General features: G+C 54.2%; 16 protein-coding genes and 2 non-coding genes across 21 annotated transcripts in view; 9 read left to right on the top strand and 9 right to left on the bottom strand.

Moving 5' to 3' along the window:
* The window catches only part of FOXN1 (forkhead box N1), a 16654-nt gene extending 14705 nt beyond the window's left edge, over positions 1-1949 (bottom strand). Inside the window, exons 1-2 of the mRNA XM_069033482.1 lie at positions 1830-1949; positions 104-607 (exon numbers count right to left, since the gene is read on the bottom strand). Coding sequence (XP_068889583.1) covers positions 104-607; positions 1830-1949 — 624 coding nt within the window. The remainder of the gene's footprint in view (positions 1-103; positions 608-1829) is intronic.
* A 34263-nt stretch (positions 1950-36212) lies between these two features.
* On the bottom strand, positions 36213-48744 carry SLC13A2 (solute carrier family 13 member 2). Of its 2 annotated transcripts, none has more exons than XM_069033546.1 (12): positions 48583-48744; positions 45439-45567; positions 44959-45095; positions 43656-43876; positions 42593-42770; positions 42190-42312; positions 41020-41241; positions 40817-40914; positions 40161-40288; positions 38837-38998; positions 37820-37957; positions 36213-37092 (listed from the first exon to the last, which is right to left on the bottom strand). In XM_069033546.1, the coding sequence occupies exons 1-12, from the start codon at positions 48682-48684 to the stop codon at positions 36961-36963; spliced, it is 1770 nt and encodes a 589-aa protein (XP_068889647.1). In that variant the 5' UTR covers positions 48685-48744; the 3' UTR covers positions 36213-36960. The 2 variants fall into 2 exon arrangements, with proteins under 2 accessions (XP_068889647.1, XP_068889648.1); XM_069033547.1 differs by having other exon boundaries at positions 40161-40282.
* Positions 48745-51469: 2725 nt separating this feature from the next.
* SLC46A1 (solute carrier family 46 member 1) lies at positions 51470-56598 on the top strand. Its single transcript, XM_069033362.1, has 5 exons — positions 51470-51910; positions 52331-53183; positions 53541-53624; positions 54578-54734; positions 55262-56598. Exons 1-5 carry the CDS (start codon positions 51668-51670, stop codon positions 55323-55325), a joined length of 1401 nt encoding a protein of 466 aa, XP_068889463.1. The 5' UTR covers positions 51470-51667; the 3' UTR covers positions 55326-56598.
* A 2753-nt stretch (positions 56599-59351) lies between these two features.
* On the bottom strand, positions 59352-66183 carry SARM1 (sterile alpha and TIR motif containing 1). The gene is made up of 9 exons (XM_069033597.1): positions 65561-66183; positions 62395-63013; positions 62011-62223; positions 61794-61885; positions 61121-61356; positions 60932-61025; positions 60369-60558; positions 60143-60264; positions 59352-59677 (listed from the first exon to the last, which is right to left on the bottom strand). The coding sequence occupies exons 1-9, from the start codon at positions 66010-66012 to the stop codon at positions 59548-59550; spliced, it is 2148 nt and encodes a 715-aa protein (XP_068889698.1). The 5' UTR covers positions 66013-66183; the 3' UTR covers positions 59352-59547.
* A 2793-nt stretch (positions 66184-68976) lies between these two features.
* Positions 68977-72686, top strand: VTN (vitronectin). The gene is made up of 8 exons (XM_069033035.1): positions 68977-69229; positions 69697-69816; positions 70305-70589; positions 70696-70835; positions 71079-71235; positions 71359-71508; positions 72046-72318; positions 72502-72686. Exons 1-8 carry the CDS (start codon positions 69103-69105, stop codon positions 72618-72620), a joined length of 1371 nt encoding a protein of 456 aa, XP_068889136.1. The 5' UTR covers positions 68977-69102; the 3' UTR covers positions 72621-72686.
* KIF12 (kinesin family member 12) lies at positions 72652-77206 on the bottom strand. Of its 2 annotated transcripts, XM_069033034.1 has the most exons (17): positions 76984-77206; positions 76610-76675; positions 76405-76483; positions 76202-76323; positions 75975-76050; positions 75715-75849; positions 75493-75628; positions 75156-75247; positions 74806-74941; positions 74603-74721; positions 74387-74491; positions 74040-74299; positions 73672-73855; positions 73506-73589; positions 73285-73421; positions 73044-73180; positions 72760-72909 (listed from the first exon to the last, which is right to left on the bottom strand). In XM_069033034.1, the coding sequence occupies exons 1-17, from the start codon at positions 77178-77180 to the stop codon at positions 72845-72847; spliced, it is 2130 nt and encodes a 709-aa protein (XP_068889135.1). In that variant the 5' UTR covers positions 77181-77206; the 3' UTR covers positions 72760-72844. The 2 variants fall into 2 exon arrangements, with proteins under 2 accessions (XP_068889133.1, XP_068889135.1); XM_069033032.1 differs by lacking the exon at positions 73672-73855 and having other exon boundaries at positions 72652-72909.
* Positions 77207-77512: 306 nt separating this feature from the next.
* On the top strand, positions 77513-78427 carry SEBOX (SEBOX homeobox). The gene is made up of 2 exons (XM_069033037.1): positions 77513-77868; positions 77998-78427. The coding sequence occupies exons 1-2, from the start codon at positions 77584-77586 to the stop codon at positions 78244-78246; spliced, it is 534 nt and encodes a 177-aa protein (XP_068889138.1). The 5' UTR covers positions 77513-77583; the 3' UTR covers positions 78247-78427.
* A 526-nt stretch (positions 78428-78953) lies between these two features.
* Positions 78954-81319, bottom strand: TMEM199 (transmembrane protein 199). Its single transcript, XM_069033036.1, has 6 exons — positions 81115-81319; positions 80956-81029; positions 80786-80875; positions 79877-79913; positions 79451-79563; positions 78954-79361 (listed from the first exon to the last, which is right to left on the bottom strand). The coding sequence occupies exons 1-6, from the start codon at positions 81284-81286 to the stop codon at positions 79266-79268; spliced, it is 582 nt and encodes a 193-aa protein (XP_068889137.1). The 5' UTR covers positions 81287-81319; the 3' UTR covers positions 78954-79265.
* Positions 81320-81432: 113 nt separating this feature from the next.
* On the top strand, positions 81433-88915 carry POLDIP2 (DNA polymerase delta interacting protein 2). Its single transcript, XM_069033265.1, has 11 exons — positions 81433-81619; positions 82143-82224; positions 82813-82910; positions 83470-83566; positions 84035-84110; positions 84705-84812; positions 85046-85182; positions 86142-86168; positions 86354-86479; positions 86883-86962; positions 88443-88915. The coding sequence occupies exons 1-11, from the start codon at positions 81441-81443 to the stop codon at positions 88555-88557; spliced, it is 1125 nt and encodes a 374-aa protein (XP_068889366.1). The 5' UTR covers positions 81433-81440; the 3' UTR covers positions 88558-88915.
* Positions 88916-91041: 2126 nt separating this feature from the next.
* Positions 91042-97019, top strand: TSR1 (TSR1 ribosome maturation factor). The gene is made up of 15 exons (XM_069033378.1): positions 91042-91161; positions 91240-91343; positions 91635-91851; positions 91931-92065; positions 92378-92805; positions 93067-93226; positions 93507-93673; positions 93957-94153; positions 94569-94731; positions 94930-95040; positions 95357-95489; positions 95845-95961; positions 96228-96368; positions 96485-96559; positions 96656-97019. Exons 1-15 carry the CDS (start codon positions 91056-91058, stop codon positions 96832-96834), a joined length of 2433 nt encoding a protein of 810 aa, XP_068889479.1. The 5' UTR covers positions 91042-91055; the 3' UTR covers positions 96835-97019.
* On the top strand, positions 94210-94300 carry LOC138120797 (small nucleolar RNA SNORD91 family). The gene has a single exon (XR_011155969.1). It is a non-coding gene; the product is annotated as a small nucleolar RNA SNORD91 family (small nucleolar RNA).
* On the top strand, positions 95537-95629 carry LOC138120798 (small nucleolar RNA SNORD91 family). The gene has a single exon (XR_011155970.1). It is a non-coding gene; the product is annotated as a small nucleolar RNA SNORD91 family (small nucleolar RNA).
* A 332-nt stretch (positions 97020-97351) lies between the features above and the next one.
* On the bottom strand, positions 97352-99455 carry SRR (serine racemase). Its single transcript, XM_069033380.1, has 7 exons — positions 99288-99455; positions 98976-99111; positions 98667-98770; positions 98474-98593; positions 98316-98390; positions 97898-98107; positions 97352-97635 (listed from the first exon to the last, which is right to left on the bottom strand). The coding sequence occupies exons 1-7, from the start codon at positions 99444-99446 to the stop codon at positions 97438-97440; spliced, it is 1002 nt and encodes a 333-aa protein (XP_068889481.1). The 5' UTR covers positions 99447-99455; the 3' UTR covers positions 97352-97437.
* Positions 99456-99519: 64 nt separating this feature from the next.
* On the top strand, positions 99520-205262 carry SMG6 (SMG6 nonsense mediated mRNA decay factor). Of its 2 annotated transcripts, none has more exons than XM_069033298.1 (19): positions 99520-99614; positions 100528-102280; positions 103874-104066; positions 104753-104863; positions 105558-105664; positions 106279-106357; positions 107054-107164; positions 107737-107949; positions 122516-122577; positions 126275-126420; positions 150280-150396; positions 150913-151072; positions 159337-159538; positions 187540-187716; positions 190692-190838; positions 197746-197899; positions 201106-201317; positions 201586-201667; positions 203202-205262. In XM_069033298.1, the coding sequence occupies exons 1-19, from the start codon at positions 99524-99526 to the stop codon at positions 203330-203332; spliced, it is 4248 nt and encodes a 1415-aa protein (XP_068889399.1). In that variant the 5' UTR covers positions 99520-99523; the 3' UTR covers positions 203333-205262. The 2 variants fall into 2 exon arrangements, with proteins under 2 accessions (XP_068889399.1, XP_068889398.1); XM_069033297.1 differs by having other exon boundaries at positions 190689-190838.
* Positions 205263-205568: 306 nt separating this feature from the next.
* On the bottom strand, positions 205569-217711 carry HIC1 (HIC ZBTB transcriptional repressor 1). The gene is made up of 5 exons (XM_069033599.1): positions 217655-217711; positions 213344-213543; positions 211218-211281; positions 209704-209854; positions 205569-209021 (listed from the first exon to the last, which is right to left on the bottom strand). Exons 4-5 carry the CDS (start codon positions 209753-209755, stop codon positions 207076-207078), a joined length of 1998 nt encoding a protein of 665 aa, XP_068889700.1. The 5' UTR covers positions 209756-209854; positions 211218-211281; positions 213344-213543; positions 217655-217711; the 3' UTR covers positions 205569-207075.
* Positions 217712-219584: 1873 nt separating this feature from the next.
* OVCA2 (OVCA2 serine hydrolase domain containing) lies at positions 219585-223587 on the bottom strand. The gene is given in 3 exon segments (XM_069033451.1): positions 219585-223295; positions 223298-223381; positions 223383-223587. Coding segments are annotated over 3 exon segments (969 nt in total). The 5' UTR covers positions 223500-223587; the 3' UTR covers positions 219585-222527.
* A 14-nt stretch (positions 223588-223601) lies between these two features.
* On the bottom strand, positions 223602-241610 carry DPH1 (diphthamide biosynthesis 1). The gene is made up of 12 exons (XM_069033450.1): positions 241559-241610; positions 240661-240813; positions 238310-238373; positions 230723-230844; positions 228895-229049; positions 228186-228307; positions 226917-226985; positions 226053-226209; positions 225022-225122; positions 224700-224778; positions 224263-224394; positions 223602-223685 (listed from the first exon to the last, which is right to left on the bottom strand). The coding sequence occupies exons 1-12, from the start codon at positions 241605-241607 to the stop codon at positions 223611-223613; spliced, it is 1278 nt and encodes a 425-aa protein (XP_068889551.1). The 5' UTR covers positions 241608-241610; the 3' UTR covers positions 223602-223610.
* A 1793-nt stretch (positions 241611-243403) lies between these two features.
* On the top strand, positions 243404-273231 carry RTN4RL1 (reticulon 4 receptor like 1). The gene is made up of 2 exons (XM_069033292.1): positions 243404-243484; positions 270112-273231. The coding sequence occupies exons 1-2, from the start codon at positions 243472-243474 to the stop codon at positions 271470-271472; spliced, it is 1374 nt and encodes a 457-aa protein (XP_068889393.1). The 5' UTR covers positions 243404-243471; the 3' UTR covers positions 271473-273231.
* The last annotated feature ends 223 nt before the right edge of the window (positions 273232-273454 follow it).

Genomic DNA, 273454 nt, shown 5'->3' with positions numbered 1-273454 from the left:
GATAACAAATATCAATGTACTCACACTAAGAGATAAGAAAATACTTCCAAAAGCACATTTTTACCACTGAAAACAGGGAAAACAATTCCAAAAAACCACTGACCATGACCTGTGAGCCATGCTCCTGCCCCGTGGTGCTGTACTGGAGGCTGCTACACCAGGGCTGCTCCGCAGAGATGTTCGGGATGTGGGTGGGAAACGCCTCCGGCTCCTCAGGACCCACAGATCCCGGCAGACCCTCGAAGCCATCAATGCTCCTGTGGCTTTTGAAGGGAGAAGCTTCTGGTGGCAGGGCCTGGTGTGTTTCCTGGAAAACATCCTCACTGATCTGCCTCTTGTAAGGGTGGAAGGGGTTCCTGCTGCTCTTGAGGAAGCGGTCGTAGCTCCCGGCAGTGTTTTCCTCGTAGCTGTACCGCCGGAATTTTTCCGTGCTGAAGGATGCTTTGAATTTGTTCTTGCCACAGGGAATTCCTTGGCTCGCAGGGTATCTCCCATGGATTTGGTCCTGGGATGGGGAAGCAGGGCTGGGGCTGTGAGAGGATTCTGAGCTCTTCCTTTCTGTCCTGGTGTCTGGCTCATAGGGTTGGCAGCTGTAGCTGGGATTATCCTGTGATGGAATATTGGCATTTATTGATTTGAGGTTGGTATTTAAGATTAGTATGAGCAAATATTTTATTCTTTTCGCTATCTGCGTTATTTATTTATAGAAATCATTTATATTTGAATTACATTAAAAATGCATTGTTAATGGTAAGCATGAAATGACCAGTGCTAACCACCTTCATGCAGAGAAGCCCTAAAAAGACCTAAAAGGTTTTCTGATTGCTTGGTGTCCAAAACTATTCAATAATTAATTAATAAAAGCAAGGCCAGGTTGGATTGGGCTTTGAGCAGCCTGGTCTAGCAGGTGGCATGGAACTGGATGATCTTTAAGGTCCCTTCCAACCCAAACCATTCTGAGATTCCACAAGAAAACTGAACTGTCCTTGAAAAATGGGGCACCTTGACTCTCTGGTCTGACCATTCCAGGGAAAAAGCTGAGGTATGACCTCTCAGTGGTAAAAGATTAAATGACAGGAATGTGATAAGTGCAAGTCTTGTCGCCTGCAAGTTTAGTCAAATAAGCTTGATCTCATTCCCTGATGGTGTTCCAGGCTCCAGATTTGTTGGTGGTTACATCACTTCCCTTCATTAAGGTGGCCACACTCATTTGGAGAGACAAGGCAGGCTCTGGGCAGACACTTCAACCTTCCTGTCTCATCTCCTCCCCTCCCTTTTGCACTTCAGCAAAGAGAAAATACCAGCTACTGAAGTGCTCTTTAATCTGGAGGAGCAAGGCTGAAGCAGGGCTGGTGTCTGGATCCTGACACTGAAAATATGCATATTTTCCCTGACACCAGGGATGAGTAATGACTGGGATGCCTTTGAGAGGACACACATCAGTCAGGAGCAGGGTGTTGTGTGCAGGGAGGGAGGAAATGGAATGTCCAGACCAGATTACTGAGTGGTCCCTTCCCTCCTTCCCTCTCCAAATCAGAGCTGGATTTCAAGAAATCCCTCAGGGGATAAAAGGATAAATCAGGATAAATCCAGGGCTTTCTGCAGTGGAACACAGCACAGCTTTTCCAGGCATTTTAAGCAATGGAATAGGAAATTTAGCTGGAGTTTAAGATTAGCTGAGCAGGATAACTCAGGTTTCTACCCTTCAAGAATAAAACTTTCAGTGTTTGCTTTGTCACGAGTAGGTTTGGTGAGACTTAGTACAGCAAGAGCTGCATGTTGATTCTGATCTTTGAAGAAAGAGAACAGGCCTGGGCCAGTTTACTCACACTTTGCTGAACTGGGGATATTGAATCCCCCTGTGCCTTCATGAGGTCCTGCTGGTCCCTTTCCAGAGTGTCCGAAGGAGAAAATTTAATATTGGATTGGTCCTGGAGTAGCGAAACCATCACCAAATCCACGTCAGACAGAAACCCTGTCAAGGCAAAAATCAAATTACAATGAACACTTTTTAAAATTTAAACTGTGGAACAAACTCCTTGTTGGGTGCAGGTGCCTGGACAGGCTGGGATATGCAGCTGGACCCATCCTGAGGAACTCCTGACAAGTGGAATTTTTGGTCTTAAGGAAATGTTCTGTAGATGCAATTCCAAAGGAGATGGGATTCGGGGTTTCTATGGATTCACTGCACAACTTTCACAAAAATAAGTAATTTCTTTGTTTTCTGCAGGATCATAAATGAATGGAAATGCATTGTTTTGGGGTTGTGCAAATTTGGCAATGTCACTTTATTGAGAGATTGTGATATAAATGTGCCCCAGTTGTTTTCAGAGGGACTATATCAAAAAGAGGATATTTTCCTGTCATAATCCAGGCTGATGGTTACAACACATTTACATTTTCACTCTTGTTTTTTATTAGTCCCATCCCTTCAGCCCTTCTATTCTCTTTTGCATGATTAAAATGTATCTGAGATATGTAAATGACTTCATCATTCCATCCCTGTTTTTGTTAGTTGGATCTCCTCTCTAGTTCCCAATCTTTGATCTTTGGATATAGGAGATATATCTGATGGTGGTCTTTGGATTAAAAGGAATGAATTTAATCTTCTGGTGTTTTGTTTTCTACCACAACTTCTTTTTCCTTGTTCACTGTAACCTTACAGTAAAACAAAAGCAGGATGTCCATCCTTTTATGTCATGCACCAAGTTTGTAGCTACATAGAGGTGTTGGTGCTCACAGTTTAGATTTCAGGTGAACAAATAAGGCCTAAAAAAAGCCACTCAAATTCAAGAGTTAATCTGCCAAGTCTTTGCCACGTGTTGAAATGGCTGTTAGGTAAATATCCAAGGGGTTTGTTAGGTTTGCTTAACAAAGATATATCACCTAAAAATGTGGAGACCTTTTTTTTGCCTTTATAGTTCAAAGAGAAATCTGTATTTCTGATGAGTAAGACTGCACTGCCCGGGGGGATAGAGCACAATGGGGCTTGGAAATGAAGCAGGAGATCTGCAGTAGTACATCAGGAAAAAAGATGATGTGAGATAAAGTTCAGAAACGTCTCAGGCACAGGCTCCTCTCCCAGTGGCTTCACTGGAGGCTGATGAGGAGAGAGATTCCTCATCTTGAAAGAAGCAGGTGGGAAAACTGACAACTAGGAAATAGATGTGAGTGTCTATTTGTAATCTCTACGTGTTCCACACTGCCTGCCCTCCCAGTGTTGCTTTCCCACTTATCTTCAGGTTATACAAAGCTGGCTCTGACCTCTTTTATACTGCAACTTTTCAGCCCAGCTGCCTCATTTGTGGTGTGGAGCATTAGAATTTTATTAAAAGCTTTTGCACAGGTACAGTTCTTGCCTGGTGGCTTGTGCATTGCGAGAGAATTTTGACAAATCCTTTCTGAAAGCAAAGTGAGTTTATCAGGGTTGTTTGGACAGTCACTACAAAAGGTCCAGGAAAATCAAATTATTCTTGTCCCTCCCCTCTGAGACCTTTGCCAGGTTCTGTTGATGAATTGCATTTTGGTAGGAAAGGAGGAGTCTCAGTGCCATTTCAGACTATAAAAAGTTCCCTCTGTGTAGGGAAGGTGTTTTCTTTGTTACTATTAAATGAGAAGCAGCCATAGGGAAAGGATTTTTCTTTTTTTACTGTTAAATGAGAAGCAGCCTTAAACAATGTTGGGCTGATAATCTGTGCTCAGTGGTGGTTATTTAATGCCTTTGTCAAGAATCCATTTTGGAGGATCTCCCATACGGAGAAAAATCCCAAGGCTACCATCACAGTGCTGCTTTCAGTTTTCACACTGGCACCAGCAGCTCAGTAAGAACTGCAGCTCCAGGTTATCCTCATCCTGGAACTGGCACGCTGTGGATATGTCTTGCTGTGAGAGAAAAACCTCTGGCCATGTATTTCTGATTTTCGTTTTCTTCTTGGGACTCCAAGCTTCTCACTCCAAAAGCCATTTGCAACTTCACTCTCACTGAATGTGTCTCACAGCAGGATGCAAATGTAGATCAATTTAAACTGCCAAATCAACAGACTGAAAAATCTTTGCTGTCACTGTTCATTAAATCTTTTTTTAATGTCCTTTAGAGACACTTTGTCTTATTTTGTAGAAAGAACATAAAACAAACAACCCCCCCCCCCAAAACCCCAAAAACGAGCTCCAAAGCACTTTGCATTGTTAACATAGAATTTAGCAAAGAGAAATCACATCACTCACTGACAAATCTTCTTTAGGAGCAGAAATTACAGCCAGGGGAGGTTGCCAATAACCAGGATTACAATAAATCATTTACAACAAACTGTTCCTGCGAGACAGAGCTTAAGGAAGTTGTGGGTTGCCTGGATGTAGGATGTGCTAAAGCAAACAATGATGCTTTGATTTGGAAAGAGGTATCTGATTATCCCAGATGTAGCTGGAACCATTTCATGTCATTTTGGCTGCTGTAAATGTTGCATGACCGTGCGAGGCTCCTGTGATAAGATAACTACCTCAACAATAAGAAAATAGTGAGAAACTGTAACCTCAGCTGGGTGTTGGGGTAAGTGAGGCAGCAGCAGCTGATCTATTAGCTCTGCATGACTGAATCCCGTGGCAGAAATCCATGGCTTGAACAATCCTTGGGTTTGTGTCTCCTCTGCCTCTCGGAGCGACCTGAACTCGCTGGGTGTTGCTGAGAGTGCCCTCTCCAGCCCTTGGGGCTGAGATCGGTTTTCACAAGAGGGAGGTGTGTTCGGATGTTCCCCAATTCCTAATCCATCCTCCCTGCCTGCCTTAGGCAGCTCCCTGAGCCTGGTTTGACATCAGCTGGTGTGACCTGCTCCCATCTCTGCCCGAAACACCAAATCATCCTTTTCCTCTCCACATCACGCTGATGTTTCCCCAAACAACAACACGGAATTCTTTTTCCCGTCAAGTCTTTACGAGGAAGGAGCCACAAGGTTTCAGGATTCCATTTTTCCTTTTGCAGTTAAAAATCCATCCTCTGTCAGTCAACGATGCCATGTGCCAAACATTGTAGAAGTGCCCAGAATGTTGTGGCTAACACTTGTCACGGAGACAGGAATATTTCTACACATTATTAATTCTGGAAAACGTTCCGAAGAGGAATTTATTAATAAGAATCAGGATTTTTTAAAAGGCTTTTTTAATGAGTTCAAGACTTTCCTAAGGTTATTCCTGCCAGGTTGACACTGCAGGTTGTGCTGGCTCGTCAAAGCTGTCATTGCTTTGTTGATCCCTGACATTCTTGTCACCGAGGCTTGTCCTGTTTTTAGGAGACATTTTCAGGAGCAGGATTGGAACCTGCACAACCCAGCACTAAACTCTGGTTTGGCCACATGAATTCCTCATTGCTCCCTTACTCCTCTTCACAGGATGTATTGGACCTTGATTACAGAATACTTGAATAACTTTACCGAGCTTCTAAGGACTGTAATTTCTTTTCTTCTGAATTTAAATCCGCCAGTGAGTTTGTTTAATTTAACTGTGCTATTTTTGCTCTCTTATTCCAGGGTTCTGAGCTCAATTCTCTCATGGTTAGCCGTGATGGCTGCCCATACTTCACTACCTCTGGAAATATCTTTTGCATAATTAGAGGAAAAAGAAGATTAATGTGGCAATCTCAAGGATGAGTGAAGAAAATTTGCAACCATGAGACCCTTTCTGCATCCAACGGCACGGGATGTGTTTGCTGCCAGTTTAGTAGTAAAGTACTGAATTCCTGTGAGATAAGGATGCCATTTTTAATGAGATCATTCCTGAATTATCAGGCTTTTTTCATGAAGGGCCACCTGTAGGCAAGGCTGAATACCAGGTGAGCACTGTGGACTAATTGCCACCATGTCCAGGTGTGCTGTCCAGCAGGAGGGGTGGGGAACTCTGGAACATCCAGGTGTTTCCTGGATGAGAAGATGGGGAGAGTGTTTGCAGGTTTTTAATCTGCTCTAGGAACACATTTATAAAAAACTACAACTCTCTGAATAAATAAACCCTCAAAAGGCTTTTGTCCCACATCTATTTTATGGGAAAAAAACATTTTTAGAGGCAGAACCAGGATGGTTTTTTTCCATTGCAGCAAATAAACAGGTGGTGTTTCACTGTGGTGTTTGGTCCAGGTTCCCATCCTTCCATCAGCATTTTAGTTTTTCTTCTTTACTTATCTTTTATCCTGCATCTTTCTGACCCCAACAGTGAGGACAGAGGGCCATGTCTGTCCCTGCAGAGAACTTTGTGAATTATTACATTTTTCTTATTTTTCCCATTTTTTGGGGGGGATGAAATATTGTCATTCCTCATTCTGAAGCAACCCCACACCTTAGATTATACCTGTAGCCCTTTCCTGAAGGATTTCCAGTTCTGCTGATGCCTTTCTGGGATGGAAAGGCCAAAACCACCTGTGGTGTTTAAGATGTAGCCACACCGTGGTGGTTGCTCTCCAAGCAGACAGAAATTCCCTCAAAACAGAGGAAAGCAGATTACAGGGCTTCTTCTCAGCTTCATTGCGGGTCCTGCTTGTTCTGGGAAAGGATTTTACCTCTAAAACAGCTAAAAGAGGTTCTAAAGAGTTAATTTATGTAGGTAGAAAGCCTGACAAAAATTCACAGAGTATGGCTGAAATAACACTGTAAGAACTTCCCTATTTCTTGTGGACTGGGCAGACTCATAACCTGGGAAGTTCTTAACAGAGAAAAGTCCCTCACAGGTGCTGAACTTGCATAATGAGCTCAGCAAAGAGGGAACTCAGCACTGAACACAAACCAAGCATGGAGAAATTTAGCTGAGAAGGTGAATGAATTTGTCAGGTGCACTTGGTTTTCCCCCTCACCTTTTCCCTCCTCATCCTAAACACTACACCACCTTTCCAGCTCCACCAGTTAACCTCTAAAATAGATGTCAGCTCTCCCTCCCAGCCCTGCAACTCTGCCAGTATTTTCAAACCCAATCCTTTGCATACCCTGTCCTGTTTTCTGGATGAATGGTTCTGCTGCTTCCTGAAGGAGGGGGATGAAATTTCATGGCTTTATTGTAGACATCTAAGCATGAAGTCAGACACGATTCCAAGGGTTGGGAGCAGTTGATACGATGCAGAAACTGTGTGATTGTGTCATGAATAACCAGCTGGGTTGGCAGGAAAAACCAGCACAGGAGATAACGGCAGCAAAATCTGTAACTGAATTATCTGGGCTGAGTTCAGAGTTCGGCTCTGGGGGGTGGCAATGAGGAGATGCCACAAATACAGCAAAGCTATCAACACAACCGTGTGTCTTATAAAAGTAATTCCTAGGAAGAAGTAAGGGTAAAAACAGCTACAGGCAATAAATTGGGTGGTAGATAAGGAGGTGCCTCCTTTGGCTCAGAAATTCATGAACTGCAGATTGCTGAGAGCTGGGAGAATGCAGCAGGGAATGATCACTTTGTCCTTCTCCAGGCATCCCTCACCTGTGCTTCACTCTTACCTTTTTTACAGCCCTGTTTCACATCATCATTTGTGAGCTTCAGTGTCCCTTTCTCCTATAATTAAGTGTGCTGTCTCCCACGTATTCCTTTATCCATCCTCCTTCCTTTCCTCCCCCTGCAATGACAGTCTGTGTCATTTTACTTTCTTCTATCACACAATAAAAACTTTTAATATATTCTAAAGTATCCCTTTCCCTTCTATTCTGGTTCCTAGTTTCCAAAGCAGTTTATGGGCTGTCCACAATATTTTCTATATCCACAATATTTTCTATATCCACAATATTTTCTATATCCACAATGTTTTGTACAAGGTTATTTTTTTTTAGAGTCCACCACTCCATCTGAATGGAAAGGCAAATACCAGCTGCTTTTAAAACCAGATGCTAAGAGTGGACAGTGGTTAATGTTTCCAAAAGTGTGAGAAGCACTGAATGATGTAATAAATTATGTGGGTCAGGGACTGGCAGCTCCTCCAGACCCAAAATACAACAAGTTGTGGCCCTGCTCCTCTCTGCTTGTGCGTAATGAAAGATGATTAATAAGCAGCTGCTCCCATAAATTACCTATTGATAGCTCAAGGGCTGTGTGTGCCACCATGCACCCCATTAATCCTCTCTGGGCCACACGGTGTAGGGGGGATGTGGGGTAGGACTTTTGGGAGCCTCCTGATTTGTTTTACGTTCCTTTTTCTCCCCAGGTGAGTCATGCTCATCTCCCTGCGACTTGAGAGTTCATCTTGGGATCTCATGCCATCTTTCTGTCTTTATGAGAAGGTGTGGATGATGATCCACCCTAATGGTTTCTGTTGCTGGCTGTGGCAGCATGTTTTATGACGGGTGTGGTACATTCCCATTTTCTCTGTTGTGCATGTACAGCCCCACCCGTGGCCACTCCCACCCTCCCACTGGGAATCGCCCACAGTAAGCTCTGTAATTACCTTTATTTGATCTGAGGAATGGATTTGGGAACCTTATTTGCACAGTCGTAAGCTGAGTATGTTAAAAAAACAACAAAACTCCCCCCCCCTTGAATGGCTGATTCACTGAGCAGGGATGTGTGAAGTGCAGAAACATCAGAGACACCAAAAACCAAGTCCAGGTGCTGTTTAACTTAAGTTTTTTTCTCTAGTTTTTCTTTGGAAATGTCAGGCTACAGTAGGTGTAAACACGTAGAATTTCACCTGTTTTGAATTCTTAATGTCAGCAGGTGAAGCTGCCCTGAGTTACAGCTTTGATTGGAACAGATCCTGTTGGTTTTACATGGAATTAAACTGAATCAGCTCAAACTACAGCTTGGACATGTTTTATGTGTTTACTCTGGGCTCTACAGTGTAGTTTACACAAGCCTCTAAGCCTCTCAGTGAAGAAAAACCCATTTATGCAGCCAATAATGCAGCACTGGTTCAAGCACTTATTTTTGGGGGGAAACATTTGAAAGAGGGGAAAAAAAAAATCCACCCAAACCCCAAGACTAAATCTCCTGCCCTGACTTCACGAGATCAAAGGTCTTTCAGCATCCACCTAACAAGCAGTAGCTAATCCAGCTACTCACAGGAACACAGCTGATGTGGGGTGATGTGTTCTGCTGACACCTCTCCCTAGGCATGCATGAGAAAGGGTGCATATAAAGCAGGAAAGATGGATGGAGGAACAGGTCATGGAGAATGACATTTATTCCTCACCTCCCAGTCCTAGCAGGAGCCTTTCTGTCCACAAACTGCTGCTTTTTCCCAGGGTTCATTCTCACGTTAAGGTTTACTGGGGAAGCTGGGCTGGTGGTTTGTTTGGGGGACTGTAGGAACCCAGAGTGCCAAGAATATTTCTCTGCCTGTTTTTAAGGGTTCTTACCCCCCTGAACAACACTGTTTTAGCCTCAAACCTTGGAAAAAATTACCAATGGTCAGACAAGAACTAGAAAATACAGTGGTGTGAATTAGGTGATAGACTACTATGTAAGATTGTCACAGGGTGAAAAATTTAGAGGTTTGGGGCTTCTCTTTGTAGTAAATAGATAAGAGTAAAAAATACCAAAATGGAGGATTGTTGTTGTTCTCTAAACCTTCTTCTCCTTCTTCTACTACTCCATATTCTGCAGTAAAAGTAGTTTGGAATGATTGGATAGAGAATTCTGCAGTTCCTGCCCGAGTTACTGAATAATTGGTAGGAAAGTGAAAATAATGTACGTTTTTAGTAACTATTGGTTAAAATATCTTTAAAAGGCTGTGTAAATCCTGATAGAGAGCTTTCACTCCTGCTTTTCTGTGCTCTCTGCTGTACCTGGGTCACGCTGGTGGCTCTGTTCCTCTGATAAGACTTAATAAACAACTATCTGGAAGCATTGAAACTCCAGGAAAAGTCTCGGTTTATCTTTGAAACTCCTTGCAAGGACTTGCAGCAAATTCTCTCCCATCAGGAGGGACTTGGTTTAAGGCACGGTTCAGTGTCAGGGGACCAGGAAGAGTTTTTGACAAGATGCTTCCTCACCAGGTTTTAAAGGAACCAAACATCCATCAAAATCCTGGATACAGACAGAAAATCTCTTTGTATGGATGAATATTTGGTTGAAAGGGAAAATGAACGGTTTATGTGCTGGGGTGAACTTTGGGGCTCTGCTGAGATTTTGTGGGGCTTAAAGGATTCCCAAACAACCTGGAAGAAGGGGTGCAAAGCTCCGTGGCAAAATTTGCAGGTGATGGTGTTGTTCTGAATAGTTATGATGAAGATGAGGTGGGAGGGACAGCAAAAAGACATGATGAGGCTCAGTGATGGGGCATTAACCTTGCAGGTTAAAGAGGAGTGAAAAAACATTGTTAACCAAAACAGGGCTGCAGTTCTGCACCAGCTCTGGTATGAGAGGTCTGCTTTAAACACATAAACCCACAGAATATTTCACATTTCAGTGCTATGAATTCTCTGCGGTGTAAAAAGTGACATAATTCCAGAAGTTACAGCTACCTGCCTGCAGGAGCAAACACTGCTTAGAGAAAAGGGGGAGACAGAACAAAATTGTGGGTGAAAAGATAAAAAGGCAAATGCCTGATTATCCCAACATTCTTACCTCCCTTCCCCCCTCCCCAAATTACAAAGTCATTCCCACCCCAGCAGCAAGTTGAGAACTCATTTTTGTAATTTAAAGCATTGTCTTTGGAATTCCAGGAAGAGCACGAGACAGACAGGCTGAGGAATAAATGAGGGACAGTTTGGAAATGAAAGAACCTCCTGGGAAAATACGGCCTGACATTGTTTTGCAAAATGAGTAACATGGAAATATGTTAATCCTTTAGGGAGGAATAACTGCTGGGATGAAGATGAGATACAAGAGACTTGAAATTAGGAAGAACTAAAAGAAGAGGGGAGGGGGAAGGAAAAGCAAATCTTTTATTGTGGACAAAACTAAGGTTGTGCACAAAGGCATTAAACTGCCCAGGAAGGATTTTGTAAGCACTGGAAAACTTAATGTTTGCTGTGAATATAAGTAAAAAGGAAATTCCCAGGGCAAGATCTGAAAATGAGGGAAAATATGAAATAGGCACAGTTAACCCATCTGTTTTTACAGTTATGAGATGCAAGACCAGCACCAGAGTGTCTAAAACCTGTAAGTTGTGGCCAAATCATCCCTTCACCCAATTACCCTTCTCCCCTTCACTGCCAAATGTCCAAGGCTGGCTTTTCCCCTTTTCCCTGCCCACTTCCCAAGCACTCACACCTCTGCTACACCCACCTGTTTTCCCAATGCCTAATTTATTCCTGGAGCCTATTTCTGTCTCATAAACCCTGCTGTGAACAGCAAAAGTACCAAGAACAGCTGTTTGGTTTTTATTTTAATTTTATTTTATTCTTCATCTATTTTAACTCTTTTGGGAAAATTCTTTGAGCTTTGTGAAAGCTGTTTCTCCCAAAAGAAAAGCAAAACATAGCTGAGTTTCTTTCCCCAGTTCTCTTCACTCCTGAGTGTTTGGAATCAGATTATTCAAGACATTGTGATTTAAATGTTTGATACAAAACTTTTGCACAATTTGTTTATCTAGGATGGATTTTTTCAGCCTTGTGAAACGTGAGGGGCTTTTGTATTCATTTTAATTTTTCCTCAGCAAAACCACAGAGGGAAAAATGCCCAAATCTGTGATGGGCAGACCCTTCTTCAAGGGGTACATGAATCTGTTCAGGGCTTCAATAGTGAAAGTATTTAATCAGTAGTAGCTAAGAAATGGAGACCATGATAAAAGCCTTTCCCATGCTTAAATAGCTCGACTTTTTAATGAATATCTGAAGCAATAACCTCCTTCAAGAGCTCTGTGGGTGTTCAAAACAGCATCTCTGCTTTCCACTGTTTCTGAACAAATTCCAAATTCAATCTTTTTTGTGTGTCCCTGTACTGAGGGAATCCCTTCAGGCTGAGCATGTCCCCTGAATTGATAACCGAGACAACCAATGTGCTTTTGCTTTTTTCTCTCCCAAATGATGGTTCATTAAAATATCTTACGGCCAAGTGTGAATAATAACAATAAAAAAACCTAACTTAAATAAACAAGAAAATGCAAAGTTCACACTTGATAAGGGGGAATTCAGTTCTGTGCTTTTACTAACACCTCTCACTTATAGGAAGACAAAGTAGGGATTTGTTTCACCACAAAACTTGAGGTAATAACACCCTTGAAAGAAAGGAGAGGGATTTCACAGAAACAGCAAACATCCCAAAACCGTGTGTGCAAAAGCAGTTTTGCAATAAAGAGTCTGAATAAACAGTCCCTGTTTGGTTGAGGAAACATCATTTAAGCAAGAATACTGAATTGTGGACAAGACCTTGAAGCTGTTACAAAATTCTTAATAGAGCTGAAAATTAGAAGCAAGGAAAAGGTTGAAATTAATTAAGAATCCTCCAAGTCCTGCATTTTCCTGTATCATTGTGCAGTTTATGAAGCCCAAGAGATTCCTTCTGGGAATCTCATTCCCCCTCTAAACAGGGATTTTGTCCATTCCCTCCTTAGTGTGAAAAATCAACTCCTTTATTGTAATACAATCTTAAATTTTTGGGAGCAGCTGGCTCTAAAGAGGTTGAAACTACGCTCATTTCTTCTCTTAAAATATTAAATTTCAGTGATCCATAAAGCATAATTAACTGATCTAAGGGGATTACCACATTAAAGGTCGAGACATAAAACTAAACCTATTACCAAAGCTGTTCTGTTTTCTTATACATAAAAAATAATGCAAATTAAACTTTTTACAGGTGTTTGTTTTCAACACATAAAGCACAGCTGATAAAGAATATTCATTAAGGGACTAGAAATACAGTTTTGTATTATTGCTGACGAGGTCCTCTGACAAGCAATTTCAGGGGAAAGAAAGAGAATCGATATTTTAATATATATTTAGATTATATGAGCCCTCACAGACCTGTATCAAGTTTGATAATGGCAACAGCTCAACCTTTTGCCTCCTCTTACAGATCTCTGTGGGGGAGCAAATTTTCACTTGGTCCTGTGTTTTTATTTTCTTGGATTTTCTAAACACCTATAGGGCTAAATTTATAATCTTAGAGTATTTTGGGCATTATAGAGAGTGATGCAAAACCAGAACAAAGAGTTATGGATTCAGCAGGAGGAAAAAGATGTCAACATGGGAAAGTAGAAACCTGAACAAAGAGACTTTGTAGATGTTTATTCAAGAATTAATGTCTCAAAATTAAGGAACATGCTTCTGTTTTAAATGTTTGCATTCACATATTTGCACCCTCTGATTTAATATTTTTCCCCCTTAAGCCTGGAATTTTTTCTTCTTTTCTTAAATTTTGAACACTTTAAAAACGTTCTAAATTGTGGCAGCTTATCAGTTATGAAGTGTGGAATGTGTTTTATAGCCAAGGAGATTTGTACTTGGAGTGGGTTTTATCTGAGTTTGCTGTAGAGGAATTTCTGTGTGAGGAGTTTTTGTCAGCTTTAGCTGCTCTTTGTGGTGAAGAGGCATAAATTTCTACTTGGAAGCAACCTCACAGTCTGCTTTTCACAGCTTTTGTTTCCAATTCACACCAAGATCTACAGAGCAGAAATATCCTTGGAGAAATTCAGAGTCCTGGGAAAGCTGAGGCTGGAAGGGATTTCTGGAGATGATCTGGTCCAGCTCACCCTGCTCAGTGCCAGCTCAGCTGGGTTAAAGTGGAGACAAGAGCAGGAAAACAGTTAAAAAATATAAAGCACGTGCCTGGCTCCTTCTTCTGTCAGGGAAATCCAGGCCCTGTGTCTGTTCCAAACCCTGTGCATGATGTTTGGGCATTAACATCTCTAATGAGCCCAGCATCAAACTCGCTCAGCCAGGGTAAAGGAATTCTTATGGGTTCTCTCATTTGGTTTTCCTACAGTTTTCCTCTCCCTCTCTCTCTTCCAAATTAAATAATGCCAGTTGTCACTTTTTGTATTGTGATCCCTGCTGTATCTCACGGTTTCTTTTGGAAACTCGGTGCTGCTGGAATAGGGAGTGGGCAAGAATTGCAATTTTTATCAAAATGCAGATGTTTGCTTTGGTAGTTAAGAAACAAAGGACTCTTAGAGGTTTCTTGTAAAACCATGAGCAAGTATCATAGGTGCATCACTGCTTATTTTTCAGAACTCCACGATGGTAAATCTGATTATCCATATTGTTAAATTCATGGAGTTCACTCCTGACACTTCCTACCTTCACTTTCAGTGTTTACAGATTCCACATTTTCATTCTATCTTAAATTCCTCTTTGCCATTCTTTCTCAGTTGTTTTTTTTTTTTACCTTAAGAGTGTCTTTATTTGTGGGAAAATATTCTATTCCTGTATACCTGATTTTTTAATCTTTTTGTCGAATATATTTTTAGGAATGGGTTTTTTTTTCTGTGGAGGCTTTCAACAAGGAGAAACGTCATCAACTTAAGCCAAATTTTGCAGCCTCCTTCGCAGTCCTGTTGAGCCTTTCTGCACACTGGTGAGTGGATAAATCTGCCTGATTTTGCCTGTTGAAAACACTTTCCTGCTGTATTTTGGTAGAGTCAGAGAGGAAAAAGAGCAAGTGACTGAATTATGCTGGGTTTTAGCTGTTAGGTTTTCCTGAACTGCAGGGCACTCTCACCTCTGTGAGGATGGGCAGAAATCTTGGAAGTTTTATTTTTTTTTAAGAAGAATTCTAGAGTGTTTTAACCATTGAATGAATTGGGGTTTTTTTGAGGCAAAGAGCTTTTCCAGATGGGTATTTTATGCTGTGTGCTGAAGTGATATATACCCATGGACAGTGAATTTAAATAGATTTAAATAAGTGGTATTATTGCTCAACACCTCACAAGACTGTGTGCAGACTATCACAAAAAAAAAAAATTACTCTTCATGAGTGGCTAATCTTGGAAAAGTTGGTCCTGGTTTGTAATTTTTCAGTGCTTTGAAAGGTTCATATAAAAGATGTTGGACAATAGTATTTGCTGCATGTTCCCAAAACAGAACCCAGGTGTCACAAAGCTGACCCCAAACCCACAGGGTTGAGCAGGTGCTCTCTAGACACTCTGCATTTCAAAGAGGGAAAAAAAAAAAAAAAAAAAAGAACCCATCCCAAATCTATTCCTGGGTGGAAAAGTAGGGCAAACATTAATTACTGACCTTAAAGCACAGTGGAAAACTAACGGGGCATTGCCAAGTCAGAGGATGAGAAATTCTGGAATATTAATGATGTTTGCCTGTGATCTCATCCGTGGAAGAATACCTGTGTTCTCACCTCCCAGAGGACAGGGCTGAGGCTTTTTGAGGTCTCCAGGTTCCGTGGCCCCAATTAATTTCGTTCTGGCGAATTTTAGAGAATCAGCTGAAATTACTGCAGAGCTGCAGGTCTGAGAATTGGCTGGGTACAATTGGATTTACAAGACTGACAGGAGGTAAATCACTCTCTGCCCTCGAACTGGAAAGTGTGAGGGAATTACAGGTGGCAGATTTAACTTTAACTCCCAGAAAAGGACAAAATTGAAACCCCATTGAACTAAGGAGGGGAGAAAAAAAAAAAGCAAAAGTAGAAGCTATTATGAATTTGCTAAGGAGGAATCATCCTGGCAGTGTAGTTTCCCTGGATACTGGCCTTGCAAGGAGACAATAATAGAGATAATGCAGCTGGATATCAGCGAGGCTGCTCTGCTGTTGCCTGTGATGTTCTCATAAGCAAGCAAAGAAAATGTATTTGAGATAAAACTCCAGCAGAAAGGAGGTAAGGCTGGGTGGAACAGAGCATTAGGAGTGGTTAGAGACTGGCTGCTGTCAGAGTGAAAAGGTATTTGGAGTTGATTTCTTCAAGAGCCTGCCTCTGCTTGGTATTTTCACTGATGACTTGAGTGATAGGCTGGAGAGGAGCTCTAATCAAATTTGGAGACAACTGGAAAGGGGAGGCTTTGCCTATGTATGTGGAGGGCAGGATTAATATTCAAAAGGAGCCAGGAAAAACAGTCTTGAAGAAAGCAAAATGCAGTTCAATAATAACTGAGCTCAGCATCCAGGCAGGAATAACAAACCCTGCAGACAGTGGGTGAGGAGAAGGCAGCAATTCTGCTTGGAAAGATCTTGGGGTTTTAAAGGGTTGCAGGCTGAGCCTAAATCAGCCACACTGTGGTGTGATGGAACAGGCAGACAGGCTGGCAGGCATGAGGTGCTGGCAGAAATGTGTTCTGTGAGACCTGGGAAGGCAAATCCTCTTGGTCAAGTGTCAGCTGAAGGTTTGGGATTTTGGTCAGTGCATTTTGAAGCGCTGCACCCCAGGTTGAAATCCACAGGAGAGGAGGGAGAATGGTCAGAGCCCTGGAAGTTCTGGCTTACGAGGAAAGACTTAGAGAATTAAGGTTGTTTAGTCTGGAAGATAATTTACACTGCAGGACATTTCAGCTCTTTTTTCCCCCTTCTTCCTTGCTCTCCTTACCAGCAGCTCGGGAGGACAGTGCCTCGCTGTTTAATTATTCCAGCTGGGAAAATAGTAAATTATTTCCTTCTATGAATTACTTGCATTCCTGGGAGAACAGGTTCCTGTCTAATATTTCTGGCATCCTACCATTTGCCCACAGAGGGGAATGTTGCAGGGACCTGTCCTGGCAGGTCTGTTGAACCAGCAGTTAAGAGTTTGCAGGGCAGGGATACCTACCCATTCCAGGAGTAAAGTACGGGATAGGTGTGGAAGTTGTAAGCTGGATGAGCTCCTTTGAGAGGCTCTAACAAACTGGTGAGGCAGCAGTACAGAGGGAAACAAATTGGGTTAAAATGACAGCATGTTCAGCTTCATTACATGACTCTGATGGAACCTCACCCTCTATGCTTCATTCATTTCTGAGCAGTTCACCAGCAGCAAGATAATAATGCTCTGCATTGCAGTAGCCCTGTCTCATCCAAACACCTTAAAATGATTTTACATATATTTACTGAGCCTCAAAAGGCACTGTTGAGATTTGTAAAGGCTGCACAGGAATCACTTTGCTAACCACACGTTTAGCAGCTCCCTCCAGTACTCAGCAACACCCAGCAGTGCCCAGAGAACTCAAGTTTCATTTGAAAATGTAGGGAATTTAAGTAAAAGACATTTAATGAGCTGATGTGTTATTATTTGGTTGACAGAATGCAAAGAGTGGAACCAAACCTGATAGCTCTAAGCCCTTGCATCCTGAATAAAATAAAGAATGATGTGTTCTGTCACAGCTGTTTGGAGCAACCCGGTCTAGTGGAAGGTGTCCCTGCCCATGGAACAAGATGAGTTTTAAGATCCCTTCCAATCCAAGCCATCCTGTGATTTTATGGCTCTGTGTGGGCTCTTTTGGTTGCTGTTTGAAGGAAGAATAGTGGCATATAGTCCCCTGGGGAAGGGGAACTGGTTTTTGGCAAAAAAGGGTGTTTTTGCAAAAAAAATCCAGCAAACACAGGGCTCTGGGTCATAGTCAGGTCTCAGCTCTCTTGGCATGATGGAAACAACCACTGCTGGTATCTCATGTGTGACCAGGAGACTTGGGTGCACAAAATGAGTGAAAAAAAACCCCCAAATGGGCAATGTTATGTACAGGACTTAACTGATTTTAAAGAAAACAACAAAAAACCCCAGGATGTTTGCCTGTGCAGTGAGGAGACAGCTGGGGAAGTAGCAAAGGATGTGCTAATGAGGGCACTGCTTGGATTTATGTCTGAAATGTGGCAAAAGAGTTAATTATTGCCCTAATCTTATTAGAAGTGGCAATGTGTCTTTGATCAATAGGACTGGCCAGGACTTTGCTTTTAGTTTCCAATATAAGCAGCACCCTGTGGCTGGCAGCACATCAGGGCATCGATCCCACAGTGACTCAAGAGGGAGAGCAGCACCTCGTAGCTCTGATCCTGACCCACAGATCCATGGAATTATTTGGGTTGGGAAGGGCCTTAAAGCTTAAGCCTTCCACCAGAGCAGGTTGTGGTGATTTACTCAGGGTACCTCAGCCTTGCAGAGCTCTGACAACTCTCACCCTGCTCTCAAACATTGCCAACACGAGGAATTCCTTGGGAAGACGTGGCCCTGGCCGTGCTCACGGACGCAGGAGAGGAGGATGTGATTTGTAGCTCTCTCCTAATCTGCATTATCTCCATAATTAATCTCTTTGTCTTTGGAGCTAATGATTTTTGAGGTGCAGGAGAGCAGAGAGGTGTGTTTGACCCAAATCTCGGAGCTGGAGCTGTCTGAGGAACAATAAAGGGCAAGGCCACCACCAGCAAATCCTCTCTGCTGGGAATCATCCCCATTTCCTGGGCCTTATGGACATTGACACCCCAAAGATTGTTGCACCCCTGCCACATCCCAAACAACTTTTCCTCGCTTTCCAGTGGGCACAGGCAGCAAGAGGCAGCTCCAAAGCTTCAGCAGGAGAGAGGCTGGAGTGTTTTGCATGTGTAATTGTTTGGTCTGTAAGCAGGACAGAGCAGTCCATGTAAAAATCCTTCATTACACACTTCAGTGCTTTGAGTCCCAGCTTTTTAAAGGGTGAACACATGTGGGGTTCTAAAAATTTTTACATTTTGTTCAGGTTTATTTGAAATTTTATGCCTTTTAAAATTCGTTGCCTGGACTAATGCAGAACTTCTGCCTTCCAGCCTGTCTGTGGTCCCTTTAGGCTGTAACCAAAGGATCATTTTGGTTCTAACATGAATCAATTTTCAGTATTTTTTGCTTGGAAATTTCTGTTTCAGATTTTTTTTTTTTTTGGAGGCCATATCACTGCCTCCCTGTCCTTGGTCATTTACCAGCACATGAAATTAGGTTATGGGGGTGATTTCATGACTGAAAGCAGTTCTGCATGACACCACTTCTTGTGTGAAATATCTGGCATTTTGTGGCCAAAAATATTCAAATATTGTTGTTGTGGTGAACGTTTAGTTTCCAGAAATCCTAAACAATTATGGTTTCTTGTAATTTCTGTTTTACAGCACAGATGCTCTGAAAGGACACAGCATGGAAAGGACATTTTCTGATTTTTTAAAAATGTGTTTTTCTCCTTATCCCCCGTACCTGAGCTGCAAACTATTGTCCTAAAAAAGGAAAGCCTGTTGTTACCAGGATTAGAAGGACTTTACTTCATGTAGGTGAATCTTCCCTCTCTCTACACTTTCCTCTTGCAGTAAAAGCAATTGTTTTATGTGTTCCTGGCAGCTTCCTGTGCTGCACCTACCACAGTGGCATTTGACAGATATTTCCATTTACTCCCCAGAGTACTGGACTGACTCCTGTCTCCAGCACGTGGCTCCAGTAACATCCAGGAGCTCAGCAATATCACACCAGAATCTGTGCTCATGCTCAAGCCAGGACTTTCTCACACTCTACTTTTACATTTGAAGCTCAGATTATTTCATTTACATTAATCCCACTTCTGCCAGTGCCCTTCTCCCCTCACCAGGATAAACAACCTGCTGTAATTGTGTATTTTCTTGGCTGCATATATCACATCTGGCTGAAAGAAAACTTCGCAATCCTTTGCTCCTTCAGAAATATACTTTATCTATCCAATATTTTTTGTTCTTTTGTGCCCATAATTAGTTATTAACAAAATAAATACATTTTCAGCCTACACCTCACCCAGTTCAACATACCCTGTATAGTATTCAAATTAGAAAAGTATGATCCTGATAAACCAAACAGAAACTTTTATAAAGTCTAATTCCCCAAGATTTAATCTGCTGTCCTGTAAGGCAGGAGGGTCAAGAGTTGAATGACAGATGGTTGTTATTTATAGGTTTAGATAATTATTGTAACACAAACAGTCCCTTTCTTGCTGGAAATCCAACAGTCTGAAACTAAAAAGCGAAAAGAAGGTGATATAAAGAAATAAGAAATTCAGTATATAAAGAAATAAGAAATTCAGTTTCAACTTGCAGCGCTCAAACTCGGTCATTCCTGCACTTAACACATCCTTGCCTCTCTCTGGATGTCACTTCAGTCACCTTTCCATATAGGAAGAAATCTAAACAAAGTTTTCATCCTCTGCCACAACACACACGAGGCAGAAGCACCAGATTTCAAACAGCAGTAAAAACAAGCTTGGTTTCAAAACACAGAACTTCCCAAGTTTTTGATTCACCACTGGGAAAGTTTGATACAAATCTCTTAAGGATTGGTGAGACATGAGGCTTCCCATATTTTTTCCGAGATACTTTTCTTGGTTTGTTATTTAATTTCCCTGTTTTTTTTTTTCTTTCAGGTAATGCTAAACACTTCCAGCTTTCTTTATAATTATGGAGCAGAAGGATTGGATTGAGCTGCACCCAAGACAAGAAAAGCTACTTTTTCCCTTTGGGAAGTCACCTCCAATCTTCCTTTCTCCCAGTACCAATGGATCCATGAACTTACCTGGTGTTTCCTTGGCTCCTTCTCCTGCTCCTCCGCACTGGTGGCTGATAAATACCTACAGGAGCTGCCGAGGAACAGGATGGAGGTGCTGACCTTCCCCTTCCCTCAGCCTGGAGTTCTTCAAAGTCAGCCTCAGGGACTCCACATTAAATAGAGGAGCCAAGGCAGGAGAGCTCTGCTCCCCCTTCCGTTTGGCTTTCACGGCTGAGTTCTGAAAAGCTGCACGGAGTTGTCAGAGGTTTCCTCTTACCTTTTTACTGAAGCACAACGGCGTGGTGCTGCTCCAGGACAGGATTAGGTCATTCAAACAGCCCTGCAGAGAGAGTGGAGGCTCAGCGGTACAGAGGCTCCAAAGGCTGGAAAGATCTGATCTTACATCAGGTGAGAGAAGGCAGCTGGCTGGGCAAGCCAATAATTATGATATCAGCTCTTGTTCGCCCCAGGCAGTCCTGCATTTAATAAGAATACAAATATGACTAAGCTGCATTTTTTTTTTTTCCTTGTTCTCTTGGTAATTCTTCAGAGAAGTTGGGCAGGTATTGAGCTCTAACTGTCTGGAAAGAGAGCGCTCCCTCTCCACCTCTCTGTTTTCCTTTTGATTTAAAATACCCATCTGTTACCGTGTTTTGCAAACCTATTATCCACCTGTGGTTATTAAAAACACTCTTTCCTGGCATGGAGTTTGCCAGAAGATCCCAAAGCCTCCAGCTCTCAGAAATAGGTGCCTTTCTCGCATTTGTTCAGCCCGAACTCTCAGCATGGAAAGGAGCCGTGGCTCCACCTTGGAATGTCAAAACATCTTGCACTGTTTAAAGCATCAGAGGAACACTACAAAACCAGTGCACTCAAGATTTTATTCCTTCCCAAAACCAGAGTGCCTTAGCAGGGTCATAAAACCAGGACTAAATCAGAGGAATAGGTTAGGTGGGCCTGTGTGTGCATATGTATTTACGTGGAAAGGTTTTTGTGTGTGTGCAGATCCATAGAGAGGAACAGGAATTGAAATGTGCAGTTGCAGGAAGGTGTATTCCTGCTGCTCTTACCTGGCTTTGTGCACACTCTCCAGTCCCCTGATCACACCTACTGTAATAATACTCACCTACCTCATAGGGTGTTGTGGGGATTAATTAATGTTTGTAAAGTGCTTTGAAGATGAAAAGCCCTGAATGAGTGCTAAATATAATTATCGTCATTCCACAAAACAGTAGAAACATCTCTGTGGCCCCCAGGTCATTGTATAGGTACACCCATGTTTATCTCCCACGATTATGGTCAGATACTGAACAAGGTATTGAAACTTTGATAAAAATTCCCTCTCTGCTCTGGAGGACATATTTAAATTCATGTTCATGCTGTTCATGAAGGGATTTTGTGATACCTGTTGGAGAATGTTTTACACTGATTTGGGACACAAAAGCTCTGCCAGGGCATCCACACACCACAAAAACAGGTGGAAGAAAATCCATGTTTTCACCTGTGATGAATTATTTCCTATCAAAACGTTGCCAGTTTGATTTTATTAAATCTATCAGAGCCTTTTGGTACTAGAAATGAAGACTGTCAGTTTATCTGCTGGATCTTGTAGAGATGTGGGCATGGAGTGTTGGTGGATGTGCTTTTTCCTGTCTGGAAGATCCCAAAGATAGTGCTGGGTAATGACTTGTCTTTTCCAAGGACTTTCACGTTTGATGTTCCTCAGAGTTACGTGTCTAAAGCTGGCAGGGAAGGTTCTGAGATGATTGGGACTACACTCCACATCTTTACTTCTTTATTCCCAAATTCTGCACCACCTTTAATTTCCAATTCTTACTGTGATGACTGGCACAGACTAATCTGAGATGGTTTTTGTGTCAGGGACAGCTCAGCACCAAAGCCAACCCCTGGCCTGAGTGTCCCCCCAGGCTCTTGGGATGCAGCTGCTGCAGCCAGGCAGTTCCTGATCCCTAAGTTTTAACACCACCTTGGTGGGTGTGTTTGCTGGGGCTGGAGTCACAGGTCGATTGCAGTGCAGAGATAAGAGCCTGAATGAAATCAAACCGCTGACTAGAGAGCATTATCTCTTCTTTCCCGGGAGAATTATCAGGTGGAAATACCTAGAGGAAAGCAGGGTGCCAGAATTCACTGCAGATTTTCCTGTCCCTCACCAACGTGTGTCACAGCCCTGGATCAACACCCACTTTTGGGGATATGAGGAGCAGAGCCCACCTACCAGCACTGCTTCGTGGGCTCTCTCCTCTTGAGTGGCAAAAGAGTTTTGTAGAATTTAAACTCAATAGTCTCTTTTTCCTTACGGAGTTTTGTCTAAAACAGTTTGTTCTTCAGGAGATGAAGCCAAACAACAGGAGAGATGAAGATGTTTGCATCAGAACAACCCTGATTTTGTCAGATCCAGACTAGTCTATTGTAATGTGGTAACTTTATGTCTCTCCTTGGTCTGGGCTTTTATGGAAAGACTGAGCTGTTGATTTGCTATACTGGCAGCTATGCTAAACTGTTAAATTCTCTTCCCTAATCTGATATTTAATTTTGGGGGGGGAGAAAAAAAAATAAAATTGCAGCCATCAAAGTTACAAAGTAAATATTCAAGAAGCGAGTCAGTGGAACCAATTCAGTGGTGTCTGACTGTGTCTTTAGTCTGAAGTAACAATGTCAGGTGGAAATGGTTCCTATTTACTTCCACCAGGGCTCAGCTGCCCAGTGAAGGTGACCAAAGTGGGAGGATTGTTTGGTACTTTCATGTGGGAAGCACTGGAGAGGGAAGAGAAATGACAGCCTGCCCGACTGACCTGGCATGAGGTGCTTGTGGTGTGTCCAGAATGAGCAGCTCGAGATCCTGCTTCCCTGTTTGTTTGCCTCATTTAGGGGGAGTCATCCTGCATGATCTGCTTCCTGTAGCACTGCATTTTGGCATCTTGGGTATATGGAGTTGTTTTGTCCTAGAAGCTGGAAAAATATTATTATCCTGGTTTTCCACAATTTGATCCTTGTCCTAGAAGTTTTCCCTGGACTGGTGTTTTCCAAAGGAAAGGATAAGCTGAGCTCAAACACCTTGTGTGCAATTCAGAAGGTTTGATCAATTTTAAGATTTAATATTCTTCGATTCCTTGACATGGAAAAACACTGCTGACCTCATTATAAACCCCTCCTGCTATTTATAATTGGCAAGAACAGTCTTGCTGATCTGGAAATTTGTCAGCGAGGGGTTCGTCCTATGAACTTCACTTTTTGCCCAGCCAAAGCATAAATTAATCCCTTTGATTAAATATTCCAGCTTAATTTACTAGTGGGATAATTGCTTATTTTTAATACATTGTTTATATTTTATTATGCAGTGATGGCAGCACTATTTGTTATCATAAATAGCTTTGTAGGCTTACAATTTTTGTATCCTAACATTTGGATGATAAGCTTACAAAATGACTTAAGACGTAATCTAACCAGCTATTCTGCCACCATTAAATAGGAAAAGTGGCCCAGCATCTCTCCCTTGGGATCACCTGAGGGAAGACACACCTGGGTGTAACTTTAACCGTCTGCTGGGCTGCCTTTAAATAGTAGTCAGGGCTTGCTTTTTATCTTCTGAGATATCCCTAGGGAATACACACCTTGGTTTAACCTACATACACTTCAGTCCATTTCTGTCCCTCAGAAGTGATCACAAGTGCATTTATCTGGCAGATTAATGTGTCTAGAAAAGCACATTGGTTAAACTGAGCTTAGCAATGTCAGCATTCCAAATATTTCACCAAATCAGAGCACGGTTTGGGCTGGAAGGGACCTTAAAACCCATCTCCTTCCACCCCCTGCCATCAGCAGGGACATCTCCCACTAAACCAGGTTGTTCCAACCTGGACTCGAACAATTCCAGGGATGTAAGAGAGTATAATTCTCATTCCCTCTTCTTTTGGCGAAATGGAGCTGGTTTTTTGCCCTGTTTTTGTTACAGAGGAGCCCTGAGTTGGAAGAGGGAAGGATGAAATTCACCAGGGAGATCTGAATTACGGCCTCCAAATCTGATGTCCTTTTGTTGGCATTTGCAGAACTTTCAGCTCGTTAATTGTTCAATCTTAAATTAAAATACAGAGAACCATCATTATACACAAAATATCATTTCCTGGCCAGTGATTTAGTGCTGCCCATAAAGCGCAGCATGGGGAGCGGTGTGGCAGCCACTGCAAGGTGTTATTTTGGTATTTTGGAAATGAGGATGAGCTCAAGACACGGTGTTAGACTTGACTCTGTGCCTTTCTGCTCTAGGTGAAATTCAGGAAGGTGATCTAGACACCTGTTACAGCCATTGTGTCACTCAGCACTGGGCTTTGGGTTGCCTTTTTGACAAGGCTGCTCTTAGTGTGCAGCTTTCAATGCAGCAGGGAGATAATTAATTAAAGAGAGAGAGAGAGATTGGGCTAATAATTGGGAGTAATAATCTCTGATTGTCCTCACGGGTTTATTTTGTCTCGTGCTTAATTATTTGGTCCTTATGTATTCAGCATTGGGACGCTGCCTTGTTCTAGGGTAGCTGGAGCTGGATCCTTCTCCTGTGCTCAAGGAGGAATTCCCGTTCCTCCTCGGAGCAGATCACTGTAGAAATAGAAAGTTTCAGACCTCAGAATTAGGTTGGAATGCCCTGTAACAGATCATAAACCTTCTCACTGAAAATAATTAGTGAAGAGTTGGCAGCATTCTGCCAGCTTTCCCTTTTTTGTTGACACTGCACTTCAGAAAAAGCCTTTTGTGATCCCCCCCCCCCTTTTTTTTTTTTTTTTTTTTTGGTTACAAGGTTAACAGAAAGGGAGCAGGCTTTCCTAGCCTGCAGCTGCTGGATAAGTGGTAGCTTGGCAGGCTGTCTTTGTTTGTTTGGTCTCATGGCTTCTGCATTTTTGGCTGCCAGGCTGTTTCCAACATCACAGAGCTGTGCAGAGCGAGGCTGTTGGGAGAGTTTTGGTGACATGACAAGAAAAGGAGAAAGCCTACTGTACATCAGCTTCCAGAGCATGGGAATCTGATGAATGTCAAAGCCAGGGATGTAGAAGAACGTGGCCAATGTCACCAGACACTGATGGAATCCCAGCAGCACTGCTGATATTGGAGAGGCTCATCCTCTGTCTCGTCACCTCCAACTCCTCTCCCTGAGCAGGACTTTCTAAAGGTCAGACCACAGCAGATTCAAAGGAGAGTGCTGCTGCATCCTGGTTTTAAGGCCCTGAGGGACTGTGGGAGTTTCAAGAACATGTGGATCTCCAAGGGAGACCTTTGAACCACATGAGTCTTCCCAACCCAATCCTGTCACACTCATGACTCTGAATATGTTGTGCAGGTTTGGCCACTTAGTGGCTCAAGCATGAGCAGGGAAATGATCACTCATCCATGACTTCATCCTGTTGCTTCTAAGGCTTGCTGCCTGCTCTTTTTATTTTCCATTTATTTTAGGCTGAGGGGTGATTTCAGAGGTGTTGAATAACCCACACCTTCCCCCAGTAATGTGCAACTTTTAGTTCTTGGGGTTTTTTCTGTTCCTCCTTGCTGATGCTCTGTGGTGAACATACAGCATCACTTCTGGAGCTGTGGCAGAGTTCAGGAGCAGAATTAGTTTGTGAATAAGATGTTGCTTGGTGGTTCAGATGAAAATGTTTGCAAGTCACTGCACTTCACAACCGAAGGTGAAACACTGTGCTCTGTTTCCTTTACAGCAGCTGAGGAGAATCTTGTTTGAATTGCTGGAGTGTCTCCCCACATCCTCAGCTTGCAGAACCTCCTAAATCTCTTTCCAAAAAATTATGCATTTAGGAATAGTGCTCTGGATTTTGCCTCACTCAACATATTTTCTGTAGAAGACAGGGAATCCTTCAGCTAGAGATAAAACCCTAAACCCTCTTGGTACCACAACCTTTAACCAAGTTTCTCTCCAGTTAGTGACATGATTGGTTCTAAACAGGATGATTAATATTTAGCCAGCTAGAAGACAGCTAACAGTGTTTTACTCCTGCCAGAGGCTTAGGCTAGCACATGATTATCTTCTTATAACTGGCTTGGCAGAAACATGTGTGTGTGTGTTGGTTTGGTGTTGCATTTTTTTTTTTTTTTAGCCCCTTAACCATGTCTAATAACCAGAACAACTGGTCTGTCTTCTTTCCTTCTTGGAGTGTGTGCTTGGATGTTCCTGACTGCTCCATGAGCAGCCAGTGCCAATACATGCACACCCTTTTAGTGTTTCTCCACTTCCATAGAATTTGAGGGAATGTTTTTCCCAAGCTTTCCAAAGTATCCGTGGGAGAAATACTGATGCATCAGCAGAACTGGGTTGTGCTGCAGAAAAACTGGTTTAGGAATACAACTCGGATTAAGTTCTCGAATCACAGAACCCCAGGATGCTTTGGGTTGGAAGGGACCTTAAAGATTATCTCACTTCCAGCCCTACTCAAACAGTAAACCAGGCTGAAATGTGAATTTCTTGCAAGGTTATGAAGAGAACACGGTTATATCTGCAGGTTTCACAGGTAGATCTGACAGGTGTGTGGTATCACCCCTCCAAGGTGTTGTCTCAAATCCAACCGGCCGTTGTTGTATTGATTTTGAAACAGAGAGGAAAATTGGGAAGAGCTGACCTGGGATGTTGAAAAGGACTGACACACTTGGATTTTCCTGACCAATTACAATGCAAACACAGCCTGGGATGAATTATTTGACCCAGACTAGAGCAGTGCCTGGATTTGGGGAGATAAGCAGCGTGTTCAGCAGGAGGGTTATGGAGTTATAGCTGGCTGTAGTCAGGTTCTGAGCTGACATCCCAGCTCCTGTGTTCAGGACTTTGGAACCATCAGGTCAATAATCAGAATTCCCAGGTTCTCCCCATCCTGTCCAAAGGATTTTCCCATCTTTCTTGGACCATCCTCCCTTCATCTTCACCTTCCCACCCAATAGTGGAAAACACAAAAACCTTGTGCTTCCGCAAACAGCCACTGAAATGATCCCAGAGGTATTATCTTAGAAACCAGAAAATGATTCAATGAAAGAAGGAGTGAATCACGTAAATACCCAGAGTGTTGTACCTCAGCAATGTCCCTCCCTTCTGAGTACAAAGCAAAGAACAAAAGCAGGCTGCTGCCTGGCATGGGCCCCTCCTAGATGACTTACTGGGACTGTGAAATCATCAGAAGCCTCAGAAAGAAGTGCTTAGGCAGCGTTTATAACTTGATTTTCTTCTCTTCAGTCCTCTGTGAGCGTGGACCTGGTCGCTGTGTTCTCTTGCTCTTAGTCCAGAAGATGGATGAGGAAGGCAAATATTTAATGCTCACAGATTTCTGGATGCCTTTTTTGCATTTGAAAGGCTGACAGTGGATTTTTAGAGCTAAAACATGTTGCATGGAAGAAGGGGCATGAACATTATAAGGTTGTGAACATATGAAACCACATTTTTATTGTTGAGGATGATTTTAAACACGGCCTTTAAAAACAAGCAACGTGAAATCTTGTGGTCTGTTCAAATGGAGAGTTATAATGGGAGGTAAAAATCTTGAACAGGCCATTAATTCCTATCTGGCAGCCAAACCAAGATTGCTTCAGCACTTAGAGGAGCTTCAGTGAGAATGAAATATTGATCTCAGATTGCCAGATTTAAAATTAAACAGATGAGATACAAGAGTCAAAGTAACCACTTTGTATTCAGTGCAAAGTATGTTGTGAAAAGATCCTAATTATTTTATGAAATATGATTGTACAAAAGATGAAAAGACCTAAGGAGGATAAAAAGGAAGTAATTGCAAGCCTGAGGTTTTCATTCCAAATTCAGTTAAAAATGTTTCATCTTGAACAAGTGTTTTGAGTTCATGTGATTCTCCACAGGCTCCAGTCCGTAAAGTTCCACAAGGAAGCAACAGGATCAGTTCTCCCCAATTGTCAACTCTCTGTAAATCCTGAGTTTTTAATGGTTTATTCAGTGAAATGAAAATACTCTGCAGCTATTCCACACTGCTCAAATGCCTTTGTCAGTGGTTTTTTCTCCCTTTCTCATTGCCCTCCTCTGTTGTTTTTCTGCACTGTGTGCTTCTCACTCCAGCTCTTGTGACATCAGTGGCGAATGTCTGTGAGGAATTGCCTCGGGCCAGTGTGACTTTCAAAGGATAAGACAATTTGTTCCCTTGCCAATGAACAGTTTATTACATTTCTAATTATTGTTATTAGTCTGGCAGGTGGTGCCATGCATGATATTTTTACAACTGCCAAAGATGCAGGCACTTCTTTCATGATGAAAAAATAACCTGGGTAAGATTTAGAGGAAAACCAGGTGCTCTGCTGTTGTATGTGTTGGATAATTTCTTTGCACTAACGTGGTGCATTGGTTATTTTTAAAGCTTAAGCTGAAACATCCTGACTCCTGAAAGATTTTGTTGTGAGAGACCAACAGTAATTAGTGTTAACAGCCTAGGTTAGATATGGAGGTTTCTCTCCCTCCCTCTCAAGTTCTTTCCTCTAATCTTTATTACTCTACTTGTTGTGCAAATTAAAGACTCATCATATTTATAAACTCTAACTCAGAGCTCATGTTAATCACTGCCTGAGAATCCTAAATACCCCTTTCCTGATGAAGACCTGGGCTCCTAAACATAGAGACTGGACTTTCTCTGCTCCGTGGGGTTGCATGCAGTCAGATTAAAGAAATAAAAATGATAGAAATACTCTGTGCTAGTGCAATACCATAATATCCCTCTTGAGCAGCCCAGTCCAGTTCCACCCATTGCTACCTGTACAGAGCAGTTTCTAAAACTCTGAGCGACCTGATCCAGTGAAAGGTGTCCCTGCCCATGGCAGGGTGTTGGGATGAGATGCTTTTTGATGTTTTTAGCCCCAAACTCTCCATGATTCCATGATAAATGATGTCTTTCATGCCTTTTGCACTGTAATACACAGTTTCACACTGATTATCCAGTAAATCCTGCGTGATTTTATGTCATGCTTTTACTAAAGAGAAGAACTGAATTCAATAGCAATAGAGACATAAATTTGTTTTATTCACTGGTGGTTTCAATAGGCCAGCTGAAGAAAATTAGAAGGGCCAAAGTCCAGCCAGAACTTAACCTGGCCACTGCTGTAAAAAGCAATAAAACTGTTCCTATAAATACATCAGTAACAGAGGAAAAGCGAAGCAGATTCTCCATCCTTTAGTGGATGTAGAGGGAAGCACAGTGACAGCAGATGAGGAAGAGGCTGGATCCACCCAAGGATGCTGAGGCAGCTGTTGGAAGTGCTCCCTGAGCCACTGTCCAGCGTTTACCAGCAGCTCTGGCTGACTGGAGCTCGCTGGAGGTCAGCAAATGTCACACCCACCCACACAAAGGATCTGGAGGGGAATCCAGGGAATTGCAGACCTGCCAGCCTGACCTCAGTGCCAGGACAGGCTGTGGAGCAGACCCTCTGGAATGCCATCACGTGGCACGTACGGTGATCATGCGCAGCTGGCACAGGGCTATGAAAGGCAGGTCCTGCCTGACCAACCTGATCTCCTCCTGGGACAGGGTCACCTGCTCAGTGGGTGAGGGAAAGGCTGGGATGGGCCTGCCTGGACTTTAGGAAAGGCTTTGACACCACTCCCCACAGGATTCTCCTGGGGCAACTGGCTGCTCATGGCTTGGATGGGTGCACTGGTGGTAAAACACTGGCTGGAGCCCAGGGAACCGTGGTGGATGGAGTCACACTCAGCTGGGGCTGGTCACCAGCAGTGCTCCCCAGGCCCGGGACTGGGGCCAGTCCTGCTTAATGTCTTCATCAATGGTCAGGCTGAAGGGGTTGGGTGCAGCCTCAGGAAGATTGGATCTGAGGAAAAATGTCTTCACCGAAAGGGCCATCGGTGGTGGAGTCACCATTCCCAGGGGATTTAACAGATGTGTGGATGTGGCACTTGGGGATGTGGGTTAGTGGTGGCTCTGGCAGTGCTGGGCTAACGGTTGGACTTGGTGATCCTAAAGGTCTTTGCCAACCTAAACAATTCCATGATTCCATGGTTGGTGCCACTTAACCAGCGTTGCAGTAGGAGCTGCCTTGCTGTTACTCACGTGGCTGCTGTCTTAACAAACATAAAGCAACTTCTTCTGTTGTTCTCATGGCAAAAAGAAATTTATTCTGATAAAAACGTGAATTTATTCTTTTAATATATACCCCTCTTTTCTTCTCCATTTGCCTGGCAATATCAAACAATCATATTCAGTAAAACCAGACAGACAAATTTGCTGCAGTTAATGCAAATGGATTTTACTGAATTGTACTTTAGTCTGAGGAGTTAAAGAGGTGGGACACTCCTCAGCTCTGTCCCCTACCCTGATGTATCATTGTGACAGGACAAGTTTCCTTAATGCCATATTTTTGCCTCATAAAAATGGGACATAAACTGGCAGCACCAAAAAATTAGGTACATCCTGTAAGAAAAATGAATCGATAGAATAATTTAGGACAAAACTGAGTGGTTTTTGTCTTTCTGTGACTTGCAGGAACTGCAGCTGTGCTAGGATGGGTTCAGGATTTGGCTGACTTGTGTCTGCACCCGCCAGGGCTCCAGGTAGGAGCGGATCTTGCTGGAGCAGGGAGCATGGGCATGTTTTGGAGTCATTCCCTGCAGGGGCTGTTCAGCAGGTACAGGAGGCCAACAGTGGCACTGAGTCAAAATAGTGGCTGGAAAGATATTACAGAGCTGACTGCACCTGGTGCAGAGGAAAATGAAGCTGTCAGTCCCCTCCCCTTTCCCCATCACTTGTCTCATATTTCTGAGATACAGGTGTGTGGTTACTGTGTAAACAGAGCAAAGATTGTTCTTCTAGGCTAATAAGCTGCATGTTTTGGTTTGGTTTTTGTTCCTTATAGAATCTCTGCCAAAATACAGAAGCTTTACAGTGTGAACTCCTGCACTTCCACACCCCCTGTGCTCACTTGGGAGAAAGGCTTTGGTTTCTGGAGCCAGGATTCAGTCAGAGCCTGCCCCTCTGGCGGCTCTACTTCAGCCTTTCTGGAATATGTTTCAGGAATTTATTTCTGTCTTGTCCATGCACCATGTAATCCATCTTAACAGGTAAGGCATGAGCATGAAATTGGTGCTTGTTTTCACTGTGCCATTCACCGATCTACTGTGACTATCCAGCTATCTCTGGCTGTGATCATTGGTTTTTGTCAATAATTGGGGGAAAAACCTGCCCTGTCTTCACTCTAAAAGTCATCAGAGCCAATTCTGATGATGTTGCTGTCTGCCACGGAGCCTGGGTGATAAAAACATAACACTAAAGGCATTACAAAGGTTACTTTGGATTATTTCCATAGAATCTTGTGAGACTGCTGTTCCTCCAGTGCCAGCTGTAGCTCCCAGTGCCACACCACCGCTTGCTGAGGTCTGGGGAGAAAAGCAAAAGCACAGGTGTGAGGAAGCTGCCACTGTACAACTGTGTAATCTGTGATGCAGACAAGTGATTTATGATTGCACGTTTCATGTAGCAGGAATGACATTGCCAGAGGTAAGAACAAGGAGGAAAATTCAGGCTCCCTTCGGGTGACAGACGAGTCAAAAATAAAGAGGATCCATTTTCAGCTTTCTGGCAAGTCTCATCAGGAGAGTCCTAGAGCAAAAAAGGGAAACGTGGCTTTCCTTTTGCAGTCACCCAGCTGCCCCAGACTAACCAGTACTCACTAAGGTCCCCTCGAGAGGCAACTGGGAAAACTGGTACCATTCCAGCTAACTGGAACACTCTGCACACACCTTGCTCGTCTCACATTGTGAAATTCCATATTAATGTACAGCATTTTCATGGACAGCTCTGACCAGTTCTCTTTGGGCTTGATGGAGGGAAATGAGGATCAGCAGAATTACTGAAATTGGGTGTCCACCCCCTTCCAAAGAATGGAGAGCCCTTAGTCCCAGGGGCAGGTGTGGGGAAAAGTTGAAATTGCTCTGCTTTTCATGGACTGGACAGGGATCAGGGGAAAGTGAGGAAATTCCTGGAGTGCTGCTTAGCTGGGCAGGACCTGAAGTTGTCTGAATGGCATAGATTGGAAGCAGAGTAAGTTTCTGATGGTTTAATTGATCCTAGTTAATAATTCAATTGCAGTGGCAGCTAAAAGTAATTGTGATTAATTGTTAGATTGCAAATACCTCACACAGGCATCCAACATCCGAGCCTTGAAGCAGTTGAATCTGGTCTCATTCATAACAATATATAAGTGTTGAACACTTGAATTAACCATTCTGTTCCTCCTCTATTTTCAAGTTAGTTTGTACTTTGTTGGTTTGGTTTGGTTTTTTTTTTCCTTTTGGACAATTTTAATAAATTTTATCAATTTTTTGACTCTGCTGTCCTGCATTGCTTTTGAAAAGTGTTCCATTCCTTAGCTGTTTAAGGGAGTTTTCCAAGGAAAATCAACATCAGACCAGGTGCTTGGCCTGGATTTGGGGACCCTGGGCAGTGTCTGCAGCCAGGAGCTGGCACGTGGGGAGGGAGCCCACACCTCCTGGATGGCACCTGGATGGTTTCGGTGCATTAATATGATTAAAGGATAAATAAGACTAAATGTTTCCTTAATAGGAGAAAATACCCAGCATTGACAGTAGTGATTAAGTTCTATTAAACAGTTGTTAGTTTGGACACCAGGTGATTAGTACATTCAAACCACTTCATTTCCAGACTTTGGCACCTTGGTCATTACTAACTCAAGCCATAAAGTTCAGTGAATCAAGTTGTAAATAGTTTTATTGGTCCCATGTTGGAAAAAAAAAAAAAAAAAAGAGGGTTGTGAAATTCCTGGATGATTTCAAGTTATGCATTTCTTAAGTCCTCGTGTTTCTGCTTTCTGTTCTTTAATTATTCGTCATTGTACAGGGTTTAAACTCTGCTTCTGCCTTTGCAAGCACTTAATCCAATGTGCTAATTGAGAGCAGAGAGTTGTATTCCTAAAATAAAATAAACCAAATGGAGAGAGGGTTGGAGATGCTGCCAACATGCCATCGTTATCCAGGGGAGGAATTTCCTCAGGGACACGAGTGGAACTGCTTTTACAGCTCCTGGAGAAAGGTCCATAGTTACCTACACGCTGCTAATTATTGAATAAAACACAGACCCTTATGTTGCTGTTGGTTTGCTGAGAATAATTTTCAATTTTTTGAGAATTATTTCGTGTCCATTTTATGATAAGGTGTCCTTCCAGGTAGATTTTATTTATTTATTTGTATTTTAAATGAAAGTTTAGGAATTGAGTTGTAAGGCCTGGACATATTTCAAGATGTCAGTGCTGTACAAGAAGGTTCATTTTAATACCTCTTAAGTGACTGGGAGCAAATTTTTGGTTTCTCCAAACCAATTTGAGGATTAGAAAGATGTGCTGGCTTCATCCTGGTTTAGCTTTCAAATTGCCATGTGTCCTGTTACGTCTGTTTATGATTTCAGTGACCCTTGCATCACTCCCATGCCACTTTACAAATTGCTGCCGAGGTGTTTATGGCGAGGTGCCTTTCCTAAATGTAAGCCATTTTCAGGAGCCTGCCCAGAAATCATCAGCTTTTACAGTGTGGTCACAGAAATGTGTGTGTTTAGCAGGGTAAGGCCTCCTTTTTACCTTGGCAGTACATGTGGGTGCCTGCAGAAGCTGTGTGTGTGTGCTCGTGTGCCTGGGCAAGGCAAGGCAGGACAGCTCCATAACTGCAGGGAGAATGGAGGAGGTGACTCCGAGTCACCCACTTACTCACTGGCACACACTGTGGGAAACCTGTATTTTGTGGTTTTGCTGAGTGCTTTTTAGGCCAAGGCAGGCAAAAAGGCAGAAGCCCCCTCCTCATTACCGAATTGATCGCTTATGGAAAGCAGCCTCAGTGTCAGCTCCGAGACAAGGAGCTGCATTGGGAATCACAGCTAAGCACAGCAGGTGCTGAGCTGGCAGTTTCGCAGCAGATTGTGAAATTTGATCACACAATGGGAAATAGAGCCACTCCTTGAGGGCAATATCTGGAAACATAATGGGGAACCACCCTTCAAAGGTGATCCGGGTAATAATGGGGCTTAGAAACACTTTCTACCTGCTTTGCTTAGAAAATTATGAAAATTTTTAATAGTGTTACTGGTCTTTGCACAAGCACTCTATATTTAGCTGTACCTTGACTGGTCCTGAGCTCTGACACACCCAAGGCAATAAACTGCCCAGTGCCACCATCATCACTGCAAGGTGGAAACTGGTAATGGAATTCTCAGTTCTCTTTGTGTCCTGGCGTTTGCTGGTGTTCTCTTCTCTTCTCTTCTCTTCTCTTCTCTTCTCTTCTCTTCTCTTCTCTTCTCTTCTCTTCTCTTCTCTTCTCTTCTCTTCTCTCTTCTCTCTTCTCTCTTCTCTCTTCTCTCTCCTCTCTCCTCTCTCCTCTCTCCTCTCTCTCCTCTCTCTTCTCTCTTTTCTCTCTTCTCTCTTCTCTTCTTTTCCTACAGCTTTTCACCCCTATTTTTTAATGGAATTTGGGCATTTTTAAACCCTCTGAGTAACTTGCACTGCAGATATTCCCTGGTAAATCTCTGTGTACTCACCCACGTTAATGAACACGGAACACCCAGCATTAATGCATTGGCCCCATGACACTCTGTGCTACTTGATGTCTCCCTCCTTTCTTCTTGAGATTGGCATAAAGATTGCACCTGTGCTCCTGCAGGTACTTTAGGCACACCACAGCCTCTGAATAATGTAGACTAATAGAAAAGACTTCAAAGAACCATAACACAGTTTTAAAAGGGCTGGAAGGAGAGGCCGACGGGAAATGTTATAAGAATTCCACCTTTCCTGCTTAGCTAAGCAGTAATTTAGAAGGACATGTAAAGTCTGTGCGAGTATTTCAAAGAAAACAAAAAGCAAACAAAAGCAGAGCACACTGCCCTGATGCTGGAGACAAAGGGAGGGAGGAGGGAGAGGCTCACAGCAAATCATCTGCTCCAGTTTGTCATTTTTAGGTCCTCAGACACAGGGTGAGCAGGGTAATGAAAATACTTAGAGAGATTTGGGTGTTATTTGAGAGAGGTGAACGCAAAGGGAAAGGAGAGTGGTTTAGCAGTGGCCTGAGCAAGTCATTATGTGATGGAAATCAGTTACCCAGGAGCTCATTAGCAACAGAGAATAAATGCCTTTCCTTCTGGAGCTGTGGATATTCTGCTGGATCTCTATCTCACATCAAATTAAAACTCTGTCAAAGCCACTGGAGGGTTAATACCAGGCTGTTCTTTCCAAGACAGTGATTTCCACAGCCAGTGGAACTGTCGGTGCCGAGGAATCAATGAGTAGCAGACACTAGAACTGTCTGGATATTTGGAACTGGAAAGAAACTGCTGCAAGTCAGTGAATTCTGACATTTATGAGTCAAAATTGCACTGCACGCTGTCCTTGTCTCCTAATAATTAGGGCAGAGAAAGGAGAAAGATTTTGAAGAGAACATACTATTTCAGAGTGAAATTCCCTCATTTTCACCCTCATGGAACCAGTATGGAGATCCCACCAGAGTGGGATTCCAGAACTGCACTTTGTGCAAAGTTAAGGCAGGTAACAACAGAACAAAGGTTTCAGAGCAAACTCCAGGGGCACCCAGTGAGTAACTGCTCTGTCTGAACCCAACCTCATTTATGGCACTGAGGGATTGGTTTGGAAAAGTGGCTTTGGATAATCCTTTGTCAGTTTGGTCATCAGGAATTTATCTGCTCCTGGAAGTCAGCTGCAGCAGAATAGGGATTAGATATGTAACAGGATTACATAACAGGCTTTCTAAAGGGGAAATCTTGGGTTGGACATGCCAAGAAAATTGGACTCAACAATAATAACAACATAATTACTACTTTAAAGATAAGAGAAAATCAACTATGCTGATTTCTCTGCTTATTTCAAGATATTATATGTGAGCTCATGGACAAGCAGTTGATACAAGGAAAACAGAAGCAGTGATCTATAATAAAAAAAAACCTCCAGGACACAGGGGTACATTACAAAAAAAAAATCTTTGATTCAATCATATATATATATTTTAGGACACAGAAATTCTCTCCTTCTCAAGGAAAAGTCTTATTATGACCTTGCAGGCTGTAATCTGACATAAATAACAACGGGGCAGACATTCTGGGAGAAAAAGAATCTTCTACATTCCTCAGAAGGGGAACTGCAAATAAATACATTTCAAAACAGGATGGGCTGACAGTGATTTTTCTGTAATCACCCAACACACACCTCACTGTCAGTGCCCACAGAGTATATAACAATCATGTACACCTCGAACTTATACACGTACACGGGTGGAGAGTGGTGACAGCACAGATCTGTGTGTGAAATCAGCAACTCAGAGTCTCTCTCCTTCCTTTTGTGTAGTCACACACCTCTCTTCTTTTCTCGCTGCACATTTCAGACTCACTGGAAAAGCACTGGGGGAAAACACCCCTGAAGAAGCAGAAAATCTAAAGGTGGGAGGGCTGGAGAGCCAAAAGTCACCTCGTCCTCCTGGTGGGGTGACAAAAGTGCTGCCTGAACAGCACCTGGGCAATTTTATTGCTGTCATCAATGGGATGATTTTGCTTGTCCTTTTCCAGGCTTTTCTCTTAACCCCTGCCTCTGTGGGTGACAGCCCTGCTCTCCTTGCAGCTCTGACAGGAACAGTCTGGGTTCTGTCTCCTCCCCACGTTACAGGCAGGTCCCCGTCTTGTTTGCCCACGATGGGAATGTTTGCAGTTGGAACAAGGATGAAGCCCAGGTGTTGATGGCAAGAGTTATCGTCAGAACTCCCAGAATGTTGAGCACAAACCCAGCTTTGGCCTAGAATTATAAAAGAGAAGCGTTGTTAGCACTCCTGAGCACTTTTTGCCTTCCTTGCTGGTTAGGGTTGTTTGTATGGTTTGATTTTCTCTTTGGCCTTTTTTCACAACTCCACCAAATTTGATTTAAGTTGGTTTTCTTCACAAATATAATTTGTATAAAGGGAAAGGTTTCCATTGGATAAAACTCTTAAAACTAGAAATCCTGAAATCCTTTCAATCCACTTCTCTTCTGACCTGGTATTTCTCTCTAATGTTACTTTGGGTTTCTTCTTGGATCAATTTTAAGTTACAAAAGTTATCAAGAGACATGGCACTGCTGTCCTTGTTTCTTTAGTGATTTCCTGAGGCATCAGGGCACCCAGTGAGCTGTGCCAGGCTGTTCCCTGTCCCTGCAGAAGAGCTGCCCAGGTGACAGGGCTCTTTGACACCCTCGTGCTCTATATTTGGGCTTTTCAAGCAGTTTAGACACTGACAGCTGTTCTTATAAAATCTTCAAGAGGTCCTGGCTGTTCTTTAAAAGCTCATTAGCAGCTTCATAAGATTCTCAGAGTGTACCAGAGACAGTGTGACCCTTTATTACTGCACATGTCTTCTTTCCATTTGACAAAAGCCGGGCACACTGACTTTTCTAACGCTCCCACAAGAAGAGCCAGCTTTAGAAAAAGGAAAGATCAAACCTAGGGGTGAAAATTCTGGAAAGAAAGTGTTGTTTTTTTTTTTCTCACCATATCAATAACCCTGAGCTGTCCATAGGAGAAGACAATGGCATTGGGAGGAGTTGCCACGGGGAGCATGAATGCCAGTGATGCAGAGAGTGTGCAGGGCAGCATGACATAGAGAGGATTGAGGCAAATTGCTTCAGCCTGTGCACGAAAAGAGAGCAGAGATGGTGATTTTGATACCCAAAAATGCACAGAAACCTTTTGGCAAAGAACTGATTCTATTTGTCCATGTCAGAAGCCTCGTCCTTCCCCAGACTCTGCAGCCACTCATATTTTGGTGCTGCTTCAGACACTTCCAGCATCCTTATGCAGCAAATGCAAGAATTGATTTTGTGGTCAGGGCTTGGTGTTGCTCCTGTATAAATGGATAAATAATGCTTATATTTAACTCTAAACCCTGAATTCATATTGCTTAAGAACAAAACTAAATTATCAGGGGAGGCAGGTGAAGCTCTGAAGGTGAGAGCTTTGGTTTAGGGGTTGGCTGGGGTCTGCAGCTTATGCAAAAAGATTTTGGAGGAGCTCATTCCAGTTTCTATCTGGAACCAGCTTTTCAGTTGGCAGAACCCTGTCTCCTCCAGCAACAGGAATCTCCTGTGGAAATGCAGAAGTGTGAATTAGGTCACGCTATCACCTTCAGAGACTTCTGGAAGGCCAGGGGTGGGGGTGAAATACAGGCATGGAATGTTGCAGGGAAGCAAACGCTGCTGCTGGTGCTGTCTCCATGCAGAACAAATTGGAAAAAAACAAGTACAGCTGGCAGTGACTTCATGTTTAGGCCAGAAGGCCAAGTCTAATATGCCAATGAATTTAATCCCTTTGCTTTTCACCAGCAATTTCAGAAAGGTTGAACTAGGCACGGTGTGTGTTTGTATATGCACACACATACCTATATTTTTGTTTTAAGTCTTGTACCCCTGATGGGACACAGGAACCAGTGCTTGGCTTTGTCAGCCAGGTTTGACAACTGAGGAGCTGAAAACTGTCCTTATAAGAGCATTTTGGAATGCTGGGACTCACCATTGAAGCGAGAATGGGGAGGAAGAGGGTGGTGGTGGCCACGTTGCTGGTGCACTCGGTGAAGGTGGCAATGAGGAGACACAGCAGGAAGGCAATGGCTGGGTGAGGGATGGCCTGCAGAGGGGTCAGTTTGGTGCCCAGCCACTCAGACAGACCAGATTCCTGCAACAGAGCAAAGAGGGATGCCAGGTTGGAGAGGAGAGAGCCACACCACTGTCCCAGCCCTCCCTTCTCAGAGCCGTGCTCCTGCAAACTGCTGTCTGCAGAAAAGAAGAGCCAGTGCTCACAGGCAGGATTGTTCAGTAGGTTAAATAAAAATAAGCATTATTTCCCTTCCAAGGAACTGGAAAGGAGGAGATACTGCATTTATAGTGCGTTATTAACAGCAAATAATTATTTCTCTGTTCAGATCATTACTTGTACATGATCAGTATTTGAGGTGCTTTTTTTTAATAATGTAAGCAAAGATACTTGAATTAATTTTCTAAAATATTTTTATATGTATCTTATCAGATGCTCTAGTGATTTAATGTCATTTCATCACATTGTCTGGGATCTTGATAACTGTCTGAAGCTTTTCACATCCTTCATCCTTGTCACTGGGAAGCAGCAGCATCCTCCCTGTCATTCTGGGCTTTCTGCAGCAGCTTTTATGCATTTGATGATTTCTTCTAGAATAAATTAAAGTGATTTCTTAAATATTTCCTTTTCCAAACATGTACTTTTACATTTTAATTTTGATCTTTGAATTCTAAACTAGTATTTCCAGGCACTTGAAGCCTTTTAGAATTTCTTTATTGTCTATAGATTTAATAAATGGATTGTCTGTTCCATCACTTAAATCATTACTGAAAGATAACGTGTAGCACTGGGCTCCTGGCAGATTCCTGCAGATGTTTTTTACCTGCTCCTGAAGTTTCTCTAGCAAGCTCTACATTTCTCTTCTAATCGTTTAAATTAAATCCTATTTCCGTAAATCCTTGCTTTGAAATACTTTGGAGACCCCTCCTGGGTACATTATCTCCTCATGCTGGCCACATCAATTACATTTTATTTAAAAGAACCTTCAACGTGTCGGGGCAGTTTCTTAATCAGCCCCTTTTCCAGAAACACAATTAATTGCGCTGCCCTGAGTGGCGGTGCCTTCCCATTGCACCGGGAACTGATCCCAGGACTTCAAGGATGGTCCCACCACCAGGAGCTGGGGAAAGCAGCATTTGATGCTCCCAGTGTGCCCTCTGGTGTCCTGGGACAGCACCAAGAGCGAGACGGAAAAGAAACCACGCAGGAAAACACGAATCCCAGGTGAGCCGAGGAATGTTACCTCACTGCCTTTGGCCAAGGCAAAGCCACCTCCCAGCAGGAACACGATGTTCCATGGCATCTTCTCCTGAACGAGTTTCCAGTCCAGGAGGGGTAGAGGTGCCCGGAACTTTGCCCTGCCCCCTGGAACTCAAAAGAGATTTTGTGAAGGGAGAACTCCTTGGTGGGAGGGGAGTTAAGTCTGAGCATCAGGAATCCCTTCTGCCAGCACGCTCGGGAATTGCCTCCCGAAGCAAATGCTGGGAGAACCATCAACAAAGGGTTTAAAACTTGACTTGCAAAAGCTCTAATGAATGATCTGTAGCTGCTCCAAGAAGCACAGGAGGAGGCAGGGAAGGGTGAGTTAAAGGTGTGTGGCAACAACTCTGTGTGTTTCTGTTGAGTCATGTATTCCATCCTGAAGATTCCAGCCTCGGAATGCTTTACACGTGTGTATAACAGGGGTGGGAACACTCTTGGGATAAGTGCTTCCTACTTAGTGAAATTATGAGAAACAGAGAATTTTATGGGCTATGTGCCTTGCCTAACCTGAATCACACAGCTGGAAGAGCAGTTTGAATTGTTATTTAATATTTGAAATTTCCTTTGTAAACCCAAAACGTAAAATTTCCTGCATACCTATACTGACAGTCGATCTTTGGTGCTCCAGTAACTCACCTGTTTGCTCTTCCTCTCTGCCCTGGTTGGAAAAGTCAGAAGGGAGGATGAAGAGCAAAAGTGAAATGAAGAGGGCAACTGTAGCATCAGTGACATAGCTGCAAGAGACCAGCCAGATGTTTAGTCAGCCGTGTTTTCAGCTGGATAAAATCCAGCCTTATTTCATTTTTATTCCAAGTGAGGAGGAGGAGGAGTGGCACTACCTTGTATCATCTTTGTTGAAGAGAACTGTTGCCCAGCCTGGGAAGAACCCAGGCTCTCTTGTAAACCACAGCACCACCAGGAGAACGAAGAGGATCAAAACTTGTATTTCTGCAAATTTCATTTTGCCCAGTTTTTTGCTCTCTTCCTTAATGATTTCATAGGCCTGTTTCTCCTTAGCCTTGGCGGCAGGACTGGCACCACAACCAAAATTCTTCTTAAAACTGGAAGAAAATGGATGAGAAATATCAGGGAATTTTGCCAGGTATCCTCAGAGTTAAGAATCCAAATTTTATACTCAATCATAATGTCTTTATATGCATTTATATATGAATATTGAAATTAAATATCTTATAATCAGCAACCACGGCGAGTACTAACTGCATGTGTTGACAAAAAAAGCTTCCTGGCCCTAAAAGCTCCTGAGTTAAACATAAAGAAGTGAGTTATCTGTGCACATGAGGGAAAAAATTACAGAATCACAGAATGGCTTGTGTTGGAAGAGACCTTAAATTCCATCTCATTCCAACTCCTGCCATGGGCAGGGACACCTTCCACTAGACCAGGACAGTGGATTGACAAGGCTGCTTGATCACTAGGAAGTAAAGAGTTGCCAAACTTTTTAAAACGACAGAAAATGAGAATTTTAAGGTGAATTTTGAAGATGAAAGTACCATTTCAGGTGTTACAGCACTCTCTCCATGTAAAATAAGGGAAGCTGGGGTAATACAAACATGATTGGCTGAGTATTAAGCAGGCAGGCAATGCAGGCTGGTTGTGTGGGGTGATCTGCACCAGAACTAGCACAGAACTAATCCTCTAGGTCTGAAGCAACCCTGGTCACAAAGGCATTTACCAGCTCTCTGTAGAAATCAGTTTCCTCATTTGGAGCACAGCAATCTCTTAGGACACGACAGCAATGCTGCAGAACAGGTCATACACACTCAGAGCTTCCTATTCTCATCTACAGAGTACATTGAGCTGGGATTTGATCAGATTCCTCGAAGAAAAACTTGCAGAATTTGAACAGAGTGTGCTGCTCTGGTCTCTGTTGTGTGTGAGGATTTGTCCCCTGCTGTGTGATTTTTCTCATCAGTAAAAGGGTCACTTGTGCTAAATGAGTCCTTGATTCCAGCCCATCAGGTGGATTGCAGGGGCTCAGGGATACTCACTTGAAGCCCAAGTACAGGATCTGCAGCCAAATCCACGCCAGAATCAGCAGCACCACCATGGTGGGGAAGGCGAAGGAGAACCAGGAGGCAAAGTTGATGATGCCACCATTGCTAGGAAAGATGCTGGAAAATGCAGGTGGCTGTTAGCATCCAAAATTCCACATTCTCTTCTGTCCTTCATTAATGAGTCGGAAAAGGGGAGGTTCTGTGGGGCCCATTAAGGAAGAGAAGCTCCCTTCCCAGGAAAGGGATCAAACTGACTTTTTCCTTCTCAAGGAAGAGAAGCTCCCTTCCCAGGAAAGGGATCAAACTGACTTTTTCCTTCTCTGTGCTGCCTAGGAGTCAGCTGTAGCAGAGTGATGCAGTTTGGTGGGTGTGTGATCCCACCTTCAGCCAGACTTACTCATTAATTTGTCCCTGCAGCACCAGATTTGGTGTTGTCCCAGTCAGAGTGGCGATCCCTCCAATGCTGGATGAGTAACAAATACAGAGAGACATTCCCTTGGAGAGTTTCAAGTGTTTCTTCTCAAGCTCTTCATTTCTCTTTCTCTCTTCCTCAACTGTCAGGACATGAGAATTACCTAGATCCCAAGGAACAAAAGAGATGCAGGAGCTATATTGGACAGGAAAAGGCCTTGGGCCTGCATAATTCAATTATTTCAAGGCTAGGATGCAATGGATTCAGAGCTGAAGGAACCAAACTTCCTCATTTTAAGGCTGGCACTGTTAATTCTTTGACCTTCTGCCCATTTTCACTGGTTGTCTTGACACAGAGCAGTTTTTCAGAGGAGAATTTGAAATGTGTGACCAAGTTTGAACCTACTGCTGGCACTTCCTGGTGAGCCAGGGCGATGTCTGAACTGCATGTGGAGGGGAGGGAGGCAAGAATTCAGGGAATTATAACAGAGCTGGAGGAGCTGGGCTGAAGGGAACTTGTTCTGCACCAGCAACTGTCTGCTGGCACTGAGATTTATGTCCAGAAACCCTGGAATCACCTCAAAGATGGGGAGAGGGCAAGACAGCTGGTAAAGAGCTATTGTTCCTTGATTGTGTACCTTTGGATTAGAAAGATCATTTTAATCCCTAACTTTCTGGCTGGAAATAGGCCGGAAATTTTGCCTTGGGAATTCCCTATTATTCCTATCCCTATCTACACAGTAGATAATAATTGAACTAACATAAATATGCAGGGAAATAGCAAGCCTGATGTAAAGGCTTCCCCTAGCGGAGAATTTATACTTTTGGTTGGTTTATTGAGTAGTTGTAACCTCTCTGTATTTTTGATTTAGCTTCAACCAAGTCAGTAGCTCATTGTGGTTTTGTCTGGTTCACAGAAAAGCTTTGTGGTGGTCAGGAGGCTTTAGGGGCAGTCTCCTTCCAGAATTTACTAGGAACTCTTAGAGCAGAAGAAAGCACCAGGTCATCCTCCACCACCCTGAAGAGAAAACCACCCACAACCCTTTCACCTTTTTCCTCTGGTTCCTTGAAGCTGTCAGGTGACTTTTCCTGCATCTCAAAGGCTTTGTTGGTGTGTTCAGACACTTGGACAGTGGTGCTGGACTCGATTTCTGACTTGTGCAGCTGCTCCATCACTGCCTGTGCTATGGGGACCATCATGGCAGTGGTGGCCGTGTTGCTGATCCACATGGACAGGAAGGCTGTCACAACCATGAAACCCATCAGGAGTCTGGAATGAGAAGGTTTGGAAAAGCTGGACTCAGGAAAATCAGGACTCAGCCCTGCAATGCTCTTTATTTTTGTTACAAAGAGTCAGCTACAGATGCTGGGTTTGGAAAATGCTCAGCAATCCCCACCCAGCACTTCCTCTCGCCCTGGTCTGCTTGGTGAGGCACCAAGTTAAGATTTAACATTAATTTCTCTTCTTCAACCAATTTTTTTGCATTCTTATTGTTAGGAAAATGGAAGCTGGTAGGTTGGAGCAAGCAGTTATTCCAGTTAGATCCTGCTCATTTGACATCCTTCTGAGGAAGACATTTCTCAATAATACATTAATGCATTATAATACATTTTGAAGAGGAATTGCAAGCTGAATTTGATCCCAAATGGCAATCAGTTTAAGCCATAAGGAAGATGAACTCTTTCTTTTTTTTCCTCTTACTGTTTGATCCCACCTCTATTATTTAAGATTCTCTTCCCACTCATCTAAAATTCTAATCCTCGTTTCGGTATTACTTTGTTATTTGTCTCAAAATTATTCTTTAGATGAGATGTAGATTATGTATCAGATGAAAAGGGTTTATCTTGTATGCATTTTTATTCTATTGCTTTGTAATTTCCTTCGGTATTCCCTCTTCTTATGAGCTGAGACAGATTAAACAGGTTGATGCAGCCTGTGCATAGCTTGAAGTTCCAGTCTGGGAAACATTTGTTGTTTTCAAAGCAAGCACACCCATATTTTCTCTTCTCTTTGCAATCAGCAGCAGGCAGAATGTCCACGTTTTCTGTGTTCCAGCTGTGGTCTTGCCTGATTGTCCAAAGCTGTGCTCCTGGCCCAGCCTGGCAGCACCTTTCTCTTTCCATCATTGACTCTCTTGTTGCTATTTCCCCACCTAAAGCCCTTTGGAATTCCACAAACAAGACGCACCAGGTGTGGAACACCTCAAAGGATCCCCATTTGCAAGGCTTGCTCAGGCATTAACTCACTTGGGCCATAGGAAAGCATTTGTAGGGAAAGATTTGCAGATTCCCATCAGAGATCTAAAGCCATAAAATCCTTTATCCCACAGCATTTCCAGCACTGTAACTCACAGGGCTGGTCTGACACCAGTGATGAGCAGGACCCTCAGAGCCACTCGCTTGTGCAGGTTCCAGTTCTCGATGGCAATGGCCATCATCAGGCCCCCCAAAAAGAGCATATTGGTGTCCTTCAAGTATTCCTGACAGACCTGCAAGGTGGGAGAAGAGAGAGGGAATAGTCACAAGAGAGAGGGCATTTTCTGAGGGAGGTTATTCCAAAGGCATGAGCAGGGAGTAACTCTGGGTTGCATCTGAATTTGCTTGGATTTCAGATTAGCAGCTCCACCCAGAGCTCACTCTGGGCTCGTGCAAGTTCTAGTCCATGGAGGAGACAGAGAATAATTACAACAATAAAAATTAAGTTAAAATGAAATAATAATACTATCAATAATATAAATATAATGATGGTGATGATGACAATAATATAAATCTAGGGAATAACCCCAGAATAAAAGAAGATGATGGAATAATACACGGAGCAAGATCTCTTACTGTTGTTGAATCCATGATATTCATTAGTGGGAACAGCAGGACGGGCAGGAGAGCTGTGACAGCCAAAGGCAGGGCTTCTGTGCACCAGAAAAGTGCCATCACTATGATCACGTAGCCACATTCTGCCTCCTGCCAGGGGAAGGGGACATGCAATCAGAACATGCTGAACATCGAACCCGGGCCTTCTCCAGAAGCCAAGGCCTCATAATTACATTCATTGCCTGATAAAGGGATTAGAGAAAAGGTTATTTCCTGTGCTTCTCTCCCATCTAGGCTCTGACCTATGCAGATTCTAATCAAATGACAAACTGTGCAGCAATCTCATCAGAACTCTGAGGAGAGCATGAGACATTCAGCGGGAGCAAAAATAGTACCTGAGGAAAAGAAACATGGATGACTTTGGACTTTCCATGATAAGGGATTGGCAATCACTGCACAGGCTTCTCGATTGTGCTGATGGTGTTACATTCTGTATTTATGTCCTTGAGTTGTACAATTAGTTACTGATCTAGTCAGGGCTTCTCCACCTGTTTCCGCATGGGCTTCAGGTCATGGCCCAGGTGAACCACAGCTAATTTCAACTCCTCATACTGTAAATACTTTTATAACTTTTCACTGGATTTTTAACTTAGTTGAGACTTTGAAAGGCTCGCTGGCAGACTGGTCACAGATCATTTCAGCTTCCACTGACTTTGTCTTGTTTGTTTGAGGAAAGTGAGATCCCCTATTTCATGTCACTCTTTTTCTGAGAAAACATTGATTCAGTTCTGCTTTGGACAACCACTCCAAATTTCGTGTAAAAATATTTAAGTCAGTCCCTGTACACTGAAAAGATTCAAAATTACTTCTCACAACAGTGGCAGTTGGTTGGGCTGAGGAAGACAGCAAGAAGAAGTAAAATTGGAGGTTTTGGTGTCTTGCTCATTTTGGAACTCGCACAATAATGGGAGACACCAAATCCAAAGGAAGAAAACCTTGGATAAAGGATGTCCACTAAAATACACTGGACAGTATGAATGGAATTGTAGTGATGCTTATTGAGGATTACAGAGGATTAAACCAAGGAGCTGGGACAATGGGTGGCAGGATTGAATTTGTGATGCTTTGGAACACGCTCGGGAATTCTGAACATGCTGTGGAGGTTAAAGAGCTGCTGAAGGAAAGGATGAGCAGGGAGATGAGCAGTCTGGAGGAAAGAAGAAGACAGCAATCTTGGTGTGGATTACCAAAGCAGACAGGCTGAAGAAGTAAATCTGAAAGAGATCCCAGAAGACAGGAAAATATTCCTTTTTGAGCCTTATTTTTGAACAAGAGCATTCAGAACCTCAATTATTCATCCCACTGATCACTGAGAGCAATTCGCCATTTTGACAATCCTTCTTCTCCATTTTTATTATTAAAAGACACAGATGGGGTCCTTTTGAGAGACCCTAGCAGAGCTTTGGGATGTATCTCCTAGGCACAGTGCCGTGTCTTCCATCGTGCTGTGAACAGGCTCTCAGTAAAAGCTGGAAAAGGGTTTTTCCCAAAGTCAGCCATCCTGTAAGGACATTAGCCTGCCTTTAAGCAAGATTTTTAGCATTGTTTGCTCTCAATTACAATAGCTCAGTGTCCAGTGCTATGTCATTATAGGGCAGGTTAATAGATCAACAGAACAGAAAAAATGTGAAATTCCACCCTGTAGCTGCTGGCTCACACCACTGTGTGCAGAGGCACCAGCTTTTCCTGCTCAGCAGTGGCACAGTGCATAGTTTTAACCACCAAAAAACCTTCTTAAAGGTTCCCTTAAATCGCAAAGGGAAAAATCCAGGACGTTTTCAATTTTTGTCTTGTTGCCGACTGCATAGAAACCAGAGGGAGTCATTTTCAAAGAGGAACTGAACCAAGACTGCCAAATCATTGCACAGGCACCTCCAAGGACTCACTGTATGTAACAATGCCTCCAGCAAATGAGCTTGAACTTGTGGCCTCAGGACAAAAAAAATAAATAATCTCTCTCTGGCTCCTTAGAACTTTCCTGATCCTGATCTCTTTTCACTTCAGTAACTCCTTTACCTATGGAAAGTTAACTAGCAAAAAAAGGTATTTTCTTTTTTTTTTTTTCCCCTTCCTAGAGAGCTTTTAAGTAATAATTTAAACTGTTTTATTTACGTAGTGAGGGAATGAGAGGCCACACCTGAGCTGCCACATCGCAGCTCCAGCCCATGCCACTTGTGCTCCCAACCCAAACTCTGGTATCTCAGAAACAGACCTGTGAGGAAGACAGAGCTTTGGGACAGGCAGGGAAGAGTTAGGGAGGTGGAGAATGAAGCTTGGAGAAGGAGTCTTTAAACTGGGAGTCAGTGGGGATTGGGAGGCAGAGACCAGAGGAAAGAGGAGTTGGTGTCCAAAGAGAAGGGACAGGAGGGGTAGTTTGGGACTATTTCATGGTGCTGGGGCTGTAATAAGAGACCAGAGATCAGATCTTTCTGCATGAAGAGGTTGGGAGTGCAAGAAATGGTGAAGAAGCAGCAGAAGACTGGTAGTCTGTCAGCTCACAGCTCTCCCTTTAAATGATCAATGTCCCACAAGTACCTGCCCAGATCCTACAGCTCCTTGTAGTCAACTTTTCTTGAAGAAACCCTAAGCCAGGGGTCTTTAAAACACCCCAGGGGTGTTTTAAATTGAAAAATCCTAGTTTGGGAAGATTCTTACAGAAATATGCTAAACCAAAACTGAAATATTATTTTCCCCTATGTATCAGAATGTCTTGTCTTCCTAAAAATGCCTCTTCTGAGCGGCAGTGACAACAAGATAAAAAATAAAGTAAGATGTGGACTGGACACTGTTAGAAAATGAAAAGGGGGGTTAAAATGGAGCCTTATAATCTTCAGCATAGAAAGTCCTTTTCTAAATCAGCCAGATGAAAAGCAAGAGTCACAAAATCTGATGTCACTGAGTGTTCTTCTAGAAGATGCAATCACAGATGTTTCTGCTCATCCATCTATGCCCCACTGCTTTTATATTGCCCCAATATGCTCAGGAAAAAAAGCCAAGAGATCTCCAAGCAGTAGATGCCGGTGCTCTGAGAAAGAATCTCTTCACCCTTGAAAGGGGCAGCTCTGAGATGTGGAGGCTTTTAAATTGAATTTTAAAATTTCTTACCTTGGTGGGCAGAACCAGAGGCAGAGGGAGAAACACGAGGGGGACCAAGATTATGATGAGGTATTTCCTGCAGGCCAGGACCGCCTGCCAGGAGAAAGCCATGGTGCTGGAGCTAGCCCAGTGCTGAACAGCCTGGAATCTGCTGCTTGGAGCCTATATAAACACCAGGGAATATTAACCATTGACCTCAGGAGACTGGGTGTTGTTTTTGGAACTGTAATCGGAGAAAGAAGGAAGAGAACAAGAGAAGGGAGGAGACAGCAGAAGAGTGTCAGAGCAGGAACTTTCTCAGGAGAATCTTTCAGAAAGGTGATAAATCCATTAGAGAATTAACTCCTTGTGGGGCAAGTAGGTTTTTGAAAGCATCCTGAAATGACCTACACTTTCAAAAAAGAACGTTAGTGATTTGGTCTCTAATAATGCCCTCTTTGAGTAGACACCGTTATTCCTCCTATTAAAAAAAAAAAGAGAAACTGCTCCCTCCAAAAGAGGTTGAAAATTATTTCAATTTTTGAAAAATGTGGGGGAACACTGAAAACAACATCTACATCTGTAATGCTCAAATACAGGGCTCAGAAACACCAATGCAAAATGTTACATAAACATCATTGTGTTCACTGAGACATTCACTTTGGGTAGCAAAAGCCACTGGGCAGAGCTGCTGTCACCAGGTGCCACGTCAAGTCCCCACACAGAAAGGGACTGACAGTCCTTCCCTTGGGTCTTAGTGGATTGGGAAGGACTTGGCTACAGGACATCACTTTGCAGACTTCAGGCTATTTTTTTTTTCCCCCACATTTTTGATCTTGCAGGTTTATAGGCACAGCTTTGGGAACTTGCAGGGTGTATTGGGCGGAAAAAAAATTAAGAAGAAAAGGTGCTACAGGGAAATTACAGGTGATTCTTGTCCCAGTTGGAGGAAACTTCCAAAATACAAGCTGTGAATCACTAGATTCTATAAATTTGCAGGAATACTATTAAACATTTGAAGTCCAAAGGGTACTTCTTGTTAATGCCACATTGAAGGCTTTGTTTGTTAGATCATGCAAGCACACCCCACAGCTAATGATGATAACATTTCCATTTTAATGGTATAAATCATCTTGGTGCTGTTTATAGCTTACTCAAGAAGACAGAGATAAAGGGAAGCACAGCCATTAGGTCATCTGATGTCAGCTCCACAAAAAGCTTCTGCTGTTTCTGCCTCTCTTCCCTTTTCTGCTAGGGCTTGTTTTGTCTCAGGAATGTGCTAATGATGGAAAATCAGCTGCCAGATTTGCCAACTGGACTTGGGCATATTGCTCCCAACAAAGAGCATCACGTTGCTTGGTGCCAACCCTGAGCTTTAGCATCTCACCCTTGGCACAAAAAGAATGAGAAAGAGCTTTCAAGTTATTTGTATTCCCCCCCATCTTGCATCCACTGAATGTTTAATTACTGTCTGACAAGGTGCAGTGACAAAAGCAGCCAACTGCAAGGTCATTTTCCTGCTTTTTACTCTTAGGCCTTAAGGTTGCAATGAAAATTTAAAAGAACACCTCGTTTTTGCATCTCTGTGCCACAAAGGTTGGCCTCCAGCTGCAGCCTCGTTTATGGAGTGTAAATACCAATGTGGAAGGGTCTCAGCTGAAAAATTGTGCCTGTTCTTTAAAAGTAGCACCTCCACAGACATGGTTTCCACTGTCATGTGAGTCACAACACTTTGAAAGGTGCTAAAAATGAGTTGTGTAAGTATTTTACTGCAAAATGAATGGTTTCTATCTTGTCCTGTGACCCATGAGCATTCCCTCAGTGGTGTCAGAGGAGCGATGCCAGTTTACATTAGGTTGGAACTGCTCTAGTTTATATAAACGGGTTAATCTAACACTCTGAATTGTGTGCTTTGGATTTAAAGGACAACTTGGTCTTTGCTTACTGATCTGCTCTTCGAGGCAGGCCAAACCTCACAGGAATCAGACAGCACAGCCAAAACCTCCTTTACTAACTGAGTTTGTAAGTTATTTCGTCCTTCATAAAAGGAAGTATTTTCTAATGTGAAGTAATAGAAGTGATCGTATATTGCTAAATGCAGTATTTTGCTGATCCTAGTGCAGTTAAAATGTTGATTTTTGTTTTGCTTGGTTTGTTGAGGCTGGAGAACACTGAGGGGAGCCTTCATTGCATTCTGCAGTTTCCTCATGAGGGGCATTTTAGAGCCGGGGCTGTTTTCTCTCCTCTGGTGACCAGTGACAGGACCCGAGGGAGCAGCATGAAGCCATGTCAGGGGGTTTAGGCTGGATATTAGGAAAAGGTTCTTCATCCAGAGGGTGTTTGGGCACTACCACAGCTTCCCAGGGCAGTGGTGGAGTCCCCCTCCCTGCAGGGATCGTGCGGATGTGGCACTTGGGGACGTGGTTCAGCGGTGGCTTTGGCCGTGCTGGGCTAACGTTGGACTCGATGATCTCAGAGGGATTTTCTCACCTCAACAATCACACGATTCTATGCAACAGCACCCGCTGAGAGCTGCACCTTTAGCACCGCGCTCGCTGCAGCGCCAGCGCCGAGGGGTCTCGGGGACCCCCGCGGCTCCGCTCCGGGCACCGGGGGGAGCTGATCCGGGCGGAGCCGTGTCGGTTTCGATCCGGGCGGAGCCGTGTCGGTCCCGTCCCGGGCGGAGCCGTGTCGGTCCCGATCCGGGCGGAGCTGGGCCGGTCCCGTCCCGGGCGGAGCCGTATCGGTCCCGATCCGGGCGGAGCCGTGTCGGTTTCGATCCGGGCGGAGCCGTGTCGGTCCCGTCCCGGGCGGAGCCGTGTCGGTCCCGTTCCGGGCGGAGCCGTGTCGGTCCCGATCCGGGCGGAGCCGGGCCGGTCCCGTTCTGGGCGGAGCCGTGTCGGTCCCGATCCGGGCGGAGCCGTGTCGGTTTCGATCCGGGCGGAGCCGTGTCGGTCCCGTCCCGGGCGGAGCCGTATCGGTCCCGATCCGGGCGGAGCCGTGTCGGTCCCGATCCGGGCGGAGCCGTGTTAGTCCCGTTCCGGGCGGAGCCGTGCCGGTCCCGTTCTGGGCGGAGCCGTGTTAGTCCCGTTCCGGGCGGAGCCTCCGCCCCTCCATGGCTGCCATGGCCGCCCCGCCGCCCGCCGAGCCCCCGGTGCCCCCCGGCCGGTGCCGCCCGTCGCTGCTCGCCGTAGAGCCGCTGCTGTTCCTGGCCACCGTGTCGCTGGGGCTGCAGGGCCCGCTGGCCACCCAGTACCTGTGGGACCGGCTGGGTGCCGAGCACGGCTACAGCGACTTCAACAACACCGACTCCGCCGGCTGCGGGAACGGCAACGCTACCGCCGACCCCCTGCGGCAGGTGCGGACACCGGGGTGCGGGGGGCCCGGGGGGACGGGAGAGAGCGGGGAGAGGGGAGCTCTGAGTGTAGATGAAGAACTCAGGGGGAGAGGAGCGTCCGGGGGAGAGGCACGGGGATAGATGGGGACGTCCTGGGGAGAGGGGAGTCTGTGGGAGTGGGGAGCCCCAGAAGGAGTGGGAAGCTCACGGCGAACAGGAGGTCCCAGGGGAGAGGGAAGCTCTCTGGGAGCAGGGGAAGAGAGGTGTCCCGGAGGAGGCCCAAGGGGAACAGGGAGCTCGGCAGGAGCAGGGAGCCCCTGGGAGCGGAGAGTCCGGAGAGGAATGAGAGCTTGGGAGGACCAGGGAGCCCCAGGAGGAGTGGGGAGCTCAGGATGGCACTGGCTGCTGTTGGAGCTCCTCAGCTGCCTGTTTCTCCTGCAGGAGGTGGAAGCCCTGGTGTCCCACTGGAACCTCTACATCAACCTGGGAGGTTTCTTCGTCAGCCTCTTCTCCGTGACTCTCTTCGGCCCATGGAGCGACAGCGTGGGCCGGCGCCCGGCGCTGATCCTGCCGGCCGCGGGCATGGCCCTGCAGACGGCCATCTACCTGCTGGTCATGTACCTGGAGCTGCACGTTGCCTTCTTCCTCCTGGGACGCATTTTGAGCGGCCTCACAGGTGACTACAACCTGATCCTGGCCAGCTGCTTCTCCTACGTGGCCGACACCAGCGAGCGGCGTGCGCGGACCTTCCGGGTGGCCATCCTCGAGGCGTGCTTGGGCACTGCAGGCATGGTGGCCAGCATTGGCGGTGGCCAGTGGCGCAAGACCCAGGGCTACATCAACCCCTTCTGGCTGGCCTTTGCTGCCAGCCTTGCTGCCACTCTCTATGCCGCTTTCTTCCTCCAGGAGTCGGTGAAGCAGAAGAGAGCGGCCAAGCTGTTCACGCTCAGCCACTACAAGGCTGTGTACAGGCTGTACACGGCGCCCGAACACCCGAGCTCCAGGTGGAAGCTGGCTCTGTACTCCCTGGCTTTCTTTCTGATTGTCACGGTGCATTTTGGAGCCAAGGACCTCTATGTTTTGTATGAGCTCGGCTTCCCTCTCTGCTGGGCTTCCGACCTCATCGGGTACGGCTCCGCCGCCAGCTACCTGGCTTACCTGAGCAGCCTGGTGGGGCTGAGGCTGCTGCAGCTCTGCCTTGAGGACACCTGGGTGGCAGAGATAGGATTGCTCTCCAACATTGCTGGGCTGGTGGTGATTTCCCTTGCTACCACAACACCACTGATGTTTACAGGTGATGCCGAAGTCTTAAATCCCTGTTTCTCAGGCTTTTAGCATATTGATGCTGATGATGCGCTTCTGGAAGTTCAGGCACGTGAGGAAGTTCTGCCTTGTGCACCAAAAAAACTGTGGCAGTGTTGGCCAAACACTAAAGTTGTTAGTGCATCCATGTAGTTCCTAGAATGTTAGGTTTCCCAGAGCTGTATTACACTGCAGACACAGACTAAAGTGCTTTATGAGATCCAGGAGGGTGAATTGCGTCTAAATATAGCAGGGAGACACTGCCAGCAGCTGCAGATTTCTGGGACTGACTGTGGAGACCTTATTTTTCAGCTGAGCATTTCCCTAATGTGCCATGTCTTGCTCACAGGTTATGGGATTCTGTTCCTTTCCATGGCAGCCACTCCAGTCATCAGATCCAAGCTCTCCAAGCTGGTCAGTGAGACGGAACAGGGTAAGGAATTAGCCACTGTGCTTAAGCCAGGTCCTGAAATGCTGTCTTCTTGGAACACTGAAATCAAACTCTGGGGAGGTTAGGAGTTCCCTGGCTGCTCTGGACTCCTGTGCCCCTGCATTCACCCTCAGGCCCAGGGTAATGTTTTATTTTTTTTCCCAAAAAATTGTCCTTCTTTAATTCAGACTTGCTGCGTTTTCAAGATGAGAGCAAGAGAAGAGAAGTGGGAATATTTCATTCATCCATCTGTTCATTTCCAAAACATTTACAAGGAGCAAGAGTTAAAATGGGTTATGTAACGAGGAAAAAAGGGTCATTCTGCTGTCCATAACTTTCCTCTGTAGATCAGTAACAGTGGGAAGAACCAGGTGTTGTTGGAGGGTTGTATCATTGACCATGGTGAAAGATCATGGGGAACCCTCAGGAGGAGCATAATTGCCTTTTGTCCAGTTCTGTGTTTGGAGGGCTTGCACTTGCTGTGAAACAGAGCATAGGAATATCTCCGAGGCAGACAGAGGGAGGAGGGAATCCAGGTGGCAGCGATCGAAAGGTGATTTTGCACAACTCATGTTTCTTATTTTAGAATGGCCACGGCGCGTACAGCGGATTTATGGCACTAAATCTTCTGCTGTACTTAATGTTTAACAAGTGATAAGAGGTGCTTGGCAATCTACAGAGCCCTGACCTGAAGCATTTACAGTCCAGCTGATAGATAATATCCCTGGTCAGCTCCTGATCCAAATCCTGCAGCTTGGTGAGGTGACCCTGGCCACAGGTTGGACCTGCTGGGCCAGCCCTGTGTCCCACCTTATCACACTTGATACACCTTTCTGATGGCAAGTTCAACCCCTTGGGAAGACTGGCAGAATCCACTGAGGGTGATGTGTTACAGCTGTTTACAGGCAATAACCACCTGCCTATCTCACCATTATCCTCTTATCTCTCTTTTCCAGGTGCTCTCTTTGCTTCTGTTGCCTGCGTGGAAGGGCTGTGTTCACTCGTGGCTACAGGAGTGTTCAACTCTCTCTACCCTGCCACCTTGCACTTCATGAGGGGATTCCCATTTCTTTTTGGGGCTATAATTCTTCTTATTCCAGCAGCTATCCTTGGGTAATTTACTTCAAATGCCTAAACTTTGCCATGCCATGTCATATGGACAATACTATTTACTTTTAGGATAGAAGCTGGCAGTTTTTAAGGCATATTTTCAGTTGTGGTTGTGAGAGGGTGTTTGGTGCCCTGGTAAACAGAGGTGCAGGTCATTTCTTTTGGAATCTGAATTGTAGGGATAAACCTGCAGCCTGAGTGATGTAGCTGCCGATATTCAAACTACTTCAAAGCCTCACTCCACCCTCAATGGAATCCAAAATCTGGAATTGAATTTGAAAGTTCTTCATGGAGGAGATGGAGCTCTCTCAGCAGTCTCTCTTCCTGTAATTTCTTTAGTAATTAAAGCAGAAGTTTTGTTGTGATAGAAAACAAATCCTCTGGGGGGGGGGGACGTGTTGGGATTTGTACAAGTGCAACAGCTCCTGGCAGGGTCATTTTGTTTTGTTCCTCTGAAACTTGTAAGACTCACTCAATTCAGCAACATCCCCATGTGCCTTTGAAAGCTGAAACTGTTCATTCTTTTCTAGGTGGATACAACTCTGGGATTCAAAACACGACTACAACCACTTCCAAGATGCTAGGAAAGACTGAATTTAACAACAAGGAATTCACCAGCACGGCAGCGTCCACCTGAAGATTGCACTTTGTTCTTCCCTCAAAGCACAGATCAGTGTGGGAGGGACACCCTGCTTGTCCTTACTAACTTCTGAATGCCAAATAGTTGGAAATCACAGGAGGAACTTGATTTGGAGCTGTGAATGCCTCCTCAAGATTGTGTTGGCTCATCTGTCAGAGAAAACCCAAGAGGTCCAAAAGCCAATCAAGCTGTTCTGAGGACCTTTTGCAAAGCTAGTTTGGGGTTTGGTGGGGCCAGAAGGCTCTGCCATGCTTTTAGTGGGGAGAGAGGACTGAGTCCTGGTTTGATTGCCAAGCATTTTCACCTCTGAGTACTACAGTGTGCAGCAGAGGAGCTGTTGGTGTGGTTGAGGCACAGACTGAAGCAGAGGCACCCAGCAATGTCCTGCTGGGGGTGGGGGAAGATCTGTGCTCCAGATCATCATGTTATCAGTAAAAACCCAACAAATGTGACATGCCAGACCACAAAAATCCTTATGGAGAGGGGCAATTTAGCACAGGAGTGCTATTGCTGTCCTTGCTGACTGAACCAGCTTTGGTTTTGCAAGTCAGAGGTGTCCTGAGGAGAGGATCTAATTGATGAAGTGTTGGAAGGAATGCCAGGGGCATGTCCTGCCCGTCTGCAGCTCAGCCCAGGATCTCAGAGGTGTTTTTGAGAAGTAACAGATCATCTGAGAATACTGGAGTGCCAGTAGAATAAATCCTAGGTTGGGAGGGACCCCCGAGGATCCTTGAAGCAACTCCTGCAGGTGCCTTAATCGACAGTTGCCAAACTTGGTGAACTTAAGGCTAAAATTGTTGGATTTTTTTCCCCTTACACTGCAAAACAGTTTGATGGGTGTGCCCCAGTCGTGTGCAATCGCTGCTGTGCTTATTCAGAGCCCTTCCTCAGCAAGCTGGTGTGGGGACAGGACTTGTGTCTTTAGGATTAGTTTCTTTTCATTATACGTAGCATAATTTTGTGTTAATGACCTTTGCTGCCTGGTTTGGGATCTGTTAATGCCAGCAAGCAAACCCCACGTCCATGGTGCTTATAATTGTTCTTTCTGAAGCGTTACCTGTGTTGCTGTAATCCCTTTTTTCTTCAACGTGCCATAAACCAGCAGTTCTGTGTGCACTGCACTGCACACGCTGTTCTGGTACATGCAGTAATGACTTTACTCTTATTTTCAGAATGAATAAAACCTTCATGCTCTTTTCTGGTTCATAAAACTCTGGGTATCTTGTACAGCTCTTGATTTCCTTCGTCCTTGACTTGTTCAGGGCTTCTCTCTGTTGTTTTCATTCTCAGCCCTGTATTGAAGACTTTAGTAAAGAAGGAGCAGCAGGGATTTATCTGTCTTGTGGAGAATGAGTGTGTGAGAGTGAAAAATCAGGAAAAATGCAGGTTTGGGTCTTGCAAGCAGCCCCAACTTGCTTTTCCTGACCACCAAGGTAAAGCTTGCAGGAGAGCTTCGTTTGAAACCCATCTTCAGTGTGCAGAAAACATGAAATGCTTGTAGCCAGCTTTGTCCCTGTCCATTGGGAGTTTGTGGTCAAAGCAGGAGAACTGGGGAGTAGAGAAGCAGGGAGGCTTTAAGAACTTGGTGTTCCTCCACTTGCTCCAAGCAGTCGTGCCAGGGAACACAGGAGTTACAGGTCTGATTGCTGGGCTAAGCCTGGAACTGGCCTCCCAGAGGAACAGGGCATGCTGTGAATGCTGCAGTAGATGTTTGTGGCTGAGCTGATTGTGAAGCAAAGTCGTCTCTGCTCCACGGAGGCCAATTCAAGCAGCTGCTCAGTGTTGTGCAGTGAGGTGAAACCTGGCTCTGCATGGGGAGAGGTTCAATGGCAGCTATTAGGCCTTATTAAAAAAATTAAACCAAAGTTTTTCTAGGCTGTCCTCCAAGAGTTGCAACAGTGGAGCCATGGCTGGTGGCAGCAGGCAGAGTCCCTGGGGATGCAGTGCATCAGCCCGTGAAAGGTGAGTGGGAAGTGAGGGGTTCCTGCAGGGAATGGTGCTTGGGAATGTCAGTCTGCTTCACAATGGCAAGGGAAAACAAGTGTGAAAAGCCTGCAGGGAGAGAAGCACGTGATACAGACAAAGGAGTGGGGATTTAGAGTAAAAACCAGATTTATTAATAACGCCTGATAGAATAACTCCAAACACTTTTTGACATGGCAGAGCAAAGGAATGAGGGAGGGTGAGGACAGAGGAATTCATTTCCTTGGGACTGCTCCAGCTGGAAGGGGCTGGGTCTGGGATGTCTTGCCAGAAGCAGGGCAAGTTCACTGAGGTGAAGATAATGATGGGGAAATAGGAGGAGTCACAGTCTGGGCAGCTGGAGCAGGAGATGGGGTCTGGTTTCAGGTGAGACACCTGAGCTGTGGAGAACAAGTAAATCTCCACATTGAATGCTGGGTGAGGAGGTTGATTGCTACAGAGCTCCTGAGAAACAAGACACAATCATCTTACCAGGTATTATTGCAGGGAGAAAAATCCTTAGGACTGTTTGTATGGGACTCCTTCAGTGGCCATGGAGGCCTTGACATTCAGTTACTGAAGGCTTTTCCCTGAAGCAGCTCACAAGAGGCTTTTATCCTTTGGCAGATTCACCTTTGGGCTCATCTGCTGGCTTCTGGTTGTTTAATCTGGAGATTAGATGGATTCTAATTCTGTTGAATGCTGGGCAGATAGGGCTATTAACCTTTCAGTAGAAAGCAAAGATGCCATTAACTGTGAGCTGATAAGAACTATCCATAAAGCACCAGAATTAACTTCTCTCTTTTTTCTTTTTTCCTGAAATGTTCATGGAACCAAGCCAAAAGAAAAAAGTGTTTGTGTTCCTGACAGTTAAAGCAGGGCTTCAGGGAGAGCCAGGAGGAGGACAAGGTGGCTGAGACTCTGTTACCTCCTGAAACAGTTGAGTTTTTTTCGAGCAGGGATAGGAAGAGGAGCCTGCTGCTTCTGCAAGGAGATTCAGCAGCCTGGAGTGTGGAATTCAGGGATTTGTGTCAGGATGCCCACAGTTCCTCACCAGCAGTGTTGGCAGCAGGCACTGATGGTCCTGCTCCCATCTGGAGCATCCTTTGCCAGCCCTTTGCATCAGCTTCACTTTTTCTTGATATTTTAAGCTGAGGAGATGCAAACAGCCCCAGTGGGTGTTGAGAAGAGGTCGGTAGGAACAAACAGTTGGAATTGCATCCAGCAATGAGTAGGGATGACCCCAAGGAGCTCAGCCAGGGTTGTGGGGGTGTGTGGTGGTCAGCAGAGAGATTCGCCAGCTCCTGCTGAAGGCACAGAGCATGGGAGATCGGCTGTGGAGCAGTGACAGGATAAAATACAGCCACAGTGAAGAATAACTCCACAAACACAGCAATTAGCATCTTCCCTGCATGGATAGAACTTTTCCAGGGTCACAGTCCAACCTCCAGTGCCCTGAAATCAGAGACCTGATAAAGTGGTGAAGCTGAGACCTCAGAAGGAGGGAAGGAGGGTATTTTAAAAGCACTTTTTGCAGAGATCCTGCAGAAACTTCACGTGGTCTAACCCCAAACTTCCACTGCCAGAGTTAAGAGCACACAGCGGTGTTGCAGCACTGGGAGGTGGAAGTCCCACGAGGAGGGAAGGAGCTCTTGTGATAAAGGGACATTGCTGGGAAAGATAAAGCAGTTCAGAAGGCCCCTTTGGGTTATCTTTTCCAAACACAAAGATTTTGTTAGGGCTTAGTTTTTATTTGCCCTTTCCTGCTCTCAGTTTCTGACCACAAGGATATTCCTGGGACACGCAGCAGAGCCACACATTCCTCTCAATTGCTCTTCTCTCCCGTGTGTCCTCTTGTGATGGATTCTCAACACTTCTCCAATTTTCAGTCCTTGGAAGATCCTTCCTCTTTGGATGTGTTTCTGAGGGAAGCTGCAGCTGCTTGTGGGGTCTGGATGGTGCCAGTTTCCCTCACACCCCGTGCATGTCCTGCCACCCCACATGGAAGACACATAATCCATCCCAGAGTCCACCCTGGCTTGGCTCCCCAGGTGCCATGGGGAGAGGGGCCAAGGGGCTTGTACTTGGAGGGTGAGGAGGGAGTAAAGAGCCACAGGTTTTCTCTCAAAGATGGGAAAAAGTCAGGAGGGATAAATTTGGACCCACACAAAAAGGGGTCAGCTGGGAGTCTCTGAGGCTGCTGTGCTGCTGGTTCTAGCTCTGCCCCAGGGAGTGCAAACAGTCCAGCCCATTCTCTGACCCAGCCGAGGAGTCCCGGGAGGAGCGGCCCTGGAGAAAGCGGATGATTTTGTCAATCGTCGCCTCCTGGTACTCGTGGGACCACCTGTATTCGAGGGGAAAATGTGATACTTCCTCTGTTGTGTGTAGGGTGCCACAAGATAGCTGCATTCATTTGGGCTAGAAGCCAGAGACCCCTTTCCTCCACCCCAGCTCTCCAGGAGCTCCTTGGATGCCCTGCCAGGCTGGGATGCACAAAGGGAAGGCAGGAGGGGAAAGAAACCCAGGTGAGCTGTGAAACCTGCCAGCATCACTCCTGCCTGGGGCTGGGTGTCCTCCTGGCAGTGACTCCTCTGTCACCCAGAGGAGCCCCAGCACAACACCAGCAGCAGGGATTTGGTGGAAACCTTTGCTCCCTTCATGCTTTGGAGCACCTGGAGTGACTGTCCTTCAACCTGTTCTGCCTCCCTCATCTGTTTGTCCCAATGTCCTTGGGCACTTTGCTACTCCTTATGCAAGTTGTTCTCTCCAGGTGTCAAGGAACCCCATGGCACAGCTGGCTTTTACTTACATGATACCATTGAATTTCAGGACAGCCCTCATGTCCTTGGGAAGGGTTTCTGGGTCCGGCCACTCAAAATGGTCTGTGACAGGTACAATGTTCTTTCCAGAGTTCAGGGCTGTCACAATCTCCTGCAGTAACAGAACATGCAGGTTTTCATGGCCTCTATCAGCCCATCACCAACTCCCTCCCACTACCAGTGTTCACACAGCTCCCACCTGGTGGCATCTCTTACCTTGTGTACCCAGTCCTTGCACTCAGGGTCCTCCATGCATTTGTCCAGTGCGTTTGGCGAGAGGACCAGCACAAAATTCCGGGCACTCAGGACGCTCTGGAGCAGTTTATCTTCAAACTTCCCTGCCTCCAGCTTCTCCACGTCAATGAACACGCTGAAGCCGTGGAGCTGCAGGTGGACCTTCAGCAGGCTGGTGGCAAGAGGGGACAGCACCGTGAGGAGATGTTTCATGTGCTGTCCCACCACGTTGGCTGAGACACGGTGAGACAGGAGCAGGGAATGAGATGCCAGCTCCAGCCCAGCTGTCTGGGCACGTGCAGAGAACTCGAGGAGCTGACACTGACTCCCTGCTGTGATCCTCTACAGCCCTACAAGTGTGAGGAAAGGGTCAGTCAGTGCCAAAGCAGCCGTGACAGGGCTGGGAACTGACCTCTCCACTGTGCAGGCTATCGTGTGTGCTGTCCCCATCTTTTCTGCAGCTTTTGGCAGCCTCCCTTCCTCCCCATTTCACACTTTTCCCACCCACCTTCCCTCTGGGCTTCACCGTTCCCTGCAGGACTCACCTGGCCAGCTGCGAGCCGGTGCTCCTCCGGTAGCTGATGAACACATCGGTCCCGTTGGACGTGGTTTGCAGCGTGATGGGGGAGTGAAGCGTTTCTAGGCAGCGCAAAACAACCACCAGAAGTTAACAACCACCCGGCAGCTCATCCCAAACACCCCTCAACACCCTTCCCTCCCGCTGGGAGCCGCACCCCTGGCCGCGGTGAGGATGCGGACGCGGTGGAAGCCGGTGTGGATGTGACAGTCCTCCTGCAGCTGCTGCTCCGTCACGCGGTGCAGGAAGTTGCGGTCGATGCCGCAGGTGAGCAGGTTGTAGGTGTACTGCCGGAATTTGGGGTCGATGCCCCCCAGCCAGTCGGCCAAGTTGCTGCGGTCGCAGGTGGAGTAATTGGCGAAGGTCTTGAGCTCCGTCAGCTCCCGGAAAAACCTGGTGGAGAAATAAATGGGGCACTCAGAGACACGTGGGACCACAGCTTTTACCTGCTCAGGAGGGAGTGTAGCTCCGTGCTGGGGTGAAGGATGAGCTACAGGAAGAGGAAAGAGAAGAACAGCAGCATGGGAGTGCTGGTCCTCGGGACACCGAGGTGTGAGGAGCTCAGCTAAGGGTAAGTTCCCATCTTTCTGGGTAACTTGCAGGATCCCACCTGCCCTGTGCCACCGGTGCTCTTTCCCCCACCCACACTTGTACAGTGGTCCCATTACAGAAATCCCTCTGGGACTGCAAAGTGCAGTGGAAAAGCCCTGGCAGTCCAGGTTTTGCATTTGGAGGATCTCCATTCTTGTTTTTGCAGAGGCCTTGTCCCTGGCTCTGCCACTGTGGTGATGGCCATGAGGGAGTCCAGTGTGCCCTGGTGGTGGTCCTACCTTTTCCGAGTGATGCTGGAGTCCATTCCCAAATCCTTCTGCAGCTCCTGCTCTGTCAGCCTCAGGAGAATGTCCCCATCCACCTGGTGATCCTGCCAAGAGAAATCCAGGCTGGAAAGGTCCTGGGAAAAGCTGCCGGGTGAGATGCTTACACCTGTGCTGCAAGATGGAGCAGAAGAGTCCATCCAGGTGTCCCTCCCCCAGCACAAAGCCCTACCAGGAATCTCTGGCAGTATTTATTGAATCCAATCTGCTGCAGCCATGTCTGCACCTCGCAGGACTTCCAGTTGGGAACTGTGGGCAGGATGCGCCGAGGAACCTCCTCCCCTATCATGCGCAGCACCTTTTTGGCCAGGGAGGAGGTGGTGCTGCTGGTGGAGTAGCATACAATCCTCTTCAGGCTCTGCGTGGCCCCGATCTCGCTGAAAATCTGGGGGCACAAAGGGAGGAGATGTCACTTTGCTTCCCCTCATCCTCTTCCCAACAACCTGTGCCAGGCCAGGGGAGGACCAAGGTGTTTGGTGAGCAAAAGACACCAAGATGCAGCTGTGGCACTCCTTCCCTTTGTCACCACCTTCCTCCAGGCCAACCTACCCTTTACCTGTGTTTTCTTCTGCCTGGCTTTGATGGCAGCCTCGGTGCAGAGGTAGAAGGCAGCGATGCACTGGGCTTCCAGCCGGGAGCTGTCCAGCAGGGGCACGAGGCGCTGCAGGTCCTGCGCCGTCCGCCCCTGGATGTTGTCACTGCTGCCCAGCATCTCGCGGGCGAAGTGCTCCGGATCCAGCGAGGCGATGAAGGGCTCCACCAGAGCCAGCGTCCCCGAGCGCTCCACCTCCTTCTCGATCTCCTTGTTGGTGGCCAGCACCGTGATGGCCAGGCAGGCGTGCAGCCGGATCAGCTCGTCGTCTTTGGAGAAGGCCAGCGGGAAAAGCCACTCTGCCGCCTTCTTCTCGATCATGAGGCGCTGGTTGGCCTGGCCCCCATACATGGCACAGTTGGCCAAGGCCATGGCGCAGTGGCGCAGCACGGCGGGGTCCGTCCAGCGGCACCAGTAGAGGATGGCATCCAGGCCCCCGTCGGAGATGAGCTGGAAGCAGGTCTCCTCCGTGTGCTTGAACATGTGCTCCAGGATCCCAGAGACACTCTGAGCCAGCTGAGGGACATCCCGCTCCTTGGCTAAGTTCAGGATCACGCCCAGACCGATCCGAGCGATCCGGTCCCTGCGGGAAGGAGAGGCAGGTGAGGGGCGGATGGGTGTGCAAGGAGTGAGAAGAGTGACTGGTGTGCCCCATGCCTTGGTGACATTTATCCCAGGACAGACAGACAGCTCCTTGTGGGACACAGCTGCCAGATGTGCAATGCAGCAGGATGCAACAGGCTGGTGCTGGAAAAGCCTGTCTGGGTCTGATGGAAAAACTTGTGATGGGGTGCACGGTCCAGGACCCCCTTGCTGGATGCTCTCATGCTCGAGGTAGGATATTCATAGCAATTAACAGGCAGGGTAGGTTAATGCCAGGCTGGAAATGGATCTGCTGGGCCAGCCATTGCTGTGGTGTGGAGATGTTTTGGGGTGAAACTTGTTTGTCCCCTAAGCACTGCTGCCAGTGCTGTCAGGGCAGGGCTGTCACATCTGGATGAGCAGCCAAGCAGCCCTGTCCACAAGTGGGACACAGAGGGGAGGTCTGTCTGTCCTGGGATGGCAGCTGGAGGGAAGCTCTTTATTTCCTCAGTCCTGCACTCTTCTGGAAGAGGACAGCAAGAGCCTGGGGTAGGTGGCCAAGGGCCACCAGCTGCTGCTTGGCCATGGCTGACCTTGGGAGTCCTGTGCTTAAAATGACACCTGAATGGGGCTGTGCCTTGAAAATGAGGTGAGGAAGGGGAAAATCAGGATCACAGAATGATGTGGGTTGGAAGCGACATAAAAATTCCTCCAGTTCCAACCCCCTGCCACAGGCAGGGACACCTTCCACTATCCCAGGTTGCTCCAAGCCCTGTCCAACCTGGCCTCGGACACTCCCAGGGGTGTGTGCACAGCTTCTCTGGGCAACCTGTGCCAGGGCCTCGCCACCCTCTGAGATGAGCTCTTGGCTGTGCTCCCATGAGCTTTCCTGGGGTGAGTGGCAGTTCCATTCCTCCCCTCAGCAGTGGCCATTTGGTGCCGTGACAGAGCTGCTCCGTTAGTGAGGCAGCACTGGCAGAGGTGCCCCATGCCCTGCTGCTCACGAGGGCAGTGGCGCTCGGTCCCCAGCGATGGTGGGGTGATGGCACACCAGCCTCTGTGCTGGCAGGCAGGAAGAGCGTTTCTGGGAAGCCTGTGACCCACAGGGCTCTCAGTGACCTTGGGGTGGGTTTGACAGGAAATGTTGTGGAGAGCCCTGGGGGAAAAAAAAAAGCCTTCAGCCTGGGTCTGGCTCCGAGCCCGGACTCAGCCATGGAGCTGGATGACAAACATGGCCCCAACAGATCCCCCACTCCCTGCAGCCACAGATGGAGCCAGGACCTGTCCACCTCCCAGCTAAACACCTCTGCTGCTGTGCACAGACTGGCAGAGCTCTGTCAGTGAGAGCCTTGGACCCAAGGGGGAACCCCACACTTCCCTGCCATCACTCAGAAGTTGTGGGAGGTGAGGGCCTGGAAGCCCATGGCCCAGGAACTGCTCCTGGAGCAGAGACAACAACTCCAGCAAATGCTTTCTCTTGCTAAGGAGCCGAGTGCTGAATGCAGCCCGTGCCAGTGATGCTTCCTGGGATTAAATTCCACCCTAATGGGCTTTCCTGATTTAGCTGCCGCTTATTTTTGCCTGACAATGCATGCAGTGAGGCCCAGGCTGTGAGTCCACAACCTTCCAGCAGGAGATACCCCCCCAGGAAGCCAGAGCAACTTTGGCCAGGCTCCCTTCACATACTTTCCAGAGCCCTGCCTGGCTGGGTTAAAGTGCTCCAAGGGAGAGCAGAGCTGGCAGAGTGCACTTGGGGTGTTGGAAGGGTAAGCTGTGTGTGGGTGTTGCATCAGCAGCGCTGTGATTTCGATGTGTCAGGTGCCACGGGTGCACATGCACCTGTGTACACACACACACACTCAGGCCCACGCTCCCACCCCACAGTGCCCATGCTCTGACAAAAACATCCCAGCATCTCTCACCTGTCCTGGGCAGCATCTGAACTAGGGGTCAAGGGCTGCTGACCCCTGCTTATGGCTTCATTCCAGCCCTGGTCAGCAGCAGGAAGGCTCTGGGAAATGGCTTTGTCCTCCTCCTCCTCCTTCTCCTCCTGCTGCTGCAGTTATGGCTAAAGAGGAGTCACGTCTTGTCCTTCGGGTCAGATGCTCTGAGCCAGCCAAACTGACTCAGCTCAACCAGGCTGAGGGGGGCTCAGGAGGACAGCCGAGCCCTCACCAGCATCCCTGAGAGGGGGCTGGTCCTCCTCCCTCCAGCTGTGGGGGAAGGGAGCAGCTCATGGTCATTGCCTGGACATGAATTTGCATAAGTGCTGGGTGTGGGGGGATGTGGTGGGGATCCGGGGGGGGTTGTGCGACTGGGAGCACCCAGAGCAGGGAAATTTGAGGGGTGTGGGTGGGATGGGTGAAGGTAGGTCCAAGGCCAGGTTGGATGGACTTGAAGCAACCTGGTCTATGGGAAGGTGCCCCTGCCCATGGCAGAGGGTTGAGATGAGGTCTTTAAGGTCCCTTCGAACCCAAACCATTCTGGGGTGGCCGGGGCAGTGGGGAGGGCTGTGCCTGGCAGGGTCAGGGGCTCTGTGCAGACTCACCTGTTTTCCGCCACCAGGATCTGCTCCAGGAGTTTTCCTGCCTGGCACTTGGTCTCCAGCTCGGCGGTGTAGAGCAGGTTGAGCAGCAGGTCCAGGCCTCCCTCGAGGCGAATCACATCGCACAGCACCTTGGCCACGTCCCTCCCCACGGCGGGCATCCCCCAGGCCTCCTCCACCAGCCGGAACACCTCGGACAGGGCCGCCCGCAGCCCCTCGGGGGTGGCCGCCTGCGTGGCGTGGGCGATGGCCCGGCGGAGGACGGGCAGGACCCGCTCCAGCGCCTCCCGCACCTCGGTGCCCACCCCGGGGGAGACCCCGCCGTGCTCCCGGGCGCTGCCCCCGCCCGCCCAGCCGCCCGCCCGGCTCACACACTCGGGCACCGCCAGCCTCTCCGCGCTCGCCATGGCCAGGGACCGGCCCAGGGTGTGCAGCGACAGGAGCAGGGCGAGCATCGGCGGCTGCTACCGCAGCATCCCCCGCCACCGCCCCCGCGGGGACCCTCCGCTCCTGCGGGAACGCGGGTGGCCGGCTGGGGGGGGACAGGAGGGAGGATGCGTCCCGCTGCCCCCTCTGCCCTGCTGGGATGCGGAGCTGGAAGAGGAGCGGGATCCGCCTTCCCCGAGCCGGGCTCAGCTTCCCGGTCCCCGGGGCTGATGTCACCGGGCGCAGGCACCGCCTCTCCAAGGAGGGGCTCGGTCCCGGCAGCTGCAGCCCCCTCCCGCTGCAGATCCCCCCAGACCCCTCCTGCCACCAGCCCCGGAAGGATCTAACAGAAGCGTGGATGTGGCTCCTGGGGACATGGTTCGGTGGTGGGCTTGGCAGTGCCGGGATGACGGCTGGAGTCGGTCTTGGAGGGGTTTTCCAACCTAAATTCTGTGATTCTGTGGTTGTGGCCTTTCAGTGCTTAAATAGGGCTCTTAAAAAAAAAAAAAAAAGGGAAAGTGGCTTTTTACGTGAATAGATAGCGATAAGACAAAGGGGAACGGTTATAAAATAAAAGATGAGGGATTTCGATTAGATATTAGGAGAGCATTTTTACTTGCGAGGTACTTGTTCAGGGAAGCTGTGGATGTCCCAACCCTGAAAGTGTCCAAGGCCAGGTTGGACGGGGCTTGGAGCAACCTGGTCTAGTGGAAGGTGTCCCTGCCCATGGCAGGAACTGGAACTAGACAGTCCTTCCTTTTCAACTCAAACCATTCTGTTCCACAGCCCTCCCTTGTCCCTCCTGAGCTGGGGCTTGTCCAGCTGTCCCCAGGGCCAAAATCCCCCCATTGTGCCCGAGCTGCTGCTGCGATGTCGCTTCCATGGCAGGCAGGGACCCCCACGCTGATTTTGCAACACATCTCTTCAGGACCCTCTGTGACCAGCGAGGGGGCACAGGGTGGAGGCAAAGGGGACCGGGCACCGTGGTGGTCACGGTGAGGTTGTGGCCACCCTGGCACACGGTTTTGAACCCGTTTGGTATCAGCAGGGGGAAAATACCCACTGCTTGGTGGAAATTCAGAGCAGCTCTTCTGGGTGGGCTCGGGATTTGCATGATAAAAGAAAGAGCAGAGGCAGCCTGGGTCTCTTTTGTTTTCTTTTTTCCAGGCCAGACGTGCTCAGGGCAGAAATGCTTAAATGCTTTGGGCATTTCTCGGATGTGCTGGGAGGAGCAGCTTAAATCCTTGGCTCCAAAACCAGGTTGTTGCCAGGTCAGCCTGAGCCTTAAATTCAGGTTGATGTTTGGATGTGACAGAGTCGCTCTTAATCCTCTCTGAATCCGCTACGAAGGGACAGACAGAGGAAAGAGACATCATCCCACAGGGAAGCTCGGCAAACAAGGCATCCCGAGCAGCACAAAACTGCGGGAGAAGCTCGGCACAGAACCAGTAAGGATTTTCCTGATAAATGATTGTTAATCAGGGGTAACCATACGGGCCGTCGCAGTGCAAAGCAGCAGAGGGGTTCGCTGCCCGGGGGCAGCAGAATTCAAACCATTCCCTTGGGCTTGTCCTGACTGGCCCAGAGAGCTTTGCTTTACTTTGCTTTAAGTTTTGCTTTGCTTTGCTTTGCTTTTTGGGAGGGATTTTCAGACCCAGCAGCCTGGGCTCTGGAATTGCAGCGGTTCCCAGGCTTGTCCTGGGGGATCAGCCCCATTTCCCGAGTTCTCCCCACTGGCTCTGCTCAGCCCTTGGCTGCAGGATCTCCCCGGGGCCACTTTATCCAACCAACCCTTCTCCTGGGACCTCCTCCTGGCAGAGAAGGGCTCACTGAGCCTTCATGGGTCTGTGGCCGCTGGTTGGGAGCCTGGAGCAGCAGGAGGGAGCTTTGTCTTAGCTGATCAGCCAAAGCAGCTCAAATAATGCCCAGCTCTTCTCCCCCAGAGCCTCCCGCAAGCCTGAACCCTCCCAGGGCTGTTGTCCCCCAGGATTGGTTCAACAGGGATGGGATGAAGCCATAGTGCTGGCACTTGGGGACAATGCCAGCCCTGCCATAGCTGAGGCCAGGGGACAAAGGAGTGGGGTGAGGGCTGCAGAAGTTCTGCCCCACAAGCCCGTGTCTGGTAGCCGCCCTCAGCTCCCCAGGGCTTCCAGGTGGAAATGCCTGTCTCAAAACCAAATAAAGCTCTTTCCAGCAAGATGCCCGGAGCAGACGATGGCAGGAACTGCCTGTGTCTGAGCTGGCAGAGGAAAGACCCCTGGGGAAGTGGGCACCCTGCTCGGGTTTCTCTCCCCCAAAATCTTGCATCACTTAAAGCCCAAAGCTGCACCGCTCCTGCCCAAGGGCTGGGACAGATCCCATGGAGCTCCTGTCCCGGCAGAGACAGAAGAGGCAGGATTGCTGCAGCGTCATCTGCATTTGCTCCTTGCCCCGGATTAAATAAACATCCCAGAGTTTATCAGGAACTGCCAAAAGAGCTGAGTCGACATTAATTAGTAACTGAAAAGATTGGTTGGAAGGGGAATGATGGGAGCAAAATACACAGGCTTTTGTTTGCCTTCTGCAGTGAAAGTGCAGAGGGCTCCTGCCCCTGGCCACTCACCTCTGGCCTCTGGTCCCCGCGCACAGAGGTGGCACCTTCCCCATCCCAAACCACCGTGCCTTGGGGCTCCCCAGGTCTGTTCCCAGCCTTGACATTGAGAAAGCTGAAATTCCGAGAATAAGCCCTCCAAAATGGTGACATTTTGGGCAAGTGTAAGCCCGGGGCTTTTGCCTTTATCCTCTGAGCATCGCTCCCCCATCCCACCTCATTTGGGTTTTTGTCTTGCCACGGCCAGGCTGGGAGCTTTTACACCATGAGGGATGTTATGAAATGAGTGTGGCAGGACCTCAAAACTGGTTCCTGGCTCTGGCCTGCTGTCCCTCCCCACTCTCTGAACAGTGCCCGACCTGCACCAGGGCTGGGGAGGAGCTGCCTCTGAGCGTGGGGAGTCCTGTCCCCCCCAAACACACCAGGACTGTGGGGAAAGCTGGGTGGGAGATCATCTCTGCCCCTTTTCCCCTGTTCTGACCTTGGGCTGTTTGCTTTCTCCTGCCGGGGCAGGCTGAGCAAACAGTGGATGCTGGGGCTCTGCTGTGCTCCAGCCCACACAGTTGCAGGAGGGCTGCGCTCCCGGACACACAGGATGAGGCTGCTCTTCCCTGCCCTTGTGCTGGCCCTGCTCGCCACCACCCGTGCCGCAGAAGGTGAGCTTTAGCCAGCCAACTCCACACCAGGTGCTTTGGGGATGGAGCAAGAGCAGCTCCTGGGCTGATGGAGGGGCTGGGCAGCCTGGGCAGGGTGGGGATGGAGCGGCTGGTGGCCGTGGCCACGTTGGCTGTTCCCTGCAGGATGGGGAGAACAAGTGGGCAGCACATGGGTGTCAATGGTGCCTTGGCAAATCCCTGCCCATCCCACAGTTGGGCTGCCAGCACGGAGCTGGGACCATGGCACAGCCCAGCCTGTGGCTCCCATCCCAGCAGGACCTGGGTGGGAGCAGGGCAAGGAGCCTCTGAAACCCCTGGTGATGGAGTTGACCATGAAGAGGTGGGGTACCCCCAACTAGGGTATCCCTAAGTTTATTTTCACTCCTGAAGCTGGGCTGGGGGGGAAGCACAGGCCCCAGTGCCCCACCCTACATTACTCCTCCTGAGCTGTGGGGTGGCTTTTGCAGACTCCTGCGAGGGCCGCTGCGAAGAAGGCTTCAATGCAGGGCACAAGTGCCAATGTGACACCCTCTGTGTGTACTACCAGAGCTGCTGCAGCGACTACTCCACCGTCTGCAAAGCCAAAGGTACAGTCCCCATGGCCACCCTCCTGGCCAGGGAATGGGGTGGCTGTGGGTGCCCCACACTGTGGGGCTCAGAGGGTCTGTGCTGGGGCAGCTCTGCACCCACCCGTGCCTGCAGGGTGAAGTCAGCACCAGGATTTGCTGCAGCACAAGGGGTTTTTGGGAGCTGGCTCATTGCCATCTGCAGTGTGGGATCTGTGCTATTTGGGTAGATTGGACAGTAAGAAAAATGTATTCACTGAAAGGGTGGTCAGGCATTGGAATAGGCTGCCCAGGTGGAATCACCATCCCTGGAAGTGTTCTGGAAAAAGTGTCCTTGTGGCACTTGGGGACATGGTTTAGTGTTGGCAGTGCTGGGTTAAATTGGACTTGGTGATCTTGGAGGGCTTTTCCAACCTTAACGATTCCATGATTTTATAATTCTGCACTGCCTGGGAGGGAGCATCTCCTGTACCCAAACCCAGTGGAAACCAACCTGCTCCCTCCTGCAGTGACCCGGGGAGACGTCTTTGCCTTGCCGGAGGACGATTACCTGGACTACAACCTCACTGTTGAATTTGTCACGGACGAGGTGCCTGTGGCAGACCCCACAGAGCTGCCCACGGTCCCAGTGCTGGTGGAGACCACACCAGAGAGCAAGCCAAACCCTGAGGAGACACTGCCAGAGCTGCCTGGCACCACCCCAGACGGGCCTGAGGAGCCTGAGGAGCTGTGCAGTGGGAAACCTTTTGATGCCTTCACCGACCTGAAGAACGGTTCCCTTTACGCTTTCCGAGGTACTTCGGGGACCTTCCCCAGGCACGTGGGACATGCTGCCACGCTGTCACCCCATGCTGGTGTCTGCAGTCTCTCCTGCTGCCCCCACCTCTCCTCTCTCCCCAGGGAAGTACTTCTACGAGCTGGACAAGAGCAGCGTGAAGCCTGGCTACCCCAAGCTCATCAGTGACGTCTGGGGCATCGAGGGCCCCATCGATGCAGCCTTCACACGCATCAACTGCCAGGGCAAGACTTACCTCTTCAAGGTGAGCTGCAGGGGTACTCCCAGGGTGGCCAGCACAACCCACCCTATATCCCCTTCTGGCACCTCCCATGCACCCCCACACACACAGTGGTTGCCAGATACCCCCAAATCGCCGTGGCTGTTCTGGGACCCCAAACAGCCACAGCCTCCTGATGGGGCTCCCCAGCATCCACTCGCTCCTCCTGGCAGACACATGGCTGGGGGATGTTGCACCCGTAACCCCTCTCTGTCCCCCACCCCCCAGGGCACCCAGTACTGGCGCTTTGATGACGGAGCCCTGGACCCTGGGTACCCACGGGACATCTCCGAGGGCTTTGAGGGCATCCCGAACAACGTGGATGCGGCGTTCGCCCTCCCCGCCCACAGCTACCATGGCAATGAGAGAGTCTATTTCTTCAAGGGTAAGAGGGGCAGCCCCTCTCCACCTGGCAGAGCCTGGCACCACTGGGCACAGGCAGGACACCCCTCTGCTTCTCCCCCTGCAGTGCTTGTCCCCCACTAACGCCCTGCTCATCCTCTCCTAGACAAGTACTACTGGTCCTACGACTTTGCCCAGCAGCCCACGCAGGCCGACTGCGAGAAGTCCTCCCCCTCCACGGTGTTCAAGCACTACGCCTTCATGAACCGGGACAGCTGGGAGGATGTTTTCCAGCTCCTCTTCGGCAGCAGGATGCGTAAGGGCTGGGCCAGCCCCCCGGGGGAAAGGGCTGGAGGGTGCCAATACAGCGGGCACTGACAGGGCATGAAGGATGCAGACACCCAGGGAGGAGAGAGGGAGCAATGTCTGGAGCCATCGTGTCCTGCCCAGGCCATGCACAGGAACCCCCTAGGCCACAGCTGCACCTCCCACAGAATCCCAAATCTCACGCACATTACTGAGCCCATCACCAGCCACCTCACACCACAGTGTCGCTGCTGGGGACTGTTTATTATCACTGCAGCTGGAGATGCCACAGGAAAACCCCAGCCCTGGGCAAGGGGAATGAAAGATGGAGAGGAGGAGAAGGGGGGGCTCAGCAGCACAAAGCTGATCCCAGCCAAAAGTGGGGTGGAGGGCTGCTCCTGGCTCTGCCTGGCCTGTGTCACTGTCACACATCCCATCCAGGCTGGGATCCTTTGGAGCATTCCTGTGGGTCTCAGAGCAGGTGCTGGGGGCTCAGCTCACCCCACACACTGCTGCCCCTCTCACTCGCCCTCTGCTCCTTTTCCAGCCGGGGCGAACGGCCCGTGGTACATCAGCCGGGACTGGCGGGGGGTGCCCAGCCGGCTGGACGCTGCCATGGCCGGCCGGCTCTACGTGGCCTCCCAGCAGCCCCGCAGGAGGAAGTCTCGCCGCCAGCGCAAGAGGTACAACCACCACCGGTCACTGAATTTGGGATTGTGGAGCTGGCTGCAAAATGACCCCGACTCAGCAGGTGTTGAAAGCGATGGGCTGTCGGGCTCCACGTGTGAGATGCTCCAGAGTGTCTACTTCTTTGTTGGAGGTGAGTCTGGCCCAGCAGGATCCAGGAATGATGTGGGACCAGGGCTGCTGGGGCATGGGGAGGGCTCCTCTCTCTCTGCAATGTCCCCGAGCTCTGGGATGCAGTGGGAAGGTGCTGGCAGTGAGGGCTGGCAGCTCCCCAGAGCTGTCACAGTCCTGACAGCCGTGTCCCCTTTCCCCCCAGACAAGTACTACCGTGTCAACCTGCGCACCAAGCGCGTGGACCTGGTGCGGCCACGCTATCCCCGCTCCATCGCCCAGTACTGGCTGGACTGCCCCCAGCCCGGGGAGGAGAGCACCTGATGGGATCCCCAGAGCCACCAGCAGCACAGCCTCAGCTAGACAGAAATAAACTGTGAGAGCCATGCAGGCTGGAGAGCTCTGTCTGTCTGTCCATCCAACTGTCTGTTCCATGGTCTGCGCAGTCCTCGCAGTCCAAGATCCCGTGTCCCCGAGGGCTGTGGTTGTCCCCCCAGTCCGTGCCACGTCCCCGATGCTGGCCCCATCCATGGTGTGCCTGTGGCAGCTCAGATCTGCTCCGCCAGCCAGTCCAGTGCCTCTTCCCACTGGAGGAGAGGGACGGTGCCGGCAGCTGCCAGCGGGGAGCAGCAGGGTCAGGTCTCCATCTCCCCCAGGGCCAGTGCACAGCCCCACGTGTGAGTGGCTGTGCTGGGGATGGGTGCCCATCCAAGGCCCTGCCTGGTCTCCCACCACTGCCCCACTCACCTCTGGGCTCCGGCAATCCTGGCCATGGCGGTGCCGAAGGGATGACCCTCCCCTCGGGGCTGGGAACGCGCTCAGGGTCTGGCAGCTCCCGGTGGAGCAGGTGCTGCTGAGACAAGCTCCTGCTCCTGTCACGACTCCTGCCGTGAGAACAGATGAATAAACCCTGACCTACTGTCCCACCACTCCCTGAAACTCCAGGGAATTCCTGAGCTGCAGCTGATGCCCAAGGAATGGCTCTCACCGCTTCCTCTGGTGCAGCTGGGAGTGCCTGTGGGGCTGCTGGGAGCCGGCCAGTGCCATGTCCTCCTGTCCAGGTGGCAGAACACCAGCACTTCCCTCGGGGGGGACTGGCTGTGGCATGGGGGGCACTGGCAGCACCTGGGGGTGAGCAGAGTGGTCATGGTGGCTGTGCCTCGTGCCACACCTGTGCCACCTCCTCCAAAGAGACCCCTGGGGCTGTACCTGGGACATGGTGACATCAGCTGGCCTGGGGCAGCACTGTGGGTACCCTGGGCAGCTGGGACGGCTGGAGGCAGGAGGGAGCTTCTGCAAGAGAGAGTGGGTGGTCTGTGCATCCTCACCCTGCCGTGGGCAGGATGACTGCAGACCCCAGGCCCCCCACTCTCACCGGCAGCTGGGGGACAGAGGTGGGTGTCGTGTCAGGCCGCCAGTGCCTTGCCAAGTGGCCAGGGTGGACATGGGGGGTGCGGGCACTCCGGAGCAGGGGCTGGCTGTTACAGGAGCCGCGAGTGGCTCTGTGGGATGGGCCAACTGGGATGTCACCACTGGGCTCTAGGGACAGACGGGGCTGCCTGGGGAGCAGTGAGGAAGCAGGGAAGGGCACTGGCAGCCTCCAGAGAATCTCGGAGCCCTGCCCAGCCCCACGGAGTCCCTGAGGGAGGCTGGTTGGTGCAGGGTGCTGCCCAGCCAGGGGCTCTGGCTGCCCTGCCAGCCCCTTGATCCCCTGTTCAGGGGTCCCACACAGTCCTCCCATACCTCATCTGCTCGTTCTCCACCACGAAGTCCCGCAGGAGACCGTAGAGGCTGGGCCAGGCTGGGGTTCCCTCGGGTGGGAGCTGCCCTGCGGGGCCGTACCTGCCTCCCAAGCCCGACCATGCTTTTGGAGGGTTCCCTGGGACCTCCATGCTCCTCACTGGCACCCTGGGCAGGCACAGCTGCTGGCGCAGGGAGAGGTTTTCCAGCTGCAGGGCATGGATTTCTTGCTCCAAGGTTTGCAGCAGCTTCTCCCGGGACACCTGGGAGGGGTGGGTGGATAAAGGGGTGGGTCCGGGGGGTCCCAGCAGGGGGCAGAGGGGCTCAGAGGAGTTCCCTGTCTGTGATACCCTGTTGGCCAAGGGTCTGGTGGTGACCCTCCGGGCACGGCTGGCGTAATGCAGCGTGCTCAGTGTCTCTGAGAGGCATCGTGAGGACGGGGAGATGCAGGCGACCTGCCAACAAGGAAGAGATGCGGGTGAGCTGTCATCCAGAGGGTCACCATCCTTTTCCAGCCCTCCCCTCCACGGGGTGAGACCCCTGCCCAGCTTCCTCCATGGTTTTACCATCAGGGTGATGCCCGAGCCGCCCAGGGAGCGGGCCAGCAGCCGGGTGAGCTTGCTGTCCCGGTAGGGGATGTGTGTTCTCTTCCCTCGGGGTTTGGCCAATAGGGAGATGCAGTGTCCTGCCGGAAGATGAGCCACAAAGGGTGTGACAGGGCTCTGGTGGGGGCCAACAGGGCTCCCAGGGCGGGTCCCCCAGCTCTTACCCAGCGCCAGGAGGCTGCGGTTGATGCTGTTGGCCTCCACGGAGAGCTCCCCGCTGGAGCCGGTCTCCTTCACCCGCTCGCTGCCAGCCAGGTCCACGAAGCACAGCGTGCCCTGCTTGCTGGGGCAGGCGCTGGCCTGGGGGACCCGTGTTGGGGAGGTGATGCTTTGGCCCCCGTCACCCCTTCCCCACGGCCCACAGCAGTGTCCCGACCGCTGGGTCTTGAATGGGACTCCCTGCTGCTCACTCCAGCCCCACCAATGTACCCTTGAGGAGAGCATGACCTGTTTGCAGCCCCGCGATGAGCCCCGAACCCCCCCAGCCCTCCCCTGGAGCAGGATGTGCGCTCACGGCTCGGGTGCGGACGTGGATGGTCAGAAGGGCGTGGCTGCGGCTCGAGTGCCTGTTGAGGGCATGTGCCGAGGTCCGGCGCCTCTGGGATCCTGCCGGGGGAAGAACTGATTGCATGACACCCCAAATCCCTGCCCCACACCCCACAGCATCCACTGCCCACCACCCCCTGCCAGACGCGAGCCGGCCTTGGCTCTGCAGCAGAACGGGAAGCTGCTGGTTTTGGCTGCCATCAGCGCCCCACTAGCCCTAGGGACGGTCTGCGGGGGGCTGAATCTCCCATACCGGGTCTAGCAGCCCCTGCACATGTCCCAGCCCTGTGCCCGTGGCTCAGCACCTTGCAGGAGCAGGCTGACGATGGCCTCCAGGCTCTCGAATTCCACACTGAGCTGGTTCTCCACGTAGAAGCCTCGGGTTTTGCTCCACCGCAGCGGCAGGGCACACGGTGGCCCCGGGCTCAGCAGGTCCCGGACCTGGGGATATGGCAGAGGGAAGGCACCGGGGGAGCGGGGCACAGGGTGCCAGCAGGCCCGGACTGGGCGGCTGGGCAGGCACTTACCTGTTCGTTGTAGATCTCCAGGTAGGAAGCACTGAGAGCCAGGTCAGAGCCACGGCTCCGGCTCTGCTCCAGGAGGCAGGTGAAGGACCTCTGCATCAGCCCCAGCAGGGTCGGGGATGCCGGCTGGGTCTCGCTCTGCGGAGATGCCAGCACGGTGAGCGGGCGCATCGGGCACACACCTGCTCCCAGAGCCTACGACCGGGAGGGAAGAGCCCATCCCACCACCAGGATCAGGTCAAATGGAGGGGACAGCGTTGTACCTGGGCGAGGGGTCCCATCAGGGTGTAGGTCTTCCCCGAGCCGGTCTGCCCGAAGGCAAAGACGGTGCAGGAGAAGCTGGGGAGGATGCGGAGCGTCAGGCACGGCCCCAGGCGGTGGCACAGGAATGCCACCTCCCGACACAGCCCCGGCAGTGCAAACGCGCCGGAAAGGCCCGGCGTGGGGTGGATGAGGGGTTGGGGTCCGCGGGGAGCTCTCCGGGACTCACCCGTCTATGGCCAGCTCCACCAGCTGCCTCATCCCGCTGCCTTCGAACACAGCCTCCTGCGAGGCGCCGGCGTCGAACACGGCGCTGAAGCCAAAGGTGGCATCGTGCCTGGCCGCGCTTACCTGGCCGTGGGGACAGCGGCGGCTCAGGGGGTGCCGCACCCCTTCCCCCTGCCCACACCCCGGCGGGGAGGTGACACTTACGTGGACGGCGCCGTCACCGAGGCTGTGCACAACTTGCCGGTCACCTCGCCGCGTCTCTGTGCAGGTCAGTGGCCGGACCCTAATGGTGGGGGTGGACAGGGACACAGAGGTGTCGCTACATGGGGACCCTGGGGAGCCCTGCTGTGACCTTGTCCCAGGCAGGGAGGTTCCTGCCGCGTCCCTGAGCCCTTTCGCCTCCTCTTACCTTAGCACCACTCTCAGGCGCGTCTCTCTGCCCTGCACGGGGCCCTCCCGTTCTTCTCCAGGGCTCCTTTGGGGAACAGAGGGCAGCAGGGTGGTGGGTGCCCCCCAGCTGGGGGGGCTGCCCGCGGGCACCCCGGGGGCTGGGGTAGAGGGACCCTTGGTCATGCTGTGCTCCCACCTCCACTGTGCCCTGGGGCCTGGCGGGGGACAGAGCTCAGTGTCCCCGCCATGTCGCCGCAGAAGGACGGTCCTGTCCCCCCCAGCCTTTTTGGGGTGCCGCCCCCCGCTGCCTGTATCAGTCGGGCAGTCACTGCCCAAGTCCGGCTGCTCCAGGACGGGCTGGCCTCTGTCTCCTCCGTCTCCCCGACAACTTACGGTCTCTCCTGGCCCCGTGGGAGTGTTCTGGCCCGGGGGTCCGGCTGGGGGTCCCCGCCCCGCTCCCCCTCTTGTTCCATGCGCCCCTCAGCACCCTGTGCTCGGGGTGCCCGCAGCGCCCGGCTGGTCCCGCGGGAGCCACCGCCAGCCGGCCCCGGCTGCCCCGCACAACCGGTACCACCGCTCCGGTTAAACATTGACCGGTGCCAGCCCTGCGGGAGAGCGGCGGTCGCACGGCGGGGGGCGAGCGGGGGAGGGCGGGGAGCCGGGGCAGGGGACGCAGGGGGCGGGTGGCAGGTGGGTACCCGAGCCCTGGGATCCTCACGGGCCCCACCGTGCCCCGACGGTGGCGCGGGGGAGACCTGTACGAGCAGCTGGTGGGGGTCCTGGTCCTCGGGGATGCTGGGGGAGATCCTCCCCGAGTCAGTCGGGACTGTCGGGGCGCTACCATGGGGGGCGCGGAGCTGGGACCGGCCCCGAGAGCCCTTGGGAAGGGCTGGGGGGGGACAGCACCGCCCGCTCGGGGCGGTCCCAGCCCGCCGGGGGGGACCCGGGGGGGATAAAAGCCGGGGCGGCGGCAGGACCGGGGAGCCGGGCAGGATGAGCGCGGCCCCGGGCACCTCCCGCGCCCCGCAGCCGCTGCTCCGCTTCCCCGACGGGGCGGGCGGGCCGGGCGGTGGGCGGGCGGCGGGGGGATGCGGCGTCCCGAGGCCGTGCCCCTGCCCCTGTCCCTGCCCGGGGGGGCCGCGGAAGCGGCGGCGGACCACGTTCAGCCGGGGGCAGCTGTCCGAGCTGGAGCGGGCCTTCGCCGCCGTGCCCTACCCGGACATCGCCACCCGAGAGCGCCTGGCCGAGCTCACCCAGCTGCCCGAGGCCAAGATCCAGGTGAGCGCAGGCGGGATCCTCCCCTCCATCCCTTCCTCCTTCCCTCTCGGGGCCGGGGCTCCTTGTCCTCCGCGGGGCCACCCCGTCGGGGCGCTGTCGGTGTCTCACCGTTCCCCTCGCCCGTCCCAGGTGTGGTTCCAGAACCGCCGCGCCCGCAGGATCCGCAGCGCCAAGCCCGAGCCGCCGCCGCTACCGCCGCTGCCGCCGCCCGGGGAGCGGGGTCCCCCCGCGGCACCCCCCGACAGCAGCACCCCGGGCCCGGCCCCTGCCATGCCGCCGCCGGGATCCCACAGCCCCGCTCGGGGCCTCCCCACCTCGCTGGGCTCCATCTCCGACCTCATCTACAGCGCGGCCATCACCAACCTGGGCGAACCGTAGCCGTGGCAAGGACCCCCGTGTTCTAGGGACCCCCCTGGAACCGCGGCCCCCCCCCGGATTAGCGCCACGATTTCATTAGGGTGTGGAATTACTGCCGGTCCCGAAGGCTCCGAAGATGTCATCCAATATCCTAAATGCCGGTGCGGCCGCAGCAGGGGCAGCTCCCCATCACCCCCCTAATACCGACTAATCTTTTGGAAAAAATACCTTAATCTGAGGCCGTATCCACGGATGATTGTGGCGCGGCCGCCCCTAATCCGCAGGCACGTTCGCAGGTGCCGGCAGATCTCCCTGGGTCGGATATTAAACCGTGTTTCCAGAGGGGCTTAGCTGCCATCAGAGCATTAATCACTGTGTCCAGCCCTGGCAGAGCGCCCACCCAGCAGGTGTCCGGGTCCCACTGATGTGGGTGTCCCCTCCCCGCTGTGGGTGCACCGAGCCGGCTCTGCTCTCTGCCCCATGGCACCTGAGAAACCCCTGGGCTCAATGTTGAGGGGTGTTCCCTCCCTATGTCCAGAATCTGGGCACCCTATGGCAGGGGGTTGGGAGCACCACGCATCCCTCACTGTGCAGGCAGAGGAAGGTTTGGACAGGAGATGGAGCAGGATGCAGGATGCAGAGGGAGAGGGAAGATTCACATCTCTGCGGTGTGTTAGATGCCACATCAATGTTTCTCACACCAAGAGACATCTCCTGACATGCAGGAAGAAGGTTATGAACACACAGTGTTATTTATTTCCAGAATAAAAGGATAGGAACTTCCCAGAACAGGGATGGCAGGAACTGATGCCTCTCTCCCTGCTGGAGTGGTCAGAGTCCACAGCCATTCCCTCTCCCATTCCACAGCTCTGGGATTTCCAACCCATGATTCATTTCAGGAGCGGGAAGCAAAGGACGAGCCTGAGGAGTGCAGCAGTCTTCCCACAGCAGGAACAGGTACAGACGGGAGAAAACCTGTCCCAAATTAGCAGCTCCTGGGGAGGACAAAAAGCCTCCAGCACGAAGCCTGCAGTTCATGGTCATAACTTCCCAAGGTCCCCTTCGAGGGTCCGCACCATCACGTACAGCTCGGCCAAGCCCACCACTGAGGCCACAATGACGGCTGACAGGACACGCTGGGGACACAAAAGAGAGAGGGGTGACCCTGGGTGTGCGGCCTGGCCAGCACAGAGGGGCTGCCAGGGGGCTCCGGGGCCTTGCTCACCGCCGCCGTCTCTGCGAAGACGTACTGGCTGCCCAGGTACGTGCAGGCAAAGGCGGCCACCACGGTGACAATGAAGTTGAAGATGGTGATGACAACGGCTTTCACGGAGCGAACTGGTGGAGAGAGGGGTAAAGTGATTGATTTTACATAAGGTTGGGGAGTAGGGCTGGGGACAAGGTGTGATTGTGCTACAGAGCTGGTTTGGGGCTACCTCAGCTGGGATGTGTAATCCTGGAGGAGTCACATGCTTGGTGCCTCCAGGAATATTGGTAAGAATGACCAAGAGGCTCCTTCATTCAAGGAACACTTTAGTGCATGAAAACCTTCTGGTGAGATATTCCGAGAGGGAAGGGCTGTTACCAGCTCGAGATGGAACAATTCCCATGCCTGACCTGGCACGTGCCAGCAGGACAGGAAGACACTCACCTTGCCTCCCAAATTCAGCCAATGGCCCATTCATCTCCTGAAAGAAGGGATTGAAACAGCTTGTGATCGCTTGTATTTTAATGTTAATAATAACATTATTACTGTATGTGCAGAATAAAAGCAATGTCAATGCCCTGTCCTGTCCCCAAGACTGAGGCTTTGGGGAGCCCTGGCACTGGGTGGCTGGGCTGTGGGGGAGCAGCAGTTTCACAGCACACAGGCTTCTCTGAGATTTTGCACAAGCTCTGGTAAAACCATCCCAGATTATAGATCACAGCATAGTTTGTCTTGGAAGGGACCTCAAAGACCATCCCTGCCATGAGCAGGGACACCTTTCACTAGACCAGGTCAAACCTGGAGTGGTCAAGCTCAGCAGAGAGCAAAGCAGATCTTCCCATTAGAGTTAATGTGCACATGGATGCCAGGTACAGTGTGGAAGGACAGAATAGGATCACAAAGAATGCCAGCAGGAAGGGATGCTGACTTGTCTGAGCAGTCACCCAGCCAGAAGATCCCAGCTCTCCCAGGAAAGAATGAGTGCCCACATGTTATCTTGTATTTTCAGCTTTTACCTTGACACAAATGAGGCAATTTTAAAACTATGACAAAAATTTAACCAGCACAGATGCTCCCTGTCAAACATTTATGGCATGTGCTCAGTCTCCCAAAACAGAACCTGAGATCTTTGGCACAGTGAGCAGTTCCCAAAACTCGGTATTGTCTAATTCACCACCCTGTTAACCCTGTCCTACCTCTGTCCTCAACACCGCATCTGTTGTCCCCGGTGTGTTTACCTCCAGTGCCTGCCACATCCCCTCTGCACTGCACTCCCTCAAAGGGGAAAATCTCCTTCGCTCTCAGGTGTTTGAGGGATGAATCCTGCCAGCAGGCACCGCAGCAGCCCCTCACCTGGCCGGTGATGTTGCGGGTCATCCGCTGGTACTCCTCGTGTGCCAGCTTAGCCTTGATCCGCTCCAGCCGGGCCACCAGCTCGGGGTTCTGGGGAAGGCACAGACCCACCGTGAGGCCCGGCAGCCGCCGCCGCCTCCTCCCACAACTCCTGCCCGGCCCTCACTTACCCGCGGCGGCACCGGCACCTCGGGCAGGTGGATCTCGCATCCTTCCAGCAGCTCGTGTAGGTGCAGCGGGGACCCTGCGGGCGGGGGACGGGGCGGTCAGGGCGCGGTCGGGGCGGTCACGGTGCGACCACGGCGTCCCGCGGGCGCAGCGCGGCCTACCTGCCTCCCTCAGCGCGGCGTGCAGCCTCCGCAGCAGGCTGAAAGGCACCAGCTCTCCATCCGCCGCCAGCGCCGCCTCCAGCTCATCCCGCAGCCCAGCGGGCAGCGCTGCCAGCTCTCCGGCCCGCACCGCCCGCCGCAGCCGCGGCCCGGCTCGCAACGACGACGCCATGTTGGGCCCGGCCGGCGTTGCCGGGGCGACCGAGGGATGGGGGCGGGAGGAACCATAGAGACGGCGGGGTGGGGCGGAGCGGCGCGCGCGGGGGGGGCGGGGCGGGGCGGAGCGGCGCGGGCCGCGCGGGGCACTGTGGGCCGCGGGCGGTGGGATGTCGGGCGGCGCGGCGCGGCGGTACGTGGCGGCGGCGCTGGGCCGGGCCCGGGCCCGCGGGCCGCCCCCGCTCTGGGAGCCGCCCCCCGCCCGCCACCTGAGGGCCCTGGGCCCCGGGGGAGCCGCGGTGCTCCCGCTGCCGCTGCTGTTGCCGCCGCGGCGGCACCTCTCGTCGCGGTGAGGCCTGTGAGGGGTTGGGGGGGGGGGGGGGGAGGGCGCAGGGTTGGGGTTGTTGGGGAGCTCGGGGAGACAGGCGGTGAGGGGGTGTTTGAGGGTGATTGGGAGGGGGTGAGGGCTTGCAGGAGGTGTTTGGGGTGCGGGTAGTTGGGGAAAATCGGGAAGGAGTTAGGAGGTTGTGAGAGGGTGTTTGGGGATGAGGGTGATTGGGAAGGAGTTGGAGTGTGGGTTGGGGGGTGGTGAGTGACTGGGGGAAGACTGTGAAAGAGTTGGGGGGGTTGTCAGGGCAGAGATATGGGGGATTGGGCTGAAGGGACAGCTGTGTGAGGGTATCCAGGGCAGTTGTGAAAGGGGGGACTGGCAAAGGGTGGAGGGCAGAGGAGGGAGTGAGATTGGGCAGCCCAGTGCATAGTGGGGCTCTTGTGGGGTACCCGAGGGAGGCACAAGGTGGGGAGCAGTGTCCCCCTGGCCTGGGGGTTGCTTCAGGCCCTGCAAAACCTCCAAGCTGCCTCTCTGCTCCAAGGAACCGTCCCGAGGGCAAAGTGCTGGAGACCGTGGGGGTGTTTGAGGCCCCGAAGCAGCATGGCAAATATGAGACAGGCCAGGTAGGTGGTTCTGGGGGGGTCACAGCTGACCCTGCAGGCTGGTGCCACAGGGATTGGGCAGCCAAAGGATTTCCCATAAGGAGAATCTCAGCAGCAGCAGGCCAGGAGCTTCACAGTTCAGTGCTCCTTGTCTGTGCTGTGTCTGCAGTTTGTCAGTCATCTGGCAATAGCAGGTTGATAAGAATCTGCAGCACAACGCAACTGCTGGACAATGGCATTTACTCTACTGGTCTTGTTTTGGGGTTTTCTCCCTCAGGAATTCAAAGAGACAACCACTGAATTTGAGAAATAACAGCTACACTTGTAATTCCTGTCCTTAAGGCTCTCAGATCTGTTTCTGAGCAGTCTCTCCTTTCTGCTGCTCTATTACTGCATTACTGGTTTAGTTCTTCCCTTCTACAGGATAGGGATGACATGGATTTCTCCTCTCATCCCAAACTGTGTTCCTTCTTTCTGCTCTGGATAATCACAGTGCTGATTGTCCCTGTATCCCCATCCCACACATTAAACCCTTTGTAAATGTTTGTAGTTTTACCTCAGTTAACAGATTTGCAAAATGATTCAACTGCAATTATTTGTTCCTTCCAGCTCTTCCTTCACAGTGTGTTTGGCTATCGAGGAATAGTCCTGTTTCCCTGGCAAGCCAGGCTTTATGATCGGGATGTGGCTTCTCCTGTCACAGAAAAGTAAGGATTTGAGGATTCATTCTGGTTCATGTTGTCATACTGTTACATTTATGTTTTGTAGTGAGTTTCCTATTTGGGGTAAACAAGTGTTTTTAAGGAGGGCAATGGGTCTGTTTGTGTGAATATAAACTGGGAGAGGTGCTTAAAGAGGAGATGCTTCATTATTAAGTACTGAGTATTAATTTTATGTTAATTAGAGACAGGATGGAAGTATGAAGGGTGAAAGTGTGCATGTGTGAAGGAAATAAAAATCAATTAAAAAATCATGCTCTTGTCACTTTGTATTCTACAAAAATCCCTTTTTGAGTTAGATCCAGCAGGAAGAACCTCTGAGCTGTTGTGCCTGTGCCAAACACCCCTCATGGGCATCATGGGCATCTCAGCTCATCTGTCATTGTGTGGGTGGCTGATGGGGCTTGGGTTTGGGTGCAACCAAATGATTACAGGCTGTGAAATGTGATTAAAAAAAAAAACAAACCTGTTTATGAGTGCTTGGTTCTGGTAACAAGAATTTGCTGCCATCCTGTGCTTGAGCTCAGAGTTCTGCTCTTCTCTTTAGGAGCGAGAATGTGGCAGGCCATGGTTCCAAGGAGGTCAAGGGCAAAACACACACTTACTACCAGGTGTTAATAGATGCCCGGGATTGTCCACATATAGTAAGTAATGAGCAATCTTGCTATTGAAACTTGAGCATCTTCTCCTACATGAGTGGTTCAGAGGGACAGGCACTGAAAGAAAATGGATGGCTAACTGGATTGGTTAGGATTTTTGGATAAATTTATTCTTCAAGGTATATTTTTCCCTGAGAAAGATGATCTGGAATGTCACGTGACTGTTTTCTGGATCGTGTTTCCCCTTTCCAACCTCCTTTCCCCTTCCTGGTGCCGTTCCTACACTGTTGCACGCAGGTCATTGGGAATGTGGGCTGCAGCACTGAAAATGCTCCTTGCTTGTTTGAGTGGAGAGTTTGCCTAGAGGAATTAAATAGAGGGAAGTTCTGAGGTGAATTGGTTCAATGAAATAAACATTACGTGCTTTATAAACCCCAGTAGTGAACTGAACTATGACTGGAAACTGTCCTGCAGCAATCCACACAGAAAGACATAAACCTCCCTGTTTCTCAGTCCCAGAGATCACAGACGGAGGCAGTGACGTTCCTGGCAAATCATGATGACAGCAGAGCCCTCTATGCCATCCCAGGTGAGCAAAACTCCTGCAGCCTCTGATTGTTGTGAGGTGAGGTCAGAAAAGTCATCAGTGGTCAACTCCTGCCAGAGAAGCAGCAGTTCCTACAGGACATTCTGTAGTGGATCTGTCCATAGCTTAGGGCTGTGCTGGAGACGACAGAGTGACTAAAGTACAGGAAGCCCTTTGGATAGCTGGAAACTGGGCACTCTGTGATCAGACATGTCTGATTTAAATCAGAGCTCTTGAGACACAGATCCCATACCAAGCTGCATGTGGGCTGTTCTACTTTGTCACCAGGACAGCTGGATTTATTCCTGTCCTGGGCATTTCCTGCCCAGAGTGCTTTTGGGGCGGTGCAGGCACTTTGCAGGGCAGTGTGTGTTTATCAGAGGAGTCATTCCATGAAAAATCTCACAGGAGAACACTGCCAAGAGTTATTCCTGGCACGTCTCCTCCATTCTTCCTTGCAGTTGTGATATTAGCTTTGGCTTCTGCTGCCAAGATCCTTTTCCTAACTTCTCACTAGTGTGATCAATTTTTCTGCCAGGAGACTTCTGAGCTGCTCTTTGCTGGGGAAGTTCAATGGCTTTTGGGTTTCTTTTTCAGGTTTAGACTATGTAAGCCATGAAGACATCCTTCCCTACAGCTCCACTGATCAAGTGCCCATCCAGCATGAGCTCTTTGAGAGGTTCCTCATGTACGACCAAACAAAAGGTAAATTCTGACTTCACAGGGAATTCTTCAGAGCCACGTGCTTGCAGTGCTCTAGAACAAGTACCCAAACCCCATCATCTTGGATATGGTATAAAAATCACATCTACCTTGGGGTTTGTTACAGTGAAGCTGCCTTTGGATTTTAATTATGTGAAAGGAATTGTTTTGAGGGAAGAGCACTCCAGCTACAGTGTTGCCTCTCCCCATGAAGCCTCACCTTTCCCTCCCCACAGTCCCACCTTTTGTAGCAAGGGACACTCTGTGTGCGTGGCAGGAGAAGAACCACCCCTGGCTGGAGCTGTCGGATGTGCACCGAGAAACCACGGAGAACATCCGTGTCACCGTCATCCCTTTCTACATGGGCATGAGGGTAAGTCTGGGCTGCTCTGTTCATTCTGCCATTTGCTTCACTGGCATGTTTTTGTAAGACCAGTTTGCTGCCTGAAGGTACTTTCTGCTTACTGAAGAAGTGGCATTTAACCACAGTTGTAGTTTCGCTCTCATGGGTATAAACATGAAACTGTTTTGTCATGTATTTTTGGAGAACAGCTCCTGCATATTGGCTTTTGCTGGTTATCAGTAGGATGAGAAATAACCTGTAATGTTCTGCACAACGGTGCTAGCAAGATATTTAGGAAGGCTTGTGAATTGGTCCTGTTACTGCCTCAGTCACGTGAGGTGGCACTGGGGCCATCTGCTCTGTAACAACAGACACGTCTGTTAGCCTGCCCAGTGATGAGCTGGGGTTGCCTGCCTGTTTCCTGCCTCTAGTTTGGCTTAGAGGGTTTGGCTAAAGCCTTCTGGGTTTAGCTGATAACCATGTGCTCTTTATAGCACAGAACTCCACGTGGACCATACAAAATAATGTGGCTCCAACAGACTCCTGAGTGGGAGAGCTGGGAATTCCCACAGCAGTTTGATTTCTGAGCATGGCTGATGGGGAGCCTGAGCTGTGGCAGGTGCACATTTTGGTGAGGATTTGCAACTTTTGTGGAGTCCAGCTGATGTTTGTCCTAAAACAGGTGCCCAAAGGCAAGGAAAGGGGTGTTTGTAGATCTGTAGAAAGTGCATAATTAACATGGAGATGAACCCTGGGTTGTCACGGGATCCTTGCAAATCTCCCACCTCATGATTACTTTAGAGCACAGCCAATGCCAGGCTCTGCTGATGGAAGGCCTCGGAGAGCAGCTGTCTGTGCTCATGTGAGTTGTCTGCGTCACCCTGGCACGGAGTGAGAGCCCCTGTGCTGGTGCTGTGCTGACAGCTGAAGAGGTTTTTGGCACCACGTGTTCAAGGGCAGCTGCTAAAATCTTTTGTTTCTCTTGACAGGAAGCCCAGAATTCCCATGTCTACTGGGTAAGTGCCTTTTGTGTCACGGAGCAGCTAAAGGGAAGGAGTTTATTTGCTGTGGCATCACTGCTGTGTGATAAGCTCTGAGGGAGAGTAGCCCTTGCCTGGAAACTGTTTCCCAGCATCAGCTGTGGGTTATCAACTGGTTGCAGCTGATTCCAGTTCTTGATAAGAGTCTTTCTTCTGTCCAGTGGCGCTACTGTATTCGCCTGGAGAACCTGGACAGTGAAGTGGTGCAGCTCCGAGAGCGACATTGGAGGATATTCAGCTTGTCTGGCACCTTGGAAACAGTCCGGGGCCGTGGGGTTGTAGGAAGGGTAGGTACTACACAGCTTTTTTTCAGGGAAGCATGGCCCTTTGCTGGAGTCCTCTCGCTTGGTTGGGTGGATTGGCCAGTAAATTGCTTAGTGGGCACTGGAAATAGATGGAGTGGGAAACCAGCAGTGAAGAAAGCCACGTGAGCTTTTCATCTGTTGTTTGCATGAACTGAAACTTCACACTGAGCATTGGAGAATGATCCTAAATGACTGGTGATGGGAAAACTGGAATAATAACGGGATTCTGGCACTACTCAGTTTGCTGTGTAATTGGCGGTGGTGCTGGGCTGTGGGTCTGTGGTTGTTTCTTTTTTTTTTTCCCTGCTGTGTAAATTTCATCTTGATGCCTCTCTGGGGTAGAATGTTAAGATTGCTGATGCCCAGTGGTCTCTTGTCTTCTCAGGAGCCAGTTTTGTCCAAAGAACAGCCAGCATTTCAGTACAGCAGCCACGTCTCCCTGCAGGCATCCAGTGGTCACATGTGGTAAGAAGCCCTTATTGCTGCTGTACAGTGTTTTGGCTGTAGGATCCCCCAGCAGCAAGCTGGGGTGCAGTTTGCTGCCTGGGGTTGTGGCTGAAAGCTGGGTGGAAGTGGACTGGACAAGGGCATATATGGTAGCTAAAATTTGGTGAGCTTTTCTATAGCTGTATCCCACTTAGTGTTAAGATGATCTGTTGGTTCTCTGCACCAGGAGAGGTTCCAGGATAATGTATCTTCCTGGTGTGGTCTGTGCTAGACTGGATTTAAAGACATGAAGCAGTTCTCCCTTTTGGTCCTTGGTGCAAGAGCCAAGGCCTTGTGCTGATCATTCCCTCAGCAGCAGGGGTGTGTGCTCTGGTGTCCCTCTCTTGGGAGAGGATTGGGCTTTAACTCCATCCCTGTGCACTCCTGTGTCAGGAATTGGCATGCAGGGGTTTTCCCAGTTTAGACCAGATAAGGCCTTCAGTCTAACTGGTGTTTAAGTCTCTTCTGTAAGTGCAGGGAGGGAAATGCCCAGCTGAGCTGTTATTTTCCTGTGCCTTAGGGTTAAAGTAGTTTCCCTTTATTTGCCTTTTGGCTTATTTAGTGCCACCTCTGTGTGGACAAGGATTGCACAGCCACCTCTTGCCTTCTGCATGACAGGTCTTCCTGCATTTTTTAAGTAAATCTCCTTCAGAGTTAAGCTGCCTTTGAGTTGGGAAAAGCAGGAGAGCAGCTCTTTGCATACAGGGAATACTGTGTTTGCCATGTGAAGCATTTTGAGTTGCCCAAATGGATGCCCTGGGGGATAAAACCAGATGGTCTGGTAGTTCTTCCCTCTCTACATACATCCTGAAGAGAAAGAGACAAAGGTTCTGCAGCTCAAAAGCTGCTCAGCTTGATTTCTGGTGTTCAGTTGTGTCTTCTTTGTCCTGAGAACCTGTTAATTTATCTCCACAACCCTCTTGCCCATGTCATGTTCTGCAGTACAGTTGTCTGTAGTTGAGAGCAGTAAACAAATGGTTGTACCAGGACAGGCAGGTTCATTTCTGACATGCAAAGCTGAAGCTATTCTAAATTACATCTATGGGGGGATTTCTTCATGTCATAGTCAACCAGTGGAGCTCCTGCTAAGAAATACAAATCTGAATTTATGTGTAACCAGCTTGTAAAAGTAGCTCAGATGGCTCTGTCTCCTGGGGAGTGGGAGTTGGGTAAACACTGCTGCAGGTGTGTGGAGGGTGCTTGACTCCTGTGGGCTGCAATCATCACAGCTTTGTGCAGGAAATGTGTCAGTGATGTGATGTAAAACTGCCCAGGAGTCCTCCATAAGTGAGTCATCTTGGCAGCAGATGTTCTGCAGCTGAGCCATGTCCTTGCTGCTGGACCAGCCTTGCAGATGGACCCCGAGGATATGCAAGAGCTCAGGTCTTACCTTCTTGCTCATCCTTCCTAGGTGTGTCTGTCCCTGGCCTCAGTGTGATCTCTGCCATTATTTTTGCAGGGGCACTTTTCGATTTGAGAGGCCTGATGGCTCCCACTTTGATGTCCGAATCCCACCCTTTTCCCTGGAAAGCAACAAAGATGAGAAGACCCCTCCCTCCGGCCTTCACTGGTAGATCAGAGCGAGTGCCCAGACCCACGGAGGCCTGTGTGTGTTGTAGACCTTTGCCTCCCCTTTATGCTGCAGCCAAGAACACGGAGCTTTTAAACATTTTAAACCATTTTTGTTTTAACTGTTGTCTGACAGGGAGGCTTTTTTTGGAACTTTACTACTGGCTCTCTCAGGCTGCTTGTAAAACATAAGCTGTGTTACAGGTAACCCTTCCCTCTGTGGCACCTGCTGGGCTTGGGGGATTTAGATCTGTGCTGCTGCAGAAGACTGGTTCCCCCTCAGCAGGCCTGGACCCTTTCCAATGTGTTGTGACTTCTCTGCAATGTGAGGTTTCTCTAATAAACTGGCCCTTCCAGTTGCAACCAGTCTTCCTTCCTAAACCAAGGCCATGCCTTTGCATCCAGCCGGTCCCAGCTTGTTGCTCCCTCCCGTGTGGAGTCAGCCCAGAGTTCTTGCTGCTTCAGAAGGAGCTGCTCTTCCTTTAGGGAACAGGAATGTGAGCTCAGCTTTCCTGCAGTGCAGCTGCTTTTTGGGATTCAGCCAGGGTTGGAGCACCCTGTGAGCTGCACTGCTCGTCACACAGCTTGTCTGGGCTTTGTGCTGTGATACAAAGCCTGTTTTTTTGTTTTTTTTTTTTAGAGAAGAGGGTGCAGAGGGGACAAAGTGGGTGACAGATGGTGCTGAGCAGGTGCTGTCACGGTGTCCTGTGTGTGCAGAGCACCAGGCTCTGTGTTGTGATGGTACAGGAGAGCTGAAGGGAGCCCTCCCCCCGCCAGGGCTTTGCTTTGCTGCAGGGATTTCCATCTCAGCTGCTGGAGGGTTCTTCCCTGCTCACACTGTGGCTGCATCCATATTTCCTTGGTGGTTTCAGCTTGACAGGAATGCTTGTTTTCACCTGGAATGCTGTCAGCCAGTGAGGCAGTGCTTGGCTTTCTTCTTGTGCTTGCTCTGCTTGGCAGGTTGTGATTTTTTTGGTAGCCTGTGGTCTGGAGGGCCCTGCAGGACTGCGCAGGTCAGTGAAATCCCTGTAAGATGACAACATATGGACGTGTGGGAAAGCCAGAGCAGCTCTCAGCAGCTCTGAGGATTGCAAAGATCATCAGCCTCCATGGTGTGGGACCCTTCTGGCTGTCTCTGGATTTCCAGACTTCAGGGTGACTCAGAGGCAGAAGTATTTGGCTTTGTGATAACCCTAGCAAAGAAAGTTTCCAACCTTCCTCCTTCCCCTTGTCTTGCTTAAATGACAAGGCATAACTAACTCACGGGATGTTTTCCTTGATTAAGAAGTATCTCAGTTATTCCCTCTTCCCTGGAGACTCCTCTGAGCAGCCTCTTTGCCTTTGGCTCTGCAAGGCAGAGCTGTGGCAGTGCTGTGGGCTGTCTTGGCTAATGGACAAAAACAGCCTTTGGGAGAGACTCTCCTGCTGTCCCACAGCCAGTGGATTCCTGTACAGAGAGACTTAATCACTGCAGTGTTCATCTGTCACCAGAATCTTTAATTTTGTGTCTTCCTTCCTCTCAGGTAGTACATGCTCGTATTTAGAGTTTCAAAGGTTTAAACAGCCAGTCTGCTTTTAGGGGTAGAAAAGGATCCCTAAAGACCAGTTCACAGCTGACAACCCCCCTCTGCTGCTCTCTTGCTGATTTCCTCTCAGGAGGAAGAGGTGGGAAAATGCCTCAAGTTCAGAGGCAGCAGGAACCTCTAGGAACCTGCTTTTCCCTTCCCATGCAGTTGCTCAGTCGGGATGGGAGTAGCAGCTGCCCTGCCTCCTCCTCGGGCTGCTTCAGCTTTACTGGCAATTGCAACACCCCCGTGAATGTTTAACCTTGCCCCTCACCCGCGTTCCTGGGGTGCTGTGGCCCTAATGCTTCCCGTAACCAGCGGAGAGCTGCATCCCTAAGGGATGGAGTGATGCGGGGGCAGGGGCTCTGCTGCGTTGTTTGGGGTGATGTCCCATCGCGGCTGGGTTCGGCTGAGGCCTGTGCCCAGGAACAGACATTCCTGGCTGGATAATGATTGGCAAGACCGAGGTCACGGCGCTGCCGGTAGCAGACGGGCCGGGGCACGGTAGGAATGTTTCCACTCCATCAGGCTTTGCGGAGGGAGCAGCGCCGACCTGCCCTGGGGCCTGGGCGCGACGCCAGAGGCTGAGCAGGGCCTTTCCCCAACCGCTTCATCCCTCGGGACCCTTCCCGGAGCGCGGCCGAGCCCCGTCCCCCCTCTCTGTGTAAATACCTGTACAAAAGAACCAACCAATAAACCGCTGAACGAACGGCTCTGGCTCCCGCCTCTCATTGCCCTGCGGCGCTACGGGCACCATCCCCGCTGTTCGTCCCTCCCCGCCCCGGGGCTCCTTTCCCGGGGCTCCTTTCCCGGGGCTCCTTTCCCGGGGGTCGATCCCCGTCCCGTCCCGTCCCTCCCTCTCGCTGCCCACGTGAGTCCCCGCGCGCTCCCGTCGCACCGGAAGTGACGCAAGGCGGTGGCGGCGAGGCGGCAGCAGCATGGTGATGGCGGCGGCGGGCGCGCACCGGCCTGGGCCGCTCAAGCAGCAGAACAAGGCGCACAAGGGCGGCAAGCACAGCGGCTCCTCGCAGCGCCGTGCTGGAGGTGAGGCGGGACGCGCTCCCCGCGGGTTCCCTGCCGCCCTCGGCCCGCCTGACCGTTCTCTTCTCCCCCCCTCCCCAGGCCGCGTCCCCGTCAAGGCCCAGCCCCGCCGGCGGCTCCGCGACTTGAACAGGGTGGACCGGCGGCATCAGGCGCTGCAGCTCCGCCGGCAGCGCAAGGAGGCGGTGAGGCAGCCGGGGAGCGGCCGGGCTGGTTCTTGCGGGTGGAGCGGGAGATGGGTCGGTTCGAGTCTGTGCCGGAATGGGGCCGGGGCCGGTCTCGCTGTGGAAGATGTAACCCAGCCGGTTTGGGTCTTCGCGGGGGAGACGAGTGGGTGCCAGGGCCCGTTCGCTTTGGGTCAAGCAGAGCATTATTGGGCCGGGTTTGTTCGAGTTGCGGTGTGCAGGAATCGTGCCGGGGGGCGGGAGAGGAGCCGGACGTGGGTTGGGATTCACGCTCTGCCCTTGTGCCCGCAGGTGCTGGCAGAGAAGCGCAACCTCGGCAGCAGGGACGGGCCCCCGCACCTCGTGGTGGTGCTGCTGCTGCACAGCAGGGCTGCAGCCCACGACACCCTGCGCCTGCTGCAGAGCCAGGACTCGGCCGTTGTCCGTGCAGATGAGGGCAGGGCTGGTGGCTTTGCTCTCCTCTGCCCCCGGCTCAAGCAGCGCTGGCGCTTTGTCACAGCACAGGCAGGTGAGGAGGCACCGCTGTTGGTTGGGTTCCTGTTCTGGTACCTCTGGCAGCCCCACTAATGGAGGTGTTTTGGGTGCAGGGGATCTTCACGCTGTCTTAGACCTTGCCAAGGTTGCTGACTCCCTGCTGTTCATTCTGGATCCTGTGGATGGCTGGGACAGTGCTGGGGAGCACTGCCTCTCTTGCCTCTTTGCACAGGGGCTCCCCAGTTATGGTGAGAAATGTTTTGGGCTTCTAGGGGGCTCTGGGGGTGCTTAAGGGAGATTTACTGTCATAGTAATTAAATTTCAGGGCTCTATCACCTTCAGTGAAAAGAAATTTTTCCTTATGTTGAGGTGGAAGTTCTTTCATTTCAGTTTATGGCCACTGCTCTGTGCCCTGTTGGGCACCAGTGAAACTCCCTTTTTACCTTGTGGTGCAAATCTGGCCATTTGGGCTGCTGACATCCAAGTATTTGCCTATGTTTGGTAAAAAGGACATAAGAAGGTTTAGGATCTGATCCTGAACTTTGCTCTCTGCCCGGCAGCTCTGGCTGTCCCAGGGGGCACTGACCTGCCCCCTAAGAAGAGGATAGATGCCAGGAAGAAACTCTCCAAATCCATAGAGAAGCGCTTTCCTGAGGCCAAGCTCTTCCCACTGAACACGGAGCAGGAATCCTCGCTGCTCCTGAGGCACCTCAGCTCCCAGAAGCAGCGGCACCTGGCTTTTCGGGACCGCCGCGCTCACCTGCTCGCCCGTGCTGCTGAGTTTGTGCCCAGCCAGGACAGTGACCTGGTTGGGACCCTGAAGGTGTCTGGCTTTGTCCGGGGACAGACCCTCAATGTGAACAGCCTGGTGCACATTGTGGGGCATGGGGACTTCCAGGTCAGCCAGGTGGATGCCCCTCCAGACCCTCTCTCTTTGAACCCACGTGTGGTTAAAGGACAGAAGAGGAGTCAGGACATGGAGGTTCAGGTGTGTGGGGTGAAGGCTTTGCCAATCTTGTTAGAACACGACGTTTCTAAACTTCCATTGTGGAGAATACAGCTGGGTGTGTGTGGGCAAGGGGAGGGGAAAGGGGAGTTCTGTCTGTGTTCTGCTGCTGGGCTGAGGGTCCTTGCCTGCCGTGTGTAATGAAGGCTGTGTCGTGACATCACGAAGGGAGTTTCACTTGAGGCCGATTGCAAGCTTCAGTGAGGTGTGTTCAGAGCTGGGAACTCCGCTCTCACCCTTCAGGATGACTCTGGAAATGGTGCTGATGAGATGGAGGAAGATGTCAAGGTCCTGATGAAGGCAGATCCAAGCAAGCAGGAGTCCCTGCAGTCAGAAGTGGTTCCTGATCCCATGGAAGGGGAGCAGACGTGGCCCACTGAAGAAGAACTGCAGGAAGCAGAGGGTGAGCAGAAGCAATGGTTCTGTATCTTTTCCTTGTGCCTCTTAGGAGGGTTGTTAGAAACTTCTGTCACCAGGGTGGCTGTGAAGAAACATCCTAGTTGGGATGGCTTCCATCCCCAGTCCCATCAGGTTGTGTGGTTTGCAGATTTTGGCTGTCCTGATAAATTCTTTGTTGGGAAACAGCAGTTCTGGTCTCGATCTGGTTTTGGCTGTTCTGGTATAAATGTTGCTGAGGGGAAGGAGAATTGTTCCTGTATTAACCACTGGTGGGAATCCTACAGATTCTCTGAAGGCAAACAGGAGGGTGGTGAAGGTCCCCAAGGGCACATCCAAGTACCAGGCTGCCTGGATTGTGGATGATGGAGAAGAAGGCAGTGAGAAAGATGATGATGATGATGATGAAGATGACGACATGGATGATGATCTGATGGAAGAGGCAGTTTCCCAGGTATCTCCAAGAGCTGATAGCACAGGTGATTGCCAGGCCATTACTGCATGTTCTAGGACAATTCTGTCCTTCCAACTTGCTCTATGCAAGGGCATGACACAGAGCCAGAACTTGCCTGGATTTCCACTGTTAAATCCCCACATGTATCACGTTGCTTTTTTGGCCTGTTAGACCCCAAAATGATGGGCTGGCGTCCCAAATCACACAGTGTGAGCACACGCAGGGTGCCAGTGCTGCATGCACAGCTCTGTGTGCTCACAGGCTCTGTGCTGCCCTGTGCCAGGAGGGGGACAGCAGTGAGGAGGAAGCTGGGGAGGAGGAGAGCGAGACCATGACCGTGTCCGAGTGCCTGCGGGATGACCAGTACGACGAGAAGATGGAGGAGGATGAACAGATGCTGGAGAGATACAAACAGGAGAGAATGGATGAGATGTTTCCAGATGAGGTGGACACGCCACGGGACGTGCCTGCCAGAGTCAGGTAAGAAATGGGACGCTTTGCTGGGAGAGGAGCTGGAAGGTGCCTGTTTAATTTGGTGAGGAAGCCTATGATGTCTTAGCCGTGGTGTCTGAACCTGGCTGAAGGACTCTTGTGAAGACTCTCTTTGGCTCTGAGGCTTCCAGAGCAGGTACTAGTTGGCAGTGAGAGGACCCAGAGAGCTGGGTCCTGACTTGGGAGAGGGAGGAGGGTGGGCCCTGAGGCAAGGACAGGTTGTTGGAGATTTGGCTGCTGGTTTTAGCTCTCTTTGCACCAAGATCTTTCCTGAGGGCTAATGTATGCGTTGCTCCCTTTGCCCTCCCTGAAGGCATGAGACCCTGCAGACCACAGGTGGTGGTGAAGGATGGGATTCACCTCAAGTGATGGAGTAATTTATCTTTCCTGCTCTGTTCTCTAGGTTCCAGAAGTACAGGGGGCTGAAAAGCTTCCGGACTTCTCCATGGGACCCCAAAGAGAATCTTCCAAGGGATTATGCCAGGATCTTCCAGTTCCAGGACTTCTCCCGAACCAGAAAGAACCTCTTCAGACAAATAGAGAAGGAGGAGACTGAAGGAGCTTTGGTAACTCCCTTTGGTAACTCCTCTTTCCCTACTGTGTTCCTTTGCTCCCAGTAGGAGTGACTTATCAGGGAGGTGGTTGGGTGGATCCTTCAGCCTTAAGTTCAGACAATTTTCTCCTGGATTCCTTCCCTAATCCAGGCAATCTTCTGACACTTTTTCTGTTGAGAGAAATGTTCACAACTGCTCCTGTCTTGGCAGGTGGGCTGGTACGTTACACTTCACGTCTGCAACGTTCCTGTCTCAGTGATGGAGAGCTTCAAGGAAGGGAAACCCCTGGTCCTGTTCTCGCTGCTTCCCCATGAACAAAAGGTGAACAAAAGGGATGATGCCTTGGAGGGATGTGCAGCTCCTTGCTCCTTCAGGCTGCATGGCTTGGACAGGGTCTGGCTGCAGAGGGTTTGGGCTGAAATCTCCCCACAATACTGTTTCAAAGCAGGTCAGAGCACACAGAAGCTGCCAGGGGGGTTTAGGATAAAGTGTCTGAGCCTGGCACTGGTGACCAGTAACATTTTGGGACCCCCATTTTCAAGGGCATTCATCTCTGCTGCAATGTCCTGGTGCTTTCTGCTGCCCACCATCCCCTGCCAGCCCTGCCAGCAGCCCCTCACTGTGCTGCCTCTTCCAGATGTCCGTGTTGAACTTCCTGGTGCGTCGGCATCCGGGCAACAGCGAGCCAGTGAGGGCCAAGGAGGAGCTGATCTTCCACTGCGGGTTCAGACGCTTCCGAGCATCCCCCCTGTTCTCCCAGCACACCTCAGGTTTGTCAGGGACTGGGTGCACCAGGAGTGGGGTTGGGGATTCTAGAGCAGGAAGCCTGTGATGTCTTAGCCGTGGTGTCTGAACCTGGCTGAAGGACTCTTGTGAAGAATCACTCCTAGGCTCTGAGGCTTCCAGGGCAGGCACTAAATCATGGGGAATAGAATGGCTTGGGAAAGGTAGTTCACTGATCCAGGCACGGTCCAGGTTCCATGCCAGAGGATCACCTTCATTCCCAGATACTCAGTGCCAGCAGAGGAGGGGTGTTTGTTGGACAGGGAAGAATGAGCTCTGGGGTTTCCCAGAGTTCTGAAGACTGCTGTTGGCCTGAACTGGATCACTGCTGTTCTGTCCTAGCTGATAAGCACAAGCTGGAGCGTTTCTTGCGCCCAGATGCTGCCCTGGTGGTGACTGTTTATGCTCCCATCACTTTCCCTCCTGCCTCGGTGCTGCTTTTCAAACAGAGGAGTAACGGTGAGTTGATAAATGCTGAGGAGGTGGTGTCTGGGAGACAAACCGTCCCCATACTGTGCTTATGAGTGCATCTCTCTAGAAAGTATGACTTGAAAAAGCTGTCCCCTTCCTGCTGATTGAGATGAACTCATCTCCATCCCTGTTGTCACTTGTCTGTCCCTGCTGTGGGGGTGCTCTGGGCCTGGAGCCCTTTGGGGAAGGGGTTTGTGGTGAGGAGGGGGTGATGGAGGCAGCTGCCCTGATGCATTGGTGACTCTCCCTGGCAGGAATGCATGACCTCATTGCCACGGGCTCCCTGCTCTCCGTGGACCCGGACAGGATCGTCATCAAGCGCCTGGTGCTCAGTGGCCACCCCTTCAAGATCTTCACCAAGATGGCTGTTGTGCGATACATGTTCTTCAACAGAGGTACAGCTCGTCTCTGGGGGGGAAGAGGGGTTCTGGAAGCAGAACTGTGCCCATGGTTATGCTGGTGCATGCAGCACAGCCTGTTCCTTACCTGCCTTTCGTGTTTTCATCTCCAGAGGATGTGATGTGGTTCAAGCCTGTGGAGCTGAGGACAAAGTGGGGACGCAGAGGGCACATCAAGGAGCCATTGGGTAGGCTTGATCTGGTGTTTATCTCTGTGCTGCTGGGATGGTGTGGTCCTCCTGGGCCAGAGAGACTGCTAATGGCCTCTTCTGCCCTCTGCCTAGGGACCCATGGCCACATGAAGTGCCACTTTGATGGGCAGCTCAAGTCCCAGGACACAGTGCTGCTGAACCTCTACAAGCGTGTTTTTCCCAAATGGACTTATGACCCCCATGTCCCGGAGCCTGTGCCGTGGGTCAGGAGTGAGAGCACGCTGCCAGAGCGGGAGGTGGAAATGGAATGAGTCTCCAGCATGGCTGGAGTTTGTGCCTTGGCTCCCTGGATGCTGTTCTTGGCCCGTGCACTGTGAGGACAGCACTGATGCCTTGGACGTATTACTGCTGGGGTCTGTACAGGGGTAGCTGTGTCGCCAGCTGCTGCTCAGGTACCAGCTATAGCTATTTATTTTAATGGAAAATGTCAAAAATGCCTAAGTGCCTCTGTCTTGGTGGTGGCCAGGAGGCTGTGTGCACCCCTTGTCCACTGAACCCCCTGGCCCACTGGGATTGTTCCTGTCCCTCATGCTCTGCCACGTGGGGTGTTGGGGGCATTTTCTGTGTGAAGGAGTTTGCTGGCAGTTGCTGTGATGCTGAGAAAGAAAAGCCAAGTAACAGCTGGGGAAGGGTGACTGAGTGCAGCTCTCTGGAGGCCTGGCCCAGAGCAAGGCAGCTGGGGAGGGGAGAACAGGCAGTGCTTTGTTTCCAGGTCCCCCCCGAGACCAATGCCAGCTTCCCTTATCCCTCCACAAAAACTCCCAAACGTTTGAACTTGATCTGTTTTTAGTAGCGCACAAACCACTGCACAAACTGAGAGTGAGGTTTTCATTCCTTGCAACACCACTCCATCCTCATTCCGCTTTCCCAGAGAGGTCTGTGAGCCAGGTCAGGGATCTCAGGTCCACATTTCCCCCACACAGCACGATGCAAATGTTCTGCACATCCCGGGGGACTGCCTGGAACTGCTCCGAGAGCACGGCCGCCAGTCCCACGCCTGCTGTTGGCTCAATCAGCAGCTTCATCCTTTCCCACACCAGCCACGTGGCTCGCTGTCAGGACAGGGCAGCAGCTGTCAGCCTAGCAGCCAGCACAGGCTGCTCCAGGGCATCCCTGCAGTGCTCTGGGAAGGGAGAGCAGAGCTTCCAACAGCCCTTTCCAGCTGGAGACAGCGTGGGTGTCACAGCTGCAGTGGTGCACAGGGGGGCTTGTGCTGCTCTGGGAGTGTGTTGGGGTGAGAGCAGAGGGGCAGGGCGGGGAGGGAGGCAGCTGCCTGCTGGCAGCTACTGTGAGAAAGGAGCTGGGAACCTTTACCTTGATTTCTTCCTCTGAGACTGTCAGGACATCATCAACCAAATCCCTGATGATGGGCCACGTGTTGGGTCCGATGCTGGTTTTTACTGCGTCTGCGATGGTATCCCGCGGGTGGAGGTTGGGGGTCAGCTCCCCTCGGACCTTGGACTGGTAACAGTCATCCACGTTGCATGGCTCAGCAGCAAACACCTTCACATCTGGCCTCAAAGCCTGGGGAGAGCAGGAGGAGCCACTTGGGTGATGCCTGTCCCCTGTTTCTGTGCGTGCAGGGGGCTGAGCAGGCCCTGTTGCTGCTGCCATGCAGACCCCAGGCACCCACAGACTTCCACAGCAGGCTCTTTCTAAATTTAAAAGCTGCTGCCTGCCTTAAGAGTCCTACCCTTCCCACAGGGAGATTCCTGGATGAGCTGTTGCCTACCTTGATGGCAATTGCTATTCCTGCAACCATTCCTCCGCCTCCAACAGGAACCACCACTGCGTTTACCTCGGGTGCCTGTGCAGAAAGGAAGCTTCTGACACTTTGTGTCCCCCTTTTTGCTGTGCCCCTGCAAGGGCCAGGCTGTGCCTTTCCCTCACCTGCTCCAGCACCTCCAGGGCGATGGTGCCTTGCCCTGCGATCACCGCCGGCTCCTGGTTGGGGTGCACCAGGACTCCTCCTGTCTCCTGGACTACACGGGCTGCTGTCTCAGCTCTGGACTAAGGGAAAGCACAGCAGTCACCTCTCACTCTGGCTGGGCTGTGTCCCTGGCCAGTCTTCCCTGTGCCTTACCTTGTCACTGGGCTCGCATGGCACCAAGGTGGCACCATAGGCACGGATGGCATCTTGTTTACACTGCGGGGCTGTCCGGGGCACCACGATGTAGGCAGGAATCCCTGGTGGATGAGAGAGGAAGTCAATCCAACAGCCCAAAAGCCACAGCAGCCAGTTAGCACTGCAGGAGCAAGCAATGCCTTGCCTATGCCAGCTCCTGCATGGGTTCAGGAGAGGGATCTTCGTCCTTCTCTCCAACGGAACCAGCTCTGCAGTTACCCTGTGCCTGCCTCTCGGAGCTGGGGCTGGAGGCTGTGGTACAAATACCTTCTGCCTGAGCAGCACAGGCGAGTGCCTGCCCGTGGTTGCCACTGCTGTGTGTCACGACAGCGCGGGGCAGCTCCCGTCCCGAGCGCTCGCTTTCCTCAACGAGGCTCCTCAGCGCGTTCAGGGCACCGCGGATCTGGAAGGAGAGCACGGGACTGTGTGTGCTGGGCTGAATGTCCTCCTTGCACCATTCCCTCAGTCCTGCACCCGTGCAGGGTGGCAGGAGCTGGTGGGTACCGGCGGAACGCGAATTTCTCCGTTGAACAAGCGACCTTTGCCCCGGGGCTTTGCAGTGCCGCCACCCCCGCGCACCTTGAAGGATCCGGTCCTCTGGAAGAGCTCGCACTTGAAGAGCAGCCTCCGGCCGGCCCTGCGGTCCAGCCCGGCGCAGGTGAGCAGCGGGGTGCGGTGGACGCGGCCCCGCAGCCGCCGCTCCGCATCGCGCACCTCTCCCAGCACCGGCGCGGCCATGTGCGCGCGTGCGCGCGGCGGCGGTTTGTCCCTGCGCGGCCGCCGTCGGCGCCGCCCGCCCCCCCGGCGCAGCCAAGATGGCGGAGGGGCTGGAGCGCGTCCGCGTCTCGGCCGCCGAGCTGCGGGACATGGTGGCGGCGCAGGCCCGGGCAGCCGGCGGCGGGCGAGGTGAGGGGCGCCGGGGGCACTCGCGACTCGCTGCTGGGCCTTCCCTTCCTCGCAGCGGCACCTCCCCGCGGCCGCGCACGGCCCCGCGGCCGCGCTGCCCGGCTGCGCCTGGGGTAGGGCTTGGGGCAGAGCTGCCGCCCCGCCGGCGCCGGCACGGGGCTGTCCGGGGTGGGAGCGCACGGCCGGCGCCGCACCGAGAACGGGGAGGCTGCGGGGCGGGCGGCGGCAGCTGGAGCGGCTTTCCCCCGGGATGGTCGGTCCCAGCCCCTCCCGGTCCCCCGAGCCGAGCTCCCGGTACCGGTGGAGGTTCGGGGCTGCTGCCGGTGCGCGGTGCTGACAGGGGGGAAAGTTTAGGGAATGCAGCGGGAACGGCCCGGCTTTGGTGGGTCGTTTAACCGTGCGTGGTCCGGCCTGGGTTCTGTAACGATTTTTTTGTGTAAATACGGTTAAAGGAGGAGGAGAAAAACGTTACCGGATTGTGAGCGAGGGGGAAAGGCGTCTCTGATGCCATACGGTCTGTTGGCAGAGCAGGGGCTGGGGGATGGCAGCTCCGGCATCAACAGCAGGCAGGTGACTGCTGCTGAGCCTGTAATGATACGACTTTACTCTCGTTATTCGTGCTAAAGTGTCGTGTTAGGCTTTGTCTGAGCCTTGTTGGTGCGTTGAGGCAAAACCTATTGCAGGACGGGGTTTGTAAATGGATCAGGCCAAGGATTTGGTCAGCTGTGTTACACTTTCTCATTTTCTACTCTTATTCTGTGATTTCCTGTACATACTGACATAGATTTTCAGATCTCTCCTGGACCTGCCCTGAGGGTGGCAGGCTCTTTGCCTCGAAATATTTCTCCTAGAATATTTGTCGTGGTATTTTTTGGTGCCTGGGAATGAGTTCCTTCTGTCTGTTTTTCCCCAGAAAACGTGAAGGAGGTGAAGGAGCCTAGGCATCGCAAAGACAACAGGCGCCCAGACCAGGAGATTTACAAACCCGGCCTCTCCAGACTGAGGAGCAAACTTGTGCCACCAAAGCAGGAAGCCTCAGAGAAGGAAAGGAGCAGAGCTGAGGACGACAAGGAGGAGAGTGCTGGGGACAAGGACTCTGTGGGAGTGGGAGCTCCAGCTGTGGAGGACTGGGACAAAAGTGATGGCCCCAAGCAGAACGGTCCTTCACAGGACAAGGAAGAAACAGAGACCAAAGGCAGCCTGCAAAGCCAGGAAAACTTATCTAAGCAGCCCATTGTGGATGAGTGGTGTCCAAAGACCCCTAGAAGAACCAAGAAACCAGACCAGCAGATCTACCAGCCTGGGAAGCGCCTGCACTCGGCTGCTAAAGAACCTTCCCTGCGGTCGGCGAGCGAGGAAATCACCGGGAGGATGGAGCAGCTGAAAGTAGAGGGAGATGAAGAGACTGAGAAAGGCGCTGGAAAAGACACCAACAGGAGAATTAAATCGAGCAAGGAGGACAGAGAGGGGAGCCAGGCGGGGGAAGCAGTGAAAGCCTCCAGGGGAGATAAAGGGAGACGAGCAGAGCGAAGTGAGAGGGTGAGGAGGACGGGGGATGAGGTGCTGCCGGGGAAGCTGGGCTCTACCAAGCGCTATTCCCGCACGGACAAGCGGCGGAGCCGGTACCGCACCTGCAGCACGAGCTCAGCTGGAAGTAACAACAGCACAGATGGAGCCCTGCTCGTGGATGGGGTGGAGAGGCGGCAGGAGCGTGCCAGGGAAAGGATACGGCCTAGGAAGCAGCTCTCCATGTCCTCCACCGACTCCTTGGACGACGACAGGATTGATGAGGCAGAAGCGTACGTCTCCAGCAGGAACTCGGACAGGAGGAGGCATTCGGAGCAGAGCCGAGCTTCCAGGAGCGAGAGCGAATGGAGCAGCAATGGCAGGGAAGCCAAGGGACCCTTTCGAGTCACATTTGACAGCAGGACCATGAACAGGGATGTCAGCCTGGCAGATACAGATAAAAAAAAGTCCCTGAAGGCCTTAGAGCTTTCAGAGGCGAGGAGCCAGAGCAGGGAGCCCCAAGGGAGGGGCCGTGGGATTCTGTTCCTGCCTGCCAACACGGACCTCTCTGCCAGCTCAGTGGGTGTCCCTGAAGCCACTCACCCCACGCCCAGGCTCCTGCTGGGCGGGGCTGGCAGCAAAGGTCCCCGGAGCCGGGGCCGAGGTGGCACTGCCCGCCGGCTGTGGGACCCAAACAACCCGGACCAAAAACCTGCCCTGAAGAGCCAGACTGCTCAGCTTCACTTCCTAGACACGGATGATGAAGTGAGCCCCACCTCCTGGGGGGAAGCCCGCCAGGCCCAGCCCTCCTACTATAAATTCCAAAACTCTGACAATCCCTATTATTACCCTCGTGCCTCCGGGCAAGGCCCCCAGTATCCATATGGTGGATATTCCCTGCAGTACCCTATGGGTCCAACCAACGGGGTGTACCCAGGAGCCTATTACCCCGGGTACCCTGGCCAGGCAGGGCAGTACCTGTGTGGCCCACTCCCCCCCACTCCTCTGAGCCCCGAGATGGAGCAGCAGATGAGGAACATGCAGCAGCAGGAGCTCAGCAAGCTCCTGCGTGAGGCTGGGAACCAGGAGCAGCAGCTCAGCAACCTCCTGTCCAGAGACCGCATCAGCCCGGAGGGACTGGAGAAGATGGCCCAGCTGAGGTTCGTGGGGGGGCTGTAGAGGGGGGAGTGAGTCATTTCCAGGGTGAAATACAAGAGAATGGTGTCTCCCTGGGGATCTCTGTGTCTCAGAGGCTGGGAGATGGGGCGCTGGGTTGCTGCTTTTTGATGTGCTGGGTCTGTTTGTTGTGTGCCAGTGGTGTGTGGGTGGTGGAAGGAAGCTGTGGGTGAGGATGGATGTCATTTCCCTGGGCTGGGAGCTAAGCCGTGGCTTCTTGTGCTCAGTGAATGCCTTGCAGGGACACAGAGGAGCAGGACAAGTACCTGATGCAGCTTTTTGGTTCTTCTGGCTCTTGCTGGAGCTAATGTTTCTCAGTTCCAGTGCTCTCTGTTTTTGTCATCAGACTTCTGCTTTCTTACCTATCCTCAGCGTGTGCTCAGGAAGCATTTTGTGTATTCCTGGTGCTGTGCAACAATGGCAGTGCCTTTCCAGTGCTGTGTAGTTTTGCTCTTGATGCCACTCAGCGTGGTGACGCTTTTTTGACTTGGTGATGCCAGGCTGGCAAGAGAGAAGTAATGCTGTTGCTCTGGAGGGTGGTTAACATGGGCTGTAACAAGTTGCTTCTTGGCATCTTTCCCTTTTATTTGTGACCTGTGTCTGCAGGGCTTCTCTGGAGGCTGATTTGCAGAGCTGACTGGCAGTAAATCTAGCAAGTGAGCTCATTTCAGGGCTTGTTCTGTGTTTTGGGCACTCGCTCTATAGACCACAGGGTGGGATATGTCTGTGATTGAAGCAGCACCAGAGATTTTAGGTCTTCCTCAAGGTGCTGAGGTCACCCAGAATTGTAGTGTGGAAGGAGAGGAAGCACTGTGGAGTGATGCTGTGGCCTGTGGAAGCCCACCCTGCCCTGGGAACATGGGCACAGTTGACCCTGTCCCTGCTGGCAGTGTCCCTTGTGTCCTGCCTGTGTCTGAGTGCCTGCTGCCTGCTGTGTGGGGACTCTTACCCGATGTCCATCTGCAGAAATGTCCAGTTCCCTTGGTGCTTGTGCTCTCCAGGTGCGTATGTAGGGTTTGGGGACTGTGTGGGGTCAGGCAGCCTATCCTGGCTCTGTGCTTTGTGCATCCTTCTCTTATCCTGTCAGGCTCTTCCAGGTATTGTCATCTGGCTTCGCTCCAGGTTTTACCATCCACGCTCTCCTGTTGTTTCTGTAGGACTTGAAAGATTAAAAGGAATGAGGCTGCCAAGGCAGGAACAGCTGAGGATCCCCTGTACCATCAACTTGCCCCACTATTTCAGAGCTGTTCCTAATCTGCAGTTATTTTATTAAATTTGGGGGAGGAATTCTGCTCCGGCATCCAGGCAGGGCTGTGGGCAGCTGACGAGGGGAACGTGATTTCTGGGACTCTGAGACTTTATTTCCATTGGCTGTGATGTTCCCAACTCATCCAGTTTTGAGGAAGCAGGGTCTGTGCTCTGCTGTGTATTTTGGTTGGATGGAAGAGGGGATGGGGGTCATTTTAATGGCAAGAACTCTGTTGCCCTGTGGTTCTTTGTGTGTTTGTTCCTGGCCCAGACCTTGTGCTCGGGAGGAGCTGTTGCATTGACCACTCCCTGACTGTGTTTTGCTGTAGGGTGGAGATGCTGCAGCTCTATGAACGGTGCATCCTCATGGACATTGAGTTCTCTGACACCCAGAACGTGGACCAGTTACTGTGGAAAAATGCTTTTTACCAGGTGATTGAGAAATTCCGGCAGCTCCTCAAGGACCCTCAGGGGGAAAATGCCCAGGAAATTCGAAACAAACTGCTCTTGCTTCTAGATGAGGTAAGAAGAGAGAAACATCCCTGAATTCCACTAAACCTTTGGGTGGGATTGACTGGTTTTTAGAAAGGGGTGGTGTAATGGGACAACTGGTTGTCTTGATCCTATGCATGAGTTCAGCTTCCTTGTGTCATCCATATGCAAAGAGGATACTCAGACACCTTATGGTTTAGTGTGGCAGGTGTATGTTTAGGTAGACATTTGTTAGAATTTAAACCAGGTTTGTTTTGGTGTGTTTGTGTTAATTAGAAATTGATTTAAGCTAAAATGAAGTGGAGCTAAACAGAAGCGTTCCTGGAGGTGCTTGTGCCATCTTTACCAAATTTGCACGGAAGTCATTCTGTAAAACTGCAGCTCAGTTTAGTCTTTGTACCAGGGAGGCTGACAGACCTGAAAGGATGTGTTTTACAGAATTAGGATGGTGGAGGCCTTTAGTCCAACCTCCTGCTCACAGCAGGACTCGTTAAACACTAAAGCAAGTCAGTCCTGATTTTGTGTAGCTCAGTCTTCAAAACCTCTGAGGCTGGAGATTCCCCAACCTCCTTATTGTGCTCTGAAGGGAAACAGCCCAAATCTCATGGAGAGGGACCTCCTTTCTTCAATGAGGCAGGGATGGTGTGGTGATTTTGTGCTTGTCATCAGAAAGATCATAACATCCAAGTGTGTGTGTGTGTGTGTGTGTTTTGCAGGGCTCTTCTTTTTTTGACAGCCTCCTCCAGAAGCTGCAGGTGTCCTACCAGTTCAAGCTTGAGGACTACATGGATGGGATGGCCATCCGCAGTAAACCTCTCAGGAAAATGGTAGGTTGGCTTCCTCATGGAGACTTCTCATCCTGGTAATCCTGTGCAAGGTGCTGAACTCAGTGTGCTGCCCTTGCCAAGGGGCAGGCAGCTGTCCTCCAAGCAGAGCCAGTTTGTTTGCAGGGAATCTTTCTCAGCTGCTGGAGAACTCTGCACTCTGGTGCAGTACCATTTCTTAGTTTCCTTTGCAAAGAACTTGTTTTGTACCAGCTCTGTGAGCAGAGGTAATAAAGGAAAGAAGTGTCCAAAGGCACCCTGACCATCTCTTTTTTTCTGCCTGTGGAATCCAGAATAATGAGGGAAAGCTGGCAGTTGTGCTGCCTCCCTGATGGGTTGCCCTGAGCTGTTGAGTGCAGGTGCAAGGGACAGCTGGGAAAGGATATTTTAGTCCAGCTCCATTCCCAGAGAAATGTGTTTATTTAACAGCTGTCCTCAAATTGGTCATGGACTGAACAACTCCCTTCTGAAGAGAGGTGGGATATTGTGTCAGAGAGAAGGTGTTTAGGGGGTTGGCTTGGCCCTGCAAATGCTGAACCAGTGCCGTGGAGCCTTGTCATGTCATTCTGCTGCCCTTCTGTGAGACCTTCAGTGTGTCACTGACCTCCTCTTGGCTCTGTACAACCCCTGCGGGCTCGCTGGGTCTGCAGGTGAGTCAGGGCTGTGTCCCAGGTGGTCCATGGCTGCTCCTTTGCAGGTGAAGTACGCTCTGATCAGTGCCCAGAGGTGCATGATCTGCCAGGGGGACATTTGCCGGTACAGGGAACAGGCCAACGACACGGCGAACTACGGCAAGGCCCGCAGGTAGGCACTCAGCTGCTGTGTCCTTCCAGCACAGCTCTGCCTCTGGATACCAGGGATGGATGTTATTTCATCCCTGAACTTGCCTCTAGCCAAAGAAGTAGTTCTCCTCCTTTTTAAAGTCTGTCCACTCCTCTGCTGTGTAGCAGTACTGTAAAGCTGAAAGATGTAGCTGGGTTTTGCTGCTCCAGAGAGCAAGCTGCCAGATCCAGCCATCCTCCATCTAGAAGTGGAGGTTGTGGAAGTTGTCCTGTGCTGATCCTGCAGCAGGGAGGGTTTAGGCCACTGAGCCTGGCAGAATTGCTCTTGTATTTTCTGGTGGCTTTTGCATGCATATGTTCTCACTCCATCAGAACTTCTCAGCACTTGTTGCTTGCATCCTGCTCGTCTGTGGGGTGAGCCAGGGGTATTTCCTTCTGCAGCTGGATCTGCCCTCTCTTGTCCAGTGCCCCATCCTTCCCCAGGATGCTCACTCCTGCAGGCAGAGGGCACTTGTGGGAAGGGCCCGTTCCCTGCAGAAATGCCAGTTCCAAGGGGAGTTCTGCACCCTTGAGGACACGGAAGGCAGCCTGATGTCCTTTCAGTAACCCTTTCTCTCTGTTTTTTCCCTTCCCCAGCTGGTACCTGAAGGCTCAGCAAATTGCTCCCAAAAACGGCCGCCCGTACAACCAGCTGGCACTTCTGGCCATCTACACGGTGAGATGCTCCTCCTGCAAGGATGTGCAGGCACAGGGAGAGCCTCTGGGATGGCTGTGATGAGATTCCATCTGGTGGGGAAAGGGATTGTTTAGGGCAGTGCTCAGATGGTTTGGGGTTTTTTCTTAGAAGTAAAAAAAAAAAGCTGATGGCAGGATGTGCTGTGTGGGTTCCAGCTGCTGTGGCTCCAGGCAGCTTTGTCAGATACACGCTACTCCCTCAGGGATTTTGGGGACTGTTCTGTGGGCTGTTGAGAGTGTTAACTGTTTAAAGTTGAAAGCACAGCCCACTTTTTGCATGAGATTTTTGTGCTCAGAGCCATCTGTTTGCTGTCTTATCGCTGAACCTGTGGGCATTGGTCTAAGCAGCATCCACACGTGACTTCCTCGGGTTTCAGTTGTGCTGGCTACGCCAGCCATGCAGGAAAACTGACTTCAGGGAAGATGTGACAGCAGATAATGGAAGCATCGTGCTGGGGCACAGAGGCTGGTAGGGATCTGCCAGTTCACAACACTGGAAGATGCTGGTTTAAAGTAGAGCAGTTCAGAAGAACCTTCATGGCTGGGAAGGACCTTTCTGACTGTGTCTGTCTGTCCCAGGCAGTATTGAGGGAGAGGGAAGGGGAAGCACATGGGAGCGTGGCTCTGGATGCCCCAGAAGGAGTGGCAGCTCTGAGCCTGGTTGTGTTTCTTGCAGAGGAGGAAGCTGGATGCTGTGTACTACTACATGCGCAGCCTGGCTGCCAGCAACCCCATCCTCACTGCCAAGGAGAGCCTCATGAGTCTGTTTGAGGAGACAAAACGCAAGGTGAGCCTTGGAGCTGGGCTGTGGATGCTGCACCTGCCTGTGCTGGAGAGCATGGAGAGGATGGTGGCTTTTGGACTTGGAGGCACTCCTTACCTACTTCTAAGAAATTTCATGAGAGAGGCAGCCTTCAGAATGATGGTTTTGGGGTGGTTTGAGCAGCTGAATCTCTTGTTTCTGGGTCACAAACTGATTTAGCTGAGCTCAGCAAGGGCTGTAGGTTGCTGTGGTTTGCAGCATGGCCTTGGCGTGTAGCACAATCAATGCTTTATTCCATAGGTGCCCCACTCCTGTGGGGATGGGTAAGGGAGGCTGCAGTGCCTTTGTGCCTCAGGGAGTCACCCCAAATACAGCACATGGGCTGCCACACACTCCTGGGACTGGACACTCTTGTCCTGGGATAGTTGGAGTTGAAAACTTCTCACCTGCACTGTCCTGTAGAGTTAGAACCAAATTCTGGACCTGACCCTGGGTTGAGAAGCTGGGCAAAGGGCTAATTTTTCCATGTTAATGAAATGATACACTTCCCCTGACCCTTGATCCCTCTGTGATCTGAATGTGTCCTGTGTGCCCAGTCCGAGCAGATGGAGCACAGGAAACATCACGTGCTGGATGTGAGCCCCAACCGCCGGGGCAAGGGCAAGAAATCCACGCTGCGACAAGTGGGAGATGATGCCACCAGGCTGGAGATCTGGATCCATCCCTCCCACCCCCGTTCCTCCCAGGGCCACGAGTCTGGCCGGGATTCTGAGCAGGACAATGGGCTTGGGAACCTCAGCCCCAGCGACGTGAGTACTGCAGGAGGCGGCGGTTGGCTTTGGTGTCATGTGTTTGGAATGCAGTGCAATGACACTGGATCTGTTTTGCTTTCCTGTTGCTAAATTTTCCAGTGTTTTGGCTTTCCCTGTGGGAGCTGTGCCCTGGGTCAGGCTGAGGAGCTGGTGACCTCGTGCCTCTCGTGTTTAAGGCATGTTGTTACCATCCCTTTCTTGGCAGCGTGCGCTGGCGTGGCTGATGTGGAACAGGAGAGAGGCACAAACAGAAGATGCTGTGAAATGCTTCTGCTCTGAGGGCTCTAACTTGGGTGAGGTTCCCGGTGGGAAATGAGGTCAGGTGCTGGAGATCAGGGTTAACAGTGACCCTGGAAGTTCTGAGGCTTGTTCTGGAAGTGTGTCACTTGTCCCATTGCCAGATGGTTGGAGGTTTGCACTGGGAATGTGAAAACCGTGGTTTCAATTTCCAGTGTAGGTGTTACATTTGCATAACTTGCTCTGCTGAGAGGCCAGACCAGCACCTTTCTTTTGCAAGATTAAAAATATAATGAACTGGTGGTGTCTCCTGTGAGCCTGTCCAGCTGTACCTTGCAAGAGGAGCCTGGGTGAACTCTGTGTCAGGCCCAGGAATGCAGGCAAAGGCAGTGGTGGTTGGGAGCTCATCCTCCAGGAATCTTTGCACTGCTCTGGCACATTTGACTTGCAAGAGAACTTGCCAGGGAGCTCTGGGCTGCCTGTCCTAAAATGGCTGTTGAGGATGGGAGTTTAGGAGAGCTGGGAAGACCTTCCCTGCACACTGTGGGGCCCAAAGCTTCTTGGATTTGTGCTTTGGTAACGGATTTGTGACTTCAGCTGGGTGGAACTGGGGTGAAGTCTTGGAGCTTTGAAAGATAAGCTCTGGCACGTTGCTGCAGCATTTTTCAGATGTTCCTGCCCTTGGTTGTTTTCCCTCTCCTCAGCTTTTCTTCTGGGGACTTTTGCTTCCTCAGCATCATTGAAAGGAACGTGCCAAGCTTTAGCTTCTCCATCAATCATTGATGAAGATGCTTGGCATAAGATGCTGTCAGTGTTTTTGGGGCGCTGGGGGTTTCTCTTTTGCAGTGCTCTCACATGAGGCAGGGTAGCAGCTGGCAAAGTGGGAGGCAGCAATGTGTTTGTAGTGCACCAGTGTAGAGCCTCCCCTCGCTCTGTTCAGTGGGGTCTGTGCTCTCTGAAGTGCAGCTTGCTGGCACTGTCTGTACACGTTTGTCTGACATTTACCATTAGTCTTGATTTCCTTCTGTTTGAAACATTGGCTCCTGATGAGTACGAGCTTTCTGATCATGGAGAAGCCACACCAGCAGAAAATAGAATGGCAAAAGGATGGGGGGAGCTGAGGGCCTGCGTTTGGGCACTGTTGGTTTTGGCAGCCAAGATATTTATTCTCAAGCTGCCTGTGCCTGCCGTGGGGCAGCACTCGAGTTGGCGCAACTGCTTATGGGGCCCTGTCACCCAAAATAACCACGTGGAAAGAAAACCTTAAATCTGTGTCGCTGCCAAAGCTCCCGAGCTGTGAAGCCGTGGGCTGGATAAAGACAGCAGCTCTGCAGGAAGCTCTGGACTCCTTCCTCCTTGAAGCTGTAGCCTCTTAGCCTGCTCCTCGCAGCATCCCCGGGTGTTTTGGAGCTGCTCGGCTGGAGAGGAGCCGAGCAGCCCTGAGTTGCCACTGTGTGGCACTGTTTGGCCTCGGAAGGGCCCTGCCTGGCCGGGACAGGAGCAGGAGCAGCCCTGGTCCTGGCAGCACCTCTGCCCCACATCCCCGGCCGGCCGGAAGGGAACAGCTCTGCTCCCAGGGGACGTGTGCCAGCGTTTGTGTGTCATTTTGGGGAAATGAGGCTAAATGTGTCATTGCCTCCCCGGTCCCTTCCTTGCCAGCTTCAGCCCTTGAAAAGGCAGAGAGAGGCAGGCTGTGTTCTGTGCTGGCCCTGACAGCTGTGCTCTGCAGGTAGCAGAGGCATCAGTCTTATGGCAGCTATTTCTGGGCCAGAGAAGGGCATTCTACAGGGTAAAATGGGTCAGTTCAGATGGCAGCAGCAGATATAACACTGCAAGTAGAGGTATAACAGCTCTGGATGAAGTCTGTGCAGGGTGTGGGACGGAGGCTGCTTGCACCCTTCAGACAGGGGCTGTTGTTTCAAACCCAGCCACAAATGGTTTGAGTGTGAGGATGCTGTTCTACAGGTGGCAAGAAATCGATTGGGGATGTTTTCTGTCCTCAGTAGTTGCTGTTTTCTCCGTGCATGTGGTGAGGTGCCAGTCCTGTGATGTGACACACTTGGCAGGGAGGTGCTGCACGATTGCTCTCCCAGGACCTGCTGGTGTGTGTGCTGTCCCTGTCAGCACAGGCTTGCACATCTCTGCTCAGCACCGACTTCATTTTCCCTTACACAGCTCTCTACAAAGGCCCCAAATTTTCTTTATTTCAGGGTCAGGAGCCCACAGCCTGGAGTTAGTAATGTGGGATGGCAAGAGTGAAAAGGCCAGCTCAAACTGCAGCCATTTCTGGGATGAGGGAAGTATGTGGGGCTGGCAGTTTGCCTTGCACTGTGTTTTTAGGTGGAGGCTTGGCAGAGCTGCCTGTTTCACAGTTTGCTCCATCCCCTTTTCTTCCAGTTCTGCATCTTCCTAAAATGCACCACCTGTGCACACCAAGGGGCGTAAATCTGTGTTTGGCCCCTTCCTCTGTCACTGGATTTGGCACTGCTGGCACACAGGGCATGGGACAATTTCAAAGCAAGCTGAGGAGGTGTTTGAGTTGCAGCCTGACTGTTGAGCCCTGTGCTCAGGGTTTTGGCCACAGCCTTTTGGGGTTTCATTCTGTGAATGGCTGTTCTCTGTGGTCTCTTGTACATTGCATGTTTCTGGGTGTGCAGGGGCAGGCTCATCCTTTACCTGGCAATATCTGGTCACTTCATGGGCAATTCCAATGAGAAATGCTAAAAAAGGAGGCTGAGCCGGTGAACAGTTGTGTTGGTGAGCCAAAGAGCTGAGCCTCTGCCATTTCTTCTCTGCCACTGGTTTCATTTGCCATGGGTCTGTATTCATCTTAAATCTGATAGTACCGTAAGCAGTTTGCTCTGCAGGCTATGGATTGGTAAAGCAAACAGGGCAAACGGGCTGTCAGTCTCTTGAGAAAGTGCTAATATTACACTGAGTTTGAGATTTTAATCACTCCTGTCAGGAAATGCTGAGTTAAGGTTCTCACAATTGCTGCTGCCTGCTGCCTGTGCTCTGCAGTAGACACTTCCTTGTGTTACCACGCAGCATGCAGGCACTAATAAAGATTGCTGCAGCTAAGATTAGGGAAGAGAGGTTTTCCCTTGGCAGGCCAGTAATTGAATAATACTTCTCTCCAGATGTCTGAATACTTCATCATCATTAAAGAATTAAGTCTCTTAGCCTCTTTGTGAGAGGTCAGTCTTGTAGAACCATCAAAAGTTTGGTAGGGCCACCCGAAAAGCTCTTGGGAAAGCAAAGGCCAGAGTCAAGATCTGCTGTCACAGCCCTGTGCATCAGCTGCAGGAACATTCCCATTTTCCTCCAGCCTGCTGGTCAGGGACAGAGGTTTTGGATTTGCCTCGTGCTGGGTGCCTATGGAGCAACAGCTCCTTTGCAATGGCAGAGAAATTGGGGTGGAACCATTATCTCTGGAATTCAGAGGAGATTTTAACTGCCATTTCTTTACTCAGACTTTCTTCTCAGCAACAAGGGGTGTGGACACTGCACCAGGGTTTCCATGAGTGAGCAGTAAATACTGCCATGAGGCAATTTTGGGAATGCCTGTGCATCTAGGAGCATGGGCAAGACCTTGGGGGGCTGCCCAGGCTGCTTCCTCGAGAGAGGCCATGTGTCCTTAGTGAAAAGGGTCCCTGTCCCACAGCTCCTGCATGTTTCATGTCCATTTTTCCTTGGTGATGTTTGTTGTTCCTGCTCTGTGCACTTGTTCCTCTTGGGCAGCAGCCACTCGGGTGACTGAGCTGGCTCTTTCTCCTTCCTGGTTTCAGTCCTTGCAGTTTTTCTTCTTGTGGAGCTTGAGCTTTGCAATCTGGAGGGATGAAACCTCAGTCTGGTAACAGTTGTGATGGGGGTTTCTTGGCCATTCTGCTCCTTTAGTCTGCCCTTCACTTGGACCAGTCACACATGGGAGCAGTAGTGACCCATGTCAGAGTTAAGCTTGCCTGGATGTCACTGCCTCTGCTCCCTGGAAGTGTCTGGTTTGTTCAAAGGCTGTTGTGGTCTGAGCTGGGTGTCTCTGAGCATGGCCAAACTTTGCTCATGCAAATATACCCCAGAGACACCCCTGTTTCTGAGCACTGCTCCCTCCTCTCTCAGCTCTTCCCCTCACCTTGTAACTCTGTTCCATTACACATGACTGGAGGTAAGTGACAGGCAGAAGTGGAAATGATGTATTGCTGTAATGATGGTTGTTCTTCCATACAGATGCACGGAGAAGAGGCTGCTTGGGGAACTCATTATTTTTGGTGCATCCCTGCCAGGCTGGTGGGAGCATTTCTCCTCACTGCCAGCATGGTTGGGTGGTTTCGCTCAGGACAGTGAAAGATTGATCTTTTCTTTGCAGGCTCTTATGAATAATCTTTGCTGGATGAAGTACAGGGCTCCTACAGGGCTCTCTCATTTGATACCTCTGTGGTGTCAGGTGGGCAAAGCCCTCGGAATGGTCCATTTTAGGAGCCTCTGATCTGGAAAATGAACCCAGGCAGCTGGGGCCGTGCCTGTGGTTTAGATGGGCAGGGTGAAAAGCACAGTCTTGCTGCCTTCCCCCCACTGCTGGGGCGTGGCTCCCCAAAAAGGTAACCCTGCTGCTGCACATGATGTCCTGTGCTGACTCTTGCACTCTTTTAGGGTTTTTTTAACCCAAAACTAGATGCTGGTGCAGAGAGTGGAGGGAATGGGACCCACTAGCCCAGCAGTGCCTGGACATACCCTGTGTGCTGCTGCTGCAGCTGTTCTCACACCAGTTAAACATCTGAGCCACAGCACAGCAGCAGTGTAGGTGTGTCCCCAAAGGGAGGGAGTGTCCCCTCGGGTTTTTCTCACGGAAGGAGCCAGTGGGATGCACACAAGCTCTTACACTGTCGGCACCTTGTCACAGGAGGGTGGCTTCTGTTAGGTCAGGAAGTTTGTCCCCTCTCTGGTTAGATGCTCTCTAGTATTGGATGTGAGTGATCCTGTCTGTGGTCTGCTGTTGTTATGGGCTGTCATTGCTGTCACAGGATGGCAGTGCTTTGCCCCAGCCTGCTCATAGCTGTGGTTGATCCACACCTCTGCAGAGCTGCCAGCCCCTGCTGAGCCTCCCCTGCAGCACAACAACAAGCAGAGATGCTCTCTGAGGTGGGAATGCCAGGCACTAGCAGTCAGCTAAGGGCTGCCTTCCCTTATTTCTGGCCTTCATCTACTGCCCACATGAGAGAACATGCCCACATGAGAGAACAGCAAGAGCTGTTGCATCCTTAATCTTCATGCCCAAAGTGAGACTTGAGAGGGAGAAGCGTGGAATTCCCTCTGTCCTGCCCTCATTTTCCTCACCCCCACAAGCTTGCAGGAAGCTGTTGGGTTTGGTTACTCATTCATGGAGGTCAGGACTAGGTCTGGGGTTTTTTTTTTCCCCTTGTGTTTAGGAAACAGTTTACAAACTGTTTTGAGCATGGGGGAGCTGGTGGCGTGTGAAAGAGGCTTCTCAGCCTCTTTACTGCTGGACTTGCATTAATTCTCTGCCCTGCCTCCTTTTCTGTAATCTCTTTCTTGGTTGGCAGCGTGAGTATTTTCTGAGTGCTTTCCTCTGCCTGCAAGCCCTCTGCTTCCTGATATGACCTCGGCTACCAAGCCACCTTGGGGCTTTATTTTTACTCGAGCCATTTTGGTTCGCGTGGTGAGGTTGGTTTCTTTCCCGCAGCAGTGAGAAGACTTCTCTGCAGAGGAAGTAAAAGAGTGCCAGGCTGCAGTTGAAACTGGTTAAACACCAAAACCACACTCCTGGTCTCACTGGGTTTGAGACGTGACTTTCAGCCATGCAGCTCAGCGCTGGCTTTTTTTTGCCTGCCAGTAGTGCACCATCCCTGCTTGCACTTAATTTTTTTAATAAATTGTGTTTTCACTTTAAATTGCTGATAAAAACCTTCTCGGCTGCAGTTCCTGTGTTAGCAATCCAACCAGAAATGCTGGTCCACTTTGCCTGGGCTTGTGATGTTCCATGGATGCTCAGTGCTGCTCCACAACACCCCGATCCAGCCTGTGCATTCATGTCATGTACAACCCAAATGTTGCTTTCCAGCACAACCTGTCCTTTTGTCACTACCCAGAAAGTGAAGGCTGAGCTATTGGTAACAGTTTCCAGAAGTTGGTGTTGATCTTTTCCACACCCCCCCCCCACCACCTTCTTCTTTTTAGACCACGTTGGTGGTTTTATTTAACTGTGAAGAACAAGGCAGGCTCTAATGTTGCCTGAATGGGAGAGACACTGGCATGTTCTCCTTCTGGCAACAGGCATCTGGTGCTAATGTGTGTGGTGGATCAGAGGTGGAAGCACTACAAGGACATCACTGAGTTGTGCCTGTGTGAGGGGCTCTGCTCTATCCCAGTGCTCAGAGAGGCTGCGGTGAGGGGAGCGAGACTTTGTGTTCCAACAAGCTTCTCATACTCCAAAACCAAGTACAATCATCCAGAAACCGCCTTTCCCTGTCAGTCACTCTTTCCTCATTTCCTCTCCTGCTGGTGCTGATCAGGCAGGGATTTGTGTGTAACCAAACCCCCTCCTGCTGCTGCACACGAGGCCTTTCTCAGAGCAGTGGGTTTGACGATCCTGGTGCTGCGCAGTGGTGTTGGGAGGGAGAGTTTGCACTTGAGATGAGAGTGCTGCCAGAATTGGCAGTACTGGTAAAGGAAGTAAAATATCTTAATAGCAGGGTTGGGAGATTTCCCAGAGCAGGGTGAAGGCTGTAGACACTGATTTCTCTTGAGATCTTTTTTTTGTTGTTAGTCTAACCTTGATCTTTGTCTGAAGTTGGCCCAGGCCAACGTTTCCTGCTGTCTGTGTAGATTTTTTGGGATTGGCACCTCATATCCCACAGCCAAACCACTTAATTCTGCCATGGGGAATGTTTATTCCTCTTCAGTGTTGAATGAGCCATTTCCAGACAGGCTTCGTGTCCACTGTGGAGGTGGGTACTAGGAAAGAAACTTCCTTCCGGAGGATCAGGGAGTGGAACCTGCTGGAGTCTGTGTCATTTCCTCTGTCCTTGGCTCTACTCTTCCTCCCCAGCAGATTTCATTGCTGCATAATTCAGAGTGGAGAGGGAGATGCAGCAGGGTGGACAACTACCTGTGGGCTGTGGGAGCCTGAGGCACAGCATGGCTGGGAGCAGCTCCCATTATCCCGGACAGGGAGCGTGGCTGGAAGAGTGGGAATGTGAAGGTTGCGTGAGATAATGCTGTCATCCTTCTGGAAGGCTCTGTCTCTGCTCAGCCTGTTGTCCAAATGTCTCCTCTCTTGGCCCAACTCCATCCTAAGCCTTTCAGGGTTCGATCTCTTCAGTCTTCACCCTTCTTAATTTCTCACATTATCTCCCTCCTTTGTGCTTTAACCCCACGAATAATCTACTCTGGAGTAGTAAAGAGGGCTGACAACACCCTGAGCTGCCTTAACAGCTGATCTCTCACGACCAGAATTCATCACACATTTCTTCGTGTCAGTTTTCTGTCACAGGAAGGTGAACACTGTTTATTCCTGGCAAACAGTGAGCATTTGAGTATAAGCTGCTTTTGGTTGGGGCTGCTTTAGTGCACATGTGGCCTCCCCCTCACCTGCTGGACACAGAAGGCTCTGCCTGGGCTTTCAGTGCTTAACCAGATGCAGCCTTGAAGAGCTGAGCTTGTATCCTAAACGACCTGCAGCACCAGAGCCAATTTGTGAAAAGTTTTGTGTCAAAAATGAACTTGATATCTCAGCTGAGGACTCTCTGGCATGTTTGCATTGATTCAGAGAGTTTATGGTCAGCAGGGACCATTAGATCATCTTGTCTGATCTCCTGTATATCACAGGTCCTTAAATTTCACCCTGCTACTCCTATATGAAGCCAAATAACTCGTGTTTGGCTAAAGCAGTACTTCCAGAAAGTACAGTACTTCCAGAAAGACATCCAGCCTTGAGAATCCACCCTTTTCCTGGGGAGTTCGTTCCAGTGATAATTGCACTGGTTTTGAGACACTTTTACCTTATTTATGGAGTGAATGTTCCCAGTTTGTTCCTGTGCTTTGCTCTTCTGCAAAAGTGAAGAGCCCTTAAGTACCACAGAGGCACTTTGCACCCAGCAATCCAATCGCCTCCCAGTCTTATTTTGATAACACTGAACAGATTGAGCTGTTGAAATTTTTCACTGCAAGGCATCATTTCTAGCCTTTGAATCACTTTTATGGCTGTTTTTTTGGATCCTTACCAATTTTTCAGCATCCTTTTAAAAAAATAAGGGCACTAGAGCTGGATGCAGTATTTCAGTGTCATCCCCCACAGTGCTGTATTTAGATGTGAATTTGCTGTCCAGTGCCTGCTCTGCTTGCACATCCAAGGGATGTGTTTAATCCTTTTTGCTGGACACTGCCTTGGGAATTCAGCCATTGTGGTCCCTAAAGGCTTTTTGGAGAAGCTGCCTCGGGCACGATCTCCTGGAGACTTAATTTTGCATGTGATGCCAGATGAATAACATGACATTTGGTGTTGGAAACCCCCAGATTTTGAAGCTGTTATAGTAAACCCCGTGTGAATGCTCTGCAGCCATCGTTACTTATTGCTCCAAAGGGGCAGTTTGACAGCAGAGTTTCCTTTTGTTGACTAAAAACCTTTCTAGTGAGTCTCTACCATCCTCTTCCCATCCAGTTCAGTGAGGGTCCCTGAAGACCTCTCTTTAAGAGGTTACTGAATCAGTTTATTCGTTTAATGTTATTTTTTCAAGAATGTTGCACATTACTAATTCATGGAAACCAAATTTAGCTACAAGCTTGGTTGAAAAGGAAATAACACACATATAAATATTCCATTTGACCTGCTTTCGTTGAGTTGAAAGTTCTGCTAGTAAATTCGTTATTAAATTGTGTTGAATTTATTTAGAAGTCAGATACTTGTTTTGGAGCCAGTGAAGTTACCATAGCTTGATCTTTACGTTACTAAAGCAGATAATTTTCTTCCTTAACGTTTTTCCTCTCACCTGCTCCCTGCTGGGATGAAGGAAGAACTCAAAAGCTCACTGCTTTTTGCCAAGGGGCTTCTTAAATGCTTCTTTTTCCTCTTGCTGGGTTGCTGGCTTGTAACTCTTACAGCCACGAGATGTGTCCTGGAGCTGGAGCTGCTGCACTGTGAAAGACAAGGGAGCTGCAGGAGTGTCTCAGTGTCTCTTTACCTGTAAATTAATTTTTTTATGCCTCAAGGCCATGATGCATCAGGGTTCCCTCTCTCTTCCATGTCATAGCAAATTGGATTTTACGTTTGTGCAGTGTCTGATGTTAAGTAGCAGGATTTTCACTGGAATTGCTTCTGCTGCTACAGAAATCCGTTTCAGGGCAGGACATTGCTCTGCTAAGCAGAAACCTGCACTAAACACGTGGCAAGAAGCAGCCAAGGCAAGCCCTGTATCCATTTGTGGTTGCAGGTGGTATATGAAGAGAAGTGATTATGGTAATTAGCCCAGCTGGAATTTGCCCACAGCTCTGTGGGTACCTTGTAAACACTGCAAAAATGCCAGACAATTTTAACAGCCCTTTTGTCTCGTCTCCTTTGTGTAGGGTAGCCATTTGCACAAAACCCTTTCCACCAGCACTTTGGTGGGGTTACACCTGTAGCAGTAAAAACTCCTCCTGGTATCCTGCCAGCCTAGCCCGCTGCAGCATCCTGGGCTTTTCAGGAATCTCTGTATCAGTGTTGGACTGGGTGCTCTGAGGGAGCTTGCCTGTGGAAAAAGAGGAATAAACCCTTGAGCTGGGAGTGAGAATATGGCACGTTTTGGGTGCCTGGATGTTATTTCACACAGTTCTCAGCAAGGAAGCTGTGCCTGGAAAAGCCTGACTGCCCAAGAAACCCTAAAAATATTTGGGATGAGTGTGGTACGTGTTTTGGAGCGGAGCTGTGTGGCTCTGTGGTCTGTATCCCAACTCCTTGTCACCGAGGAGACCCTTAGACTCAGGAGAACATCCCGCTGTGCTCCAGGCCCTTCCACTCCAGTGGAGACAGAGCATTTGTTACAGGCAGTTTTGCATCTGGTCTCTTGATTAATGGACTTGTCTTTTGCAGCCTATTTTGACTCTGACACCGCTTTCTGCTCCACAGATGCTTTGCTGATGTTGAAGAAAGTTTGCCTCGCTTGATAAAGACCAGATCCTGGAATTTACTTCCAAACCTGAAGTAACAATTTTTAACTTGAAACGCTTTTTCCCCAGGAGTCGCTTCTCCAGAATCTTTCCCTTATTTGGTGCCTCCTTCACAGCTGGGGCTGATGCTCAGGTGCCAAAGCTCTGTGCACTCCTTGCCCAGAGCCAAACGGGTTCAAGCGCAGCAGCGCCGCTTCCCAGCCTGGCTCATGGCACTCCTTTTCCTGTGCTCTCCTCTGGCATTTCCAGCATTGCTGTGCTGGGGTGGGGAACACCACTTTCAGCGTGGTCAGTGCAGGCTCTGGAGGCTGAGTGTTGCTTTCTTCTCTCCTGGCTGGAGATGAGGTGGACCTTTCCCGAAGCTGCCCGAGCGGTTCTGTGTTGCTGTCAGGCCGTGCTCCCTGCGGCCTCGAGGAGATTTGAGCTGGCTGTTCAGCCCCATTGCTATCTCTGCTCCTTTAGCTGCTCCACGAGAAGTTGTTAGTCACTGTTGATTCCTTCCATGGCAACAAATCCAGTTGGGTTGGCGGCGAGGTGTGTGAATGCTCCCCAAGCAGCACTGGGCTGCTTCCTCTGGTGAGGTTGCGTCTTCCCAGGTGGATTTAGTCTGTCTGCACATGCTGACTCATGACAGCAGAAACAGCTGTTTTCAGCTTCAGGCACTACTGTGTGCAGGGACCCCTTCTTTTTGACAGCTGGTTTGTTTTTGTAACTAATGCCTTCGCTATATGCTCATAACTTCCATATCGGTGATGCCCTCTTTTCAGCTGGAAGGGCCAAAATCCAGTTTTTGACATAGTTTTGTTGTTGCATAAGCTTTTCTTGATGGGCTTTTCCCAAGTGAGCGACTGGGACCATCCAGATTTGGTTCCCTGTCCCAAGGAGCAGTGTTGCCCACAAAGGGCAGCAATGTCAGTGTGCTGAGAGTCCTGGTCTGGCATCCTGATATTGGCATGAGGGCTGTTTTTGGGAAATCTTTGGAGGGGACCGTTTTTAAGCTGCACAGTGAGTGAGATGAAGGCAGTAAGTTGTAGAGCTTGTGGCAGCACCTTCAGGGTAGTGAGCATGCTGGCAATGCTTTTGGGAAGTGCTCCTCTCTACCATGTGAATGCAGAGCAGGAGGTGACAGAACTTCCTCCTCTGTGCCAAGCCACTCACGGAGGTCGCTGTTTCCCTCTCCCCGTGAGAAGCTGAGTTTGATGGGAGGAGCTGGGAGGGCTCCCAGAGGCCGAGGGACAGGTGAGTCAGTAGGGAAACAGTCATCCAGAGAAAAGCCCAGTCAAAGCAGCCCCATGACCTTAGCATGAACCCAAAGATGAAAGGTCCAAAGTTGAGTGATGAGCTCATCAAAACCTCGAGGCTGTGAGAGAAAAAGTGGTGAAAGAAGCGTGAGGTGCCTGCTTGAGATGCCACAGTGTGGGGCACACAGGGCTCTGCCTGGGCTTGCTGAGGTTGTGATTTAAGTTGGCAAGAGGCATGAAACATGCTTCATTCCTAGAGGCAGGTATCACGTTTCCTTAAAAACAATTATAAGTGAGCACATATCTCTGTCCCAGTTCTGTACTGGTTCCTGGGGAGTGTGACTGGTTAGTCCTTGGGATTGCGAGTGGAAAGGCTGAGTGTGAAACTTGCTTTGAGAAAATGGGGGTGAAGCCAATGTCCTGACAAGCCCTGCTGGAGCTGGATGTCTGTGGAAACACTCTGGGCATGTCCCTGCTGGGTGTCACTTTCCATTCAAGGTGGGGAATTTTGGTTTTTCCCTGCTGCCGGTAAAGTGTGGGGATCTCAGAACACTCCTGGGGCCGTGGGTGAATGTGGGCCTTGGAGGAAAACTTCTGCCCCAATTTCTTCTTTCCCCCACCTGCAGCCTGCCTCTGAGTACTGCTTTCCAGTAGAGATGGGTCAGGCCACAAGCTCCTTCTCTTTTCCATATTCCCCCTCGAAGCATGGACCCCCTCTTCCAGATCTTGCACAGGGTCTTGCTGTGGGGCAGAGCACTGCCCCACCAAGGCTCCTGCACTGAGCTGGGCGCTGTGATTCCTTAGATTCCTTGGGCTGTGTCTGTGTCAGGGTCTCTGATTTCAGCCAGAGCTGGTCACAAACCAGCTTTTTGCCTCCACAAGCTGTTGCCTGAAAAAAAAGTACCCGCTAAAGGCTTCAAGCTCTCAATTACCACAGTGTCCTAAGGTGAAGAATCAGCTATATCCAAACTTCACTGGCAGAATGAATAAGGGCTTTGCTGTGCTGTCCCAGTATTCCCCAGTCTCTTCTGGGTTCCATCTGCAGAGTTAATAAAATGGTGGCAAATCAAGTTGACTTCTAGTGGAAAGGGCTCTTTAGGGCAGCAGTAAAATAGTGAGTAAGCAAGAACCCCTTGCTGCAGGGGCCAGTTTAATTGGTCTGGCTTGTTTTATGAGACAGGTTTTATGTTGAAACTCGCACATGGCCCGGGAGCGACTCTGCAGCAGGGCATCATTCTCCTGCATGGATCCTTCGGGAACGCAGCCGGGTTAATTACACCTCACTGAAGGTGCAGAGCAGCTGGCATCAGTCATGGCATGAGCCCAGGGACTCAGCAAATGGGGCTGGGAGGTGGCACTAGAGCTGGGATGCCAGTGACACCTGTCCCCTGCAGCCAGGCCTGGCAGGGAGCTCAGGAGGCACCGGCCAGTGCCCACCCTGCATCCTCTGGCACATGTCCAGCTCTTGGCTGGGCACTGCCACAGCCCTGCCCAGTAACCTTATCCTCTCCCTGTGCTCCTGCTTCCCCCTGCGAGTGGAAGTGGGGGAGTTGAAGCTGTAAAAGCCCTGGGTGGATTGGAGCAGCGTGGTGGTGCTCTGGGTCGCTCCTGGTCAGCGTCTCCCTCACAGCGCTCGGGGCCTGGCTTTTCTCAGCGTGCTGAGGCTGTGCAGGCACAGGCAAGAGAGGAAAACCTCCTGCTCTGGGGAAGGTAAAAGTGAGGCCAGTCCACTCCTGCTGTGACACAGCCACCCCCAGGGCCAGGCTGAGTGAGTGCTTACCCACCCACAGCCATCCTCAGAGCCGTGTAGATAAGGACTGGGAAAGCCTGGAGCTGTACTGAGCTAGCAGAGGTGGCCTGGGGCAGTAGTAAGCAATTACTCAAGTCAGGTTTTGAAGTCAGGGGACCAAAGCAGGGCAGGAAGCTGCCTTCACACCGTGTGCTACAGCCAGCTCCCCTGTGTCCCCTTAGCTCCGTGTCCACAGAATCATGGAATGGTTTGGGTAGGAAGGGACCTTAAAGACCATCTAGTTCCAACCTCCCTGCCATGGGCAGGGACAGCTTGCACTTGAGCAGATTGCTCAGAGCCTCATCCAACCTGGCCTTGAACACTTCCAGGAATGAGGCATCCCCAGCTTCTCTGGGCAGTTCAGTATCTGTTCAAAATGCAGGGTCTCAGGGGCTCTGCTGGCACATCTGAACACTGTCTCTAACATCAGTTAAATAATGGGGTGCAGCATCACCCCAGTCCTCCCTTGCCTCTGGAAGCTGCTCCTGGCAGGGCACAAACAAAAAGTGCTGCTGCTGAGCTCTCTGTGCTGGCTGCTCTGCAGAACAGCGCTGGGGAGGACATCCTGCTCCCTCTCTGCTGTGTCCAGCTGCTGCTCTGCCTCTGACACAGTCGGGAGCACGGAACAGGCTGCTGCTGGTGGTTGTGGGGTTGTTTTTTCCGTCGATGGAAATGCTAGTGGGGAACGCTGCCTTTGGGGACTCCTTTTGCAGAACCCCTTGGGCTGTGCTAAGCTTTGAGTTCGTGTGACATGGGGGAAGAGACCTTTGCCTAGGTATCGGATTTGGAGGTGCAGGTATTGGGTTTGGGGTGCCCAGGGTGTGGGGTTTGGGGCTCCCGAGGCACAGCAGCCCTGTGCAGGATCACAGGACCCGGCAGAGGGTGCTGTGTCTCCATCGCCTCTCCCAGCTCCGGTTCCAGCTCCAGCTCCAGCTGTTTGGCACTTGCCTCTGCCTCTGTGCATGATGTTTGTAAGAGTTTGGGCATGTCCATTTGGTTCCCATCTCCAGTGCCACCCCCAGCATCCAGGCCAGGTTCTTCTGTCACTGGGGACATTCTTAATTCACAGGAAATAGGAGAGAGTTTAATTGTTTTCTCCTCTCTCTCTTTTTTTTCCTTTTTTTTTTTTCCCATGCAGCTGAACAAAAGGTTCATCCTCAGTTTTCTCCATGCCCATGGGAAGCTGTTTACCAGGATTGGGTAAGTGTGCAGGATGTTTATTTTATTTTCCTACATTACAAGTCTTTTTGGAATTTAATATTGTTAGCAACTAAGCTGTGTTTGGAGCTGAGGGCACAGGGTGTGAATTCTTGCAGGCCTAGCTTCCTGGTTCTTATTCTCCTTACCCGCCCTCCAATCCACACTGGTTGGAGCTTGGGCTTTTCCTTCCCCCCACCTCAAAGCCCACTCCTGCCCATGTACCAGGACCCTCTGGCAGAAGCTGAGCTCAGATGGTTCACATACCCAGGAGGGATTAGAGGCTGTTTTTTCTCTCTCCCATCACCTAACTGTGCTCCCTTCCCTTGAATTTCTGGGTTTAACCCCCTCTCTTCCATTGCCCTCACCCAGTGCAAAGCTGCCTCTTGGAGCTCTCAGTGGCTGTTGCCTGTGAGGAACACAAAGCCATCGAGGCAGATCCACATGGTGGCTGAAAGCTGCCATCCAGAGTGTGTCAAAACAAGCCTTGCCCTTCATCTCTTTGCTGCCACTTTGGTGAAAGCGCCGTAGCTGAGAGCTGCCCTGGCTGTGGGAACTGGTTTGTACAAAGCGCCCTTGGCAGTGGCTGTCAGAAATGGGTTTCAAGTCATTGAACAGCTACCCTTGAAGCAAAGCAAGCCTGATCCCAGCCTGGGCTGAGATCCCAGCCTGGGGGACATCCCTATGACCCCGAGGGCAGAGCTCAGCCTCGCAGCTGATGGTCTTCCCATGGAGCTGCCTCTGCTCCAGGTCTGGACCGGCCCTCGCTGTGTGGGAGCAGCTGCTGAGGAGAGACCCCATGTGGGTCTCTGCTTGAGCTGCCAGTGCCTCGGAACCAGCCAGAGTCTCCTGAGCTCTGTTGGCTCCTTCGTTCTCCTGCAGGACTGCTGGCTACAAGTCACAGGGCTGAAAGGCCTTTTCCAGGCCATTTAGGTAAAGGGAGTGTGGGTGCAAAGTGACAGCTTGTCCCTGCTGTTGGGTTTTTTGACTCGGATCTATAATTCTTTGTCCCCTTTCCCTCCTGGACCACAGAAGCAACAGCAGTACTGGGAACAGCTCAGATCCTGCCACGCAGCACCTCAGCACTTGCTGTGTCCAGTGCTTACAGGGCTGACCACTCAGGAGGGGCACTTTGGACCCTTCATAAAAAAAAGGGAAGCAGAGGCTGGTGATTTGTTGGAGATCCAAGTGTCTGAGGGTCACTGCTGATCTCTCCCTGAGTCACAAGGCACTGATTATCCACTCACGGGCACCAGGCTGGCCTGCAGCGAGGAGGCAGAGCTGGGTGTCCTGCTGCCTGCAGGAAAAGAGGAGGAGAACTTCAAGAGTCCACAGAAGGTTCTGGAAGTGCAGGGTCTGTGCTGGAGGGCAGAGCATCCGGGGAGCTGCTGGTCCCTGGCGCTGTGGGGCCGCGCTCGCGGTCGAGCTCCGGTTGAACGGATGCCAGCAGGGGATTAATGGGGATGTAGCAGAGATCAGTTGCACATTTGGCTCCTGAGACTTTTGTGAAATTAAGATGCAGCGTTTGAGGCAGTTGCTTCCCAGGACAGTCATTTAGAAAACCCAAGTATGTTTAATGGTACAATATGCCCTGAAGTACTTAGAAGGGAACTAGAAAGTAATACCATGACACAGGAAGAGAAAATCGTCCAGCCCTGCTAAACAGCTTCCGTGCTTAAAATAGGTAAAAGGTGAGGGGTAGCCAAGTCCTCTTTGGGCAGGATCTTGGGTGATTTATCTGGAAAAAATATGGAAAAGATGATGTTGTCCTAATTGGACTCTTGCTTCTAAAACCACAGGTAAGCAATTTATTAAAAGCTTCCGCTCGGCTCCTGACCTGCTGGTTCTGAGCTCAGTGGGGTTACTGCATGCTGTTCCAGATGTGCTGTGGTATCAAAGCACAGCTGGCGGGGCTGAGGAAGCCCTCACTCCTTCTTGTTGTTATTCCATGGCAATAATCTTCGTCTCCTCAGTAACAACCCATCCTGCAAAGGGCTCCTCCATCCCCAGAGTGCTGTCTGCCCTAGGAGGATGTTGCTGGATACACTGGATGTAGTCTGAGATTTCTCAAAATTAGGAAGTCTTTAGAAGCAATCAGTTTGCTCTAATTCTCTGGCTGTGCCCCAAATCCTGGGAAGTTGCCTTTTGCAGGGAAAGCAGTGCATTTGTACTGACAGAGCTGCTCCGTTCCGCACAGCTACAAAGTACAAGGGGCCTGTTTGTTCCAGCCCATGTTTTTGGGAAGGTAACAGAGACTTTGAACTGCTCCAGCAAACAGTGCCAGGGGAGAGGGTGCCCTGCTGGTAGAGGCACACCCAGGTGATGAAAAGCACCCATGAACTATGGCTAAGAATAAAGCCATTTGTGTCTTTAAAAATAAAGCTGTCACTGTCCTGAAGTCTGTTGGGGAAGCCCAGCAGAATTGCCCGTGTGGGTTACCAGAAGTGGCTCATTAATCCAGCCCATGGTGATATCACAAGATCTGAATCTCTTGGGGGAAGATAGAGGAAATTGCTTATGGAGGCCCCTGAGGTCACCTGCCCCGGCTCCAGATGCCTCACCCACTGTGGATTTTGGCTCCCTCACTCCCATGTGGGCACTTGATAATGTCACTGATAGCTGGTGTGGACACTTTGTGGGAGATATTCAGTCTGCTGGGTCTGGCTGTGGCTTTCTCTAGTGTAGGAATAAGAATCAATACAGCAAACTCTGCAGAAGAGGCAGTGGGACAGGAGGATCCCACACATCTCCCCCGCCCCCCAATAGTTCCCAAAGTTTTGGGAAGCTTCTTGGTTATAAAATTGTCTTTGTGGGATACCAGGTGAGGACTGTTGCGGGCAACCACATGTCAGTCATTTTTGGGGTTTGACCGTGCACTTTGCAATCATTTCAATTTTTCCCCCCACTTCAGCTCGGAGGTTGCTGAGGATCCAACAGCTTTGATAAGTGACCTCAGCTAATTCCCTCAGCGATGAAGAGCAGGATAAAGGTGTCAGATTTCCGTGGGCGCTTGTGAGTGGTGTTGAAAGCTCACCCCATCCCCAGCCGTGGCCCCGCAGCCGCGGGCTGCTGTGTCCTGACGCGCGACAGCGGCGCTGCGGCTGCGGGGACCCGCTCCAGCTTTGACACTGTCAGCAGCTCCACGAGTCAGAGAGTCCCTGTCCTGTGGGGCTCGAGGTGATGAAGTTTAGGGGCTCAATCACAGTGCTGGAGAGTGTGTAGCCTGGGGGAGACAGGGCTCGGTGCCATGGGATCCGATGTTGCAGCGAGGAGTTCTGGAGGAAGCACGCTCTGGCCAGCATTCAATGCACTGGAATTGCCACATCCGCAATGTGGCACCAGTGTGTGCGTTTTGCTGCAGCCTTGGGAGTCCCATGGGCTGCTCCTGGTCCAAGTGAGCTGCTGGCCCCTTGGCACCTCTCCCAGATTGGTAGAAGTCAGTAGAAAAAAATGGTTGGTCAGAAATGACTCATAAAGGCCGTGTTTTCCTGCCAAAAGAATGCTGCCTGTCGGTCACAGAGCAATCCCTCACTGTCCTCTCTAAGGAAGCAGCCTGCACCTTCATTCCCCACAGCTCCTGGATGGGAGACAGCACCCCAGGGATTCCCCCTTCCCCAGGAGATGTGACATGAGCTCTACCATGCCCACCCCACATCCCAGGGCACAGCCTGCTCTCTCCAGCCTCTCTCTCTGTCTGCAGGATGGAGACTTTCCCTGCGGTGGCCGAGGAGGTCCTGAGGGAGTTCCAGGTGCTGCTGCAGCACAGCCCCCCTCCCATCGGAAGCACCCGCATGCTCCAGCTCGTGGCCATCAACATGTTTGCAGTGTACAACTCCCAGCCCAAAGGTACCACGTGCTGCTTGAGGGGAAACTGGCTGGGGATCAGCCGCTTCCCATGTGGAGAAGGGTGGGGGGGACACGCCAGATGGGGAGGTGGGAGTGGTGGTTGGATGCCTGTGGGTGTCAACACAAAGGGACCTTGGCTGGGTCTTGGAGCTGGCTGAGGTGTCTGAGGAGTGAGGAGGCATCGCATCCCCCAGGAGCCTGAGTCATCAGCACAGAAGGAAGACGCTGCTTATGGCTCTGCCTTCCCAGCGTTTAAGCTGGGCCCTGCTCGGTGCCTGTGCTGGCACCAGAAGGGCTGGGACAGTCTCAGAGCCCTCAGCTGTTGGCTGTGGCTGCCTGTGTCCGTGCAGGGGGATGTGGTGCCGCTCTCTGAAACACCAGGCTGGAGCCTGTGCCCCATATTAAGGCAGAGAACAACACAGATCCAGTGTTAATCACCGTCCTCCTCTCACTTCCTCCATCCACCCAGCAGCCCAGATGGTCTCAACCATTGACAAGTTTAATGTGCTGGGCAGCAGAGATGCCACCAAACCACTCTCTTCACTGAGTTTAAAATGATGCTTCCAGGGATTGTGTTTTGCCCTGTGTCTCCTCCAACACGCACTCAGCAGCAGTACCCAGGTCTGCCTGAGCCGTGTGTTTGGGAGCAGGGATGAGGCTGCTCTCCCTGGGTGGGAGGAAGCAGTGTTTCACATGCTGATGGCTTGGGATTTAGATCCCAAAGATGAAGGCCTGCAGCTGATGGATTTCAGCTAAAGCCGGCATGTGGGCGATCAGGCGGAGCCCCAGAGCGCTGCTGCTGGAAGATCCCTCTCTCGTGAGCCAGTTGGCCACTTGTCAGGCTAGCGGTCAGTGGCCAAGGTCAGCTGATGGAGTAAACTGTTGCCGGCCAGAGGGCTGGGAAGTGGCTCCCGTGTGCTGTGCCTGCCTTGCAGGCACTCTCCTCTCCTGGAGGGAGCTGTCAATCCCACTGGCAAGGCAGCCGTGCCCTCCTGCCTGCCAGATGCCAGCTAACGACAGCGTGTTTATCTTTGAGCTGCAAAGTACTTTGCGATTATAAGCAAATGCCTCTGCGTGACGGTAATTATTGTATTCCTAATGTTAATAATACCCCTGGTAGGTGAATTAATAGTGGTGTCTGTGCCACAGACAGGAGCGGGTGGGAAGGAGAGGATGAGATTTGTCTGGGATGGATGGCAAGCCCCTTTGGCAGAGCTGGAAACAATCCCAGCTCTCAAACCGCTGGGCTGTGCTCGTCCATCCATAGCCGAGTTGTGGATGTGTGTGAGTGACAGAGGGAGTGCTTTTTATCTCATGAAAAATAAGTATTCTCAGAGTTTCTGCCTCCTGTGTGGGTAGCTGCCAGCTGCTCCCAGCTTTTGGATCTCAGGAGAAAGCAAACCTATTCCTGCCGGGGCCTGCGGGCTGCGTGCGGAGCAGGTGGCAGTGCCCATGGAATGCCTGCAGGTCGGATGGCACCACAGCTGCCATCTGATGCCAAGGGCCCTTCAGGGATTTCCCCAAGGGCTCTTTGCTCTGGTGACCCTGAAATATCGCAGAGAGTGTTGTTGGCAAAGCAAACCCTGCTGTCAGCGCGAATGCCCCGGTGGTCCCGGAGTGCTCATACGCCGAGTGCTGGCACAGCACAGGTTGGGCTCGCTGCCGACGCTGCGATACTGGGAAGAGCTGGGTGCAGATGGAAATCACAAGCAGAACAGCAAAGGGCCTGGAGTTTGGAAGGAAGGCAGGAATGTTGGAATGATTATGGAGTGCCCTGCACGGAGCAAGGGTGCTGGCTCGCTCCCCGGCGTGTGGGCTGCTGTGGGCAGGGGCCTGGCGGGAGCGCGCGGCAGGAACGCTGTCGGGAAGGTGCGGGTTTCCATTTCCCAGCACATGAGTCACCTCCCTGTGCTGCAGCAGCAGGGGCAGCAGTGGGAGCCAGGGGGCCGAGCCGCCCCTGTGGGCCTGTGGGAGGCTGGCGGGATGCAGGGAGCAGTCCCACCCTGCCTGCATCCCAAATTGCCAGGAAGCATTGCTGGGGAGCCGGCTGTAGTCAGAGCTTGGCTGTGTCCACACCACAGAGCTGGATCTAACTTTGCAGTTGGACCAAACAGCCTCCGGAGATCTCCTCCTACTGAAATCCTCCTGCAATTCTGGGAGCAGAGCGTGTCTGTGTCCTTCCCATCACACGGGCCTGATACTCAGCTTGCAGTAGCAGGAGGAGATCCGTGGGTTTGGGGCTGGGAGGGAGGTCTGAGCCTCTCTTCCCTGCTGTCCAGGAGTGTTCTCTTCACGGATAGCTGCTCCCTCCCTTCCCTGCTGTGTGTTTCCAGGTCTCTGGAGCCCCAGCTATTCCTGAGGAACTTGTAAATGTGCTTGTTGCTCCACGTGTGGTGTGTAGCAAATCCCTGGTGCTGAGATCCAGTGGTGCTGGCAGTCACAGTGTGGTGTCACTGGCATAACAGTCACAATGTGGGGAATTCTATGAAATTTTTAACCCCTGCATAAGAACTTTTAAGCACAGATTCAGGTATTATGAAAAAGGGAACTTGAAGAATTAAATGCAGTGTTAAACACCTGTCCTCCCTCTTCCTCAGGCTTACACCAAACGCAATCCTGCCCCATCTCAGCCTCAGTTTCTCCCATTTTTGGATTGTGCTCAGTCTGTCCCAGCCCTTCAGTGAGGCAGTGGGCAGCACGGGAGGTTGGGACTTGTACATGATGGTTTATATCTGCTGCTCTTTGCTTTGTACTCCTATTCTTTTGCTGTGGTGTGGGTTGTCTGTGGTCCCTCAGGGGTGCCCCTGTCCTGGCACGTGTCCCCCATATGGCATTTCTCACATGTCCTCTGTGTCTCTGCTCTCAGCCACTGCCACTCTCATAAACCAACCAACCACAAGGTCACCGTGTGCTCTTCTGACAGGGTGGCTTTTTTTGTGCTGTGTTTAAACTGGTTTCAAAACCAGTCAGCTGTGAGCAGCACGTGGCATTTCACATCCTCCTCCCACACAGGTTGCTGCTGTGGTTACCTGAACCCTGCAGTGGGTGCCAGGGCTCAGGTAAGCCCAGGCAGGGCTCCAGTGGCCCATGCAGCTGAGCTGTCAGCTGTCCCCAGGGACAGGGCATGCTGGAGCTGGTCTCAGCTGCCTGTGCAGCCAGGCAGCACTGGGAAGATCCTGGGAGATGAATTGGATCTGTTGTTTTCTCTGACAGAGGAAGCCAAAGAATTCCCACATGAAGTGCATCCCCTGCTGTTCAGCATCAAACAGTGTGTTCCTGCTTTGTCCAGGGAGGCGTGCAGCCAGTGAGGGTCCCACTCACCCGGCTCCCTCCTGTCAGGAGCACTCCAGGTGTCAAAAAAAACTTCTTGCAGACCTCAAACCCAGGGGGCAAGGAGTGCCCCCCCAGGGCAGGGAGGCAGAGAGAGGTGGCCACTCTGAAGGACAGAGACTTGCAGTTGCTGGAGCTTTCCAGGATGGGACATAGGCTACCATTGTTTTGGGCCATCCTGGGCTCTGGCTGGGGCAGGACCGTAGTGGGGTGGCCCGTTTAACAGTTTGGTAGCCATCTGCACAACCAACTCACAGAGAAGTTTGGATCCCTTTATCCTGACCACAAACACTCCAAGAATTTTAATTTTTTTTTAATTCTGTAATTTGGGGAAATAAAACTCTGGTTTCTGAAAAGACTAATTGAAGCCGTGCTTGCGGCAGGGGCATCTCGGTGAGTGGAGAGAGAGAAACCCCCTCCCAGCCCATCTGTGCCCAATTTACTCCGATCTGGCCTCTCTGAGGCTTTTTTCTTTCTCTCTCTCTTTAATAATTTGTTTTATAATTCCTGGAATCAAACCCATCTCAGACACACTGTTTTATTTTACTGTATTATTGGATTATACTTCCTATAAATCACTGGATGTTATTCATAGGCCACCACCAGAATAACTTCCCCTCTCCCCCCTTCACCCCCCCTCCCCCGACGGCCCCGCATTCCAAACAAGCGTGCACCAAAGTGGGGGTGCAGCAGCACGGGGCACCCTAGAGACACTTCCCGGAAATCCCAGCAAATTTGCCTGGCTGCGGGTGTGAAGCATCAGGCTGCAGCACCTGGATGCCTTCTGGCACTCTCGGGCCGGTCGCTTGTGGAGGTTGTTAGGAGGTCGAGCTTAGGTGGAAGTGGAGAGGGGAGGGAGCTGCCATATGTGCATCCTCAGCACATGGAGGGAATGAAGTTGCATCCCCCAGGGCCGAGCAGAGCCAGGGCACAGAGGCACAGGGAGGTTCTGGCCAAGTGTGTTGCTTTAGCTGAGGATTGGGAAAGTGGAAAACCAGTGGGAAGTGACAGTTTGGGCATAGGGCATCTGCTCTGCCAGGGTCAGTGGGCGAGGAGGAAAACCTACTGCTTGTGCTCGGACAGTGGGGCTGTGCTCATGTGGGGTGTGAGGAGGGCTCAGAAGGCCCCCAGTGTGGCAGGGGCGGGCTGGGCTTTGCTCTGCAGACCCTGGGTCTGTCTTCTCAAGTGGAACATGGGTCGGGTTCTCTGTGCAAGGTGGTGTCTGCTGGGAAACCTCGAAGGCTCGTGCAGAAAGGGAGGTTTCACAGCAGCAGCTTCAGAGCAGTATCTGTTGCTTTTGCCACACTCGGGCCAATGCTGAGCAGGTCAGTGCTGCAGGGGTTGGAGAGACTCTCCCTGGCTCAGAGAGGAGCTGCTGTCCCACAGGTGTGACTGCAGCCTGTGCAAGGACTTGCTAAGGCCCATGGCCCTGCTTGCTCCTTGAACACCGACACCAGCTTGAGATGCGGATCTTGCCTGAGTCTTGATACAGACAAGGAAGGATCTGTAGGTTAGTACAAATCCCCTGGAGTGCTTAAGCAGGTACAGGACTTCCCCTTTTCACTGGAGAGGACAGGTCAGAGCCCTGAGATGAGGCTGTGCTGTGGTAACCAGCAGCCTGCTCTGCTGCCATCCCACCCTGCTCACAGCCCTGTGCCGGACACAGCGGGTCTCGCTTTGCTGACCACAGCTGCTCGGGCTTGCAGCCTAAACCCTTAAAATATCCCCAGAGATGGTGCAGAGGCTGGTGGTGTCTGCCCTCAGCAGAGCCTCAGCTTTGACCATTGCCATGGGCTCGTTTCTGCCGCTCAGACCCAGCTGTGCTCAAAGAGCCGAGTGCAGCATCAGAAGAGGCTCAGAGGAAGCACCTTCTGATCACATGCGGCCTCACCTTGATGTCTTCTCATGAAGCTCTAACCACATCTTGCATGTTGGAGCTGACAAAAGGTGTAGGGAGTCAAATGCAAGACAGTCCAGTGCATTTGCCCGAGTTTAAAAATAAAGCAGTGCTGTGGGTAGCTGCCTTGGTTTGGTGGAGTTTTAAAATTAGGCACAAAAGAAAGCTTAATAAACCTCAGGCTGTAGATAGCAGCAGAAGCAACTCAATCTTTCCCTGTCTGGGGACCAGACCTGAATCCTTTTCTCTCTTATTTGCGTGGTAAATACACACTTCAGCTGTGGGCTGTGACACCTTTGGGCTAAACAACCAGGAGGCTGATGAAGCTGTCACATTGCAAGGCTGTGTTGTGGAGATGCTGAGCATCTGCAGCCCTGTGCTCCGTTGAGAGCAGAGCCTGAGGTCCCTCCACCTGCCTGGGGGACTTGGTTTGTAGTGCAAAGCCCACTTGATGCGGGGAGGCTGGAGTTGAGCAGTTTGACATCTGGCTTTCTCTGGGTGCTGGGGCTTTGGTGGTTGTACAGCAGTTGCGGACTGAGGTGTGTGCGCTGAGATCTCCAGCTGCACCTGGCAGTCGCTGCGGGACTTCCCCTGTGAGACTGGGCAGCGCTGTCTTTAGCGAGGTGGTGTTAAGACATAACACTTCCCAAGGCCTTAAGTTCGGAGGAACTGGATGTTTTAATTTATCCTTCCCCTGCTTTCACATTGTTGCTTATATTTGCTTTGCGTTTGAGTGGTAATGCGGAGAGGAAACCCAGAGGAGGGCTGGGCGATTCTGGTGTCCATCCTTCCCCTTGCTGCCTGCCTTGCACTGAGGCTCCTGAGCAAGCTGGTTCTGTGATGTCACTGCCTTGGCAAAGGGCTTTTACACTTAACCTGTTGTTTAGTGATATCTGCTACTTCCTGTGTCCAGACACAGCCCAGACCTTGAGATGTGTGAGCAGGAGGAAGGGTTGAAGTGGTGCTGGGAGGGATACCTGCATTGCTCATCTCAGGAGCCACACAACTTCCTGTGCTGAGCCTCCTAAGGGACATGTACGTGTCCAGAGATGGCAGCTGACCCTCCAGGGTTTCTCCTTTGGGCCACTGGGAGTGTTGGAGGTTGGCACGGTTGCTGGGAACTGGCGGCGCCTTTCCCTTCAGGGAAGGAAACTGTCTCGGACTTGAGACACATCAGTAAAGTTCAGGTAAAATAATTCTGGCCCAGACGTGTCTTCAGAGCCTTGCTCTCGGGCTCTTGAGGCTGGTGGCAGCAATGTTTAGACCAAAGTCTTCCTTTGCTTATTCCCCTCAGTTCCTGTTTAAAAGGCAGATTGTCACATATTTGGGGATTTATTTACCGTAATTGGAGTTATTTTCCTGGCTGCTGGCTTCTGCCCTCTGATGCAAGACTCCTCAGTGAAACGTGTGTCCAGAAAGCCATGTGACTTTTTTTTCCCCTTGCCACAAGTGCCAGCAGGAGATGCAATAATCAACGCGCTGCAGGGAATTTCCACTGGCAGTTCAGGTTTCTGAAATCTAGACATTGGCTTGGGAGGCAAAAGATTGAGCAGGGCTTTGTGGCAGGGAAGGGAAAGGTTTCCAGCAAAATTGAGTGTTTGCTGGTGTGTCAGACTCTCCACTCCTGCCCTCCAGCTCAAGTGCAGCAAATTCCCCATTGAGCAGTGTTGGATGGGCTTGCTGGGGGCTTCTGCCTGGTCTGCCTGTCACACAAGCACATCCTTACATCTGCCCTTGAAGCTGTTCCACGGGGTGATACCGGGATCTCATTTCAGGGCAACAAATAGAGGGGAAATGATTTGTAAACACAAAGCCTGAGTCTGCTTCAGAGCCAAGCTTCAGCAGCCCAAGCAGCAAATCAGGACAGAGCCAGTGACAGGTGAGGTGAGGTTGGAGAGGCTTTGCTGTGGTTCTAAGGCACAGCCAGCTCTGCAAATGCTGAATCCAACCCACTGTTTGGACGAAGAAGCAGCGTCGCTGTGTAAAATGAAAGGCAGGAAATGGAGCAGTGGCACGCTGTGTCTGTCTGTCCAGCTGTAAAACAAGAAAGGAGGTGCTGAGGCTGCTGTCCTGGGTCTCTGCATCTCCCCAGCTTTGGTGGTGGAGAAAGAGGGGTGCCAAGGAGTCAGAGTGAGGTGCACCAGGTGCAGCAGCTCTGGTGAAGCTTTAGATGTTTGCAGCGTGACAGGAAATCCTCTCGCTTTTGAAGAGATATTTCTGATTCTTTAATGTGCCTTGCACCTTTGATTTCCTCATGCTTTTAAGCAGCACCAAGTCAATTACTGTACTTCTGTTTAATTCTCTGAGAGAACACTGTATAATTAGGCTAATTATGCTGCTTTGTGAAGTTGTAAAACTCCTGATTGAGCTTGCGGGGCTGTTTTATAACCTGCCAGGTGTAGGCAGGGAGGGCTGCCCGCCCCGTGCCCCGTGCAGGTTTGGGTGCAGCCTGCCAGCTCGGTGGGGGTAGTTCCTTCCCAGGGGCTGCCCCACAGGCTCATCCCCTGCCAGCTCCATCCTGCCTTCATCTTTTCACAGGCTGCAACCCCTCTGGGAATTCTGTGCCTGGTGCTGGGGGGGCTCCTTGGGATCTCTTCTTGCTGTAATGTTGAGATCAGGAACAGCAGCATAGCCACGGCCGTGTTTCTACTCTTGAGTGGTTTGCAGTGAGGAGGTGACTCCACACAGGTTTAGGTGTGGAGATCTTTTATTTTCCCTAATTAGGCTGCCTGTGCCGTGCAGCAGGTTCTTGGCAGCACAGAGCGGGCTCTGCCTGAGCTAAGTGACAGTCAGGAGGAAGGTGTGACCTTCAGGTGTCACCCTGGCTGTGTGATGCTCACTCCACCTTCACTGAACAGGACAGTTTAACCCTGGCTGAGTGACAGCCCTGAAGGCACGTGGCCTTTCTCAAACGGAAGGGTCATTTTTAATGCTGGTCGGTGTGGCTGGTGATGGCTGTGGTGGCCTTAGGGCTGGCTCCTAGGTGACACACAGAGGGCACAAGTGATATGTCTGCCCCCCAGGTTGTCAGGTCCCACCCCAGAGAAGCAGACAGGAGCGTGTCGCTGTGGGATGGGAAGGAGATACACTATGGGGATGGGTTTGGCTGTGGAGCTTCTACCATCCCTCCTGGGATCATCTGGCCCCTTGACCCTGGCTCAGTGAACTCCCGGTGCTTCTCCACCGGCCCCGGGAGCGGAGCAGGAGCGTCTTGCGTAAGCAGCGCCTGCTCTCCGGGTAATGGCACGGGGATGGAGAAGGAGGCTCCGGCTGCCAAAGGCGGGTTGGGAACAGCATAAACCCTTCAGCCTGAGGAGCCAAGGGCTGACAACCCTCGTGCCTGGTGCTGGGAGCGGAGCTCGTCCCGCCCGGGGGGCCCCAAGCGAGCGCGGGGCCGTGGCGGAGAGCGGCCAAAGGCGGCCACATGGGCCCGGGTGGCTTTATAAAAGCAGGCGCAGCGGAAGTGATGCTCCCAGGCCCATCTGCACGGGGAGCGGGAGACGCGCCCCAGCTGGTGCGAGGCCCTGGCAGCCCCGGGAGCTGCCGTCTGCTGGGGTTTACTGCTGTCTACGTTGAAACACGGCTCGGGAAGGACGGGAGGGGGGTCGGTGGCACGGTGCCAGTCCCAGTTCTCCTGGCCTTCTCGTTCCTCTCTCCTCCTCCTCCTCCCCGCTCCCTCCAATGCTTTAAAGTCACATTTCCAGGCCAGACATAGAATTAATCTCTGGGCACTTCACATTGCTGGCAGCGCAAAGCAGGATGTGGGATCTTTTTTTCTCTCTCTCTGCGTCTTGGCTGACTTTTTTACCTCTCGAAGAATTTGGAAGGGCCGTGAGATTCCCCCCACCCCCCCTCGCCTCAGTGCCGTGCAGTTTTTCAGCACGCTGATCACCCTGCTGTGGCTTCACCCTAATAGATTTCATATGCTGACACAGTTGACATCAGTACCAAACTATTTTACATGTGATCTGGTGTATTTCCTGAGGAAATCTGCAAGATATTTATTAAGAACTAATAAAATAAACCTCTCCATGAGCTTTTAGGTAGTTTTCAATTTTTCATGTCTCTCTCGTTTCCTCTTATCAATGAGTTTCTATTTTCTCCCTCCTCTCTGACCATTGCAAAAGGAAACAAAAATAAATGTTTTAAACCGTTCCTGAATGGACACTGGGAATATTTCTGTAGTGATGTATTAGCAAAGTCATTTTTTTAGGGCTGTATTGTCAAGACTAAAAATATCCCGCTGCAGTGCATCCTTTTTATAGGGCTTTGTGTGTGTGCGTGTGTGTGTGCTGAGCATTGTACAAGTTTGCACCAACGTGTAAAGGTCTTTGTACAACTGCAGCATTGCCTCCCCATCGCAGCTGGATTCCATTAGGCCTTGGAAATTAGTGTAATCCTGGTTAAGAAAAGGGAAAAAAAAAAAAAAAAATTAATCAATCTCGCAGAGCCGCGTTTCCCCAGCTGAGCTGGGATACCTGCGTGGCAGCCGCGCTCCGAAGGGCTCCAGCAGCCGGTGGTTTTGCCACGGCTTTCCTGCCACGGAGGGTGTTCCCTGACGGAGAACAGCGGCTCTGCTTCCCCCGGAGCAGCGGGGTTCAGGCAGGACGGGCTGCGGGCTGCAGTCACCCCATGGGTTCTGCTCATTTGTCACGCTTGGGAACCGCTTTGGGGCCGCGCTGCGCTGGCCGGCAGGAGCGTGTGCGTTTGTTTGTGTGTAGCTGGGAGCAGGCTGGATGCTTCGCGTTCTCAGAGGGATTTTCTACCTCTCTGCTATTTGCGTCTCCTTCAATCAACTGCGATTGCAGCAGAGAGAACCAAAGGTGGGCGCCGGGCTGCGAAGCCGCCTCCCCCTCCGCGCTGGTTGCGGGGGTCCCCAGTGCCGCGGCCGCTGCCCGGGGCAGCGATGGGAGGCGGCTCTGTCTCTCCGTCACGTGTGATGGATGCAGCCCTTTCCAAACACAGTTTCCCCTCCGTCTCGCGTCCGCGGATCCCGGCGTGGCGCTGCGGCCGTCACTCCTGTCCCCAGCAGCAGCCTTGCGTCACAGGTGGTGGGTGCAGCGGCTGACGGGGACCTGACGGCCGGCGCCGTGCGCATGGCACACGCGGCGCGCCGCGCTCCCCCTCCGTCTCCTCCGAGCCCGCTCTCCATTCACTCGCGGGTTCCTCGTAGCTTTCCTGTCTGCTGCCGTCTGGAGAGCCACAGCCTCTCTGCTTCCTGTAGAGCAGTTCAGCGAAAGCAGTAATTAGGGCCCGTAAAAATTTATTTTATTAGCGAGAAGTGTTGGTGGGTAATTGGCCATAATTTGAACCCAGCCAGATTGGAGATTAATAAAAAAAAATTATATATATATATGTATATATATATATTTAAAAAAAAAAATCACAGAGAGATCTTTTTACCAGAAACACCAGGGCTGTGAGCTGGAAACCCTTCCCGAGGCGGGCGGGACGGGACGGGATGGCGGCTGCGGAGAGGGCGGCCGGCAGCGAGCGCCTGTGCTGTACCCGTCCTTGAGGGTGTTTGACACTGGCATGGGAAGAAAGGAAACCTTGTTTTCCAAGAACTCTGCTCTTTCTCAGCTTGATAAGCATTTAAAATAAAAGCTGCACAATTGGAATTGGCAGAGCATCCTCATTCTTTTGTCTGTCTGTTTATTTTTTTCCCCTCATCCCTCGACATGTGTGCTACAGCCCAGGGTTACTACACCCCGTGGAACCACAGGCCTGGAGCTCTGCAGGCGCACCACGAGCTCTGCCTACCCCCGGCCTGGCTCTTTGAAGCCTGGCAGAGCAACAGAGATCCAGCCCCGACCCTGGCAGCCTCCTGATGGCCAGGGCACTGAAGTCCTTGACAAAACGTGTGTTCTCAGCCCCTTTCGGCTCCCCCTTCGCTCGCAGGGCAGCAAACCCAGGGCTGCGCCTGGAGCCGGAGCGGTGGTTTTGGAATCGGGCTGCGACTGCACTATATGGACCCGATGGCTTTGGTATTTATAGGCTTGGTTGGAATAGCTTGAGCGTGGCCAAGGGAGCGGGAGCGGCTTGAGGGCCGACGCTCATCCCGACGGAGGGTGATTGGAGAACTCCCCGCTCCGGGAGGACGGAAGAGCCAAGCCCCTCTGCACACATGTCACGCGCGGTTACTGCCGGTTGAATCACACCAGGGAGTTACTTCAGGCTACTAGCCCTGGTTGTTGCTTTGGTGTAAGTTACTCGGGGCGTTCCTTCAGGTCCGTAGTGCTTGCTTTTTGCTTGGCAGCCTCGGGGCTGGGACCTGGTGTAACCGTTTCCCAAGGAATATTTTTGGTTTGAAAACTGAAGGTCAGCAGTTCGCAAGGGCTGTGCTTGCAGCCAACTCTGTGGTTCGCCTTGTGCCACCGGGCCAGCAGCACTTGAAATCCTGATCAATTGATCTGCAACACTATGAAACCACGAAGGGCGACTGCCAGTTAAAACTCCCCGTCTCGCCCCATTTTCCCCACCCAACGTGTCTTTCTGCCCATATCCCCTTTCTTGCCGCCTGTCTCCCTCCCTCCCTTTCGGCTGTGTATTGGAGTTTTTGTCTATCTTTTTCCATCTCTCTGTCTCTTTTCATAACAGTTTTTAATAATGTTTTAGTTAGTTCCAGCCTTTTCCCTCAATGGATCCCATTGGAAAATGCATTTGAAAGGAAACAGTTATACACTTCCCTTCCTTTGAAACTCTGTTGGCACCTTTTCCAGTGCAGTAAACCATACAACATGGATTTTCAAAGTTTCCAAACACAGACATGCTGGCGTTAAATTTATGAAAAAATATTTTATTCGGCTGTATAGTAACTATGAGTCTCCGAGCTGCTGGTCACAGTGAAATCGAAGCTCACTTTGGAACTGCAACAGGTTTTCAAATCTCTGCAGGAAACGGCGCTGGAACTCGCAGCTCCCTCGTGTCCTCCTGCCAGGAGACACAGCAGCAAACAAAAGGGGTGCTGGGGCACCCCAGGGTGAGCCCACCACCCGCCAGCACAGCCTTTCCCTCTGTATGGCCGTGCTGGGAATGCTGCAGCAACGGTAGCTGTAGGGAATATCATGGTCATGCCAATCCTATCTCAAATCACGGGGGAAAAGAGGAATTTGGCATAAAAGCGTGATGTCTTACGCTTGTTAATGAATGTGGAGGGTTCAGGCTCTTTAGTTCCTGAGTGCCGTGGCGGGGGCTCTATCACCAGTGTGAGCCCTCACGTGCGTTGGGACCCGAGGCTCCGGCTCCATGTGAGTTGTTGGAGCACTGAGATCGTATTTTCTACCAGGGGGGCTCGGATGTTAAACTTCCTGGAATGGTTTCTCTGCGTGCTGTTGGTTTGTGCCTGTGGTCAGGGCCCTTCCCGCAGGGAATCGCTCGCTCGACACCTGAGAACCTCCCTTTGCGTGGCACCGCTCGGAGCTGAATTCTTGCCAAATTTCCACAGAAGACTACAGCCCCCATTTACCACGAGAGGTCTGGTGGGTGAATCTGGCTGTATCCTCACAAGGAGCATTTTGAGGGGTTGTTTCCAAGCAGAGCGAGCCTCAAAGGCTGTGCCCAGTGGCACTTGAGGTGTGGTGTAAGGCAGATAAAACCTCCTGTGATTGACAAGGTGATGATATGGCAGAGAGATCCCAGGCTCAATTTTCCTGTTGTCCTTTTAGTTGTAAAATTCCTTTCCCTTCTCATGGGAGTTTTCCAGAGAAGTCACTGATTAAGTGTTATCGCTGTGCTCGGTGCCACATGGAGTGTAGGAGGGGCTACAAGATTCAGGTCCAAATAATTGGATGGTGTAAACTCACTGGTTTGTGCTCAAAGCATTTCGGGTTTGGGTGCCTTTTTTCCTGGTACCTCTAACAGGTACTGATGGGGAACTGAGCTTAAAGGATTTTCTAGTCCCTTGACTGCCCATCTTGAGATGCAGGAGTTGGAGTTCTCCTAAAAAAATCCTTTGGGAGTTGCCTTTGATCCTACTCAAAGCAGAGTTGCCCAGTGTCTGCAAATTCCATCCCCTCCGTGTCACCAGCCAGCCAACAAGTGAGGGACGCAAAAATAGCTGACCACATGCATTGGGAGGAGTTAAGGGGACTTCTGGATCCCCCTGAAAGTTCAGGACCAAGGCAAAGAATGGAATCAAGTTCTCCATCTTAATCCCCCAAACCATGACCTGGTCCTGCAGCCCTCAGCCTCACTGAACACGTGCACATTTCAGCACATCAGAACACTCTGCAGGAGGGTCTCTGCTGCCTGTTAATTTTCTGTGTTGACTGAAAACGGTACCTTGAGGGCAGAAAAAGCAATGTGTCGTTAGGACGGCTTTATGGTGAGTAAGTGTGATGGAGTTGACTTGAAGCTGCAGAGATGCCTCCAAGTCTGGGGTCCTGAGAGTTTTTTGCGTGTGTAATTTCCATAGTTTTCAGAAAAGTGAGCTCCCCCATGGAACCAGGCTGACCTCATCTGGGATCCTCGGCTGGCACGTAAATCTGGATGCACCACACGAGCCTCTGCCATGCAAGGAATGCTGGATGTGTGGGGCTGGGATCCTCTGGGAAGAGCAGCCACTGATGGTGCCAGCAGAGCAGTGAGGGGGCTGGAGAAAGGGCTGCTATGCTGTGCCTGACTTGAGCTGCTTCAGCCCCCTTTTCCACCTGCCTTTCCCTCACCTGGCTTTATTCTTCCAAGCAGATGAACCAGCTGCTGCTTTGGTTGGAGTGGCGTGAGAGAGCTGTCTGATAGTGAGCACCTGGATTTCTGTAGGCCCCCACCTTGGCAAAGCAGGATGGAGGTGGCAGAAGGCACACCCAGACCCCTCTGCTGTCCCTTGCCAAACTTCTGGTTCCTGCTCCAAGTGTGAAGGTGCTAGGGATTTTGCTGAAACAGTCAAAGAATTTTTAACTTGAGAAGAACAATATATTTTCCCTAACCTCATTCTGGCAAATGGCTGAACCTTTGTAGTTGAAATTTTCCCAATAAATTTAGCTCGAGGAAAGCTTTTGGCATGAAGGGTTGCAGCCTAAATGGTTAAAGTTTGGCAAAGTTCTTAGGAACTGAAACCAAGGTCTTCTAATGGAAAGTGTTAGGTAAGCATCACTGCAGGCAGAGTGGCTGGGCTGTGCCCCTCTTGGTGGGGTGTCCTTGGACTGGGGGTGCCACTGCCACCAGTCAGGGGAGGCTGGAGGGACCAAGCAGGGCTGGAGTGGGAGGTGGGGAGGCAGTTCAGGCTTGCAAGCATTTGATGAAGACCCTGGGATTTCCTGCTTCCCAAGAGCACGGATTTCACTTCGTGTTTTGGCATTTTCTTTGCAAACCGACACACTGAGCCCTCAGGAAGCCGTAAGAAGACGAGCAGCAAAGGAGGGAGGGAATGTGCTGGAACGGAAGCTCCACACTTTGCTGTTCCTGCCCCATCAAAGGCTCCTTTCTCTGAATGCTCCTGTCTGCAGGCATTTGCTCTCATGAGCTTTTACTTCAGGCTCAAAGTGCTCACCCAGGTTTGCACCCAAAGAATCCAGTTCCAGGCTGGCTGCTCACATTTTGCTGCCAACGTGCCCACCCCCAGCAAGGGTTTGGGGAGGTGCAAAATGCTGCCCGTTATTTGCTGCTGTTGTTTGTCCTGGTAAAACTTCCCTCGGGGCTGGAGGAAATCTCTTGGGGAGCCCTGTTCACACCTCCTCCCTGTTGTAAGTAACATCCGACACAGTTGTGGCTGGGCACACGCAGCTCCTCGGGGGATGCTGGTAGCTCTTGCCATGCTGCTGTGTAACCCAGCCGGGCTCCCCAGCTCCTCACTGGCTCTTTTGGTGAGGTTCATAGCTCTGGCATCTTCAAAGAGGGCTGACAGATCCTTGTAGACAGAGGATAGGCATCAGGGATTATCTTTTTTATCATTCTGCATCATTGCAGTGCTCCTAAAACCCTTTTCCATTTCTATCCATGACTTTTCTTCTTTCATGCAGCATTCCCAGTTTCATCTGAATGCCCTGCTTGCCTTCGGGCCTTTTTGCCTTTGCAGCGTCTTCAGTCCCATCCTGCTTGTGCTTTTTATGGCAAATATTCCCTCCACAGGAAGAGACAGCTGGTGCCAGGCTGGTCTGGAGCTATAGATATGCTGATGAGCCGGCGTGCCAGCTTGAAGGGACACGCTTCCTTATGAGCCAGCCAGGAGTTACATCCATTTGGATTTGCCAGCCTTTCAGCTGCCAGACGGGTCAAATTCACGTTGCTGTCAGTTGTTGGCAGCAGAACCTGTGGCTCTGGGGATCTGCAGTGAAGACTTTGCTGTGCCTGTGTCACGAGTGCCAGCGTCAGCTCCTGCGCTTGGAGCGGCTCCGGTGAGGGCAGTGCTGAGAAATGAGAGTTTCTCTGGCAATCCTCCAGGTTTGCCACCATAGATGGAGCCTGGGGGTGCCTTTTCCCCAGCTGTGATGGCCAGGGAGTGGCATGTCTCAGTGCAAACGTGACTAGTGACAACTGGGATGTATGTGCCTCCCCAGGCAGGGGGAGTGTTTCTGACTCTGTATGGGCTGTTCCACATCCCAAACTGACTCCCACAGCCTCACTGGGGTCAGGGGGGCAGAGCAGGATGCTGGCCTTGCCGGCTGGGTCAAGCACCCCAAGCGTGTAGGGAGAGCTCCGAAGTGCTGCTTAGTGCAAGTGGAAATGGCTTCAATCTGTGTTTTGACTGATGGGTCTTTTCAGGAAATTTCTGAGAATAACATTTCTAAAAATGGCTGCTTCTTTCCACTGATATTTCCTGGAAAAGGCTGTCGTTAATTTTAAACCACTATCCTTTTCCCTTTTCAAGTGGAAATGGCTTTGTGCTTGTCCTCAAGGCTAATGTCATTCTTTCTGACCTAGCCCGGGTTGTGTGGTGGGGAGGGACATTGTGCCACTGCCATTGCCTCCTCTTGCAGGTCCTGTTGGTCTTCCAGACCTGCAGAAATTGGGCTGTTGGGGACACTCTGTGCACGTGTCTGCTTTCCCCGTGGAAATTAACAACTTCTTATTAAGTTATTATTATTAATAGTCACTTCACAATGATGTTTTTTGTTGCTGACTCCTGGCCAGCCCCGAGTACACAAGAAAGCTGTCCCTAAAGTCATTCCCTAAAGCTTTGTTCATCAGGGTCAGGAAGGATATACTGAGCTGGTTATCGCACCCCAGGTGCAAGGATCCAGCCCTGCCTGGGCTTAGGGACAATCAGAGCCAGAGACAAGCTCCTGGAGCAGCCGAAGGGAGCTGGCAGCACTGAGCTGTCTGGGGCAGGCAGCCCCTTCATGTCGGGCAGAGCATGGCTTCCCCTGTGGCTCCTGGGCAGGCTCGCTGCTTCGAGTGGGAATATGTCATTAATTTTTATACCTTCCCCTGTAAACCATCGACCCTTTTTATGATGTCATGAGGGATTCCTTAATTTTGCAGCTGCTTCCTGGTTACGTCAGAGAAGAGCCTCCCGTCCTAGAGCCCAGCGCTGCAGTCCAGGACGGCTGGAAACAAATGAAGTGTTGAATATCTAATGGCTTCCACAGGGAGAGCTGCTCCATCCTCCCCAGGCCCCCGGCATTCCTCACCTCCTAGGCCTCCCTCCTTCCCTCCCTCGGACAAGTCAGGGTTGCAGAGGGAGCTGCCGGCTCCTGGGCGGCCCCAGCTGCTCTGGGAACACGTGCAGCGAGTTCCCCGGTGCTGCTGCTGCTGCTGTGACCTGGGACCCTCCCAGGACCTTCCTGCCATCAGTACAGGGAGGTGGATTGGGGGCATCCAGGTTATTACTAAAATCCGAAGGTTGCTTTGGAAGGGGTTCAGCCCTGTGTGCTGCAGGTGGGGATGTTCAGCTCGGCCACAGTGCTGGGTGGACTGGGACTGCCATCCTGTTTGCTCAGAGTCAGGGAGCGTCCTTCCAGGAAAGCTGCCCATGGTTCCCAGGGCATTAGCCAGGGCTGAGCAGTGCCTCCAGGTTCCCAGGCTCTCTGGGGGCAGATGAGTGCGTTTGTGACTCGCCAGTTCCCAGAGCTGGGAGTGCCAGTGACTCACAGGTTCCCTGCGAGGGGGTGTCGGGGAAATGCCCCACAGCTCTGAGCGTCCCCCTGGCTTTGCTGCTTTATATTCCCGTGGTTGTGTGCGGTCTCCACCAGGCAGGGCCGGCAGCAGGGCTCTCCTCACCCATTTCCTGCAGACAGCCCCACCCCGGGGGGCTGCCCTGTAGCCCTGCCAGGGCTGCGTCTGGCGGGGAGTGACTCACGGGGAAAGCTGTGTCTGAGTGCTGGGGGAGCAAAGGAATTGCCTTCAGGTGGTGTCAGCTCCGAGGTGACCAGCCCGGGTCTTTTCCCCTCAGGGCAGCAGCCAGCTGGTGAATCAGTTGTCTGTGCCTCCACACTTGATGTGCTGACACATCAGCCGGGTGCCTTCGCCCCCAGCCCTGCGCTCACCGAGCTCCTGCAGCTCCTGTGTCCCCTGGCCAGCCCGTTATGTCATCCTTGGGATTGTGTCCATAGAACTGTTCGTTCTTTTGAGTGCCTTCCCATACAGTCCTTCAGCCTGTCACCAGGAAAGGTGGATTCAGCTGTTGTTCCCTGGGAGCAAAGCACATCCCTGCTGCTCTGCCAGCACTGGGATCACCTGCTGCCAGCACTGCTCTGTGCTTGCTGGCCTGGAGCCACCGCTCAGGTGAGGACGGAGAGGCCAGCATGGAAATTGTCCCCCTGGAGCCCTCCTGACCCTTGGCTGGAGCAGTCTGGTTGCTTGACTCAAAGGCATCTGGTCTCCTTTGAGACTTGTTGGCTGGGATTGTTTTAACTGTGGAAGGTTCAGCATTCCTTGTGTTGTGTTAGCTGGGATGGATGGATGGATGGAGGAGCATGTCCTCTGCTTGCTTGTGAGCTCAGGGGTTGCTGTGGTTCCTTTCCACCTAAACTAGGGGCACTCTCAGAGCAGAACAGCTGGGAGCCCTCACTCCCAGCCCCTGCCCCATCCCTGTGAGCAGCCCACGTGTCCTGTGCTCGCTGTGCCCCGATTGTCCCTCACAGGATTTCCTTCAGCACATGGCACTTGAGCAGCCACGAGAAGCTTCCTCCAGCAAATCCCTCTCCTCGTAGGCGGCTGCCCCTTGCTCTTTTCCCATTCCCATTTCCCGTGGCTGGTTGTGTTGCCCTAATAAAGGTTTGGCACTGCTGTTTTGCACACCCTAGTGGGAGAGGGGATGTGTTTATCACTTTTCCTGGAGATTATCTGTTTAAGCACTCTCTGACAGTTACAATAACAAGGGCAGCGCGTTGTGTTTCCCAGCAAAAGGACACTCGCTGCTGAAAGATGTATAGCACTAATTAGAAATACATAACATCCGGCCACATGGCAGCCTTCTCCCGGCCGCTCCATTTCCTGAGCTCAGACGACTTTGACGACAGTTGGTTTATGTTTTCCATGAATATAACGTTCTCAGAGAAACACAAATTTCTCCCCGCTACAAAAGTCCCCTTTCTCTCCGTCTCTCACCCTCTCCCCTGTGCAACAGGTAGATTGATGGCTGCAGAACTCCTGGGTCGGGCTCTGCTGCAGGCTGGGTGGGAGCAGAGCCCACAGACCCTGGAAGAGCCCAGGTAGGTGCTTGCAGAGGGCGCTGCAGCTGCTGATCCACCCAGCTCCCTGCAAATCCCTGCAGGAAACTGCCTCCTGGTAGGAAAACAGCGCTCTCTGTGCAGCCCAGTCCTCAGCTGGAATAAAACTCCTCTTTCCTACGTGTAAAGAAACAGGAGGACTCCTCTGCAGCTCAGCCACTTTTCTTGATCTTCAGAAAAACCGCCTGTCCCTGGTTCCCAGTTGCTTTTGCTCTGTGCTCGCAGCCTGATGCTCATCAGCTCCCATTTTTTCCATCCCATCCCTCTCCCTCTCTGGCCTTTGGGCTCTGCTTCATAGCCTGGGCGCCAGTTGGAGGAGCCTGGGTCCAAACTCCAGCTCGCAGCAAGCAGCAGGCAGTCGTACAAGGACATTTTTACAGAGGTCCCCACGTGCTGCATGGGAGCTCTGCTGCCTGTAACACAGGTTAGGTGAAGGGAGGTAGGAAGATGGAGCATGCTCAGGGAGGTGAAATCTTAGCAGGTTTTAACTGTTGAAACGGATTCCTGTTGAGTGTGGAAAAACTGCTGTCTTTCAGATGTTTATAGCTTGGCCAAGAATTGACAGATTTCTAGTAGGGCAGGAAAACTCTCTGTTAAAAAGGTTATTCTGCAGCAAAATCTCAGATCCTTGTTCCAGGATTTGCAGTTGCTAGATTAGCTCAAGGAAAAGGTTGTAAGTGGTTTTTTACAAACAGGGGTAAGCCACTATTTTGTTTCCTAGCCTCATTCTCACAAGTGGCCAAGCTGTTTTGGCTGAAGATTTCCAGGAGAATTCAGGCTAAGGCAGGCACCCAGCATGGAAACTTCAGCAAGGTGTGAGCCAGCTGGAAAAAGGGGCTGACGAGTGGCAAGTGTCCAGCAGGGTGCTCAGAACTGTCACAGCTCGTGTCCTGCTGCCAGTCTGACCTCCAGGGCCCTGACCACAGGGGCTTGCAGGGGTCTGCAGGGCTCTCACTTATTTTTCTGGTGCAGAAAGACAGATCTTTGAGGCAAATTCAGCTTATGAAGTGTGGGGCAGTGCAAATCAGTCATTTCAAAGTGTTTGATGACACTTCTGCTTTAAAATGCTCTGGCTGCTCCTTTCTAGCCCCGTGCAGCATTCCACGGACCCGAGTTTTGCTGATGGTGATGTGGGGCTACAGGTGGTCAAGAAACAGCTCCAGCCTAAGGAAGCTCCCAAAAGGAGGCTTTTCAGGCCAGCTCAGCTCCCTGCTGTGGCTGCAGCGTGGCTCCACGGGCTGTGTGTTGGTACAGCAACACAGACGAGGGTGTGAATTTACCTTGAGTCAGTCTTGGCTGCGAGTGCTGCAGGCCTGACCTTAGGTTGTGGTTTAACAAGCAGTTATTGAGGTAGCGGTGCCAGCTTTGCCCACCTGCCTCTCCACCCACGCAGCACCTCTGAAGGCAGTGGTACAGCTGAGAGGTGACATTTGTGAGCCCGCTGAGCTGCGTGATCGTGCTCACAGGGGTGGCTGCGCAGGCAAGAGCTGAGAGGTGACGTGACAGGAGCTGTTTATCCAGGGCTGGCATTAACAGGGACGTTCGCCGGGTTTCAAGGGGAGAAAGGTGGAGAGGGAATGTGTTGTGGTTGGTGGTGCTGGATGATTTCCTGTGGAGTGTCACTGCCGTGGCTGCTGGTGGCACAGAGGAGCCACAGCTCCAGCCAGCTCAGAGCTTGTGACCTTGTGGCACCTTCTTTTGTGTGTGATTCCTTTCCACAGTTGTCTGACACCTCCACAGTGCGCCCTAGCTGCGCAGCGTGGCTGGGTGTGAATTGGGAGGGTTATCTGATTACAGCCCCATTTGGGGTTTCAGGGGAGGAAGTGGAGTAGATCTGTGGCAGCTTTAGCTGTTGGGGTGCCACTGATGCCACTTGAAGTCTCTGTCACCGAGCTTTTGGTGACAGCCTGCAGGGATAGGGTGCAGGTTTGCCTGTGGACCTGACAGTCATTCTGCTTGTCCTGCACCCACTGTGGATCTGGGGAAACAGATCTGGGGAAACAAGGTTTGCCCTGATTTGAGCAGTCAGGATCTCTCTCCCTGCTCTGTGGCAGCTGGTATCTCCATTTTTACTAATGCGGTGCAACCACAGGGACAGAAATGACCTAAGTGTCACTCCATCCTCCAAAAACATCTCTTTTCCAATAAGTTTGTGTCTTAATGTGCATTACCAGCAGCACAGACCATTGCTCAGCTCAGAAGTAATGATGCCCTGTGGGCTGCAGAGCAGATTTGTTGCTCCAACCCTCATTTCAGCATATTTTCTGCAAAGTATTTTCCTCTTAGTGCCAGGATAGGCTCAGACACTGCACGCTGTGGGTGCAGAGAGTTGGTTTCCTTATTGCCCATCACTCAAAACACTCTGCAAGCTTCTGTTTAAACACTCCAAGTGCTTTGCCCTTTGACTGTACCCTCACCTTGTCTCCCGTGGCAGGGGTTGCCTGGGGTTTGTCCCCACAGCCTCTGTTAGCCCTGACCACTGGCTCCCAGCTCAGGGCAAGCCAAAGCTCCCAGCTTCCCGAGGAAGGTGGTGAAAAGGCACAGAGAGAAAGTTTCTCCTGATTTATGGTGTTTTCCCCTTTTGTCCTACAATTAAGCTCTTAAGAGCCTTTGCTGGTGCATGTTCAGGGGTCTTGAACAAGCACCCACCTGGATGTTTGTCCTTCCCTGCTGGGGGAGCCTCCTGGGAATGAGGCCGATGAGCTCATCCGGTGATTGAACTTTGAGGACTGGGGGAGGTTTGTGCATTTTATGAGTTTAATGATGAGCTGACAACACCCATGGTAGCTGAGCGGAACTGTGTGACAACAGCCCTTAAATGTGGGTGTCCTGCTGCTCTTACCTACACAGTGGGCAGCTTTGCAGGCCGTGCCAGGGCGCTGAGTATCGTTGGGGTACATCAGAGCACCGTGCCTTTATGAGCTGGTGGGCACATGGTTTGTGTCTGCATCAACACAGGATGTTTGATGGACAGCTGTACCTGCCACAGCTCAAGTGCAAGAGACTTTTTCCTGTATTTTGGTTGTTAAATGTTGTGTGGGGAACTTTCAGCCTGCTGGTGGTAGTGGGAAGGGCTGGGACCAAGCCTGGCCACAGCCGCCACAGAACATTGGTCTGGCTTCTGCAGCCAGTCTCTGAAATACACCCTGGAATATGGGATGCTCATCACCTTTGCCATCACAAACACCTTTAAGCTTTGCCTGTTTTGGAGGGGATCAGGATGCAGCTTTTGCACCCGCTCAGTTTGGGGGTCACTGTGAGTCTGGCTTGAGCACAGTGCGTGGAGTCATGGGGGCTGCCCACTCAAAGTGTGGGGGTCCTTGTTGAAATGCCTGAAGATTTTCACCGCCCAGGGGACTTGCCAGACTCAGGTGTGGCAGCTGAACCACCGTGGTCTTGTTGTGTGTCCATTTAAGACAAGAAGTGAAGACAGTGCAGCATCTCACCCGAGTGCAGGAGGAGGGAGCGCGGGGAAGACGAGTGTAATTTCTTGGACTGGACTGTGGCCAGAGCACTGGGACTAACACTCTTAATTGTGGGAAAGGCTTCATGAAAGAGATTTACTGTCCCAGAGTGGTCACATCTTTAGTTTTATGTTTCCTCCAAAAGCTGACAGCCCCTGCAGTACGGCACTTCCTACCATTGCTCTGCGGCACCAGCTCAGCCCTGGCTCTGGGAGCAGAGCACCATCATTCAGCTGCCAGGTGCTTTTGGTGCCCTCAGTGGTCTCCACACTGGGTGCTGAACTCATTGACAGCTGTAAAAACTGTCAGTCAAGCCTACAGATGTTCCTCCTAATTTTTCATGTGTTTTCTTGGTGCATTCTAGTCTTTTTTTTGTTGTTTTTAACCTCCCACCCCACTGCTCTGAAATGATCTGTCCTTAAAACCCCGCTGTTTGTTCTGTGCACCTCAGGTGTTTTGCTAGCCACAGCTTAAATGGGGTGTCAGTGTCTTGCTCTAATCCTCTTGCCCTTTGCTCAAAATCCCTGCTCTGCCACATCTGGGCAGTTCAGCTCCCAACACCTCCATGCTGACGTGCAGCTGGTGCTGATGTCTCTGGCAGAGGTGCCTGGGAGCTGGGGGCTCTCCCTCCCCATGCCAGCCCTGGGGCTTCACTCACCCATTCAGAGTCAGTACCTGTGAGTTTGTAAAAATCCTCTGCCTGCCTGGGGGCAGCTGTTCTCAGGGTGAAAGCTCTGATCCTGCAGAAAGCCAGCGAGGAGCATCCTGCACAGAGTAAATGGCGTGGGTGGATAGGAACCCCCTAAGTGTGTGGGTTCTCCCCAGCCAGCCACTCCCCCACATCTTGGGAGGATGTAGGGTGGAGTAGAGGGAGTTGGGAAGGCAAAGGCTACCCTTAAGGCTTAAACCCCTTCTGGGAGCTCTGGGCAGGCTGGCATGTCCCGCAGCACTCCCCAGCCTAACCCATGCCCGGCTCCAGGCAGTTCCCTTGAGCCAGCTCCCCGCTGCTCTCAGCAGCCTCAGAAGTGGTTTCTGGCTGGGTGTAGATGTGCTGGGGGGATTTGCTCTCACTCCGAGCCGGCTCTGTTTGGAAGAGCTGTGGTCGTGTGGCATCTCCTTGAGTAACAGTTCCAATTAAGCTCTCTTGACAAGCTGTTGTGTGACTGTGGAGCTAATGGGAGGAACCCCCTCCTCAGCTGCTGAGGTTGAAACTCCAGCAGGGAGAGAGATCAAACATGCAGCTAATTACCCTTTTAACACTTAAACATACCCCCCTCTTCAGGGTAGGGCATCAGCCTGGAGCAGCAGCTTCTGTGCTGGGAGCCAGCATGGTCCTGGCTGGCTCAGCACACGCCATGGGCTTGGGCATGGTGTGGGCAAGGTGGCTGCAGCCTCTTTTTACTCCAGAGCAGCTACTCACCACCTTTTCTCCCCGCTACATGGAGCAATTATGTCTGGGATGGGTGTGAGTTAGGGAATCGCTCACCCCTGCCCCTCGTGAAGGCTGTGAAGGTGGAACCAGATGGAATATCTGACCCAAACCCTCTCTGTCTCCTAGAGTGCATCTCTGAGGACTGCCGCTCTGTCATCCAGGAACAGGCCACAGCCCTGGGGCTCTCCATGTTTGCACTCCTGGTGAGGAGGTGCACCAGCCTGCTGAGGGAATGTGTGCCAGGTAAGGGCTTAGCAGCAGGACCCATGCAGGGGCCCACGAGGCAGCCTGGTGGGGGTCAGGCCTTCATTCTCTGCTGGTTTGTACATCCTTTCCCCTCTGTTGGGGCATTAGGATCATCCCCTAGCATCTCAAACTCTGCCCAGTTTATAGCTGGATCAGCAGCAGGAAAGCCCTTGATGTGTGCAGAGAGAAATATTTGGAAGAAAGGGATGGACTCAGGCCATGCTTTCTGCCAGCAACTGGGAAACTTCCCAAAACTGGGACCTGGGTATCCTATCTCTCTGATTGGTGCAGTGGCACCCTGCTGCCCTCAATAAAGGGATCACAAACACCCTGGCTTGCCCTCTAGGCCAGTCCATGTAGGGAGAACAGATCTGTCTTTGTGCTTGCTGTGGGTTGTGGCTGTTCCCTTGTGCGTCCAAGGCTGGGATGTTGGGATCTGTGTCATACTTTCCCAGTCCCTGCCTGAGCCTGGCTGTGGTGAGCTGCCTCAGCTCTCACGTCTTATATTTGCAGTTCAGCCACAAGAGATGGAGCAGGAGGACGACATCAAGGTCTCTGCCTTGCCCCAGGACCTGAAGGAGCTGCTCCCCAGTGTGAAGGTCTGGTCGGACTGGATGCTTGGCCACCCGGACACCTGGAATCCTCCTCCAACGTCTCTTGAGCTCCCCAAACAGTACGTGCACCCTCTGGTTTTTGCTCCCTCCCTGAGCTCCTCATGCCACCCTTCCCCCTTGCTCATGCTTTACTGCTGGCTGTGGAACCGTGGCCTGAGCACCCAGGCAAGGCCCACTGCCCAGGAAATGTTGGGAATTTGTCCCCCTTGGTGACACAGTGACTTCTTCATTGATGTGTGAGTAGTGCTGGAGGGTGCCTGGTGGCTGCCCTTTGTTTCCATGTGTTAGAAGATGGCTTATGAGGTGGATTTTTACTTTCTGCTTAGGATGTGCATCTGGTTTTGTTGGGATATCCCTCCTTTAGGTGTTCCGCTGGCTCAGCCAGCTGGACAGGCAGGGCCTTCCTCTGGACCAGAGGGAACTCCATTTCCAGCATAAGCATTTTGTTACCTTTTTTTTGACTGAGTCAGGCCAACCTTGGTTGGGCTGGGCTAGCCTGGAGCAGCTTGCCTGTTCTGGAGCTCCAAAAATCACCTCCCCTCTGCTTCAGAAACCGCTTGTCCCTACCCTGCAATACACAAAAGGGTTAATTTTCTAAACTGGCCGATTTCAGCCCATTAGTCCATAATGCGGACTAGGCAATTTGCATATTTTTGGACAGAAAATTGAGCGAAGGGGCCAAGTATGGAGTATGCGAAACAGCGTCTGAGCATGCTCCGTAGCTGCTTTCCCGCAGGATTTTCCATCTGCCTCCGGTACTCCGGATCCAGAGCCTGAAATCACGTCTTATTGTTAATCCAAAGGAGCCAGAACCCAGGGTGATGGGAAGGCGCATTAAGAGTAATCCAGCAAAGTGGCTTAGCCATTAATGGGTCCCCGCTCCGTGCGTCAGGTCCAGTCCCGCTCTCCTGGTTTATTGCCTCTTACTCCAGTTCTTTTTCATTTGGCTGAGGAAATGGAAATCTCACACAGGAAGTTCTGGGCCTCATTTTGTGGAGATGGAGTCTGTTTTCTGTTTGTCGGCTGCTCGGTGTGGGACCGCTGCCTGCTCATGTGAACTGCTGCCCATCTTTGGGCAGGAACTCAAACTGGGATCCGTCACGTGAACGCGGCTGCACCAATCCCCCCCTTCCCCTCGCGCTGCCTGCGCAGGGAGCTGCCGAGCCCTTGGCCAGGGGCAGCCTCGAGATGGAATTTCTGATTGGGCTCACACAGCCAGCGCTCGGCGCCCGCCCCAGGACGAGCTGCTCCCCTTCCTGCGGGGCACGGGGCCGTGCCCCCCTGGCGTGACGGAGCAGGTGGTGGCAGCCCACCCCAGGGCTCTTGGGGGAGCGGTGGGTGTAGGCTGGGGGCTCTACTCCACAAGATCCTGATGTGCTCAGTGGAGGAACGAGGGTCTCTGTCTTGCTTGGCCTCTCCATGGAGGCTGGCTGAGCAGCCCCTCTTGTCCCACCGTGCCCGTCCTGTCCCACCTGCCCCGTGTTGGCTCCCAGCTCCTCCACCGCGGTGCTCTTTGGCTCACATGGAGAATCTGCCTTAGCCACGCTGCTCTTCCAGCCCAGATCTCTTGTATGGATGGGTGTTGGTGGTTCCAGAGTCCAGGACTCTGGGACAGCAGTGATTGAGCTTCCATGGAGATGCAGGTAGTGATGAACAGCAGGGAACCAGCTCTGCTCTTGGGCATGACCTGGGATTTGCAATGTTTGCCCTGGGGATAGGAAAGGAAAAGGAGAGCACTGGGTTAGTGTTTCAGCTCTCTATTGACACAAGCCTGCTGGCTGCCCTGGGGCTCTTCAGGAACCAGGTAGAGCCACCGAGTGCAGGGGTTTAGATAGGAGCAGCTTCAAAGAAGTTTAGAAGTAAAACATGGGTCAGAGCAGCAGGCGTGGTGGAGTAAGCCAAGGTTTATGGGCAGGGTGAGCTCAGGAGCAGGGAGAGCACGTGAGGAGCAAGTGCAGATGCCAAGTTGCAGAACTGAGTGAGGAGCCTGTGCCGTGTCACACATGCTCCTGCCTCTGGGACGTGCTGTGAGATTCCACCACTGCTAACAGAGAAGCTGGTTGGATACTCTCAAACCACTTTCCTTGCCCTTTGTGATGGCATGGGCGCAGAAAAGGGATGTAGAAATCCCCTGAAGCACAGCAGCGCCCTGCAGGGATGCCATGAACGTGCTAAAGCTTCTGGAAAAAACAGGCCTCATACCCACCTGGCAGCCCACTCAGAGCCCAGAGCTTGCATCAAAGTGCAGCTCATCCGGGGCCAGAATGCCGGGCTGGGCTCGGGGCCAGTGAGGCAGCTTGGCAGGACTCGGCCGGAGCTTTGGGCCGGGGCTGCGTGTCCCAAGGCCTCGCTCACCATGTTCACAATCGCTTCTTCTTCATATGGGAGAGAGCTGGGGGACTTTGAGAACGTCTAAACTCAGCCCAGCTGTGGCAGTTGGTTTATTGCTTTCAGCTGGTACTTGAACCCGGGTCCTGGTCTTGGAGTGTTTCCCAGGTTTAATCCCCGGAGCTTTCTCTGCAGCTGTATGACACTGCGCTGACCCCGAATGAGGATAGGAAAATAGAAACGGTGCCAAGCCAGAGTCTCTTTTTCATTTGGAGTCTGGCTGTCTGCCCATGACCAGGGTTACATAATGGGAAACATAGCTGGGGCTCTGGAGAGCCCGCGTTTCACCACGCTGCCCAGACCTTCGCATTCTGATGCTATATATCTTCCTAATTGTAGCTCGGATGCATTTATCACACTGCTGGATTTGAGTCCTTACAATAAAAAAAAAAAAAAAAAGCCAACAAAACCAACCCCACACCAAATTCCTCAGCTCACTGCTTTCCTCCTTGGACAGAGGCGGAGGGAAAGGTGTGAGGAGCGAGCGCTGCCGAAAGCCGGCAGATGGATGTGAGCCATGCGGGAGTGGGCTCCGTGGAGCGGGATGAGAGGCTCAGGAGGCTGTGTCTTCAAGGTCCTTTTTCTTGGTGGGATCTTGGGAATGAACCCTGGTACCTGGGAGACATCCTGTCCCTACCTGGGGGCTCAGCAGTCTTGAATTCAACCCAAGCAAGAAGCTCCATCTTTTCCCAAATCCACTCTTCTTGGTCTAGTGCACTCATCCAGCTCCTGGCCACACTGCATGGTCACTATGGCTCAGGGGATGCCCTGGAACAGGTTTTCAGTTGTTGGACTTCCTAAACACCTCTCTGTGTGTATTTGAGAGGTGAAGGGTGTCCTTCCTATTTTGGAAGAGGTGCTCAGCAAGCTTTCCATGACTCTTTCCTCATGTCTTTCCAGAATAAGAGCTAAACTTAACCTTGGACTTCTCTGCTTCAGTGCCTCGGGAATTGTGTGTCTGAACCAGGTGTTGCCAGGACTTCTAGCAGCAAGCAGCTGTCACTTTTGTATCTTAAAATTAATTTCTGTCTGCATGTTTTATGGCAAACCTTGAGTTGAGTTCTGTGCAGGTGGTTGTTTAAGGCAGTTGGAGAAGCATCTTTCGGACCAAATGTCCCCAGGAGTAAATTGCAGAGATTGGGGTGTAAAAGCAGGGATTCTGGGAAGAAGGGAGCAGGGTGGATCCCCCAAGGCAGAGATACTGGCAGCAGATGGGTCAAAAGGTGGATCTCCAAGGAGGCTGCTGTACAAGTGACTCCATCCCCTTTTGGGACATATGGCTGGGAAGCAGGTGAAGAGGGCTGGACAGAGGGAGCGAAGCTGCTCCTTGCTCTGCTCTGTTGCCATAATTAATCCATTGCTAAACAAAGCACAGGGACTGATGGGGAAGCCACTGGCTAGACAGACACTGCTGCAGGGCTGACCCTGTCGAACCCATGCTCCTTCCATGCAGGGCCAAGGGCCTCTCAGTTTGTGGAGAGCGTCTGCAAGCATTTAGAAATGGTTAATTTAAACCGAGTATTAAATTAAATCCAAAAGCTGTGAGCACATTCTAGAGCTTACCTTCCCAGAGAGATGTGCCAGATCGCTCTCATCACATGGCTCTTGCAGAGGAGTGTCACTGAGATGGCAGCTCCCACTGGGAGGGATGGGCAGAGTCTTGCACAGGGGTGCCAAGACATTGCTGGAGTTTGCTGGAGACCTAATGGAAAATCCCTTTTGCAGATCCCAGCCTCAGTAACACTGGCCACCAGAGTTTCCCTATCGAGACATCAAATCCAGGGTTCAGAGGCGTCTCAGTAGTGTAAACCTGGTTGAGATTGGAAATAAAGTTGACCAAAGGAGAAGCCAAAAGTCTCTGTGGAGAAGGGGGCTGTGGCAAAGCAGAGGCTGGCTGGGAGGAGACTGCACTTCTCCTGGGGAGGAGAGCATCCCTCCAGCTCTCCCTCCTGCGAGAGGAATGGGTTTATGGATAACCATGTACAGGGCAGAGTGGGGGAAATCACTGATGCAGAAGGGCTGTGACCACCTCATCCTGCTCTCTCTGAGCCCGGAACAAGCTTGGTGAACACCTTTTGAGTAAAGCTCCCATGGCCAACCCTTTTTGCTCCTTGCAAAGGAGCCACTTTCAGTTCAGCTTCCCATGGTCCAGCCGAGAGGAAGCCCAGGAGGAGGCTGCAGAGCACCTCATCCGGCGGGCACCGGGAGCGCGCGGCCCGAGGCGTTTGCCATCTGCACGGCAGCGCGGCTCGGCAGCGGCTGGGAACACAATGCAGGGCTTCTTCTGCGCCGCGCTTTCCGGGTTTGTGCTGCAGCTGTGGAGTTTGGATGTTAGTGTTTAAACAAGCTGGTATTACACAGGAAATGGCCACCTCCACAGGCCCCCGCAGGCTTGTAACATGGGGTCATTGTGCTTGATATTAATCACCAGGCAGCCCGCGCCCCCGGTGAGGATGGTGGCTCACGCCAGAGCCCCGCGTGGGGATTCGGCGAGCATCAGGCTCACCCTGGCATCCTCTGCTCTCCCCGTGCTTCACCGTGTGCCTTTTAGCCGGGTGGTGATGCATCATCTCTGCCAGGAGCCATCCCCAGCCTCTCCAGGGCGGTGCTCGGCCCCGGGGCCGCGGTCCAGCTCGCTGCGCACTTGCGCGGCTCTCGCCGCTGCCTGGCCGGGCCGTGTCCGTCGGCGTTGCAGCTGGGCTGCGCTCACACTGACAGCTACATTAAACCTGGAATCCTGAGGCAATAAAAAAGAAATTAACTCTTATTTTTTTTTCCTGTCCTAGTGGAATAAGCAAATGTAAATGTGTCTGTGGGGAAGTGAATGAACCCCCGTTCCGAGGAAAGACCTCGCGCTAACCCCCTTCTCGCTTCCTCGCTTAAAAGCTCTGGGAGCCTCGTCCCTGTACCTGGGAGCGGCGTGCCTGGGCTCGGTGTCAGTAATTCAGGGCCTCCCTCCACTGAGGGACGTCGAAGCCGTGGCACTGTGCTTGCACAGAGCTTCCAGGCACCTGGAACTGCCTGGGCTCTGCACGGAGGCTCTGGCACCACCGCGCCGTGGGGTGACATAAGCCAGAAATGCCTGGGGGTAGCCGTGAGGTTGGTCCTGGGCAGGGGCAGTGGGGAGAAGGAGGCTGAGAGGGCTCACAAGTGTCGTGTGACCTTCCAGGGCGAGTGCATGTCTCAGCAGGAGATTCACAGAGCCATAGGTGTCAGCGTGAGCCGTTTGTCCTCGCTGGCTTTGCTGGTGAATGATCTTGGTGGTGGCAGTGATGGGATATGTGCTGCAGAGGAGGAGCTGTACCCCAGGGGGTGGCAGAAAATGGTCAGAACTGATCTCTGCAGTGCTGCCTCTGCCATCACAGGAGAAAACCAGGGAAAAATGCCAGCACTGCTTCTTTCTTGGCTTTCTGAAGGCTCTGCAGGGCGCTGCTGGGGTAGCATTGCAGTGAGAGCTGGCTACCCAGGGAGCCAGCACAGTCTGAGGTTTGACTGGAGTGAGCCCAGGGTGGGAATCTGTCACATCCAGGGCAAATGGCAGATGTGGCAAGGCACTGTCAAGCTGTAGGTGAAGGATGAAGTGACAGGGACTGCTCTCACACTCACAGGTGGTGAGGGGTGCCCTGCCTGGCAACGCTGCCAGGGGGGAGAGGGTAGGGCGCTGCTGGGCTGAGTTCCTGCAAGGGCATTAGCAGTGCCAGCTCAGTGACTGTTCCTGTGGCATTTTTCTGACTTTGGATCCAAGCCCTGTGGAGGGAGATGCTCCCTGTACCTCATCTGTGCTGATACCCCTGCCACCGCTACCCCTGCCCTGCTGTGAATCCCAGTCCAGCCCAGCATCCTGCCACTGCCCTCTGCCTCCCTCCCGCCCTCACCGTCACCATCATCCCCTGCCTGCAGCTCTGCTTATTGGGAATACTGGCGAGCTCTCTGCAATGTGTTTCTTTCTGCTCTCCTCCACCGTGGCCCCATGCACCTGGCTGTCCCAGCTCCCTGGGAATGTCCCCTGCATCCCTGCCTGTCCCCAACACCCCAGTGCTCTCATTCCCCAGCAGTTGCGGGCACTTTTCCCATTCCTCTCCCTGCTGATGCCTCTGCACCTCCTTCATCCCAGCGAGCCCTCGTGGCCGTGGGGCCCCACCAGTGCTATGTGACCGACCTCAGGCAGCCGAGCCCAGTTGCCAGCAGGGCACTGGGGGAGGCTGAGCCTCCCAAGCCCTGTGCATCTCCCATGGGCAGAGCTCGCCTTGGAGGTGGCCCAGAGCAGCCCTATCACATCCGGTGCTTGTCTCTGCAGCCCGGGCTGGAGGATAAACTATCAGGGCTGTGGGGCAGTGGATCATTCCTCTTATTATTTTCTTCTTTTGCAGATAGGGGTCGTGGAAAGTTCAGTTCCTTTTAACCCTCGCAGCTCTGTTTATTTTCCAGCTGGTAGCACAAACGCAGCGTTTCCCATTACATCACAAAGGGCCTCGGACAGATCCCTCCGAAAAACGTGTTGCAACTGTTTATTTTTTTCCATATTTAAACATTTCTGACAGCCAGACCTGGCTGAGCCAAGCGATGGAGCTTTGTGAATGAACCCAGCTCCTGGTGTCTGTGACCAGAGGGTTTTGAAGGACCTCTTCTCTCCTGCAGGACGTGGGCTAGGGCTGGCTCGGGGACGTGGGCGACTCTGTGTTACATGTGTGCTGATTACGTGCCGGGCTTTGATTAATGGCTCCTCATTCTGCCTGGCTCCCAGGACGCTCTTGAAAACAAGATGTTTCATTTCAGTGTGCTTTCCTGGTACATTGATTCCCGTAAATAACCGAGTGCAGACTCTGTCCACCTGGAGCAGTTCAAAGAGCAGGGGGCCTCCCTCCAGCCCTGGGCTGCCTCGGCCCGCACCGGTCACTGCTGTACCCCAGGGGATGCTGGATTCCCTGTACTTTTCTCCAGAGCTGTGGGGTGGAGGAACAGCCCACCAGAAGCACATCAGCCCCAGTTTCCCCTATTTCCTACTTAAATCCCAGTTTACATCCTAAAAAAACCCGCAATTTGAGTGTTTGTAGAAACAGGAAGGAGAAATGCAGTGCAAGGCAGCCTGGTCAGCTGTAGTACCCCCCCATGCTTGTTGCCTGTTTCCCTGCTTTCTCCACGCTGGCTCACTCTGGGGTGCTGGGTCCTCCTTGGGTTGTGCTCAGCCGTGGGGGTGTGTGATGGGAACCCGTGGAAAGCAGTCCAGGGCTACCCTTGGCCTCGTGTTTGCACCCTGCACATCACTGCCACTCTGGGAACGTGAGACATGGCAGAGGCAGCTTTGCAGGTCGCTCGTGAGTGTTGAAACCCATGGCCAGAAGCAAAACACAGCTTTAACCCCCCATGGCTGGGGTTTAACTGAGAAAATCTCTGTGCTGCAGAGCCTGGCTGCAGCATGTGGCCACAGCCGATAAGAGCTGCGCGAAGGAGAGGATGCTCCGGGCTGGGCTGGAGTCCCTCAGGGTGGATTGGAACCCTCCAAGAGCCCTTTCAGCCCCGGCAGCAATGCGGGTGTGTTCGCTCTGTCCTCCCAGCAGGCTTTAAAATTGAGTAACTCATCCCTTCTGCCATCTGGAACCAGCCGGGTTCCCGCCGGCAGCGCACGGGGAGGCCGCTGCCCGCGGGCGCTCGGGCTGGGGGAGCGGGCAGAGGTGGGCAGAGCAGCGGCGAGGGCGAGATCCCGGGAGCCCATCCCCATGCCCGGGGACGGTGGCCGGGGTCAGCGCTGGCGGGCCAAGGTCACGGTCCCTGCCGGGGTGGGTGCCAGCGCAGCTGCGGAGCCGTCCCGCGGGGCAGGGCAGCAGCGGTGCCGTGCCTCGCCTCGCCTCACCTCTCTGGTATTCGCTGCAGCATTGCAGGCAACTCCCAACGCATTCCAGCCCTGAATTGCTCACGTCTCTCCTCGTTCTCCCAGGGTCTCAGTAGATGTGTGGGCGACGCTGGCTGACTTCTGTAACATACTGACCACAGTGAATCAGTCGGAGGTGCCCTTGTACAAGGACCCAGATGACGACCTTGCCCTGCTTAGCCTGGAAGAGGATCGGCTGCTCTCGGGCTTCGTTCCCCTGCTGGTCGCCCCCCAGGAGCCCTGCTACGTGGAGAGGACCTCGGACAAGGTCAGCAGTAGGCCAAACATCCCCCCTCGATTCCTCCAGACTTTTATTCTTGGGAAGTTTTCTGTGCAAACGGAACACGATTAAGTCATTGAGAAGGGTGTTAAGGGAAAATATCGACCTTTCAGCCGCTGACATCCAGCTCTGTGTCATGAAAACCCCTCTTGACTTCCTCTGGTGTGTGTGTGCTCGCTGGCATGTTGTATATACGATCATTTCCTCACTTGTTTAAATAGTGCAGCTTGTGTTGGCAGAGCTCTCGGTGCACTCCAAATGGTTTGCATCATGCTTAAAGCACCCTCCCCCTCCCCCCGGCCACAAAACTCTGCCTTAGGAAGGCAGCCAGGACTTTTTTCCTTCTCTAAAGAGGAGAGTGATAAATAGGTGACTAGAGAGAAGCAGACACCATGTGTTAACGTACAAAAGGCTTTTAGGAATATGAAGCATTCCCCACTGCCCGCTCTCTATTTTCCTTTCTTTGCTCTAGGAGCCCATTCTAGGCTGAACTTTCCTTTGCCTGTTTGTTTTTAGAATAATGAAATCAGTTCCCTTGTTGATGTGGGGTTTTGGGTCTGCTCTCTGCCACCACCTGGCCAGGAGGGATCTGGGGGCTGCACTTGGAGAACGTGTCTGAGCCTGGTGGGGGATGGAGGAGGCACAATGGCATTTGTTTTGCACGCCCTCGGAGGCACGGCAGGATGAGAGTGGCTCTCAACAGTTTCCTGCTCGGAGGCAGAACTGCAGCTCCAAAAACGTGGCTCATCTGGGAAGCTGCAGTGTCCCCTCCCTGAGGGGTTGGTGCTCCAGGAGAAGAAGTGGGTATGCAGAGTCAGGTTTCTGTGGAGAGCCTGTGTGTGACAGTGGCAAGGTGCCTTTCCTGGTGCCACTTCTTCTCCTGACACTGTCCTGAAATGACAGTGAGAAATTCAGGACCTTTCTCACAGAGGGACCCAAAGGTGCGAATTTCTGTTTCACTTCTCTGTCTGCCCCAACCTGTGCTCACAGCACTGCCTGCAGCACAGGAGCACGGGCTCCCAGTAAAACCAAGAGCCCTCCCAGTTTGGGGAAGCGCCTTAGTCCAGGAAGTGTCTGTGGAAACATGAATTTTTAAGTCTCTGTTTGACAGGGTTAAAATAAGAAGCATGCAGTTGTTTGCCATTGCTGCCCTAAGATTATCCCAGTGTGTGTGGTGGCCTCATGGGGGTTCTGCTGGGGACGGTCCCAGTGTCCCTATACAGAGATTCTTTTCCCAGCAGCCACAAACCAGAGCCCCCAGCAGGCAGGTGAGGTGGCTGAGCAGCCCTGGTGCCCTGTAACTTGTGGGAGGGGGTCGGTATTCCCTGAACTCTGCCTCCTCTAACTACACACCAGTTTATTTGGAGTGCCATCTACCTGCCCTGCCAGGCACTTGCACTCATCTTTGTGTCTTTGTCCTGTACCTGCACCTGAGCTTCCAAGCTGAGTTCTCCCTGTCCCAGCTCTGGTTCTGGTGCTTTGTAAAGAAACTGCACAACTCCACAGGTGGGAGTTGGTGCCCTCACAACTCAACACCAGCCACCCAGGAACTGGGGAATATCGGGCATGATGTGTTCTCAGTTCTGCTGGAAAAGCAGCACCGATCCCAGAGGGAAACAGCGAGGCCTGGCTGTGCCTGTACCCCTTTATTTCTTTCTGACCAGTGCTTTTATTAATGGCCAGACAGGTGAAACAGCAGGTGTGCATGTTCTGTGTGCAGAGGACACCTAAGAAGATGAAGAGGAGGACAGTGAGTTAGAAAAGAGAGCTCAAAAGCCTGATTTCCAAGAAGGGCCTGGGTGAGCTGGGGCTTTTTAGTCTAAAGGAAATTTGGGGAAAAGGCAGAGAGGAGAACAAGCTGTCCTTCAGCTCCATGCTGAAAAGCACAGGAAGGAATGAGCAGAAATTGCAGCAAAATAGATTAAAGTGAGACTTTAGGAAAGGTTTCACACCTTTGGGTAGTTCAGCACTTGGGAGCAGCTTCCTTAGTGAGTCTTCAGGAACTCTTCAGCCTTGGAGATTTTAAAAGCAAGCAGGGTGACTCTCTCAGGTACAACTTGGGTTGAGGTAAACACCTTGGAATAGGAGACAAAGTGACCTCTTTGGATGATCCTACCTCATTTTCTGCAATTTGGAAACGCTCTAGAAAGGGACTGGAGTGGCAGCTGCATCAATACAGTCAAATGACTGCCCTGGTCCACAAATGTCATCGCTCTGCAGCATTAATGAAGGAATTATTGGACTCTGCAGGAGTGGAGTGTTGCAGAAGGCACTGCAGAGCCAGCCAGGACTGAGAGGCACAAACCCACGTGAGAGTGACTGTGAGCAAGATACAAAAAGGCACTTTCTAGCCAAGAATCCCCCAACCCAACTTAAACTTGGGTGCTGTCTCCAGTCCACCATGCTCCTTGCCCTCCCTGTAGCTTGCAGAGCCCAGATGAATCCAACTCCTCAGCAGCTTATCTGTTCAAGGCCAGGTTGGACAGGGCTTGGAGCAACCTGGTCTAGTAGAAGGTGTCCCTGTCCACGGCAGGGGGTTGGAACTGGATGATCTTTAAGATCCCTCCCAGCCTAAACCATTCTGAGCCTAGGGGATGCATCTCTGGGCTGTTGGCAGTGGAAGGGTGCATGTCTGTGCTGAGCACGGTGGCGTGTTGGGATCTGTGTCCCTGAGCCTCCAGCAGGCGATGGCAGCGGAGCAGCTCCCTCTGGCACTGATTTTTTCCCATACTGGTTTTTCATTGCTTTTTAGCAGGAGTTATTTTTTGCACCCAATTTCTTTCTGTTGTGCTCTCAGTCTTGGCCCAGTTTTCAGCCCAAATTCTTTGCTGGAGAGGCAATGAGAATGTACTGCTCTTTATATGGCACAATGTGAGTGTCTTGTGGGCTGGGAGGAGGGTTCTGGTGTGCCAGAGCGACTCTGGGTCCCTTTTCTACCACTTGCATGGCAAGGAAGAGACAGTTGGCTTTTACCACAAGGATATCTCACCTTGCTTGCTGATGCTCCAAATCCTTACCCCATTCTTTTACCCCCTAGCTTCTTAATTAATTTGTAATATTTCAGAGGAAAAGAATCTGTTGAAAGGCAGAACTGAAGGGAATTGGGCTTAAAAATGGTGTTGGGCTCTTGGCTCTACCAACAGGGTGGTTGTTTTGTAAGCTGTATAGGACAAACACTGTGCTTCCCACTCCTTTTTGTTCTCCACGTCCCATTTAGCAGATGGAGTGCAGAATTCAGCCAGAGTTTCTCAGTAAGTTTTTGAGCATTTGGCCTGGCTCTTATTTTGAGTGAAAACGTTCTGACTCCGTTCGCTGCCATGAAGCCGCGCGTTCGAATTCCTGCTGGAGCCAGTGGGACACTTAGAGCTTCCCATCGTCTCTTGCACTGTCATTGGAGCTGTAACCAACAAAAGCTGGCTCCAGGGTGAGCAGAACTCGGTGTTGTTTTCCTGGGTGTGTGTGTTGGGCACATCTCCACTGCAGCTTGTGTGATGGAACACCACCGACCATACCAGTCAGCAGCAAACTATGCAGCCTGGTGCCTGAGCTGTCAGCTGTGTCTGCAGCCTCTGCAGCCCAAGGAGACACTGCCAGGACCTCCCTCACCCAGCCTTGGACCTGAGGCAAGAGCAGGGAGCAGCAGCATGGCTGAGTTAAGGTCGGGAAGGAGGAAGGTGGCAACTGTGGAGTCACGGTGCTGCTGTGGGGAGCTGGTAATGGAAACCACTTGGGTCGTGTTGAGGTTAAAGAGAGTCCTGGTGAGGGTGCGTGGGTGCAGCCCTGGGAATCTGGGGCACGTCCTGGATTCCTCAGCTCTCGCTGGATGCTGTTGTCTCGGGAGCATCCTGCTCTGCAGTGACCCCATGGAGCTCGTGGCAAAGCTGGATGAGGGCTGCAGATATCCCTGATGTGGAGCAGAGCAGGGAGGTTCTCCTCTCTGCAGGCATGGATTGCCCACATCTCTGCAAGCTCTTCATGGGCTCAGCATGTGCATCCCCCAGGCCTGTGCCTGCAGCACACCCTCTGCCACACGCTCCAGCCATGGGCAGATGTGGAGGAGAAAGTGTTAATGTCCCTTCCCACAATAAACCTCTCTGCATGGGGGGTCCTGAAACCTGAGCCTGTCTCTCCTCCCCCAGCCCTGACACACGTTAATAAAAGGTTTTTAAACGCCAATAAAAAGGCAGCAGCCCCAGCTCACCAGGTCCGGGGCCCAGGGTCCTTGGGAAGGCACTTCACAAATGTGTTTTTTGCATTTTCAGGCTTTTGGCTGGTGAATAAGATTGAGGAGAAATACTCCTTCCCCTGATAACAATACAGTGAGACGCAGGATCAGCAGTGTGTGGATTAAAACCAGACGGTGCATGATTAATACATGTGCTTATAGGGCCAGTCACTGTGGTTCCCTCCTCTCAAACAGAAAGGCACTTTTTTCCCTTTCCCTCATGTGCATGCTCATGTGTGGAGTGGACTGTCTCAGATACTCACCACTCAACTGGTCTCAACCCTGTCTCACCTCACCAGGCAAATGAAAGCCCTAAAATGCAAGGCTCTGAACATTAATTAGCAATATTTTACTGCCAGACCTGCAAGCTGGGTATTGCGTGGCTCCTCTAGCTCTGGGGTGGCCAGTGAGCTTCCCACACTTGGTGCTGTTCCTTGTTTCACTCACCTGTCAGTACAGATAGCCTAAACCCCAAGTTTTATTCTCCTTAGAAATCCCAAATATCTTTCCTCTGCACTGTCCAGCCCAGGTGGATAGTTCACATCTTGTTGCCCCCTCTTTCTAGTTGCCCCAACATGCTCTAGATTGGCACTAGCCTTTGGATTAGCTGATTAGGAGCTAATTATTACTTAGACTTGGGCTAAAATTAGTCCTGTCTTGTTATTCACTTCACTTATTCATGGTATTTCAGTCTTCCTAAGACTCTCAGAGATCTCTTGGCAGCATGTAGTCATGTCTGATGCTTGTTGGAAAGGGAGCCCCAGGTTTAAAAGCCCAGGAGGAGTAGCTGCTGGAGTGACTGGGCTCTGTCATGCCTCTAAACACCAGGCTTTTTGTCCTTTCTGAGACCTAATGACTTCTGGAATGCCAGGGATAAAATCCACCTTGGAGCGGCCACACTACAGTGATTTTGGGAGGACTTTTTGCAAGGCATCAGAGAAAAGGTAGCAAGACCAGGGCTCTGAGAGCACAAACTCTTTGTAAGCAGAGAGAAAACCCCAGTGAGCAAATGTAACTGTTTTCTCAGCATCCTTTCCATATTCCCATTCCATAGCCTTGGAGCATCTCCCTCCAGCTGGCAGGCAAATGCTCTCAGCCCATGAGAGCGAGAGCTTCCAGCTTGGAGCTTGGTCCAGAGAGGAAAAGGGAAACTGTGAGCAGAGATCGGAGCCCCAAGCAGGAGAGTCCAAGGAGGAGTCATCCTTGAAAAACTCCTTCCATTCCTGCTTCCCTGGGTTTCCAAACAAGCCGTGAAAGATCCCTGCCACAGGCAGCCCTGCTCGGAGCAGGGACTTGGCAGGAGCTGGCAGCCCCGAGGCGGCAGAGTAAGAGATGTTTACATTTTCTGACCAGTATCTGAACTCCATCCCAGCCTCGACCTTCCCTTTCATGTGGTGCCTTTGGATTGTAAAAGGCAATTAAACTAAATTATGGGCCATGCTGGAAGGTGATGTCATGGGGTGATGGAGGAGAGGCTGGATTTTATGCCACCACGAAGGTAGCGTGGAGAACATCACCTGCTTTGAACTCCTCAGCTGTCCTTGGCATCACCTTGAACCACGAGTGCCAGGGGCTGTGTGGGCACCACGAGAGCCTCTCTCTGCCTTTGCCAGGTGCCTTTAGCACAGTGGAAAGTGCCAGGCTCTGTCCACGTCCCCAGGTCTTGGTGGCAGAGGAGGCAATGCTGGTGTCTGCAATGGGCACAAGTCCTGTCCAGTGACTGCTGCAACATCTCCTAGGGCTGTGCAGGGCATCTTCCAAAGAGGAATCCTGTACAGCTATCATTTGGCCTCAGTTTTTAATCACTTTTTAAGCTAAGAGAGTTCTGAGGATATTCTTAAAACTGAGTTTCTGCAGCTGAAGGTGAAGGGAACCGATGGCAAACAAGCACTAGCGCGGCACGAGGACGCTGAATCCAGCCCTGGAGAAATCTGCAATGTGGAATAACAGTTCAGCCTCTTGAAGGGGGGGGTGGGTTAAAAAGAAAAAAAAAAACCTGCAATAAATCTAGTGAGTGGAATCTGCGGGAAATGATCCCATCTGGAAAACTCCAGCGCTGGTGCTGCTGAAGGCTTAGGGAGCGATGCAGATCGCAAAAAGCAAAGCCTGCAGTCTGAGGATGACAGGCTGCTTAATTGATGTCCATTGCAACTGGTACTCTGCCAGTTTATGTTGGCCACTTGCCAGCGTGCTGTAATTTTGGGGCCAGGTGTGAAGCGTTTCTGTTCCATCTTGTTCCCAAGCACCTACAGAAGCCTCACACATCTCACTCGAGGCTGCAGCCCTGTAGGAAACAGCTGTACAGGTATAGGTGAAAGGAAATGTCACAGCTGGGCTGGGAGCCCTCCCCTGTGCCTCGCCCAGGGCTGTATCTGGGGGGCTGCTCCCCCCTCTCCACCCCCACGCTGGGTTTGGGGAGGTGGTCACTGTCACAGGCACACCTGCCTGTCTGTCAGCAAGGTGCTTTGAACATCAGGGAGCTTCTGGGAAGAACGTACAGGTCAGAAACCCCCTCTTCAAAGAGGAGCCCACGGTGCTGTGCGTCAGTTCTGGGGATTGGGAATCCAGCCCGGGAGAGCCCCGGATGCTGGCAAGCTGGGGAAGCTGTGGCCATCTCCACTGGTTTTTTCTCCCTCATGAAACCACAGGGAAATTTCCAACAGCAGGTCTTGCAGAAAGCACAAACCCTTGATTCTGGAGGGCTGAGAACCCTTCAGGATCCTCAGCAAATTGTCGCCAGACCCAGTTTCAGTTGCTGTTAAAAAAATGCATTATTTCCCAGCTAAACTTGCTTTGTCTCAGTTTCCAATAATTGAATTTTGCTGTAGGTTAGGAAGTCGTGGGTTGCTGCTCTGATATGTAAATGTGTCCCAAGCTCCCCCAGTTCCCATGCTTTTTTCATAAGCTGAATAGATGGAGTGAGAGGTAGGACAGTCCCAGGCATGGTTTGGATCCCCTGAGCTGCTCTGCTGGTGTGTCTGAGCTGTGGCTGGCCACATTGCTGCTCAGGAGGAGGTGACACTGTGCTGTCCCTCTCTCCTCTGTACCCACTGGACACTCCCAGTGTCCTGCAGCCTTTGCTCCTTCCTGCAGGCACAAATTGACATTAACTGTGTTAAATGGCACGGGGTTTGTTCCTCAGTAGGTGACTGACCAATTCCAAGCTTTTACCTGTTACTGAGTTGCTCTCTTAAAAGCTTGGGAGGGTTTGAGACGGTGTCTAATCTGCTGGCTTTATCAGGAGAGCTTTTCTTTGTCCAGGTCACTGAACCTATTGTTAAGCAGCATAAGCCTGAGCAAGCTTCCCTGCGGCCCCGCCAGCACTGCCCTCCTGTTTACGCTGACATTTTAAGACCTCTGCTGACCAGATTTTAATCCAGGCCGTATCCTGTGCACTGCAGTCCCTGGGGCATAGGAGCTTTTCACGTCCTGTCGCCCCGGCCGTGCCGAGCGCTCGGGGCTGCTGACGCACGGCCGTGGCATCGGGCTGTGAAATGGCACTGGAGGCAGCAGGAGTTCAAAGCCCTGCAGCCCCTTTGCCACAGCCAAGTGTGAACAGGTCCTGCCGTAGCCCTGGGCAGGCAGGATGGCGAGGAGGAGCAGATCTAACAGCAGCCCCCACCCTGCAGAACTGGGGTCCTGCTGCTTTGCCTGGTGCCGGGGCTGAGAGCTGTGTGTGGGAACTGCAGTCGCACTGCGAGGTGAGGAACCACCTGCCAACGTGTTAAGATCCAGTTACACGTGTTCTCTTAAACCCCCCCTGACAGTGAGAGGCAGAGTGGCTTTGTGGTCTGGGCACAGCTTGCAGGGAAGTACAAGGTGCTGCCTTCCAGGCAGCCCCATCTCCTGTGGGGGGAAGCAGGGAGGGAAGAACCGGCAGTTGGTGGAAAGAACCTTCCCTGTCCCTGAAATGCCTCTTTCCTGGCATGTGGAGGGAAGGAGCGCTACCACGGTGCGTGGGGAGTTTTCTCAAGTGGCTTGTGATGTTTCCATGCCTTCCTCCCCAGCCTTGGATGCACCTCTGCCTCTCCTCCAGGCTCATCTTGGACAGGGCGCTTCAACCACAGCGTCGGCTCCAAGTGAATCAGGGTGTGAGCTGTGCACGTGCCCCAGCACGTGTCGGGTCCTCAGCCAGCCCTGCACAGCTTGGCTCTGGTGTCAGCTAAAGGCTCTTTTAAAGTGTTTTCTGGAAGTGAGATGGGATCATCAGCTCGAGGCAGAGCCTGACAGGATAAATCAGCCTCGTCCCATGCCTGGTGTTGGATCTTTCCGTGTGGATCAGATGATGCTGGTTGTCCAACATCCTCGCTTCTGTCATGGTCAGGCCAGGTTTATGTAATGAGATGGGAAACTTGTGTTCAGTCCTTTTGTCCTAAAAGCTGCTTCCAGAGGTTCAGCACAGATTCTTGGGAAATGGGAAATGTCCTATTCAAGAAACTTGATGACCCTGTGTTCCCAGAGTTGGGAATAGTGGAGTGACCTAGGAAAAGAGAGCCAGACCATGTGCAGCACCTCCTTGGAGCACACTGTGTGCACCCTTCACTTTCCTTGGGATTTTCCAGTGGGAAATGGCCTTGTTTCTGCTGCCCTAGCACCCAAATGGCACAAAAGCTGTCACCTTTTGGCAGGACATCAGGCCCAGAGAGTACACAGCTCTGGCTGTGAAGAGGTATTGCCACGGATTTAGTGTGCTTGGAATGACATATGAGAGCCCAGACCTCATGGAATTTGCTGATTAGTCTATAAGTGTATTGAAAGGCCTCATTAAAACACCATTAATGCTGGATCCCCTCCCAATGAGCCATCTCTTATTGCTACCCAGAGAAACTCTTGAGGAAATGGAAAGGCTGCTCTGGCTGGCTGAGCTGTCCCTTGGCATGAAGCATGGCCTGAGACAATCTTTGTGCTGCTCAGGTGTTAATGTGGTGCTTTGGATTACATGAGAGGTCCCTGGGACTCGGGGTTGCATCTTTGCCTCACACTTTGCCACCTGGATACGCTGCCACTGCTCAGACTCTTCTTTCTGGTACTAAACTCAGTCCTTGACCTGACTCTTGGCCTCTGCCTGTGGCTCAGCTTTGGAGGGACCCTCTTTCATGGCACTGTTTTGTCTTTGCCCAACTGAAATGCTGAAATCCCATCTGAAGGCGAGGACGGCTGTGGTATCCACCAACGCAGCTATGGGAAGGACCTCAGGAAACCCGAAAAAAGACCCAATTAATAACTCCTCATTGTTATCCTGAATAAGAAAGATCCACGTCCTGCAAAGCTTGCCAAAGAAGTGGACGGGCTGGAATGCAGGGAGTGGTCAGCCCAAATAACAGATGGGGATCTACTCTGTCTCTACGGGAGACGGAAGGTGACCTCTGTCATTGAGCTTGGAGTCTGCTCCCCACGTTTCTGCTCCCAGCTGGAGCTTGTGTTGTTTTTGTGGATGCCAAATCCGTTTGCCAGCTCTGGGCTGGGGCTGGGTGAGGATGGAGAGCCCAGCTCCTGTGGCAGGACAGAGTTGTCAACCTCAGTGCCCTCCTGCTGTCACATCCCAAACCCGAGAGAGAAGAAGACACCACCATGATCTTATTTATTGGGGTTTTTTTTTTCTCAAAGTCATTGAAGTCAAAGCACTTCCCAGGCATTAATGAATGTATCTCCACAACACGTTGTGACAGAAGGAAAAGCAATTTCCTTGTTAGGGATTGGCAGCAGAGGTACACGGGGCTGAGGGACCAAGCTGGTCCCACAGGAAGCCTTGGCTTCAGGATGAGAACAAACCCCTGATACCCAGGATTTCAGCCCAGTGCCTCAGCCCCAGGCCACCCGTGTCCCTTAGGAATACAAGGGGGGGTACTAAGGGAAGGTTCATTGGCAAGCACTAAAATTCTTCCCAAACACAGACCCCACATGAGCAGCTTTACTGCTGCTGGCCTGGCTGTATCTGTGGTGGGACATGAAAAATGCTGGATATTTAATCCAGCAGATAATTTAATCACATTTTTCCCCATAACATATTTGCATATATTTCCTTAAACATAAGGTAAACCCCATAATTTATTTAAATTAACAAAATTTGCCTTAACATTTTACATACCAGCATGTTACATAAAGCATTTTCCCCACCATATGTAACAAATATTTGTCTATATGTTTATATATTATGAATAGTGACAACTGTAGTTCTTACTTGTAGTCATTCCATTGATTTATTTTTTTGAACTTTCCCAAAACTTCATTGTACTTGGAATAGGTGGATGCATGCATAAACACAAGCTCTCAGGATGAAGACAAATGTGTTTTCTGAGGAGTTGCTGCCTGCTCTGTGAGCAACAGAACAGATTCACATTCTGGTTCCATATTTATCTCGAGCATAAACGCTGTGATGTTTACTATAGCAGCCATTACTAGGGAAGGAAGGAGATTTATGTCTATCCAGAAAAAGATGGGAGTTTGCTACATCCTTCCAGAGCTGTGTCACTTCACCTGATACCTGTTCCAGGCGTGATTCCCATGGAAAAGTGGCCCTGGAGCAGCGCCCCAGGGTGTGTCAGGGACGTGCCTGTTGCTGTGCATTTCTGGAGCTGATACAGTGACCTCGCAGCTGTCGGTGACGTGCCACATGTCTGGTGCTGAGGTCACTTCTGAAGATCATTTTTGCACTCTTTAAGTCACCCAGACACTTCTCGAACTTGCACCCATTGCCAGTTTTTATTATTAGCTCCCTCTAGTACCAGTAACTTTTTTTAGTTCTAATGAGCAAAGATTTAATCAGCAGTGATCTGAGCTTTGCAGAAGCCTCGTGGATGAAATGCTCTCGTCAGTCCAGGCCGTGGGAGCTGCATTTGCTCAGCACTTGCTTGTTTCCGCACTCAAAACTGCTACTTCCATTTAGACATGAGCATCCTCACCAATTTCCCTGTGACTTGAGTTAGTGACTGTCCTGATGTGGGAAAGGAGAGATCCTCCAGGTATCCGCATTTGGGAAGTATGGAATACCTGCTAAACATGCCTTTCTTCCTGGAAATCTCTGGGAGTATCTCCAGTGCTGAACCTGTGGAGGTAGCAGAGCCCTCACCATGGCCACACTTTGCTCCACAGCAATCCTCCCCTCTCCAGGATAGAATCCACCACTTTGGAGAATGGTTTATTTAAATGAGTTTATTTTTATGCGGTTTTCTGGTCTAAAATGAAACATCTTGGCATGGTGAAGTGTGAGGACAGGAGACAATTTGCTGGAAATTCTGAGAGACTTAGCATGCATGTGCTAATGGGATATCATTTCCACCCTGCCATGTCTCTCCTCATACAGACTGAAGGGCATGGGCTGTTCCTCCTCGTGATAAAATCCTGGAAGCCTGGTTTACATGGCTTCAGGGCAGCCTGGTGAGGAAGAGGAAGCCTGGCAGCCTGTTACCCCTCAGAGATGCCCCATCCTGTCTTGGGCAGTGCCACCCCTTCCTGCAGGCACTTCGCTCCTCCTGGAGCTTGTGGATCTCCCATTCCCTTGGGCAGGATTCCCTACTTTCAGCTCTTCCCAGATTTCACCTCGGTTTCCCCCTTTTTAATAGGAATGTTTGGCCTCTTGCACTCAGGCTCGGGGAGGAGCAGCTTGTTTCTGTAGCTGGCCTGATGCCAGATGTCATCACTTCAGGCAGTGCCACGCTGCACATCTTCAGCAGTTTGAAATGGAGAGACAGAGAGAGAGAGACAGATAAGATCAGCAGCTTTAGGTGATGGCATTGTTTCAAATAAACCATGCATGACCCAAAGCTTCCACTTCAAATGGGGAATGAAATTGCTTCATCCTTTGACAGCTTGCTCCATGAAAGAAATTTATCTTCACTTAATTGCTTTAGATCCCAAGAGGCTGTGTACAGTAATTTCTAGGAGATAATTATATCAAATTAAAAAAAAGATGTGACTATCCGACTGCTGAGCATGAATGCAGTGGCCAGAGAGCAGGGAGGAAAGAGGCAGCACAGCTGAGCCATGCTCACAGGATAGTGTTCCCTCTCCTCATGGGCACTTGGAGAGCACAGGGGAGTCTGCCTGCAAGGGATTGGGTGCTTTGTGCCGAGCAGGGAGCTTGGAGCTCGGAATTCTGTTCTCCCAGAGCACCTTCAGGAGCAGGGAAGCCTTTGCTTCCCTGCTGGGACATGGCAGGGATGCCTGTCACCCATCCCTGTCCCTCGTGGACAGAACACCTCTCTGGGAGAGCTTGGCAGTGCCTCCATCCGGTTCATTCTCCGTGTGGATGTACAGTAGAGCTGAGGAACAAGAAAGCTTGTTGATTTAAAAACATGTATATTTAGAAGCAGAGTGTAAACTTCCTGCCCAGGCTGGGATTGGATTCTTGACTATGTTTGAGTTTCCAGTTTTCATTTCCTTTGCCCTCATACTTAACATTGTGTATCTCCCAGAGTGTGCCCCAGACTAATCTCTCTCTAACCCTCCCTTGCCCCACATTTTTCTGCCATTATTTGCACATCAGTTCCAACTCTTCCAGGAAGCAGCATATCTCCTGATTGTCACTCCATGCCACGGCTTAGCCTGGGCTCCTGCAGGTCTCCTGTGTCCCTCTGGAAGTGACCTCAGACCCCAGCCAGCAGCAGATCCAAGCTGGGGACTGCAGCGGGGACAGAACTGCTGGCAGTTGCCATCCCTCAGAGAAAGATGGGCTCTTGGCACGAGCTTGAAATCCTGAAGGGACATTCATTCCTCTTGTTAGCTCATGGGAAACGATCACTGACCAGTCCCAGCAGGGGTAAATCCATCCTCTAAGTCTTCTCTTTCTCTCCTTCACATCAGACTTCACGCCCTCCCCGACTGCTCCTTGTGACAGCTCCTGCCCTGTCATTGCCTCTACAGCCCATCTCCTGGGGACAAAGAGAAAGTTGTTCCCCCCAGGGCTGTGACAATTTTTGTGTGTGATCCTGCGTGGGCTTTGAAAGGGTTGACAACAATCCTGAGCCAGAACTGAGCTCCTCCCCAGCCCTGTGATGTGCAGGCTGGTTTTTGAAGTGCGGTGCTGCTTCAGCTGTTCCCAGGAAGTCTGCAGGGGAACCGTGTTTGTACTAACGAGGTAAAGTCCCCGTGTGTTTCTGGAGGGGATCTGCTCAATGGGCTCTTTGATGTCATCTCAGTTTTTGGACTTACATCAAGTAAATCTATAAAAGAAAAGAAATGTTTTGGCTTAGCCCAGAACATTTGCACCTGAGCAAGATGACCTGTGGCTGTGCTGGTGTCTAAGGGAGAAATCCATGGCCACCAGTAGAGCTTGTGGCCTGGAGCAGGGAGATGGAGGCTTCTGCTCCCAAAAGCTGCCTGGGTTGTCTCAAGTGGTGGGAGAGTAGTCACATATCAAATGTCTCCTTAAGGCAGTCCTCAAGCATAGCGCTGTCCCCCTGTGCTGATCAAGGTGCTGCTGATGGTCACTTTTATACCACCCTGGGTGCAGACAAAACTGGGTAGTTCAGGCCATTTGTGCCACACTGAACAGCATCTCCTGTCTCCCTGAAGCTCAGAGCCTGAGAAATGTTATGTTGGGATGACTGTCCCTAAATATCCTCACATTTTATGTGTTGTTTCCTAGTTGAGACCTCACAGTGCTGCCATGGGGCTTACACTGAACCACGGGAGTGTTTAATTGCAGGGAGCTTGGAACCAGATGATCTTTAAGGTCCCTTCCAACCCAAACCATTCTGAGATTCTTGGTCCTGCCTGCCCAAGCCCAGCTCCCTGACAGGTCACACATCCTGCTCTTCAACTGTAGCTTGTCATTAGCTTTTTTTTTTGTATGAGATACCCTGACAAAACATGGCACATCACAATGGTCAGCAGCTCCCACTGCTCTCCCTGACAGCCTCTGCAGCCCAAATAGCCCTTGTCCCTCTGTGTCCTTCTGGGAATGATCCTGGGAGACTCCTTTCCTCCCATAAAACAGCATGGGGTAGTTGGGGGACTGGCAAGGGGACTGCCAGGGATGGCAGAAACTGGCAGAAGAGCATTTAAGAAATGGAGGATGCGAGGAGCTCATGTGGCTGGAAGCTGCTGCTCACAGCACAAGTCTGCAGCATTCTTGTTTCAGAGGCCATGAGTGAATGAGTTAATGATGATCCCAGATGGCTTCAGACTTTGCCTCTTGCCACCCCTTCTTGTTCCCCCAGGATCTCAGATGGTGGCGGGAGATGAAGTAAAATTCTAGAGTTTATTGTAAAGTTCATCCCTCTCCCTAAATCGTGCTGGAACTTGTGTGTGCTGTGTTGGCAGCTTCAAGGGGATGCTACCTGGTAATTAATTAGTTGTCAAGAGACAGCCCAGAGCTTCCAAGTCTTTATATTCTTGCTAATAGAAATTGCTCTGATTACATTTTCCCCCTTGGCTGGAGGGATGAGGAGAGGGAGCGATGGTCCACGGGCAGCTGGAGCATGCCTGCCTGGCCTTTGTTGGGACTCCTCTGAGCATGCTAGCACATGCTGCCATGAGCACAAACCCTGAGGGAGCCCACTCCTGAGCCAAGGCTTTGCCAGCCTGTTCTGCTCACGTTTCTCATCACACACTTCCCCTGCCTTTGCAGGTGAGCCCTGCCACAATTTCCCTTCAGCTGCTCCTCGGGGTCTTCCCTTGGCATCAGCATTCCCTTCCCCTGCCCAGACAGAGGTGCTTTACATGTGCTTTTAGAGCCTTTTTTCTGGGCTAAGCTTAGAGAAACATTCAGTGTCTATAGAGGTTCCTGGTGTTTTCCCTCAGCTTCACTTCTGTTGCCTTTTCATTTTTATCTCCATGTTTCTGCAGTTAGTTGTCAGCAGATTTAGGGTTTTACCTGCAGAGTGCAGCTGGGGAGCAAGGGGTGCCTGGATTTTGGGCTCAGCCAAGCAAGGCACTGGTCCTAAGCTGGGTTACCTTACCCAATGGTTCATTAAAGAACCGTTTCCATTTCTGTGCACTAGTTTATGCTTTTCCCATCTTTTTTTGCAGAGATTCTCTGCTAACAGCTGACAGTTCCCCCTCGCCTCTTCTCTGGCCAGTGTCTGTTTGTCCCCCAGCAGCCTGGTTGTGTCTGACACCTTGAGCAGCCTCAAAATTAGCATGTTAGGAGCTGAACTCCATCATCCATCCTTACACTTCTCTGGTCAGCACCACCACCTTGGAGGGAGCAATGTATGACACCCCAACTCTGTTTCAGTGACATGCCTAAAACCAAACATTCCCGTGTCTCCAGGCAGCAGCTGCCTGGGCAGGAGCTTGTTGGGCTTGGCACTCTGGAGAGAAGCAGCCCAGCCCTTCTGGCAAGTGAAGAGCCCAGCCCAGGGGTGCTGCAGCTCCTTGGAGCCCATCTGTCCTGGCTGATCCCAGGAAGCATCCCGGCCGGCATCCCTCTGGATGCAGCGTGGCTCTGCCGGATGCTCTCACGCCTGCCGGGGCCGTGCCTTCCCTTCCCACCCCCGGGGAGCCCCGGGAGCCGGGCTCCGACCCACCTGACACGGCTGCCTTTGCAGACATATGGTGCCTTCTCTTTGTGTTTGGTTTAGTGTGGGAGGGCTCCACGCTGAACTCCTGGAGCTTCTAAGCTATTGTTAGTGCCGACCCGGCCTCGCAGCAGCCGTGGCAATTTTACAGGCATGGCCCCATCCCTAACAAAGGCAATTAGGATGCTATTCTGTTGGAGCTTTGGGGATGAGAGATTTCTAGTGTCTGGAAGGAGCAGTCTGGAAAGGGCATAATCTAATGCAGAAGATGAAGACAAAGGCATTTTGGAGGCAGGATGTGGGGAAAACGGGGGCATGAGATGCTCAGAGGGCAGAGCTGCTGCAGGACTGAGGGTGCAGGAGCCCAGCAGCTCAGGGTGCAAGGGTGGAGTGAGCAGGAGAGCAGCAGAGATGCTGCTCTGGGCAGGTACAGGGAGGTTGTTTCTGCTGGGGTGGGGTGAAGGGCTGGGGGAAAAGGGAAGAGTTGGGTGCTCTGTCCTTGGGCAGGAAATGGTGGTTCTGGTGAGAAAAGTGTGAGATGGAAAAAGCCCCAAGGTGTCACAACCACTAAAGTGTGACCCTGCAGAGTAGTGAGCAAAGGAGATGGAGGTGACGGTTGGGACAGGAGTGTCACAGGGCTGTCAGGTGATCTTGGAGGTGGCACAGGAGGGCTCTGGGAGCAGGAGGGGGTCACAAGGGCCACCAGCACCATGTGGTTTGGGGTACTTCACCCCGGGCGAGTCAGGAGGCCGTTCCCAGTCACAGGGCTCAAGTTGCATTTCTTGCTGCTGGCTCCTTCATCGCTTGGCTTTTCCAGCATCTGATCTGAGTGTTTGTTTGCTTCCAGTGATTTCAGTTGTTTTCTATTTTAGCTCCTGACCCCGAGTGCCTGGGCTGGGGCAGGCAGGCACCGTTTGAAAGCCGCCACTTGGCGGCAATAACTGTTCAAGCCGCGGAGCAGCACCCATCTAACCCCTCTTTTCACACACTCGGAGCTTCCCAAACATTAACCTTTGGATTAAAATTTTCCATGCTTGGTCTCTCCCCAGATGTGATGTCTGAGCTTTGGTTTGGGTTCATGTTTTTCATGTTTGCTGGATTCGTATTATGGGAGAATGAAAGAAATACTTTTCCCATTTACAAAAAAAAAAAAATTATAGTCTTCATTTATTTGTTTTTTTTTTTTTTTTCATTCGGGGATTCACCAAAAATGGTTGAAGTCTGAAGCTGAAAATAATTAGCTTGGCTGTGGCAGACTGTTGTCACAGCACTCAGGGAAGTGCCACAGCTCCAGGTGTGTGACACCGTGGGTGCCACCAGCACAGCCTGCACAGCCCACTCCAGGTACGTGCAGGCACTGCCAGCAGAGCCAGGAGAGCCTTGCTGTGAGTCAGCCTGAGTAACTCCAGATCTGGCAGAGGGCGTCTGGCTTTTTGTTTTTAAGAAAAGAGGGGAAAAAAAAGTTGTTTTTCAGGCTCCACATGCAGGCTCCCGATGCGCTGGGGCCGCGCAGGCTCCCGGGCCGGGGTGAGTCAGGCGCAGGGCTCATCACCGCTCTGTTCCCAATCCCTGCTCCCGGTGCAGGTCATGGCATCGCCGGGAGATGACGTGCTGGGGACACGGCCGTGTGCTCGCCCCGGGCTGGGAGCGCTGTGGCTCAGATCCTGCCCCAAGGGCCCCGTGCAGCGTGGCTGTCACTGCCCTCCTTCCCAGCACGAGCTGCCTCGCTTCATCCGATGTCACCCACTGGCCGTACCTTTCCTCGTCCCGGAGCCAAACACTCAGATCCCATTCTTGACACCTTCTTGTCCACCTTGGACAATGCTCTGCATTTCCCTACATTGATTTTTTTTTTTTTTTTTTTTTTTTTTTTTTTTTTTTTTTTTACTTTTTGCTGGCTGCTGCACCCCTCCTTTGTGCTCCAAGTCTGTGCGCTGCTCATCGGGTGGGGACCTGTGCTGCTCACACCAGCGCTTGTAATGTCTGGCCTGCAGCTCTGCCAGAGGCCAGAATTGGCTCTCGGTGCACGGCTGGATCGCGAGGACAGCATTAGATGGAGGGTGGAGTGAGTGAATACCCCTCTCTTCCTACTGTGCTTTCAGGAAATGTCTCTAATGCAGCTGTAAGTGTGAATGAAGTCAAAAGGATGGATCGGTGCCCCTGCTCCAGCCCACCCCACTTGTCGGGGCCCATCCAGAGTCCCCACCCTATTGTTCTGCTTCAGTTCCTCCGTTTCGGGGCAGGGGCCCTGCTCTGCACTCAGCATCCCACTCCCGAGAGGAGGAGCTCTCCCGAAAACAAAGACACAGCGAATAATTTTCCTTTCCCCACCAAGCCAACGTTCCAATTCCTCCTTCCCTTCCCTTCCCTAGGTGTGTTTGCAGCTCTTGGCCCAGCTGGAAGCGAGCAACTGCAAGGCTCAGGCCATTAATCATTTGCCAGAAGAGCTGAGTATTGGGTATAAGTAGCAGAGCTGTGCTTGCTGCTTCCTTAAAGCAGAGCAGGATCCACATGGGCTGGAGCTCAGGGTCAGTGCCGAACGTTACCTCTCTCTGGTAGGCTAATGGAGCATGTCCTGCTTGGAGCAGCCCCTCCTGGAAGAGGACATGGGCTCTCAGGCACAAGAACGTCATCGGGAGTCCCCTAAGTGGCAGCATTTCACTGTAAAGCAAAATAGAGCGTTTGTCCCTCCCTGAAGTGGCTGCTGGAAATGGTGTGAGCCGCTTCCCGCCCTGCCCCGAGCCGGGAGCGCGCTGCCAGCGCGGTTCTTGTGGCGGGGGGGGAAATGCCAGTATTGGTAACATCTCTGGGGCTGTGGTGTCGCAGCCAGCCAAGCTGTGGTGGTATTTTTCTGGTGTTATTCCATTGCCTGCTGTATCCCCACCCTCTGTTTTCAAGGGAATTCAGTGCTGGCCCCGACGGAGCAGCCAGCAGTCGGAGGAGCTCCTCCCTGCACGCGGCAGCCCCGCGAGCTGCTCTTCCACGAGGGCTTTGTTAGTTCAAAGCAAAGCTGCTTCTCTTTCCACTCCCAAAGCCGAGCAGGGCTGGAGTGCCCTGAGCTTCCCAGAAGCATCCAGGCCTGGGGAGGCGTGCGAGCAGCACCGGGGCAGCTCGGCACTGACGTTGCTCCGTCTGGCTTCTGGTTTGTGGAGCAGAGGTTTCTCATCCCATGGCTCTGACTCAGGTATCTCTTTCCTCTGATGTGGGCAACCATCACTGGAGCTTTTGCCCTGGGCAAAAAAGCCGTTGTTTTGTGTCCCCCGAGGTGTGGTGGGAGCTGAGAGAGAGCTCCCCGAGTGCTGCCACGGCCGGACGGTGCTGTGGATCCCTGGAATGGGAAAAGCAGTGTTGCAGGAGCAGCATCTCCCGTGTTCTAAAGTTCCCCTCAAACTGGTGGGATGAGCATCCAGTTTGTGCCCTAGACTAAAAGGTCTGAAGGAAATGAAACACACGCACACAACTTGACTCAAACCGGTGCGTGCTTTAACTCAGATTTTGGGCTGCTGCTCTCCATAAGTCACCCACCCAGCTGGGTGTCAGCTCAGGCACCCTCAGCTCTGTGCTCCCCATCCAGCTCCATGTAACAGCAACACCAAATTCCTTTGGCACTGGATGCTTAGGAGGGATATTTTATGGTATTTCTTTGGCTGCATTTTCCTGGCCTAACGGCCTTGCCTGCTTTCGATACCGTTGTGTCACTGGCACTAACCACTCTGACCAGTTTACCTAGAGCAGGATCCCAGTTCAGCAGGTTGGGATTATCACCCGCTGAGAATCGCTGGTGTTTGAGGAAGTGAAAACCCCCGTGGGGAGGCTGCGAGCAGTGGCCAGGTGGGAGCTGTGCTGCTTTAGGAGGTTTTAGTGGTTCTCATTAAAACAGTCTCCTGTAGACTCAGTTTCCTAAAAGAAGAGGAGAAAATTCCAAATGCTTTCATCCCAGTTCAAGTATCCACCAGGGCAGGGAACTGTGGAAGTTACGGTGGGATCTCAGATGACATTCTCTGGAAAGAAAACTTAATAGAGTGCAAGTATGAAATGCTCAGCCCAGAGCAGCTGTGCCCTCTGCAAGGGCTTGGCCAGTGCCTGCACCTCTCCCTCACCTTTTCCAGGGAGGAATCAGAGAGGGGGAATCAGGGGTCTGCTGGAGGAGCCCCTCCACTTTGGAAGCCTTTGGCACCTCCGTGAGATATTTAAATGACAGACAGACATATAGGGATCTGTAAATACTCATTTGGTGCCAACTAAACCACAAAGAAGATACAGCATTTGTGGTCCAAGGAAGTTTAAATATTTGTGGTCAAACTTAAAATTCGACATAAAACTCTCATCTGCGATGGAAGGCGGCCAGGAACTGCATGGAGAACGTATAAGCTGTGTAAACTCACAGAAATGGCTTCCCAGCCAGCTCTGCCAGGACCAGGCAGAATATTCCAGCTCTTGCCTCTCCTCTCCCTCCCACTGCCGAGGTCAGGAGTCAGGTTTGTGAGAGACAGTGGGCCCATGAACACCTCTGGGGGTGGAAGTCCACCGTGCCATGGTTTCCTCTCTGCCTGAAGCAGAGGTGACACTGGAAAGGCAAGAGGTGGATGGTGCAGGCAGGGCAGGTAGGGGCTGTCAGGGTGAGCTCTGGTTTGCACCTTTTCTTTGGTATTTTTATATTGTAGATTGCCATCCCTGCTCCCCCGTTCCTGTGGTGTCAGGCTTTTCCTTCCACCACCCAACTTCCCACTGTCTCAGCACTCAGTGACACTGGTGCCTTGTCCTGTGGGGCAGGAATCTCTGAGTTACTCCATGGGTCAAATCATGGGGCAGTTTCCCCTTGTCTCCATGAGGAACTTCCTGGGAAAGAGTTATCTGCTGGTGAATCTTCAGGGTTTCCTCCTTGTGAGCCCCCCAGCAGGGCCAGCTCCCTCCTGCCACCACTCCAGAGACACATTCTGGAACAGGGAGGGTGCCAGAAAACCACAGCACTGTCCCCACAGCATGGGCAGCCTGGACTGGGCTCCTGCCCTTTTTTTTGTTCTGCACATATCCTGCAGAAAGGGCCCTCTCTGTCGCAAGAGCGCCCTGAGATTTGCAATCGAGATGTTGGATTGAACATTCATCAGCCACATTTCCCAGATTCCAGGAGAGACAGATCCCAGTCCTGGCACAGGAACACAGTCTCTGGTCACCAGCGTGGCCCCACGAGCAGATGTACCCGAAAAACAGCCGGGGTGGAGAGGTGTGGGGGTGGCCCTGCCTTGTCCCCAACGCCAGGATCCTCTGGAGGGGTGGCCTCAGAGGAAGGGCAGTGTGTGGCTGCTGAGAGCAGAGCGGTCGCCTTTCCCTTACTAAGCAATCCTCCCTTCCTCCACCGAAGAGCCTGCTAACCACTTTCTTATCTGTCTGAACTCTGCAAAACAATCTCTGGCAAGGCAGGCATCCTCCGAAATGGCAGAGGAAATAAATTCTCCCAGTCCCCGAAAAGGAAAAGGCTGGAGGCTCCTGCGGCAGGGAGAGCAGCCCATGCCCTGTGAAAGCTGTCAGTGGTGCCATGTTGGCTTTGCTGAGGATAAGGAGCTTGCCTTCCTCCTTCCCCAGCCTGGGACCGTGGGCTCGGGGCAGGATTTCAGGGATTTGTCTTCCCCAGATCGTGTTCTGGCAGGATTTGCAAGGGAGGAACAGAGTGGGCTCCTTCAGACTTGGCTTTACTCTGTGGCCTGATTTTTTCTCTTTCTTTCCTTGGGAAGTTTGGGGATGTGCTGGGAGGTGGGATGGGAAGAGAGCAGGGCACTGAGGTGGCTGTAACAGGGAGTCCCTGCGTGTGACTCACTGTTTCTCCAGGAGTCATCTGCCTCTTTCACAGCTGTGACTTTTCAGCCCCTTGTTCACATGATAGACAATTAAAATGTGTGGTCCTGTGCTCAAGGCTCCACCTTGAAGAGCAGAAATGCCCTGGATATGTCACTGCTGTGGGGATCAGCACATGTGGCCATGGTGGGTGGAAGCAAATGCTTTCTCCAGTGAAAATTCCTGCAAAAATTCCTGCATTGTCTCACTGGAGGCACCGTTTTACACTGTGGAGGAGCCCATGGCCCTTGCTGAGCTATTGGCAGCAGTGCCTGAGGACACGAGGAGAATCAGACACTCACAAACCAGATGAACCATCCCCATTACTCACTGGAAACTTCCTGTATCCCATCATCTTCTCTGGGACTGCTCTAGTGGGGGTAAAATTAAACAAGCTGAAGAGCCACCTCCTGCCTACGAGGTGTCGGATGCAGCCTGGAGCCAACTGCTCCGTGCTGCAAAATGCTGCTGCTCTCTGGATCTGACAGCAAGGTTCTTTAGCACATGTAACAGGTGAATAAGACATTAGGGCAAGTCTTTCCAAGCATCAGCAAAAGCCAAAAGCTTGGTTTGGAATCCATCAGGAACTTTCCTCTCCAGGCTGTGTAGCTCCAGGGAAGCAGTTAGTCCCAGGCTGGGCTGTGTCAGCCCTCCAGACCGTCCTGGGCACGGGAATTTTAGGTGGATCTGGAGGATGGCTTTCCATCCGGAGCATCTGCTTTGGCTTTGGTGTTGATTCTTCCACAAAAGTAACTAAAGGTTCCTGCAGGACCCTCAGAGGTATTTTGGCTCCAAGCCCCAGAGCTGCTCACAGCTTCCCCCCGTGTCACTGGGTCTCACTGATGTCCTACAGCTGCCAGCAGTGACAGGTACCAGAACCTTGGCAGGAATCTGTGCAGGCTACTCAGGGCTTCTTCTGGTCTCTGACCACAAAAATTGGGTGACTCAGCTCAGATCCATCACTTTGCACCTTTATGTCACCCATGTGTATTCTCTGCATCACTGCACTGGATGAGGCAAGCCCAGCAAAGCCTGGTGTTGGTGGGCAGCTGGCTCCCTTTCCGTGCTGCTTTCCAGCTTTAAAGGCCAGTCCTGGCTGAGCTGTGTGGCCTTTAAAGCTGGAAAGACGGAGGTGTTTGCCAGGCCAAAGCACATCTGCTGTGATGACTCGTCTGAGACTGTGTGCCCCAGTGCAGAGGCTGGAGCTGTGCCTGTGTGAGGCTCAGGATGCTGGGAGAGAGTTTAGGATAAGACATGACCACACTTTCTCTTTGGAGAGTGGTTCTCCAGCAGTGGCCACGGGGAAGAGCAACTGGAATGGTTCTTCTGGACTTCTCTGTCTTCTTGGGTGTTTTTTCATGCTCCTCTCTGTGATGGGAGCATCTGGCATGGATCCTTTCCCCAGATGTGCTCTCTGGTTGGTGCACAGGATCCAGCAGTGAGATCCACGCAAGCCAGAGGTGCCTTGGTTTGGTCCCTGCAGCAGCCACAGTTGCTCACTCGGGTCACACACAACGTTGCAGGCATGGGGGAACCACGTCCACCGAGCCTGCTTGTGGGATTAGTCGAAATTAAAAGTTTCTTGGAGAGACCTGTGGCTGCAGGCAGCTCTCAGCTGCCGAAACCAGGGTTACATCCAGCTGTGAGTGCCTCTGCCCAGCTGGGACGATCACCTTTGTCCTCCCTACCCAGGTGGCCAAACCCCTCTTAGCTTTATTTGGGGCTGGGCAGAGCAAGGGCTCCTCGGGTGGGGAACGAGCCCAGAGGAGTTGGGCTCTGATGAGTCCAGGGTTAAACCCAGCCCAGCTTCTGTGCGAGCCTGCGAGATTAAAACCCAGAAGGGACGAGACCAAACGAGGCGTTTTTCTCGGTGCTCCTCCTCCAAGCTGGCTCCCCAGGGATGGGAGGAGGCGGCCGAGGGCACAGGGAGGCATTGAGCCATGGCCTGCCTGCATGTTTTAGCAGGGTCAGTGCAAACGTTTCAGCTGGGCAGCGCAGTCGCTGCGTGGTTTAGATTGTTTGGGGCTCACTTGGTTTCAGCATCGTTCAGCTACTTCAGCTAAGACATGTTTAAAATGATGTGGCAAAAACAGTGTTATCCCCGCGCTGGATCGTGCTGGAGCTTGGCTCCGAATCCTGGTCCTATCCCGTTCCCATCTCCAAATCTGGGATGGGATCTCTCCATGCTATGACTCAAACTTCTCATGTCCTTTTCCCCTTCTGAATCCAGCTGTCAGGATGTGCTGGTGTCTCCCCCTCGCACACAGGAATGCAGAGCCGGCAATGGCAGCCTGTCCTCCGAGCAATCCCTTCTCCAGAGCCGCTGCCTCCCGTTTCCTTGTGGAGTCTCAGGTTTTGCTGAGGGAGAAGCCGCCAGGATCCCTCCACACACCTCCAGCAGCAGCGTGGCATTGCCAGAAGCTGCCGTGGGTGTGGGGCAGCCCTCTCCAGACCATATTCCCCCCCTGGGATGTGGCAGGTCCCCGCGGCTGAGCAGGGCTCCCCTGGCCAGCTGGCTGCGCTGCCGGAGGCTCTTTGGACTAGCTGAAGGAATCTGCATTCCTGCCTCCCAGTTGTTTGCTCTTTAGGACGCTGCGTAAAATTAACAAGTTGTAAAAGTTGATTGAAGGCGGCGGAGGGTGTGACAGCGATTTTCGGAGCTGCGGGAGAGCCGCGTGCGAGCAGCGGGGCCGGCCCGGGGGCAGAGGCGCGGCCCCCCCGGCTCCGGGCGCGCTCCTCTGACCCAAAGCGAGAGCGGGGCTGGTTTCTGGTGGTGTCACCCCGCCAGCACCAGGTGCAGGTGTCCCCTCGGGCACAGCGCTCTCAGCTCTCGGAGCGAGGCCCTTCCCTCCCCTTAAATCTCCTGAAGGACACGTGGTGATGTGGTGTGGGAGTCCTCTGCCCTCCGCAGCGCTCAGGGAAGCTTTTTCCTTTCTGCCTGTATTATCAGTGGGGGAAGTACGGCCCCATAAAGGGAGTCAGCTTCATTAGATCTGGGAACCCCTGGTTAGAGTGGGGAACCCCGCTCAGGACTGGCAGGAGGTGACACTCGTGAGGTCCTGGTGGCACTGGCACTGCAGAGTGGCTTTGAAAACACAACAGCTGGTACAGTTAATGTGCAGCCCAGTGGGTCTCTACAGGCAGTTAGTGCGTGTTAATGTGTGTCCCGCTGTGTCTTACTCAATGATCAGTATGTTAATGTGTGACCCATGAATTAGCAGTTGGCTAATGAGCCTCGGCAGCGTGGCCAAGCAGCCGCCAGCCCCCAGTGGGTGGCTGGTGCTGGAGCTGGTGGTGAGCCTGTCTGATGGAGCAGGAGATTGGAAACGTCTCCCCTCCAGCCCCGATGGGATCAGGCTGGCAATCGGGGCTGCTGCAGCTGAAGCCAGCTCGGTCCCACGCCTGGTCCCCAGCCACGTGTCCCCGAGAGGCACCGCGGTGGCGAGGGGCTCGGCGGTGGCGCTGGGGAACTGAGCCCGGGTCACGGACGGGGGCACCAGACCACTTCAGCAATTCTCGGTTTCGGTTTTCCTTTGAGAGCGGCTGTGTTCGTGTCAGGCCCATTTTCATACCCAGCAGTGACTCGGAGCCAGGCTTTCAGTTCCTGCTGTCGCGCTGCACGGTCAGAGGGGGAAGGGCTCTATCCCCCGCTGGGGCCGGGGTGTCTGCTGCCACATCATCGATACATCACCACCGTGTCATTTCATACTCCCATTCCTTCGGGAAGGTCAGGCACAGCTCCTGGTGTCCTCACCACGCTCCGCTGGCATCACCATGAGTGCCTTCACGGCCATCCCGCTTATCCCGGCGCTGCCACTCGCGTTTCCACTCCGAAACAGGAAGTTTCTGACCAAAGTGGGTTGCTCGGTGGCACGCAAGGTCCCTCTCCACCGCTCGAGAGAGACCTGGGTACCAGTCACGGGTCACTTCTTTCCCAGCCTGGCTGCCGGCAGCCTGGGGCTCTGCCGCGTCCTCCCCGAGCAGGGCTGCACGTGACGGGGATGTGCGGAGCATTTGCTCCTTCCCTGTTTTTCATTCATGTGGGCTGGAAAAATGTGTTCATGAGACGAGTTGCTGTGGCATTATGTCATGGGCCTTTGGTTGGGCTCTTTTCTCCCCAGCAGATGAGCTGGATTTAAGCATGTGCTGTGCTGGCTTGGCAGGAAATCTGGTGTTTCCTACTGGTTTCTTCTTCAGGGGAGGAAGGAGTGATCCCACCTGCCCTTGTCCCCAGCCCCAGCCAAGGGTGAAGGGAGCTCTTCTGCATTTTGCCCGATCATTCCTGATCCAAGAGGCTCAGATTTAAGCCTTTGTGGAGCAATGGCTGCACTGCAGCTGTGTCAGCACCCAGCCCCTCCTGAAAACCTTGTGGATGTTTCTAGATATTTCTAGAGGCGTCTTGAGAAATCCCTCAGGAATGGTGTCAGGATGGGGCACCCATCTCTCCCCCACCTATACAGCCAGTTCCTGTGTCCCCTTCCCTGCTGCTGCTGCTGCTGGCCACATCCTGGCATCCCCTGGCACGTGGCTGGTGGTGGTGGGCACTTTGTTTGAGCACAACAGAACTGCAGATACCCAGACTGGAAAAACCCTGGGCAGAAGTTACCCCATGTGAGTCAGGCTGGGTCTCTGTGGCATTAGCCCGTGGAGCTGGGGGTGAAGCCAGTGGTGAGGTTTCCACCACTTCCCTCAGCTGCAGCCCAGAGCTCTCAGGAACTCACAGGAGGGATGTTTCCCATGACAGCCATTCCCACTTTGCTCGTGTTCTCTTTCCTTTGGACTTTCCTCTGCACACAATCGTTCCTAAAGGAGAGCCAGGAGGATGGGAATGTTCCTGTGGTAACACTTGCAGGGATTGCTCCTGGCTGGGTGTCACAAGCAGCAAAGGGCTGTCCTGGGAAAGAGGGTCCCCAGCAGCTCCTGGAACTGCTGAGCTGCTGTCACCTTGTCCTTTGCTCACCTCAGTCCCATAGGACACATTTTATAGGTGCAGAATCAGTGGTTATGAATCTTTTGCTCCTCAGAACACTAATTCTTGTGATCACCCTGCTCACACCACCTCCCTGCAGCAGCAGCTGCCTCCACAGGGAGGACTGAGGAGGACAGGGCTTCTCCTCCCCCTCCACACAGGTACAGGGAGACACCAGATTCCAGGGGGATGCCTTCAAACAGAGGCAACCCCGGCTGTGGGTGCACGAGGGTGCTCCTCGTGCCGGCAGTAGCCGGGGTGGGAGGTTGGAGGTCAGAGAAGGGTCAGGTTTTTGACACGCACTGCAGCGACACGGTGGTTAAAATTAGCCCGCAGAGAGGAAACTGGCAGTGCTGTGGAAGAGCAGAAGTTTCCTCTCACGGCAGCCTGGTGCAGCGGGGCCGGTGCCGCTGCCAGGCCTGGCTCACCGAGGCACGGCCCCATCGGGGACAAGCTGGTGTCCACCACACCGGGACCAGGCCTGGCATCACATGGTGTGTGTCCCTGGCTGTGAGGCACCTGACCCTCTCCCCAGCTTCAGAATCCTGGTCCTGGGAGCCTGCAGTGACCCTTTTGGGATGGGGGTCTCTGAGACTGCTTTGGTCTACGTGCACAGCAAACCAGGAGAAGCTCGGGCATCAGCACAGGTTTTGTGTCCGTAGCGTGTAGTGCTTTTAGTCTCATTTGTTGACTTTCTGCCTATAAATCTGCAGCTCCCTGGGGGTGGCACCGGTCAGCAGGAAGCACCAGGGGAGAGCAGTGCAGGTGCAGAGCCCTGCTGCAAGGGGACCAGGGCTGAGCCAAGGCCAGGCGTGGCGGAGGTGCCGGCCGAGGCTGTGCCGCGCGGGACGGGGCTGTGGAGGCACCGGGCTCCCGCGCTCTGGAAACTCCATTTGAGAGCCTCATAAATTGGATAATTACCCAAGCTATTGAGTTTCCTTCAGGCCAGATCCGTCCCAGCCTCCCCAGTGGGGCTCCCCAGTTGGTCTGTGAGATGGGCCTGTGGGATGGGGTCAGGCTGGAGGTGAGGAGGGGCTCAGCTTTTCTCAAATGCCCCCACCCTCTCACTCTCACACCTGCATCCCTCCACAGCCTTTGGGGGGCAAATCCAGCAATGAAGCCAAAATGAAACAGAGGGCTAGGCCACATCATTGATCTCTCATGGTTCGGCAGGATTTTCCCCCATTTGATGGGGCTGGGCATGGGGCTGGCTGTGCCCTGGCAGTCCTGCAGCCTGGGGGTGCACACAGCAGGCAGGACAGGATTGGTGCTGAATGTCCTGACTTTGCCTGCCTCCTTTTCCCTGGGGACTACAAAGCAAGGCAAACCCCTTCCACCCGTGTTTAGAAGAGAGGCATGCTGCACATCCCCGTGGTGCTGCCTGCATCCCACTGGGCCTTCTATCCCGAACATTTTCCCCTGGTCGTTACTCATCCACTCCCCTTTGCACTGACTTTGTTTTCCTTTCCCTCTCCCCAACCCCCTCGTCCTCACCCCGTAGGTTATTGCAGCCGACTGCAAGAGGGTCACAGTTCTGAAGTATTTCCTGGAAGCCCTTTGTGGACAAGAAGAGCCTTTGCTGGCATTCAAGGGTGGAAAATATGTGTCAGTGGCACCCGTCCCAGACGCCATGGGAAAGGAAATGGGAAGCCAAGAGGGAAAACAACTGGAAGATCAGGTACCGTGCGGGAAGAGCGCGCCTCGGTGAAGGAAGAATCACCCCTGTGGGGCCCAGCCTCTGCCTGCCCTGCAGCTCCCGCTATTTATAGCTGGCCTAGCTGCGTGTGCATTTTATGGGGGGAGGCGGGGGGGCAAATGGTGCACAGCCCTTGTCTCCCGAGTGTGCTTCGCTCGTGCCCTTTCCTGCCAGCCCAGCCCGCCTGCCTCTATCTCGCACGCCGCTATGAGTTCCAGATGCTGCTTTCTTCATACCCAGGGTGGGGGGAGCTTTAATAACGTGCAGCTCCGCGGCCCCGGGAGAGGAGGTGGGCGAGGGGGTGTCAGGGTTCAGCTTCAGGATCAAGTTTATAGCGGTGGAGCTCGTTGTGGCAGAGGCCTGAGCTCCAGCCTCCAGCACACGTACAGGAAGAGCTGACATTGGCGCCCCGTCCCTCCCCTGCCTCTCACATCCTGATGTGATTAAGGAATTCAACTCTTGTTTTTCTGCCCTTGCTTGTTCCTGTAGGCCTTGCTTCACTCCAGGCTCCGTGTGTGTGTTTAAGGGCCCTGCCAGCCGCTCTGCAGGTTGACTCCTTTCTTCTGTTTAATCTTGCAGTTGGAAAGGCCAGGGAAACAGGAGAGAGGAGCAGAGGCGTTGGGAACGGGAAGCTGGGTGGCCTGGTGCTGCCCAGGCTCGCTCTGGCTCCCCTCCCTGTGCTGGGGCTGGGCACTCAGAGCCAGAGGGGTATCACCCTTGTGCAGGGACAGCACCTTGTCTCTGTCCCATGGGAACTGAAAGTCAGAGAAGCCCAGAGCAGCACTGTACTCAGCACCCTCCTTGTCCCAGCTGAGCAGAGGACAGCAAATCCCCAGGCAGCAGGAGTTGTCTCTGTAAGGTGGGGGACCTGGATCTTTGTCTGTGCTGGAGGTTTTCAAGCTGGCATGTGGGATATGGGGGGATGTTTAGGTTCTTCCCATGACGGGGATGGTCCTGTTCTCCAGAAGGGTCCTTTTGTTGGGCCAGTCCCTCCAATTCCTGCTGTGATCAAGCACAGCACAAGGATAGCTCCCTCCTGCCCTGTCCCCACAGCCTCTGCTCAGCTGTGGGAATCTCTCCATGAGCTCGTTGTGCAACCCTGGAGCTTCCCTCTTGGCCTCTGATCTCAAGAGAGCTTCCAGCTCGCCAGAGTGACCACCACCACTGTGGGCAAGCAGGTCCTGACCCACCACAGCAGATCTGCAGCAGACAGAGGCTTTTCTCAGAGGCCCTGGTGTGACACTCTCCCTCTGGCAGCATCCCCCCATCCCCTGTGGTCCAGGCAGAGGGAAGTGAGCCTGAGGGCTCCCATCTTCCTTGTTCCCATGGCTGAAAGGTCACAAGGAGAGAAGAGAAGGTGGTTCTGTGGCCAGGCGGGCGCGCGGTCTGGGTGAAATGATCGAGTGCACGACTGTGCAGCGCTGGGGTTGTTCTAAATTAAGACCACGAGTCCCTTCTGCTGACATGTGTTGTGGCAGCCTGCACAGGGCAGGGAGTGTAGCCCTGCTCTTACCCCTCTGTGCAGGATCTGTCTCCTGCAGCCCTCCAGGGGCTCAGAGCAGGTCTTCCTGGCCAGGTGCCATCTGGGAACTCTTCCCAGCCCCATCACAACCCTTGGATTTTGTGCAGAGAAGGGAGGATGGATAATGGCATGGCTTGGGAAGGCCACCCATGATCACTGGGCCAAGGCCACCCATGATCACTGGGGAGAGGAGCAAGGTTGGCTGTAGGAGGTGAGGGGTCTGCAGGCAGCAGTGGAGAGCTGGGCTCCTGGGCAGCACATGTGGGACATGTGTTGAGGAACATGGCCTTGTGGGCTCCCCTTTGTGTGTGAAGTGACCGGGGAGAGCAGCAAAGCTTGGGCAGAACTTGGCTGTGAGTGATGCCCATTTGGACACCAGCCACCACCTCCCACCCTCCTGTATCCCAGAGATTTGAGCACGTGGGGACAGGCCAGTGTAGCCTCCACCTAAGGGAGGAACAGCATGGCTCCTTCTGGGGTGTCCAGGCAGTGCAGGCATACTGGGAAGGGTCTGCAGAACTGGTGGGGAACTCCAGGGAAGGGTGTCTAGGAGAGGAAGAAGATGCAGTATGGTCCAGATTGTGCTCGTGTGGGCAGGAGGTTGGAGAACCAGGGACCCTTGACTTCATCAAAGACAAGGTTCCTGGACAGCAGGAGCGTGGCAAAGGCTGACTAGAAGTAGGGTGGAAATGTTAACAGAGGAAGTCATTAACTGTTGAAATGTGCGACCTTGAGACACAGTGGATGCTCTGTCATGTGGAGCTTTAAAACCAAGATTTTGAGCATCTCCTTCTGAAACATCTGTTCCAGAGCAGCTGGAAGTTTTGGGGTGGGTGCAGGAATCTCTCTGGCCTACTCAAGTGATCAAAATGGAGGAGGGCACCTGAGTTCATGAGTCTGAGGTTCCTTGTCAGGATGAGCAGCCTTTGTGCCCTGTGGGATGAGGCGGCGGTGTTAGAGGAGCCTCGTACAGCCCTGGTGCAGGGTGGTGGGAAGAAGCAGCCTGAACAGGGATATGCAGCCTGAACAGCCAGGCAAAGCAGAGAGACAGGGAAATACCATGATTTCACAGAACTGGAGGCTATAAAACATCAGTGACTCACCCAAGGCTGTGGGAAGAGTTTTCCAAGGTGAGGAAGAGGGTGTGATTTTAGAACAGAGCATTAAGCTGGGCTGCCCCTGCCCTGCCTGGTCGCTGCCTTTCCTGCCCTGTTACCTCCTGTCTCACCTTGTCATTTCCTGAATGTTTACTATTTATTTGGCTTCTTTTGGATGTTTAGACATAGTCACCCGTCAGCAAGGGGTGATGGACTGTGCCTGACAGGGATTTATCTGCTGGAAAAGGGAGAGCAGAACGAGAACGATCCCTGCCGCCAGCATCCCTTACAATGATTGCCCTCCTGTTTTTCTCTCTTCCTGCATTTCCTGGAAGAAGGAGGATGATGTGAGGATTGAGGCCTTTGAAGATGACTCTGAGACTGAAGGCAGTGGAGGAGAGATGGACATCAAGGAGCTCAGAGCCAAAAAGCAAGCGCTGGCCAGGAAAGTCGCTGAGCAGCAGCGCCGTCAAGACAAGATTCAGGTAGGATGAGCTGATCCCACCTCACTGTGCCAGTGGTGCACAGCTGTTTTCCTACCATGCTTCAGTGGTAGGAAACAGACATCTTGGGATGTCTGTCCCATAGCACCTTGACCTTCCTGGGTGTAATGCCACGTGCTGCCTCTGTGAAACCCAGCAGCAAGCTCAGCTTTGGCCCTTTGGAAGGTCCAAATCTGTTTTGCTGTCCCGCCCTGGGCAAGATCTGCCCTCCCAGGCCTTGAAATGAATGTTTTGGGGACCCTCTTGAAGCCAGACGCAGCTTCCCCGTGGAGCTGCCAGCACACCCAGGAGTGGCAGGGCGGTGCTTTAGCTGCTGGCTGTAGCGCTGTGTGTGCCAGGCAGTGAGCTGTGCCCCAGGGCAGCGGCTCCTGTGTGTGCGCCAGTGAGCTGTGCCCCCACCCAGGGCAGAGGCTCCGTGACAGCGAGATGTGGTGAGAAATCAGCCTTCCTGTGCAGCGGGGCACAGGCAGACAGGGAGAGGGTGGGACGTGAACGGCAGAGTTCATGCAGGAGCCAGCGGCGGAAAAATAGTCTGCGAAGGGCTGCTGCAGCCAGAACGTTGCCATCGTTATGGGGACAAACAGACGGGATGCAGGTGATCCTGGCCTGGCCCTGGCCTGATGTGAGCGTGTTTCCCAGTGGGAGCTGGTGAAGTAAACTGGTTGGACTGGGAGCAGATGCCTGGCGATGCACCCTGTTGCTTTAAGAGCAATCTCACATGCATGGATGGCTGTTGGCTGCCTCCTCGCTCGCAACCCCTCTTCCTCCAGCCTCGCAGCCCAGATGAGGATTTCTCAGCAGAGGAAAAATTCTCCCTGGCTCCCCTCCCCCTCACCTCCGCCCTCTCTAATGCCCAGGGCCCTTCACTTCCATAATTCTTCATTTTCCAGCCTTGAACGTAAGCCAGACACATCTGTCTGGCCATATGCGTGAACTCTGCAGTGTGTGCCGAGGTGGTTGTAAAACAGGGCTGCTGAAGGCCCTACTGGGAGAGCCTGCACATGTGTACCCTCGGGCTACTGGCGCCGGGCCCAGAACCACTGCGCTTCGCTTTTCCAAACCCACCCCAACCTTTTCAGATTTCACCTTTTTTCTCCTTTTTTTTCTTTTCTTTTTTTTTTGTTTTTTTGTCTCTTTTTTTTCTTTTTTTTTTTTTTTTTTCATTTGAATTCGGAGCAATTCATATCAAGGCGAAGGTAGAAGTTTGTGTGCCGGCAGGGAGGGGCCGCCCCCGCAAGCGAGTCCATTATTGTTGGCAGGTACCTGGGTCACGTTAATACAAGGAGGAAGAAAGCAGCAACCAAACGAGTGAGAGATTGGAGAGATGGGCTGTAAATTAAAGCGGCCTGAAGCCTTCCAGCCTCCCATGGTTGTTAAGCGGGAGGTGTAAGTAAATTCCCCACTTCCCACTGCCTTGTACAGACACAGCAAACAGGAACTGCACATGTTCGGGGAGGGCAGCGCACAGCAGATCCCGGCGAGCGGCGCAGCTGCAGCGGGGCCCCCCGGGATGGCCGCTGCCCATTCTGCGGGGAGAGTGGGGGCTGCCTGATGTTGTCAGGGGCTTTCTCCCCCCGGCCTGCTCCTCCCTTCCTCCCCGGCCGTGCTGGGGCCGATGCTCGCAGGCAGAGCGAGGTCAAAATGAGGGTGTGGGCAGCTTCAGGGGCTGCACAGCTGAGAGCTGAGGTGCAGTTGGAGTCTGAAGGCGCGGGGTGGAGGAGAAGTCCTTGGGGCTTCAGTAAAGTCATCCAGGCCATAGCTGGCTGGGAATGGCCTGGAGCAGAACATGTGTGCTTGCCCCAGTCCTCTCCCTGCCTGGGTACTGACCATGCAGCTGGAGCGGCGGAGGAGCTCAAGTGGAAAATGCTGCCAGGGGAGACCAGGTTGGAGCCAGCTCAGTATCCACCCCCTCCACTTTCCCTTGTAACCTGTGATCCTTGACCTTTCTGCTCTTCCCAGCCGATTTAGTGTTTCATGGGAGCTGGGGACCTTTTCCCTTCCCTGTTACAGCCTCTCATTCACTGCCCACCTAGGGAGTGTCAGCTGCTCTCCAAGTCATCCTTTCATTTTTCTTGGGACGAGCCACAGCTCCTTCCGAGTCCGGCAGATGCGGCTCCTGTCTCAGCACACAGGACTCAGCTCCCCACACAGCACTGGGACTCGGGTTCAGGCTCTGTGGCTGCCTCCTGTAGAATCTGTGATGGTGTGTGCAGTGCCCTGGGGTGCAGGGCAAAGCCTTGGCTATCTGGTTTCTTTCTGTGCCCAAGGAGAGTGCAGCATCACGGCCTCACCTGGGACTTGCAAAGTTGTGCCTCTCATGGGTAAAGTCACTGCTTTCTCCCCTGCAGGTTTTCCTGTCTTTGCCCTGCTCCCCAGTCGCTGGCAGCCCAGCTCTGCTGTTGATTGACACCTTGAGGGGAATTTGAGCTTCACTGCTCTCCTTAGGTCCCTGTGCCTGTCCTGGCTGTGTACAGGACTGTGGCTTGAGCTGCTGGGGTAGCACAGGTCCTGCCAGGATAAATGGCAAACGGGGTGGCCCTCGGCCAGCACCAGCTTTAGAGGGAGCTCAGCTCAGCTCCATTTCCCCATGTGAGCACAGACCCCAAAACCATTACTCTGAAAGATAGATGAGAGCAGGGTCAGGTCTCTTGTGTTCCTGGGCAGCTCTAGATGCAAAGCAGCTCCCTGGCTCCACTGCCAGCCTGCCACTGCCCTCACCACATGCCCGCACTGGGACAGAGCTGGTGACAGCTGGTGACAGCAGTGATGCATCAGGACCAGGTGAAAGACCAGGCACATCTCTGCGTGCTGCCCGGGTGTTTGGAGGGAGGAGAGGTCAGGCAGGTGGACAAGAAGAGGTGGCAGTGACATTGCTGGGGCAGGCAGCACACTCACTCAGGGCTGTCCCCAGCCCACAGCGTGTCCTGCTGCTTGGCCAGCCCTTGGTCCATGCTGTTCAGCGTCCCCTGTCCTTTGTGCCGCCGCCGCGCGCTGGGAGCGGTCGAGTTTCCTGACCGGTTGAAAACATCCCACCTGAAACATAACAGGCTCTTCCTCTGGATGCTGCTATTGTTTTGCTCAGCATTACAGAAGCAGCTCAACCGGGACGGCCAATTATGACATGTCTTCCCAAAATAGCCTCTCCCCTGTCCCTTCTGAGCCCACGGAACGGCCGCCCCCTTAAGATGCAGCCGCTCCTTTGTGGCGGTAGTGTGAGTAAGTGGCTAAATTTAGCCGTGTCCCATTCACGCTCTCCCTCCCCGCAGGAACAATGCCGCGGGCGCACACGCGGCCGGCTCAGCACCTGCCTGGGAGCCGGTGCCTGCTGCCTGCGGAAGGCGCACACCCACCCACGGCGGCTCCGCCACGGCGGCGGCCCCGGTGTGCTACCAGGCACGGGGCACGTTTACTCCCGAGGAAGACGCTGGGGACGAACCTTGGGAGGAGGAAGCCCTGGAGCAGAGAGGCTGGAAGGAGGCATTGTTCTCGGCCCTGGAAAATGCGATCCCCGCGGAGCGCTCGGGGCTGGAAGGGGCAGCGGCGCCGGCTTTGGGAGCGGGTGGTGGCAGGAGAGAGGTGGTGGCAGGATGGTGGTGGCCCTTCCGTCCTGGCGGAGCGGCGTGACCCCGTGTGACCTGTCCCGAAGGCAGCGGGGCAGTTTTCTTCTCTTCGGCCTCTCTGCCATCCTGGCACCACGGGCAGAGGAGCTCTGGGGTCCGTGTGCGGAGCTCCAGGGTCCGCGTGGAGCCCTCTCCTATTCTGTGCTGGTGGTGGAGACCCTCAGTATGCCCCCCTGCCGCTCTGCACAAAGTCCTGGCTTTTGGGGGACCCCTCCCTTGCCCGCGCTGGAAGCCCTCACTCGGGCATCGACTTCCGGGGAATTCCCCAGGTGATCCCAGCTGATGGATGAGCTGGGAATTTGGGACTGTGTATGCAGGAGTGTCTGATCTCAGTGCTGCCACCAGCTGGGGCAGCCGGGGGAGCCACCTCCGGCTCCGGCCCAGCTCCTGGGAGAAGCCCCCATGGCCGGAGCAGCGGGATGGGCAGGGGGCTGCGGGTGGGAGCAGCGCTGACACCGCAGTGTGCGGGTGCAGGAGGCGAGGGGGTGGAGCTGGCAGCCCAGGGAAGGGCAAGGAGCCCCCGGCCTCAGAGGTCCCCTGCCACGTCCAGCACTGTGGGATCACCCTGCCACTGAGTTGAGCCAATCCGAGCCTATTTGTTTAACCCAAATAAGCCGAAGCTAAAATCCGGCTCTCCCAAAACACTTGGGCCAGGGCGAGGCTGTACCTCCGCTGTTCTATCCACCCTGCGCTCCCCAGGGTGGTTTCCAGACCCCACCTCCCAGCAGGACACACAGGCCACCATCTCCCTGTCCTCGTTTTAGGGAAACTGAGGCACGGTGGGACCAGCAGCTCGTTTCTGGCAGCTCTGGCAGCACAGAAGCCAGATCCCAGACGTGGGCATCCCGATTCACACCTCCATGCTCCCCCTCCTCCCTACGGGACCGTGCCTCACGGACCGGCAGAAGGGTTAAGGCAGAACTGGCCTCCCCGGTTCTGCCGCACATGGGCTCCCTTTCATCTCTGGCGTGGGGCCAGCCAGCGTCCGCATGAATCACAGGCCACTCCTCTCTCCCCCAAACCCCTTGGCCGGAGGCTTCTGCAGCCTTTTACTCACACAAACAAAAATAAATCTCGCTGCCGGCCTCTGAACTCTGCAAAGGCGAGTTTCCCTCTGGCTCCCCGAGCGGCCCGGAGCTGTGCGCGGGGACTTGGCACGCTCCCCGCCGACCTCGCTCTTTCACTCCCGGCGCATCCTGTGTCCTTCTCTCACCGGGCGGCCTGGCGAGCGGAATGGGACGTGACGGCCGGCACAGGCGTTGCTGGCGGCTGCCAGGAATCGGCCGGGTACGGCCCGCGAGAGCCGCCGGGGCAAATGCCACCCACGAGGGTACTGCCCTCCCCGCCGTCACCCCCGTGCCCCCTGGCCAGTGCGGCCTGCTCACACTCCTGAGGTTACCTGCACGGGCTGGGGTGAGTCACAGGCTCAGGAGCCAGGTCCCCTCCTGCCACCAGCTCGTGCTCACATAGGACTGTCACTGTTCAGTGGAGACTGCGTGGTTTCACCCCCACTTCCTGCAACTTCAGGGCCATTGACCTCTTTGGCCACCACACAAGGGACTTGCCACTCTCTGGGTCTCTGCATTGGTCAATGGGGCCCTTCTCCATCTCCCTAAGGCAGGTGGAGCCAGGTCTGGTGCCTCCCAGGGACGAGCAGCTCCTGTCACACCCCAAAACCCTGTGGAGACACCCCACCTGCTGTTCTCCTTGTGGTGAGGAGGCAGCAGCAGCTCCACGCTGGAATTGATTCCATGTTGTCCCTGACTGTGGCTCTTCCTGTGCCGCCAGTGAGCGCCAGGGCAGAGCACAGGCAGGGATGGCATCTAGCACGTGGCTGATACAGAGCTTCAGCCTGGGGACACTGGTGTGTCCCCTGTGTGATGGGGAAGGCGTGTCCTCACACTGGCTTGCGGCAGACAGGACCTGGCATGCTCCCTGCTCTGCCTGTCACCCCTCAGGGTCTGTGGCAGCCACGTCCCCAGGACCAGCACTGCCAGAAGGAGGGTGGGAGGCACGTGGTGAGGTTCTGGTTGCTGCCTTGCCTGGAGACACTTGTGGGAGGTGGCAGCATCAAGCTGCCTAGATTTAAAGCCAGATGACAACACTTGGAAATGAATTAAAAACCACTTCTTTCCATGGCCACTCCTGGCCCATGCAGCTTGTTGTTCTAGGGCGCCTCCGAGGGTTTGGCATGACTGAGAGAGGGTTGGGATCCTCACCGTGGGCAGGGGGAGCTTCCCATAACATTGGGCAGGAGAGGGTCAGTGGTCACCACGTGTGCCCAGGGCACATCTGATGGGTCCAAGCCCGGTCTCAGAAGGGTTTGCATGGTGGATGTGTTCCTCAGCAGCTCTGCTGTGCTCCATGGGTGACCGGTTCCTATTAGAGGCAACAAACATCAGTGAGTCCAGGGAAGCTATTTTTAAGCAGAGGAAGCACTAGAATAGCATCCTGAGTTTTTTAAGCCTGTGACTTACTAAAGAGCCCAAGTCCTTCGAGAGCCTCGAAAGTCATACGTGAGCTCTGGCGTCCCATTTTGGCAGCTTGCATTGGCCAGAGGTCCAGGTGCAGCCCAGAGGGCGTCCAGCGAGCCCCAGCAGACCCTCCCCCTGCGAGTGTGAGCATCTCTGGTCTCTGTGGGTGTGAAGGGCTCGACCAAGGACAGTACTGTGAGTTTTCAGGGCTGGAACCCACCTGGTTTCCCAGCTGGATGGAGTCGGAAAAGGCAAGGCATGTGCAGGAGGTGGTAGGACAGTGAGGGAGATAGCCAAGGATCCCTGCCCCACAGACCTCTGGCTGCCTGCTTGGGGTCCCTGTGTTAGGAGGCTGTTGGCAGGACTTATGCATCCCAAACTGGTTTGTTTTGTCTGTTTTCACCTTGACCTGTTTCCATGTGAAGCCCCAGAACCCCTGTCCTCCCTCCCCCTTGGCACTGGTGCAGATGATCCTGGCAACTGCCAGTCCCACAAATAGGGCAATTCCCAAAATACCTCCGTTTTCAAGGCTGGTCCCAGTTCTCCCAGAGCCTGGACAGAGCTGTTTTTCCAGGGGAGTGCTTTCTTGGGGGCTTTTGCCATCCTGCTCACATGTGTAATGTGGGCCTGCAAGAGCTGGTGTTTGGGATGTGCAGGTGGGATGGATGCAGCCTCTTCCCAGTCTCCTTCACATGGATTTGTACATGCCAGCCAGGCTTATCTTCTGCTCTCAGGTCCACAGGTCATAGGACTGACATCCTCCTTACTCACCATGTGTCCTTCCTTCTCCTCCAGGCCGTGCTGAAAGACCAGAGCCAAATGAGGCAGATGGAGCTGGAGATCAGACCTGTCTTTCTGGTCCCAGACACCAATGGTTTCATCGACCACCTCGGCAGTTTGGTCACGCTGCTGGACTGCAGGAAGTTCATCCTGGTGGTGCCCCTGATCGGTGAGTAGGGCCAGTGCTGCGGTGGGGGCTTCCCCTCTCCCCCAGTGTGGTCTGTCCCTCCAGTCTGGCTCCCTCTCTCCATGCCCCACGTGCCCGCAGTGCCTGTGTGGTCTGGAGCTGGTCAGCTCATGCCGTGGGACTGGACTTCATCCTGCCCTGTCTCATCCCAGTCGTTGTTGGCATTCCTTCAGCCCCTGTCACCCTGCTCCCTCCCTGCCAGCCCTCTGCCCACAGCACTCAGCAAACTTCTCCCGGTGCATTTGGGGGTGCCAGGGGCCGGGAGAAAGCAGATGGGTGTTAAACAGGATTTGGAGGGAATTTCCAAGGGAGCAAGGAGGAGGAATTGTTAAACAATCGGAGCAGATAGCTTATCCCAGCTGAGCTGGGGCTTAGGCAGGCTGAGCAAATGGCCGGCCTGTGTCCCAGCATCTCGGAGCTGCTCAAGCCCAGCCCTTCTTTTTATCCTTATAAAGCTCGCAGTAAAACAGCAAGCTGGTTCCCGTTATTGGTAAACACTCACCCTGGCAGATAACGGCTGTGCTGCTGGGTGGTCTCCCGGGGTGGCGGCAGGATTTGGTTCGATGCCTTTGCTCTGAGTGTTTGATCACGCTCTGGGCCGGAGGTGCCGCTCCTCCAGCCAGTGGCACTCCGGCGCCTGGCACGTCCCGGTGCCAGCCTGGCACTCACAGGATCCTCGAGGGCAGCAGGAGACGATGGGGCAGGAGTGGGGCTGAGCCTTGCAGAGCCCACATCCCGTCCACAGCTCCCATCCACAGGAGCAGCTGTGTCCCGTGGGCATCTCCAGTGTCCAGGCAGGGAGGTGGCACAGGTGCACCCCGTGGCATGCAGGGTGCTGCCCTCTGAATTGTGGGGGTTCCTTCTCAACTCCTGGGTGTCCCAGCAGAGAGCTCTGCCTGCTCCAGAGCCAACATCCAGCTGCTGCCCTTCCCCTCAGGGTGAGCAGCCCAGCTCAGGAGGGATTCCTGGGGCTGGGATGGCACCCCTGGGTGAGGAGAGCAGGGTTGGATGCCTGCCCAGCTCAGCAGAGGAGCTGCCAAGTTGCTCTGTGGCTTGGCACTGCAGAAGCCAAGGGAAGGCAGCCGGCAGCACCGGCAGAGCCTGGGAAGCCCTGGGGGCTGTGGAGGATGTTAACACCTGGGAGAGCTGGGACCTGCCCTGGAGCCATGGCTTTGCCTCCTGGTGCACTCCGGTGGTTGCTGTGAGGCTTCTTCATCACACCCCAGCCAGGGGCAGCAGGAGAGCTGGAAACTCTGGTCCTGTCCCTGTCCAAGATGCTGCTGCCCTTAACCTGCAAAAGGAGCCTGCCCTGCCACAGCACCTTCAGTGCCCTCCTGTCCTGCTGCCTCGTCATATGGGGACAGAGTAACTTGTCTTCCACTGCTGCCACGAGCCTCCCAAAAGCACCCCAAAGCCAGCAACTCCCTGTCCACACCAGATGTTGGTGACATTCCCTCTCATCCCCCGGGACAGCCATCTGTGTAGGCAGGAGGAAGCCATCCCCTGGGCCTGTGGCTGCTGGGGACAGAGGCCTTGGTGCCGTGTCCCATGGGCAGAATGGAGAGTGGCATGGTGCCCTTCCCCCGGCACTGCTCCCTGCTCTTCCTGGGGATGCAGCAAGGGGTTAAGCGCTTGGCTTCTCGTTGGGTTTGTTTCTCTTGCTCTTTAACCTGCTCAGTGCTCCTTGAGCCTGACCCCGCCATGGAGAAGCCAGGCCTGGTGCAGAAGCACAAACAAGCCTCCCCTTTGAAGCCTGTTTAGCTTGGAAGCAGGAAGGCGGATTTCGGGAGGGAATACCAGCTTTTCCTGTTTGATGTTCCGTTCTTGCACGGCTCCCCCCACCCCGGGCCCAGCCGTGCATTGTGTGGAAATGGCAGCATCAGGTCGGTAGCAAGAAGAGTCTCCAGCCAGGGAAGAGCAAAGCAACTCCACGCAGATTTAATTGGAATACCCAGACAGTGAGTGCCAGTCTCACCATGGAACAGAGCGATCACGCAGGCTCCCCGGGCAGTGATTCACAGCACTGGGGAGAGGCCTCAGACCCCGAGCTCTCTCCCCGAACCCCCCAAGGAATGCATAGTTCCCACTTGAACTCAGGACTTGGCTCCAAGCTCGGAAACAATCTTCAGAAATGAAGCCATGGCTAAAACACACACACACACACACACACACACGGAGCGCGCTGAGGCTCCCTCGCGCACACGTGCACACCAGCTCTGCCGCGCACGCGGCTCCCTGCACACGCAGGCCAGCACAGCCAGGGGACACTTGCTTGCACATCTGGATGCACATTTGTGTGCCCAGCCCTGCTGCCAGCTGTGAGGCCGGGCATACAAGGGTGTGTCCAGATGTGCACACGAGCGTCGTCGCTCGCACACTCATAGCGGCTCTTCCAGCAGCCCCAGCACCCAAGGGTTGGTCCCTCCTGGAGCTCTGGGGTCCCTTGGGCTCGCCAGGCTGGAGCAGCTGGAGTTCTCAAGCACTTGGCAGCGGTACAAGAGGTTCCAGTCAAGGTGAACAGGCTGGGAATCCACCTGGATTCCAAGCTCGTCTCGAGGCAGGACAGATGCGCAAAGAGAGATGGGTGAGGTGTTGAAAGGAGAGTTGTTCCCTGCCAGGAGCACAGGGTGGTGGCTTCAGGTGGGAAAACAGGCCTGGGATCTGTGTGGGAAATAGTGCCAGGGTGGGAAGTGCCTGCTTCCTGTTCCCATGTCCAGCCCAGACAGTGCAGAGCCAGGCAGTGCCACACGGGCAGGAGGCACAGTGCCACTGGCCATCGCTGTGCTCAGAGATAGAGGAGCAGGATGCAGGAGTTCAGGGTTTCCTGACACCCCCGGGCACGGACGTGCTGTTGGTCATTAATGCAGGAATGTGGGGTGGGGGGCACAGCGATGCTCCCCAGTGCATGGCAGAGCAGGACCAGTTGCCCTCACCAGTTACACTGTGGGGGCGAGGTGCCTGCGCTCTCGGGGCTGAGCCAGGTGACCCACAGAGGTGGAAGGCAGCAAAGCTTTTCCAGACCCGCAGCCAAGTCCAGGAGCACAGGGACACTGCAGCAGCTGAACCCAGATTTCCTGAGCCAGCTCCCAGTGCCCCGGCCCTGAGGCCTTGGCAACTTACGTGCTCCAGCAGCAGGTCACGGGAGCACCTTGTCCCATAGTAACTGTACCTCCTCTTCCTGTTTGAAGTGATAAACGAGCTGGATGGCCTGGCCAAGGGCCCAGAGATGGAGCACCGGGCTGCAGGCTATGCCCGCCAAGTACAGGAGAGAGCCAGGAAGTCCATCGAGTTCCTGGAGGAGCGATTTGAGAGCCGGGACAACTGCCTGAGGGCTCTGACCAGCCGGGGCAACGAGCTGGAGTCCATCTCCTTCCGCAGTGAAGACACCACTGGCCAGCAGGTAAGGGGCACCCTGGACACTGAGGGTGGGGAGCTCTTTTCCACCACCTCTTCAGGGAAAACCAGGGACCCTGAGGTCCATGAGCTCTGGGCAGGGGGTGTCTCTGTGCCCCTACTTTGCAGGTGGCTGAGCAGGTTCTTGTGTCTCAGCTCAGAGCAGCCCTGCTCTCACTGAGCTGTGTCGGGGTTTCTCAAGGCAGTGCAGCAGGCAGGATGCTGGGGGTGCAAAGTTTTCCCTGCCAGGGGTAACCTTGCCCTTTCTTTTCCAGGGAAACAATGACGACCTGATTCTGTCCTGCTGCCTCCACTATTGCAATGACAAGGCCAAGGATTTCATGCCCTCCAACAAAGGTGGGACATCCTCACATCCTCTTTATTCCTTCTCTGTTGCATTCCCCAGACTCCTCCCACTTCTCTTTCATGGCCGTTAGATCTGTTCCCTCCTGCATTTTGCCTCTTTCAACACCAAGGTGCCACCTCCTGCCTCCAGTCAGCCCCAGGCTGTGGCCGTCCCACCTCATTGCCAAATGTCACCTCATGGCACCTTGGGGATGCCCCGGCCTGTGACAAACCCACCATAAACATCCACTGAGCCATTTTTGTGATGACAAAGAGCCAGAAAATGCCTCCTCCCCACGACCCCTGATGCCTTCTGTCCAGGACTCCTTTTCCTCTAGGTTCCTGGTTGGCATCAGCCGTGTGTGCTGGGACCAGACAGCCTCCAGGCTGTTGCCAGGGCGGCAGGGATGGGAATCGCATCAGCAGCTGCCCAAGAAATCAACCCGCATTTGTCAGCACGAATTCTTAGCAGCTTAACTTGTCAGATTCACAGAGAAACCGTCACCAAATGTTTATGTGCAAATGATGCTGAATTTTGAAATCATGTGGATTATGGGGAATGGGGCCTGACAAGCTGACAGCCTCTGGTTTGTAACAAGGAGGCGCGTCACCAGCGCGGAGCAGAGGATGTTTATTGTTACACATTTCTTAAAGTGTCCGCGCAAAACCTCCCGGTCCCACTTGAGGCAGCTCTCAATCCCTGGCCTGCCTTCCCACTGAGCCCCTAATTCCCTTCCTTCCAGCACAGGCCAGCCAGGCGCTCGCCCACCGGCCCCGGCCCCGACACCGTGACCGTAGCCCGCGCTCCTGGCCACCCTCCCCTTCCCCTCGTCCTGCCGCTCCCTGCGCAGCCAATCTGGGCCCATGTTGGGCTCCCATAAACTCTGTTTTTTCCATTCCCGTCCTGGCTCAGAGGCACTGTGTTTCCTGTGCTCATAGGAACAGTACTCTGGTCACAGGACCCAGCTGCTTACACATACCCCATATGCTTCCCCTGCCTCGCACACACACAAGCGTGGCTCCCACATCCCAGCCCGGCGCGTTGCGTGCGGGGCAGCTCATCCATCTGGGGGCAAGATCCCTTCGGTTGTTTCTCAGGCATCAACTCTCAGTGTCTGTCTGAGCCCCAGCCAGAAACGCCTCGGTGTCAGTGGCGACTCCAAAAAAGCTCCACAAAAAATAAGGGGTGGCTTTAGATCTTATAATGAGATCAACAGAATAATAGCACCAGCTTCCTGCTGGAGCCAGGGTCGCGGGCCGTCTTCCTGGCCTGGGTCAGGCAGGGACCTCCTCTTCCCAGCCTGTGGCCAGTCCAGCACCCCATGTGGGCAGCGGGCAGTGATCACAAATCATCCCTGGGCAGCACAGAGAGGGGAGCAGACGGCCTTCGAGATGCAGCGCTGTGTCCGAGACCCACCAGGAAGCGTGGCAAGGAGCAGGGAGCTGGGAGCAGGGAGCAGGGAGGGTAGGGGAACACGCCATGGGATGGGTGCAAGGCCTGGGGCAGGTCTGAGCTTCACGGTGCTCTGTGTGTGTCTCGTTGCAGACGATCCCATCCGTTTGCTCAGGGAAGTGGTTTTGCTGACGGACGACCGGAACCTGCGAGTCAAAGCGCTGACCCGCAACGTGCCGGTGCGGGACATCCCCACCTTCCTCAAGTGGGCCCAGGAGGGCTGAGGGGGCCGAGCGGGGCCCAGGGCCCCTGAGCGAGTCACGCAGCCCCTTACGGTGGGAGCCCGGCTCCAGCGGCCGCCTCGCCGCGCCGCCACCGCCGCCAGCCCACCACGAACAATAAACGCCACGTCTTCAACCCACCCCAGAATGGCCGTGCTGCGAAGGGCCCCCCGAGGGCAGACCAGCTGGGAAGGTCATTGCTGTGGATGGTTCACGTGGAGGCTGGGCCGTTGAGGGTCCCGCCAGCCTTTGGGCAGTGCCAGCGCGGAGCTGGAGAGCCCCGCTGGCGAGGGAAGCTTTGGGTGAGCCCCGTGCTGGATCACCAGCCTTTTGCTTGGTTTGCTTGGGTGCAGAGAGCTCGAGTCACACCTTGGTGGCTCTTTGGGTTTGTAGGCTGCGTAGGGCAGAGATGGGGGACACGCCTGCACAGACTTTGGGATTGCTTAGTCCAGCCTGTACCCCTTGGAGAGGCCATGGACTTCACGGGCAGGTTTCCCCCTGCCCCAGCCTGTTTTTCCTGTGTGGCCAGACAGCCCCAGGTCCCCATCTCCTTCCCCACCGTGTGCTGCCTTGCCGAGGTTTGTCCTCTCCCTGGTGCAGGGTTTGCTTGTTGAGTTCCATTTTTTCAGTGTAGGTTAGTTTTCAGGTGTGTGCCCTGCCTGCTTTGCTGGGGGAGGCTTTGAACACCCCCACAGCTGCTTCGTCCTGATCCCCTGCCTGCCTCAGCTATTACTTGCCCCTTCCCTTCTCCCCCAAACCTCTTAGTTCCACCCTGCTACCTTCAGGCATGCTTTTGACCTAAGACCCAGTGTGAGGCTAACAGAATTCTCCAAGGACCTCAGGACCGGCTGTCCCATGGCTACTGTGTGTCCTCACATTGCCACAGGCCCCTCTTCCATGTGGGATCTGGCTTCTGCCTATGGCTGCAGAGTCAGAGAGAACCACAGAAGTGCTCAGCCCCACTATTTGCCTAGCTGAGAGGGTCCATGGATGGAGCCATTGCCTCATCCCTGGGTCATTCCACACTTAGATTTGGGGTTGGGGTGCTGCTAAGCCTTCCACACCCCACACTGTCCCACCACCAAGTGTCCTGTCCCCAGTGGCACACCAGATACAGAAGCTAAGAGGGAGCATTAACCCCTGAACCCGAGCCCCTGAAGCTCTGTCAAGTGCCAGTCCCATGAGCCGAGGGTGGGAACAACCCCGAGGCCACCCCTGGTCCCCACTGCGGCGCTGCAGCCATGGGAGGGAAGTGGCAGAGGTGGCAGAGGAAGCAGCAGGACGGAGCCCAGCGTTTTCCTTTCCTGTGTGGGTAGCTCGGACCCGGTGTCTGCATCAGGAAGCCCAGTGACCCCTGTGCCAGCTGCCCAGCCCCACGGCCGGGGCCAGCACCGGAGTCGGAGCCTCGGCAGCGCGATGGACACGCGGGGTTGTGCTGGATAACCCGTGCCAGAGCAGTGCCCAGCCCGGGGCACCGGGCACAGGGTCGATGCTGCGGGGCACAGCCTGCCCCACAGAGACTTTGGGGTGCCCACGGCTGCTGTGGGGCGCACAGAGCCATCGGCACAGCACCCACACCCTGGTTCCTTGCCCACAGCCCTGCTGGCTGCCAGCTTTGCAGAGACTTTGCCTTCTCCTCCATGCCGGGTGTGTTTCAGTGTTTGTTTTCTTACGGCGCTGCCCCAGCTCTGCTTTCTGAGGCCCTCCCCGAGGTACCACCAGCCTGGAGGGCCCTACAGCTCTGCCAGACGTGTCACAGGCTCGGCCATGGGACAGTTTTGGTGCCACCAGACCAGCTGGCACAATGAGCTTGAGCGCCTGGGGCCATCCCTGCCAGGCTGCTGGGAGCCCTTGTCTTGGGGCAGCGCCCGCCTTCGGGCTGTTTTGTTAAGTTGGTTTTAATCACTTTTAGTATTAAACATGTGTCAGTGCAGCGTGGTGTGTCATTTGCTGTCGGCGGGCGAGTTGCTGCTGAGGTTGGGGTGGGGGACACCAGGGAGGGACAGCAGTGGGACACATAAGGATGACAGCGGCTCTGTCCCACCTGCAGCTGCTGCTGCCCCCGAGCTGAGGAGGTCTGGGCAAACCAGATCCAGGTCCCTTGGGTCCCCTCCTGCAGCTTTGCACCCACAGAACCCCCCCCAGGGTCACCTCGTAGCCTCTCTCAGCATCAGCCCTGCACCAGCCAGGCTCCTCCCCAGAGAAGAACGCGAGGCCACGCGTGTTAATGTCACTTTATTGCTCATTCCGTTTCGACTATAGAAAAAAAAAAGGGCGAGAAGCCCGTGTACAAATTGGACGTGATACAGGGGGGGCCGGGGCCCCGCTGGGCGCTGCCAGCTGTGCTTTGGGTGCTGCCACCACCGCCAGTCACCCCACGGCAGCTCCGGGGGACACCGCCGGTCCTGGGGGACCGGGACAGCCCCGGGAGGCTCGGGGGCAGCTGGGCAGGAGCGGCCAGCTCAGGCTAAGGCACAGTGGCTGCGAGGCCGGGGGCAGTCGCTGCTGGCGGCCACCCGGAGCCTCGTGTGCAAAGGAGAGGAGGGGGCTCAGGAGGGGGGAGAAGCTTCACATTAGCCCCAACGGAGGGGTCAGGGCACGGGCCGGGGGGGTCCAGGCTGGGGGGGCTTTTCCCACACCGAGCAGGAGGTGGGAGAGGGGGTGCGGTGGTAGCAGGAGGTGCCCGGGGGGGGTCTCGGCCCCAGGTCATATGCACCCCCTGGGCTCTGCCCCACGGCCCCCTCCCGCAGCCCCTGCCCACCTCCCGTAGCTGACAAACCAGAGATCGCTTTGTCTTTGTCATGGGCCCCCCGGCCCGGCCCGGCCGCGCTGGAGACGGGCGTCTTTGGCAAAAATAAAAAAATTAAAAAATAATCAAGGCGAGTGGCCGCCCGAGGGCGAAGCCGCAGGGTCCCGGGGCTGCCCCGGGTGCCCCGGGCATCCCTGATGGCGAGGCAGGGCCCAGGGGCTCAGTCTGGGACAGGCCCTGCCCCACCTCCCAAAAACACGGGGAGCAGCCGGCTGAGCCCCTGGGTTCGGGACGGGAGGTCAGTGCTTGCTTCGGGGCGAGGAGCGTGGCGATTCCCCGGCCCCCCCAGCATGGACGTGACCGCCGCTCCTCCGTCCCGCGCCCGCTGCTCAGACCTCACCGTCCCCCTCCGTCAGTCCGTCCCCGAGCCCCCGGGGCTGCTCGGGCACACCCCCCCAGCCCAGCGCTGGCCGCTCCCGCTCAGGACGGAGGCGTCGCTCCGGCCACGACGGACGAGCTACTCACGGCGGCACAGTCCGGGTCCCGTCGCGGCAAAGCCGAGCGCCGGCGGGTCCCACCGTGGGGCCGGAGCGACGCGGCGGCTGCCGAGGGCGTCCCCTCGCCCGGGGGCAGCCCTGAGGTAAGGAGCGGGCTCATGTCCTCCAAAGCCTCGGGGCGCAGCCCGGCCTCACAGCTTGTGCGTCGCTCCCGCCCGGTGCCGGGCTCCCGGCACCCCCCACGGCAAGGGGCGGAGGTGCCGTGGGGTCAGTCCCTGATTTATCGGCTTCTCCCGGGCAAGCCGGGGCGCTGGTCGAGGGACACGACGTCCATCCATCCCGGAGCAGCTCTTACGGGACCTTCGCTACTGAGCGAGTTCTCCGGGACCGTCGGTAGCGCCAGGGGACGAGCACCCATCACTTCTCGCCCCCCCCCCAGCTCCACACGGGGCAGCGAGGGGAGCCCCAGCGGCCCCCCCAGCCCCCCGGCCAGGCCGGCGCTAGGGGGGCGAGTATCGCTCTATGGTCCGGGCAGCCTCGGCGTGGAGGTGCGGAGCCTGCACCAGCACCTCGGCCGCCTTGTCCTGACTCAGCCCCAGGTGCTCCGCCGTGAACTTGGCCAGGGGGTAAAGGCTCTCCATGGCCTTGGGGTCGCTGAGGAAGTGCGAGGTGTGGGAGAGCAGCTCGGCCGCCTTCTCCTGCTTGAGCCCCAGCTGGTCGGCGGTGAGACGGGCCATGGCATAGACGCTGTCGGGGAAGTCCAGCTTGGCTTTGCCGTCGGGGCCGGCCGCGTGCATCTTCATGTGGCTGATGAGGTTGCGCTGCTGGGCGAACTTCCCGCCGCACACCTGGCACTCGTAGGGCTTCTCGCCCGAGTGGATGCGCATGTGCTCGGTCAGGCGGTACTGGCGGGTGAAGCGCATCCCGCAGGCGTCGCAGGCAAAGGGCTTCAGGCCGAGGTGGCTGCGCATGTGGCGGGTCATGGTGCCGCGCTGGGTGAACTTCTTGCCGCAGATGGTGCAGGGGTAGGGGCGCGTCAGCCAGTGCGTCTTCTCGTGCTGCCGCAGAGTGGCCGGGTCCTTGTAGGACTTGTCGCAGGAGGAGCAGCGGTAAGGCCGCAAGATGTCACCCAGCCCTGGGCCACCTTTGTCCAGGAAGGGCACGGCCTGCTCGGCCGCCGCCTTGTGATAGAGCTCCTCTTCGTTGTGGGCCTCCACGTGGGCGTTGAGCTGCTCGGAGCTGGGGAAGCCCTTGCCACAGGGGATGCAGACGTACAGGTTGTCACCCAGGCTCTCCGGCTCGTAGCCCAGGTGGTTGCAGTAGCGGTCCAGCGCGTCGCCGGGCGAGGGGCCCTCGCTGCTGCCCGTCTCCTCGCTCGTGCTGTTATCAGGCTCCAGGTCATTGCTCTCCACGCTGGGGTAGCGGGGCTGCGGCGCCGCAGGCGGCGATTCGGCCTTCTCCTCCCTATCCAGCTCCTTCTCCGCCTCGCCCTCGTCCAGGTAGGGGCCCAGGGGCTCATGCTTCATCCAGCGGTACATCAGCTCACGCCCATCAGCACGGGGCAGCGGGGGCTCGGTGCAGGGCGGCGTGCTGCGGAAGGGGTCGGGGGCGTGGGGGTGCCCTCCCGGCTCACCGCCCGGCGGGGAGTCCTTGTAGGCAGCGGCGTGGCTGGCCAGGAGGCCGGCGCTGACGGGGGGGCTGTCATGCCGTGGGGGCAGCGAGGGCTCGCGGGGCTCGCTGGGCAGCAGGCGGTCGGTGGGCAGGAGCTGGGCAGAGGGGCCGGTGGGGCTCTTCTTGGAGAGGTCGAGGCCGCAGGGCGGTGAGCAGTGGCGCTCGGGCGGGCACAGCCCGTGGGGGTGCAGCGGGGCACCCTGGGCGGCCGAGGCGTACAGCTCCCCGCACTGCGTGTTGAGCGGCGTCGCCGGCTCCACGGGTGGCAGGTCCACGGGCCGTGGTGTCCCCGAGTAGCAAGCCTGGATGACCGGCGTGGCGGCCCGCAGCCCACGGCCCAGCTTGTAGGGCGCGTAGCCCCCGCGCAGGTGGCAGTACTTGCCGCTGCGCTTCAACTTCTTCTTGCAAAGGGCCACCAAGCCGGGGATCTGGAGGTAGCTGGCGGCGGCCAGCACGGCGCCCAGGCTCTGCTCGCTGCCCGGCTCGCACTCGGCCAGGCGGCCGGTGTAGATGAAGTCAAGGATGAGGCGGAAGATGCCAGGGCTCACCATCTCATGGTCCAGGTTGAGCAGGTTGTCGTGGACCACCAGCGACTTGAGGTAGGCGCTGCTGGCGGCCAGGATGTTCTTGTGCGCACGGAAAAGCGCGTTCTGCACCACGATGATCACGTCGCACAGGAAGCCCTTGGTGCGCTGCGTGTTCAGCTGCAGCAGCAGCTGCCGCGAGTGGCTCGGCACCTCCATGGCGTCCAGCATCCCGCTCCTCGCCCGCCGCCCTGCAACACACCGGCCGCCCCGTCAGCGCCGTGCCCGGCCCCACATGCCCACACGGGGGGCTCGACGTGCGCGTCCGGGGCTTCACCCACGCGCGGGGTGGGCGGCGTGGGGGGGTCGGGTCTCAGCCCCACACACCGCTGAGTCCCGGCCGCTCTGCGCGGCCGCCGGGCCGGTGCCACCGCTTATATGGGGGCTCGTTTCTCGGCGGGTCGGGGGGGCGGGAGTGGGGCGAAAACCCCCGGAGGGTTTTGGAGAAAGTGACATCACCCACCGCCGCAGCCGCCAGTGCCGCGCCCCGGCCCCGCCAGCCCTGGGACCCCGCGCCCACCTGCCGGGGGAGCGCAGGGGGGACACCCCGACCCGGTGCCCGCCACCCGCCCGCCGATCCCCGCGCCCGCCGCTGCCCCGCTCCCCGCCGCGCCTCCCCGCTTCTTATGCGCCCCGGTCCCGGGAGGCGGCCGGCCGGACCCCCCGGACGCCCCCCGCCCCCGTTTCCTCTCCCCCCCTCGAGGTGAGCGGGGGGACGGCTGGGGGTGTGAGGGGGGGGGAGCGGGACCTCCCCTCCCCGCCTCCGTTCCGCTGCCGGTGCCCCCCGCCCAGGTGCGTAAAGCCAAGCGCCCGCGGAGCTGCTTTTTCGGCTGATTTTCCCCATAATTCGGGGTGTTCCCCCCCTCCTTTTACCTGGGCGTCCGGTGGCCTCCGCCAACCAGCTGAGGTCTCGGTGAACTCTCATGGCTCAGCCCCGGGGGGGCCGCCGCCGGTTGCTGCTCCCCTCCACCCTCCTCTTCCTCTGCTGCTTCTCTTCCTCCATACCCCGCGCTCCCGGCCGGTCCTTCGGAACGGGAGGAGGAGGAAGAGGAGGAGGAGATGGTTGTGGAAGAAGCAGCAGCGGTTCCTCGGGGTTCCCGACGCCGCCAGCTCGGAGGTGAAACCCGGGCTGCGAACTCCCCCTGACCCCGGCCTGAACTCCGAGCAGCGCCGCTGGCTGTTAAAGGGACGGCGGGAGGTTTTCCTCCTCCCATCCCCGGGCGGGGCACCGACAAGCCGGGCCCCCCCTTTACACACCCCTCCCTCCCCATCCCGGTCTCCTCCTCCCAGCCCGGTTTTTCCCCCCTCCCGGTCTTCTCCCGCCGCGCCCCAACCGCCCCCTCGGGGGTCTCTATCCTTAGGACATCGCTCTTTGCCCGGGGACACCCCGGGTGGGGCCGGAAGCCCCGAGGAGGGGGGACCCGGGGTGTCACCGGGCAGAGGGCGATGCGTCCCCCCCGTCGGTACCGCTCGTAGGGCGCCATCTAGCGGCTCCCGGTGCGCTCCACCCCGCCCGGTACCGGAGGCGGCTCCTCCCCGAGCAGGTGGGACCCGACGGGGCGGACGGTGGTGGGGAGCGATAAAGTGGAGAGGTCTTGCTTGCTGCCTCGCCCGAGGGATGGGTGCTGATACTCAAAGCGGGGTGGCACCCATCGGTTGGGAAGGCCGGAGTGGGTGGTATCATTTTGGGGTGCAAGAGGGTGGAACACCGTGTCCGACGAGTGGAGACGATGTGGGGAAGGGTTCCGGGGAGCAAGGGGGGGAAGGCAGCCGGCCCTAATTTGCCGGTGAGGGGGGAGAGCAGAAAGCGGGAGGGGCGCGCAGCGCTGGCGCCCAGATGTGCGGTGGCGGTGGCTCGGGGTGGGCTGGGGGCTTGCGGTGATCTGGGAGGAGGAGGAGGAGGAGGAGGAGGGGGAGGCACAGCCACGTTTCCCCCGACTTCATCCCTCCAGCCGCCCCTGGAAAGGCTGCTGGGCTGGGGGTGCAGCATGGGGTACCCCCCTTGGCGCGGGGGGAGCCGCCTCTCGCTTCACACTTTCGCTTCTCCTTTCTCACAGCCGCAGCCTCTTGCACAACCTCCTGGTACAGCGAAGCATCGTGATGGGCTTCTCCAGGCCAGCCGGTAATCCTGGGGTATCCCGCTGGCACCCCCTGACCTGAGCGGGGCACCCCAAGCAGTGGCCATCCCTCCCAGCTTGGGCTACCCGGATGCTCTTGGGGTTTCACCCCATGACCCTGGTCCCCTGGTGAATGGGAACCAGTGTGGGGTCTCTGGTGCCTGGGACAGGGTTTGGCCAGCCCTGAATTTGGGACAGAAAAGGCTGGGTGCTGGCAGGGAGGGTGCAGGCTGGCGGCAGCCGTTGCTCTCACAGCTCAGCATCACTCACCTGGAACTCATCCTCAGATTCCCTTCAGATCCAGCGTGTCCCAGCTCACTGCGGAGACATCACCCTGGGGACCGGGACGGAGTGTCACTGCCCACGGGGACCCTGCTGTGGGCTCATCCCAGGCACCGGCTCAGAAATCCCCCTCGCTGCCCCCCATGCTGGGCTCTTGCCCACAGGAAGCGCTGGGATCCTGGGAGCGGGACGTGGGCTACCCTCGTTAGAGCCGTGGTTTAATCCCAACTCCCCGGGCACTAATTTCTCCCCCCCCCCCTCCCATTTTTTTTTTTTTTTTTCCCCTCTTCAATTAACGGCTGGAAGTGTTTCAGGTTCTGGCAGCGAGCTCTGGACGTCGCTGTGAGCGATGGCTCCCGCGGGCTCCGTCCCGGTAATTTATGGGGCTGAGCTGCATAAATCACGGCAGCGAGCGGCTCCCAGACAGCTGCATCCCCCGGGGCCGGCCGGGACCCCGGGCTGCCCCAGCTACCTGCTGAGTGACGCCGAGCCCTGGGGGCAGCGGCCGAGGGAGGGAATGGAAAAACCCCTCACCTTTTCCACCCTCGTTTTCAGCTCCTCTCGCATTCCCGGCCTCTCCCAGGAGCAGAGGGGCGGGTCGGTGCCCGCAGGGGTTTGGGGCAGGTGGAGGGGGGTTTCTTGCACTGGTATCCCCCGTCCTGTCCTGCTCATCCTTGTGGAGGGATCTTAAATCTAACAGCCTGACCCAGCGTTCTGCACCCAGGGACCCCAAAAACTGCCCGGTGTCCCCAGGGAGCCGCAGCCGATGTCCAGCCCCGAGAGACGGGGACGGCCGGGCTGCAGGACCGCAAGAAGAGCCAGCAGCGGCGACCGGGAGCGCGCAGGGAAAGGGGCATTTTCGCCTCAATGTGCTGAGCAGATTGGAACCAGCTCTGGTTAAGTCATTGGCTCTGTTGGGAGGTCTGAGCTGGAGCGTCTCCCGCCTGTGCCCCCTCCCCACGATCAATCAAAGTTGCAGCAAATTAGCCCAGATGCTGGGAGATTCGGTTCAAATCCAGCTGTGGTTTGGATGGCGTTCGCATGCCTGGCTTCATGTGGGACCTGGGCTTTTGGACAGGATACAGCCCCCCGGTCTCTGCAGGGCCCTGTTTCCCAGCGCAGCCTCTCCCCAAAGCCCACACACATGTCTTCGATTACGGCGCGTTGGCCAGCGGGGCCGCATCCGGCAGCGCCAGGAGCCTGCAGCCCCCGCTGGCAGCTCGCACTTCATTTCCCCGGCGGTGCTGGGGTACAGCAGCCCCGAAACTGCGGCCCCTGTGCGTGCAGGGGGATGTGCGTCCCCTCCACCTGGGCTGGGCTGAGCCTGTGAAAATCATGCCAGTGCTGAGCTGTTCCGGGCTGGGCACTGCCCATCTCCTGCGTTGTTCCGGTGCCAAGCCCTGCCTGCAGCAAAACAAGGCTGTGGGCAGCTATGGGACCCTGCCAAGTTATCTCAGGGTGCTCCCGAACATGAGAGGACCCCTGAAATGCAGTGGGAAGGGCAGAGCTTCCCTGGCACAGCACAGGCCCAGCCAGGGTGGCTGCTCTCTGCTGTGCTGTCTGGGTGGCATTGCTGGGGTGGACAGTGGGAGTCATTCCTTGTGAGCTGATGCCTGTGAGGGGCCCTTCTCCGTGTAGCAATGCTTGATGAGGCAATGGGACCCCTTTCTTGTGGGGTGACACTGAGGGGACCCTTTTTTGCAGGGTGGTACTTGGTGAGACAAGGGCACCTCTCCCTGCAAGGTGATATTCCATGGAGCAGGGTGACCCTTCCTTGTGGAAAAACATTCAGGTGCACAAGAGACAGAATCAAACAGTGGGAGCTGAGATTGGAGGGGACCTCAGGAAGTCGTCACCCAACCCTCTGCTCCAGCAGGGCCACCCAGGGCTGGCTGCCCAGGACCTTGCCCAGCTGGCTTTCGGACATCTCAAAGGATGGTGACTCCAGCACCTCCCTGGGTAGCCCATGCCAGCACCCCCCTCCCAGTGAAAAGGTTCTCCCTGATGGTCAGGGGAGGCCGTGTGACTCAGTCTGTGCCCCAGGTCCTGGCTCTGGGCACCACAGGAGCCAAGCTGGCTCCATCCTCTCCACACCCTCCCTCCAGGGGTTTTACCCCGAGTATGTCCCTGGAGCCTTCTCTTCTCCGGCCAGTCCCAGCTCTCTGTGTCTCCTCATCAGAGAGATGCTCCAGTCCTTTACTCTTCTTCGTGGTCCTTCACCAGACTCTCTCCAGTATTTCCATGCTGGGAGCCCAGCACTGGACTCAGCACTCCAGGAGTGGTGTCCTCTGAGCAGAGGGGAAGGATCTCCTCACTGCTGTCAACAAACACAGACCAGGACACCATTCACCTCCTTCATCCCAAGGACACGTGGTCAACTGCATGTCCAAGCCCCCAGGGTCTTTTCCACTGAACTGCTGTCCAGCTGTCCAGTCCCTGGGATATCCCAGAGCTCAGGGATCTCCCTCCCCAGGAGCAGGGCTTTGCGATTCCCCTTGCTGAACTTCGTGAGGTCCCTGACGGCTGGAGGTGGGCACTGGGATCCCTTCCTTATGGGGGGATGTTTGGGAAGACAAAGGCACCCATCCCTGAGGTGATGCTTTGTAGACCAACCTTGTGGGGTGATGCCTGATGGGGTGACAAGACCCCTCCTCTGCAGGTAGATGAGGATCCCGTCCCCGTGGGCCGAATTTTGGTGAGATGATGGGACTCTCCTTACGGATGATACTTCTTGGGGGCAGTGGGACCCCCCTGTGGGGGCAATCCTCAGCCAAACACGGGCACCCATCCCTGCCACGTGTTGTTTGCTGGGGCAGTGGGGACCCCTTCCTTGCGGCACAATGCTCACACCCCCTATCCCAAACCCCACAGGTGACCACCCCCTCCTCACCCACATCACCGGGACCCCTCTCCCCCTCCTCCCGCGACAGGGACACGGCTGTAGTCACCGGTGGGAAGCCCACGAGATGGCAGCAACGGGCCACGCTCCGGGATGCGACACCCCTTCCTCGGGGGCCGCGACCCTCCCCCTACTCCACGTCCCGGTCCCCCGACGCGCACAAAGTGCGCGTCGGGGGACCGGGACGTGGAGTAGGGGGGGTGGTCGCGGCCCCCGGAGGAACGGCGGAGCTGCGCAGCCGGTTGCTGGTGGGCCGGCCCCAGTTGCTGACTAATCCCGGGGCTGAGTCACGGTTGCGGCGGGGAGCGCTGCGGCAGCGATTCCCCCCCCTCCCCTTCCCTTCCCGAACCGGAGAGCCCCGACGGGGCGAGCGCCGGTGCTGCGTGGGGGGGGGGGGTGTGGGGAAAAAAAAGGGGGGGGAGAAGAGTGGGACACCCCCATCTAGCTGGGGGTGGGTAAGGCGTTTTGGGGAGTTCTTGGTGGGGGGGGGGTGGCAGCACCTTGAGCGGGGTGGTTGGGGACGTGCTGGTGGGGTTGGGAGGGGTTAATTCTCGGAGGCGCCCTGCAGGTATTTGGGGGGTGTGAGGGATAAGGGAGTGGGGAGGTGGGGGGTCGTGGCTTGAGGCTGCCGTGGCAGCGTGTGGCCTTGCAGCAGCGTGCGGCCTTGCGCAGCGGCGGATGCTGGCGGGCGCGGATGCTGCTGTCAATGACAACGCCGCTGTTGCTGTGGTTACCGGTGTGATGCTTCGCCAGAGCAGAGTGAGGTCAGACGGCTCCAGCAGGAATGGGGGGGGATGCATGGATGCATGGATGGATGGATGGACAGGTGTATAAAGGGGGAAAGGCTGCCCCCACATCCCCCTGGATGTGACTCGAGGCGCATCTTGGGGGTTGCTGGCACTTGGAAAGGAGCAAGGGGGCAAAATTAATTCAACCATGAAGCCGCAACCTGTTTCTGTAGCACTGATGGTTTTCGGGGGACCCGACCCTGGTGGGAGCGAGGGCCAGGCCGCGTTGTGAGGCTGGAGGGGTCAGGGCAGCACGGTGCTGCAATGGGTTGCTCACTCTGTGTATTCTAAACTCCCACCCCCACACCACTTTGTGCTGTCCCATCCTCCTGCAGCACACTGGAGTGCCACCCATGGGTGCTGGTGGCACTGGAAGGACAAGGGGTTCTTGTGAGGGGGCGTGTGAGAGGTGCTGCTCAGGACATTGTTGTGCATGAAGGATGCCGGTGGGCAGGGGGCACCCCCAGGCTGGTGCCCAGGTGTGGGGACCCCTGTGCAACCCCTTCCCATGACAGGGGGCTCAGACAGCCCCAAATCACCAGCCCCATGGTGATGCCACGAGGCCAGGATAGGGGCCACGTTCTGGTGGTCAGGGGTGATGGGTTTCTGTGGGTGCCTGGATGGACACCTCGTGTCTGGGACAGGGGGTGCCCCACGCCGCACCCCCAGGGTGACAGGACCCTCAGTTTGTGTCTCAGTGGGTGCACGGCCCCTGGAACCGGCAGCAGGTGGAGAAGGGATGCGGGCTGCTGGGTGCTGCTCCACTGCGCTCCTCGAGCAGCCAGGGAACAGGGGGAGGCTCCGGAGGGGCCGGGGCGGGGGGATGGGGCCGGGGTCCTGTTGCATCCCGGACCCCTGCCCGGCTCCGGGCCGCTGTCCTCCCCCCGCGCCGATATAAATAGTAGCGTCTTCCCGTTCCCTAAATTTCCTCGCTGACGTAGCGCTCACGTCATTGTGTAGGTTGATGCTTTTCTATGAATGAGCCGAGATCCCCGTTACTACGAGCCCGATCCTATAAAAGCCCCGCGCGCTGCGGACAGCGCAGCACCGACACCGGCACCGGCCCCGCCGGGAGCCGCCGAAGCCCGTGCCCGGCCCGGCAGCCGCGGGGCCCCGCAGGAGGTAAGGCACCAGCTGGGTTGGCCCCCAGGTAAGCGGGGACGGAGCCCGGTGCGGGGGCGGGAGGGGGCAGCGGAGCCCAGCGGCAGCGGGCGCTGCACCTGCCGGCCCCGGGGCGGGGGGTGAGGCGGAGCGGAGGGCACCGGGGGCCGAGGCGGGGGGAGAGCTCTGCGGCGGGCGGGGGCGGCGCGGTGCCGCCTGGCGCAGCCCCACGTGCGGGCCGGGCGGCGGGGGCGGCGGGGCCGGGCGCGGCGCCGGCGGGGGCGGTGCGCGGGGGCGGGCGCTGAGCGCGGGGCAGCCCCGGGGGGGCGCACGGCGGGGACCGGCCGCCCGCACCTTGCAGGGGTTGGGGGGGGGGTGGTGCGGAAGCGCATCCGTGTGTGGGGTTGTGCGTGTGTGTCCCGCGCTGCGGTGACACCGGCGCCCGCTGTCCCCCCTCTCCGAGCCTCCCCGCAGCCACCCCCGACGGGACCCCCCACGCCTCCCAGCCCCATCCCGCGGTGCCGCCGTGCCAGGCACTCTCCACCGCCTCCTCCCTCGGGTTTCCCCGCACCCCTGTATCCCCAGCCCGGGTGCTGCCGGCTCCGCAGCCCGGGGCGGGGGGGGGTCGATCGCCTTCACCCCGCTGCGTCTAAAGAGCGCGGAGACCCCGTCGAGGAGAGCCCGAGTCAGAGCGTCGGCACCTTGGCTCTAGACTGCTTACTGCTGCGTAGGGACAGGACAGTAACAGTCTACAGTCATGGCTACTGAAGCATGACCCACCGCCGGCACCGGCACCGGCTCCGGCCCGGCCCCGGACCCGCACAGGCCCCGCCGCAGCGCCGGGGGGGGGGGGGGGGCGCTGTCCGTGGTGCTGAGCCGTCGGGGAGCGCGCCCCGACGGGGGCGGGGGGGAAGGCGGGAAGGGGCGGGGATGGGGGGGTGTCCCGGTGCCCGCCTGACCCCGCTCTCTCTTTCCCCCCCCGCAGACACCGACCCCCCCACGGCGGACGCCCCCCCCCCCCCGCCTTCCCGCTGCAGCCCAGGTAGGGGGGGACCCCCGGCGGGGCGGACACGCGTGGGAGGGCAGGGGGCGGGGAGGGGGGTGGGCGGACGCTGCCGATGCTGCCGATGCTACCAACACTCCCCCCTCCCGAGCACCGGCAGCCCCCCCCGCGCCGCCGGTGGGGGTCGGGCGCGCTCGCTGCGGTGGCGGGGACGCCTCCTCGCCGTCGCCAAGGCACCGGCTGCCCCCTCCCAACCCTCCCTCCCCCCCCCCCCCCCCACTCCGACGCCGCCCGGGCGACCGTGGCTTTAGATTGTTACTGTGCCGCTGGGGGGGTAACAGTCTACAGCCATGGTCGCCGGGACAGGCGGACTCGCACCGCGGGCAGCACCGGCTCTCCCCACTCGCCCACCCCCGGGGGTCCCCGAGGCGGCGGAGGCGGGGCGGCGGAGGTCCCGTCGGGGGCGGCCCGCCTCCCGGGGCAGTAGGAGCTCACATGCAGGATGCAGCTCGCCGCACATCAACTCTTACTGTTCGGGGGGGCGGGCGCCGAGTGGCTCCTCCTCGGGCAGCGGGAATGATGGGGACCCCCTCCTCGGATCCCTCATCCTGTCCCCCGCCCCGCAGCCCCTCACCTGCCCTCCCGGCGGGGACACGGAGCCCCTCGGAGACCGTCCCCGCCGGGTTCGTCCCGCCGCATCTGTCCGCCCGGCGATTGGGGTCCTGTCCCCCCGCCCCGTGCCCCCCCGCCCCGCCGCCGGTGCGGAGCGGGGCTGGCGGCGGGGCCGGCGCGGCGGGGACTGAGCGCGGCCCGCGGGGCCGGGGCGGGGGCGGCCGGGGGCGGTCGCAGGTTGCACAACCCGCCCGGCGCGGCCAGGAGATTCCTGAGCGGCGAAGTCAGAGCGGCCCGGCCTGCCCCGGCACCGGGCACCGGGCCCTCGGCAGCCGGCGGCGACCGGTGCTGGCCGGGCAGGGCCTCTCGCAGGGAACACCGGGGACCCACAGCCCGGAGGCGAAGAGAGGGGGCTGGAAGGGCTGTAGTGACCACACGGATCCCTGAAGGGAGGGAGGTACCTAATCCCGTGGGGATGTAGGGTCAGGCCCAAGTGGGTGAGAGTGGCAGCGGCAAGAGGACAGGGAGAGTCCCTGAACAAGAACCTCCAGTCCTGGGATGCTGCAGCACAGGGCTCCTGTGGGTGTCTCACCCAAACGGAGTAGGGGTCACACAGGGTCCCCTGACCACACTCTCCAAAGCAGCCCCATTAGGATCCTTCACCCATCCATGGGGTCATGCACCTGGCAGCTCTGCCCTCACCCAGGCAGGCATGGCCACCACCAGGTCCCCAGGAGCCACAGTGGGACGTGGGGGCCACAGGCAGGGGAGTATTGGAGGTAGCAGGTCCCCACTGTGCACTGCCACATCTCTTGCTTGTTCCCTCTGACTCCCGCTTTTCCCATCGCTGCCGTTGGTGACCAGCCAAGCACCTCACACCTCCAGGATGGGGATTTTCGGGCATTCCCACCAGCACTCAGGTAAAACCACAGCTGTGTCCAGCACATCCATGCTGCAAAGTTGCCACTGCCCCAAAACCCACCCTCCATCCCCTGGGAAATACCTCCTAGTTTGTGCTCAGTCAACAGCACTGCAGTGAGGTCCAGGCCATGGTGACATCCCCTGGGTGAGGGGACATGTCCCATGGGCAGCACTGTGGCCCCTTGGACCCCACGCTCCAGCCCCAGAACGCTCCAGCTGCACTGTTGTTGTTTTGAAGGCCAAGTCTCTCCCGCTGACACCCTGGAATTAGTTTTTCTTCCAGAGTCCTTAAAAATATCCTGGATTCCTGACACTGAGACTTGTCTTCCAACGGCACTTCCAAGCCACTAGGCCTGGGGCCAGCCGTCAGTGCCGGGGAACAGAGGCCATCCGGCTCCCGTGCTCCTCCTCAGCACGGAGATCGCGGCAGTGCTGGGAAGGACTGTGGTGCCAAGGAGGATCACAGCCCCTGCCACGGCCCCTTCCATGGTGGAATGGTGCTCAGAGGGGCACAGGCACGGCACAAACACTGCCTTACCTCGGCAACGCACCCAGCAGCTTCGGAGCATGTCCCTCTGCACGGCCAGGAGGGTGGGAAGGGTCTTTGTGGGACCTCCAAGCCACGACCCTACAGAGCCTGGCGGCTGAGGACACTGTCTGCAGCGAAGGTCCCAAGGGACTCTCCCAGACGGGATTTCCCTGTGCATCCCTGGGAAAGCACGTGGCCCCAGAAAACTTCTAGACAAAGCCTGTCACCCACTCCTGGTTTTGCCAAGTGGCATCCTGGCACCGTAGGAATTTAGGGTGGGCTGGGGGGGGGCTGAGCCAGCAAAGCTGGCAGAGGCTGCAGGGAGAGGTGCTGCTGTTGCCCCCCCAAAGGCCGGGTGGGTGCCCACTGGCCCCACACGCTGTTGTTGCCATCTGACAGCTCTTGGCGAAACGGCCTTTTGTGATTCAGCCGTGTTTATCCCAGCCCGCAGCCCGGCCCAGCGTGGGTTTCCATGGAAAACTTCCATCCAAAACAAGGAGAGAGAAGGAGCTACAGCAGGAGTGACTCAGCCACAACTGGAAGCTTCTGCGAGTGAAGCAGGGAAGGGGGGGCTGTTCCCAACGGCTTGGTCCTGCTCCAGCAGCGGGGCCCAGGGATGGTCCCGGCTCTCCCCTGCCCGTGCCACTGCCACCTCGCAGGCAGCAGCTTGGCAGGTTTGGGGGAAGCCTCGCTGTAAAACCATCTGGGAAACACATCACCCTCCCGGAGCGCCCCCTCCCCACGCCTGTGCCAGGTCCCGCTGGTGGGGACAGAGGAGGAAGAGCGTGAGATGAGTAAGGCTCAAACCCTGGCACGAGCAGCACCTGACGCCAGGCTCGGCGGGACGTCGCTTTTTCCAGCACTGCCCACGGGAACCCCTACCCGTGCCTGGTGTGCCCCAAGTGGGTGGCTGGCAGGGTGGGCAGTGCAGTGACTTCGAGGTGACAGTGGCATAAGGGGAAGAGGTGCAGGGAGCTGGGGAGAGATGGAAAAAAGTTGGGAGTTTGCAGGGAAGAGGCAGCACTGGCAGAGCCTCCGCTTGTGCTGGGATCCTCCTGCCCTCCCTGGGACGCTGGGAGAGGCCTGGGGGCTCTGCTCGCCCAGGGAAGGGGGAGCAAAGCTCTGCTTGGCCGGGCCCTGCACTCCATGCCCACAGCAGGCTCGTGGCAAGCGGGGCCACGGACCTGTCCCTGAGGTCACACGGGTGGCTCCAATGGCTGCATTGGGGTGTGGAAAAGCACATCTAGGGACAGGGGTGACATCCCCCCTGCCAAAACACCCAGGCTCCCGGTGCTGCTGGTAACACTGGTGGCTGTCCCCAGGGCCCTCTTGTCCCAGGCAAGTGGCACAGCTGCCACCTGGAGCCCGGGCTCACTCCATCATTGCCCTGCCCAGCAACTGGGCCACGCTGTTTTGGGGGAAAAAACAACTCCCCTGGGCCACGCGGGGTGATGGAAAAGGAAACTCCCCAGCACCAAGCTGAGTGAGAGCTGGGACGACATCAGCGGGTCTTGTCTCCAGGCTCACCTCTGCGAGCAGCCAAGGAGTGTGGCTGCATCCCAAGAACAGACCTGGATCTGCCGGAGAGGCAGGGGCCAGCCCGAGGGCATGTCGCCAGCGGAAAAGGAGGGAGAGGGCAGGATTCCCCAGGCAAACCCCTCCGTCCGGCGTGGACACGCCGTGACAGCCGCGGGAGCCGCTTCCCTCCTCCCACCACACCGGAGCCAAGCAGGACCTCCCTCCGCTGCTCACACAGGCACCTCCTGTGGACAAAGGTCGCGTCCATCTGTTTTTATTCATTTATTTAAACCGCTACAGCAGCTACCCGGCAGGAGCCATCTTTATGCAGCCCCTGGGAAAGGGGCAGCTACTGCAGCACCCCAGCTCAGGTCACCCATCCCTCCCCGGGACTCACCCGAGGCAGCTGCCTGCAGACCTGGGACCGTGCTGCTCACTCGCCGCGCCCTGGGCTTCTTCTTCCCCTTCCCTCTTGCCGGGAGCTGCCGGTGCCTCCCGGTGCCCGGGAGCTGCCGGGGGCCGCAGTGCGGGCGGGCGTGCGGCCATGGCTGCGGTGCCTGGAGCTCGGCGATAATCAAACAGCTACCGGGGGCTGGCGAGCGCGGCCGCTGCCGTCCCTGCCCGGCGGCCCCGGCGCTCAGCGCGGGGAGAGCACAGACAAAGGCTCCGGTGCGTTGTCACAGCCGGTCGCCGCGTTCGGTCACAGCTGCAGCCGGGCGTGCAGCCCCAAGCTGCGGCACTCGCCCAAAAAACAGCTTCTGGTGTCCCCGCTGTGGTCACCGAGGGGTGCAGACACCCCACGCCTTCGCAGCGGGTGTGACACAGCCTACGTGAAGTGGCACGGCCTCCCAGCACTGCCCGAGCCCTGCCAGCCCCACAGGGCAAAGCAGCTGCAGGGAAACAGCCACATCCTCCTGCCACCATCACCATCGTGCTGCTGGCGTGACCAGCAGCAAACCAGAGGGTAAAAACACGGCAGGTTTGAGAAACGCTCACTTCTGCTGGGTTGGTTTAACCCATGGCAGCTCCCAAGCCTGTTCCCAGCTGAGTGAACACAGGAAGGGCTTCAGCAGCACAGCGTCCTCCGGCCCTTGCAGAGCTGACATTGCACTGCCCCGCTGCTCAAGCAAGGGGAAAATTAATATTTTTCACCCAATTTCCCTTTCACCGACTCTACACCCCCAAGCCATGGTTAGAAAAGCTCTGCTAGCAGACCCTCTGCTGAGACTGGTGCCCAGCGCTGAACTGGGCAGAAGCTGAGCAGGACACCTGCACCTGTAACAGCAATAAAGATTTTCGTGTGCTTCTGGATAATAGAGCCAGAAACAGTGACAAGTTTTTCTCACTCACGGAGGCACTTCGTAGAGAGAAGATTCAACACATGCACACTGAGCCATCAGGCATTTCATGCCTGAAGCAAACACCAGCCCTGGCATTGCCAAGGATGAGAGTGTTTTTCCAGGCCCAGACCAGCTGGAAGCTTGGCTTAACAGATATTAAAAACCAGGAGTCTTTGGGGTGGAAAACTGCAGGAGCTCTGTGCTCTGCAGACACTTACTGTGGCTTTTGAGCAGGTATTTGAGTCTCTGAAAGCACCTTGCACACAGAGCAGCATCACCCTCCTGCCTTCAACCCCCTCCTCAATGTCACACCCCCACACTCATGTTGCCTGTTACCTATATATGTTATATACATAATAATATATATTTTATATATACCTAAATCTGTATTATATACTCATGTATACAACAAAGCTGAAAAAGAAAGGGGAAAAAGAACCATTTAGCCTGGCCTGGGTGTACACTGAAGAGCAGAGTGTGCAGCGAGCTGTTCTCTGATCCCTCTGGAGGCATGGAAACAGTGATGTTTCACGGGACGGGTGGCTGCACCTGGCTCACCAGAGCCCTTTTTATTACAGAGCCCGTTCTCAAACCTCCCCAGCCCCTGGGCGCTCGGCCTGGCCCTGCGTGGGGCAGAACCGTTCCAGGAATTCCAGGTAGGCTTTCTTCTGCGCCGCAGCCGCGGGGATGAAGTGCCCGCCGGGGTGCGTGAGGACAACGGGCTCCACGAAGCACTGCGCCAGCTCCCTGCTGAGGGGTGCTGCGATGACGGCGTCGGTGTCCCCCACGATGTGCAGCGTGGGCAGGGCGATGGGATCCCGGTAGAAGTGTCCGTGTGCCGGGGCGCGGCTGGCGAACCCGGCCACCAGCACGGCGAAGGCCACCGGGAAGCGCGGGTCGCCGCGGGCCCGCAGGGCGCACACCATAGCGGCCAGCGCTGCGCCCTGGCTGAAGCCCAGCAGCCCGTCGAAGGGCCCGTGCTCCGCCAGCGCCGCCGCCACGGCCGACAGAGACTCCTCCAGCCCCGCCGGAGCTGCCGCCGCTTCCCCCGCCTCGAACGCCCCGGGCCCAGAGAACCACCAGCCGCGGGGGGGATCGTCCCCGTCGGGGTCGTCCTCGGCGCCGGCGGGCAAGGGGTGCGGCGCGTCGATGGCCACCAGCTCGGCGCGGCCGCGCAGGGCCTTGCGGAGCGCGCCGGTGCGCTGGCGGAGGCGGCGGGCGCTCTGCCGGTACCCGTGCAGCGCCAGCAGCCGCAGCGGCCGCGCCTCCGCCATGGCCGCGCCCCCGGGAGCGCCACTTCCGCCTTCCGCCTTCCCGCCGAAACGCTGCGCGCTGATTGGCCGGAGAGGAGAGAGAGAGCGCGGCGCGCCTTCGCAGAGGTGACGCGCGCCCCCTGGCGGTGGGAGGTCGCCGGAGGGGTGAGGACGGGGCGGCACCGACGGGGCGGGACGCGACCCCCGGTGCGATCGCGGGCAGGGCCGCAGCACGGCCTGGCCTTGAAAGGGGCAACTCTCCGCGGGCACCGGTGTGTTCACGCTACGCGGTGCATCCCCATTCATTCCAGCGACAGTAGAGGGGGGTCCCGGTGGTGCTTACCCAGGCGGGAGACATCGGCGATGCCCCCGCCTCTGCCCACGCCGGGTCCCAGAGCGCGGCAGCTGCGGCTGCACTCAGGAGGCTGCGGGGTCCCCGGTGCTCGGCTGCTCGCCACCCTCGGGCGGGGCGGGGGGCGCGGGCGGCTTCCCCTGCAGGGAGAGGGAGGGTCAGGGATGTCCCAGCCCCAGCCGGAGCTGCGATGAGCCAGTCCGTGCTCAGCCCACAGCACCGCGTGGGCCACTGTGGGGGGAATCCCCCCTTTCCCGGGGAGCCGCGGGGCTCGGCATGCGCTCACCCCAGCAAGGGCTGGGGGGGACCCGCGTGTCCCTCCCCCGGGCCGGGCTGGCAGTGTCCCCGTTACTGTTCGATGGCAACGACACCACGGGGTGGCGCTTTAGGTACGCGGCACCGGGCACCGAGCGGCACCGGGCGGCACCGGGCGGCACCGGGCGGCACCGGGCGGCACCGGGCACCGAGCGGCACCGGGCGGCACCGGGCGGCACCGGGCGGCACCGGGCGGCACCGGGCGGCACCGGGCACCGAGCGGCACCGAGCGGCACCGGGCGGCACCGGGCGGCACCGGGCGGCACCAAGCACCGAGCGGCACCGAGCGGCACCGGGCGGCACCGGGCGGCACCGGGCGGCACCGGGCGCTCAGCCCGTCCGCGTGCTCTCACCAGCCCAAGGGATGGAGCGGGGACCCGGTGACCCCTCCCCGCTGCCCACCTGCGCCGGCCGCCCGCGGCGTGGGGGCTGTGTGCCACCGTGGTTCACCGTCCAAGGCCCCAGGGACTGGCTGGCGTAGAAGTCCATGGGATAAGGCTGCTGCCACTCGATGTCCTGGAGAGCCACCGCAGCCTGCAGAGAGGACAGGGGATGAGTCCCGAGGGGGGGCCCGCAGAGGGGGAGGTGGTGGTGCTAGGAGAGGTCCCAGCATCCAGCTTGGTGTGCCGAGGAGGGCACTGCTGGGGCAAAGCTCACGGCACTGGGAATCGCACTGGTTTCACAGAAGATTGGATATCCCAGCAGCACGCCCGGACTGTGCACGGAGCACAGATGGAGAGAGGAGGGGACGCTGTCTGGCTACAGGGACATCCCCAAGCCTGCTCTGGTGCATCACCCCAAGCCAGAACTGGTCCCCCAAAACGGAGAGGGGTGCTCACCTCATAGGGTGTCAGCAGTGGCTTGCTGAAGGCTTCTCCCCAGTCAATGGAGAGCCGGGGACAGGCTACCTGCACCCACCTGGAAGGGAAATGTCACAACGGTGATGAGCGTTTTGGGAAGAACAAGCCACAATGAAGCCCCTCAGCTGCACCCCTTACTGTGCCAGCACCACCCTGGTAAGGACAGCCATGTCCCTTCCCTGCCCCGTGGACACAGCCATGTGCACAGTGACAGCAGGACAGAGGTGTCAGTGACAGCTTCAAACAGGAACTGGACAGGCATGGGGCACCCTGGGGCTGGAGAGGGGCCAGCAGCACTCACACATCCACCTCTGGGAAGAGCTTTAACTTGCTGGGGAAGATCTCAGACAGCAGCACCCGCACGTAGGACCGGCCCAGGGCGCGGAGACGCAACTCCAAGTGCTGTGGGGGAAAAAAGGCACATGGCAGGGTTAGGATCCCCCAGCAAGCCCCCCAAGCCCTGCCCACAGCCCCTTCCTGGCATCAGACCCTCTGTGGGTCCCAGCTCTGCCCACGGCCCTGTCCCCTTGGCAGTCATAGGCCAGGCGCAGTGTCAGGGACTGCGGCCATGGCTCCGGCTTGTGCCCAGCTCTCCCCAGCACGTGCCTCAGCCTAATGAAGTAATTACTGCTCAATGACAACAATCTGTTCTCGTTAGCGGCTGCCTGCCCTGGGACACCCACCTGTCGTGGGCTGGCTGCAGCCAGAGCTTTCAGGAGGAGGAGAGGGGCCAGAGATGTCCTTGTCCTCTGGAGCCAGCACTAATCACCCCCTGCCCAGCTGGCCCTGGCCATGCCCGTGTCCTGCCCGCTGCAGAAGAGCAGCTGCTGGGACTTTGCTGTCCTGCTCTGCCCACTGCTCCCTGCACTGCCTCAAATTTCACCTGTGGCTACCCCAGAATTTCTGGGTGTGAGCAGGACCACCATGCTCAGAGGGCAGAACCCTGTTGCCCTGCTCCCCTCACCCAGCCGGGGTGCAGAAAGCGCCAGCATGGCAGCTGAGCAGGGGCACTGAACCTGATTGGAAGTTCATCCAATTAAAACAAACCCAGCCAATTAATTGCCAAGCTGTCTGGCAGAGCGGGGGGGTTCTCCAAGACTGGCCAGCTCTCCCCAGGAACGGGTTTAATGAGCCCTTGTCCAGCCTCCCTCATCTGCTGCTAATTGCCCACACAGACCGGGGCCAGTGGCCACTGATGGGTTGCCAGCGGTGCCACATCCACCCTTGCCCTGGCAGCGAGGACACCAATGGTGCCATCGCTCACCAATTCTTCCCCCCACCCAACAGCAGCACCGGGTGCCCCGGTGGGGACACTGGGGAGGGGGCTGGTACCTGCAGGATGCTGGGGGAGCCCTGACGCCCCAGCGTGCCCAGGATGAGCCCCCAGCAGCGGGCACTGGTGGCAGAGCGGATGGCGTCCTGCCGAGCGCGGTGCATGCGCTCGTGGCTGTAGTGCTCCTGGGAGAACACTTTGCTGTAGGGATCGTACCTGCAAAGCACAGCCAGGCTCACATGCACCCCTCATCACCTGCCCCCCCTCCAAATGATGCCCTCATTAGCACTAATTGCCTCCCACAGCATCTGTCCTCCTGGCTGATGTAGGACCCAGCCGGCTCGTTAGGGGACAAGGACAGGGAGAGGGACAAGTGTCCCACCACAGCACCCCAACACCCAGCACAGCCTCGGCTCCGTGCTCGGCTTCACACTCAGCTCCCCCCCTATCCTGGCTCATCAATTATGAAGAATTCTTTGATTTGTTGCTTTGTTTGATGAGGAGAATTTTAATCAAATCCCACTCGGGTTTCGGCAGCTTCACCAGCGCCATAAACCTGACGTGTGCCTCCCGTTCGTAACAAACGACCTACTAGGAAATTCAGATTCCTCCAAATGGGCCCAGCCTTTCACTCCTGATATTTCATCTGCTTTCAGCGGCCTCATCATCGCGCTTTATGGCCTCTGCCTGCTGCAGCCGGGCTTTAATGGCTGCACCTCCACGAGCTTTCACAGGTACTTGTCAAAATGTTTATATTCAGACGGAGTAAATGGCTGGTGTTCATCTCCCCCGAAGCACCTCCTCACCCACCCCGTGGCCTCTCACCTGCCCATGCCTGCTGCAGGCAGCTGCCTGCCCAGCCCTGGGGACAGCTGGGGAAGCTGGGGTGCTCCCCACCATGGGATGGGAGTGGGTGCCAGTACCTGTATGCAGGTATCCCAGGGTTGGCAATCATGATGGACTCCAGGTGGAAGCGGCCGTCGCCCAAATACCTGCCGAGAGGGGAGGGAGAGCTGTGGCACTGGGGAACAGCAGCACCCCATCCATGTGTCCACCAGTTTCCCAAGCTGCAGCACAGTGGAGATGCCAGGAATCCAAGCTCCTGTGCTGGGACCCAGGGGCAGTGGGCACAGCCAGGGCTCCATGGCATGGCAGGGTTGGAGAGGCAGCCATGCTCGGAGCAAGGAGGGGTGCTCACACCGGCACGGGGTGGCTGGGAGCTGCTCCATCTCAATGGCTGCTTCTAGACGTTGCTGCTTCCATTTCTAATCGGATTTCCAGTCAGCAATTACATTTCAAAGCCTTTCATTCAGCTGCCCTAATGGAGTGAGGGCTTGGAAAATGAATTCAGACGTAAAACTTGACTAGATTTTGCCCTTAATTGGAGAATGACATTTTGGGAGATCAAAGCTAATTTGTCTGCAAAAGTTAGCCCCAGAGACGGTGCAAAGAAGAAAATAGTAATGCAGGGAGGACGCAGGTAAGGCCGAGTGCACCTGCACGGGTTGGTACCGCACCACTGCTCCTCTGCCAGCTGAAAGGACCCGCTCTCACCAATGCAGTGCCAGCCTGGCTGCCCCTGCCTGCTCCTGATGTCCTTGGAGAGATGGGACGTGGCTCAGGATGAAGCCAGAGCTCCCACCGACCCCGCACCCAGCAATCCTGAGCCCGGCTCCCTGCACGGCCATGCTTGGAAAGGCACCACCGCTGTTGGCTCCCAGCAGTGCAGGCAAGAAGGAGCTCAGCAGGGCCCCAACCCACACCTGGGCTCCCCGGCTCCCCCCAAGGGTGGGGTCTTTGTATTTATTTATTCTGCGGCACACTGTATTCACAGTACATTAAGCATTTCCATTACCTAAAATAATTAGGTGATAGGAAGCGAAGTGCTCCCTCTAATTTGCTGTCCTTAAATAAAATTAATGTTGCTGTGATGTTGGGCCCCGGCCATTTGTCTTTTCCAATTATCCACCCGCCCTTCCATCTATTATCTATTCTGATATACGACTCAATTATTTCCTCTGTGCTACAAGCACACGCCACTTAAAGCAGCGCAAGGAGCTGAAGGGGGCCCAGCCCAGCCTGTGGATTGTTCCTCACCACCTCCTGAAATTGCACAAAACCAGGCAGAGGGTGCAGGAAGGATGACAAGCCTGGGCCAGGCAGGAGGGTGCTGAAGGACACTGGGTACTTACACAATGGCATCCGTGTTCTGAGCAAGCCGGGGTGACGTACAGCCCAGGATCTCTCCTGGAGACAGCGGCTTACACTGGGGCACACACACCTTGTACTGGGAGCGCAGCTCCTGTGACACTGCCTGTGGGAGATGTGGGGTCAGCAGGGACAGACCATGGCGCAGAGGGTGGCTGAGGACCCCTGGGAACACCCCAGCTCTGTTGTGTCCCAGTGGAGGGGAACCAGCCCGCTCTGGGCGGCCCCGGGAACAGCCTGGTGCAGCCAGGATGCTCAGTGAGGCTCAACCAACGTATCAATTAAAAGACAAGGGAAAAGGCTTAACGCTTGGATAGCCCCGTGTTTAGATAGACATGGCTCAAGAGGCTCATTCATCTCCTCCCGTCCTGCCCAGCCGGCCGTTCAGGGGCAGACAGACAGACCCGCCGGAGCTTCCCCGGCCGCTGCCGGCACTGCATCAAAATGCCAAGTGCTCCACCGCCTGCCCTGACATTTCCAGAGCAGCTCCCAGGGGAGCTGGGGAGGGGGTGCCGCCATGAAACATTGATCAGAGTTATTATAAAGTACTTGATCAACATTATGGCAGCAGCACATTATTGCAGCGACTCGTCAGACGGGAACCGGCTCCACCAGCACCCCAGGGCAGCCGCTCCCAGGGCTGAGCCAGGGGAAAACTCAGGGGGAGACAAAAGCCAGGGATCTCCATCTCACCTGCACCGTGGAAACGAACTGGATGGTGCTGACCAGGGCCAGGGAGGTGCCTGCTGCGAAGTTGAAGCGAATGGTCTCAAGGAAATGGGATGCATCGATCTTTATGTCCACGAACACATAGAGCATCTTCAGCCCCTGCGTGGAGTCGATGGGAACTGGTGACGGGAAGAGACAGAGTCTGAGTGTGGGGTACACCCAGGGCTCCAGTGAGCCCCAGGCTTTTTCTGCCTGCAGCTGAGGGATAAAGCATCCCTATGCCCCAAACTGCCCTGGTATAGGCAGGGTGAGCTGTGCCACCCCTCTGCCTGTGCTGGCACCCAGGGCAGGGGGTGCAGACGGGAGCCACGGAGAGCACCCGCTCATTTCTCTCCAGATAATGGCAGCCTGGGGAATCAATGAACACAAATCTAATTACCCCTGGTGCTAAGAAGCCTTTGTCACCACGATTAAGTGAATAATTAAAGTACACAGAGTCCACATCGATCTGCAGCTCCGCATTCACTTCCCATTTTGGTGCTCTTTGCCTGATCACAATTAAGTGCAAATTACTCCCTCCTGCGGGGCACATGGGGCCAGGAGGGAGCAGGAAGCATCTGTGTGCCTCACCACTGGCCACCATGGTGACAGGACCACTATGGGCAGCTCAAAAGGAGCCCAGCATCCTCACAGCAGCCCGTGGGTAACCCAGTGTCCCCTGTGACCCACCGAACTCAGAGCAGGCAAGGGCAACAAGGCCATGGGCAGCAGATGGCAGCTGGGCTGGTGACAGTCAGCCTGGCAGTGCCTGCCTGTCCCTGCAGGGAGCAGCTCTAGCTGATGTGACTCCTGTTCCCTGGAGCAGCCTACGGCCCCTTCCTCCCCTTCCCGCTGTTCATTCATGAGCAGCAGCCTACAAACCAGGAGTTTTATACTCCCTGTTCCAGTGGTGCCCATAACCCTCCTTCCATAACAAAGCATCTAGCACACGTATTTATCACCACAAACGCTCACACCGACGTGGCTTTCAGGACAGAGTTCTCAACTGGGGAGTCAGTATTTCATACAGAGCCTGATGCAATTCTTCAAGCCCGTTTATAGGGCCCCATAAATGTCCAGGAGGGCTGCCAGGTGCCGGGAGCGTGGCAGCAGCAGGGATGCACACGCCTGCCGCTCACTATGGCAATTCTGCAGATCCACCTTAAAACCCAGAGCGTCTTATTGTTATTTTTGGGCTGATTCCATCCTGGGTGGACTTCAAAGTTAGCAGCATCTGGGACAGCAGCGCAGTTTCCATGGCAACTGGAGCCAGAGTACTGTCCGCCTGGGGAGCACACAGCCTCCTCCTCCTCCCTTCCCCGCCCAGCCTGCACTGTACCCACAAAGCCGCCTTTCCCGGCCCCGAGGCGAGTGGGACCCTCAGGCCCTCGCTCTCCTCTGCCATCATTCCCTTCCTCATCACTCCACAGAAGCCAGGTGGGGGGCAGGAGCAGCCTCATCTCTGCTGGCAGCTCCTGGGCCAGCGGGGTCCTGCCAAGCCATGGCCTTGCTGCTCTGCTCTTGGGCACAGGGCTGGATCCGATGCCGCAGCCGAACAGGATAAGCACACCCTGCTGTGCCCAAAATCCTGCCCGTGAGCAGACACCCAGCCAGCCTGGCCCCATCCAAAGCCAGCAGCTGAAGCTGAAGAACAGAAATCCCACTGGGAAGGGATTAGCCTTTGGCACTAAGTCTCTGAGCTGGCGTCGAGAGGGGTGTGGAGTTGCTCGGTGCGGCACGGTGGCAGCGGCACAGCCTCCACAGTGCCACACACGGCCACCCCAGCAGCACCCCGGGGCTGAGTGTCACCTACTTAGGCAGCTGTGTCCATAGTGCACCAGGAAGTCAGCGCCCAGGGCCCGGGCCGTGTAGTCATCCACGCAGCAGGCGCCGTAGGTCACGTCGCCCATCACCACCGCCTGTGCATCCGTGAATCTGTGGGAAAGTGCAGCACTGAGGGTCACGGCTGTGTCACCCCAGCCCAGGTTCTGCCCCCCAACCTCATGGCATGTCACTACCGGGGGACCCCGCGCTGCCACCGAGCCACGCGCCGAAGAGGACAAGCCCTGGCTACTCTCCGAGATGTCAACATGATTAAGCTGGAGAGCGGTAATCCGCCTCTTCAATTGGGTAAAGCTGTTTGCAATTCAGCGGATTATCCACTCATCAAACAACACGCTGCCAGATTCCTAATGCTCCAGAGGGGAGAGCAGCAGAGGGAGACCCGGCACAGCGTGGTGCCACCGCTTCCACCAGCCAGCCCTGGGGACAGCAGCCACCAAGATGAGCAGAACAGCTGTCCTGGCATCCCTTACGGTGCCAGCCAAGGCACCATCACCCCATGCATGGGCACCGTGTGAGCCAGTGAACCCAATCTGCACCTGGCTGTGTCACCCCTGGATGCCAGTTTGGCCAAACTGGGTGACCTCCAGAAGAGCTGGTGCTTAAATGGCACTTGGCAAGGAAAAGCACCAAACTACCACTGGTGCTGCCCACTACCCCCAGCGCTCCAGTCCAAACCCACCTGGCACCCGGCAGCCTGTGGGTGAAGGGGCACACACCAGCACTGAGCAGCAAAGCCAAGGCTCTGGCATGATTCAGAGACGCCACCTTTGTGGGTATTTTATTGCACCATTTTGGGGGATTATTAGCTTGGCTGCCTTCCCAGGGAGCTGCTGCGGCAGGATGAGAGCAGGTATCGCGATGACAAAGCCCCGTGCCTGGAGGGGCTGCTTAAACCAGATGCTAATTCCTTATTTACTCGAGGAGGCCGCACCAGCAGCTGTAGCTCGGTGCCAGCGGGGTCCCCCCAGCTGCTGGCACAGGGTTGGCGTGAGGGGACCAGGGAAGGAGGAGGCCCTGGCACAGAGTCACCCCCTCCAGCACCCAGCGCTGGCTGGGGGCCAGGGTCCCGCGCTCCCCTCAAGCGCCAGGCAGGGAGCGTTACGTCGGCGGCAAGAATAGAAATGGTGGGCAGAGCTGGGCAGATGGCAGAAGGTGGAGAAATGGCGGAGCGTGCTGAATATTAACAGCTCCGGCCCATCCGTCAGCGCCCGGGGAGGGGGACAGGGGAGTAGCTCTGCTGGAGCACCCCCGAGGAGGGGGCACAGCCATCCTCACCTCCTGCATCCAGCCTGGGCAGCTCCCACTCCACATGGTTTTCCAGGGGTTGGGGATGCAGCTGGGGAGCGTCAGAAGACGGGCTGGATCCTGCCAGCACCCAAATCCCGCGATTCCTCATGGCCAGCGTGGCCTGGGTGGGAGGATGGCTCCTCCACTGGCCACGCCATGGGGCTGGGGGCTGCCAGTGAAGGTTCGAGAAGGCTCTTCCCACCCTTTGGAGCCCCCAGCCCCCTCCTCTAATGAGAGGTGATAAGATGAACATGAATCAGACTCCACACATCTCAGCAAAAGTGGAAAATTATTCAGCTCCTTAAGATTCAGGATGGGGAGGTCTGACTCAGAGCGGCAGCCAGCGCCGCTTAATTTTTTATAGATTAAAATGTATGCAAATTGGCCCAAACCCCAGAGAAAGTCCCTGGGGGTGAAGAGCAAGAAAGTGAAATAGCAACGGTGGAAGGAGGAGGGCAGAGGTGCCCGTGGCCCTGCCTGGTGTGCAGGGCTGCAGCTGGGCAGGGAGAGACGGGGCTGAGCCCTGTCCTGGCCATGGGCAAGATTCCTCCTCTGGCTGCAGGGAGCGGAGTCACAGCTGAGCAAAGAAGCCACGGGATGATGCTCGGTGAGGAGGGAACCCAATGAATGGTGCTGGCAAGGCCAGGAGCCTGGTGGTGCTGCAGGAGAGGCTCCAGGACGGCACACACCGCGATCACCCGCTCCGGCTGGGCTGGACAATCGAGCGGAGCCGTAATCATCTCCCGAGACAAATCAAAGGCAAGCGCCAGGGCCTCCCCTTGATGTTTTAATCAGTTCGGTGTCGCCAGAGTCTTTCATCAAACTACAGAGGAAGGAAATGTCAATTAGCATCCACCTGCCTCCGACACGGGCTGGGGAACTGCTCACCAACCAGCCCGGACCAGGACGTGGACAAGGGGCAGCCATGGGAGCGTCCTCGTCGGCGTTTCGTGTCCCTGGAAGTCGTAACAGCCGCAGACGGGTCCCAGCAGTGTGCTGGCAGTGGTGACAGGGATGTCCCCACCCAGAGCCTAGACACTCATTACAGCTGGGAGCTCATGAATATTGAACACGTGGGGAGGTTATTCATCTTTTACGTCCCGCAAACCCCGGCTCATTCTGAAAAACCGCCTGGCCTTAGCATTTTTCTCATCTCCCCCTAATTCATTATCTGCTCCTTTAAACAGATGGCTCCCAAAATCCCATTTATAAAGCGCCATGCTCAGCACTGGCAGGATGTGCTCCAGGGTGGGCCAGGTCCCAGCCACGATCCCAGCTGGGACCCCCCTGCCCTCCCAGCCCGGCTCCCCAGTGCAGGATAGAGGCAGCAGCAATCCAGGGACAAGTTTGGGGGGCTGAAAACATTGGATCAGAGACATGCACACACAGGGCCTGCATGTCTCCAAGCCAGTCCGTGTCACCTGAGCACAGGCACTTGGCTGGAGCAGCCCTGATTTATCCCAGCCCCTCGAAAAATGAATGAGAGCATTTGCTGCTGGCAGGAGTGCAAGGTCCCTTGGCAGTGTGTGAATGATACAGTGCTGGTCCTCAAGCCATGAGGCAGAGCCGCTCTTCCCCAGCAGGGACGAGTCCTCAGCCCCTGTGTGTCCATCAGCCCTTGGTGGGGAGGGGACTGAGGGGACTGGGCTGAGAGTGGCCAGTCCTGGCACCACGGGGCTATGGGAGGATGGAGCCAGCACTGGGATGCCTGCACGTTGTGCTGGCAACAGGGACATGGTGCAGACTGCCCCTTGCTTCACAGCCCCCTGCCTCACCTGCATGTGGCCCTTCACATACCCCACAACCACCCCACAAACCCCACACACCCCACACCCACTGCCTGCCCTGTGCCCAACGCCAGCATGTCCCAGGACACCCATGGGGGCTGAGCCCAGCTCTGGCTGAGAACAGGGCACTTAATTAGTGGAGAAGTCCATCACCAAGCCCCATTACCAGACTCCCAGCTTCATTAGCACAGGAAGGCTGCACATAATTAAAATAACGAGTTTGCGATTTTATTGCAATTGGTGCTGGAAGAGCCCAGCTGCAGCTGGGCAGTGATGGGGCCTCACAGAGCTTCTGCAAGAGGAGCAGGATGGGGAGAGGTGGCTGTCCCCACAGCCCCCCAGGGGCAACCATCTCCAGCTGGGTCCCCTCCCCTGAGGGGACTTCCCACTCTGTCCTCACTATAGGTGCCAGGGCAAACACCACCATCCCAAGGGGCATGTCCCAGGGCACCCCAGTTTTGCTGGTCCCGTAGCAGCAAAAAAATCCCAAAATAAGGCAAACCAAGGGCCAGTGCTTGTGGGTTGTAAAGCCACCATGACCATCCTGTGCCTGGATGGTGCCTGTCCCCTCTTCACAATGGCCAGGCCACAGAGCTCTGTGGGATACGAGGAAGTGGCATGGGGCACATGGTGGTGGGCACCACACCTGTGCTGGCACATCCCGGCCCTGGGAGGTGACAGCCCTGTAGACCCCACACATTCCACCCTGCCCTATCCCACTGGTGCAGCCACCACCCGGGTAGAAGGTTTTGAACATCTCCAATGAAGTGAGAACTTCATTCCTCCTAATGATGCTGTTGTGTGGTTAATGACAGTGATTAAATTCCCCTGCACAGCGTGCACCCGCTGCCAGCGCCTCCAGGTTGTGCTTAAAGGACAAGGGGAGAAGGGAAGGCAGTGCTGGCCAGCAGAGCCACAGCACTGTGCAGCTGAGGCCAGATCCTGACCTGTGCCAGTGTCCCAGGGTGGCCTTTTGGGACCTCCTGGTGATGCTGCCAGCTTCATCACAGCATTCAGTGCCACACTGCTCAGTGCCACATGGCAGACCTGCCTAGCCAAGGGACTGGGTGCCTGCTGGCGCTGGGAACCTGCTGGGCACACCAGCCATGGCACAGGCGACCGCCGGGCACACCGGTCATCAGGGGCTGTTTTGTCCTGGCCATAGTGGGGCATTTCAAGCTCTGCCACAGCTGTTGGGCTGGGCACACAGATGTTTAACTCTTTATTGCTCAACCAGGACCTGCTGTCACTCCAAAAAGTCCCCATATGCTCCTGAGTCACCAGGATGAGACTTGGATGGTCTGCGTGCCTCCAGCACCGCCTCGCATGGATCTCCAAAAGCCATTGGGAGTTGGGAGGTGTTTAAAGCTGTGGCAGAGCAGCCTGTGTTGGCATCAGGACACCCCTGGGCCCCAATGCCATCACCCATCCCCACCACTGATTAGCAGGAGCCTCTCACCCCGTCGTGGCACAGGAAGACAGAGGGATCAGCAGCTGCGAAGCCTGACAGCCGACTTTATTAACACGGAATCAAAAGCCCAGCTGAGAGCCCAGCTGATCCGTCTGCTCCAGCCCCGGCAGGGAGGGGAGCAGGGGTCCGCTCCTGGCTGCACAGCTCCCAGCTGCAAGCTGGTGGTGCAGGGGGACACGACTGCCACCTTCCCGGCACGACAGCGGGTGGGCTGGGGGGCTGCCCCCTCACCGAGCCGTGGTCCGAGCTCCCCCCACGCGGCTCTCCACGCTGCCGCCCCCCAGCACGAGTTTCCCTCTGCCGAATTACATCAGCCGTGACAAATGGAGCCAATTTGGAAGGTGCCGGGAGCGTCGTGATGCGGCGCCGGCAGCGCGCAGACCCCGGCCCTGCCACCCCCCCTCCCTTCCTCGCAGCCAGCTTGCCCCGGCACAGCTTTGACAATGACAAACCTATTAACGGTAATTAACTGGCCTCACACCGGTCAATGCTCCGAGTACGCTCTCGATTTCAAAGGCTGCAGGCTAAGAACCCCACGGCGCCTCTGATGCTTCAGCTACATCTTCATCTCCCACAGCCCCTCGGGGCTCGAAAAGTGCCAGTGCAAAAGCTGGGAAGCTCAGACCCCTCCCCTCCTTACCCCACGGGGCTCCCCGGGTGCCTGCTCGCTCCCACATGGCAGTGAGGGACGTGGTGACACCGCCAACCCACTGCACGGGGACAGACAGACACAGAGCGAGCACCGTGTCCTCCCCGAGCCGCCTGTGATGCGGGGGAGTGAGCCACATCCCCGCTCTCGGCTCTCCCCAGCACCACCAGGCCACGGCACAAATATTCTATTAAAAGGCAGCTCCAGCAGAAGGGATAAATATTCCGTCTGAGTGGCAGCTGACACGGCTCCAGTTCAACCGGAACACACAGGGGTGGGCACTGTCACCCCAGGGGCACCAGCCCCGGGCATGGCTCTGCAGCCAGCAGCAGAGAATGTAGCGGGAACTCACTCCCCAAACTCCCACCAGCAAGGACAGGGCAGGAGGCTGTGGGGATGGACTGGGGAAAGGGGCTGCTTGCTGAGCAATGCCCCCCGTGGGCACAAAGGTATTCCTGTCACGCTCAGCTCTCACATCCTCTCTGTCACCAGAAGGGGACACCAGCCCAGAGCTGATGGTACCCCAAACACCTGTCCCCAGCCTGGCCACAGCAGCCAGAGCACGCGGCTGCAATGATTCCTGTCACGTCGGAGACTCATCCGGCCCCAGCACTGGGTGAGGAGGGCCAGCAGGAGCGGGCGGCCGAGCTGCAATTCCACATTAATGCTGGCGATGAATATTAATAGCAGGAAGAGGCAGGAACTAACGAGGCCACCTGCCGATTCACACCTCACCTCTGGCAGTGTAACCGGTCCTGAGTGTGTCCCCGAGAGAGTGGACACAGGGCTGGGCTCACTCCTGCCCACAGCCACAATCCTCTGGCTGGCAGTGCTGGTACCCAGCACAGCCACATCCCAGCCAGGATCACGGATGGCACTCAGTGCTCTCCGTAAGGGACTGGCAGTGGGGTGTCTCTGGGTGATGCATGGTGGCAGCGAGGGAAGGATACGGCCCTCCTGCTCAGCCTTGAAGCCATCCCACATCCAAACACCATCCCATCAGTGCCCCCACATCCCCTCCCTTGGCTGGGCACCTCCACCCACGCAGCACCCATCTCCCACCAGCACCCCTCACCAGCCTTGTGGAGCACCCCCAGCAAAGAGGGCGAGTCCAGCAAGGACTCCAGCACCCCAGAATCCACCTACACCCCGGCATTCAGCACCCTGGAATCCACCATCCACCGGGAAAGTGGGGCTTAAGGTTTCATTCAGATAAAAGAGCCCCTTAATCCACTGCCTTTGAAGTCGGAGACATGAAAGCGGCTGGGTGCCAAAGCCGGAGAGGAGGCAGCTCCACTTAAAGGGACAAACCCACGCAGAGCTGCCCACACTCGCACCCATCCCCTGCCCCCCGTGCCCGTCCCCTGCCCGTGCCCACCTTCCCACCCAGTGTGGGGCTGCCGTGATCCCTGCGGGGGAGACGACGGCAAAGCGGGGACAAAGCCCGCGGGCACGGCTGCCTTCCCACCCGGCACGGCAGCGGCAGCTTGGCTCGGGGTGGGGAGGCGAGGCTGCTGGCCCCGGGAAGGCAGCTGCTAATGAGTGCCACGACCCCGATGGCAGACGAGGCACGAAGCGCTATTAGCACTAATTCATTGTGCTAAAACAGAGAGGGGCTGCGGAGGGGGCTGTGGTGGGTGGGGAGGAAGGCAGGCGCGCTCGGCAGGAAAGAGATCACGGCCAATTTCTGCAAGGTGCCTGCATCCACTGTCACTGCACAGCCCAGCTCCTCTCCGGTGCCTCAGCCTCGCCTCTCAAGCGGCACAAAAAAATCAAGAGAGGAGCCGCGGTGAAGGGGTCACCCAGCAGGAGTGACCCTTTCCGTGCTATCACCATGGCCTCAAGCCTCCCCAGTCGCAGCAAGGCTGCCCCTGAGCATCTCCGTGCTGGGCAGCGTGGCTGCACAGGCAGGACGAGGCCATGGGGGAGGAGGACGGGTCTGTGCCGCAGCGGTGGCCCCGCTGCCAGCCCTCCCCTGGCTGTGCTGCCGTGGCGAGCACGCGGGCACCGGGCTGGCGTCAGCTGGTTGTTAACACGGCTGCTCCCCAGCTCCAGCACCCCCGCGGGGGCCCCGGCACGCTGAGCCTGTCAGCAGCTCCCAGCACAGCGGAGAGGGAAGGAGAAGCCAAGCAGCGAGGGCTGGGCTGGCACCGTGCCGGTCCTTGTCCCCAGGGCTGGCAGCAGGTCCCTGTGACCTGCCGCAGGGCTGCCCAGCCAGGCTGCGGCCCCATGAGCGCAGCCACAGCATCCCCTCATCCATAGCCCTGGGCCTCATCCTGCCCAGTGGCCACTCTATTCCCAGCAATAGCCCTCACCCCCTCCCCAGTCCTGGAGCCCAGCAGGGAAAAGCCGTGGTCTTACCGCTCAATGATGTCAGCGATGGTGCAGGCAAACATGAGGAGCCCTTCCGGCATCTGCAGGGCCACTGGGAAGAGAAACACCCACGGGGTTAGGAGGGGCTGGAAGGGCCATCCTGAAGTGAGGACCAGCTCAAGGTGCAGCCACAAACCACCCTCCCCAAACCAGGCAGGCGTTGGCCAAAAATCTGGGTGGCTCTGGCAGCTGGGGTGCACACCGTCCTGCCTTGGGCTGTATCCACTCTCCCTATGCACACACCTCATCCCTCTCTGAACCTGCTGACACTGCTGGTCTCTCCCACTTCCCACAGTAATGACTTCCAGATTTTAATTATGTGCTGCACAGGAAAAGATATTCTTCTGTTTATTTTAAACCTGCTTCTAATAATGTAAATGCGTGCCCCTGGTTCTCCTGGTACAAGAAAGAGTGAATAATCATCCCCTGTTCAGCCTCTCCACATCATTCACAATTCTACCTCCCTATCATATCCCCCTTCGTTCACCTCTTTTCCAGCTAAAGGATCTAAATCTATTTAATCTCTCCTTATACAGAAGCTGCCCCAAACCTTTGATCATCCTCGCTGCTCTTCTCCACACTCCCCTCTCAGCTTCTCTCCCCATTTCAGGAGGGTGGCCAGCAGCAGCCGCAGCATTGTGCCTTGCAGGAATTTATTCAACAACAAATTATTTTTCCTCATTTGCTCCCTCCTCACAGCTCAGAACAATCCCTCTTCCTCCAAAGGCCAGCAGACTGCCCAGTGCCTGGGGCCCAGCCAGGAGCCCCCCACGGGGTGGTGGGGAGGAGCAGGGACCACGATGGAGGAGGTGAATGGAGAAGGCCCCATTAATCCTGTTGTTGTTTCACCTCCCAATCCCACTAAGATATCCCAGCTTCCATGCTATCTATCCAAACACTCCCTCCAGATTCCCCTCCAACAAAATCCCCATGCTGCCAGGCCCAGCCCGCTGGCCAGTGTGGAGCTGTGTAAAGGCTTGGCTCAAATCGGGCTGATCCCACCCTGCTCCAACCTGCAAGGCCCAAGGAAAGCTGCACGTGCTCTGCCAGCCCCTGCCTGACCTGGCAGGGATGAGGGCTGTGTGTCCCAGCATCCCCCAGGCCATTTGAGACCATTTTGGCCCATTTGGGGCTGCCCTCCACCCCAGATCTGCAAACAGGGCGTTGGCAGGAGGCAGCTGGGTTGCTCTCCACCATCACAGCACAATGACAAGGGGTGCCCCCCAGCCCCCCCAAACCCCACAGCAGGCAGGGCACAGGCAGGGCTGGCTGCAGCCCGGTGGGAGGCTGCGTTCCCCCAGCAACGAGCCCCTGGCTGGTCTCTGCACACGCGGATTTTTAAATCCCAGCACGGCTGGCTGGCTGATGGGCTCTGCTCCCAGCTCGGAAGCCTAAATCCCAGCCGCATATTTACATTTAATTAGGAGGTGCCAAGCAGCAAAACACAGCAAGGAAAGCCAGAGCAGCACGGCTGGGCGGCCTCGCCGTGTCCTGATGGGACACGTCCAGCCCTGACTCCCACACTGCAGCTGGGATGCACCGGGCAGCTCCACACCCTCCAGCCCTTCGGCATGGCAGCCGGGAGCAGCTCAGCTTCCAGAACATCCCCCGTGACGCCTGCCAGCCCTGCCAGCTCGGTGGCAGCAGGCAGAGACGTTCCCAGGTGGATACAGAGCATTTCAAATCTGGCTCTGCCACACGGCCCCACGAGCAGCCCCTGCCTGCGCGTGAAGTGAGGGTGGGGACGCCGCTGACACCCGGGGATGGAGGGGGAGGCTCCGTGTCCTGCTCGCTGTAGTTGATCACATATTGCTCAGTGGGATGCACAGGCTGTGCAGGGAAAGCCCTGGCACCGCTCCTGAAGCCTTCACAATCGTTCCCAGCTCCTCTGGGGCTACACAACCCTCTGAGGAAGGCTCAGAGCCCCCAGGACCCCGAGGAAGGTTCAGAGCAGAGAGCAGCATGGCCTAGCTCCCTGCCAGCCCCGCCCCGGTGTTGTGGGGCTCCCTCTTCCCGGCCCCGGCAGCGTGTTAGGAAAGTGCAGGGAGAGAGGAGAGGCAAGAGGAGCACAGCAGGGACCTGGCCAGCATCCCAGACACGTCTCCAGGCTGACAGGTCCGCGCAGCTCAACCTGTCCTGTCCAATGTGATTATAATCCAGAGATACAGATCTATTAACCCCCCTCGAGAGGAGGAGAGCTCGCCAAGACAGAGCCTAAACACGCCGGGGCACAGCAGCAGCTCGGCCCCACCCCTGCCCCATGGGGGTCCCACTGCGGGGGAGGGGCTCAGCAGCACAAACCAGCCCCAAAACCGCTCATTCCCCGGGTCAGCGCTCACCCTTCTTGGCCTGAGCCTGCCGGATGCGCCAGATGGTCTTGGGGATCTCGAAGTTGTAGTTGGGGGGCAGGGCCTCCGCCGCCTCCCGCAGCGCCGCGTTCCCGAGGATCTCCTCGGGGATCTGCTGTGCCACGTGCCGCGCGGGGCCTCGGGCTGTGGGACAAACGGGGGCACCCAAAGGAGGGATCAGGAGGGCACAGCAGCCCGCACCCCACGGGCCACCAGCATCCTGCTGTCCTCACGTCAGTCCTTGGGTCCAGCGGGAGAAGGGTCGCTGTGCTCAAACCCCTAGGGACAAGCGGGGAAAAGGGGTGGGGTCCTGCCCTTCACGCTGGGGGCAGATTGCTGGCGCTTTTTTGGGGAACAAGGCTTTTTTTAGCCCAGAAAGCACCGCTGTAACTATGTGAAACGCTGTGAGTGCAGCTGGCCGTCCGCACACCGAGGGGACACCACGCACAGCCCCTCACGGCTCATCCGCCAGCACCCCGGCAACACCCTAATGCGCCCCTGTTTCCCCAACAAGGGGATCCCGTTATCCCACCGGGAAAAAGCCACCCAGCGCCGGGTGATCCATCCCCGGGAGCCTCATCCTGAAGCCGCCCCCCGACAGCAGCCGCCCCCCTACATCTCGGCGATGCCAGAGTGCGGCGGGGGAGTGACAGCAGGGGGATTATTCACTATTTCCAGCCCAACACCAGCACTCACGAGCCACCAAACCCTCCCCGCACGGCCCACGGGACAACCGACAAAGGGCCAGCTGGGCCGGGCCGGCGGCGGGGGTGGCCGGGCCGGTGGCGGAGCCACCTCCCGCTGCCGGCCCGGCCTCCCTCATCGAGGCAACCAAAGCAGCGCCCGGTAGCGGCACCGGGAGCCCCGCGCTGACCCGGTCCCAGCCCACCTTTGGCGGGCACCGGGGCCGCGCTCCCGACCCGCACGGGGGCCGCCATGGCTGTGGCGCACGTGGAGGCGGGAAGGCAGCACTAAGCGATCCCCGCGCGAGGCGGAAGCAGTCGCCGGCCGAGAGATCGAGCGGAGGCGCGCACCTGCGGGCCCCGACGGGACGGGCGGAGCGGCGGGGACCGAGCGCTCCCGCCACGGTCCCGACGGGACACTGGGTGTGCAGTGGGGTGTGACAAGCGCTGCGATGGCGGGGCTGTCCGCCCTTCACGTCGGGGACGTGGTCCCGCCGCATCCCTCCCGGTGCTGACAGCTTCAGGGTTAACGGTCTTAACGTTAACAAAGGGACGGGGCGGGGGCACCGGGGACGTTGTCATGGTGACGGGTCCGTTTCCCCCCCCCCCCCCCCCACTCCCGCCCCTGTCGTGGGGCAGAAGCCACGTCCCTGCGGAGCCTGGGGCAAGAGGGACCAGAGGATAATGGGGACCCCCTGGAGACAGCGGGGATCCCGACGGTGCAATAAGGACAGCAGTGCTCCGGGCGGAATAACGGGACCCTCTTGGGGCAGTGAGGACAGCAGCGTTCTCGCTGGCATAACGGGATCCCCGGTGGGACAGAGGGAAGGAGGCAAGAGGGACCCTCGAGAGGCAGGAGGGACAGTCCGGGGTCAGCGGGGACCTCCAGGGGACGATAGAAGACCGAGGAGGCAGCGGGGATCCCGGCGGGGACAGCTGCGTTCCCGGTGGGATAACGGGACCCCCTGTGGTGCACAGGGGAGGAGGCGCGAGGGACCCTCTGGAGGCAGGAGGGACTGTCTGGGGACAGCGGGGACAGCCCGGGGGCAGCGGGGCCCCGGTGGGGTGTCGGGATCGCGGCGGAGAGTGCGGGGACAGCAGGAATCGGGAGACAAAGGGGACAGCAGCGAGCGGGAGGCAGAGGGGACCGCAGAGCCCCCGGTGGGGTATCCGTGACGCCGGTGGGACAGCAGGGACGCGGTGGGGCGGAGGGGACGAGGAGCGGTGGAGGGCACCGTAGGGAGCGACAGGGACCGTGCCGGGGCGGCGGGGACAGCGCGGACAGCAGAGACCCGGATCGCACGGCGGGACCTCGGCAGGACACGGCAACACGGCGGGCAGAGGGGACGGCGGGTCCCCGGGGAGCGGCAGGGACGGTGCTGGGCAGGCGGGACAGCGGGGACAGCCGTGACCCCGGCAGGCGCGGGGCGGCGCGGCGGAGCCTCGGTGCAAGAACGGGGCACCGTGTGGACGACGACGGCAGAGGGGACAACGACAGGCCGGGGGTGACAGTCGGTCCCGGGGGGGACCGCAGAGCCCCGGGGGGGCGGCGCTGGGCCGTATCCCCCGGTGGGGCGGAGGGAGGGCGGCGGCGCGGGGAACGGGAGCAGCGGCACTTTCACGAACTGTCCACGGGAGGCGGGAGAGGCGGCGGCGGCGGCGGTGGAAGGGGGGGCCCGGGGGGGGCTCGCCCAGCCCAGCCCGGCCCAGCCCTGCCCGCCCCGTCGCTGCCCCGCCCCGCCCTGCCCAGCCCTGCCCGCCGCTGCAGGCAGCGCGGCACCGGCACCGGGCACCCCTTTATAGGCTCTGCCCGAGGGGGTGGGGGGCGGCGGCGGCCCCAGCCCCGAGGGGGCGGCTCCCCCCTAAAAGCCGGCGGCGGGACGCGCGGCGGGCAGAGGCGCGGCCGGCGCTCCCCGGTGCTCCGGGGCCGGCGCTCCCCGGTGCCGCTGCGGCTCGGCCCGCCATGCCCCCGCGGGGGCCGCTCGCCCGGGCTCCGGCTCCTCGTTCCCGGTACAGCAGCAGCAGCCGCCGCCGCCGCTACCGCTCGCCGCCGCCGCGCCCGAGGCTCTGAGCGCCGCCGCCACCGCCGCCGGGAGACCGCGCCCGCCCCGGCTCCAAGATGCTCCGCCAAGGTGAGCGCCGCACCGGGAGGGCACCGAGTGCCACGGGCACCGGGGGCAGCGGGGCCGGCCCCGAAGTTTGTCTCCCCGCCGAAGTTGGGGCCGCGCCGCCGGGCGCCCCCCGCCGCCACCGCGTTACCGGCACCGCTACCGAGGCTCGGGCACCCCCCGGGGAGCGGCACCGGCAGGAGCGCAGCGCGGCGGGGAGGCGGGAGACCGGGAGGAGCGAAGGGAGGCAGGGCAGGCGCCGGGTCCCGCAGGACTGGGGACGCGGCGGGTCCCGCCGGCACCGGGGTACGGCGGGTCCCGGAGGCAGCGGGGCTGCGGCGGGCGCGGGGGGGGGGGTCGCTGCTCGTCCCTCAGGGCGAGGGAACGGGAAATGGGGCATACCGGGAAGCGCGGGGGGTTCGGCGGGGAAGTTGGGGCGAGCCGTCCCGTTCCGCCCCCCCCGAGGAGAATCGCTCCGCTGTGACATCACGCGATTTCCATGGCAACCGCCTGGGACATCATCGGGGAGCTTTGTGACATCACAGCGAGGGGAGCAGCCGGCCCTCCCGGGGGGTCCGGGACGGTGGGGGGGGGCAGGACCCCCAGCCCCGCTGCACCTGGGGCCAGTCCCGGGGAGATGCTAGGGACAGCGGTGCCGTGCTGGGGTACCCCGGCTGGACCCCCCGCTGCTGTCCCATGCCCGGGGAGGGGGCGGCCGCATAGCCCCAGGCCCAGCCCTCGCCACCACCAGCACATGCCCATCTCCGACGAGGCTCAGGCAGCGGGAGAAGATGCCAACGCTGTGCTTGCAGCCCCTGGCATTGAGGTGCGGACCCCCAAGCAGGGCAGAGCCCCCGCTGCCACCCCAGGGATGCTTTTTCCCACCGGGGGAAATGTCACCTTGCGGCTGTGGGGCCTCGCACTCGGATGCTCCTTTCTCTGGCTCCCGCCTCAGCTTTGTTTGGCGTATTAACCCAACCGGGCTGGATGACTTGAGAATAAACCCCAAGCCTTTGGAGCAGTCCTGGTTTCCAGCCTTGATTCCCAGCCCTGGTGCTGCCGGCTCAAAGAACAGCATCATCCAGGCTGGGAAACTGGGAGTCTGAGGTGGAAGCAGGCAGCGAGGCTGCTGACAGGGTTGGATCCCACCAGGGGTAGCCTGTTAAGGTCAAGATCTACAGCTTTCATTTGTGGAGCTAGAAAAACAAAATGCAAATTGAAGAGCCTGTGGGCTAAAGCAAAACCTATTCTTAAAGTTTTTTGTCTTGTTAAGCAAGGAAATAGAGTGCCAAATAGGCTTTGTTAAGTGGCAGTCTAATTAATAATTTAAAATCTTGTAGCTGTCTTTCATTAGAATTTATCTGTACATCAACCACAAAATCAGTCAAACACACTCATTTATAAGTTAATACCATTCCTGAATAATTCAACAGGCAGTTAGAGGAGGCCTCCATCCTGCCGACAGGTTCTCCCCTCCCTGCCTGACCGAGGCCAGGTGTCCCTGGGCAGGGGGTCCCCATCCCCTGCATTCACCCCAAGGGGGGTGCAAAGGGGACACCCAACATGTGAGGCAAGGGCAAAAGAGGACAGCTGCTGCTGGGGCGCTGGGCTGGGGCCAAACCCCTCTGCGGGGCTCGGGGGCGGCTGGTTTTGTCAAGGACGGTGGCAACGCAAGGCTGTGCTGGTGGGTGGCAGCACGGGCTGATGGTGGCACTGCCACCGCCTTCCACGTCCCACTGACGGGGACCAGGGTTGAGGCTGGGGCCATGGCAGGACTTGAGGCAGCAGGAGCTGTGCGTGGTTGACATCTCCAGGGGAGGCGGCTCCGAGGGGACGGCTTCACACGCGGTGCTGCACGGGCAAAGTCGTTTGCAGCAGGATGGCGGCAGCATGGCTGGGGAAGTGCTGGGATTCCTGGGGGCATTTTGGGCCTCCTGCGCCCTGTGAGCTTCGTCCATGGAGTCGCCGGTGGGATTCAGGGTGGATTCCGTGCGCTGAGATGTCATTGGTGGCGTGGCAGTGGGTGACAGCGTGGGGCACAGCTCCATCCCGGGTGGGGGTGTCACAGCCTTGTCAGAGGTGGCCGCAGGCAGCTGCAGGCAGGAGTGCAACACTGGTGATGCAGGAGAAGGAGATTTCCAGGTCAAGGATGACACCAAGGTCATGGGCAGCCACATCCCTGTCCCTTCCATCGCTCATCCCATCGACGGGGCGTCCAGCCTCCATCCCTCCCTGCCAGGGCAGCAGTCAGTGGGCAGGGTGCAGGCGCAGGCTGGACTGCGGTTCTTGCGCCGGGGAGCCAAGAGCCCAGAAACCTTTCTGCTTATAAAAGTTTAATTTCCTAAAGAGCTGATAGGAAGCCACAAGCTCTCTGTGCCCAGTGAAGCAAGGGGGAGGGGGTCAGGATGCGGCCCAGGCTGTCCCTGCGGTGGTGCTGGGGGGAGCGAGGAGGGCTCAGCAGACGAGACCTGCCTAGACCTGGAGTTGAAGCTGCGATGCGAAGGAGCCGTCGCCGCTCAGTGACCTGCACTGATGGAGCCTGGCAGGGTCAGAGCCGTGGCCACGCTTGGCTGGATGTTATTCCCACCTTTTGCCTAAAATGCCGCACTCGGTGCCCTGCAGTCTCATCTGGGTGCCAGAGGCTGTGGGTGACACTCCAGGTGGCCTCCAAGCACTGCCCTAAAAACATCAGTGAACCTGCTGGGGAGACATAAAAATATGCATTTTCCAGAGTGATTTCACACCCATCTTTCCCTGAAGCACCTGGCGGTGCTGGAGCCGGCGGCACGGGCTGGTATCACGAGCAGGGGGGTTCCGTGGTTTGCAGGATGAGGCCACGAGTGGGATGTCATTGCCTTGGGGCCGGGCAGGAACTTGGGCTGCTGGAAACTGATGGGTTTTGACAGCAAGAGCCAAAATCTTGTTTGAAGGCAAAAGCCAGGCAGGGAAGTGTGGGAGCCTGGAGGGACGTGGTGGTGGCGGCCAGGTGTGACCAGGGCTGTCTGCCATTGGGGTGTCCCCTGCTCCTGGCAGTGCCCCTGTGGGAGTATACGCAAAGCCCCCCTTGCAGAAGAGTGACCCAGGACACGACTGCCTCAGCCCCACATCACTGGGGCAGCCACCTGTCCTGCTCTGCCCCCACATTGGGGCACCCCTGGGTGACACTGCTGCCCGTCCCCACCCAAGGGAGCTGCTCCAGTCTCCCCCAAACAGCCAAAAACTTGGGCTTTGTTTGCAAAGTGCAATTCCAGGGTTTAGCCACGATCAGTAGAGACTTGGGTTATTAAGAGCAGATTATATTTGCAGAGCGCTTTGGTGGAGCAGCAGCAGCAGCACAGGCACCCACACCCCAGCAGTGGTGGCTGTTGTTTGGGTTCCCAGCAGGTTGGGATGGGCGAGGTGTTGCCCTCGTTTGGAACCCACTGAAGGAGGCTGGAGTCTGATTGAAGAGCAGAGGCAACAAGTGGGAGGTTGCAGGGAGAGCCGTGAGGCCGGGAGCAAGCGGGATCCTGGTGGGAGTCATTGAGGAGGAGCCAGGGGTCCGTGTGGTGGCACGGGCAGAGGTGCAGGGCACGGCCTCAGGAGCACCACTGGGATGCAGGAGCATCCATGTCCTCTCCAGCAAGAGTGCTCTTTCCCTGCTATTTTGGGTGATGCTGCTCAAGCCCAAGGTGGAAGGAGCTGGCTCAGCCTCGGGATCCTCTGCCAGCAGCAGGGCCGGTGCTGTCCTCGCTCCGGATGTCAACACCGCGTCCCATCTCCCAAATCGAGGAAGCACCAATCCCACCGATCCCCCTGTACCATCCCTGCGGAACAGCATCACCATGGAAACCCACAGCCCTGCGCCTGCCGCCCGGCAATCAGAGGGGGGACACTTTTAGGAATATTATTTTTACTGATGGCAAATGGTGGAGGCTCGGTGCTGACAAAGGAGATGAGCCCAGTGCTGGGCATCGCCTGTTCTCCCAATGGTCGGTCTTTCTCCTGCTTTTCCTGCCGAGGGCACGTGCTGGTGGGGCAGCCGCGGCTCTTCCCGGGTGTTAAGTGCGGGCAGGGCAAGCGGCAGATGCAGGACGGGGAGATGCGGGGGGCAATCTTCTTTGTGCAGATTAGGATTGGGGGTTATTAAGCGGAAAATGCTCCATTTGGTGTAGAAAGCTCCTTTTCCTTTTTAACAGCATATGTGCCCGCTGGCTGCTTGCTTCCCGGTGGTGTTGGCACAGCGGCTCGGAGCCGGCACGGCAGCTTGGAGCCGGCCCAGCTTTGGTGAGCAGCTTTTAGCGATGCTCCTGCCTGGGCTGGGAGAGCTGCGACCGCTCACGGTGCCAAAAGCTGGTTCCACTCAGGGCTGCATCTCTCACGGCCAGCGGGATGGGGTGGCTGCGGGATTTGGCCCTGGAGATGGCACAGCAGGCTGTGTGTCCATCGTGGCCCAGGGCATCCAAACAGATCCCGTCTGTGGGGAGAGCGCGGTGCTGGAGCCGGAGGGTGTCAGAGGTGCTCCACGTGCTCCCCAAGTCCCGGCACCACCATCACACGGGGAGGATGCAGCCGCTGTTTACTGGGGAGCAGCGGCGGGAGGGAATTTGGCTGCTGCTGCTCTGGCAGGGCTCCTTACGGAGCAGCCCTGCAAGCGGAGGGGAGGTGCCAGCGGCTCCGCCAGCCCCGTGTGCCGCACTTGGGAACAGCTTTCTATTTTTTTCCAGCTGCATTCGCACCAGCGTTTGCATTGGTTTGCTTGGGGAAACCCCATCCCCGTGACCGCGGGACCCCCACGGTGCCACCCGAGAGGCGCAAAGCTCATCCTTGGGCGCGGAGAATGTCACGGGGCTTTTTGGCCCGAGGTGACCTGGGTGAGATCTTGTCCATGAGACCTTCACCCACCTGGGTATCCATGTGCTTTTGGGATGTGCTTGCACCGGGCCTAGCCCTTCTGATCCCCCCGGGGTGAAGGCAGATGGGGACAAAGGCTGCCGCTGCATCCGCTCCCTCCCTCAGCCACCCTCCCTCCCTCCCTCCCCGCTGCCTGCAAATTCGGCATCCCATCGGGTGCTGGATACAGCCACCCTGCGGGAAGCACACCAGAGCCAGGAGAGGGGTTGGGATGATCCCCCGTCGGCAGGGATATGCCGGGGTGTTTGTGCTAACAAGCCCAGCATATTATAATTTCAATGGAATTTAAAAAACAAAATAGTCCTCAGACAAACGACTCTGCAGTGCCTCTGCCAGGGCCTAAGATCTGCTGCTATCTATTTTTTAATAATTGAGGGTAATAAATATGTATTTCTTTCTCCTTTCTCTCCGTACGCCGCAGCTTGTCAGCTCCCTGCGTCTCTCCTCTGATCAGGCCCCATCTTTGCCGTGCGGAAAGGAAAAGAAAGGGAAAAAAAGAAAGAGAGGGGAGAGAGAAAAAAAAAAGATTCTTTAAGCGAAAAGGATTAAAGCCTTGAAAGTAGGTCTGCCCGAGCCACTCGGCTCTTCCTGCTCCCTGCCAGCCGCAGATAGGGCCAGGGACAAGAGGAGCATCCCCAGGTGGTGGAATCCATCCCCGCGGGGTGTTTTTGGGTGCAGAGCCTGGCTGGGCAGCGGCAAATCCCCCGGGGAACGCGGCTGAGGCTGGGCAGAGCCGCCGGGAACTTGGCAAACCGCTGCTCAGAGCCACTTCTGCTCCGGCGGCAGATATCCCCCGGCTTATTATTCCCTCTGGTTTTCAGATGGAGATGTTGGCTCGAAGACGCGGAGGGGGTTTGGCGGTGGGGCTGAATGTTTGGCCATGCTGCGGGACCCCCCCGGCCGCGGGATGCTGGGGCGGAGGAGGCGCTGGTGTGAAGGAGGCGGCTATTTATAGCTTCCCTCGGCTTTTGTTCCTTTTCCAGTAGAGCTCCTCTCGAAATAGAAACAGTGCCGACTGCGCGGCCGCTCCCGGGGCCCAGCCGGGATGCGGGGGGCACCTCTCAGCCCGGGGCGGGGCGATACCCCAAGCTATGAGGTGCCTTCGCGTTGGGCATCCCCCCGTCCTGCGTCCCTTGAGACGGGGCTGGTGTGGGTTGGGGAGTGGGAGCCACCCCACTGCACCTTCCGTGTGCTGGTGATGCCCGTCCCGACCCTGAGGGGGGTGAATGGCTCTGAGGGGAGCATCTCTGTAGGGTGACAGCACTGGGTGCCCCTGCGGAGAGCAGGTGAATCCCTCGGGAACGCCCCGACAGCAGGGTCTGTCCTCGTTTTCCAAGCTCAGCCGTTGCCTCTGCTTTTCCCTCCCAGCATCCCACAGCACCCCCTTGCTCCCCTCCCCACACTCCATCTCTGATCAATATAAGCTGGGAAAAACAAAACAAAACAAAGTAAATATTTAATACGATCCAGGGAGCCACAGCGAGCGCTCCCCCCGTCTGTCTCCTCCAGCAGCCGCTCGCAGCAGCTCCCCGGCCCTAATGAGCCTGAGTGCAACAGGGATCGATGGCAACGGCAACCTCCGCAGAGGGGTCAGCTCTGCCACATCCCCTGTGCTGCACCGGAGCTCAGGCGTGGCCCCACACACCCCCCAGGGCTGCCTGCCCTCCTCATCTTCTTCCTCTTGCCCCGTTCTTCCCCTCCTGTGTCCCCTTTGTCGTTTCCAGATCCTGGGAGGGATGAAGGGTCTGCTGTTCCATCACAGCCACATGGGACATGAGCTGTGTCAGGCATCAGCTCCAGGCTGGGGGATGCCTCAGGGGTGTGGGATGGGGTGTGTGTAGGGCTGGATCTGACATGGGATGAGTGTGTCTGTCCCCACACTTGTGGAGCAGATCCCTTATGGATGGAGGTGGGAGCCTATGGGGGACCCTGAATGCCTTTGGAACTGGCCCAGGCTTTTTAACCAGAGCCAAGACAGCGTCCATGTTTGTGGTGTGACCAGGTGTGCCTCCTCCTCCTCCTCCCCAACCTCTCACCCTCTCACCTGCATCCCCTGGTGTCCTCCAGAGACCCCAAGTGCTGACAGAGTTTGGGAAGTGCCAGTGCCAGGTAACTGGCAGGCTGGTCCTGGCAATGCCAGCGCAGGACCTGCCTCATTGCAGTCCAGCTCCACATGTTTTCCGAGTTTGGATGGTCCCTGTCACTCTAACACCAAAGGAGCTGCCAGATTTCCTGTCCCCCTGACCCAGCTGCCCTGCACAGGACAGTCCCCGTTGTGCCCCCCCAGCCTGTGCCATAGGTGTAGGAGAGGGACCAAGCCTTGTCCCCAGCCAGCCATTCCATCAGCTGGACCTGTGCAGCCCCCTGCAGCCTCATCGTGCCCTGGTGTCCCAGCAGGATGCAGAGGTGGCACATGGGGAGACAAAACCCAGGAGGAGCACCAGGCTGTGCTCCTCTGCTACCACAACGCTTTGCAAATAATTTTTCCATGGAAAAGTCAATTGTCCTTGGCAGTGCCTGGGATGAACCCACGGCCAAATTCCATTCCTGAGATGTGATAAGAGGCATGCCCACCCTGCCTGATGCCCCTCGTCCAGCAGTGCCAGACCTCCAGCTCTGTGAAGCCTCAGCCTGGCTGTGCCCGGGGATGGGGACTGGATTTACAGCTGGAGAACAACGCGGTGTGCCCCGAGCACGGGGCAGGGAATGTGCATCTCCTGCCTCCCAGGTGATGCCGCCGAGCATCTTCCTGCAGCTCAGGGTCTCCCAGCAGGCAGAGGGCTGCAGAGGTGCCAGGGCAGGGCTCCCCCTGGGAAGTGCAGCAGCAGGAGCATGAGCTGGGACAGCGGCGCAGGACCTGCGTCACAGATGCAGCTTGTGGCAAGGTGCCGAGGAAGTTTTGCAGCAGCATTAGAAAATGTTGACATGTTTTTTGAAACAATTTCAGATCTGATATCTGCGCCAGATTGAGTTTGTAACCAGCTTTATTGTTTAAGCCTGCTGGGATTTCATCAAAGGCGTCTGCTGTTTACCCAGAACCATTTCATTGGAGAAAACAGCAAACAGACCTGCATTTCTATCTGATTTCACTTTTTCCTTTTCCTCCTGAATTTAAGTGCTTGTGAAAAGCATGGCTGATAAGGCAGAGCGGTGGATAAATCCCGAGGACTGGCGCGGTGGATGCTCTACCAGCTGCTCCAGCTTTATTAATAGACCGAAGGCAGTTGCTGGACCAGCTGCTGGGTGCCAGCCTGGAGCGAGGCACCCACCTCGGGGGCAGCTGGATATCCCCGGATGGTTTTGGGATCTCCATCCCGGCAGGCTGAGCCGAGTCATGACTCCTCAGGATGCCGAAGGCTGGGGAAAGGATCCACGCATAGCTATTTTAGTGCTTTGAGTGTGAATTCAGATTTAAACTGTGAGGGAGCCAATGCCTGTCCCTCCCCAGGGAGTGACCCCAGCAGGCAATGTGCTCTGTCACTCCATGACAAGCCAGGCCAAGGCAATGCAGCCACAGGAAGCAGAGGAGGATGAAGGAGAAACCAAACTAGAAAGGGACTTGGTGTAAACTGCATCAATCCTTCTTTCACAATCCCTGGGGAATTCGGTGGCTGCCAGCCTGGCTCTGTCTTTTGCCCATTGCTGACCTTGGAAACACGCTGGAGAGGAGGTTTGGGGGCAAGAGAGAGCCCAAGAGGGTTTTACAAGGAGCTGACCTGGGGGCTGCAGCCCCCTCTGGCTCTGACTGCTTTGCTCCAGGCATCTTCCCACAGCTCATCCCAGTGGTCACCCATCACCAGCATTGTTTTCTCCAGGGTTTGGCATCATCTTCACTTGGGGATGGCCTTGGTGGCTGTTCCCACATTTCCTGGCTTTTGGGACAGAGACACAACAGGCTGGGGTCGGTGGAGTCCATCCCGCTGCCCTTCCCGGAGTCCTTTCGGCATCTTCCAGCTGTCCCAGCTGCTGGCACTCCCTGGGCAGGTTGTGCCAGTGGCACCTCTCCGGCACTCCGAGGGCTTGTCTCGCCCATCGATCACACCTGCACGGTGACAATGTAATTTTTATCTCCAGTTGTTTATTTCTCAGACAGAACTACTTGTAAATTCCGAGAAGAATATACATCCCTGCGCGTGACAGATCCAGCACATGGCGATTAATCTGCCCTCTTAAGACCTGAATACAAAAGTGTCCCAATGTCACTCCTAGATGGGGTGTCAAGCCCCGGGGCAGCACTTTGGGGATATGCAGGGACCTGGTGGCAGAACGTGCCCAGGTCCAGGTGATGCTTCCCAAATACTTATTGCATTTCCTACCAGCTCTGGTGGTCCCTGACTGATATTCCAGCTCTCCAGACTCAGGCTCCAGCTCCTCTTTTTGGGAGGTTTATGCAAATAGGACTTTTTTTTTTCCTTTTTTTTTTTTTTTTTTTTTTTTTTAATTCCTCAGCGCTGCTGCTCTGCTGTGCCCCAGATAGCAGAAGTGCTGAGGACAGGTGTTTGCATCAGGTCCTGCGGCACCCGCGTCCCGCCCGGCCGAGGGGAAGAGGGATGCACCGAGGGGATATCCCAGGGGGAAAGGGGCAGGGAGCAGCCAGCAGAGGCCAAGGATGGAGAGGGGAAGCTCCTTTAATGGCTGCACTGCGCTAGTGAGGATGGACATTGATGGCAGTGCAGGTCTGTTCCAAGCTCAAGCACGGCCCTGTCCCCAGCGAGGGGCAGGACAGGGATTGGGGTGTCAATTTGGGCTCTGCAGCATCCCACAGCCCCATCGGCAACACCCTCTGTGCCATAAAGCCTCTTATTTACAACCTCCTACTCGGGAGCATCTGGGAAGCGAAGCGCGTCATTTCCAGAGAGAGCAAAAATGCTGCATATTTCAGTGTCTTTTGAATTTTTTAGGTTTCCCTGAACTGTGCTAATGGGTTGGTGGTGGCGGGGGGGAGGTGAGGGCCCAGCCCAGCTCCCGGCCTGCCTTGCTGCTCCGCCGCGCGGCCATCACTGCATTGCCGCTCTTAAAATATTCAGTGCTGTTGGCCACAATTTCACAGCGGGTCAAAGCGCGCCGAGCCAGCAAGAAGGAGGGAAAGTGTGACAACAAGATTAACCCCGGCCCGGCAGGCCCCGGCCGTGCTCGGCAGGCTGAGCACGATGTGCTGCAGCCACCTCGTCCCAGGGGACCAGCAGCGAGTCCAGAGGGGCCACGACACCCAAAATCCCTCTGGTTACCCAATCTTGCTGAGTCGGTGGCATCACCACCAAGAATGGTGAAGGGACAGTGAGAGCATCCAGAGTCCTGCTGGGAGGACTGAGCATCCCCTCCTTCTCCAAGCTGCTGCAAAGCAGGAGCCTGGTGCTGCAGTGGCATGAAGAGCTGAGGATGACCCCAGTTCTTAGGGACATTGCTGAGAGGCCTCAGTGCTTTTCACCCCAAGAGTTTGTGGTTCCCAGGCCTTGCACAACCAACAGTGGAGCAGCAGATTTACAATGCAAAAGAGCAGCTGCTTGAGCCCTGTTTGCTGACAGGGATTTAGTAATCCTGTCGTCAGCCCGGAGTTTGCTCTTGGAGTCGCTGGCTTTGGCTGCCAGGCTTTTCTAAGGAAACTTCCGAGGCTGGGGGAAGAAGTGAAGCAAAGCACATGGTCTGTGCCCACCGTGCAAGGGCGATGGTGGGACGTGTCTGCATTCCCACGTGGAGCCTGGGGCGCATGAGGGATGCTGCCATGGGGAGAAGGTGCATGCCAGGCTCAGTCCGAGGAGCCACGTGTTGTCCAGGAGCTGGAGACCCCCAGGAACTCCCTGTTGCATGGCTGAGGCTTGGTCTTGTGTCTCCTGCACTTCCCTTGGATTCTTGGTCGCGTGCCATGACTCCAGCGCTCGCCACCAGCGGCACGGATGATTGCGCACGCAAGCGCGGTGCCATCTGCAGGGAGGGCTGCGGCTGATGGATGCTCTCCTGGGGTTTTAAGGACACTCTGGCTGATTTATCAGGGTGTCTCCAGGGGTCAGGGTCATGCCATGGATCTCCATGGACAAGAGGTGGCTGCTGGGCTGGGTGTTCTGGCAAGGAGTTGGCAGCACTGTGACCATCCCGCTGTCCCAGGCAGCCACTTCCAACCCACCTGAAGGCAACCAGGCCTGTGGTGACAGCTCTGTCACTGCTTCATCCCCAGGGACACCCACTCTTTCCCAAAATCACGCTTCCCAAGGGTGCAGGGGCACATTGGTGTCTCTGCCATGCTTGGGGCTGGACCAGCAGTGCCCTCCTTGCGCTGGCCCTGTGGTTGCCCTCTTGCACTCTGTGCCGGCAGCAAGCCAAGCTCTTCTCCCTAATTCTCCTTCATCCCTGTTAATGTACCACCAGATGTTCTCATTATCCATTTAAACATATAATCCTCCCCCGAATCCCGCTAAGCTCCTGGCCTCCCCAATACCTCATGGCAGTGTGTTCCACAGGTTAATTATGCATTTTTAATTAATCACCAAGCAGAGAATGACCCATGAATAAGGGATATGAAGATACTTCAACTGGGAATAGTTGGCAAATTGTCCCCAGGCGGAGCCATGCCGGTGTCATGGTCTCCTTGAATAACAAGACTAGCTGTAAAAATTCCTGATTTGTGGATGTGACAAGACTGGAGGTTGTGACAGAGCTGTGCCCTTTGTGGATGGGACCCTCCTGTGCCTCATATCCCCCTCCAAATGGGGAGGAACCACACCCCCACCAGAGCTGTCTGTGTCCCACCTGGAAATGATGGAGCAAGCACAGGGAGGAGGAGGAGTGAGGCAGGGAGGGAAAAAAAAAAAAAAATCACATGTTGCTTTAAAAAGACATTTTTGAGTGAATGCTGAATAGGGTTTGGGAAAATTGCCTTAAAGGCCTGTTCTCTGCAGGGACGGAGCTTTTCATGGAGCAGGAGTATTCTGAAACTTAATTGCACATTTGCACGGGCTAGTGTTTTTATTTCTCTCAGGTCTCCGAGGTGGTCTTTGAAGATTGCTGTCTCTCTGTAATGGTTTTCTTTATCTCAAATAAATTCCGCACACCTGCGAGGTGGAGCTGCTTGAAAGAAATTATGTCGGAATTGGCTCTCGATTTAATAAATCTGCAAATGGAACTGGGATGCGGAGAGGCGAGGTGGTTGGTGGGGCTGGCTGCACCTCCTCCCTGCTCCCCACCCCTCCTCTCCCTTCCCTTCTCCACCAGCTGGCTCTCAGCCTCTCCATGGGCCAGGAAGAGTGTGGGGCTGAGCAAAGAGAGTCCAGATCCTGCCTTTTCCCCCTGCTGGCACATCCGGGGGGCCTCCAGCTGAATGCCTGGCAGTGCAGACCCCTCTAATGCCCACCTGGCTGCCTCCTCCAGCTCCGTGCAACCCTGGCACAAACCCATCTGCGCTTCCAAAAGCTGCCATCGAGATCCCTGCATCTAAACACTCACTTGATGGAGATGATACCACAAGCTGAATGCCCAAGGGGCATTCCCAAGGAATGTCCTAAGGACCTCCTTCAAGGAACTCCGATGCCATTATCGTTCCTGGCCTCACTTCGGGAGGTCCGGAGCTGTGGTTTGCCCCGGCAGCTCCTCCTGCATCATCCATCACACGCTGCCACCATTTCTCCTTCCCCGGGAATCGGTTCTGCAGCTCCCCAGCTCACCAGGGGACGTTTAGCCAGCGCTCCATTTTGGAAGCAGCTCGAAGCACCGGAGAAAAGCCCGAGGCAGGGTTGTGTGCCGCTGCAGCAGGCAGACACAAATCCCCGGGCAGCCGTGGCAGCGAGTGCCGGGCAGCCCCGGCTGTCAGGCGGAGAGGGATGGGCGGCCGCAGGAGTACACAGACAGGTTAATGGCAGCCGTGGATGCTGCACAATTGGATTTCACCTCCCCGCTTCTTAAGGAATCAGCAGCTCTCCCTTGCTCAGAAATCCGGCGCTCCCCCTCTGCCCGTGAGCCTCGGGATGAATTGTCACCCTCTGAAAGCTCACCAAGGGCCATTTCAAACCCTCCCTCCCCTCGCCGGGCTCCCCAGACACGAGGCTGCCCGCAGAGGCCGTGCCACCTCCTGAGCGAGCCCCGGCTGCTCTGCTGCAGGTGAACAAGGCGCCGGGAGATTTTATTGCATTGCTGGATTTTGTTCCACTCTGTTATTGGCCACGATTGAATTTGCTGCCGTGGCGGCAGGAGCCGGCACAGCCGGAGCTCCCGCGCCGCTCCGGTGGGACCGTGACCTTGTCTGGGTGCCTCTCTTAGCCCTCAGCTGGGTAATTCGGTGCTGGCGTGGGAGCTGGGTGTTCGTCTGCCTCCCACTGAGCATCCCAGCGTGGTCCCGCTCCCTTGCCTGAGCCAAATCCTCGCTCTGCTCCACTTTCAAGCGTTGACCTTGGAAATGCTTTCAGGGAAAGCATCCGCCTTCCCAGCTCTCTCCTCTCTTTCCTACCCAATTATGTCCCTCTGTCCTCGTCTCCTTGGGCAGCTGCTGAGGTTTCAATGCCCTGGGCACCACTGCAGTGTCTGAACCCCTGTGCAAAGCATTCCCAAGTTTTAGTCACACTTGCTGGTTCATGGTGTCAACTGGGAAACAGCATCTCATCTTCCTGCTGCCCTGTTCTAGGACTTACGTAAAAAACACCTCAGTTTCCTGAAAATGTAGTTTCTTGGCCTGTTTTCTCTTTGGACAGCAAGCTGTGTGGCAGCAGAGCTGGGAACATCCCACCTTCCAGTGCAGGTGGCCTTGGATCAGTGCAATCCTGTGCGGTGGCACCGGTGCCCCGCTCCCCACAGGAGCACACAGGACCAGACCCCAGCCCTTAGCAGTGACATGGAGCCATCCCCAGCGCACGGGACAACGCAGCTGTGAGGGGTCAGTGGGCAGAGCCATGCAGGAAGGCTGTGGCAGCCTCGTTCTCTCTGTGTTGACAGCCACAGCTCCTCTTCCCCACCAGCTGCACCATCGCCTCTGCCCCGTGATTGAATTAGGGGGCTGTAACCCACCCCCCTCCCGCCTGGTCCCCGGCGCGTCAGGCTCAGATGCTGAACTCGAGAGCCATAATTTAATAAGTCTCAGGCAGACGGTGCTCCGATAGCCGTCGGGATCTTTCGCCTCTTCCCTGCCCAGACATGCACTGATTTATGCTCCCAGGTGACGGTTGGGATTTTATCTGGGATTTGTGGTCTTCCGGGATGATCTTTTCCCAAAGCAGGAAGTTTGTGGGGTGAGCTGGGAGCAGGAGCGGGGCCATACAGGCTGTGGTTGGTGTGGTGTTCACCCTTCACTTGGCTGACCCTTTCTTTGAGGAGAAAGGAGACATGGGGGGCAGAGGGACCCCATTCCTTACAGCAGCAGCTGCTCTTGGGCTGCCTGGGCACAACGAGTTAAAAGTTGCAATTAGCAAAGTGCTGACGATGGAAAGGTGGGGTGGAAGCAAGCGGCACTAAATGAATCTTGAAAGGTTATTCCAATAAGCAGCAGCACAGTTTCCAGCTGCGCTCACTTTCCTGGGAGCTGGGGGACAAGGGATGGGATCCAGGCTGAGAGATACCAGGTGGGATGAGGGATGTTGCTGGAGGATGCTCAGGTGCCAGCAATGCCTGCTGGAGTGGAAAACACGGCAGGGGAATTAAAGCAGGAGGGGGACAGGCCACCACATCCCAGAGATGCTCATCCAGGGGTGTGGGGGGTGGGTCCTGCCCGTTCTGTGGTTTTCCACAGGGTCCAAATCCCATCACAGGCATGGAGCCCCGTGCCTCTGGCATGTGCATGGGCAGGATTTTGGGGAGTGGTGTGAGCCACGCTGCTGTGGCAGGGAATCCTTGAAGTGTGGAGAGTGGTCCGTCAGCCGCAGCGGGGGCTGCAGGGGGAGCGGAGCTGGGAGCCAGGGAGGAGGATCCCGGGAAAGGCGTTGCTCTTCCAGCTGAGCAGACAGGAGCCCGGGCAGGCGCAGGCAGCCAGCGGTGGCCTCTCCCTGCCAGACGTGGCTGTTCCAGCTCTCTGCTGGTGTGACACCACCGAGCTATTATTAGACTCCAATTTTCTGTGGGTAGCTCTGAACTCCCTGGTGCCTCCAGCAGCTCGGCAGATGCCAGGGCAGAGCAGGATCTGCAGGCACTGGTGGGGACAAGGGTCCCTGGCGAGCTCAGTGGGATGCAGTGAGGGGTGGCAGAGCCCCCCAGCACAGGCACATAGAGAGCTGAGCACCACAGCCTGGGCTGGAGCCACAGAGAAAAAGGCAATTAGTTGTCTAACGAGAGCTTTGGCTGATGAGGAGGGCACAGAGCCCCTGAGAACACGCATTGGGTCAGTGGTAGCTGAGAGAGATGCTGCCCCATCAGAGATGTGGGATACAGGACTCTGCACCTCCAAAGCACATCTGGATTTCACAGCATCCCTCCAAAATGGAGCCACGGCATGCCCATCGCTGCCATCCTTGGCAGGAGGCATGTGGGAGCATGACAGGGCTGTGGCACACTGGGACAGCCCATCCCGTGCCAGAGGAGGACTGGCATTGGGGAGACAATGGCATCTCCCTGCTCCCACCCTCTCCCAGCCTGGTTTCCAAGCAGGAGTGTTTAAGTGCCTTTTATGTTGTGACTGAAATGATGAAAGGCCCAAAAATGGGACTAACAAAGACGAGTTGTACTTCAGAATAAAAAACCCATGAAAGCAGCAGATGCTGTCATAGGAATAAATTGTATCAACAGCGATCAGATGGGAAGTGAAAAGTCAGAATGGAGTTGCTCCCTCTTTCCCGCTTCCAGTGAAAATTTCTGGGTCCATGAATTTAGCCAGAATCAGGTAGGATGAAAGGCTTTGTCTGACAAGGCATTTCAAAGGATCTGGGAGCCTCCAGAGATGTGGCCACTTGGACAGGGAAACGGAGCCCCTCAGTTTTAATGAGCATTCCAGTTGCCTTCCTTTATCCTTCTGCCAAGATCTTATTTTTGTTTTCTTTTCTTTTCCCTTAAAACTCCCGATTTCCGCTCTTTGCGATTCGTTTTAACTTTGCAAAATGTGCATTTGGGCAACAAAACATGAGGAGGAGGAGGGCAGAACATCCCTGTCACTCCATACAGCCCAACCTGTTGCTTTTCACCATAAAACCCCTCCTTGCTGTGGCCAGCCCGGATCAGTCAGCACCACCAGTCAGAACCACCAACCTTCAGCATCTTCCCAGCCCTGCAACGATTTCCCATCTCCCCACCTCCCCTTTCCACAGCGACAGGATCCTGCACAGGCTGTAATTAATAGAAATTAGACTGTCAAGACCTTGCAGCCCCCATCCCGTAATGACTTGGCCTTGCTGTGTTGGAGGTGCAGGGATCGGCCGTGGGCTCGAGGGCCGCCGGTGATGGGAACACATCCCGTTATCAAGCTATTTTTATTAAGCTTTTAATGCAGGCACTTGCGTGGTGCTGGGGGATGTGCAGCATGTCCACAAAGTCCACTCCCGGAGGGATGTTCAGGGGGATATTTTGGGATGGAATACCGGCATCAGAGCTAGACAAAGCAGGATATTAGCAGAGTGCCGTGTCCTGACCACGTTCATCGCTTGCGCATTCATTCCCAGCACCCAGCTGCTCCAAACACACGGATTTCAGGGGCTTGGCAAAGCATTGCTGCTCAGTCCTCAGGTTCCCCACATCCCCACACATCCCCACACATCCCAAGAGCTGAGTGGGAGAGTGACAGTGCCCAACATCCAACTGGGCACATGGCATTTCCCACCGGCTCATTAAGCCTCCGAACGGCCTCAGATGCCGGGCAGAGGAGCAGCACAGCTCAGCTATTCACACTGCTCTGCTTTTATCACTGCCTTTTTCATGAGCTGGTAAAAAGTTCAGTGCAAAGCACAGGAGAGGTCTCTAAAAGGCAGCCGTGCTCATGACCCAGCATGCTGGCTCGCGTCTCCAGCAAGGATGGGGTTTTGCTGGAATCTGTGGTGTTCACTCGGCTGGTGACCCGCAGGGATGTTCACTTGGAGGGCTCGTGGCATTGCCCTGAGAGGAGACCAAGGGCATGGGGAAAGGTGCTGCTGCCCTTTTTGGGTGTGGGAGAGAGACCTGAGGCTGTGGGTTGGGCTCCAAATGACGCCAACACTTCTTTTTTGGTTGGGGGGAAGAAAATGTGACAGAGCCAGCAGCTTTGATGCCTGCCCGTCCGTCTCCTTCCCCCCTGCTGCAGGCAGAATGATGTGCTGCTGAATGAAGAAGAAGGTACATGACAGGCTCCAATTTGCCCTCTTCTCCACCAAACACAAGGACATCCAGTAAATCTGAAATGCAGAAAGGCTGAAAAGGGATGATGAAAGGGAGCCCACGCGGCACGGTACAGAATTTGCTGGTGGATCTCGGTGGCACAGGACACTGCTGGGGTCGGGACCTCAGCAGGATTACAAGTTTATAGGACTAATGCCCTCCCTATTAGCCATGCTTGCATAAAAACCTCTTTGACTCCCTGTGTCGGGTCGCTCTCCGCTCCAGGCTCCAGCCAGGTAAAGATCCATCCAGCTCATCCCCAGTTTCCCACAGCCTCCAGTTTTTCCGTCTCCTGTGGACGTGGGCTGGATGGGGCAGCCGAGCATGCACTGAGAGCCCGGGCAGCTGTCACTTTGCTCTTCCATCTCATATCTGCTCTGTTTTGGCTGTATTTCTGATCCTAAAGAAACCCTCCATAGCTCCTGGCCAGCTGCTGGCAGGGAAAAGAGCTGGTGAATCTGCTTTCGCTACACATGAGCTTGTTCAGTGTTTGATACCGATCTGGCTGGTGCTCAGCTGGGGTGGGTTTTGTCATTTCATCTGCAATTGTTTAGCTGTAGAGCACCTCGAAGGGTTCACTCACCGGCTGTTTTACAAAGGACATCGTTCTTATTACTGCTGTGAATGAACTGCTTTGCATTTCTGTGAATGGGAAGGAAAACTTGTCACCTCAGGACAAAAAGGGAGTGGAAGTATCTGATGATCCCCTGAGACGCCTCAGACAATCCACTAAGCTCAAGTCATCCTCCTGTATTTCTCTTTCCTTGGGGGCAATTGGTATTATTAGTCCCTTCTCAAGGACCTTGAGATCTCCCTGTCCTTTGCCAAATTCTATCCTGGCTTCACTGCAGGTTGCTGGCAAGTCCTGCCAGAGCCCTGTCCTGTGCTGGGGACCAGCAGAGGATGCCTGGTGCCTGCTGGGGGTCAGGACAGCAGTGCCAGGAGCCAATGAAACCCTTATCCATGCCTGGAATCCTGCTCAGGGTGTTCCCTGGTCCATGCCATCCTCTCCTGGAGAAGCAGGAGCATCCTGGTGTCCATCAACACCTCCAGCCACAGCAGGACCCAAGGACTTGATTAATCCATGTGCAAAGAGATGTGCCTTTCCCTTTGGCATTCCTGCGCTCCAAAAAGGTCCCGGTGGCTTTTGAGATGCACAGTGGGGTGAGACACAGGGGCACAATAAACCCTGCAGCAGCAGCCAAAGGAGACTCAGGAAAAGAAGATGGTCTCTTCTCCCTGATATCCAGGCACAGGATGTGTGGGAGTGGTTGCACCAAGGGAAGTTTAGACTGGACATTAGGAAGCATTTCTTCACTGAGAGGGTGGCCAAACCCTGGAACAGGTTTCCTGGAGAGGTGGCTGATGCCCCAAGCCTGCCCAAGTGTTCCAGAGGCATTTGGGCAGTGCCCTTAATAACAAGCTTTAGCTTTCGGGCAGATGGACCAGATGACTATTGTGGGTCCCTTCCAACAGAAATATCCTATTCCATTCCATTCCATTCCATTCTATCCCATCCCATCCCATCCCATCCCATCCCATCCCATCCCATCCCATCTCAGTGATCTGCTTCCAACTGCTTCAAGCAGCAGCCCAGCCTCCAATCTAGACAGTCTCCTCCCAAACCTGCACTGAGGTGCTGGGGTTGTTCCCTGTGCCTGCAGCCACAGGACCAGCAGCATCCCACTGCAGTTTTCCTCCAAGGGCATCCCTGCCATGGAAGGTGTGCCCAGAACTGGGGTTAAGCAGAGCAGGTTATACTGGGAAAACACACTCTACAATCCCTCTGCTTCTGCGTGTGTTAGTCCTGAAAGAAGCATTTAAATTAAACAAGTTTCTATAGCCGAGTTTCAATCCCACAGCCACTTCCACCATTGACCTCCTTTTTTCCCCCTTCTTCTCTAGCTTGAGAGCAGGAGGAGGAGATGCAGACAGAGAAGAGTGCTAATTAAACAGGGAGTTCCACATTAGGGTACAAATCCTCTGGACTAGCACAAACCCTGCCAATTTCTGTATTTATTTATTATTTTTTCAGTACAATTGTAATTTCCAGTGGTGCCTCCAGCACCAGGAGAGAGTTCAGGGGCTGCTCTTGGAGAGGATTAGCACGCTGGAAGCATTATTACTTTCCTTCGCTGTGAATTCAGGAGTGATTCCCTGACGGCTGCACTCTATATAGAAGTGAATCGGTGCTAATTTGTTTTTGAGGATCACACATCCACCAACATGTGAAAGACAATCCTGCTTCTCGATGTATATTTCGAGCCAGTGCTACAGCAAACAACGGAAAATAAGCAAGCAAAGGAAGCCAGACCTCCCTCGCCCGGAAAGCCAGAGCTGGAAAAGAGCGGACTTTCATTTTTTTTTTTTTTTTGCCCATGTGAGTCGGTTCTGCATCTTTCCAAAAGTATTTTAGGTTTTGGCCCTGCTGCCCATGGCAATAGACAGCAGAGGCATGGGCAGCTCTCACATGGAAAGCCTCAGGGACGCTCTCTTGGACGGGATGCCAGAGAGACTGAGCATAAAAGGCTCCTTATTTTTTCCTGTTAAATCATCCTCGAGTTTAACTGCAGGAGAGGAATAAATGAACTAATTGAATCTGTAACGATGGAGGGGCTGGGCACCTGGCAGGGGAGCAGCAGCCCCGCCACCCATCGCTCCTCTCTCTTTATTTGTGTGATTCAGAGGGACATGGTCCGTGGGGAGATATCAGAGCCGGCTGAAATGGAAGACAAAGCTATTGTTTCAAACAGAGTTATTGATTTTTACATTATTACACTATGAAATTTATGGTCTGGTTTCAAACTGCAATAGGAGTTAATGATCACCATCCAGAAACTTCCAGGTGACCTTGGGCATGACTTTGGTGGAGGAAGGTGAATAGCTCCAGTTACCAGGTCAGCAAATGTAAACTGAACTTGCAACACCCTAAAGGACTTGATTTTGGGGTGCTGCTGGCCCCAGGTCTCCGCCCTGAGCTTGAGCTCACAGCAAACTCCAAGCTGGTTGGCAGCCATGATGGAGTGGAGAAACTGGACCTTCTCAGCTCCAAACAAAAGTTGCTCCTGCTGTTAAGCCACGTTTTGCCCCCAGCCAGAAACACCATGATGTCCCCAGAGCTCCTGAGCACGGTTCTCCATCCTCAGCTGACCTCCCAGCACAGCTTGGCTGCCCAAGGGTTTGCTCCTTTCTGTCACTGCTGGAGAAATGCAAACCAAAGGGCTCTGGGATGGATGAGGAGCACCCAGGGAGAGGAGGCAACACAGCCCAGAGCAGGAGAAACCCTGTGAGAGGGGAGAGCAAAGGGCAGTACCCAGAGCAGGCAGCTGCCTGCAAAGGCCGTGGCCCATTCCTGATTCCGGCTCTCCCATCTCAGTCACAGGAGGAGGATTTGCTTTCAGAGTGACCAAGAGGAGGTTTGTACCAGTTAACACATGAGATACTCGTGACACAGAAAGGTTTGCAAAGGCTACAGCACTCCCCAGTCTGCAGCCTTTTCTTGGCTTTTCTCTAAAAGGTACCTCCCGATGCATCTTTTGGCACCGGCCTCTTCCCAAAGCTTTCCTTAGCACTATTCCTTCCAAATTTCCTTGTATGCTTCTTCCTGTGGGAACAGTCTTTCCACTTGCCAGCCAAGGAAGGCAATTTCCAGCTGCTGGAGAAGGGTTTTTTTCCTTGTAGTGCCATCTCCCTGGAACATCCCTGACGCTGCACCCCGAGCTAAAGTCGTGTGAAGCCAGTAGCCTCCAAGCTCATCTTCTGCCTCGGAGGTCATAATTGCCATTAAATCACAGCTTGCCTAACCAAATTATGCAAAACCGAAATTATCTCCAATGATTTTTATGTTGCTGAAATGTTCCAGAACTGCCGGGGTGATGACTGGGGGATTGGGAGCAGCTGTCACTCCATCAGAAACCGTAACTCCCAACAGCTGGGATCTGTCAGTTATTTATGACACCGGTCGCAAAAAAAAAATAATAAAATGATGAAGGTGGATGGGTGGCTGCCACTCTCTGGCTGAAAGGCAGCTCGTGCAGAAAGCAAAGCCTCGTGCTGTGTCCTGGTGCTGGGAGCTGCAGCTGATGCTTGGGAGCAATCCCAGCGAGGATGCTCCTGCTGCAGGACTGCGGGGCAGCACCTGAGGGGCTTTGCAGAGAGGCTGAAAGGGAGCTGCTGCTCACTGGGGAATTTAGGCTTTGTGACAGTCAGCAGGGGCTTGTTTATTTTATCCTCTCTGTTGCAAGAAAAAGGAAAAAAAAAGGAGAATAAGAGGAAATGAACCCTGCAGCTGCTAAGCACAGGTCTGACACCGCTTTGTCGAACCATCCCAGATCCAGAATTGGGCTCTTGGCTCGTGCCCAGTTGCTTTTGCTACTCTGTCCTTGCCTTTCATTGTCCTTCACTTGGCTGGTGAAATTGTGAGCATTTGAGGCTTCTTTTTCTCCCTAAACAACAGTTTCTCTCTATGTGAACATGCAATTCTGAGGTCGTTCCCAAGTTTCAAAGTGTACTTTTCCCCCAGGGGTTGTAGTCATGTCTTTGTGCACCAGCTTGTTCGGGGTGGACTTTGAAAAATCCTTTGATAGATCAGGGCAGGAAAATCTCTCTCTAGAGCTCAGTGAGGTGCTGGTGTTAGAACAGGTGTGAGCTTGGCCTCAGAAGAGGGTGAGAGATGAGGAAGCTTCTCCCTTTTTGATAATCCCGCCTGTGAGCAGATGCTTTGTCCCCACTTGTAGCGCACTCTGGTTAAGTGTTATTATTTATATTATGTAGTAGCTATACATAGTGTTTTATGGCAGTAAAGATACATAAATCAGCAACCAGAAGACGAGGGCTTTGCTCTAAAGAGCTTATAAATCTAACAGCTTGAGCAGCCCCGGTAATGGACACAGTAAGCAGGCAGTCAAGTTGCATGTAGACATGAGCTAAGATGGGTCTCCCAAAGCAGATGGCAGGTTTAGGAGAGATTTGGAAGAGAAGCAGCCTGCTCCATCCTTGAGAGCGGATTCTCCTGCTGCAGAATTAGACAGGCTCTGACCCATATAAGCTTGTCCGGGTGGAGAGGTGAAAACATCCATCTGAGAGAAGCAGCTCGCCGAGAGGGAATGGGCAGGGGGTGCTGGGGTTTGTGGCAGGGCTGCCTTTTGGGGTTGTCCTGCAGGTGCATCCCCCCCAGGGACAAACCTATCCCTGTCCTAAGCAATGTCTGGGCCTTGAGTCTGAGACTCCTGATGAAAGTAAGTGGCATCATGTTTTACAGAAACTGAGTCCCTGCCTGGCTCAGAGGTACAGTAAAGTGTTATAAACCTTAAAAAGCAAGAAAACTGCCAGGGCAGGTACACCTGGCTCTCTGGAGCAAGTGGCACCGCAGAGTCAAGAGTCCCTGCCGCGGTGGCAGAGAAGTGCTCCAACCCTTCAAACATCCGTCTTTGATCCTGGGTATCAAACCAGGAGTTGTTTTTTGTTGGTTTTTTTTTTTTTCAAATTTCTTCCTGTGCTGGCACCGGCTTGGGAGGAACCTGGTCTGGGCTGGAGAGAGATGTGCAGTGTCTGGCCGATCGCGCTGGCTCCGGGCGTCTGCATTCTTCTGGCTGCTTTCAGCTCTTGCACAAATCGAGGCTTCACACTAAATGCATTACACTGTATAACAATTAATCGCGTGCTACATATAGAAAGTCCTTACTCATCAATAATGCATGCGGGAGGAGTGATTTTCACTCTCAGTAATAAGGCTAAGACAATGGAAACAAGCAGGTAATGGAGAACATTTATAACGATGTTAATCTAATAATGAGTCTAATGCTGTTAAAAGTAAGACTGCAAACTGGACGCATCCAAAGATAAATTATTTCAAGCATTCATTAACTGATGCCTAATTAATGCCCAATTAGAGGGATGTTACATGGGAAATGGTTTGGACAGTCAGACGAATTCATTGCAATCACTGAAACCTCAGTCAGAAGCAGGAGGCAGCAGAAGGACACGGCGAGAAGCCGGGGTGACACAGCACGTCAGTGGGAGAAAGGCAGGAGATAAACACCCCTTTGCTGGTTTTATCCCTGTCAGCGGGGATTTGGGTTTACTCACTTCACCAGCAGGTTTCTGGAGGATTTTTCCGTGTTGCTTTTGAAGCTCTCCCTCCCCAGTGAGCTCCAACACTCGGGCTGGTGACCCTCTGTCTGCCTCACAACCTTTACAAGATGAAGTTGAAAGGGCTGAGTCAGAAATAACAAGTTAGACAGGGTCGAACTCTCAGGAGAGCTGGGCTGGGGCCTCTTGGGAAGCTCCCATGGTGTTTTCCAGTCTGGGAAGCCCAGTGAGACCCAAGTGCTCCTGGCTGTCTCGGCCCGGTGGGATTTGGCTGCTGGATATCCCAGTGCTGGTGTTCCCAGCCTCAGGAGCTTCATGGCTCCATGACCATGGCCTCTTTGCTTTTTGAGGGTCTCATTCCCAGATCTAAACTGGGACCAGTCCCAGGGCATGCCAGGAGCAGCTTCTCACAGCACTAAGCAGTCAGCAGGTTTTACAGGCTTGGAAGGAAAGCTCCTTGATGAGACTACAGGCCTTGTGTGCGTCCACTGGGGAGTCCAGACCTTGACAGAATCACAGAATGGTTTGGGTTGGAAGGGACTTTATCTAGTTCCATCCCCCCTGCCATGGGTAGAGGCACCTTCCACCAGAACCAGGTTGCTCCAAGCCCCATCCAACCTGGCCTTGGACACTTCCAGGGATGGGGCAGCCGGAGTTTTTCTGGGCAGACTGTGCCAGGGCCTCACCACCCTTACAAGGAAGAATTCCTTCGTTATACCTAATCTAAACCTACTCTCTATCCAGAGACTCTATCAAGTCCTGCTCCCCTGTTCACCCTTTTTTTTCTAAGTATCCATCCTTCTGTTTCCCCATTCTCCTAACTCCCAAGTTGCAATAGGGAGAAAGACATCCCTGGTTTTTCTTCCCACCACCCTATCCTCAGGAAGCTGAGAACCAGTAACAACCGCAGCCTATCCTCACCACCATCCCTGTCTGCAGGAAGCACATCTCTCTCTCCATAGGAGCCCCAGCCATTAACTCACAGCCGCCTGTTAATTAAAGAGATGGACTCAGTTCCCTCTGACCTTTACCTCCGGAGTTATCCCTGCAGGCAGCGCGCTGTTAAACACTGCGTTCCCTTTCGGCAGGAGCCTCTACCTTGGCCATGCTCCAGGGAGGCCTGGGCTGCCTTGGTCCATCACCACGCGTTGCTAACAGCCTCCTGTCATCACCATCCCTATACGTGAAATCCTGTATGCTCCCAGATCCCTGCCCAGCTCCACCTCCCGTCAGTAATCCCGTTAGCCTGGCAACTGTCGTGTCACGGAAGAGCGCATAAAACTGTTGTTTGGAAGCAATATGTAATCTTCCAACCTGCTGCGTGTAGCTGGGAGATGGTTTATTGATTCAGACCCTTGTGATTTGGTATTTGCAATAACAGACTCTGCATGTGGGAGATCGTCACAGCACTTGTGCCTGGCAGGGTTTTACTAATAAACATCAGACCTACGGAAGGTGCCGTACTCCGGTGTCACCGAGGTAAGATGGGGGACGTGGAGCCGTCCCACCTTGGCGAAGCACATCCTCGAGTTAAAAAACCAGCAGAATATATCTGCACGCATTGCTTTGTCTCTTCCACCGTAGGATAATCACAATATCCTCAGGATAGCACAGTTTCCCCGGCTGTGAGTGGCAGCCAGGGCTCCCGTTCTGGCAGGGAGTGCTGGGTGCTCAGCACGATGCTCCCACTAGCGCAGCCCCTCGCTCATCGTGCAAAGGCACGACAGCCAAGCCAAAATGCTGCGGCGGTGACTTGGAGAACGTTCCTTTTCCTACACAGCCGTAGGAGTTGTTGCGAATTAAGCGTTCCCGACTCACCAGCCCTTTTTGGCAGTGGTGCAGGGATGAGACATCCCTCCTGGTAGCCCGTGCTTCGTTTCTGAAGGGCAGCACCTGGAAGTCGTCCCCCTCATTCCCATTCCCAGACAAGGCTCCATCGGATGCTTTGGGCAGCGCTGCTATTTTTTTTCCTATTAACCGCCCAGTCAGCGATGACTGCCTCTTACTGGTGATTTATGGAGAGTCTGAATAACCCAGTTTATCTAAAATATGTGGCAACTTTGCCTTGAAAGGATGGGTCCAGATGGACGGGTCACCTGCTGTTAACTAAACGGCAGTAGATCTCCATACCAGGCAAAAGGCAACAGCAACCACGCAGTTACATTTCAAACACAATTAATAAGAAAACAGTGAGGTTTCTGTGCCTCCAACTCGTATTAGGCTGTAGGCACTGAAAAGAGGGACTGTAAAAGCCCAAGGGGTCCATGCTCTTGGACTAGCTGGTGATAACGACGTGGAGTAATTAGAGATGAACTCCACTTCCACTCTCGTTTTTCAGATTATTACAAGCTGAGTAGGACTCGTGGGCAGGATGGCACCGGCAGCTGTGCGCTGCTCCTCTGTTACTCCTTTTCCCCATGAAGTCCAGAGGCAGAATTCATTAGACATGAGCAAATTTTGCGTGTAAGAGGAAAAAGCCAAATCTAGGAGGAAAATCTGAATGAGAAATGACAAGTCTGGTGCAATGAGTCTGAAAAGCCACTCGGCGCAGAAGGAATAGCCTGAAAGCAAGCCTGGTGTGAGGAGTGGGAGCGAGACGGGAGCGGGGCGGCGAAACCGGAGCTCTGAGAGCTGAGCAGAGGGAGGGGATGATTCCTGCCTCGCTCTCTGCTTCTCTGCTGCGAGAAAGCCCCAGTCACAGGCACACACTGCAGCATCAGAGGATGCAATATGCTTTGCCACAGGACATCCATTTAAAAATATGTCTGAGCATCCCACTTCCAAACGGAGTTTTCGGCTCAGCCTTTTCCACCAACTGCTGACAACATATTTCCCTGCAAATCACTTGGGTTTCGGGGTGGATGGTGGTGTCTAACAACCGTAGTGAAAGGAGATGGTGGGGATGGGTCTGTGCCTTTGGGGGAGTGGGATGCACTGCACACGTGTGATTTTAGGTGGTTCGCTGGGAATTGCTGAATCTGTGCAGCTTTTCCTCTCCGATATGTGCAAGCGATTTAACAGATGCGTTACAGGAGGGGGGTGGGCACCTGCGAGGGTTTGAATTTCCTCTGTTTGCTCTCACATCGCGGCGTTTCCTTGCCTGCAGGCAAGGGGCTCCGCTGCCTGCACTGCCAGCGTGAATTCTCGCCGAGAAAGTTTCTCCTGCCTGTTCCGGGCTGGGAACACAACCAGCTGCCTGTTGCAGGCAGGGAGAGGAGGCTGGGAGTACTCCATACATCACGTTTTAGCTGCCGTGGGTGATGAGCCTACTCATCACAGCCGCGTGGGTAATTCATGAGCAGAGAGGAGGGCTGAGCTAATTGGGGGCGTTTTTCACCCGGAATAGTCTCCACAGCAGCGATGGGTGGGCGGGAGGTGCCCGGTTCCCGCTGACGCCGCTCTCCCCTCTCTCCGCACAGGGGGGTTTGCGGAGCTGCTGCTGGTGCTGCTGGGGCTGAAGGTGCCCGCTGCCCTGGGCTGCCCCACCGACTGCGTGTGCTACCCCTCCCCGATGACCGTCAGCTGCCAGGCTCACAACTTCGTCACTATCCCCGAGGGCATCCCCGAGGACAGCGAGAGGATCTTCCTCCAGAACAACCAGATCACCTTGCTGCTGCGGGGCCACTTCAGCCCCTCCATGGTCACCCTCTGGATCTACTCCAACAACATCACCTTCATCGACCCCAACACCTTCGACGGGTTCGTCAACCTGGAAGAGCTGGACCTGGGGGACAACCGCTACTTAAGGGCTTTAGCTGCAGACACTTTCCAAGGGCTGGTGAAACTCCACGCCTTGTATCTGTACAAGTGCGGGCTGAGCTCCCTCCCCAGCGGGATATTCGGTGGCCTCCACAACCTGCAATACCTTTACCTGCAAGACAACCACATCGAGTTCCTTCAGGATGATATTTTTGTTGACTTGGTTAACCTCAGCCATCTTTTTCTCCATGGAAACAAGCTCTGGAGCCTCCATCAGAACACATTCAGGGGACTAATAAACCTGGATCGGCTGCTCATCCATCAAAATCAGCTGCAGTGGATTCATAGGCGGGCTTTTCATGACCTCCGAAGATTGACCACCCTTTTCCTGTTCAATAACAGCCTCTCGGAGCTGCAGGGGGACTGCCTGGCCCACCTGGGAGCCCTGGAGTTTCTCAGGCTGAATGGGAACCCATGGAGCTGCGACTGCAAAGCCCGTTCCCTCTGGGAATGGCTGCACAGGTTCAGAGGCTCCAGCTCCAGCGTCATCTGCGAGTTCCCCGAGCAGATGCACGGCAAGGACCTCAAGGTGCTAAGAGCAGAAGACTTTAGGAACTGTTCGGGGTCCGAGTCGCTCCATCAGATGAAAACACACACCTTCTCTACAGCGGACAGAGGAGCCTCCAAATCCCACCACCCTCACCACTCCTCCAAGGAGAAGGGGAAGGAGCGAGGGGCTGAGAACAGTTTGCACAGCAACCAGCCCGGCCCCCCCGGCTCCCGGCCGGGCTACCGCAAACCCGGCAAGAACTGCACCAGCCACAAAAGCCGTAACCGAACCTCCAAACCGGTGTCCTTGGGGCCGCGCAAAAACGGGCAGGAGGTCCCAGACTATGTGCCTGATTATCAGCACAAATACAGCTTTGGGGCCATGCCCACGCTGTCCCCCAAGCGCAAGGGTAAGTGCACCCGGCGGACGCCCATCCGTGCCCCCAGCGGGGTCCAGCAGGCCGCCGGCTGCCCGGGGCTCAGGGCATCGCTCCTGGTTTTTATGGTGGTGTTGGCGGCCGTCATCCGCTGAGCCCCACCCCCGGCCGCGGACGGAGCGGAGCTGTACTGCCACCAATCTACAAAGGACCAGAGTTTCTTTTCTTCTTCTTTTTTTGTACGTGGCTCAGCGTTGGCCTGGCGAAGGGAAGAACGTTGTCTCGGCTTCTGACGGTTGCGTCCGTGCCCGGCCGGACTGTGCCGAGCGCAGCGGGAGCGGATTAAAAGGCATTATCACACCTTGTCACAAACAAGCCTAACCGAGCACCTACAACAACAACAACAAATAAAAGCCAACCTTACAAAAAGCAGATAACAGGGACGGTAACCAATTAGTCGGTGACAACAACCGGACAAATGGACTGTATCCATGCTCTTGTGAAATCCCGTTCGTTTGAGAGCGCTCCGAACGACCCCTCCAATTACCGAAAGGAACATAATTGCTGTAAAAACCATCACCGATTAAGCCTACACTGTTTCTCTCTGAAAGTGAGTGCAAGGACACTGATACCGAGGTAATAAGGACATTTGGTTCTCCCACGTTTTAGCCCTTTTGGCTCCAAACCCAGAGGCCAAAGTTGGCTGGGAATCTCTTAGAAGACAATCTCAAACCCCTGGATAACTCAGGCATTACAGCAGAACAGGGCTTGCCTGCTGGGCTTGGAGTAGCCAACAACCAAAGGAAAAACTGATTAGAGGTGGAATTAAACAAAAACAAAACAAAACAAAACAAAAACCAAACAAAAAACCAAACCCAACACATAAAGAAATGAGGTACCTGCAGGAGGTGTGTTTTTTGTAACCATGTCCACACATCTGAGAAAAAAACCCCAACAAATACACAGGCTCCCCCTCTTCCCCTCAATTATCCATATGTATGTCTTACAATGTTTATAAACTATATGGAAACTGTATCTTCAGAACTAAGGATTGTATTATTGAATTTATAGCAGACCAGTATATGATTTTTTCTTTTTTTTTTCCTTGAGAAAACAAACCGGCAGCAGTGCCTACAGATGCTGAAAGCCATCGGGCGGGCTCAGTACGCACGGGGGAACCACAGCGGACCAATGTTCTCAGCAATTCAGAGCACTAAACTTTGGGAGGGGTTGGGGGGTGATGCAGCAAAGTCCATACCCAGAGAGTCAAAATTCACCCTTACATCCTAATTTGTGACCGGTGGGGGAGAGAGAGAGAGATTAATTAGCCCAAATAAATAGAGCCATAGAGCTCTGTCTCCGGAGAGCACTCCGAGGCCCCGGGGAGGAAAGGGGCTGTTTTTGGGGCTGGAGGCAGAGAGGGGCTTCCCAGCCGTGGCGGTGGCGTGAGGACCTTTATAGCTGGACTAAGGTTTTCACTGGGGCAGCAAGGAGCAGCTCCCAGGCTGCAGACAGACCTGACAGAGTCAGGAGAGGTTTTGTTTCTTAAAAGGAACAGATTCTGGAAGAGTCAGAGAAGGGGGAAACTACAGCTTGTAGAGGACCGGCGAGAAGCGCGGTGCCCGAGGTTTCTGGTCCGTGGCAGGAGAGAGAAATCCGTGGTCCAAGAGAGCTGTACAAAGGGGGTGGTGGGGAGGTGGAGGAGAGGGAGAAGGGCATCCTGTTCCCCTCTTCCTGGGTTCAGCCATGTGCTGGAGGGATGTGTTTGGTGGTCGGGGGCACGGCAGAGCCGGTAGCCCACGGGCTTGGGGAGGTGCTGCCCAAATTCTGCAGTTGATGTGAATTCCCTGTCAGCGTGGATATGTGAGACCAAACAGACACTGAAGTTAATGGAAACAAGGGAAATAAAAGTGATCTTGGACAAGAAAAGGCTTCTGTTCTTTCCATCTCTCTCAGTGGTGGTATTTCAAGCCCGTGACTCCTGTGAGGGGCTGGAAATCCCAAAGGGAACTGCTGGAGTTTTCCATCAGACACACAATTAGCTCCAGGAAGAACGGGCCAGCTAGGGAAATCTGCTCTCCCAACCACGTTGGGGAAGTGGAGAGGGTATTTACACAGTGGAAGATCCCTTGGAGGT

Source organism: Aphelocoma coerulescens, chromosome 19 (assembly GCF_041296385.1).
Source record: "Aphelocoma coerulescens isolate FSJ_1873_10779 chromosome 19, UR_Acoe_1.0, whole genome shotgun sequence".
Classification (NCBI taxonomy): domain Eukaryota; kingdom Metazoa; phylum Chordata; class Aves; order Passeriformes; family Corvidae; genus Aphelocoma; species Aphelocoma coerulescens.
This window is presented reverse-complemented; position numbering and strand designations above follow the sequence as displayed.

Coding starts and splice junctions, on each gene's coding strand:
- TSR1 (XM_069033378.1), top strand. CDS start 91,056: ATGGTGATGGCGGCGGCGGGCGCGCACCGGCCTGGGCCGCTCAAGCAG. Junction 92,066..92,377: donor ACAGGGGCTCCCCAGTTATG/GTGAGAAATGTT, acceptor TCTGCCCGGCAG/CTCTGGCTGTCCCAGGGGGC. Junction 93,674..93,956: donor TGGAAGAGGCAGTTTCCCAG/GTATCTCCAAGA, acceptor GCCCTGTGCCAG/GAGGGGGACAGCAGTGAGGA.
- HIC1 (XM_069033599.1), bottom strand. CDS start 209,755: ATGAGAGTTCACCGAGACCTCAGCTGGTTGGCGGAGGCCACCGGACGC. Junction 209,022..209,703: donor GGAGGCCACCGGACGCCCAG/GTAAAAGGAGGG, acceptor GGTGTGTTGCAG/GGCGGCGGGCGAGGAGCGGG.
- VTN (XM_069033035.1), top strand. CDS start 69,103: ATGCTGGGGCTCTGCTGTGCTCCAGCCCACACAGTTGCAGGAGGGCTG. Junction 69,230..69,696: donor CACCACCCGTGCCGCAGAAG/GTGAGCTTTAGC, acceptor TGGCTTTTGCAG/ACTCCTGCGAGGGCCGCTGC. Junction 70,590..70,695: donor TTCCCTTTACGCTTTCCGAG/GTACTTCGGGGA, acceptor CTCTCTCCCCAG/GGAAGTACTTCTACGAGCTG.
- SEBOX (XM_069033037.1), top strand. CDS start 77,584: ATGAGCGCGGCCCCGGGCACCTCCCGCGCCCCGCAGCCGCTGCTCCGC. Junction 77,869..77,997: donor TGCCCGAGGCCAAGATCCAG/GTGAGCGCAGGC, acceptor CGCCCGTCCCAG/GTGTGGTTCCAGAACCGCCG.
- POLDIP2 (XM_069033265.1), top strand. CDS start 81,441: ATGTCGGGCGGCGCGGCGCGGCGGTACGTGGCGGCGGCGCTGGGCCGG. Junction 82,225..82,812: donor GCAAATATGAGACAGGCCAG/GTAGGTGGTTCT, acceptor TGTTCCTTCCAG/CTCTTCCTTCACAGTGTGTT. Junction 84,111..84,704: donor AGCCCTCTATGCCATCCCAG/GTGAGCAAAACT, acceptor TTTCTTTTTCAG/GTTTAGACTATGTAAGCCAT.
- SRR (XM_069033380.1), bottom strand. CDS start 99,446: ATGGCCGCGCCGGTGCTGGGAGAGGTGCGCGATGCGGAGCGGCGGCTG. Junction 98,594..98,666: donor CATGCGAGCCCAGTGACAAG/GTAAGGCACAGG, acceptor GCTTTCCCTTAG/TCCAGAGCTGAGACAGCAGC. Junction 97,636..97,897: donor TCTCAGAGGAAGAAATCAAG/GTAAAGGTTCCC, acceptor CTGTCCTGACAG/CGAGCCACGTGGCTGGTGTG.
- SLC13A2 (XM_069033546.1), bottom strand. CDS start 48,684: ATGGCTTTCTCCTGGCAGGCGGTCCTGGCCTGCAGGAAATACCTCATC. Junction 40,915..41,019: donor TTCAACAAAGATGATACAAG/GTAGTGCCACTC, acceptor GGTCTCTTGCAG/CTATGTCACTGATGCTACAG. Junction 40,289..40,816: donor CAGAGAGGAAGAGCAAACAG/GTGAGTTACTGG, acceptor ATCTCTTTTGAG/TTCCAGGGGGCAGGGCAAAG.
- DPH1 (XM_069033450.1), bottom strand. CDS start 241,607: ATGGCGGCCCCCGTGCGGGTCGGGAGCGCGGCCCCGGTGCCCGCCAAA. Junction 225,123..226,052: donor GCTCCCCCAGCATCCTGCAG/GTACCAGCCCCC, acceptor TTTCCCCCACAG/CACTTGGAGTTGCGTCTCCG. Junction 224,779..225,021: donor CTCTTCCCAGAGGTGGATGT/GTGAGTGCTGCT, acceptor TTTCCCTTCCAG/GTGGGTGCAGGTAGCCTGTC.
- TMEM199 (XM_069033036.1), bottom strand. CDS start 81,286: ATGGCGTCGTCGTTGCGAGCCGGGCCGCGGCTGCGGCGGGCGGTGCGG. Junction 80,876..80,955: donor AGGTGCCGGTGCCGCCGCGG/GTAAGTGAGGGC, acceptor TGCCTTCCCCAG/AACCCCGAGCTGGTGGCCCG. Junction 79,564..79,876: donor GGCTGAATTTGGGAGGCAAG/GTGAGTGTCTTC, acceptor TCTCTCCACCAG/TTCGCTCCGTGAAAGCCGTT.
- SMG6 (XM_069033297.1), top strand. CDS start 99,524: ATGGCGGAGGGGCTGGAGCGCGTCCGCGTCTCGGCCGCCGAGCTGCGG. Junction 99,615..100,527: donor GGCAGCCGGCGGCGGGCGAG/GTGAGGGGCGCC, acceptor GTTTTTCCCCAG/AAAACGTGAAGGAGGTGAAG. Junction 159,539..187,539: donor TGGAGAGGACCTCGGACAAG/GTCAGCAGTAGG, acceptor CTCACCCCGTAG/GTTATTGCAGCCGACTGCAA.
- SARM1 (XM_069033597.1), bottom strand. CDS start 66,012: ATGCTCGCCCTGCTCCTGTCGCTGCACACCCTGGGCCGGTCCCTGGCC. Junction 63,014..65,560: donor ATCCTGGTGGCGGAAAACAG/GTGAGTCTGCAC, acceptor TCCTTCCCGCAG/GGACCGGATCGCTCGGATCG. Junction 61,357..61,793: donor TCCAGCATCACTCGGAAAAG/GTAGGACCACCA, acceptor TTTCTCCACCAG/GTTTTTCCGGGAGCTGACGG.
- SLC46A1 (XM_069033362.1), top strand. CDS start 51,668: ATGGCTGCCATGGCCGCCCCGCCGCCCGCCGAGCCCCCGGTGCCCCCC. Junction 53,184..53,540: donor AACACCACTGATGTTTACAG/GTGATGCCGAAG, acceptor TCTTGCTCACAG/GTTATGGGATTCTGTTCCTT. Junction 53,625..54,577: donor GGTCAGTGAGACGGAACAGG/GTAAGGAATTAG, acceptor TCTCTTTTCCAG/GTGCTCTCTTTGCTTCTGTT.
- KIF12 (XM_069033032.1), bottom strand. CDS start 77,180: ATGTTTAACCGGAGCGGTGGTACCGGTTGTGCGGGGCAGCCGGGGCCG. Junction 76,051..76,201: donor GTGGAGCTGGCCATAGACGG/GTGAGTCCCGGA, acceptor CATCCTCCCCAG/CTTCTCCTGCACCGTCTTTG. Junction 73,422..73,505: donor CTGATGTCACCATGTCCCAG/GTACAGCCCCAG, acceptor GCTCACCCCCAG/GTGCTGCCAGTGCCCCCCAT.